We start from the raw sequence: 251731 nt of genomic DNA, 5'->3' as shown, positions 1-251731 counted from the left end.
GGAAGTCTTACCTCTTTTCTATTCTTTGGAAAAGTCTGTATAATATAGGTATTAATTTTTCCTCAAATATTTGGAAGAATTCACCACTGAAGCCGTCTCAGCCTGCAGTTTCTGGCATAAGCAGATTTTTAATTAAAGATTTAATTGCTGTATTACATATAGGCTGGGCTTCCCAGGTGGCTCCGTGATAAAGAATCCACCTTCCAATGCAGGAGATGCGGGTTTGGTCCCTGGGTCAGGAAGATGCCCTGGAGTAAGAAATGGCTATCCACTCCAGTATTCTTGCCTGGGAAATCCCATGGACAGAGGAGCCTGGAGGGCTAGAGGCCATGAGGTTGCAAAGAGTCGGACATGACTGAGCATTCATGCACGCATGCACATATAGGCCTACTCAGATTTTATCTTCTGTCAGGTTTGGAAAGTTTTTTTTTCCCAAGTGAAATAGTCCATTTCATTAAAATTATTAAATTTATTGTCATGGAGTTGTTAATATATCTTCTTTAAAAAATGATCTGTAACCTTCTTTCATTACCGATACTAATTGGTATCTCCTTTCATTACTGATATTATTTGGTATTTTATCTTTTTTTAAAAAATTCATTTTACTAGAAATTTATCAGTTTTGTTCATCTTCTCAAGGGAGAAGCTTTTGACTTTGTTCATTTTCCCCACTGTAGATGTTTTTATATTTCACCACTCATTTCTGCTCATATCTTTACTACTTTTTTTTCCCTACGTTCTTTGAATTCATAATGCTGTTGTTTCTGGCTTCTTCAGGTGGAACTTCAGATCACTAATTCTCAAATGTTCTTCTTTTTTAAGTATTTAAAGCTATAATTTTCCATCTAAGCACATTTTAACTGTTTCACAAGCTTTTATGTCCTATTTTCCTTATCATTCAGTTCAAATATTTTCTAATTTTCTCTTTATTTATTTCTTTTATTTTCTAATTTTCATTCTTTGACTCGTAAGTTATTTAGAAGTGTTCTGCTCAATTTCCAAACAACTGAGACTTTCTAATTATCTTTTCCTCACTGATTTCTAGTGTAATCCCAGTGTAGAATTGTCTGTTCTCCTTTTGATTTGGTCAACAGTTGATTTATACATTTTGAAGCTGTGGTTTAGGCTCAAATTTAATGCTTTATCTTTTTTTGTGTCATACATTACTGAGAAATGTTCCTCTTCATGCTTAGCTGTACTTGTTAACCAGGGCAGAGTTATATCAGTGAAAAAAAAATGTGTTAGAATGTGTCAAGAAATTCTTCTAATTTAAAAGTAGTTAGAAGAAGACCCTGGAGCTAAAGTGCCATTCTCATCACATATTCTAAGGACTGGACACACAACCTGACTCAAGAAGCAGAAAATATGAATAGACCTCCATCAAGAGATTGAATTACTAATCCAAAATCTTCCCACAAAGAAAATTCCAAATCCAGTAGCTTCACTATGTCTGGGTGCTCAGTCATGTCTGACTGTTTGCGACCCCCATGGACTGTAGCCCACCAGGCTCCTCTGTCCATGGACTTTTCCAGGCAAGAAGACTGGAGTGGGTTGCCATTTCCTTCTCCAGGGGATCTTCCCCACCCAGGGAGGGAACCCTTGGCTCCTGCACCGGCAGGCGGATTCTTTACCGCTAGCGCCACCTGGGGAGTCAAGCTTCACTAGTGAATTCTACTGAACATTCAAAGAAGAACTAACACCAATCCTTTACACATTCTTAGAAAAAACAGAAGAGGATGGAATACCTCACATTCTATGAGGCCAGTATTACACCTTGATACAAAAAGCAAACACGTCACAAGAAAACTACAGACCAATATACTTTATAAACAGAAATATAAAAACTCTCCACAAAATACTAGCAAATGGAATGCAGCAATGTAGAAAAAGTATTATACACCATGACCGTGTGAAAAGTATCCCTGGAGTGCAAGACTGGTCCAAAATACTTAAATCAATGTAATTCACCGTGTTAAAAGAAAAAATATGCTCATTTTAGTAGATGTGGATAAAAAATTTGACAAAATCTAATGCCTTTTCTTTGGCATTGCCCTTCTTTGGGATTGGAATGAAAACTGAACTTTTCCAGTCCTGTGGCCACTGCTGAGATTTCCAAATTTGCTGGCATATTGAGTGCAGCACTTTCACAGCATCATCTTTCAGGATTTGAAATAGCTCGACTGGAATCCCATCACCTCCCCGAGCTTTGTTCATAGTGATGCTTCCTAAGGCCCACCTGACTTCACATCCCAGGATGTCTGGCTCTAGGTGAGTGATCACACCATCATGGTTATTCGGGTAATAAAGATCTTTTTTGTATAGTTCTTCTGTGTATTCTAGCCACCTCTTCTTAATATCTTCTGCTTCTGTTAGGTCCATACCATTTCTGTCCTTTATTAAGCCCATCTTTGCATGAAATGTTCCCTTAGTATCTCCAATTTTCTTGAAGAGATCTCTAGTCTTTCCCATTCTATTGTTTTCCTCTATTTCTTTGCATTGATCACTGAGGAAGGCTTTCTTATCTCTCCTTGCTATTCTTTGGAACTCTGCATTCAAATGGGTATAGCTTGCCTTTTCTCCTTTGCTTTTCACTTCTTTTCTTTTCACAGCTATTTGTAAGGCCTCCTCAGACAGCCATTTTATTTTTTTGCATTTCTTTTTCTAGGCGATGGTCTTGATCCCTGTCTCCTGTACAATGTCACGAACCTCCATCCATAGTTCATCAGGCACTCTGTCTATAAGATCTAGTCCCTTAAATCTATTTCTCATTTCCACTGTATAATCGTAAGGGATTGATTTAGGTCATACTTGAATGGTCTAATGGTTTTCCCTACTTTCTTCTATTTAAGTATGAATTTGGCAATAAGGAATTCATGATCTGAGCCATAGTCAGCTCCTAGTCCTGTTTTTGCTGACTGTATAGAGCTTCTCCATCTTTGGCTGTAAAGAATATAATCAATCTGATTTTGGTGTTGACCATCTGGTGATGTCCGTGTGTAGAGTCTTCCCTTGTGTTGTTGGAAGAGGGTGCTTGCTATTACCAGTGCGTTCTCTTGGCAAAACTTTATTAGCCTTTTTGCCCTGCTTCATTCTGTACTCCAAGGCCAAATCTGCCTGTTACTCCAGGTGTTTCTTGACTTCCTACTTTTGCATTCCAGTCCCCTATAATGAAAAGGACATCTTTTTTGAGTGTTAGTTCTAGAAGGTCTTTTAGGTCTTCATAGAACCGTTCAACTTTAGCCTCTTCAGCTTTGCTGGTAGGGGCATAGACTTGGATTACCATGACACTGAATGGTTTGCCCTGGAAACGAACAGAGATCATTCTGTTGTTTTTGAGATTGCATCCAAGTACTGCATTTCGGACTCTTGTTGGCTATGATGGCTACTCCATTTTTTCTAAGGGATTCCTGCCCACAGTAGTAGATATAATGGTCATCTGAATTAAATTCACCCATTCAAGTTCATTTTAGTTCACTGATTCCTAAAATGTCGACATTCACTCTTGCCATCTCCTGCTTGATGACTTCCAATTTACCTTGATTCATGGACCTAACATTCCAGGTTCCTATGCAATATTGCTCTTTACAGCATTGGACCTTGCTTCTATCCCCAGTCACATCCACAACTGGGTGTTGTTTTTGCTTTGACTCCCTCCCTTCATTCTTTCTGGATTTATTTCCCCACTGATCTCCAGTAGCATACTGGGCACCTACCAACCTGGGGAGTTCATCTTTCAGTGTCCTATCTTTATGCCTTTTCATACTATTCATGGGGTTCTCAAGGCAAGAATACTGAAGTGGTTTGCCATTTCCTTCTCCAGTGGACCACATTCTGTCAGACCTCCCCACCATGACCCATCCGTCTTGGGTGGCCCCACACGGCATGGCTTAGTTTCACTTAGTTAGACAAGACTGTGGCCCATGTGATCAGATTAGCTGATCTGATTGTGATTGTGGTTTCAGTCTGTCTTCCCACTGATGCCCTCTCTCAGCACCTACCATCTTACTTAGGTTTCTCTTACCTTGGACGTGGGGTATCTCCTCTGAGCCGCCACTCCTGCACCATGCAGCCACCACTTCAGCAATACGTGAACCGTGAACTTCCAGATCTTCAAGCTGGTTTTAGAAAAGGCAGAAGAATCAGAGATCAAATTGCCAACATCCGCTGGATCATCGAAAAAGCAAGAGAGTTCCAGAAAAACATCTATTTCCGCTTTATTGGCTACACCAAAGCTTTTGACTGTGTGGATTACAATAAACTGTGGAAAATTCTGAAAGAGATGGTAATTCCAGACCACCTGACCTGCTTTTTGAGAAACCTGTATGCAGGTCCGGAAGCAACAGTTAGAACTGGACATGGAACAACAGACTGGTTCCAAATCGGGAAAGGAGTACGTCAAGGCTGTATATTGCCACCCTGATTATTTAACTTATATGCAGAGTACCCCATGAGAAATGCTGGGCTGGAGGAAGCACAAGCCGGAATAATCAAGATTACTGGGAGAAATATCAATAACCTCAGATATGCAGATGACACCACCCTTATGGCAGAAAGTGAAGAAGACTAAAGAGCCTCTTGATGAAAGTGAAAGAGGAGAGTGAAAAAGTTGGCTTAAAGCTCAACATTAAGAAAACTAAGATCATGGCATCTGGTCTCATCACTTCATGGCAAATAGATGGGGAAACAGTGGAAACAGTGGCAGACTTTATTTTTTGGGCTCCAAAGTCACTGCAGATGGTGACTGCAGCCATGAAATTAAAAGATGCTTACTCCTTGGAAGGAAAGTTATGACCAACCTAGACAGCACATTAAAAAGCAGAGACATTACTTTGTCAACAAAGGTCCATCTAGTCAAGGCTATGGTTTTTCCAGTGGTCATGTACGGATGTGTGAGTTGGACTATAAAGAAAGCTGAGCGCCGAAGAATTGATGCTTTTGAACTGTGGTGTTGGAGAAGACTCTTGAGAGTCCCTCGGACAGCAAGGAGATCCAACCAGTCCATCCTAAAGGAGATCAGTCCTGGGTGTTCATTGGAAGGACTGATGTTGAAGCTGAAGCTCCAATATTTTGGCCACCGGATGCGAAGAACTGACTCATTTGAAAAGACCCTGATGCTGGGAGAGATTGAGGGCAGGAGGAGAAGGGGACGACAGAGGATGAGATGGTTGGATGGCATCACCGACTCAATGGACATGAGTCTGAGTAAACTTCGAGAGCTGGTGATGATGGACAGGGAGGCCTGGCGTGCTGCGATTCATGAGGTCGCAAAGAGTCGGACAGCAACTGAGTGACTGAGCTGAACTGAACTGAACGCCTTTTCATAATAAAAACACTCGAAAGAACTAGGAAGAGCAAGGGACTTCCTCAACCTGATACGGTCTTCTACCCAAACCCCACAGGTAACATCAGACTTAATGGTGAAAGACTGGCAGGTCTTCCTCTAAGATCCAGAACAAGGAAAGGATAGTCACTGGTAACACATCTAGTCAACAGTACGCTGGGGTTTCGCACCAGGGCAATTAGGCGAGAAAAAGAAATTAAGCTATTCCGACTGGAAAGGAAGAAGTAAAACTATCTTTATCTGCAAATGGTATGATCCTGTGTAAAACTCTTAGAAGAAAGTACAGTCACAAATTTTCATGACACTGGATTAGGCAATGGATTCTTAAGTGAAACACCAAAAGGGTAAGAAATGAAAGAAGAATATGGATAAATTTGTGCTTTAAATATCATCAAGAAAGTAAAAAGACAGCATTTAGAATTTATATAGGATATATATATATATATATCTCCAGAATATATAAAGAACAACAAAAGTACCAAAAAAGTTGAAATATATAAAGAACAATTATAAACTCAACAATTTATATTCACAAAAGGCCAACAGGCATGTAAAAAGATGTTCAACATCATTAGTCACTAGGGAAATGCAAATCAAAACCATGATGAGGGACTTTCCTGGGGTCCAGTGGCTAAGATTCTGCACTCCCAATGCAGGGGCCCCAGTTCAATCCCTGGTCAGGAAACTAGATCCCACATGCCACAATTAAGAGTTCACATGCCTCAAATCTAAGATCCCTTGTGTGGAAACTAGACAAAGCACAGGTAAAATTTACATGTAAAATGCCCCCATTTCAAGCGTACAATTCCATGGTTTTTACCTGATCTAAGTTTAGGACATTTTTTACCAATTCCCTCAAAAAAAGCTACAAGAATATACTGTACAACACAGGAATATAGCCAATGTTTTATAACAACTATAAGTGGATTATAGCTTTTAAAAAGTAGTTTCGTAAGTTAAAAAAAAATAAATACACAGAACATACCACAAGCCTGAGCTGTGCTCAGACGCGTCCAGGTCTTTGCGACCCCACAGACTCTGGCCCGCCAGGCTCCGCTGTCTATGGGGTTCTCCAGGCAAGAACACTGGAGTAGGTCGCCATTTCCTCCTCCAAGACAAGCCTGAATCAGTCAATCCGAACAGATAACATCATGACATATTATAGTAAATCTATTGATCTTTAAAAGAAAAAAATATCCTTTGGGCATACTGGCAGACAAGCACACATGACTTATATGAGAAAGAAAATAAGTTACTCTCTCATCAGACCTTTGACGGCAGTGTTATACCAGGAGAAAATGGAATAAGATATTAAAGAAAATGTGAGCCAAGGATTTTATATCCAGCAAAACCGACCTTCAAGTATAAAGAACAGGGATGAATTATCCAAGTACTCACAGTATTCTTCCTATGAGCTCTTCCTATGGAATCTTTTCTAGAATGAACTTTAGACAATCTTATAATGACTAGAGAGTGATGGAAAGACGAACAGTGCGCATGAAGAGAAGTTTCTGCATAAGACTAAGCCTCAGCGAGGGTCAGAAGGGAGACATGATTGTTTACAACAGCAGATGCTCCGACAGTGACGATATAGGACCAACCATGTAAGGACATGAGAGAAAGATGGGGAGAATATTGCAAAAATAAAAATAAAACCCCTAATCGTGAAGAGAGGTGGTAGTATTTACTCCTGTTACTCTTGAGATTGTGTCAAGTGGGATTTTCAGTGTGGAGGAAAAGAGAGACAAATGCAATACAGAAGAGTAAAAACACTAGTCCTGAGCTTGGAAATAGCATTTAATCTTTGTTTTGCATGTGAGTTTTTTGCCCTGTGATGTTTTACCCTGTTTTGCTTACTGAAAAGATCAAGAAATGATTAAGGGGAAAAAAAGAATGCTAATGTATTAAAAAACGTTTATTAAGGCATAGTTCCCCCGTTTCTTATCACGGGGCTAAAAATACCTCTTGGTGTTGGTGTCATGAGGATGAGAATATTCTCAGTGCACAACAGCGGTGTCTATATTAATAATGAACAACCTCAGAGCCTGGTCACCTGAGCTAGGTGTCTAGCTATAACCTCTCTGCCTTTGCTGTAACAGGAGAAGGTTGGCTGGAATGATTTCTAAGGCCTTTTCTATTTCTGTGAGTCTGATGATCACTCCGTATTATTACACTGAATGTGTGCTTTTCTGCATTTCAGCATGCTGTTAAGTTATCTGAATGCGATGAGGAAGCGCTTTTACCTGCCATGACACCTTCTCTGGGGGTCTTCCCTCTTCTCTGAAACCAGAGTCATCAGCAGGGGGCTGTCTAAGTGAGGTGTCTCACAGCCAAACTCTGGGATCCTCTGCAGGCATCTGATATGCTGAGCTGGACTCATACAACTGATACTGTGAACAAGTTTCCAAGATGAGAGAAAAACATGAATTTCAAAACAGTATACAGTAAACATAATTAACAAGAACCTGCTGTATAGTGCAGGGAATTCTACTCAATACTCTGTAATGGCCTATATGGGGAAAGAATCTAAAAAAAAAAAAAACAAGAGTGGGCATATGTATTAATATATGTATAACCGACTTATTTTGCTGTGATTAAACTGAAACTAAGGCAATATTATAAATCAACTATACTCTAATAAAAATTAAAAAAAAAAACAGTATACAGTTATAACATTGGGGTTTGAAAAAAAGCACATGGAAATATTCATTTGTTTTACCTTTTAGTTTTCTCCTGGGAATATACTATGGTGGGTGCAAAATTGTTATCAGAAACACTGGACATTACCTTGTTTTCCATCTTCTTGTGCCGTTGCTTAAACCTTTTAAAACTGAAGAGTAACAAGCTGCCCAGAGTAAAACGTATAGTTAGATGAATTTTTACAAACTGGATGCTGTCAGGCAACAGTACTTTAAGCAACACCTTCCCTGGGGGCTCATATAGTAAAGAACCCACCTGCCACGGGGGAGACCTGGGTTCGACCCCTGGGTCGGGAAGCTCCCCTGCAGGAGGGCGTGGCAACCCACTCCAGTGTTCTTGCCTGGAGAAACCCAAGGACAGAGGAAACTGGTGGGCTACAGTCCATGGGGGGGGTCGCCAAGAGTCCGATACGACTGAGTGACTAACACACAGTCAACACCTAGACGGTGAATCAGCTCAACCCCAGACCCCAGACGCCGCTTCATGCCCTCTCCCAGGCAGTATTCACCACCTCGGGTAACCACTACCCCTATTCCTGTGCTGTCAGTTTTTTAATGAGCGAGATTCATTCTACAATATAAAATATCATAAGAAAAATAACCTCAAAGTAAGTGAAAGTCACTCAGTCGTGTCCAACTCTTTGCAACCCCATGGACTGTACAGTCCATGAAATTCTCCAGGCCACAGTACTGGAGTGGGTAGCCATTCCTTTTTCCAGGGATCTTTCCAACCCAGGAATTGAACCGGCGTCTCCTGCCTTGCAGGTGGATTCTTTACCAGCTGAGCCACCAGAGAAGCCCAAGAATACTGGAGTGGGTAGCCTATCCCTTCTCCAGGGGGTCTTCCCAACCCAGGAACCGAATCGGGGTCTCCTGCATTACAGGCGGATTCTTTACCAGCTGAGCTACAAGGGAAGCCCTAATAGTTAAGACACTTGTATAGTTGCTAAGTCATGTCAGATTCTTTTGCGATCCCTTAGAGTGTAGCCCACCAGGATCCTCTATGGGCTTTCCCAGCCAAAAATACCGGAGTGGGTTGCCATTTCTTTCTCCAAGGGATCTTCCTGACCCAGGGACTGAGTCCTCATCACCTGCATTGCAGGCAGATTCTTTACTGCTGAGCCACTGAGGAATCCTTGAAAGTAAGGATCCCAAATGATATAACAATCTATTCTAGAAAACCAAAAGTAAAAGTGGGTCTCTAACTCTAAGAAGCTCACAGGCACTGACAGCTCTAGTAGAAACAAATATTGTTGTTCAGTCGCTCAGTCGTATCCGACTCTTTGCGGACCCCAAGAACTTCAGCATACCAGGCTTCCCTGCCCTTCACTATCTCCTGTAATTTGCTCAAACTCATGTCCATTGAGAAACAAACACAGCACTGCCAATGCAAGGGAATGCCGGGGGAAGCTAAGGAAGCTTTCACAGAAGAGTAGGGCTTTGGAGGATAAAGAGGAGCCGGATGTCGACTGTGGGGAAACGTACAATGGCTAGAGAGACACGTTGGGAGCACAAATGAAACGAGCTCTTTAAGACCCTGGGGAGGCCTGGTTACAGGTTAACTCTAGCTGGCTTGGCCTGAAGCCGCCCTGCAGAATGACATCACAGCTCTCAGGTTACTCGGAGGCAGGACACTTACTGGCCGAGTTAATGAGGAGAAGGAAGTTCGCGGAGCTCCCCGCTGCTTGCTCGGGACCGGGAAGCCATGCAGTGCCCAGAGGCCGGGAAGCCTATCATCAAGTTCAACCACTGTCAGAAGTACGTCTACAGCTTCGGGGTGCCGAGGCGCTGCCCGCTCTGCGGGCGGGACGTGGGCTCCAGGAGGCTGGAGGAAGCGCCCGTCAGCATCTCTGAGCCGTTTACCAACGGCCATCGGGAAAAGTGCTCCTTCCTCCTCAGGCCGACTCGAGGGACGTTTCTCAGGTACGGGGTTCGACGTGTTGCCCCGGACCCTGCCGGGCTTCCCCTCGCTGCTTCGGTCGCTGCAACTTTCTTTTTCTAACATGTACTCTACAGTGTGAGATCCGGGGGGTCATCTCTTCAGTGCTTTGGAGTTAAATGCTAAGATGTAGGCCTCTGTGTTTCATGAGTAGAAGCGTGCATACGTTCCCGGGGGCTTCCCTGGTGGCTCAGTAGTAAAGAATCCAACTGTCGATGCAGGAGGCGAACAAAACATGGGTTAGATCCCTGGGTGGGGAAGATCCCCCGGAGGAGGAAATGGCAACACACTCCAGTATTCTTGCCTGGGAAATCCCATGGACAGAGGAATCCGGCCTGCTACAGTCCAGGGGGTTGCAGAGTTAGACATGACTGACATACTCAACAACAACAACATACTTCTCTGGGGTAAGTGCAAGAATATACAAAGGTCAAAGCTGCTTATACAATTTTGAGAAAGAGTAATCCATAGAAGGGAGATTTTTTTTTTTTTTAACACATAGATTTCATGCCAAGAGACTCATTGAGAAAATGACCCAGCAGCTAATCTCATCAAAACAATACCTTTACTTCCAGTGAGTTTGCAACATTTGTGACAAGCGGGTACCCAGCAGAGAGCCTGAAGAATGGCCACTTAGAGACCATTTTCCAGGGAGGGCATGAGACTGAGACAAGCTGGTCTGCTTCAACTGGAGACGCTACCTGACTTTCAGAAACATGTCAGAAGTCAGAAGAGAGGACGGTGGCTTCTCCGAGTCCTGAGTTGACAGGTGGAACTGTCAGTGGCGCTGCACAAGCCAGGGTCCCAGGGGACCCGGTGCGGAGTGAGCTCTGGGAAGTGCGTCCTGCGTACCGTCACCGTCACCGTCCAACGCCCGGACGTTCCTGCCTCCCGAGTCACGCCCCGCCCGAATCCCTTATGCTGTTTGGGGCTAGAAAATGGGACCTGAGTGCTTCTTTGCTCACCAGCGCCCTTAATCAACCCCCTTCCTGTTTCTATGGGGGTGAAATGACTGACATGTGTAGGAGGTCAACATTAGAGGCAAAACAGACTGCACCCCGACCCTTCCTCGGGGAGGCTGTGGGATGCAGAGGGGAGCATGCAGGCTTTGACGCCAAGAAGCCCCTGGTGTCTGCTCTGCTTCAGATGAGCTCTGGGACCCTCATCTGTTAAATGAGGACCCATCGACCCTGCAGAGCTGTGTGGGTCAGCGATAAGGCCTGTCAAGCTGGCCCAGGTGTAGCAGACACGGTGATGAACCAAATTGCTCCTTCCCATCCCATTCTTTCCATACTCAGCTCAGAAGGTGACTGGTAGAACCTTCCTTTCCGCCTTAACCAGACTCGTGAAGCTCAAACAGTGAACAGCTGCAGCCCTGCTCCCCAGAAATGACACAGCTCGGGACAGGCTTTCAGGCTGGCCCCCGGAAAGCACTCATTCCTTCTATGATGTGTTAGTGACAGGGACAGGCCTGGCCTCCCTTGGCAGCGGCAGAAAGGAGGTGGTGGTGGTGAATCCAGTTGTCTGCTGAGGCATCTTCCTATCCCCTCAGGCACTCAGGCCAGGAACTGCAGAACCCAAGTAGTAGCCCCCTGCCCACCAGACCCTTGAATACCAAGTTCCAGATTATTTCCTTCCCTCTCATCCTGTTTCTAAACCCTCAGAACTGGCTCCCACAACCCACCTGAGACAACTTCATCTACTTCAGAAAAGAGAACCAGCAGGGACTGGAGGAATCGCCGAGGCTCTGATCTAACCAGATGAGGCTCCCCCAGGGCGGCCACATATGGTTGTGCAGGTTGTGGACTGCACAAAGGCACCTGGCCACCTGTGCACTAAAACTCAGCCGGAGTTCCACCCCTCCTGGCAGAACTGTATCTACAAGAAGGGTCACCTTTTCTTAATTTGTACAAAAGTGTCATATGGCGTAGGGGTGGCTGGCCCTGCCCCTGTCACATGGTTCTCTAACACTTTCCAGTCTATTAAAAACTTGTTAAACTAAAAATGTCCTATCTGAAAGCAAGTGAACTCTGTGAGGCAGGGACCTCATCTTATTTTCCGCTGTGTCCCTGGCCCTTCGCTACTAATGACGGGCCTGAAGTTGACATCTGTTACATGACTGAAGCGGCTGAAGGAAAGGGAGGCGGGTGGGAGTGGGAGTGGACGCCTGGGACTCAGGGGGGAAACGGAGGCTGCACACACACGGAGCGTGCGTCCAGGGCCTGTGCCGTGATCAGCCGCTCAAGACTGTCCTTCCCAGCATCTCAACCTCTGAACTCGCAGGATCGCAGAAACCTCACAGTGGCTGCAACAGGACAACTCTGGGTGTTGGTGGGGGGAGCTGCTCTGAGGAAGATGGAGCAGCCATCTGCGTCCCTGCGTGCGTGCTAAGTTGCTTCAGTCATGTCTGACTCTAGGTAATCCCATGGACTGTAGCCTACCAGGCTCCCCTTCACGGGATTTCCCAGGCAACAGTACTGGAGCGGGTTGCCATTTCCTTCTCCAGGGGATCTTCCCGACCCAGGGATCGAACCTGTGTCTCTTACGTCTAACCTACACTGGCAGGTGAGTTCTGTACCACTAGCGCCACCTCTGTGTCCTTGGGCCATTTTAAAGCCCAGGACTTCTTGCTTTAATGAGGAACCAGACATTCCAGACCTGTGGTCTGATGAGAGAGCTGTCATTTAAAAGTGACCTGGTTCATGTGACACCTCTGCACGGCAGCGCTCAGTAAGCATTTTACCCTAACAACCAGCTTGCTAGGAAGCTTATGCTATTTCCATGTTAAAGGTGGGAAAATCTCAAGGTGAGTGAGTGATGATCTGGGATCATATATGGAGCTTAAATCACCTGGAGTTGTACATCTGATGTCAGGGTGGGGTGAAGAATCATTTCAGGAAATAACGGTTGTCCAGGAGAAGCGAGTGTGGCCACAGGCTTCAAGGAATGGGCTGTGTTCGTTTCAGAGAGACGCCCACTGACCCTCTTCCCCATGTGGTGAGGAACTGGCTCCCCCCAACACAGAAGGAGGAAGGAACAAGGGACAAGGAGCTTCCTCCACAGCTGCCCGCCAGGTGGGCCCCTCTGCTGCAGAGCCGGGCGTCAGGCTGGCTTCTTGCTCCAGCAGGGCTGGCCTTCCAGCACACTCACCTTCAGGACTGGGGGCCATGAAAATCCAGAGGGGGCCCGGGGCAGTGACTCTCCTGGTGTTTCCACTAAGCTGGCTGCTGGTGCCGAGTTCTGGTACCAGCCAAGCGGGGAGGCCCATCGCACTCCGCCCACTTTAAATATCAACTCCGGCTGCCAAACGTGTGCACGTGAGACGACCGGAACGCACTTGTTTCTTTCAGGGAGTACGATGGAAGGTCTGATCTTCACGTGGGAATAACCAGCACGGGTGGTAAGTGCGTTTTCATAGCTTAAAGTTCCCACGATACCCGGTTAGAAGAGAGCAGCGTCTCTAGAGCAAAAGTATTGCGACAGTGTCACGAACAGCTCTCAGTATCTGAACGCTCTCAAAGGAGTGTCTCCAAACATTCAAACCATCACCAACCTGTGAGCGTTCTGCTAGCTTTTTAAGGCAAGGAGAAGCAGACATCTGGAGATCGAGCTGTCCAAGCCCCCCTCTTGTGTTAGGAGGAGACCCTCTGCTCCCAAAGCCATACTCAGCCCACTCCACTGCGTGCTCCCACTTCAGGGGCCAGGCAGGGACCCCAGGGGTAAACTGGTGGGGAGCGGGACAGCACCTGAACACGTGGCGGGGCCTGCAAAGGTCTGCTTTAAAGACATCAGAGGAAGCTGACTCTGTGAGCAGACACGGAGGACTGGGGTTTGAACACAGTGACTGGTGTGAGCGCGCCAAGGTGCACCGGTCTTTGTCAGGAGAAGTCTGCTGCTCACTTAAGGAAACCAGACAGACCCCTTTGTAAATAGAGGGCTTCAGCAAGAATCTTTGGAGATGACCGTCCCAGGCCCTCTTACTGTCTCGTTTTTCTGGGGCGACCGCGGGCGCTGAGAACAGGGGAGGCAGACGGTCCCCGGAGGAGGGGCGTGCCAGCGACCTGGGTTTCTGTTGTGTGCAGTCACCCTTGACGGTACTGGGGGTGCGTTTCCCCTGATGCCTCTGCGTGACTGTGGTTTTGGCCGCAGGAGTCGTGTATAACTACACGGTGCACGGTGTCCAGCGAGACGAGGTGGGCTGGGAGCAGAGTGTGAGCGTCCCCCTCCTGCAGCCGGGCCTGTTTGGACTGCTGGACCAGTGGGACAAGTACCTGGAGGACTTCTCCGCCACGGGGGCCTGGCTGCCTCACAGGTAGGACTGGGCCCTCAGTCACTGCCAGGTGTGATCCCAGCTCCCTGAGGACGCTGAGCTGCCCTGACTTTCATGTTGAGCCTGTACCCAGGCAGATGTGTCTGTAACAGAATGAAGCAGGGGTTGAATGACTGGGGTTTTCTGCAGAGATGAGCCAGCACACGTTTACACATTAGAACCACAGCACCCTACGAGCTTTGAAAAGGACCAAAACTTAGTACTCGAGTTACTTTATTTATTTGACTAGGTAGTTTTAGATACTTGTTTTTAATAGGCTTCCCCAGTGGCTCAATGGTAAAGAACCCACCTGCTAATGCAGGAGACGCAGGAGATGCGGGTTCAATCCCTGGTTTGGGAAGATCCCCTGGAGGAGGAAATGGCAACCCATTCCAGTATTCTTGCCTGGAAAATTCCATGAACAGAGGAGCTTGGCGGGCTACAGTCCATGGGGGTTGCAAAGAATCAGACATGACTGAGCAACTGAACACACACAAGACGTTTAATACATACTGCAAAACCCGTAGTCTTATGTTCCCTTAAAAAAAAATTTCAATGATGTTCAAAACATAAACATATCTAAAGCTCCCCGCCTTTTAAGTCTCAGCTGTTTTGAAATTAACTTCTTGATTCCACGCCCCCTCGTCACTGTAGAAGAGGTATACAGTAATGCTTGTATACTTAAATTGTTCTGACGCTTTTCCTTGAAGTAAGTTTAGACACTGTTGTTTAGTTGCTAAGTCGTGTCCAACTCTTTGCAACCCCACAGACTATAGCCCACCGGGCTCTTCTATCCATGGGATTTCCTAGGCAAGAATACTGGAGTGGGTTTTGCCACTTCCTTCTCCAGGGGATCTGCATGACCCAGGGATCGAACCAGCGTTTCCTGCATTGGCAGGCGAATTCTTTATCGCTGAGCCTCCTGGGAAGCCCTTAAATGCGGTGGGATATCATAAGACATGGAATTCCACTTCGAGAACATAGGGCTTCAGGGAAATTAAGTTCCCTCAGTCGGCACTTAGTTGTAACCCAAGTCACCACTCTGGACAGTTCGGTGAGTCCTTTCTGCACTGCAAGCAGAAATGGCCCCAGACGCCAAGCGTCCCTCAGAACCACACTTCTGGATGCTCTGCCATCAAGGGGGCCGGCTCACGTGGGGGCCCAGCTCGCAGGGGGATTAAGATGATGGCAGGCCTCGGGCAACTCAGGGCTAACCCTTGTCTTCCTGACACCCTCGCCCTTGTAAGGTATGAAGAGGACCACCACAACTGCTACAGCTACGCCCTTGCCTTCATTAACTGCGTCCTGGCCACAGAGGGCGAGGAGCCGCTGGACCGAGATGAGTTCACGGAGAAGTTCGTGGTCCCAAGGACGAGGAAGGCTTCAAAGTACATCATGCTCTACCATGCGATTGAAGAGCAAGGCTTCTACGTCACTGACCCCCCTAGTCCCCAGACGGGCCCAGGCCCAGGAAGCGGCTCGTGCTGAGCGCGCGCGGTGCTTGAGAGTGGACGGGACAGGACGGGGCGTCTGGGGGTCCTGCCTGCAACAGACGCTAGGTTTCTACATGCCTTAAGCCGTGGTTAATAAAAAAGTTACAGCTTTCCTCTCTGCCTGTTTCAGCCTACTGCAGTGAAAGAATTTACGAAATGAATAAAAACGGCCCTGGGTTTTCAAAGTTATAGGCGCTATTACTAAGATGCCTTCCCTAGTAGTTTGGGGTCCATGTTAAAGCACGAAGTGGCAGCATGTATCTTTTATCCACAGAGCAGTGAAAACTCTTCATATAAAGTAACTGGAGCTGAACAAAGTCACCTTTCAGTGTGAATCCAGCAAGTGGGGATTTACAGGATGGTGCCTCAGATCTTCACAGTTTTATTTAGCAATGAGTGCCTTCACCTCGCTGTTTGTTTTTATAGAAAAAGCACACGGTAACAGTCCATAAGGTTGCAGAGTCGGACGCGACTGAGGTGACTTCACACACACAACCTTTTAACAATCAATAGTAGGGAAAAAAAAAAAGAAAAAAGGTCTCAGAATCTGAGCTGGGAATCGGCAGTCTCCTGAACCAGACTTCGTGTGTCTATGCACACAAACAGGCTTGGGAATTTCTGTCAGTCTGTTTTCCTCTCATCTCCTGGCCTGATGTGAGGAGCTAGGGTGGTGGGGTTACCACAGCAACACCGCTCTGCCCACTGAAAGTGTGGAATTCAGAAAGGATGCAATGGAAGTCTGTCTTCTTTCTCTAACACCTTCAGAAGGAGGAAGGGGACAACTGGGATGGGTAACCATAATGATTCTTAACAAGCACATTAGGATTTTTATACCCAAATGATCAGACTTTAGCCAGTAAGCAAAACATCTGAGTTCGTCTTTGGAGAATGTTTCCAGAACTCTTTGTTTCTGACCAAACCTGATATACCATCCACCTAATCTTATTGCCCAGTGTGGGCACCAAATGATGTCTAATTTCCAAAACCCAAACCCATCTTCAAAGTACCAATAATTACTTAGTAATAAACATATTTGGGGTTTCCCTGATAGCTCAGTTGGAAAAGAATCTGCCTGCAGTGCGGGAGACCTGGGTTTGATCCCTGGGTTGGGACGATCCCCTGGAGAAGGGAAAGGCTACCAACTCCAGTATTCTGGCCTGGAGAATTCCATAGATTGTATAGTCCATGGGGTTGCAAAGAGTCGGAAACGACTGAGCGACTTTCACTTTCAAACATATTAAAGTGCTGCACTGAATATGCCAGCAAATTTGGAAAAGTCAGCAGATGCCAGAGGACTGGAAAAGGCCAGTTTTCATTCCAATACTAAAGAAGGGCAATGCCAAAGAGTGTCCCAATTACTGTACAATGTCACATGCTAGCAAAATAATGCTCAAAATCCTTCAAGTTAGGCTTCAGCACTATGTGAACTGAGAACTTCCAGATGTACAAGCTGGATTTAGAAAAGGCAGAGGAACCAGGAGTCAAATTATCAACATTCACATCATGGAGAAAGCAAGGAAATTAAAAAAAAAATCTACTTTTGCTTTATTGACTATGTTAAAGTCTTTGACTGTGTGGATCACAACAAACTGTGGGAAATGCTTAAACAGATGGGGATACTTTACCTGCCTCCTGAGAAACCTGTAGGCAGGTCAAGAAGCAATGGTTAGAACCAGACATGGAACAATGGTTTGGTTCAAAATTGGGAAAGGAGTACATCAAGGCAGTCTCTTGTCATCCTGGTTATTTAACTTATAGGCAGAGTACATCATGTGAAATACTGGGCTGGATGAATCACAAGCTGGAATCAAGATTGTCAGGAGAAATATCAACAACCTCAGATATGCAGATGATACCGCTCTAATGGCAGAAAGTGAAGAAGAACTTAAGAAGCCTCTTGATGAAGGTAAAAGAGGAGAGTGAAAAGGCTGACTTGAAACTCAATATTTAAAAAACTAGGATCATGGCATCTGGTCCCATCACTTCATGGCAAACAGAAGGGGAAAAAGTGGGAGCAGTAGCAGAGTTTATTTTCTTGGGCTCTAAAACTACCATGGACAGTGATTATGGCCATGAAATTCAAAGATGCTTGCTCTCTGGAAGGAAAGCTATAACAAACCTAGACAGCATATTAAAAAGTAGAGACATTGCTTTGCCAACAAAGGTCCATCTTTGGACCATAGTCAAAGCTATGGTTTTTCCAGTGGTCATATATGGATGTGAGAGTTGGATGATAAAGAAAGCTGAGTGCCGAAGAATCGATGCTTTTGAACTGTGGTGTTGGAGAACACTCTTGAGAGTCCCTTGGACTGCAAAGAGATCCAACCAGTCCATCCTAATGGAAATCAACCTGAATATTCATTGGAAGGATTGATGCTGAAGCTCCAATGCTTTGGCCACTTGATGCAAAGTCCTGACTCACTGGAAAAGACCCTGATGCTGGGAAAGGCTGAAGGCAAAAGGAGAGGGCAGCAGAAGATGAGATGATGAGACAGCATCTCCGACCCAAAGGACACAAATTTGGGCAAACTCTAGGAGACAGTGGAGGACAGAGGAGCCTGGTGTGCTGCAGTCCAAGGGGTCACAAAGAGCTGGACAAGACTTAGCGAATGAACAACAAAGATATTTAGATCCTTAAAGCTTGTTTCTAGAGAGGTACTGGTCAGTGCTCCAGCCCTGTCAACTTCAGTGGGAAAACGTGCAGGCAGACCGACTTTTGTATCTGTAAAGCTTTCAGGACTGTTGTTTAAGAAACACAAAACCTGCTACCTAGAGAATGAGACCACCTTAAACAACTGTGCCTGCTATTCTGTGTATTCAAGGGATCATAAAGACCCCCAGCAGGTGAAGATGAGAGGAACACTGAGTTTGGAGGATATGCCCACCTTCCCTCTTTCTCTTCACGCTGTCTCAGGATTCCACTTCCAGGCCCAGTTCTTTACTTGGTTATTAATATTTGTAATCATAACTGCTGCATTTGATGAGGGTTCATGTACGGCTCCATACCAGAGCACACACCTTCTACTCTTCCCTTTCAATCCCTAAGACCATCCTATGAGACTGGTACTTACAGCATGCCAATTGTACAGATGAGAAAGGAAACTGACTTCCCCAAAGGCAGTCAGTGGCAAAACCGGGGTTGAGACCAGGTTTGATAGCAAAGCCCGTGTGGTCGCCTCCAGTCTCCAGCTACCAGAAAGTGACTGGCGGTACGCAGGGTGACCCAGGAAACTGGGTCAGTGATTTGCCATCGTGAGGGAAGATAAAGGAGAAGATGAGGATTCTGCTTTCATCGGTATTCAAATATGAACAGAAGAAACATACTGTGGAACGATTGAATAAGAACTGGTAAATATTAGAAACCCTAATTTCATGCTACTTTCTCTAGTGCCATGTGACCTTGATTTTCAAACAAAGCTTTCAAGATCCCCACTCCCTATTTTCAGGGCTGCTCCGCACCCCGGAGGTGACTTTGGCAGCAATCAACCTCATCTTTTTTTCTTTCACTCGAAAGTGAAAGTCGCTCAGTCGTGTCTGACTCTTTGCGACCCCACGGATTATACAGTCCATGGAATTCTCCAGGCCAGAATACGGGAGTGGGTAGCCAGTTCCCTTCTCCAGGGGATCTTCCCAACCCAGGGACTGAACCCAGGTCTCCCACAGTGGAGGCGGATTCTTTACCAGCTGAGGCACACAGGCTACAAACTCCCTGCTCACAGAATCACAGTGTACAGGTTTTACCCCAGTGAAAGAAGTGAAGCATCAGAACAACATCAACAGACGGCAGCGTGGCTCAGTTCTGAAGAACTGCGGACGGAGAATCTGTCGTCTCCGTGATCCTACTGGCCAAAGGCTAACTGCAGGAGAGTCAGTGTTGGCGCCGACTCCGCCCCCAGATGAGTGCCGCGGTCCCCCAGGGTCCCCCAAATGCACGTCTCGGCGGCACAGCAGTTAGTGCGGCCCTGGGCACTCGTCTGTCCCCCTCAGCGCTCCTGTTCCCAGCAACGCCAGACCGTGCCCGAGAGTCGCCGATTCTCGGGACTAAACGCACCCACGTGAAGGTATTTTTCCAAAGCCTCTACAACGTGCTGGATTACTCTTACAACCAGGAAAATCCAATAAATATGATAAATGAAGGTGGGGATGGAGAGGACAAACATTTCTTTTTAGCCCAAGTATTTTTCCCACAGGAGAAAACGAAAACCCACATTCAAGTAAAGAGCAATTTTTTTTTTAAAAAGAGAAAATGAAAACGCTTTAACAGAAAAGGTAAAAATAAATGAAGATTGAAAAAAAAAAGTTTATCGATGAGTAACAATGAACTTTCAGATCTGTATACTAGGCTCAGAAACGCTGGGAAACCTAACCAGGTTGAGCCTGGTCAACCTGCCTAAAATGGTGTCCTACTCACACTGGTTTAATGTTATATATTAAACCAATATGAGTGGGACTGAGCGTTACATATAGTTTTTTCTGTTGTTGTCGTATTTTTGAATCTCTTTATGATGGAAGTCTAGGACAGGGAAGGCAAAGATGCCACCATTTCCCCTCACAGTCTGGAGCTGAGATGAGAAAAGGTCAGTTTCTAGAACTGTAGCTAAGAGGATCAACCTATGGTAACCATCATCAACAAGTATTAATAACAGCCATCACGGATGGGGTGGACTGTGTCTCTAAGGATGCGGGGACTCCCCCACCCCCCAAATGAACCCTCACACCTGCAAAGTGCTGAAGGGTGTTATGGGCCAGGCTCTGAGCTAAAGAAGCTCAGATGCGGTGGATCAACCCACCGCATACTCCAGCAACCTGCTGGGGTCAGTAACATCATTACTATTCTTGGCCATGGTGTACGGCTTTTGCAGGATCTTAGTTCCCCGACCAGGGACTGAACCTGGGCCCACGGTAGTGAAGCACCAAGTCCTAACCACCAACTGCCAGGGAATTCCCAGTAACACTGTATCATTATTTTTACTTTCTTTTATTGAGCTGAGATTCACATCATGTTAATGATATTTAACTTTATTTTCTGTAAAATACAAAGATATAAAAACTCTGAACAACTTAATGGCATTTAGTACATTCACAATGTCATACAACCAGCAGCTCTATCTGATTCTAGAACATTTCATTGCCCCAAAAGGAGAGTCCATAGCCACTAACCAGTTTCTCCTCCATCCTTCCCTCGCTGTAGACTCTGGCGACCACAGCAATCTAAGTTATGTGTCGATTTATCTACTTGCGTATATGACTGCAATCACGCAGTATGTGACGTTTTGTGCCGGCTTCTGTCACCTGGCATGTCTTTGAGGTCCATCTGTGTCAGTATTCATTCCTTTTTTGTGGGTGAACAGTCTGTTCCACTGCGTGTATATGCTGGTAACATTAATCCCACTTAACAGATGAGGAAACCGAAGTTAGGGTCTCACGGTCAGTAGGCGGTTGAGGTGGATGCAAACCAGTCAGCGTGATGCTGCTGAGCTGGTGCTGACACAGAGGGAGAGTTAGAAAAGCGATGGGGAGTGAGGATCTGGTGACAGACTCTGGTTTTTAGGCAAGCCTGGAGGGCCTGTGAGATTTAAGAACCATGTAAGTCTGATGCTTTGAAGGCGGGGTGGGCAGCAAATCCCAGAAACTGCCAAAGATGGCTGTATCACAGAGCAATTTTTCTATCTTGATGAAACTGAAATTTTTTTTTTTTTAAACAAATGTCACAGTATATGTAGGCTCAGTTGCTCAGTCATGTCTAACTCTTTGTGACTCCATAGACTATAGCCTGCCAGACTCCTCTATGGGATTCTCCAGGCAAGAATACTGGAGTGGGTTGCCGTTTCCTACTCTAAACAAATGGCATCTTGTACATTTCCTTCAGAAGGTAAGAAAGGGGTATTAGGTCTAATGCTTCCACAGGTAAGCTGATCCCGCTTTCAGCTGGAGACTTCGAGGGTGACTTAAACCAAAACCTTGGCTGCTCTATCTACTCCGTAGCTGCATCTAACCTTGGCTGGTGTATCCTCCTCTGACGCTCAGAGTGCACGGCCTGCTATCTGGTGTTCAAGCCATACACGATGGGGCAGAATCTTTCCCTCAAGGCCTGCAGGCACCCTTCCGGAGCTTTCAGTTACAAGTCATAACTGCGGTCTTCACACTTTCCTACACCTTCTCTGTAGCCTTTATTCCAAGGAGTCACCACAATCTTTGAGGCTATTAGCTGATGACACAGTATCTGGAGAGCTGAGAGGGTGATGGTCCTCTGGTGAAGGATTCATGGCAAGAGTGTCTACCACCAAGGCATTTGATGCCCTGATTAGGCCTCACAAAGGATGAATCAAATAGGAAAGAGGCGGCTCTGGAAATTTTTTGGCTGACTTGTCAAGGTTTCAAGAAAGTGATGATTCAAAGCCAAGTCTTGGTCTAAGGGAGCCTGGAGTAAGCCAGGTGGATGATAAAAATGCTGAGCAACTCGTCCTATCACTAATGAAGAGCAGAATATACTGGGGACACTGTCAAACTGACGGGCGTTACTGGCCTGGGGGGTGCGGTGGTGGTGGACGACAGAGCTCCGTCATCTGGACGCCAAATCTGTGAGACGCACGCTTCACCGTCAGGCTGCGAGAGCAGGATCAGGAGGAGAGGAGCAGCGTGTGGAACACACAGCCTCAAGCAGAACTTCGGTCGTCAGGAGCTCCGACACCAAGGCGAGCGGAATGCAAACAGGCCTGCTTTGGTTTTCCCATCTCACGGCTTCCAAAGATGGTTCTTAACTGTCTGCTTCCGGGGCGGTCAGTGCCAAGGAGAGGCCTGCCCGCCAGGGGCGTGGATCTGGGCGCTGAATCTCACACACTGCTCACCGGCCCTGCCCACTCATCCCGACTCACTCCTGGCCCTCAGGTAACACTCTTCATTGTCATCTACACAATTCTGCTTTCCTTTGTTTTTTTTTAAACAAAGTAATTTTTACTTACTTCGTCTAGTGTTTTATGAAATATTGATTGCACTCACCAGACACCTCGATTCATTTTTCTCACCACATATTTTTATTTCATGACAAGTTCGGTGAAGCGACATACAACTCTTAAAGTCTAGCCCTGAATCATACTGTCGTGTACTCTACGCAACATGCCCGCCGATGAGGTCACTGAGAGATCACGAGGTAACTTGTTTTAAAATGCTTCTTATGACACAGCAATCCTTGGGAGACAGTACACGGGATTTTCCGTGTTGGGGTAACTGGCTGAAGTTCCTGGAGAGCTGAGACCTGTGGACAGAGCGCCCTCCTCCAGGACAGCCTGGATGTGGGTAACAAGAGGCAGCGCAAAGCGGTGAGCCTCCTGCTGGGAACCCACCGTTTCAGGTAAAATCAGAGAGTAACAGAAGTCCCCTGCTGCTGGGAGAGTCTGCCTCCCAGAGCCGCTGAGGCGCCAGGGCGAGAGGCTGGGGGTCGGTGAGCGAGCACTCCAAGGACAGAACCTGCGGTCCCCACACAGGGCTGATTTCCTCCATGAATTTAACTTTTAAAACACTAACACTTTCTGGTGCCGGGAGTGCCATGCCCTTTACAACTTTTACATTAAGGGACGATTACCTCAAAAAGACTCTTTACCTCGCCCTGAATTTGGCTTATGCAGGAGGCTCAGTGGTATCTGCCGGTGAGGTCAGAAACCCGAGGCTGAATTGTCAAAGTTCGTCCTGGTCGCTCCTCTCCCGTGAAGAGACCCAACGGCTGAGAATCACTTCCTGGAACCAATCCAAACACAAACGCGGCTGAACTTTGGAAGCAGAAATACACGAACACTCTAGACGTGCGGCATCACAGGGATGTTTCCCAGCCGCCTGTCTGTACAAGGACAGTACCTGCTCCTGCTCCTTGCAACTGAACATGGGGAGAAACGTGGATGCGGCAAACCCAGCGTGGAGACAGCATCTACGGGCATCACCCCAGGGTTCTAAGAGCTCCCCTGGCCCCAGCTGTGGCTGTCTAGCAGCGCGTTTCAGGAACAGCAAGCGCTGGCGTGAACCCGACGTGTAACACAGAACCGGGTCTGTGACGGCGCCAGTGTGTCTGGGTCAGCACAGAGAAGGGACTCCAGGCTTGAGTGGTATTTACTGAAAAGCTAACCCAGTGGACACAATGAGGACAAACAGGGGGATGAGGCCCTGGAGACGGACTCTGCAGGCCTACAGCAGGGTGGGGGGCGGGAACAGGGAGGAAGGACAGAAGTATTAACCAAGACTGGGCGCCTGGAGGATGGACTGGAGGTCCCGGCCGAGAAACACCCTCCAGGAAGATGCGGGAGCCTCAGCCCGGCCCAGGCCCCAGAGCCAGACCGGAAGTTCGGGGGGCAGCGGGCTGACAGCGACCCTTGTCTCGGGGACTGGACACCGGGAGAGGCCGGGCTGGCCCCAGGCTGGCAGTACAGGCGGTTCCAGCTGAGCGCAGCCGACAGAAACCAATGGCATCGAGGCCGTGGGGCTGCGGGATTGAGGGGGAGCGAGGCAGTGGTCTGCGGGGAAGGGTCTGGGAGGGCGGAGGGGAGACGCTGATCCTGTCTGGGGGCCACACCTTCCAGAGGACAGACACAACACGATGGGCAGAGCCTTCCAGATGATGTGAACTGGGCTCCGAGCTCACTTACTTGAACTTTAATTTGTTTCATACATTCGGGTGAGTCCATGTCCTTGTCGGTCATGGTGGAGGGTTTAATCAAATAGCACAGCATAAGTTCCTAAGGAGACATGGAGAAACAAAGTCCGTATCACACAAAACAGAAATACAAACCTGAGTGCGTGTGCAAGAAACATGGGCCCCCTCCACCCCCTCGCAACTCACAAGCATGTCCGTTTCCCCTGGGGAATGTAACTGGGCATTCTAGACCGAAGACCTGCCATCTGGTCGTCGCAGACACAGCACATACACTGAAATGTAGGCAAAGCGTTTAAAGTGCTCAATGCTGGAGTCAGCACAGACCCCCTAATTCTATGGGACAAAGCCACTTTCACAGGCTGAAGCCTCAGCAGCTTAGCCTGCACCTAGGCAGCGGCCGTGGGCTCCTGCTGGCCCTTCCCCCAGGGCCACCCGCGCCTCCAGCAGCGGGACAGAGAACTCGGAACTACTAACAGAGGACACTCTGCACGTTCATTGCTTGTAGTCCTGGTACAGGGTGAACTGTCCCTCCAATCCTGCCGGGAGTGGGATGGAGGCGAATACAAGCCGGGAAACACGTGGCCCTGGGTTTGAATCTGGGTTCCACACAAGAGCTGCGTGAGCTCGGGTTTATCATCCGACCTCCCTAACACTGATTCCTCGCCCTTTGGATAACAACAGGTTAGTGAGAGAAGACATAAGGTGTTCAGCTACTTAGTTCAGTAACTCAGTCGTGTCCAACGCTTTGTGACCCCATGGACTGTAGCACGCCAGGCCTCCCTGTCCATCACCCACTCTCGGAGTCCACCCAAACTCATGTCCATCGAGTCGGTGATGCCATCCAACCATCTCATCCTCTGTCATCTCCTTTTCCTCCTGCCCCCAATCCTTCCCAGCATCAGGGTCTTTTCAAATGAGTCAGCTCTTCCAATCAGGTGGCCAAAGTATTGGAGCTACAGCTTCAACATCAGTCCTTCCAATGAATACTCAGGACTGAACTCCTTTAGAATGGACTGTGGATCTCCTTGCAGTCCAAGGGACTCTCAAGAGTCTTCTCCAACATCACAGTTCAAAAGCATCAATCCCTCTGTGCTCAGCTTTCTTTACAATCCAACTCTCACATCCATACATGACTACTGGAAAAACAATAGCTTTGACTAGACGGACCTTTGTTGGCAACGTAATGTCTTTGCTTTTTAATATGCTGTCTAGGTTGGTCACAACTTTCCTTCCAAGGAGTAAGCATCTTCTAATTTCATGGCTGCAATCACCATCTGTGGTGATTTTGGAGCCCAAAAAATAAAGTCTGACACTGTTTCCACTGTTTCCCCATCTATTTTCCATGAAGCAATGGGACCGGATGCCATCAGCTTAGTTTTCTGAATGTTGAGCTTTAAGGCAACTTACTCACTCTCCTCTTTCACCTTCATCAAGAGGCTCTTTAGTTCTTCTTCACTTTCTGCCATAAGGGTGGTGTCATCTGCATGTCTGAGGTTATTGATATTTCTCCCGGCAATCTTGATTCCAGCTTGTGCTTCCTCCAGCTCAGCGTTTCTCATGATGTACTCTGCATATAAGTTAAATAAGCAGAGTGACAACATACAGCCTTGACATACTCCTTCTCCTATTTGGAACCAGTCTGTTGTTCCATGTCCAGTTCTAACTGTTGCTTCCTGACCTGCATAGAGATTTCTCAAGAGTCAGGTCAGGTGGTCTGGTATTCCCATCTCTTGAAGAATTTTCCATGGTTTATTGTGACCCACACAATCAAAGCCTTTGGCATAGTCAATAAAGCAGAAATAGATGTTTTTCTGGAACTCTCTTGCTTTTTTGATGATTCAGCAGATGTCGGCAATTTGATCTCTGGTTCCTCTGCCTTTTCTAAAACCAGCTTGAAGATCTGGAAGTTCACAGTTCACATACTGTTGAAGCCTCACTTGGAGAATTTTGAGCATTACTTTACTAGCGTGTGAGATGAGTGCAATTGTGCGGTAGTTTGAGCATTCTTTGGCATTGCCTTTCTTAGGGATTGGAATGAAAACTGACCTTTTCCAGTCCTGTGGCCACTGCTGAGATTTCTAAATTTGCTGGCATATTGAGTGCAGCACTTTCACAGCATCATCTTTCAGGATTTGAAATAGCTCGACTGGAATTCCATCACCTCCCCGAGCTTTGTTCATAGTAATACTTGTTAAGGCCCACTTGACTTCACATCCCAGGATGTCTGGCTCTAGGTGAGTGATCACACCATCGTGGTTATCTGGGTAATAAAGATCTTTTTTGTATAGTTCTTCTGTGTATTCTAGCCACCTCTTCTTAATATCTTCTGCTTCTGTTAGGTCCATACCATTTCTGTCCTTTATTAAGCCCATCTTTGCATGAAATGTTCCCTTAGTATCTCCAATTTTCTTGAAGAGATCTCTAGTCTTTCCCATTCTATTGTTTTCCTCTATTTCTTTGCATTGATCACTGAGGAAGGCTTTCTTATCTCTCCTGGCTATTCTTTGGAACTCTGCATTCAAATGGGTATAGCTTGCCTTTTCTCCTTTGCTTTTCACTTCTCTTCTTTTCACAGCTATTTGTAAGGCCTTCTCAGACAGTCATTTTATTTTTTTGCATTTCTTTTTCTAGGCGATGGTCTTGATCCCTGTCTCCTGTACAATGTCATGAACCTCCATCCATAGTTCATCAGGCACTCTGTCTATAAGATCTAGTCCCTAAATCTATTTCTCATTTCCACTGTATAATCGTAAGGGATTGATTTAGGTCATACCTGAATGGTCTAATGGTTTTCCCTACTTTCTTCAATTTAAGTCTGAATTTGGCAATAAGGAGTTCATGATCTGAGCCACAGTCAGCTTCTGGTCTTGTTTTAGCTGACTGTGTAGAGATTCTCCATCTTTGGCTGTAAAGAATATAATCAGTCTGATTTTGGTGTTGACCATCTGGTGATGTCCATGTGTAGAGTCTTCTCTTGTGACGTTGGAAAAGGGTGTTTGCTATGACCAGTGTGTTCTCTTGGCAAAACTCTATTAGCCTTTGCCCTGCTTCATTCTGTACTCCAAGGCCAAATTTGTCTGTTACTCCAGGTGTTTCTTGACTTCCTACTTTTGCATTCCAGTCCCCTATAATGAAAAGGACGTCTTTTTTGAGTGTTAGTTCTAGAAGGTCTTGTAGGTCTTCATAGAACCGTTCAACTTCAGCTTCTTCAGCGTTACTGGTTGGGGCATAGACTTGGATTACCGTGATATTGAATGGTTTGCCCTGGAAACGAACAGAGATCATTCTGTCGTTTTTGAGATTGCATCCAAGTACTGCATTTCGGACTCTTCTGTTGACTATGATGGCTACTCCATTTTTTCTAAGGGATTCCTGCCCACAGTAGTAGATATAATGGTCATCTGAGTTAAATTCACCCATTCCAGTCCATTTTAGTTCACTGATTCCTAGAATGTCGACATTCACTCTTGCCATCTCCTGCTTGACCACTTCCAATTTGCCTTGATTCATGGACCTAACATTCCAGGTTCCTATGCAATATTGCTCTTTACAGCATTGGACCTTGCTTCTATCACCAGTCACATCCACAGCTGGGTGTTGTTTTTGCTTTGACTCCCTCCCTTCATTCTTTCTGGATTTATTTCCCCACTGATCTCCAGTAGCATACTGGGCACCTACCAACCTGGGGAGTTCATCTTTCAGTGTTCTATCTTTATGCCTTTTCATACTATTCATGGGGTTCTCAAGGCAAGAATAGTGAAGTGGTTTGCCCTTCCCTTCTCCAGTGGACCACATTCTGTCAGACCTGTCCACCATGACCCGTCCGTCTTGGGTGGCCCTACACGGCATGGCTCATAGTTTCATTGCGTTAGATGATGCTGTGGTCCATGTGATTAGATTGGTTGGTTTCCTGTGGCTGTGGTTTTCAGTCTTGTCTGCTGTCTGATGGAGAAGGTTGAGAGGCTTACGGAAGCTTCCTGATGGGAGAGACTGACTGAGGGGGAAACTGGGTCTTGTTCTGATGGGCAGGGCCATCAGAAGTGTTCAGTCATAAACATTAATTCCCTTTCTTTCTCTGAGAGACCTGCTACCTGTGAAAACAAACGTGTCAGTGTTTTCTGAGTCATCTGTGAATGTGCGTGGGAGGATTCTGAGCACGTGCTGGTGGGTCCTGCCCCCGGGAAGGAAGGCAAGGCTCACTGATGCCCACGCCCACGGGGAACCTCGGGGCTCGGTCCCTGGAGCTGTGCACCCACGGTGGGGCAGAGGGAGGGTGTGGGAGGAGGGCCACCTTCCAGAGCTCCGCGGGCCCAGATGCTCCGCAGTGCCCACGGATGCCTTTCGTGCTTCCGAAACATTTAATATGAAGATCCACCCATTTAAGCGACATGTGAGCCCCAAAGCTGATGCTGTGTTACCTTGGAGACACTGACTGAAACTCTGCTCAAGGCAGCCAGGGACCTCCAGCTGAGAGGTCTGCGAGGAGCACCCTGGAAACGGTCGTCCACCAGCTCCACGATGACGGAGTAACTAGAAAACACGGGAGGGGCGTTCCAGAAATGAAACGCATGATGTCAACCCACTTAAAAAGAATGCTATCCTACCAAGAACGACAATGCAGAAGACAGAAACATACATCATCTGATCCTGAATTCCCCTAAACTACACCTGGGAAAAACATTTTAATGAAAAACTCATACTTCACATTACAAACAGTCAGCCCGATTTCAGCAATTACAGGAAAGGAACGGGAATCTCTCTCCCAATATGAAAGCTGTGAATTCACTCACCTGTTTAGATACTAACACTCACTGATACAAAGATGAACAATTCCTCTATATCAGTAACTACACAGATTAACTCAATGTTTACTGCTGAAATGTACATTATCATGACATATTTGTTTTATAGCATAGGGACATTAATGTACAAGGCACAGATATACTGTATCGATTCCTATTAGGCCAGGAGGAATCTGACTCCTATTAGGCCAGGAGGAATCATGTGCCTTTGAAAATTAAACTGGAGCTCAGAAAGTTCCTGCTGTCCCTTTAAGCCATTACCTTATTTAAAAATCATTCCATTAAATCAGGAGCTTGGGATGAACACACACCCACTGCTCTGTATAAGGCAGATAATGAACAAGGACCTACTGTATAGCAAAGGGAATTCTACTCAATATTCTGTGATAACCTAGATGAAAAAAGAATCTAAAAAGTAAAAAACATATGTGTATGCACATCAATCGCTTTGATGCACACCTGAAACCAACACGACATTGTAAATCAACTACACTCCAACCGAAAAAAAAAAAAAAAGAATCACTCCAAACCTGGCATGGTAAAACGGAGGGCCTTTTCGATACAGCACTGCAAAGGAAAAAGAAAATGTATAACCACTCGAAATCAAACTCTTGTTTTATTACTTAATGAAGTGCTTTCTGTCCTCAAAGGGATACAAACAGCTGGTGCTCTGCATGTGGGTGATCTGCAGTACACCCTCTGGTCTAGTTTTAAAACCCAAACTGTTTCTTCCCCTGGAACAGAATGCAATTAGCAAAGCAAATCTGTTATCGAGACCCAAACTCCCTCGTCCCATCCGCACCCCACAAATGAGACCCAAATTCAAGCAAGACAGGGCGTAGCCATCTGCCCACCAAACCCATCTGCTCCTTCTCCAGGCACGTGAGAGACCCGTCTCAGCCTCCTGAGCACCCGGCCGGGCGTGACTGGGCGTCATGGGCCCTTCGGGCTGGCCCTGAAGCCCTCGCAGACACCAAGCCTGTGCCTGTCCCTTTCTGAAGCTGCGTGAAGCCCGTGGGACCACATGAAGAAGCCAGGCTCCTGCAGCCCCTTTGGGAGTTGGTCCAACCACCATCCGGACACCAGCTTTGGATTTCATAGAAACAGAATTAACTTCAAGAGTTTGCTAAGCCCCTGAAATTTGTGGTTTGTATGCAACCAGGGCTGCAGGTGTTACCTTAACTAACACAGTTATGGGCTTCCCTGGAGGCTAAGCTAGTAAACACTCCGCCTGCAATGCTGGAGACCTGGGTTCTATCCCTGGGTTCGATTCCCAGGTTAAGAAGATCCCCTGGAGAAGGGAAAGGCTACCCACTCCAGTATTCTGGCCTAGAGAATTCCAGGGACTGTATAGTCCATGGGGTCGCAAAGAGCTGGACACAACTGAGTGACTTTCACAACACAGTTATATATGTGAGCTCTTGGGAAAACCAAGGCAGGAAAGCTTTGTTTCCTTGAGGAACTGGTAGAACTTTTCCTTCTGGGCCACACTGACCCTGTAGTTAATCACGTTTCCCTTTGGCTCTGGCACCAAGAGGTCAGAACCGGTGAAAGACCCCACCGATGATACAGCAACCCTTCACCTCTACTTCCCATGGTTGGGCTTCCTCTTAAGAATAGAATTCCTATTTAAATTGTATTTAAATTATTTGGAAAGTCAGCTCAAATTCACTGGGTAAGGGCCCAAACTGAAGTAAACATCTAAACACCCATCTCTCAACTTCTGGGCTGTGCTGCAGCGGAAGGAGACCCCCAACTAGGACGAGGCTGAATTCGGGGCTCTTCTTCGCTCCAATCTCTGCCACTCCCAGCTGTGGGGCTCTAAACACGTCATTAACGTCTCTGAGCCTCGGTCCCCTGAGCCATAAAATGAAGACATGAAGGGAAATTAAGATCTCCTCCAGTTCTCAAATGCCGTTATCTCTGATCAGTCACACACCCTTCACGGATGAGACTCAACTGGAACATGACACCGCTCGAAAGAAACTCTGACCCCTGCGTCAGGCCCCTCGGATGCCTGACTACGATGGAGGGGCGTCTCAAGGGTTAGAAGCATGAACAGAGAATCAGTCAGACCCCCGTTCGAGGCTCAGCAGTGCCGAGACCACACGATGACACCCGTGTTCCAATCTCCTTATGGGGAGTGGGGAAAATAATGTAGGTGTAGGTGCTCGAAGTTACCTGTGATAACAGTCATTACCATGGTAACAGTGCATCCAGAGCTAAAAAGGGAGCGTTTTACAGAAATGCCTCCAAGTAGAGAGATGAAAACTTCAGAAGTCTAAGGGATACTGGGTATTTAAAAATAAAGTTTGAAGGAACCGAGAGAAGGGAGGACGTGACGTGTGGAATGAGTGGCGGAGTGCAATAATCGGTGGAAATGGTGACGAGTGCAACAATTAATTCGGGGAACCACGGTAACTACCGGGGTACCAGATACTCAGTCTCACTCTACAAACACGTGTGAACTACAAAAGGGAAAATGCAGACGTCTGACAACAACCAACTTAGCAAACGAACAGCTCCACCAGCAGCAGGACAAGCTGACATCACCCACTCCTGGACGCGGCCCCTAAGGACACACATCACCCGCGCCGGCTGAAAACTGGTGAGCCTGAGCGTAACCGCGAGGAAGTGAGCAGACCTACCCAGACGGCGGGACATCCTACAGGACTTCACAAGAGTTGACGTCACAGAAAACCAACAGGTGGGGGGGGCTCTTAGATGAAGAGAGACTGAAGAGACTGCCGTGCTGGTTGAATGGCGGCCCCCAAAGATACGTCTGCATCCCAATCCCGTGAACGTGATCGTGTGGGGAAGGAGGAACTTTGCAGAGACTGAAGTGACACAGCCTCGGCCAAGGAAGGCCTGGCGCCACCGGAACCTGGACGAGGGGAGGGGCGGAGGGAGCGTGGCCCTGCCCACAGCACGGTTTGAGGCTCAGGGTCTTCGGACCTTCTGCGGCTTTATGGGCCCGAGTTTGTGGTCATTTCTCATGGCCTCCCTAAGAAACTATAAGACAGATAAATGCTCCCTGTGATAAATGAACCTTGAGTGGAGCCTGTCAAAAAAAAAAAAAAAGATCCAAAACAGCTACAAAAGACAAAGTAGGGACAAGTGGGAAACTGAAAAGATGGACTGAATGGTTAGATGATGTTGATGAATAACTCCAATTTCTCTTAGGTATTACATGGTGTTATAATTACCTAGGAGAATCTTCTCAGGAGCTGTGTCCAAAACCATAGCTTTGATGGCACTTATGAATTAACAGGGATTAGATGTACAAATGTGGACGATGTTAACAAAAAGATACAGTCAGTAGGAAAAACACGCCAAGAGGGTGGCTTAGGAAAGGACTGGAGATGAGATGGGATGAAGGTGCTCCCCCCTGCTGGGTGAGGGCACGGGCGCCCTGATGCCTCTCCCCGGGGCCGGGCCAGCCGCCAGCTCTCCACAACAGGTGATGGGACTCTGGGCTCTGGACATCCTGTCTCTGCTGGCTTCTGATGGCTCCCATTTTTCCGTCTGATTTGAAACTTCTAGTTTGCAGGGAGCTGTGAAATCACGCGACCAAACACTCAATGTGAATCCAAAACTGAAATGGGTGGGAAGGAGGCTCAGGAGTAACTAGAACTCTGGGTTAAGGCCACCAGCAACTGCATGCCTCGGACAAAAATATAAATCCTGGACTTGGTTTTTGGCTTTCTGGCTGGCAACATTACTTAGCTATGGTGGGAACTACATGGAGCTGAGACCTAAAGAGCCCTAAACTCTGTACTTACCAACTGTGGTTAAAACTCAACATTAAAAAAACTAAGATCAAGGCATCTGGTCCCATAACTTCATGGCAAAGAGAAACGGAAAAAGTGGAAACACTAATAGATTTTATTTTCCTGGGTTTCAAAAATCACTGTAGACAGTGACTACAGCCATGAAATTAAAAGATGCTTGCTCCTTGGAAGAAAAGCTAGACAGCATACTAAAAAGCAGAGACATCACTTTGCTGACAAAGGTCCATCTAGTCAAAGCTATGGTTTTTGCAGTAGGCATGTACGGATGTAAGAGTCAGACCTTAAAGAAGGCCGAGTATCAAAGAATTGATGCTTTTGAACTATGGTTCTGGAGAAGACTCTGGTCCTTTGGACTGCAAGGAGATCAAACCAGTCAATCCTAAAAGAAGTCAATCCTGAATATTCATTGAAAAGACTGATGCTGAAGCTCCAACACTTTGGCCACCTGATGTGAAGAGCCAACTCATTAGAAAAGACCCTGATGCTGGGAAAGACTGAAGGCAGGAGGAGAAGGGGGCAACAGAGGACGAGACAGTTGGATAGCATCACTGACTCAATGGGCATGAATGTGAGCAAACTCTGGGAGACAGTGAAGGACAGGGAAGCCTGGAGCGCTGCAGTCCACGGGGTTGCAAAGAGTTGGGCACGGCTGAGTGACTGAATGACAACAACCAGCTGTGGGACCCTTGGTAACTGCCCTGACCCTCTGAAACCTCAGGTTCCTCGGCTGTAGAAGGAGGTGAGCGCCACAAGCCTCATGGAGCATGAAGATGAAATAAGATGGGAGAAGAAAAGCAACAGGCAAGCTGACGTTGGCCACAGGAGCCGGCAGCCAAGGGGCCTTTGGTGGGGGGGCGGGGATGGGGATGTGTGTAAGGAAGGGCTCCCAAGTGGTTCCTGGCCTGGCTGTCAGCGGTGGGCGTTCACAGTCAAGTGGCCGGGCAGCTGCGCCTGACCTGAGATCGCATCGCGTTCCACGGGCTGCTGCTGGAGTGAGACTGGACTGACGGGACTTAGTCCAGGGAAGAGTCTCCCTGATAAGACGTGAGTTTCACGGCAGCCCTCTGTCGTGAGTCACCGCCTCTGTGAGCAGGAACAACTGTGAAGGGAGCGTGTCCTGGGTGTGACCTGTGCTTGCAGCTCTGGCATCCGTATGGTCACACTGCCGGCCTTCCAAATGAAAACGGCAGTGTTAGACACGGGCAGGCCCTGCGGCTGCGCCTGGGGCGGGGGCCAAGGTCGGGGGGCTGCGCCCCTCACCGCAGGCCACACAGCTCCTGAACGCTGGCCTCAAGACGCCCTTCACGGCACTGCTGGGCCAGGGCCCTAGGCTCACGGTAACCACACGAGCGCCTCCAAATGCATAAAACGCCCCTTCCCCCACAGCAGGGCAAAGGCCTTGGGGGGCTGGGAAACAGCAGTGGATGGATTTCCTTCCTTTTTAAAAAGTCTGTCCGTCTGTCCACGCTTTCATCCATCTTTATAAGGCAGTTTATTTTTAAACGAGGCAAGTTCTCTCTACTCACCCTCCACAAAGACGACTTGAGTACTGAAAACACATGCAGTAAGGTATGCCTATACCGCACTGGACAGAGGTCCCGCCCCACTGCAACTTTCTGTTTTTACTTTTTATAAAGAAGATGTTGCTTTATAAACATGTTGTTATCCATGTTACATGATGAGTGACCGGAAGCTCAGAGAGGTGCAGTAACCTTCCTGAGGTCACACAGGCAAGCCCCAAAAGGCTCTCTCCGTCACCCCCGCCACCTCTGAGAGCGTCACTGTGGCCTTGTCGACTGGAAAATCCCGCTTAAGTTCCACCCATTCATGGAGCGCACTGGCTGAGGCCTGTCGAGCGTGCGGCCTGAGCGGCTGCTCTTCCCCAGGGAGGAGGTGGGCAGGCGGGGGCCAGTGCCGGCCAGGCCTCAGGCTCACCTCATTTAAGTGCTGTGACCTGTGGGTGACTCTGTTACCTGGAGACTCAGCAAGCTAAGCTCGAGGTCATCCTGATCATTCACATGGTGACCCAGAGTTAGGACACCTGTACCTGAAACCCAGGCCCTGAAGAAACAACAGGACCTTAGAGGAGTGGGCCCTCCTTAAGCTTTATACATATTGCTGACCCACTCTGAGAATTTAACGAAAGCAGAAGGGGGTGGCAGAGGTTGGGATGGTTAGACAGCATCACTGACTCAAGGGACATGAATCTGAGCAGATTCCAGGACAGTAAAGGACAGGGGAACCTGGCATGCTGCAGTCCGTGGGATAGCAGAATCGGACAAGACTTAGAGACCGAACGACAACAACCCATTCTTGATGCAGAAAAATGCACCCATTTACAAACATGCAATTTTGAATAAAATTCTGGGCGGGGGGGAGCTGGTGCCCCTGGAGGATCATCTTATGATTCTAGGTTAAGCACACCTGATTTTAGAGCACTTAAGGATTTAAAAGACTGAACTGGCTTTCTTTGTGCATTAACAAGGAAAGGCTCAAAAATACATGGGAGAGTGTGTGACAGAGCCCATAAGACCTCGGGGGCCATGACGTCATAGGAGTCCTCTCAACCACCTTGACGCTTTTGTTTGAACCTCACATGCAATTCTCAAGAGCTCCCAGGAAGCACCCTCACTGTGCAGATGCGGGAAGGTTTCAGGGGCTTATCAGGGGAGCAGCAGTGGTGCTGGACTGCAGCGGCCCCCAGACGTTTTGGCACCGCGGGATGGTTTCATGCAAGACAATTTTTCCAAGGACCGGTGGGTCTGGGAATGACTCATGTGCGTTACATCTTTCTGTTATCATTACATTGGCTCCACCTCAGATCATCAGGTGTTAGATCCTGGAGGTTGGGGACCCCTGTGGTAGGGGATCCCAAGGACCTTTGCCCACTTGCCCAGGCCTAGTGATGCAACCACTCCCCGGCAAGGGTGTACCTCAAGGCTCTCCTGGGCTCCAGAATCATCCATCTTTATAGTATCTTCCCCCACCCCTCGCCCCCAGTTGACTGACTATGTCCAAAACACAGCTCTAAGAATCTAGGCATGACCCTGAATTCCTCTCCTCCCCTAGACTCTACATCCATTCCATCTGCAAGGCTGCTCAGGTCAGCCTCCCTGACTCCTCTCTCTGCTTCCACTTTTTGCTCCCCTCATCCTACCCCAACCCCACCATCTATTGGTAAAGCAGACAAAGGTCCTATTGAATCAAGTGGTTAAATATAAGTCACTCCTTTGCTTGAGATCCCCTCAGACTTCCAATAGGCAGACTAACATCCCAAGTCTGTGCCAGGGGGAGATGTGATCTCCCCCAGCCTGACTCTCCCTGGGGAGGGACCTTGGAGCTCTGGACGCCCTGAGGCCTGCCGGGCTCGTTCCTGCCTCGGGGCCTCTGCTCCTCTGCAAAGGGTTACTCTGGGCCCCAGGGGTTCCTCCCCACACTCTCAGGGGACCTGTTCCCTCACTGGGGTCGCACTTGAGTTGTTGCAGTTTGGGGCACATCTTTTCAGAGTCTTCTCCTGACCATCTACCTTCCTTTTACTCTCTGTCCCTTTATTCCACTTTGTTTTTCTCAGTACCCTGAAATTACAGTGCATATTTGTACGTCTGCTTGTTTGTCCCCCTCTCAGCATGTAAGGAGCTCCACCCAGACAGATTCACCTGTCATGTTCACCTTTGTGCTCCTGGCACCTAAGAAGATCTGGCTCACACGAGACCCTCAGCAATATTCCGGTGAACGGGGTGCTCACTGGGTCCCAACTCCTTCCTTTAAATAAAGAGCAGGGAGGCGGTGCCGTGTGCAAGTTCCTAAGAGCCTGGGTTCCAGCATTCAGAGTGTAGCACTCTGACACTAGCCCTGGAAACTTTTAAGAGCAGGTGACCCTTTTTTTCACAACTGCAGTCTCCTTATCAGGAAAATGAGGATTGAGAGCATCAATCTCGCAGAAGTGCTGTTAGGATTAAATGAGGTCATGAACGTCGGACGCCTGGCACTCAGTGAGGGCTCAACAATGATTGCTGTCACTATCATCACAGGTACACCATGATCATTAATGCTAACTGCACATAATTTGCCAAATGAAGCTCTCCCCGAAGACAAGGGACTGCCCTTCATCACAAGATCACAGTGTGGGGTGGTGGGGGGGGGCTGTGGACTCTCTTTTAAGATCTCAGAGCAGACAAGAGAAAAAAACATACCCTCCACCCTCATCCAAACGTTCTTATCTAAGCCAGGAGGAGGACAGCATCTCAGGAAAAAATGGCAACAGCACACACAACCGACTTGATGTTCACCCCAGGATCTGACCCGGACCCTAAGCCTGGCCCGCGCGCCTGTGAGGCCAAGAAATCACTTACGCAAATCTGTTCCGTACTTAAGTCCGGGCTTGGGCACCCAGCCCTTGCTGCGGAAGTGATGGTATGCCATGTAGGTCGTCCTGAACGTGGGCTGCACGGTGGTGAAAGCGTTCCAGAGCTTCATGATCGTTAAAGGCTCCTATGGTTGGTGGGGGAAGACCAGCCATTACTATGTGTGTACCCACCCGGCACCTGGCCAGTTAATCAACAACATCTCTACCAAATGTGAGCTGAACACAGGACCCACGACGAAGGGTTTTAGCCGGAAGATACAGGCCTGAGTGTGGCGGCCTCCAGCCACTCACCTGTGACGTGCTGCCATCGTAGAACACACACTGAGTTTCAAAGACTTCGTACGCAAAAGAGAATGCAAACTTACTATGCAAAAGAGAAGCAGTTTTAAATATGTTGGGTTAAGACTACCTCAGTAGTTTTAAATATGTTCGGTTAAATAAACTATGTCAATCAATTTCAGCTGACTAAAAATAACAAAAACCTTTTCAATGTGGCTATTAGAAAATTAAAAATTATGCATGCGGCCCTAGTGTGAGGCTCCCATCATATTTCCACTGGACAGCACAGCCACAGAGGATCTGGGCGAGGCCCCCCGAGACAGCCACCCTGGAGACAGGGAGCAGCCATGTGAGGGCAAGGAGGGCAGTGGACAGAGCCGTGAGGGAGAACAGCCCAGGCAGAGCAACGGGGGTCAGCTGGGGGGCCCCAAAGCCGAGGGCGCATGTTCCAGCACGTACAGACCCTGATGGGTAGCTACGGTATGGTGGGCCCTGTTCAGAAATGCAAAAAGTTAATTCTGTAAAAGCCTTAAAAGAAAAGATACTCCATTTAGTCTCTGAAACTAAGTAATTAATCCCATAGCACAAATTAATAATCCAACTGCTTGTTTCTAAGGTTGGACTTGAAGACACCACGGCTCAGATAACATTCTCACATGTCAATTCAAAAACACCACACAAAGTACCAGGGAAGTTTGGAAAGTTCCTGCTTCATTTCAGCCTTGAGTAAAAGAAGCCGTTCTTTAGTTGGTTTACGGTTCAGTCACTAAATAAGACTTGCTCCGTTTGTCTCGACCTAAGATCTTAACACCATGAATATGAGCTAGAGTTGGGGCTTGCTTTCTTCTTAAACAAACAAAAAACCCAAAACAGTTGTTCCTTCAGTGGAAACTCTGTATATGCGTGGTCTTCAAATCCATCCCCCCACAAAACAAGCAAGAGTCTGGTAGAGAAGGCTGGACTCCGATTTGGACAGCCTGCCGTGTTTCAGGGCAGCAGGCACGTCCTGACGAGTGTCAGCGAGGGCCCAGGGGAGGATGCAGGGCGGGCCGAGAAGGGCCGCCACCTGAGAAAATGAGTCACCCGCCGGCCACACACCCGTTCCCAAACCACAGGAGCACTTGTGAAAAAGATTTATGAAGTTAGAATCTGCTGAGTGATAAGACATGTGCTCCCAAGGAAAGAATAAAATACACGTTCTCCTGGCTTCCCAGGTGGCTCAGATGGTAAAGGGTCTGCCTACAGTGCGGGAGACCCGGGTTCAATCCCTGGGTCGGGAAGATCCCCTGGAGAAGGCAATCGCAACCCACTCCAGTACTCTTGCCTGTGAAATCTCATGGATGGAGGAGCCTGGTAGGCTACAGTCCATGGGTCGCAAAGAGTTGGACAAGACTGAGCAACTTCACTTCACTCACTTCTCCCGTCTGATGTTCTTACCTTTTTCACCTTGATTTTAGCTTGAGTTTTTTTGAAGAGGTATTGTATTCACAAGGTCCAAAATTCAGAAAGTACAGACGTGTCCGGTGAACTCTCGACTCCCACCGCCCCCAGCTCCTTTACCGGAAAGAGGATTAACAATCTTCCAAGGGCAGCAGGCTACAGCACAAAACTGTGGGCTTCGGAGCCGCCCTGGCATCAGTTCAAATGCTGACTCCAACCAGACCAGCTGCGTGACCCTGCGCAAGTGGCTTGTTTACCGAGCCTCAGTTACCTCATCTGTAAAACTCTTCCCGCGTGGAGGCAAGGCCCAGAAGTGCCGCATGTAAGGTACCGGACTCACAACCTTCACTGAATCGGGAGCTAAACGCAGGTGGCTTTCACTTCTGCTGTTAACTTTCAGTACTACTCTTATAGATTTCCTGATCATCCGATAAAGACTCTGCTCCTCTCCTAGGATCTGGGAATGAAATTCAGTCTCAAAGGGTCAAAGTCGGCTTTTTGCCTGAACAGTCTCAATTCAGGATCCAAAGACTAAACTTAGAGAAAAAAAATTCAATTCCAATTTCATCCAGTGGAAGTAGATACACTTGGAGTAAAGCAATATGAAAAGTATTTCAATGTGCTTTTGACATCAGGGAATTTTAAGTGGATTGTGTGAATAAAACACCTTACCTTTTCATAGTGAATACTCAGACATCCCAGAGCGTAGACCAGGAAGAAGGCCTAAAAACAGGAAAGGAGAAAATGCCCATCAGAAACTGTTCCTTGTTCTCGACAAACTATTTCACAGATTGATTTCCTTTTGCCTTAAATATGAATGAATGTCTTTTGCACCATCCAATTGGTCACGTACTTTTAAACATAAATGGTTCATTCAAATTTCAAGGGGTAAAACAGGAATGTCACAGAATAGTTTAGAAATCAGTGGAAAACAAACAAACAAACAAAAACACTTTTATGAAATTTTCCATATGTTTTCTCTTTTAAAAAACCACACAGTTAAACTGAAAAATGACATAAAGAGCAATAACAGTAGAAACTTTTGCTCACTGGATTTTCCTCTGTAAAATAACCGGAAAAAATAAATTGTAGAAGAAAAACGAAGAAATTTGTGGAAAATGAGCAACGCAGACTTGGGTTGACTCATAATCAAATGAGTTTCTTGGTCACTTGCTGGAAAGTGATTTCCTAACAAGTAAACCGCATCTTTCCATTAATTTCATCATATGGCACCATGCCTCCCTCACAGGGGGATACAAGGGGAAATGGAAAGTCAGGCTCAGTTGGGTAAGATCACTCTGACGTGGAAATAAAAATAACCTTCTGACAAAAACAGAAGGATGCCTAGCACTGACACAAGGAAGCAGGCCCTGTATTTGCTCTGTCTGTAGAAGGGGGCTAGGATCTGAGTTTACACCTGAAAGGCTCGGGTGAGGCTGGTCTGCAGTGGACGGTGACTAAACGGTGGCTCTACATGCTACTTTCTTTCTAGACTTGAGGATGGAAGACGAGGCTCTTGATCAAACGACAGGTTCCCTGTCGAGGGCCCTCTGGTGCAGGTGACAGCAGAAAGGCAGCCCCCGCCCACTGCCCCTCAGGCTGCTGTCCTTGGTGCTGACAGATGATCTAACAACAGGTACCCAGGAGGGCCCCCCAAGCCCTCGGGCTGCTGTCCTTGGTGCTGACGGCTGCTGTCCTCCCTGCCCAGTGTTTGGAACGTGAGACCACAGCTGTGAAAGGTGCAGGGCTTTCAAGGAGAGACAAGGTTCTGCTAAGGAAACACCTTCCCAACCTTCAGAAATCGCCCCAACCCACCCCACTGCCACCCTCTCCTGGCCACCTGATGACATTTCTCTTTACAGCAGTGGTCCTCAAGGTGTGGCCAGTCGGGGGATCCCAGGGTCCCCAAGACCCTTGAAGGGGAGCCACAAGGTCAAAACCATTTCCTGAGATTAAGGCTCATTCTCCTCAGAGGCTCTGACACATGTGATACCACAAGAGGCTGAATGCAGCAGCAGATGTGAGAATCCAGGGCGCTTCTCTTCAACCAGACCTTACAGTCTTTGCAAAAACAAAAAAAACCATGCTGTTCTCACTCGGTTTGTTTTGCTTTGAAAGAATATAGTTATTTTTCAAAAAATATTATTTCAGTGGGTTTATTATCATGTAAAATAAGTTAACAAACACATAATTAAATTCTCATTTAAATATATAATTTGATAAACATCAACAGATATATAATCCACGTAAGACGCTCCTCGGGGTCCCTCGACTATTTTTAAGAGAAAAGTGGTTTGATAACTACTTTAGTTCCACCCAGATCTAAATTGAGAGCTGCTCTGAAGACCAGTGGGTCTATGGCCATACCACCCTGAATGTGCCCGATCTCGTCTGAAGACCAGTGGTCTCCTCCTGCCTGTACTTCTGCAAAGGCCCCCGCATCCTGGCCCCACAGCCTCTTCTCCAGGGCAGCCCAAGCCACGTTCTCAACATGGGAAGACCCCCGGCTCCCAGGAGCCGGGCTGCCCACCTGCCTTCACTGCCTCCAGCCCTGTGACTCTTCCCAGCAGGCGCTTCACTTCTCTTCTAACGCACGGAGCTGGCTCCTGCCTTGGCCTTTGTAACTGCTGCTCAAAGGTCAAGGAGTCAAAGGTCACTCCTCAGAGAGGTATTTCCTGACCACCCTGTTTAAATAATCCCCATTCTGATTGACTTTTAATAGATGGGGAGGATCTTGTCCAGTGGGGTTGGCATTCTTTAGAACTAAGTCATCAGTGTTGAAGGGGCTTGCATACCTTGATCAAGTCACAAGCCACACTGAGCAGGGTCCCCCAGGACAGAAGGGTCATAGTGGAGAGTTCTGACAAAACGCAGTCCACTGCAGAAGGGAATGGCAAACCACTCTAGTATTCTTGCGGCGAGAACCCCATGAACATGAATAGTATGAAAAAGCAAAAAGATACAACACTGAAAGATGAGCCCCCCAGGTCAGAAGGCATGCAATATGCTACTGGGGAAGAGCAGAGGGCAATTACTAACAGCTCCAGAAGGAACGAAGAGGCTGAGCCAAAGTGAAAATGTTGCTTAGCTGTGGATGTGTTTGGTGGTCAAAGTCAAGTCCCATGCTGTAAAGAACAATTTTCATGGGAACCTGGAATGTTAGGCCTGTGAATCAAGGTAAATTAGACCTGGTCAAGCAGGAGATGGTAAGAGTGAACATCAACATCTTAGGAATCAGTGAACTAAAATGGACGGGAAAGGGCAAATTTAATTCAGATGACTATACTATGTACTACTGTGGGCAAGAATCCCCTAGAAGAAATGGAGGAGCTCTTACTCAACCAAAGAGTCTGAAATGCAGTACTTGGGTGTAATCTCAAAAACGACAGAATGATCTTGGTTCACTTCCAAGGCAAGTCATTCATCACTACAGTATATATCCAAGTCTATGCCCCAACCACTAATGCTGAAGAAGCTGCAGTTGAGTGGTTCTATGAAGACCTACAAGACTCTCTAGAACTTACACCAAAAAAAGATGTCCTTTTCTTCGTGGGGAATTGCAATGCAAAAGCAGGAAGTCAAGAGATACCTGGAATAATAGGCAAGTTTGGCCTTGGATAGGAAGCAGAGCAAAGGTTAAAAGAGCTTTGCCAAGAGAATGCACTGGTCATAGCAAACACCCTCTTCCAACAGCACAAGAGATGACTCTACACACGGACATCACCAGATGGTCAGTAGCGAAATCAAACTGATTATATTCTTCACAGCCAAAGATGGAGAAGCTCTATACAGTCAGTGAAAACAAGACTGGAAGCTGACTGTGGCTCAGATCATCAGCTCCTTATCCCAAAGTTCAGGCTTAAATTGAAGAAAGTAGGGAAAACCATTAGGCCATTTAGGTATGACCTAAATCAAATTCCTTATGATTATATAGTGGAGGCAATGAATAGATTCAAGGGATTAGATCTTATAGACAGAGTGCCTGAAGAACTATGGACAGAGGTTCACAACACTGTACAGGAGGCAGTGACCAAAACCATCCCAAAGAAAAAGAAATGCAAGAAGGTGAAGCAGCTGTCTGAGGAGGCTGTACAAACAGCTGAGGAAAGAGGAGAAGCAGAAAGCAAAGAGAAAGGGAGAGATATTCCCACGTGAATGTGGAGTTCCAAAGAAGAGCAAGGAGAGATAAAAGGCCCTCTTTAATGAACAATGCAAAGTAGAGGAAAGCAATAGAATTGGAAAGCCTAGAGACCTCTTCAAGAAAATTGGAGATACCAAGGGAACATTTCATGCAAAGATAGGCAGGATAAAGGAGAGAAATGATAAGGATTTAACAGAGGCTGAAAAGATTAAGAAGTGATGGCAAGAATACACAGAAGACTATATAAAAAAGGTCTTAATAACCTGGATAACCACAATGGTGAGGTCACTCACCTAGAGCCAGATATCCTGGAGTGTGAAGTCAAGTGGGCTTTAGGAAGCATAACTATAAACAAAGCTAGTGGAGGTGATGGAATTCCAGCTGAGCTATTTCAAATCCTAAAAGATGATGCTGTGAAAGTGCTGCACTCCATATGCCAGCAAATTTGGAAAACTCAGCAGTGGCCACAGGACTGGAAAAAAGTCAGTTTTCATTCCAATCTCAAAGGAGGGCACTGTCAAAGGATGTTCAAACTACCGGATAATCGTGCTCCTTTCACGTGCTAAAAAGGTTTTGCTCAAAATCCTTCAAGCCAGGCTTCAGCAGTATGTGAACCCAGAACTTCCAGATGTACAAGCTGGGTTTAGAAAAGGCAGAAGAACCAGGGATCAAATTGCCAACATCCACCGAATCACAGAGAAGGGAAGGGAATTCTAAGAAAACATCTGCTTCATGGACTGTGTGAAAGCCTTTGACTGTGTGGATCACAACAAGCTGTGGAAAATTGTTAAAGAGATGGTAATACCAGACCACCTTATCTGCCGCCCAAGAAACCTGTAGGCAGGTCAAGAAGCAACATGGTTAGAAACAAACATGGAACAATGGACTGATTCCAAATTGGGAAAGAAGTATGGCAAGGCTGTCTATTGTCACCCTGCTTATTTAACATATGCAGAGTACATCATGGGAAATGCCAGACTGTGTGAGTCACAAGCTGGAATCAAGATAACTGGGAGAAATATCAATAACCTCAGATATGCAGATGATACCACTCAAATGGCAGAAAGTGAAGAGGAACTAAAGAGCCTCTTGATGAGAGTGAAAGGGGAGAATGAAAAAGCTGGCTTAAAACAACATTCAAGAAACTAATCAGACCATGCTATCTGGTCCCATCACTTCATGCAAACAGAGGAGGAAAAGTGGAAAGAGTGACAGAGTTCATTATCTTGAGCTCCAAAATCACCATGAGTGGCGACTGCAGCCATGAAATCAAAGACGCTTGCTCTTTGGAAGGAAAGCTAAGACAAATCCAGACAGCATATTAAAGAGCAAAGACATCACTTTGCCAACAAAGGTCTGTATAGTCAAAGCAATGGTCTTTCCAGTAGTCATGCTGGACCATAAAGGTTGAGCGCCAAAGAATTGATGCTTTCCAATTGTGGTGCTAGAGAAGACCCTTGAGCGTCCCTTGGACTGCAAGGAGATCAAACCAATCAATCCTAAAGGAAATCAACCCTGAATAGTGTTTGAAAGGACTGATGCTGAAGCTCCAACACTTTGGCCACCAGTGAAGAGCCGACTTATTGGAAAAGACCTTGATGCTGGAAAATATTGAAGGCAGGAGGAGAAGGGGGCAACAGAGGATGAAATAGTTAAGATAGCGTAACAGACTCAATGGATATAAATTTGAGCAAACTCCAGTTGATAGTAAAGGACAGGGAAGCCTGGCAGGTTGCAGTCCACGGGTCGCAAAGAATTGGACACAACTAGGCGGGTAAAGAACAACAAGTCCAGGGAGGTCTGTGGGGAATGTTGACTTTGTTCCTTGAAATGTCACAGTAAGTCTTTACTTTGGGAGTACTAATGATGATGGATAATAGATTTCCCTGGTAGCTCAGTCAGTAAAGAATCCAACTGCACTGCAGGAGACCCGGGTTCAATCCCTGGGTCAGGAAGATCTCCTGGAGAAGGAAATAGCAACCCACTCCAGTATTCTTGCCTGGAGAATTCCAGGGAGAGAGGAGCCTGACGGGTTACAGTCCACCGGGTTGCAAGAGTCGGACACGACTTAGCGACTAAACCAACCAACATGATGGATGGATGAGCCTAATGATGGTTTTAACGCCGTATCACTAGGTCTGGTCAGGGCCTAAAGCATTAAGATGAAAAACAGCTCTCCAGGACAGATGTCTACACCAGCTCAGTGATACCATTCTCACACCCTAAGAGCCGCTTTGAATCGCCACAGCAGGGCTGCCCATGTTCCTCGTGGACATTTATGAAAACATGGAAAATGGCATGGGTGGTGCTGATCAACAGGGATGATGCATCCAAGGAAATTGGCCAAAACGGAGCTGGGAAGCGGGGCTGGGTTTAACAGGCAGCAGCCTGGAGACTTCTGCCAACATGTCTCTGGAATTTCTGAGGGACCAAGCAGCTTGCAGGAATGAGAACCCCAACATGTCTCTGGAATTTCTCAGGGACTGAGCAGCTTGCAGGGATGAGCAGCCTGGAGACTTCTGCCAACATGTCTCTGGAATTGCTCAGGGACCACGCAGCTTGCAGGACTGAGAACCCCCTCGTCTCCTGTCACTCAGCATTTCCTCAGCAGGTGTTTGGGAAGTGGGAGCAAGACAGTCAGTGAGAAACATCAGCAGGTCAGCGGTATGGAGCAGAGGTGGAGCCCCCGGTTCCTGACACGCGTCTTGTCCCTTCAGGCCCCGCCAGTTTCTGGGCCGAGCCCAGACCCCATGCACGTCCCCTGATAAATCATCACCGAGCACCTCACAGACATCAGGCACCGGGACGAGGGCAGGGCACAGCTGCAGCCCACTGCCCACGCTGCGCCCGTCACGCCAGACCACAGTCCCGTCTGTCTGAGGACCTGAGCACGTTCTGCTTACCTCTGGACTGTTAATACTCAGCCCAGGGCCAGGACACAGAAAGCACCCGGTGAATAATTTTGCTCGACATTAATTGCAAAGGAAAGAATTCCAACCAGCCACTAATGAGCTTGCACAAGTGACCATAACGATGGCGATGACAGCAACAGCGGGCACCACACTCCCCGAGCACCTACGACTCAACATACGCTTCGCTGAGGCCATCACACGCGCTATTGATCTCAGACCACCTCACGGACGAGGTGTCACACGACCCTCATCTCACAGTGCAGACCCCCGAGGCTCAGAGAGGTCAGGCAACTAGAGACTGGTGTCCCCAGCACGGCCCGACAGAGTCGCCACGCGTGCCTGCTGAGCGTCTGAAACGCGGCGGGCACAACTGAGGACAGGGGTTTTAATTTTGCTCCATTTTAGTGAGTTTATCTAGTCACACGCAGCTGGTGACCACTGGATTCGACAGCGGGCTCGGCTGTCTCTTGTGTAGAAGGAGTAGATGAAGTGAATAAATCCCGACGTCCTTTCCTGCCTGCAAGCTCCTCTGTGCCCCCTGGCCTCACTGTGGAGGGAGGCACGGGCCAGCGGGAGACGCATCGCGTCTCTGTGAGCACATCTGGGGAATGACCGGCGTGGATGAGCTCAAAGAGCGCAGCTTGAGACCCACAGAGACGCCCAGACCTGAGCCAGACGCCGCAGGGGCCGTCCAGACGGGCAGGGGCGCACCCGGAGAAGGGCACAGCCACAGACAGGAGACGGAGGAGGGGCGCTGCCTTCAAATCTGGGTACAGTACAGACAGAAGCAAAAAAGGAGGCGCTCAAGGCTGTGTGAACACAGGATGGAGGAACCCCAGACAGAAAACAGGAGGCAGGTTTAAAAACCCACCTGCACCCACTTTTGAGGCTTCCGTAAAGGGGACACGTTAGTAAATCTGCAGAAGGAAACACCTAGAATCTATTCACACAATCAGCTGTCATGACATGACCCGAAGCACGCATCACAGTTCACAAAAAGCTGCTGAAGCTCCAGGGATATGCTAAAAACCAATGCACAGGGGCCTCCCTGGTGGCCCAGTGGTAAAGCATCTGCCTGTCAATGCAGGAGACATGGGTTCAATCCCCGGTCCAGGAAGATCCCACATGCCTCAGAGCAACTAAGCCTGTGTGCCCCAGCTACTGAGCCCACGCTCTGGAGCCTGAATGCTCTAGAGACCGCTCTCCACGACAAAAGCAGCTGCTGCAAAGGGAAGCCTGTGCACCACAACTAGAGAGGAGTCCCTGCTCACCTCAGCTAGAGAAAAGCCCGTGCAGCAGCGAAGACCCAGCAGAGCCACATAAACAATCATACAGGTGTGTGTGTGTGTATGTACATACATATACATGGGCTTCCCCGGTGGCTCAGACAGTGAAGAATCCACAGGTCGTCTGCAATGCGGAACACCTGGGTTTGATCCCTGGGTTGAGAAGATCCCCTGGAGGAGGGCATGGCAACCCACTCCAGTACTCTTGCCTGAAGAATCCCATGGACAGAGGTGCCGGGCGAGCTACAGTTCATGTGGTTGCAAAGAGTCGGACATGACCGCCTAATCACAGCGCACACACATATAAAACCACTGCTCACTTTAAACGAGAGAACAGTACGTACGCGCTGTGTCTCAATAAACTTAGAATTTTCCCATGCTTAGTTGTTCAGTCCTGTCCGACTCTTTGCGGCCCCAGGCTCCTCTGTCCACGGGGATTCTCCAGGCCAGAACACTGGAATGGCTTGCCATGCCCTCTTCCAGGGGATCTTCCCAACCCAGGGATTGAACCCAGTTCTCCCACACTGCAGGCCGATTCTTTACCATCTGGGGCACCATTTTTCTACAGAAGTTGGTTAAAAAAAAAAAGAAAAAAGAGTAAAACAGTATTTGGACAATCTGAAAACCTGATGATGTAAAAAGGAGTCAGACGACCTGCTGAAACCTCGGTGGGATGATACTGGGCAGGGCCCACAAATGGACCTCCTAGAGTGGATGAAGTGAAGGCCGAGGAGTGAAATGCAGACAGGCCGGCTGTGGGGGTCTTGGTACTGAAGTGCAGGCGGAACTGCACTGAAGTGGACTTGTCTACACCATGTTGCCCAGGCCCGAGGCCCACAGCTGAGAAACGGCAAGCTGGAAACTTTACCTCTTCTAGGCTGAGCTGCAGATACTCGAAGATCCTAAATGGATTTCTTCTACATACCAGTCTCTTCTGCGGCAATACCTGAAGAGGAAAATAAGATACATATAGGACAAATGTCAGTCCTACATGTTATACGGAAGGGGCTGCATTTTAAAATGAACACACTTCTTCTAAGTTTCCCAGATCCACATTTGCTGGACTCTGTTGAAAATGAAATTTTCTATTATTTATGTAGAAAAAGAAGTTTTTGTTTTCCTTTTATAGCTGACCCTTGAACAACAAGGGTGCTGGGGCGCCGACCTTCCGGGCAGCCGAAAATCTGCATGTAACTCAATGTTGGCCCTCACTTCCTGCCTATCTGTGGACTCAGCCAACCTCGGGTCGTGGAGCGCAGCACTTACTACTGAAAGAAACACTCTTCTAAGTGGACTCATGTTCCCGCCCATGTTCCAAGGTCGGTACTGACATTTTGACTTATTTCTTTTTATCCTCCATGGAGGATCATTTCGTGGGTCAATTTCATGTGTTTTTTTTTTCACCCGACTGCACACCTCACAAGCATATGCCTAGGTTCTTAATGAGACTCCATTCTAAAGGAAAGATAACATTTCTTCATAGGGGTGTTTCATGTACTATCTGAGACTGCTTCTCACTTCCAGCTTCCACAGATAATTCTGGGGGCAACTGCAGGGTACTCCCTTAATGAAGCAGCTTCAGCTCCGCACACCTGAGCCCGTGCCCACGGCTACCCTCAAGACCTGCTGATCACCTCATTCTCCTCCCCGGCAGAGGAGAGAATGTTACCTGACTTGCGTTATTTCATATGCGTGAAGCCAGGTTACCCACAGACTCTGAGGTTTTAGTTGAAACAGCCCTCCTGATTGCTGAGCCCGCAGGGCCGCTGGGGCCTGCAGAGGCTCTCCCAGGCCTGGGTGCTGAACACCCGCTCACTGCCAGGTCCCAGTGAGGGCCGTCCCCACTGGCCAGCATCTCTGGGCCAGGAACAGCCGGCTCTGCAGGAAGTGATCTCTTTTCTTCTACTTACGTCCCCCGCTGGGGCCTCTTCGCTCTCGCTCCCGGCACACACGGCTTCCTCCACCAGCACGTGCTCAGGCCCCCTCTCTCCGGCCGGGGCCAGACTGGCTCGCCGGTTGCTGTCCCCAGGCTGACCGCCAGATGGCGGCAGGAGAGCGTCCCGTCTGCCGCAGTGGCTGCGGGGCAGAGGCGCGGGGACCTCGGCCACGTGTTCACCCGAGCCGCCGTCTGGGGCTCCGGGCTCAGGCCCGGGGCCCTCCTGCAGGCCGTCTGATCGCTGGCTGGAATCTTCCATATCACACGACTTGCCCTCGACCCCATTCACGGCAGAGAGTTTCTGTCTGTCTGCTCTGCCTTCCGATCTGGAAACCAGATCGGAGTTGGGCTCATCGCCCAATGGGACCTCTTCCGTCCTTTTCAAACGAGGATGCTCAAGGGGCTTCGTGTAACCCTCGAGGATGCTGCGCACTGTGCTTTCGTCCCGGCCTTGTCTTCGCAGGAGCTCTGCGGCCCACTCCACGCTGCGCTGATACCTGCAAAGGGGGAACTCTGTTAACAACCACACTTCAATGTCGGTATTAAAGATACAGCAGACAGTTTGGAAAAAAAAAAAAAGGAAAAAAGGAAGGAAGAAAAAAAAAAAAAGACAGCAGAACGTGTGAAAACGATGGGAAGGCAGTACGCCAAAAAGTCTATAGTTCTTCTTGATGGACTATAGGTAAATGATTTCTTTACACTTCTCTGCATTTTCTAACTGCTCTGTGATAACTATTGTTCTGTTATTTGTTTTTATTACAGAGTTTCACTTAATTTGCTTAGTTTGAACCAAAAAATGACCCCAGCTTAACAAAGTGTGAAAATTTATGTGATTTAAACCTGGTGGACCAAGGACTTCCCTGGTGGTCCAGTGGCCAGGACTCCAGGTTCCCAGTAGAGGGGACCTAGGTTCAATCCCTGCTCAGAGAACCAGATCCCACGTGCTGCAAAGATCCTGAATGCACCAACGAAGATCGGAGACCCAGTGTGCCACACCCGAGACCCAGCACAGCCAAATAAATAAATAGAAATTAAAAAAAAAAAAAAAAAACTGGTGGACAAAATGATCTAGGTAAATATAAAGAGAAAAATGGTCATTCTCTGCCAGGGTTCGTTTTGTATTATTTTCCGTTTTGGATACCATGAAGTTTTCAAACATGTATCCCGGTCACAGAAAAAGGTCTTTGTTTAGTGTTGGAAAGCTAAATGAGAATTTTAATGAACGTTTTTCACAGAACCTACTAATGTCTGTACTGCACATGGAAAAGAAGTTACAGTTATATACACCCCAGCGTCTTTAAAGAAAAAATGACCCCTCCTCCACAATTTTCAAAATGTATTTTAATGAGATAACACACTCTACATTTCTTAAACTTGAAGGCAAACCCTGAACACGTCCCAAGTTACAGACGGCCACAGGTTCCGTCTAGTGAAGCAAGGCTGCTGGGGTGCGTCACGTGGTCCAAGATGCACACGTGTGGAATCACATGAGCATGGGTGAACGAGGGCGAGACTCAAGCTCTGTTCACCTCCACCTACAGCGATCGGTCTGGAAAGCGTTTGGAGAAGCCACATGGCTCGTGGGGAGACAGCTGTCACTTTTCTCTTCACCTCGGGCATCCTGCCTGGGTGCAGATGACGGGACGCGCCGTGGTTTGTAAACTGCTAGTGACACATGGTGAAGCAAGGGAGCGAGCTGGCTTCTGCTGTTTTTGTAAAGAGAGCTGTGGCCGCCTCACCCTGACTCATCAGAAGCATCTCCAAGCTGTCCACGCCCTGTTTATCCTGCACAGGGATGAGCGGGCCGTCCTGTGTATACTGGGAACGGAACCACAGATGTGAAGACTACAACCCAGCGAGGCCGCTCTACATCCATGAGACGGCTGCAGAGGTGATCACACGCGCAGGACCAGAGTCCTGGCGTCTCATGTTCAGCCCTGCCTTGGTCCGTCACTGCTGGGTGGCAAAGCCAATGACGTAACTGCTCCGTGCCTCACATTCCCCCCTAAAATAGAGGCAACAGCACCGTGACCTCGTAAGGGTCACATCACTTGCTGCTGTTTAATCGGGGTAAAATGTCGCTGCCCAGAGAACAGCAGAGTGTCTCTTCTCCTGCATGAAAGGCACAGCCACTCTCGTGGGCAGTCAGAAGCCTTTTCACACGAGCGATCTAAATGCATCTGTGCTCTTCACACCACCTGTAACGCCGCCTAAAGCCTTCGTGGGTCTATGAATCTCCTGTGTTTGAACAAAAATGTGTATTTGTGTCATGTGTATTTTCCTGGGGAAGGGATCCACGACTTTTCAACAGATGCCCTGAGTAAAACATGCGAAAGAACCACTGAATTAAAAGGTTCAACGGTTCCCCCTTTGGGCAGATGGTGGAACTGAGAAAGACAAAGACCGAGACAGCAAAAGAGACAGCGCGCGCGCGTGCACAGACCCCTGCTCTGCCATCGGAGCAGAGGGGCCGAGGCAGACGCGGGCCAGGCCCTCACTGTGAGCGCGCTAACCCTAACCCTAACCAGCTGCGTGCCCGCCCCTCCCACGCTCAGGGACACCAGGGCCTGCCCCAGGCCGCTGTGAGTGCGGACTAAAGGGGACCAGACACGTGAAGGGCTCGGCGCACAGGCAGCGTTGGACGAGTATTTGTTAGCTTGGGACTGTAGGGTCTCGGGGGCAGACCTGAAAAGTAAACTCATCTTGACTCCAGACACAGTACGTTTCACAACACAAACGATGCTTTAACAGATGGAGACGCAGGCCTCGGCGGGCCGCTCCCTGGGAGCGGGACTGGGCTCCTCCCTGTGACTCTGAGCGAAACCACTCAGTGTTCAACCCCTTTCTCTGCTGTCCTGCCACTGCCCGCATCACACCCGAGTCCCTGCCTCTAACGACCTCGCGCTGGCTGGAGGACAGCGGCTGCTGAAGCGCGTGCAGGAAAGCCTCCGAGGCAGACCGGTGATCGACCCATGGCAGAGGGACACAGGAGAGAGGGTGTCTTCCCGCTGGTGGGCGATGCCTTTAGAAAGTCCTGCTGTGATCAGCTCCAAACACTGCTGGAGAAGCAGCAGGAAGAGAAGAAGAGCTGGGAAGCCTAAGGGCAGAGTGGCAGCTCCGATCAGCAGCCAGACTGAGGCTGGTGATCCCTCAGACCCATCCCGGGGCCCCCCAACCCCTGAGGGGGCCACCTGAACACACCTCAGCTTCGCAGGCACCCCTGCCCTCGGACACACGTCTTCCATCCACAGAGAACACCCTGCCCCACCTCTTACTGATTAAGGCTGACTTATTATTGGAAATTCTCAGCAGAACGGATTTCAGTCAGTCTGCTTAGGTCTAAGTGCTGACCCTCAGCAGGTTAACTAACCTCTTCCTGTCCTGTGTCCTCACCTTCCAAGACAGACAACAACAGGACTGACCTCCGGGGGGCAGTGAGCGAACGAAAGCAGCTAACCAACAAAGCTGCCACAAGCGCAGTGCTTGTCCCATGGGAGACGCCCCAGAAACGCCGGCACGCACAAGTTCACGGTCACCTCCCACCCCCAGGCTCCGGAGCTGCTCCGCCTGGTTCAAGTTCAAGTCCTCTTGGGCAGCTCTCGGGAGGCTCCCCACGCAGGGGATGCAAACAACTACACCCACCTCAAAGGTTTCCCGAGAAGATGAACTGGGATGATGCGGGTAGGCGGCCTGGATCAGGACTGGCGCTGCTCTGACAACGGTAACGATGCTGACAGCGAGGGCGACAGCCCGTCACTACACCCATCACGGAAGAGTCAACTGCCTCCTCTACCCCTCCTCTCCCAGGAGAATCTACAGTGGCCAGACCACACGGCCCCGAGGAGAGGACCCAGGGCTCTCCTCTGCTCACACCTCCCACGCCTGCCCAGCACCTGACCCACGTCATTCTGCCCACGGCCAACGTCCGCCAAGACTTACTTCTTTGATGTGATTACTGGTAGGTCTAGCTTCATATCTGCAACAACAAGGAAGTTTCTGTTAGTTTACGGACTGACAGCCTAGAAAAGACTGAGAATCCCGAGATCTGCAAAAATCTCACACCCGGGAGGTTGATTAATCCTGTCCAAGCAGCCGCAGTGAACACGTGCTGTATAAACCACCGCTCTCTGCTGCCCACAGCCCCTGCAGGCACCGCTGACCTGTCAGGGCTCAGACGTGACCTCGGAACCCTTCCCAACACTCCAGCTAAGCGGCCGCGGCACGGAGGGGGAAACTATCACCTCTGGATGCTCAGGCCCTCGACTTATTTATTTTCACTTCCCAGGCCAGGGACCGAACCCGTGTCCCCCGCCTTGCAAGGCAGAGTCTTAACCACTGGACCACCAGGGAAGCCCCAGGCCCTCGATTTCTCAATGAGAGCGCTGAGGCCCTAAAGGTGCACACTTCATTGTGCTGGGCATCTGGCCGGAAGAGTCTTCCCGCCTGAAGTGTTGACGAGGTCATCTCGCGGCATAGGTTTTCGTCCTCGACCTCCCTGACCCTGCCCGTGGAGAAGACATCTCTGTTTCCTGACTCCTGCCTGGTGCTCTAGACGCGCGGAGTCGTTGATGTTCGGCTTTAAAATCCTAGGGAAGCGAGTTCACGGACTCCTGTCTCCTTAGGAATGAGAGTTTTCCTGGTGTCATGACCTTCCTCTTCTGGGAGTTTTACAACAAGCAACAATTTAGCAGGTGTTACTGACACCCTTCCACCTACCAAGCACAGGAAATACAGAGGCAATAAAGCAAATCCCCTCTCCTTGAGATACTCACACTCTAGCTGGGGAGACAGACCATCTGAACACTGATTCTAACCCCAGCTGATATATGGCAAGGAAAGCATGTATCAAGGGACTGGCTTACTTGAACTGGAAGGGTTAGGAAAAAACACAAAGGAGAAGGAATAATTGAGTTGGGCTCTGCAGAATGAGTAGGAGTTCGCCAGGCAGGCCAGGGGAAAATGCAGAGGGATCCCTGCAGAGGCTGGGAGACGGCAAATGCACAGCAGCTTCACACAGCCCGCAGCCCACGGTGGGTGTGGTGGCAACAGGTACAACGGGGCAGAAAGGAACAAAAGCTGGAAGGTACGGCTGAAGCCAAAAGGCTGAAGAATATCCTAAAATGGACACTTGAGGAGATCTACTTCCTGAGGGCAGCCTACGCCCTTAACCTCTGCTTCCTTGGCCTAAATGCATTTCCTTCACATTCTGTTCACTATTGAAAACTTAAGTTATACTACATAGATCAGGAAAAGCGTCTCAACAGTTAAGACCATCACACTATTTGAAACTTTTTATTTTGCTAAGTGTTAGTAACGCTGAGGCTGGGTGGTGAGGACACAGATTCATGATGCTTATTTGCTTTGCTTTTTTTTTTTCTCCCTCTTTAAAAATTAAAACTCTACGAAAAAATTTAAAGTGTATAAAAGTAGAGAGAATAATATAATACATTTCTATGTTCCCATCACTCAGCTTTTAACTCATGGCCAGTTCGGGCTTCCCAGGTGGCTCAGTGGTAAAGAATCCGCCTGCCAATGCAGGAGAAGTGGATTTAATCTCTGGGTGGGAAAGGTCCCCTGGAGGAGGAAATGGAAGCCCACTTCAGTATTCTTGCCTGGAGCATTCCACAGATAGAGGAGGCTGGTGGGTTACAGACCATGGGGTCGCAGAGCTGGACACAACTGAGTGAGTGAACAAGTCATGCTCCCTACGTCTCCTGCCCCGGCCCCGGATGATTCGAAACACATACCTTACATCATTCCGGCTTTGGTGCACGTGTGCTCAGCCGCTAAGTTCTATCCGACTCTCTGTGGCCCCCTGGACTGTAGCCCGCCTGGGCTCCTCTGTCCATGGAATTCTCCAGGCAAGAATACTGGAGCAGGTTGCCAGGCCCTCCTCCAGGGGGTCTTCCCGAGCGTTCACAATGACCGGAGAGCATGCCCGAGCTGGCCCGTGCAGGATGACCACACGGTGCCCGCCACCCCTGATCGCAGTTGAGACCATCCTGGACCAGCGGACAGCCATCCAGTCTAGCTGGATGCATCACTGGATCCATCACTGTGGCCAGCAGGTCCAAGACTAACCAGACATGAGCCCATCCAGCCAAGAACAGCAGACCTACCCAGAAAACCCCCTGGACCAGGGATCGAACCCGTGTCTCCTGGATTTGCAGGCGGATTCTTCACCACTGAGCAACCAGGGGAGACCCTATTGTGTTTTAAAGTCACTCAAAACAGCTTGCCCTGTGGCTACACCATCAACGTGATACACAGGTTCTTCATTTTCTCGATTTTTTTGTGCTTTTTTTTTTTTTTAAATAAAATTAACTTTTTAAAATTTAACTTTTGTTTGTAGTCATGTAATACGTTTACAAGTTTCCAAAGTCAAATCTAATCTCACTTTTCTCTCCATCCTATTCTATCCCTCCCTCACAGGCATTTTAAAAAATTATAGTTTATCCTTCTTTACATTTCAAAACGTATCTGACATCTCCTCCCCTTGGATGACCCAAGGCACACTGTCCTTTACCTCGCTTCCTCTGCTTAGAAATAACAGCTTAGCAAGCCCCTACTCCTATCTCAGTGCCATAGCACATCCTTGTAAGAACGGGCTATGCTTTATTCAGCGGGTACCCGCATGGCTATTTGGGTTATTTCTAGTCTTTTAACATTAGGAACAGTGTTGCAATGAACAGCCCTGGGCTCTTTCTTTTCATAGTTTTGCCAGCTTATCTTTAAGATAAATTCCCAGGAGTGCAATTGCTGAGTTAAAAGCAAACGCATCTACTGGACAACTGGGTATCTTCAGGCAAAAACAATGAAGCTGGACCCATATCTTACATCAAAGAAAAATTAAATCAAAACAGATGAAAGACCCAAACTTGAGAGCTGAAACTATCAACCTCTTAGAAGAAACCCTGGGGAAAATCTGCATGAGCTTGGATTTGGTAATGGTTCCCTAAACATGACCGCAAAAGCACACGCAAGAAAATAAAAAGGATAAATTAGACTTCATTAAAATGATAAACTTTTATTACCATGTCACGCCCATTAAAATGGCTATTATTAAAAAAAAAACAAAATAATGAGTGGTGGTGAGGATGTGGAAAAACTGGAAAACCTTATGCACTGTTGATGGGAATGTAAAATGACGCAGGTGTGATGGAAAACAGTTTGTGATTCCTCAAACAATTAAAATAGAATAATCGTTTGATCCAGCGAGTCCACTCCTAAGTATATACATAAGAAAAACGAAAACATATGTCCATATGGAAACCCGTATGTGAATGCTCAGACCAGCACTACTCATGACAGGAGAAACAACCCAAATATCCGTCTATGAATAAACAGATAAAAAACACAAAGTATAAACATACCATGGAACAGCACTCAGAATGAGGTTCTGATACACGCTATGACACGGATAAACCTTGAAAAAATTATCCCACGTGGAGGACACAAGAGTTTTTTCCCCTTACAAGAAATATTTAGAATGGGCGAAATCAAGGGCACAGAAAGCATGTGAAGGTTACCAGGGGTTCGGGGCGGGGGGAGCGGAGGAGGGGGAGGGGGAGTAAGTGTACATGTGACTTTTGAGACATCCAATTCCATGCCACCTGCAGCCCCGCAGGATCCCGTGAGGGTGCTTCTCAGGGCTCGCCAATGGGGCATGCTGCGAAACTTTAGGATCTCTGTCATTCTGACTGCTGAAATGGTACCTCAGTGCAGTTTTAATTTCTGTTTTTTTCTTGCAATATAATGCTTTTAAAAAATCTTTTCTAATTATGTTTTAACCTGCTGGTATTGGTTACATACTTACCATGACACTCGCCTTAGAAAAATACACCAAGATGAAAGATTTATAAAATAAAGAGGAACAGCTATTGAGAACTACACACATTAGTACATTTTACAAACACATCAATGTCATGGTTACTGTTGCAAATTCCAAACCTAAAAATAAAATATAAAATTCGCCTCGCATACGGGTGAGCAGACACTTAATGACTAGAACCTTCCATATGCCCATGCTAGGCAATGCTTAACGACAGAAAAGTCTGAGTAACATTTCTGTTAATTTCAGCAATTAGATGAAAAATATTTTCACCAATTGTTAAGAACCCTCTCACCATGATTAGAATTTAGTTGATTACTTTTAGTGGTAAGATTGCCATTGGCATGTTACTTCTCCTTTGGGATTTTATTGTATAATCTGATGTGAGAGCTAAAAATGAAGAAAAATATAATTTGTGAAAAGAACGCAACGTCGTACAAGTCTTACCTTTCCATTTAGCAACCAGCTTAGGATCTGAGATTGTGAAGTTTGGTCGGCTTCTGGACAGGATGCCTTTTCCAAAATAACCCTTCGGGGAAGAGAAGAAAGAGAGTTAGCTCGTGTTGAGTTATTCATTTTTTAGCTGAAGGAGACCTATTTGAGTTAAGAAGAGAGTCATTGCACTGTTCACAGCTTGATATCTTCCCTTTGATTACATAATGATTACTAGGAAGATGGATCATAGCATTTTTTCCCTCCGATTGTGTGAAGGGAGCCGGGGAGTTTCCTGCGCACCTCATCTGTCTCAGGAGTAATGCTTTCAGTCCACAGCTGAAGGTGAAGCGCAGACGGAGGCAGGGTGTCCTCCGCACACGTGGGCCAGGAGCCGTGTCCACCAGACACAGAACCTTCTCGGGTTCCCGTGCGCCCAGACTGGTACTACTCCTCGCCTTCCTGCTGCCTCCAAAAACTCGGGCTCCCTCTCTGCCATTTCTTAAAACCAGAAAATATTTAAACCCACAGACAACTCAAAGAGTAATAAAATGAACACCTTATACCCTCCGCCCAGATTGAACGGTCAGAATAAATCACCGGTGTAGCGCTTCACAAAGCCTCTGCTAAATGTTGTGTGTTGCGACGGTCGGGGGAGACTGCCCTTGGCCTGGACCTCTGACCCACCAGGATCAATGCCATCCACGTATCCCTCTCTGGGAGGCTGGCTGCGACATGGATTTTATATAAAATGACTCGAGTGAGTCACACTCACAGAGGCAGGAAGGGGATCAGGAGCACCTGGGCTGGGAGTGGGGCAGGGATTAAGGACTCGGGGCACCGGGGAAGCTCCTGCGCCCGTGGGGAGGATCCACAACAGGACCGCAGTGTGGCTGCACAGGTCTCTGAGTCTGTACTTGGAAGGGCGGATTTTACGGCTTCTTACCTCTATAACGCGGTCTTAAAAGTGCCTCCAGCGTTGAACTGGCTACGGGGCAGAAGATAAGGAAGCTTCCCGTCTCAGCCCACACCTATCAGTGATGGCAAAAGCCAAAACTGGAACTTATCAGAGGAGAGGTCCTCCACCAGGAGGACAGGCAGGTAAGGAGCCGGAGGACAAGAGGAGGCCTCATCTGGGTTTCCCTGCAGCACAACGGTCTGCAGCTCCACGGTCACCCCCGGGGATGGAAGCGGGTGAGGGCCACACTTTACTTCTTACCCAGGACGTTTCTGTAAACTGCTTGAAATTTTTTTTTTTTTTTTTTTAAAACAACGAACACATGTTGCTTTTACAATCAAGAAGCAACACAGGTCAATGCACTGACCCAACTTCACTGTTACAACGTGGGTCCGTGGGTGGGGTTTATGGTCCTCGGGGCACCTGATTCGGCTCCCACGCTGGACCGGACCTCGAGGAGCGTGTGTGGGTCACTGGCGGTCTGCTTCCGGGGGTGGGCGGGGGGAGCACGGCTGGCTCGGGGTGGTCGGGCCCAGCCACCCGCACCTACCTTCCCGTAGAGCTGCTCCATGTCTTCCAGGCCCCTCACGATCACATGGCTGTTTATCATCTCAGCCTGGAAGATTCGGAAGTCCTTCTCGGGACCATGGTCCTGACCGCAAGGGACGGGCAGGGGGGACCCATAGCTCTCGTGCACTCTTCTCTTCCTCTTTGGGGGGCGGAACACCGCCTCCGCCATCTTCCGAAGTGGCTGTTCCTTCAGGACCGTAAGAGACAGAGAGAAGCAAGTCAATCGGTTACCACGCCGACCACACAGGCAAGTGCCTGTATACCCAGGCTCAGAAAAACCTCGTGGCCTGTGGGAAAAACAAAATATTCAAGAGAGACAAAACCAAGACAGTTCTGGTTGGAGCAGTACAAACCCCACTCCCCGAGGGGACCCCGATGAATTCCCACACCAATGCCCCAGGAGTCGTGGCACGATTTCTGATCGCAGCTTGTGCCTCTGAGCCCACAGACAGGTCCATGGGCACCACGCTACTCAAAGGCCTCCTGCCGGCGGGCACAAGAGGGCTTCTGCCCTCGAGGATTCCTCCCGCCTGCTCACTCGGCCAGCAGACACTTACCAAGCACCCACCAGAGGCTCCTAATCACCAGGGGTGCTGGGGACAGACAGAGAAAACCAAAAGGACCCTGTCCTCAAAGAAGTACAGGTAGTGAGCACTTCGTATTCCAAAACAGGATCATCTCCCAGTTTTCTAGTAAATTATTAATAATGACAATGACTTTAAATGATCATCATTGAAGGTACCAAGCGTGAGTGCCTAAGAGCAGGAAACATCAGGCCAGGCTGTGGGGACTGGAATCGGCTCCCCCCTGCCCAGCCATGTGATGGGAGAAAGTTACTTTGTCTCTCCAAGCTTTGGTTTTCTCCTCCGCAAAATAAGGATAAAAACAGGCTCCATCTTATAGTGAAGACCCAGAAGGTGCCTAGAACAGCCTCCAGCGTGTGGCACCGTGCGCTGTGCGTGTCCACTATGGTTATTATTACGGGCTGAGCGCTACCAACACCGCGGATGGATGAGAAAGCAGGGCCAGGTGAGAGAAACGCTGCCAGAGGCCCGGAGGGGAAGGGCTCTGCTCCTTCCTCCAGGTCCTGCTGGGAGCACGGGCGGCAGCCGTCCCTCTCGTTTGAAGGCTCACTGCTTCTCCAGGTTAGGGGCTGAGGGTTATGGAGAATCCTGGAATTACTTGACACCCAGCACTACTAGAGTCCCTTGAACAGCAAGGAGCTCAAACCAGTCCATCCTAGAGGAAATCGACCCTGAATATTCACGGGAAGGACTGATGCTGAAGCGCCAATACTTTGGCCACCTGATGAGAAGAGCCGACTCACTGGAACAGACCCTGAGGCTGGGAGAGACTGAAGGCGACAGAAGGGGGCGACAGAGGCGGAGACGTTTAGACATGACTCAATGGACGTGAGTCTGAGCAAACTCTCAGAGGCGGTGAAGGGCGAGGGAGGCGGGCGTGCCGCGGGTCATGCAGCTGCAAAGAGTCGGCCACGACTGAGCGGCTTAAGACTGACTCGGCACTCTGAGGGAGGAAGGGAAGGTGAAGCCGGCATCTCTCCCTTCCTCAACCCGAGGAGACAAAACAAGGCCAACACACACACAGGCTGCAGTTCAGTAATGGCTGGAGGAAGGAAGTCAAACCTGGTGCGCTGCTGTGATAAAGACAGAGGGCCACAGCAGAGGTATCAGCTCAGGAAACTCAACCATGAGCAAGGGGGGAAATGCGGGGAGTGCAGGAGACAGGGCCCGGTGCTCCACACGCTGGAATGAGACGGGACCGATCCTGCTCCGCCCCCAGGCCCGGCTCTGGGCCGGACGGAGGCTGCCAGCACGTGCGGTGCCTGAAGACCCAGGGGCGCTGTACCACCCACGTGTTCAGCCTCCCGAGCCAAATGCTCGCCGGGGAAGAAGCACCGCTGACTGCTTGGCTGTGCCCTGCACTCGGTACCAGCACCTGCGGGACACGGGCTGCCCAAAGCCTGAAACAATGAAACAGCCAGTGAAGGCGGTGAAAGCTGGGGCAGGAAGCTGAGGGGCTCCCGGGGTTTAGGCCCATTAAAAAGAAACCCAGGGACTTCCCTGGTGGTCCAGAGGCTTAAGACCCTGCGCTCCCAGTGCTGGGGGCCCGGGTTCGATCCCTGATCAAGGAGCTAGATCCCACACGCCACAGCTAAGAGAGTTCACAGGGCACAATTACGAACCCACTGCCAGCGCGAAGACAGGGCACAGCCAGATGTTTAAAAATAAATATTAAAGAAGAGCGCGTGTGTTGCTACAGACTCATCGGCAACGTGTGTGCTCAGACTTTTGATTTTTGCTAATGAGACAGCAGAGTAGTAGTATCCGGTGTAGTTGTAATTTACCCTTTTTAAAATATTTCAATTTTTTTTTTGTATGGTTTTTGATTTCTCATGTGGTTGAGGTCATGCTGTGGATACGAGGGCAAACAGACATGCCGCTCCTTTAACGAGCCCACGGGCCAGATGGGGAGACAGACACACAAACAAATCCTTCCTGGCAGGACAATGAGCACCACGTACAGCCAGGACAAGAGGGCGAGCCCCCCGCCCAGCAGACCCACTCCTCCCAGAGATGCACTGACTCTTCCACAGGCTAGGAGCCTGTATGCTGCTACTAAAAAAAAAAGATCCCAAGTGTCGCAACTAAGACCCACCACAGCCAAATAAACAAATATTAGGGAAAAGAAAGAAATCAAAAGCGTTGTCCAATGTGTAAGGATTCCTATAGCCACCCTCCAGAAGATGTGAAGGAATTAAATGACGACAAAGAAAAACAGAAACCACGGAAGTTAGAGACATTGATAACCAGTTACAATAGTAACTATAAAAAGAATCAGCAAGTTGGAAGATTGCTTCTTAAGATTTTGCCATAAAGTATTCCAAACAGCAAAATGCTAAGATAATTTCTAAATGAGTCCCTCAATAAACATAAATACTGAGCGTGACTGCATACATTTCATATACCAATATATGTGTGTATATATGCACACATCTTGCCATATAGTGTTCAGAACAAAACTATGTATACCACATGTTAATGGGCAATTAAGAGATTCCCTCTCAAGGGCATTTTAAGTAGACTTTCACTTGCCAATTTGTCACTCAACCCAAGCAACTGCAGTGGATCCTGAACCACATGGGGTTTACCTGCATGGGTACACGTACACCCAGACTTTTTTCAATAGTAAATGCTACAGTGATACACCATCCATGGTTGGTTGAGTCCACAGATGCATAACCTTAGATATAAAGGAATCAGGGATATGCAGGCGGACCGAAAATTACACTCGGAGTTTTGACGATAACAGAGGGTCAGCACCCTGACCTTCTATGTTATTCAAGCACCAAGTGCATTTAGCATGCAATTGAAGAAACGGCAACTTATTCTAAAACTTAAAATAATGTGTTGACTTTTTTGAGGCAGGATGCTGGTTTCTAGTTAGGATTTTCAGGAATAATTCGTGGACTTTTATAAGCAGTTCACTTTTATAACTTAACTGCTGGTTAGTATTTGATTTGTATATATTACATTAAAAGATTTTTAAAAACAGAAAATGTTCAATGACTAACTTCAAGCACTTCCAATTAAATTCTCTCAAACCAGTGAGAGAGAAAAGTTCTGTTTTAATTTGCCTAGTTCGTTTAGGATTCTCCCTTTCAGACTGCTGTTATACTCTTTAAGAAAGCCTAGAATGAGCTCTGACACTTGATGGCAAGAACTCTGTACTTCAACCCAAGTTGGCATCATAGAAGGTTCCTCTCACAAGACTCCGTGCTTTTCATGAGACCTCAAAATTCGGAGGTCTGGTGTCACCTCTGTGCATGTGACCACATGGATATCAAAGAGGATGTGTCTCTTAGTAGGTCTTCCATATGTGCAGAGGTACCATTATGACCGTGTGATTTTAACAACTCAAGTATGGTCCCTGAACTCAATTTCATCTTCAAATTGATCAGGAGTAGAAAACTGTGTGGAAGCCACTCACTCACACGTTAAACAACTAAGACCCAGTGCAGCCAGATAAGTAAATAAATAAATAATACAAAGATTTTTTAAAAACATGCTGCATCCATATAGGCTTCCCTGGTTGGTAAAGAATCTGCCTGCCAGTGCAGGAGACTAGGGTTTGATCCCTCGGTTGGGAAGATCCCCTGGAGAAGGAAATGGCAACCCTCTTTAGTATTTTTGCCTGGGAAATCCCATGCACAGAGGAGCTTGGCAGGCTACAGTCCATGGGGTCGCCAAAGCGTCAGACAGGACTTAGTGACTAAAGAACAACATATCCATGTATTGGAATATTACCAGCAATTAACAGGAATGAAGGTTAAGAGAGAATTCTCTGACTTTGCAGCAGGCTTTACGACCCTGTGCTTTCACTGCTAAGGTTCAATCCCTGGTTGAGGAACTAAGTTCCTACAAGCCATAACGCGTGGCCAAAAAAAAAAAAAAAGAGTTTAAAAGACTAAGAAAATTGACCTGGGGTCATATATAACAGTGGCTCTCAAGCTTGGCTGCTCTTAGAATCACCTGGGGAAGTTTTGAAACTCCCAAGGCCCAGGCCGAACCTACAATTACATCAGAAGGTCAGAGATGGGATCCAGGTGATTTCAATATGTGGTCCACCTTTCCAACCACCAGAGATAGGATGGCCTATTCAAACTCAATGCCAACAGCCATCCCACTGTGGAGAGGAGGAAAGGGACTGGGGGCAGGCGGGGGTGCTACGCACCTGTAAGGAGCTGTTCCTTCTGCTTTTCCAAACCCGGCTATACTGACTCCAGGCACCCGTAGTGTTAACTACACAATACATTTAGTTTTCTATCAGAAGAAGGGCTTGTTCCTAATTCTTCCCTCGAGCACACAAGCTAACACCTTTTAGGTGTTCAGTAAATGTTTATTCCAAACAGAACAAAGGAAGACAAAAAGGGAGGGGGGAGGTACCATTATTTAATTTTCCAACCCCCTGGGCCCACCTGGCCAAACCAGCTGGTTAAAGCCTCCCACTCAGCAGAACTCACATTCTCCCAATTGAAAAACAAAACAAAAACAAAAAAACACGCTTGGGGCTCCAAGTGCGTACCTTGTAGGCTAGGGGAGGCAGGGATGAAAAGGAAAAGACAAACAATCCTGCCTCTGGGGAGCTTTCAGGTTAGAACCCGAGACTAAGACACACAAACAAAAGTTAAACCTTTGAAGACTGATGGGTGATTGTGTGAGCGAGCCTGGTACTGGGCCTACCGTCTGATGTGAGAGCCAGGAGAAAAGCTGCAGCTGCAACTAATGAGCAAAAAAAAAAAAAAAAAAAAGTCAAGGGCTCAACAGACTCTCCCAACTCCGTGTCATAACCTGTCCTTTTGCCGGTCTCCTAGAGCGGCGCCCAGCAACCCTACTAGCGACTAAAGAAGGCTCCTCTGGGGCACAGTCTGTTATCAGATGCATCTCGCCTTAGTCTGCCCGCGGCACTCTGCCGCGTGGCGTCAGTGTTTCCAGAAAAAGCCTAGAAAAGAGAGGCTTTGCAGGTACACGGAGGAGGGGGAAGGGGGCTAATATTCCGGCAGAACTAGGAAGCCGGGCCCTGCGTCCCGCCCCAGTTCCGCGTGGCTGTGCGCCCGGAGGAACGTCCCAGGACCGCTTCTACTTTCGCCCCGGAGAGCTTTCGGAAAAGGCGACGTCTCTTCCCGCGGACGAACCCCAGAGGGCCGCGGCCACCAGGCTCGGCGACTCGAGTCGCCACCCGCACCGGGAGAGCCAGGGTACCTTACCTTCCTCCGCCCCAAGCGCGCGCGCGGCGTTACCCCGGCAACGCCGGCCGGGGGGAAGGGGGGCGGACACCGCTGCCGTCAAGCACCGCGGCCGCAAAGCCGGGCGACTGCGCAGCCGCGGAGTCCGCGGGCGGCCCCGCCGGGTCTTTGCGCAGCGCGCTTGCGCGGGGCCTGCAGGCTGGTCTCAGTGGGGTGTGCCCCCGGTGTGAGTCGCAGGCGGCGCATCCTCTTTCCTGCGCTTCCCGCGATTGTACCGATAGCCCCTCTGCACAGGTGCTGTTCTCGTTTAATCCCCACAGCAGTCGCACAAGATCCGTTTCACAGATGAGCTCTAAGTTACTTAGCCAGTGTCACGTAGCTGGGAGGTATTGGATTGACAGTGGTAGCACTAGACACGAAGCCAGGTCTTAAGGAGTTGTGGTCCTCGCCCCTGGGGAGAGGGGATGCTTGAAGCCACTGCACTTGACATGAGCCAAGCCCTGAGGAAGCGGGTCGGCTGAGCTCAGCCCGCAGACCGCAGCCTTCTCAACGCTTCTGTGTAAGTGAAGCATGCAGGGGACCCGTAAGGAATTGCCCCCTTGCAGATGGCACCGACCAGAAGCCACGGTGGGCACTGGCCGTCCCATTTAGAATCCAGGACAACAGGCCTGGAGTCAGACCTGCGTTAGCATCCCCACCTCCCCCCTCATCTTCTTTAGTGAGTGATCTTTAGTGAGTGACAAGAGCCTCTTGATGAAAGTGAAAGAGGAGAGTGAAAAAGTTGGCTTAAAACTCAACATTCAGAAAACTAAGATCATGGCATCTAGTCCCATCACTTCATGGCAAATAGATGGGGAAACAGTGGAAACAGTGACAGACTTTATTTTAGAGGGGCTCCAAAATCACTGCAGATGGTGACTGCAGCCATGAAATTAAAAGACGCTTACTCCTTGGAAGAAAAGTTATGACTAACCTAGACAGCATATTAAAAAGCAGAGACATTACTTTGCCAACAAAGGTCTGTCTAGTCAAGGCTATGGTTTTTCCAGTAGTCATGTATGGATGTGAGAGTTGGACTATAAAAAAAGCTGAGCGCCAAAGAATTGATGCTTTTGAACTGTGGTGTTCGAGAAGTCTCGAGAGTCTCTTGGACTGCAAGGAGATCCAACCAGTCCATCCTAAAGGAGATCAGTCCTGAGTGTTCATTGGAAGGACTGATGCTGAAGCTGAAGCTCAATACTTTGGCTACATGATGGGAAAAGCTGACTCATTTGAAAAGACCCTGACGCTGGGAAAGATTGAAGGCAGGAGGAGAAGGGGATGACAGAGGATGAGATGGTTGGATGGTATCACAGACTTGATGGACATGAGTCTGAGTAAACTCCAAGAGCTGGTGAAGGACAGGGAGGCCTGGCATGCTGCAGTCCATGGGGTCGCAAAGAGTCGGACATGACTGAGCAACTGAACTGAATCTTTCTGAACCACAGTTTCCTCTATTGAAAAATGGGTCATCAGGATCATGAGGGATGAGCGAAACAAAGGTGCCTTGGGAATTATAAAAGCTTCTCCTACCTGGTTATTTTAAAGGAGGCCTGGTAGGGAGTGCAATATATACCTTCCTGAAATAAATCCCAGGGTCCCCAGCACACATACCATACATGCTGGGCAGTGGGGAAGGCAGGTGGCAAGAAAGGGTGGCATGTAATGCCAGAGAGATTAATGAGGCTGAGTGTGACGGGCTCTGAAATCTGGACCTTCCCCAACCTTCTCTTGTCTCCAGGCCTTCATGAACACTGTGGCCTCCACCTGGAACATCCTTCTCCCAGGTCTGCAGCAGTGACTCCTGGTCGCTCTGTAGGTCTCAGCTCAGACCTCTCTTCTTCAGGACACTTCCTCTTGCTTCCCCAGGCTGCCTTGGGTGACATTCCTCTGTGTTCTGGGATAGTCTAGTGCCCCCTGAAAAAAAGTAGTGAAAGTATGAGTCACTCACTCGTGTCTAACTCTTTGTGACTCCATGCGTGGATTGTGGCCCACCAGGCTCCTCCATTCATGGACTTCTCCAGGCAAGAATATTGGAGTGGGTTGCCATTTCCTTTTCCAGGGGACCTTCCTGACAAAAGGATTGAACCCGGGTCTCCCAGGCGGATTCTTTACCGACTGAGCCACCAGGGAAGACCTGGTGACCCCTGTGATGTCCCTAATTGCTGGTCCTCCTTAAGTGGACTGTGAACTCCTGGCAGAAAGATCCCCAGACATGGCACTTGGTGGGTACCCTGCCTGCAGGAGCCTTGACCGCTCAGCTGAGGAGTTCAGACTTTAGAGAAATAGAAATCAGAGTAGGTTCCTGGTTAGAGTGTTGCAAAAAAGGGAGAACTTCAGCAAGATTTGCAGAATGGTGGTGTCGGGATGGACTGGGGTGGGAAGCGACAGCTGGAGGGGGGCTGTAATATTGCACCAGAACAAGGCAATGGAGGAAATACTGGAGTTGGAAGGAGAGGGTTTTTAAAATGAAAGAGAACGCAGAGGTTGTCCAGTTCAACTTCCTTATTTACCTGGTAAGGAAAAAGGTTCCGAGTCGCCAGAGGTGACAGAGCAAGTCTGAGGGGGAGCTGAGACGAGAGCCAGGTCTGGGCAGCCTCAGTGGGTGCTCTGCGCTCAAGGGCTTGGGATGTGCCCACGATGGGCTCTCAGGGGCCATGATCTGCAGTCCTGTTCCCCACAGAGGGTCCCAAGTCAAAGCTAATGAATGAGATATTCTTCCATCAAGATTTCCTCCTTGGTGGTGTGTCTGTTTGTCCCTTCTCCCCCACCCCCACACACCACACAGGATCTCAGTTCCCTGAGCAGGGACTGAACCCGGGCCATGGCAGTGAAAGACCAGAATCCTAACCACTAGGCCACCAGGGAACTCCCAACAGTGTGTGTTTTAGACCTTTAGTTATGGTCCTTTTCAAACATACACAAAAGGAGAGAGAATAGCTTAATACCTCATCACTTCCAGCATCTTCAACCTTTGGTATCTTGATTCGTTTATACTGTCCATAAACATGCTTCTCTCCCACTGCTAGGGTGTTTTAAAGCATCATATAATCTCACACTTTATATTTTGATATGTGACTCTAACAGGTAAGAATTTAAATTTTATTGCATCCATATCTATATAGTTGCTTCTTGTTATTCACAGTAGTTCTGTAAAGTCACATGAACACAGAATAAGAGAATACTGAATCACTGCTTCTATGGGAAATATAGGTAGGTTCCCGCCAGCCTCCTCTCACAACAGTTTCATCAATCAATTGATGCACAACCTTGTTTTATGTGTGCTTCTGCTTAAAAACACTTTCCTTAATGTCTCCAGTAGATTCATCAGCATTGAACTCATGGCCCACATGTGTATAACTCACAAGTGAACCAAGCGCATCTAACATGTGTATCTTCTCATAAGACACAGCATGGCCTTCTTGGCTTAGGAACACTGAACGCACCTCAGCACTCTGCTTGGGGGTCCATTTGAAAATCACCAACACAAAGCACAAAAATATGAAAAGCGTGGCACCGAAGAGATGGCAAAAAGCGCACCTGTTTATGACATCTTCCCGACAGAGGGATCGAACTCATGTCTCTTATGACTCCTGCACTGGCAGGCGGGTTCTGTACCACTGGGCCACCTGGGACATGAAAATACAGAACTGACCCACAGGGAGTGTTGGGGGGTAGGTCAGGGAAGACTCAGATGGGCTGAAGAATCCGGGAGGCTTCCAGGAAGAGGTGGCCTTTGAGCTGATCCTGGAGAAGGGTGAGCGCGGAGGAGGAGGGAGACAGCAGACAGTCGGGGGCACAGGGCGGGCCCACGTGCTAGGAGGTGTGGGCCTGGACTCTCTGGAGCAGGAAAGGAGCTGGGCCTGGCGGGCAGGAGGTCGAAGCCGCCGATAAGGTCTGATAGGCAGGGCGGGACCCGATCTCGCAGGCGCTTGAATTCCAGGCTGGGCGTTTGGACTTTACCCCGCAGACAATGGGGAGCCACCGGCGTTTCTGAGTCGGGCAGGGCGGCCCCAGCTGCCGCCCCATTGTTTTTCTCAGACGGGTTGAAAGCCCTGCCGTATTTCAGCGCAGGCCACTAGATGGCAGTATTTTAGCAAATTTCAACTACCCAGCCTCCAGTTTTCAGCGAGGAAAACCAACACTGCAGCGACCCAGCAAAAGGTTCTACGCGTTTATCCGCAGCATCAGCAACAGAAAACGCCCCCGGGCTGGAAAGGAAAATCGATCGAGGGACTGCAGTCCAGCGGAAAGTTCCCCCGGCCGGCGGGACGGAACCTCAGATCATTTCTCTGCCGTGAAGGAGAAAGGGTTCAGGATGTGCAGGAATGGGCGTTTCATTTTAACAAGAGCCCTGCAGACATTCTCCAGCAATTTTAGCCTCATGGCAGCCCTTGGCAAGAGGTGCTGCCATCCCATTTTACAGCTGAGGCCACTGAGACGCTGAAGGACACATTTGCTCAGTTATTTACGGAGCTGACACCAGGCTAGGCAGGGAGATAGAGCTGACAGCGGGTTTAAGGGGTGCTGGCCGGGAGAGCCCCCAGGCTGCGCTTTGCTGGGCCCAGGGCCCCCAGGGCAAAGTGCCCGTGTTACCTTTATATCCTACTTTGGCTGCTAGAAAAACCTGCAGCGTAGATGGTAGGCGCTGCTGGACTCCAACCACTTGCCTGATTCCAGCTGCTTTTGAGAGACCGTCTCATATGATTCTCTGACAGCCAGCCACTCAGTGAATTAGGGGTTATCACACAATGGTTTTACAGGTAAGAAAACAGAGAGGTGAAATGACTTGCCCAAGGTCACACTGAAATGACTTGCCCAAGGAGGAAGTTGATCCCACAAGAGCTTACTCCTCCCTGTGATTAATGAAACAGATTTCGACGTCTGGGTAAATTTCCTAGAAAAAACTGGGCAGAGATGGGACACATATGAAGATTTTTTTTCTTTCCCAAATCGAAGCATGATGGTTTGTAATTAAAAAAGGAAACAATTCTAAATGTCCATCCCTAGAAGAATGGACAGAACATGGTACAGAGGATTTATAAAGTGGAAAAGTAGTCTCAGCCATAACGCTTCTGTGCTCATTAGCATGGACAGATTTCACAAACATGTTTGCTGACAAAGGCAAGGTGCAGAATGATACAAATCCTATGATCCCTTTCCATTAAGTTAAAACACAGCCCAAACAGTATCAAGGCTCAGTGTATGCATAGGTATGCCAAACTATTTTAAAACAACAGGAAGGTTATGCACCAAATTCATTAGTTATCTGTGGGCCTTGGGTAGTACATAAGGGTTTTTAGCTTTACATTTTATTTCTTAAAGAAAAATAAAACTACAGAAGCAAAGATAGGGGTAGAAATATAGGTGATTTATGCTTCAGGTAACTGGATAAATACAAAGACAGGAAATGACAAAACCTAAATTATTTTCCTGTTTAGGATCAGCGGTTTGAAGATGGTGGTTGCCCGTACTCTGGGAGGGCGGGAGAGGACCCTGGGGCAAGGAGGTCAGAGGAAGGGGTGGACAAATTCGGCCAGAAATGCACAGGCCTGGCTCTGGTGTTATGGGGGTCCAGGTCACCAGCAATCACAGAGTAACAGCTCATCCTGGCAATGCCCAAGTGGTCCCAGCATCCTGTGACTGCCATGCCTGCCAGGGAGCAGCGGGCAGCCAGCGAGGCTGTGGGGACTCCAGGAGGTGGGCAGAGGGGACCAGGAGAGGGTGCAGGGGCCCCTGGAAGATGCGGCTCCTGTGTGGCTGGACGTGGCTACACCCTCTGGCTTCGCTCCCTCCATCCCTTTCCTTTGGTCATTTTCTCTGGACTCATGATCACAGGGACCACTTAATGTGTGGCCTGGAGGCGTCCTACCCCCTCCCGACAGCAGGTGCTGCAGACAGAAATGCCTGTCTCCTGGGGCTGCGGTGCCCAGCATGGCAGGTCTTTAGTACTCTGCAAACCATCGATCACTACACAGAGACAAAGTCTTCTCACTTTTCCTCGTTCTTTACATTTGTCCTATTACACAAAATAAAAAAAGATCCATGTCAGTTCAGTTCAGTTGCTCAGTCGTGTCCGACTCTTTGCGACCCCATGGACTGCAGCACGCCAGGCTTCCCTGTCCATCATCAACTCCTGGAGCCTACTCAAACTCATCTTCATCCAGTGGGTGATGCCATCCAACCAGCTCATCCTCTGTCGTCCCCTTCTCTTCCCACCTTCAATCTTTCCCAGCATCAGGGTCTTTTACAATGTGTCACTTTTTCACATCAGGTGGCCAAAGCATTGGGGCTTCAGCTTCAGCTTCAGCATCAGTCCTTCCAATGAATATTCAGGACTGATTTCCTTTAGGAGGGACTGGTTGGATCTCAGTCTCATTTTCCTTGTATTGGCTCAGTTTCCCACTCACTTATTCCTCCCAACAGCTCCGTTAGTGAATACTTTTATTCTCCCCATTTTGAGATAAGGAGACTGAGTCGGAGAAGTTATATAACTGTCCCAAGGTAATCCAGCTAAGAAGTGGCAGAGGTAGGAATCAGACCCAGCTCTGCCTGACTTTGGGCTTCCCCGGTGGCGCTAGTGGTAAAGAACCCACCTGCCAGTGCAGGAGACGTAAGACGCTGGTTTCATCCCTGGGTCAGCAAGATCCCCTGGAGGAGGGCATGGCAACCCACCCCAGTATTCTTGCCTGGAGAACCCCATGGACAGAGGAGTGGGGGGGGGGGCTGTGGTCCGTAGGGTCACAGAGAGTTGGACACGACTGAAGTGACTTAGCATGTACACACGCTGCCTAACTGCAGGGCTGCTGTGCTGTATTGATAAGATATGCTTGATGGTCTCATATCCGAAAAAGGAGAATCTGGGGTTTTGTTCTGCTTTTTTTCTCTTCCTCATAGAAATTTCTTTGTTCCAAGTTGCTCTTGTGTGTGACCACCCCCCCCAACCTGGCCCCCTCTCTGGGCTCAGGGTTCTCATTTCCTGGGTGGTTGAAGGATTCGTTGGTCTGCTCATAGGAGAGGCAGGAGGAGAAGCCCAAGGTGGCCCAAACCTGGCTTTCCTCTCTCCTGGGCACGTCCGCCTCAGATGTCAAAAGGCCTGGATTCCAGGCAAACCAGAAATAATGCCCCAGTCATCAGATTTGAAACCAAAATTCAGCAAAGACATGTATTTGCTGCCAGAAAGCAAATAGCTTTTTCTTTTCTTTCTCATTTTTTTTCACCCAAACAAAACATCCTCTTATGAAATATGTCCAATTTGCAATATTTACTTTCCCTTTATTTAATAACAGGAAAGGGTTTGCTGGACTTTTGTTGATTTTTGCATTTCTTATTAAAATTCTTAAGGGGGTTTTGGGGGAACTTAATCAGCAGAAAAAGGAGAAGAAAAAAAAATTGCATCTGCATTCCACAGGCCTTATTAATGGAGGAAACTTGCTGTTTGTTTAAGGGCATTTTCTGATGGGAGAAGGCAAACGGTCACGTGTTCCGGAGCCTCTGACTCCTATTTGTGACCATGCTTCTTCCTCAGCTGCCTCCACAGCTCTGAACGCCTTGTCCTAAGCTCTGTGCCCGAGAAGATGGGGCTGCTCCGCAGCTTTCAGCCTGAGAAGATGCCCCCCTTGCCAGGCCGGGAGGGAAGCTAACGTTCACTGAAGAGCCAAGTGTAGTTCTCTGCACCCGCAGTCTCACTTCACCTCAAGGCAGCCCGCCTGGCAACCCTGGCTAGGCAGACAAGAAGACGGAGGCTTAGGAGGCTGAGGCCCCATGTGCAGCCTCCCTTTCCTGGCGGCTTACATTCCTTGGGATGAAACGGGAGGGAGTCCCAGTAGTCATGGAGTCCTGCCTCCAGCCGAGTCCTCACGGCACCTCCCTGGGCTAGCTAGACAATGTCTCATCTTGAAGCACCAGAGAGGTAACGCGCGGGCCTTGCTAAAGGGCCCGCGGCGTGAGGGTTGTGGAGCTGGGGTTTGAGCCGTACTCTGCCTGACTCTCACATCCACCTTTATTTGGCTTCACCACACCTGCTCTCTGGGGCCAAGAGCAGCATCGTGTTTCTTGTAACGAAACACCTCACTCTCCTGAGGTTCAAATTCTGCCCCCCCAAGAGGTCTTGGTCCTGCCTCTTCCTTGGTTCTAGAATCAGACTGCAAGTAACTGTAAGGCCTTTGTTTTGATATGTTCATTCTACCAGACACATTTATGCAACATGATTTTTATTATATATATTATATAATCATGGTAACACATTTATTTCTAGAATAGTGCCTTATGTGGGGTCTTTTTTTTCAATAATTTTATTTTTTTTGGCTGTGAGGGGCCTTCATTGCTGCGTGGGCCCCTTTTCCAGTCGCGGTGAGTGGGGGCCGCCCTCTAGTTGCAGTAGGCAGGCTTCTCTTGTGAAGCTTAGGCTCCAGGGCGAGGGTGGGCTTCAGTAGTTGCGGCACGTGACCTCGTTAGCTGCAGTTCCCGGGCTCTAGAGCACACCCTCGATAGCGGTGGCCCATGGGCCTAGTGGCTCCACGGCGTGTGGGATCTCCCCAGAACAGGGATCGAACCCTCGTCTCCTGCACTGACAGGCAGACTCTTTAGCACTGAGGCACCAGGGAAGCCCACCAGGTTGTCTTAATAAAAGGCCTTGCAGACAGCTGGGTCTCCACGCTCTCCTTCTCCAGAGAAGCGAACTGAGGAGGAATTTGCCCCAGGTCCTGGAGGCCAGAGCCAGGTCCCAGGCTCCCTGTCCTCTCAGCCTGGTGCTTCCCCAGGAGCGTGTGTGCAAGCAACAGCCACCTTCTCGTTCTTTCAGCCCCTGCTCCGTGTGGCCCTGAGGGGGAGGTTAGGACATTCAGATAAACCACACATCATATATGACGTCAAAGTTCTCAGGGTTCCAGCTGGAGCAGGTGCTTCGAAAAGTTACTCTTGTAAGCGTGGCGAATGCTACAACGAAGGGTTTCGGGGCGGGGCACCGGGCACGGAAGAGTGGATGCTTGAGCTGGGACTTGAAGAATGAGGGTGGACTGGCCAAGTTGGGAAGGCACCGCAGGCTGAAGGCCCCACCTGAGCAAAAGCCCGGAGGTCTGAACAAAGAAAGGAATATTCAGGAGCGATCCAGCGCTCTGCTGGGGAAGAGAAACAGGCCTGGGAGGGAGAGTGGGGACCAGGCTGTGAAAGGCCTGGAGCGCTATCCAGAGGGATGCAGGAAAGGTTGAAGGAGGGGAATGACTCGGTCAGATTTGGGTTTGGAAGATCCCCCTAGATGCCAGAGGGCAGAAGAGGATCCAGAGGCTCTGAGAGGCCCCGGGAAGGAGGCAGCTCCATGTTCCAGGCCAGAGATCCCCAGGCCTCCCCACCTAAGTGCTCCTCCTCCTCCGACCCTTGAATGAAATCCTCCTGTCCTCGCTGCTCCAGGCGCCCCCCACCCCCGAACCACTTGCCTGCCTGGAGCTCCCTCACTGGTTCCTGGGGTTCTGACTTCTCAGGCGGCTGTTCTGCACTGACCTGGAGGAGAGTCTGAGGAAAGCCCTCCAGGAGAGTCTGAGGAAAGCCTTGAAAAAATTGCACAAGGATGGAACTGTTCTAAACACAGAACCTGTGAGTGGGAGTCTCACCGAGACCCTGAAGCTGCTTTTACTTATAGGAGGGGGTGACTCCAAGACAACACCCTAAAAATGATCAGCTCCACTCTGTGAATCCCCGAGGCATGCAGAGGCAGCCCAAGGAGGCAGAGCAATTAGGAGTGAAGACCGACCGCCTTGAGAGTTCAAGCATGAACCCAGGAGGGCTCCCAGGCCAGCGGGAGCGGGAGATGAATGTGGTAATGATTCTAAACAGAGACCGTGTCCATCTGAAGAAGGGCTGGGCAGCGGGAGAAGCACAGGACAGAAAAAGGAGGATGCTGTCCTGGCCAAGGATCATTCGGGGGCATCCCGGCGGTAGGTCCAGCTTGCTCCGACGCCCTGAAACCCTGGAATCGCATAACCAGCCCCTCCCTTCGCTCATTCTGTGCTCACCACGCCTCGTTCTGATTAGAATTTGGCCTCCCCGTGCAGGGAGCCCACAGGGAGCTGGGGTGTTGGCTGGGGGACACGTGTATCCGGTCCCTTTGGCAGTTGTGTTTCTCGTTGCAAATTAGTAAATTGGGAACAGACAATTCACAGAAGAAGCAATACGAATGACTAAGAAGCACATGAAAAAAAAAAGTTCATCCTCACCAGCATTCAAAGAAATGCAAATTCAAACCAAAACTGAGATTATTTTCTAGCTATTAAAGTAGAAAGGATTTCTTTAAGTAATACATACTGCTGGGAAAGGGGCAGTATAAGAGGCACCCGACGTGCTACTGATGGGCGTTTCATGCTACCTGCTGGGCTGGGCGAGTCGTGCCTTTACACTCCTGCAGCAGAGAACCGTGCAATCCTGGTGTGGAAGGCGTGGCTGGGGGGCCCTCTGCGTGAATCTGTTCACCAAATGCTTAGGGAGCATCTGGTATGTGCTGGGCTTCCCTGGGGGCTCAGACGGCAAAGAATTCGCCTGCAATGCGGGAGACCAGGATTCGATCCCTGGGTTGGGAAGATCCCCTGGAGGAGGAAGTGGCAACCCACTCCAGTATTCTTGCCTGGAGAATCCCACGGACAGAGGAGCCTGGCGGGCTGCAGTCCATGGGGTCACAGAGAGTCGGACACGACTGAGCGACTAACACTGGTCTGCACCAGCCTGGCGAGACACCAGCGAGGGAGTGGCCGCACAGAGATCTCACCCCCAGTGCCAGAGGGCCCAGACCAAGAGGGAGGCTGGAGGCCAGCTCCTGGTGGGCTGGAGGGGAAGGAGACGGAGGGGAAACGGAGCAGCTAACCTCCAGCTCCCCCGGCCCCACAATTTCAGTTCTCCCCTGGCTCCAGGTCTGCCTCAGGCTCCTCTAGGTGGATCCCTGGGCATTTCCTAGAGTCGAAGTCTGCCCCCTTGTCCACTCCCCAAAACTGATGTAACTGCGTCGGGCTGGGCCCAGGCAGGATCCCAGGGGCTGTGCCGCTGGGGCTGTGAACCAATGAGAAAATGGAAAATGAGAAAGTCATACATGTCACAGAGAAGCCCTCCGGCGCTGGGGCCTCCGGACCTGGGTCTCGGGTGGGTCACGCACTGCCTGGGTCATCTGGGGCAGGACGTGTCCCCTCCTTGGGCTGTGGTTCTCCTCTGTCGGACAGAGAGCAGGCATTTGGGCTGGGATCACAGGAGAGCGCCCGCCAGGCTGGGTGATCTTCGGTCACAGTCACGGTGCCGGGCCAGCCAGATACCATGACTTGCTGCCCTCTGGCAGGGACCAGGGACACGGGGCTCCCAAGGCACCTGAAAACCGCACCAGAGAAAGACGTGACGCTGAAACAGCTCTGACCAGCCACGCAAGCTTTTCTGTGAATTTGGAGAACATCCGCATGGTTTTATTCGTGCTGTGTTGTTGTTCAGTCGCTCAGCCGTGTCCGACTCTTTGCGACCCCACGGACTGTAGCTCGCCAGGCTCCTCTGTCCGTGGGATTCTCCAGGAAGAATACTGGAGTGGGTAGCCATTCCCTTCTCCAGGGGATCTTCCCAACTTAGGGATCAAACCTGGGTCTCCTGCAGGCAGAATGCAGGCAGATTCTTTACCGTCTGAGCCACCAGGGAAGCCCATGGTTTCATTTGAGGGGCCAGAATTCTTGTTCCAGCAGACTGTGCAGTTTGGGAGATAACCACATGACTCCAGCCCCAGAGTCCTGATTCGGAAAGGGATGGAGCTGGTTTTCCATGCCGGGATCTATGGGCCCCACTTCCGTGAAGACAGCCAAGAGCACCGGCCCGCAGATCCAGCTCTCAGAGTCTACCTCTTACGAGCTGTGTGACCTGGGGTGAGCAACTCCACCTCTCTGAGCCTCAGGGTTTCCTCTCTACTATGGAGATAACACGGGTCCCTGCCCCAACTGGCTTTGAGGGAGGATGAATGGGGTTGAGGGCTTCCCAGGGGGCGCTAGGGGAAAAGAACCTGCCTGCCAATGCAGGAGACCTAAGAGAGACACGCGTTCAACACCTGGGTTGGGAAGATCCCCTGGAGAAGGGAACAGCAACCCACTCCAGTATTCTTGCCCGGGAAATCCCATGGACAGAGGAGCCTGGCGGGCTACAGTCCATGGGGTCTCAAAGAGCTGGACACGGCTCTGAAGCGACCGAGCACACACGCACACGAATGGGGTTGATGCTGGTGCCGCTCTGAGCCTGGGATCAGGGCCGTGTGAGGGCCTGTGTGGATGGTGGCCACACGGGTCTCTGCCCCCGTAGGAGACCAGCCCTTCCCAGAGCGGCGTGGTTCTCTCGTGGTGTTCTCCTCATGCGGAGGCGGCCTGAGGTCTCACTGCTGATGCAACCTGTCTTACCAGGGGCCTGATGGACACGTCTCCCTCGAGTCCATGGTTCACCATCCCATTTGGCTGCCGTTCAGGGAACTGAACTGACCCTTCTTCCTTCCCAGAGAAGACGAGGAAGGTCTACAGAGGAGTGAGGCCAGCAGTGATGCTGGAGGCCACGTGCTGCCTGCTTGGCTGGCTGGGTGGGGAAGGTGTCTCCAAGGGGGCGGGTCTCACCTGGGCAGAGGCTGGGGCCTTCCACTGACTGCCCTCCTGGGGGCTGAACTTGGACGGAGGGGGTGAGGGAGCGCGAGGTGACCACGGACACCCCAGGGGACAGCAGTCAGCAGCGGTGAGCCTTGGCCGGAGGCCCAGGGCCAGGGCAGCGGGGGGAAGGGGCGGGGCCGGGCAAGTGAACCTCAGGCCGTTACGGGCAGGGTGACTCATCTGTGCCAACCGGCTGGTGAGACATAGAGAAACCCGGGGACAGGAAGATCGGTGGGATAACGCATTTGAAAAGTTCTTTGTAAAGGGTGAGTCGCTCTAAGAGCGAGGGCTCTGGGCTTCAGACAGAGTGGGATTCCCAGCCCGCTTCTGGAACCCTCCTGTGACCTTGGGCTTAACCTCATGGGGCCCCTGTTTGCTCCTCTGAAAGGAGGCGCCAGCGGGTAGGCCTGCCTCAGTGGGTGGATGACGGGCTGGGTACGCAGGACCACCCCCGGCAGCCGTGGGGCCCTCGGCCAGGAGGGATGTCGGCCTTCGCCGAGTCTCTCTACGCACCTTGTCCCCATCCTTTGGCCTCGACCAGATCCCCCTGCGTGTGCAGGCCCTCCCCTCTGCTCCTTACTCTCACGACCTTTTATCTCAGCCTTTCCCACAGCCCTTATCAGCCTAGGCCTGGCGTGCACTGATGTTTAGTGAGTGTGCCTTATCGCCCCCAGGGGGCCTGGGTCTTACTCATGTCTGTACCCACCGGGCCCAGCACACAGCCTCCAGCCTCTCCAGAGAGGCTTCGCTGGATGCTTGAGGACTGGTCAGGAGGCAGAAATGGCAGCTGAGTGCTAGCTGCTTGTGTCCTGATTCCCGAAAAGAGTACGCCCTTTGCAGTGATGAAAAGGGGAGGAAGGAATTTGTAAACATGTCTTCAAAAATTCTACAGCCTTCTTTTGATGGGTACCTTGAATTCATCTTCACAGCGAATATGGTTTCCTGTGTCTTTGGTTTTTAGGCTGTGATATAAACAAAATGAATGAGAACTTCCCGCAGGATCCACGGGATGAAAGGTCCCCCTGGAATGTCTGTTAAAGAGCTGAGCCGTGAAAGCTGGCCTGCATGGAGAAAGCGCTATCGCCCGCCATCAGCAGAGGCCAAACCAGATAAAAAGAAAAAGCACCCCACTCTCGAAGTCTGGAGAATTCTGGGGCCTGCACCCGCGTGACCTTGTGTGATGTGACCCCCTCCTAAGCTGGCAGGGGGCGGTGGCCCTTGAGGTCCTCAGAGCTGCCTTTGTGAGGACAGCAATGAGCAGAGCCTCGGGCAGGTAGTGGGTGCTTAGAGATGCCCACCACGCTCCCCTTCACTGCTCGGCAAGGATACACCAACTTATCTTTTGCACTTATTCCATGAGGTTCAAAGTGACTGTACCTAGTACAATGGCCTGAATCTACCTCTACGGGCGAGTCCAGCCCAACCCCTCTTAGATGGATAAACCTCGATTTTGAGTCTCTACTAAATAGGAAGTGGATGGGAGACACTGCTGGGGCGGGGGGCATGGGGATCAGCCAAGAACTGAGCCGGGCAGGATCTCGGGGAGCTAAACGCTTGGCTGCTGGGGTTTTCTTCAATAAGAAGGTTCCAGAACTACTCTGAACAGAGTTGTACCATTACTGCGCACTCACTCAGTCGAGCCCGACTCTTTGCAACCCCATGGACTGTAGCCCGCCAGGCTCCTCTGTCCGCGGGATGTCCCAAGCAAGAATACTGGAGTGGGGTTGCCATTTGATGCCTCCAAAAACAACCAACTAGGAAATAAAATCACTCATCCGCTAAATATTCATTGAGCCGAGAAGACTCTCTTCCTTCTTTCCTTCCCTCCTCTCCTGCCTCCTGCCCTCCCTCCCTTCCTCCCTCCCTCTCTGCCTGCCCTCCTCTCTTCCCTCCCATCTTCTCTATCAGCACGGTAATTTTCTGCCTAGCAATTCTCTAGACCTAACTCTCCAGGTCAGAAACGCCCGTGGTGTTTCTGTCCTTTCGTCTCGCCTGTCACAGGATAAGAACCGCGCTGCTCGGAGCTCCTGATGTGCGCCAGTGTAACCGGCCTGAGGGTCACGGGGCGAACAGCCCAGCTGGGTCTGGCTGGCCCTCGGGCAAGCCCTGTGGCCTCCCCGCCCTCTGCTTTCTCCTGGTTGCAGGTGCGTGAGGAGCAGGTGACGCCCTGACCCTTCCGGCTCAGCCACTGCGACCCCAGCGAGGCCACCTGTTGGGTCTGAGAGCCCAGCCGACTGGGGTCCCCTCCCCACTCTACAAGTGTGGCTGATGGCTTTGGGCCAGGTGCACAGCAGCCAGTGGGCACCCAGGAGTCCTCGTGGGATGCCCTCTCTGTAGAGTCATGGTGGGAGTGAAGTGACAAGCTTACGGATTAAAGTTTATGCCAGTGCTGGCACAGTGAGGCTTGCTGTCTGCCGAAGAGGGTGCACTGGCATGTCAGAGCCGTCTCACACTGACTGTGGGCCCGGCCGGAGGTCTGCTCTCTGCTGATTCTTAAACTTGGCGGCCATAACTTGCTAGCCTGAGGGCATCATATGATCAGACACCCGTGGAAGGACGGGGTGCAGCAGGCTTCAGAGGCGCTCAGGCTGGGTCAAGGCTGTGTCCCTGAAACCCTAAGCACCCCACCCAGGGGTCCCGCAGGCTGGGTGCAAGGGGTGGACATGTCAAGCTGCACAGGTTGAGTTAAAGTCAATCCTGAGTGCCTGGAGAGGGGGGACTGGAGGGCACATGCCCAGCCTACAGGCGCAGAGATCAAATACGGGCTGTAAACACTGCCAGCCCCTCCAGATTCCGCGGTCCGGCTGGCTCCGCAGCCCGGGGCTCCGCACTGGGGGCCCGCGTGCGTGGGGCTGGAGTCACGGTCCTCCCCGCGGTGTGTGCCCGCGCTGCTGAGACGGCCTTCACATCCCCCGCCAGCCACCCTTTCAAAGTGCGTGACTGGGTGACTTCTCTGGCTCTCCCGTGGTTAAGACTCTGCCTGCCAATGCAGAAGGCGTGGGTTCAACCCCTGGTGAGGAACTATAGTCCCATGTGCCACGGGGGCGGGTGGGGGTGGGGGTGTATGGCCAAAATTATCTTTGCTATACAATAGGTCTTGGTTGGTTTTCCATTTTAAATATGGCAATGTGTTCATGACCTTCCCGAAGTCTCTAACTATCCCGTCCCCCTGGCAACCATTAACTGTTTTTTAAAAAAGTCAAAGACTAAAATTGTTTGTTGAATGCATTCCCAGAGTACTGCAACCAACGATGACCACAATAAATTGTAGAACATTTTCAGCACCCTCCAAAGAAACTTCTTACCCCACTAGTTGAATCATTCCCCATTCTCTCCTCCCTCCTGGTAACCAAGAATGGACTTCCTGTCTTTATTGATTCGCCCATTTTGGACTTTTCATATGAATGGAACCCCACAAAATATGTGGTCTTTTGTCACTCCCTTCTTTGACTTGGCACAATGTGTTCAAGGTTCATCCATGGAACCGAACAGCTACCAGGACTCCATCCTTCTTTCTGGCTAAATGATATTCCACTGTGTGGACAGACCACATTTTGTTGATCCGTTCATCTGCTGATGAACCTCTGGGCTGCTTCCACCTCTTGATGAACTGTGAGTAACACTGCTCTGAACATTCATGTACGTGACTTTGCGTACAGATATGTTTTCACGTCACTTTTGAAAGTACCCAGGGGTGGATGGCTGGGTCATATGTGCTGTGCTTAGCCGCTCAATCATGTCCAACTCTCTGTGACCCCACGGACTATAGCCCACCAGGTACCTCTGTCCATGGAGATTATCCGGGCCAAGAACACTGGAGTAGGGTTGCCATGCCCTCCTCCAGGGGATCTTCCCAAACTAGGGATTGAACTCAGGTCTCCCACGTTGCAGGTGGATTCTTCATCATCAGAGAAGCCCAGGGAAGCCCAATAATACTGGAGTCAGTAGCCCATCCCTTCTCCAGGGAATCTTTCTGACCCAGGAATCGAACTGGGGTCTCCAGCATTCCAGGTGGATTCTTTACCAGCTGAGCTACCAGGGAGGTCGGAGTAGCTCTTCCGTCTGAGCTACCAGGGTCCCATGGTAAAGTGTATATTTAACTTTAGTTCAGACAGTGAAGAATCAGCCTGCAATACTGGAGACCTGGGTTTGATCCCTGGGTCGGGAAGATCCCCTGGAGAAGGGAATGGCTACCCACTCCAGTATTCTTGCCTGGAGAAGGGAATGGCTACCCACTCCAGTATTCTTGCCTGGAGAATTCCACGAACAGAGGAGACTGGTGGGCTACAGTCCACGGAGAGGCACAGAGTCGGACACGGCTGAGCGACTGACACATACTGTACTTACACACATAAACCGTCAAAGCGTTTCCTGCCCCTGCGTTCCCATCGGCAGTATACGGATGGTCTATCTACCTGCTCCACATCCCCACCCACACTCGCCATGACTGGTCTGCTTAGCTTCAATCATTCTGACGGAGGAAGAGGGGCGGCCGTTGTGTTACCTTGCATTTCCCCCTCCTCCCTCTGAATCACACGGTCAGCTGCCCGGCCCTGAGTGAGACTCGGGATGAGGCAGAAGCCGAGCAGCCCTCGAGGGGTCTGGACCTGGGGTCGGGGCCTGGGTGACGACCTTAGCTTCAGCTTCAAAGGCCGTCTCCACTGACCCCTTGGGGGGTAAATGGGGGCAAGTAGGTGCTGGGGGTGGGAAATCAGGCAAAGGGAAGGGTGTTTGGGTGGGGGAGCCGGACAGAACGAAGTGGACAGCTGACTCAGCGCTCGGTTTCCAGGTTGGCTGCCTTTGTTTTTTCAGCACGTTGGAATCTCCTGGCCACTAGTCTTTTATTTCCTTTTAATTAGCCTTCCCCACTGACAGCGACGGGTCAAGATTTCTAGGAAGTGCTCTAGACGACGCTGCCTGACAGACATCCATCTCAAGGAGTTCACTCCTTAGGGCTGAGATACATCCTCTATCCCGTCCTCGGAGCTGACTTGGGGGCTGGCAAAACAGCTGGGCTCTGGGGCTCTGACTTCTCATTGACACTTGACCTCCAACACACAAGCAGCAGAATATTTACAAAACATCCCCGTGACCTACAAAACGTCTCCCTGGGAAGAATTAAATAGTTACACATTAAAACCTCTTAAAAATGCAGGTACACATTAGCTGCCTTTAGTACAGACCCGCCTGGCGTCTGTTTGGTAGAAAAACAAGCTTCTAAAGCTTGAAGGCAAATTTGTCTCCCTTAAAGGACCCTTGGCTTGCACATGCGGGCGTCTTCAGACATGTCTTACACAGCAATAATCCACACTGTCACCATTCTGGAGAAGGAAATTTCCTTCTGCAGACCCAATCAGACTGAGGAAATTTTAAAAGTCTGGAGCAAAAAAACTCAGAAATCAATTCCTAACTGACTAAGCTTGTTATTTCCACACACGAGACATCTATAAAGAAGTAAGTGATAAGACAGCATGATAGCTGTTATGACAGAGAGAAGGATGGGGCACCGTGGAAGCACAGAAGAGAAAGCAACTGTTTGCAGGAGGTTCAGGGCTGTCGGACAGAAAAGGGGACATTGAGGCTGGGCTTCAAAGGATGAATAGGAGTTTGCTGAAAGCTAAGAAAAGGAAAAATCTACGAGTTAGAAAAGCACACATAAGGCCCTGAAATGTGAAACCATGTCCAGGGCTCAGTCGAGACTGCAACATCCCAAACACTCCAGGGGCCACTTCCTTGGTATGTGAACCCCTCATGACCCAGTGTCCGGTTGACAATTCTTGCTTCCCCAACAACTACATCACACCCTGGGAGGCAGGCAGGTCAGGGCTGGTTAGACCCTTGCCTTTCCAGAGGAGGAAACCAAGATACAGAGAGGGGGCAGGGGCTTGCCCACACTCCCAGGATTAAGAAAGGGCAGAGGCAGGACCTGGATGAATGTCTTCTGATTCCCAAGTCACTTTTCCAAGCTACTTCTCACAAAGGGTCAGGAAAACAAATGCTGCGCTGTGTGTTAAACACGCCTTTTCTTACTTGAGGTCTCAAGGGGGACCCACTTTGCAGATGAGGAGACTGAGGCTCCAAACAAGTAGATGACATACAGCCAGAGGCCTCGGTCTGCCTGAGGCCTTGCACATGCAGCAAACTGCCTTCCCAAACCTGAGACCACATTGGACCAACACCTCTTTCTACCCTGGCAACGGTTGAGCCTGCTGTGCTGAGTAAAGGCTGATGAAGACACAGGCCTCTGGAGACGGTAATATTTTCTGCATTGACATGGCAAATCACTTGCAAAATCTCATGCTATTGAGAAGGGTTTTTGCAACACAGCTCCTTGTGACAAGGCAAAGAGGCTGTAATGCTTTGGGACTTGAGCTTCTTTCGAAAAATCTTTTTTTTTTTCCTCTCTCTCTTTTTGACAAATAACTCAGATCCCGGGCCAGTGTAGGAGCAGCCAGGGGAAGCTGCTCTTCCCCCTGGCGGCACCCACTTCCTCCCGGGGCCCAGGAGAGAGCGGCCGGCCTGCTATCTCCCCGGCGGCCGTTCTCTGAGCCGGCCCCAGGTACCCGGGGTTTGTTTTATGGATGGGTCTGTCGTGAGTCAATATGATACTGTTTCCTGTGAGAACTTTATTTCCCTGCATTGTTTGCAGAGTCTGCGTGTGTGTGTCTGAGCACGTACTCCTGATGGCCGCAGAAGTCTGCGCGGCTTGCCCCTGGGGGGCGGGATACCTCTGGGGGTGGGGGCCAGGGGCCCAGACACGGTTGTCCCCACCGCCTCTGGTGCCAGGGAGAGGTGGGCTGACTCACAGGCTCGGGTCTTGCCTCCTGTCTGTGCCCGGCTGGCGCCCTTGCTGAAAGCCACTTCAATTGTGCATCTCCAGCTGGGGGTGGGGGGCGGCCTCACCGTGGGCCCAGCCTGGACCGGCTTGCACCTGCCCTGGGCTCTCTGGGACTGTCTGTGATGCTCCTGAGCAGTTTCACTAGGGCTGGAGATGACCCTCCTCGAGCCTTTAACTCCCTGGTCTGCAGATGGGGAAACCCAGAGTCACCGGATCTGTCTGAGCTGAAGCGAGCAGCGGGGAGGCGCATGGGACTGCAGAGAGCTGGTCCTGGGTTCAAAGCCTGCCTCTGGGACTTGGCCCTCTCGGTGGCTCAGACTGCCAGATGGGGTTAATACTCGCCTCGCAGACCGGCGGCAGGCATTAAATCAGAAAACAGATGCACAGCAGGCGCCACAGAAGGCGTCTGGAAGGTGTTCGTCCTTTCCCCCATTTTATCTGAAATACAAGCTGGAACTGGAACTGCAGCAAGTGGGACCCGGCAGACGGCTCAGGTGGAGGCCTGAGGACCACAAAGGCATCCGCGTACCTGGCCCGGGACGGTCCTCCTCGGACCATTTCATCAAACCCCATGGACTCCCTGGGTTTCCAGAACAGAGAGGAAATGGCCTGAGTGCTGAGAGATGGCTATCAAGATCAGTCAGAAGCTGGGCCAAGAGTTTTAAAGAAGAACAACCTATAAGCTACCCTGGTTCTCCTTAACTCCCTAGCCCACCGACCACTCCCTTCTCTGCCGATTGCCCCCCTCCCCACCCCGCGTGCTCACAGATGGGCCCGTATTCATGGTACTGAGCGCCCCTTGCCTTGACGATCTCCCTGTTAATTCTTTCAACGTGCATCTCCATCTTTTGCAGTAGGGAAGCTTTCCAGTGGACATCGGTTGTTTTGATCTGCCCCGCTTTCTTCTAGAAGTATCCCGCTTTCTTCTAGAAGTAGAACCCAGCCTGGGGGACTCTGCACTCCCAATGCAGGAGACCTGGGTTCGATCCCTGGTCAGGGAACTAGATCCCACATGCCCCAATCAAAGATTCTGCATGCGGCCCCAACGAAAAAATGATCCCGCATATAGCAACTAAGACTCAGTGCAGCCAAAAAAAAAAAAAAAAAACCCAGTTTGGGTTTTGAGCCCCTGCTCCCTTCACTAAAGGCAGTCTCAACAGAACTGCCCAAGGAACACTTCTGACCCCATCTAGCCAATCACATGCCCTTCTCCTGGGGTCTGAATCTTGATGGGGAGGAATATGAGGACCGAAAATGGTTACAGCGGTCTCGTCCCGTTCCCGCTGCCTGAAGACGCAAGCTGAGTCAGCTGTGTAGACCCAGGAGTTGCTTTTGACCCTTCCCATGGGACAAGCACTGGGTCTTCCTCACGCTTCCTCAGTAAATTTCCTATGCCCTAATGTTACAATCCTAGGGACTTCCCTGTGGTCTAGCGGCTAAGACCCCGCGCTCCCAATGCAGGGGACCTGGGTTTGACCCCTGGTCAGGGAACTAGATCCCATGTGGCACAACTAAGAGTTTGCAGGGCGCAACGAAAGATCCTGCACGCCACGACTAGGACCCGGTGCAGCCAAATAAATAACTTTTTTTAAAAAAAGAAAAATAGGTTAAAAAAATTAAGTTACATCCTAAGTAATACACGGTGCGTGTATATACACGGATGTCTTACCTCCTCAGCTTGTCCCACGAGCAGGGACTGAGCCATTTATCCATTCACTTTTTAAATTTATTCAACAAACCATTACCAAGTATCTACTCTGTGCATCAGTGTTGGGGTTCTTTCAGACATGAAAACTGCAGTGCCCACCTCCAGCACCCCAAGTCGGGTGAACACTGTGAGAACGTGCCAGGCATCCCTCCCATCACGGGCATCCACTCATCTCCGGATGCCAGGGAGAGCCTGCTGTGGTCCACCTGCTGTGTGGGGCTGGGCTGGATCACATCCGTGTCTTCCCAGAGAATCCAGAGCCCGCTGTACAGAGTGAACTAAAATGACCTCAGGGTCCCCCAAGGTCAGAGTCTGAAGGCCATCCAGAGTCCACAGGGCCCGAGGGTTTTCAAACAATCCAGTGGGGTCCTGGGGGTTGAATGTCACTATTTCATGAAACAATATAATTCTTTACAGCTTGATTGAGGGATAATTTACCTGCCATAAAATTCACCCATTGTAAGTGTCCAAGTCAAGGCTTTTCAGAGAAGACATCACCACAATCCACTTGGAGGACGTTTCCCTCATCCTACCAAGTTTCCTCCTGCCTGAATGCAGACCATACCTGCTTGAAGCATTCTATTTTTTAAAAAAAGCTAAAGGTAACATCTGAGAACCAGTGATCTGTTGGCGCAGTGGTAAAGAATCCGCTAGCCAATGTGGAAGATTCAGGTTCAATCCCTGCGTAGGGAAGATCCCCTGGAGGAGGCTGTGGCAACCCACTGCAGTATTCTTGCCTGGAGAATCCCAAAAACAGTGGAGTCTGGTGGGTTACAGCCCATGGTGTCTAAAGAGTTGGACACGACTGAGCACGCTTACACGCACATGAGTGATCTGTTACAACCCACTGATTCTCCAGGCGGGGAAAGGGAGGCTGAGATAGAAGGCAGGGCCTGCTGGGGACCCAGGCACTGCTGAGATTCAACCCGGAATAGCCCGATCTCAGAGCCCAGGTTCTTGGCCCTCGTGGGGAGCAGCAAGGAGCAGCCGGGAAGAGGGCCGGAATCGCGCAGGCTGAGTTTGCATCCTGGCCCCACCGTTTATTTACCAGATGTGTGAGCGCGGCCAGGACACTTCGCCCCGGGGAAGCCGGTGTGTTCCTCCGCGGGTGAGGCGGGGAGAACGGTACCCACTGAGAGGCTCGGGGTGCACACCTCGTACATACGGCCTCCTCCTTGGCACCGCGGGCAGGGTGCGGGGTGAATGCTCAGGGGAAGTTGGCTAATCACCATCGTTTCACCATATCTCGTCGCCCGATTTGCCCTCAGAAATTTGGAAGTGAGAAAGACACTGATTAAACAAAACCAGGCCGGGGACCAGATGGAAATGCGTGTACAGAGGCCGCTTTCTAAGAACGTGGTGCAACTCGGCACCCTGGGGCATCGTCGCCCCGTTTGCAGATGGAGCAACTGTCGGGGTGGGGGTGGGGTTGCTCAAGCTGCCTGGACCCGGCGGCGGGGCCTGTGGTGGCCGGGAGCAGCTACCCCTACCTCGCCTTCGTCTCCAGGCTCCGCGTTGCCCAACAGACCCGGGACAGACACATTTCGTCAGTGACCAGGGAGCCGGGCTCCTGGCCCCGCCGCCACCCAGATGAACCAGATGTGTGATGCCGGGGGCCCTCAGGAAGGACAGGGCCTTGCCCCCTGCCCTGCCCCAGTCAGCACTGCTCAGCCGTCACCCAGGAAGGAAGGAGGCTTACCAGCAGCCCCCATGCTGTGTGTGTATTATCTTCATCAGCCCAAGAAGGAAGCTGTTAATACCAAGCCCGGTAACAGTGGAGGAAATCTGAAATTTCAGAAAAGGGAGGGGGGTGTCTGTCCAGGTAGCGAGCTCCAAAAAACAAAACAAAAGGAAACACGGTGTCCCGTGAGAGGTGGGTGGGATTAGGTCCAGGTAATGCTGCTCTGGTAAAGCAGAGTCATTGGTTTTTTATTTTTATTTTTTGTAGTATGGACGCACTGTAAAGAGTTCTGCCTTTGAAGCTAAGTGGATGCGATGCTGGGGCAAGTTGCTTAGCCTGAGACTTCACTTTGGGGAAAGCACTGTCTGGGTTGCGAGGTTACCATGGTGATTACACCTTCCCAGGTGGCGCCGTGGTAAAGAACCCTCCTGCCAATGCGGGAGATACAAAAGGACGTGGGTGGGGTCCCTAGGTCACGAAGATCCCCTGGAGAAGGGCATGGCAACCCACCCCAGTATTCTTGCTGGGAGAATCCTGTGGACAGAGGAGCCTAGCGGGCTACAGTCCATGGGGTCGCAAAGAGTCAGACACGACTGAGCGACTGTGCGCACACACACACACACAGATTAGAGTTCCTATTTGTAAAAAGCATCTGGCTCGATGACAGGGTATTTACTGAGTGCAGGGTACAGAGGATTCTCAGCTAAGACACACCTCCAACCCCAGGAAGGTGCAGTCTCTGTGATGGGTGGATAAAATCCTGGGGGAATCTAAGTTCCAATTTGATGAAGATCAGAATAACAGTGCTGGGGGAGAACTACGGAGAGACCCAGGGAGGGTTTGGGTTGCTGAACGGACCAGGAACAGCTAGAGAAGGCTTTGTGGCTCCATGTGGTTGGGGTAGGAGATGAGGCTGGAGAGGCCAGAGGAAGTCAGACTGTGAGGACCTTCTACGGTGGTTAAGACTTGTAATCTTATCCTGTAGGTCACAGGGAGACACTGAAGGTGTGTGAGCAACGGAAAAACGCTACTAGAGGGGACTTGATCTGCTGGCAGCTATGCTGGAGTCGACTGGGAAATGGGTCTCCTCCAGGCCCCTTCCCCGATCTCCATGACTGAATGAAAGCGTAAAAGCCAACTGGGAGCTGAGATGTGCTGGGCACCTGGTGGATTTAGAAATGATGCAATCACGCACAGGGCTTTAACAAGGCAATGCCTCAGTTATCAGACAGCAGATGATACTCTGGGGAGCGGGGAGCACGGCTGAAACCAGCCACTCATGAGAGGTCCAGCCCCCAGCAAAGAAAGAAGCAGGACAGTCGGGGAACAGTGAGGTCCACCTGTTGCTCAGTTACTGACTGAACAACAACACGTTCTACAGTAGCTGCTCTGTTGGGTTCATGGTGACGACACCGAAAGTTAAGTGAAAGTGAAAGTCGCTCAGTTGTGTCCGACTCTTTTCGACCCCATGGACTATACAGTCCATGGAATTCTCCAGGCCAGAATACTGGAGTGGGTAGTCTTTCCCTTCTTCAGGGGAATCTTCCCAACCCATGGATCGAACCCAGGTCTCCCGCATTGCAAGCGGATTCTTTACCAGCTGAGCCACAAGGGAAGACCAAGAATACTGGAGTGGGTAGCCTATCTCTTCTCTAGCGGATCTTCCCGACCCAGGACTTGAACTGGCATTGCAGGCGATTCTTTACCAGCTGAGCTACCAGGGAAGCCCTGATGGCACTGGCAGTGAGAAGGTCATCAGCAGTCTGGATGCTGTGTTGGTGAGGGCAGGGGCCGCTCATTTTACCATTACCATCAGTCAATATGGGGGCTTCCCAGGTATCACTAATGGTGACGAATCTGCCAGTCAATGCAGAAGATGCAAGAGATACAGCTTTGAACCCTGGGTCGGGAAGATCCCCTGGAGAAGGAAATGGCAACCCACTCCAGTATTCTTGCCTGGGAAATCTCATGAACAGAGGAGCCTGGTGGGCTACAGTCCATGGGGCTGCAAAGACTCGGACGTGACTGAGTGACCTGAGCACACATGAATCAATATGCATGAGCACATAAAAAGAAAGGTGACGGAGGGCTTCCCTGGTGGTTCAGTGGCTAAGATTCCATGTTCCTAGTGCTGGGGACGTGGTCTCAACCCTGGTCAGAGAACGAGATCCTGCGTGCTGTTAACTAGGAGCCCACATGCTGCAACCAAGATCCGGTGCAGCCAAATAAATTTTTTTAAACAAGGAAGACAAGTGATAGGAGTGGTTCCTTCCTCTGAGTTCTCCGTCTTGACTGCCTGCCGCAGCCTGAATGAGGCTACAGCTAAAGCACGTGGCTTAGACGGTAAAGAACCTGCCTGCAATGCAGGAGAACCCAGGTTTGGTCCATGGGTTGGGAAGATCCCCTGGAGAAGGGAACGGCAACCCACTCCAGCATTCGTGCCTGGAGAGTCCCACGGACAGAGGAACCTAGCGGGCTACAGTCCATGGGGTTACAGAGTCGGACACGACTGAGCGGCTAACAAATCAGGTCAACTGGGTGAAGCCACAGGAGGGGCTTGGGCACTCAGAAGGCCACTCTGTGGCCACAGGGGTTGGCTACTGTCCACCCAGCGCCCACCTTTACCTCCTCCAGATGCTCCGAGACCTCCCGTCTCTGCACCGCCTGCTCATGGGCCACCCTGCCCAGCGGCTGTCACCACTAACCGGGACGCTGGCTGCCGGCTGGCCGCCGTGGGCTTGCCCATGCTCCAGGGGCTGTCCAAGCTTCTCTGCATCTCCCCCACCTCTCCACGGCAGCCCACAGACACCAGGAGTGCCCTTAAGCTCAGGCTGGTGCTTGGTCAGGCCCCACAGACGCACCAGCACAGAAGGGGCCTCTGTGTTGCACCAAAGGAGATTAGGTCTGCGGACAGATGTTGTCCGTCCAACTTTGTACCTCTTGGTCAAGAGTGGCTCCTGCTTAGTCCCTGGCTGTTTCCTCCTGGGATCCACCTAGGGCCCATGGTGCTTGAAGGCCAGCCAAACCCTGCGTGCACAGCAGCGGCCTGAATCGCCTCGCCCAGGGGCCCTGAGATCTGGGATCCCGCAGCCTTGGAGCTCACGAGAGGGCGAGGCCACCCAGGGCTGGAGTGGCCGGGAAATGGGAGGAGAAGGAGAAGAGCTTGAATAGGAGAGAAAACACGAAGAAGGAAGGGAATGGAAAGAGGTTACAAGCGAGCGGTTACGTGTCTGTTTACTGTGGGTATTAGCTTCAGGCAGGACGACATGTCAGCCTATTAACGCCTGACTTGTTCTTGCTCCGTAAGAGACGCAGGAAGAAAGGGAGACCTCATCTCCATCCCTCCCATGTCAGCTTCTCCCAGAGAATTTACTGGCCTCTTCTCCCCTAAGAGAAGCCTGTGGTCCCAGAGGTGATGCTGCTTCATGGTTCTGGATGAAGGGGGAGGGGGGGACAGAAGTGGGAAGGAAGGGGCTGTAACCATGAAGACTGGGGACCTGGGTGGTGGCCTGGAGGTGGCTGAGCCGCTGATGCGCCTACGGCACGGAGGCCGTGAAGGAGGGGTAGGTGCTGGAGCTGTGACTGTGACTGGGGATCCTTCGTACCCTGTCTTTGCCATGGGGATGGAGCTGCCAGCCTCTGGCAGACCAGTGAGTCCTGCAGACGATCAGAGGCCCTGCTTCAGCTTCCCAGGACCTCCCACCCTGAAAACATCCTCATCTGATTTAGAAAGAAAACAAGGCTGGCTCTTCTGCTCAAGCGCCGTGCCACGGCCGTGCCTGTATCACCTACAGCAGAGAAACGTCATCAGGGAGAAACCCCCGCCCGAGGTCGGCAGTGCTGGCTCTTGGCTCCCGTTGCGTGTCATCCGCAGTGTGCACCTCACCCCTCACCAACAGGGATTATTTTTCTCCCAACATTTTTTTTAAGATGATGAAGCAGTTTCCAAACAGCATTTTGATTAAAAAAAAAAAAAGTCAAGGTACACTCAGTGGTAAAGAATCTGCCGGCCAACTCAGGAGACTTGTAGGAGATGCAGGTTCGATCCCTGGGTTGGGGAGATCCCCTGGAATAGGAAATGGCAACCCGCTCCAATATTCTTGGCTGGAAAATCCCACACACAGAGGAGCCTGGAGAGCTGCACTCCATGGGGTCACAAAGGGTCGGACACGACTTAGCGACTAAACAACACACTGTCACTTAGACTGGGAGTCTGGGAGTTGTTAATGCCTTTCTGTGTCCTGCTGTGATTGATTCTTAACTTCCCAGTCTTCATTGTGAAATGAATATTTGAAATAAATAGAAACTTTCATTCTCTGCTAAGTATGTATTTTTTTCCCTAAAATAAAATGAATTGCCTGGTAAAGAAAAATAAATGAAAGATATTCCCCCAAAGCCCGGAAGCAGGACACGGGGATGGGGATACTCTGAGCCCAGGTCTGGGGCTGAGGTGGACGGTCCCCATGGGAAGCTGTGTGAAGCAAGGAGGCTGGGCCAGGCAGGGAGGGATGGGATTCCAGAGGCTATGTGCCCAGCTGTCTTTGTCTGTACCGGCAGGAGTGTTGCATCAAACTGGAGGAGGGCCCTTATCTGCCCCTGCAAAGTCCACAGCCCCGAGGCCTAAGCAGACCCCCTCCTGAACGTCATGCTTCACGGCCTGAGCCTGGATGCTGCTCATTCACCAGCAGGCATTTCTCAGGTCCCCGGGATGCAGAGATGAATGTGATAGGTTTGCTGGGAAGAGCTGGACCGGTTCCACCTCTTGCATGGTGTGTGGCCTTCAGCAAGTTACTTTACCTCTCTGGGCTCTGATGCGTTTCTCCGTAAGAATGACAAGAATGCCATGGGCCAGCAACGTGGAATGGGATCACGGAAGCCCCCGGCTGGAAACTGGTGCCTAACAGATGATCAGCAGGGGCCAGGCTCCTAGGTCCTCCCAGACTACCTGCAACTTCAGAGCCGGAGGGGAGAGATGGATGGACAAAGGGATATCTGCACAACAGCAGCAATAAAGACAGCAACAATGGCAACCCTGATAGCACTGATTTGCTGTTGAGTCGCTCAGTCGTGTCCGACTCTTTGTGACCCCAGAGACTGCAGCGCGCCAGGCCTCCCTGTCCTTCACATCTCCCAGAGTTTGCTCAAACTCACATCCATTGAGTCGGTGATGCCATCCAACCATCTCATCCTCTGTCGCCCCCTTCTCCTTCTGCCCACAATCTTTCCCAGCATCAGGGTCTTTTCCAAAGAGTCAGTTCTTTGCATCAGGTGGCCAGAGTATTGGAGCTTCAGCTTCAGCATCAGTCCTTCAAATGACAGAATTTATTACCCATTTAGTTTGTGTCAGTCTCTGTGCTAAGAGCATGAAGAGCATTTCATTCTCGTAATTACCCTGAGAAGACAGGGTTGCCATTCCTATTTCCTGAAAAGGATGCTGACAATCAAAGACATGGAGTCACTTGTCCAGGGCAGCACAGCTAGAAAGGCAGAGGTGGACTGGACTCCAGGTCTGTCTTGCTCTTTGCCAAGAAACCGTATTCATCTCCAACCTGATAAATGCCAACACAGAGGTCTGTCCAGGGCCTCTGAGGAATGCAGAGCTGAGAATGTGGTGAAGAGGGCCAGTGGAATCAAGGGAGGCTTCTCAGAGGTGGTGACATTTACAGGGGGCCTCGCGCTATGGGTTGGAGTGCGCCAGACTCCGTGCTCTGCAGATGCGAAAGTTATTTAGATGGTGACTGTCCCGCTAAGCAGTTTCCAGGCTCTTGTGGAGCTCAAGATGCGGGGCATGGAGTTCCCAATCTCTCATCGGCCTTTGAGGACAGCCCGCAGCACAGATTCTTAGCTGGTTCTCGGTCGGAAGAAACTAAGACTCACCCAAGCCAAGAGGCTTGCCCGGAGCCACAAAACTTGCAAGTGGCAGGACTTGAATGCCTGTCAGACACCTAATGCCCCATGTTTAACCCCTGGGCGAAACTGCAAATCTGGAGACTGCTGCGTGAAGGATTCTGTTGTAAGCACAAAGAGAGAGTCTCCCCTCTGACCACCCATCCTCAACTCAGGGAGCCTGTCCTTAGGAACGAGGGGGCAGCATGGGGTGGGAGCCAGAGAGTCACATAGCCCTAAGCTCCAATTCTGACTCAGGCCCTAAAGAATTGTGACTGTGTCATTTCCCTCCTCAGCCTCACTTTCCTCATCTGTAAGCGAGATAAACATGCCTCCCCCAACCCAGGAATGCTGTGAAAATGTGAAATAATGTGTATCCGGTGCCTTGGCCGGTGGCTGCCACCCCACTGGATACCCAGTAACAGCTTGTTGTGTTCGTATCTAAGGAACCCAGCCCTGTTTATCGGCAAACCCTTGACCCAATCCCTTGCACAACTCTGGTGCTGATCATCTGAGCCTTTACACCACAGCTCAGGTCCCCTGAGTCCCCAGTGGCCTTATTCGGAGATGCTGAGCCCTGCGCGTGTGGCAATAACTGTCTCACATGGCGGCTGCCCTTCTTGCAACGGGGACCGTGGAGGCAGCCAAGAGCCCCCGCCGTGTCCCCACCTCGTGCTCCACCCCAGAGTGGCTAGCTCCACTGGGGATTGCTAAACATGGCCACGTGTCCCTGGCACCGTCCGGGGAGCTCGCGCCAGGGCTGGTGGGGCTGGAGATAAACCCGGTCCCCAGAGCCCACTGTTGGTGGGGGCACAGATGTCCGACTCTTCCGTTTGTCTACCTTCTACCCTGCAAGGCCTTCAGGGTCAGAGAGACCACGGTTCAGGTTTAGGCCCCACTGCTACTCAGCTCTGATTCCAGACAGTTCATTTCTCTTCTGTAAAACGGGGTTTTATCATTCCTGCAGTTCAGGGTTTCTGCAAAGACTAAATGGCACAATGCGGGTGAAGGTTCCAGCACAAGGCCTGGCTCAAAGTGGGTGCCTAGTGGGTCTTAGTTTCCCAGGGGCCTTAGATCACCCCCTTTTCTCTCTGGATGTGATCACGTATCAGATGTGAGACCTGACGGTCTCTCAGGGCCTGTCCAGCTCTCAGCCTCTAGGCTTGTCCCAAACTGGAGCAACTATCCTGGGTGGTGTCAGCCTTTGGTCAGGAAACAGGGGACAGGACCAGCTCAATGTCACCCAGCCATCTGGCTAGAGGCCCAAGGCCTCCTGTGCCCAGCTTCCAAAGAACCTGTCCTCCAGGTGCGAACAGGGGTTCAGCCGGTTCTCTGCCTGCCAGGAAGGTGCCTGGACCACCTCTGGGGCCGTGGTGAGCTCCATGAGCCTATTCATTTATGGTTCTCTTGAGCACTAGCTTGTACTAGCCTCTCCTGATTCAGTCTCTAGCTTACATTTCCAAGAATAATACAAGCCCTTGGGGGTAGGGGCTGTGTCAAGCCCCGCCTGATGCTGGGACACAGTTGGCACTTGCCAGACACTAACTGACCAGCTGTACCTGCCAGGCTCTGTGCAGACACTGGGGCGGTAACCAGCCTTCAAGGTGACCCCCCAGTGAGCCAAGGCTCCTGGTGTCCTTATACCCTGTAGTCCTCTCCCACCGAGAAGAGGGCTGGCCTGTGTGACCAGCAGGATCTCGTGGAAATGACGGAATACGACTTCCAAGGCTAGGTGATAAAAGGCATTGTGGGTTCTGCCTTGCTCTTTGGGATCCCACACCCTGGGGGAAGCCAGCTGCCATGTTGTGAGGGCACCCAGGCAGGGAGGTCTACACGGTGAGGAGGGAGGTCTACATGGTGAGGAGCCCAGGCCCCCTGCCGACTGCCATGTGAACGTGCCATCTTGGAAGCAGACCCCACGGTCACAGTCAAGGACCTTCTGAGGATGCAGCCCCAGCCGACACCTGGATGCAACCTCTGAGAAACTCCCAAGTCAAAACCTCCCAGCTGAGCCGCCTCAAAATCTGACCACGGATACTGCGTGAGATGATAAAACAGTTGTCAGTGTTTCAGGCCACCAGATGTTTGAGGGTAACTTGTTACGCAGCAGTAGATAACTGATACACCCAAAATGATATGTCAGCATAATCAGCCACTCATTCCCTCTCCTGAGGGACTCCTGACTCACTCACAGCCCCTGGTACCTAAAACATAAGTGTTCCATTCTCCTTGGATCTTCCCAGTTGTGGTTTACCGAGCGTCTCTTTCAGGAGTGCCTGGGACGGGCACCTGCAGCGGGCCTGGGGCCCTTCACCGGACTTGTCGGGCAGAGGCACAGGCCCCTGGTGCCCACGTCACATCCCAGGCCCACCTGGGACCAGCCGCAGCCGTGGGGGTGGTCTCGTGCAGGCTCAGACTCGCCTTCAGCTGTCAGGGTCCCACGCCCGGTACGTGCAGCACCCCTTTCCCCATTCTGCCCCAGAATCTTCTCCCTGGTTGTGGGAGCCTTCAAGGCTCACATGCGGACATGTTCGGGACAACTCCCAGCGTCGGTGCTCTCAACCGGGGGCGGTGGGGACTGTCCTTCTGGGGAACAGTCCTGGGAGTATTTACCTACTGAGAGGCCAGCAACGTTGCCACCACACGTGTGTATTGACTTCTCCTCCTTTCCCGTTGAGTTCTCCTCACGCTGTCATCATCGCTTCCTGCAACCACCTCCCCCAGATATCGCCTGCACCCTTGGGTGAACCCACGCTAAGACACACTGAATCAGAGTCTGGAAACGTCCCGGGAAACTGCACTTACGCACATTCCCTGGGTGGCTTTCAAGCACTCTTAACATGGAGAGTGCTGCCTGCAGTGGGGTTTCCCTGCGTGAGGACCAAGGGCCCTGCTTGCAAGAGCTGCTGGGCTGTCAACGTGCTGGGTACCTTCCATCCACCGCCCTAGATCCACACCCTGTCTTTCTCCCCGCCGCCGGAGGCTGACCTGCATGGTTTGCATGAATAGACATCCTCGCCGAGTGGTTTCTGGCCAGCCCCAGTCAATGACTCGCACACCTGAGACAGAGGGGGAGAGAGTGGGGCTGGGGCTTACTCGCCTGGCTCCTAGGCTGTCTGGGCCCGGTGAGCGGGCCACCTCCCTGGACCTACACCACTCTCCTCCCAGGCTCTCTTCTCCCCACAGCTGACTCGCCCTCCAGGTTCTGGTGACTGCTGTCTGACCCTGGGTCTCGCCCTGGTTCTCTGCACTGCCTCTTGGGGGTCTCTCTGCTCACCCCTTTGGAAATAACCCCTTTATTAAGCTGGGGTCCAAACTATCCAACCTGAGCGTGCCTGCTGTTTCCTGGTGGGACGCTGACCCGATTCTGTGTGTGCTCCCCGCCTGGTGGTGGATGGAAGATACCACGCTTTCCTCACATGACGGCAGCTATTGCTCCTCCAGAACCCACTTCCTTTTCCTTTAGCAACATCCCCCGGTGTTTGGTTGGAGCTGTTCTCATCTTCCCCAAGCTCTGGAGGGGGCGGGGCAGGAGACACATTGGCTTTCCGCATCCTCACGGATGCAGGGATTGGGCAGGTGGTGCATCATGTGACTGTGGTGGACCAATCAGGTTGAGGTTCTAGAGGTTGGCGGGCGCTTCCTGAAAAGACGGACTGTTTCTGGTCTAGGGGCGGCCTGACCGCACGAGGCTTCTTCGTGGTGTCAGAGCTTCAACTGGGGCTGAGCAGAAGTGTGGGAAATTGGCTCCCTCCTTTCTCTGTCGAATTAAAAACGTGCCCTTGGGCAAATCACTTAACAACTCTATGTTTTGCTTGTGAAGTGTGAAAGTGTTAGTCACTCAGTCCTGTCGGACTCTTTGTGACCCCATGGACTGTAGCCCACCAGGCTCCTCTGTCCATGGGATTCTCCAGGCAAGAATACTGGAGTGGGTTGCCATTCCCTTGTCCAGGGGACCTTCCCCACCCAGGGACAGAACCCATGTACCCTGCATTGCAGGCGGATTCTTCACCTTCTGAGCCATCAGGGAAGCCCACCTATTCTTTAAAGGGGCATAGGAGTACTTTCCTGGAGGTCCAGTGATTAAGACTTGGTGCTTTCACCGCAGAGGGCTGCGGTTTTATCCCTGGTCAGGGAAGTAAGATCCCCATGTCGCATGAAGTGGCCAAAACAAACAAACAAAAAAAACCGGTGGGCATAGGAATTTTACAAGAGCCTCATTAAATTCTTGCAAGACTAACCCAGAGAACCCATGAAAAGAACTGGCAACAGAGGATTTATCAAAGGAGCTCTTTAACCCCTACCTAGAGGTCTCTTCTTTCCTAGGATCCAGATGTAGGTCCGTGGAGCTGAGCCAGGGAGAGAGTTCAGTGACCATCCCCTGCTGGGCTCAGAACCACACCTCCACCAACTGCAGTCTGTCACTCAGTCAGGCTCACAGCCTTCTCTGCTGCTCAGGGAACTGACTCTCTGCGGCTCCAATCCACGGGCTCACCTGACCGGCCCAGGAATGTCTGAATCACCCCTCCCCCACACCCGCATGAATTATCACCCAAATCTGACTTTCCCATATTTCCAGTAGACGGGGATCTCTGAGAAGAGTGGGAGCCAGCCTGTGATGGGGGGTGGGGGAGGCGCTTCCTGGGCTGGCTTGGGCTGGCTGGAGACAGGAGCCTGATGCCGTCCTGCTTGCTTCCTCCTGTTCTCTGCTGTCCTCCAAAGCCTCGTGTCCCTCTGCACACGGCCATCTGGTCACAGCGAGGCGTGGACCAGCAATGAGGCGGGACGGGGAGGAGGATGGGGCCTGAAGCCCACCCCCATGACAGCCTCACTTCCTGAGGCTTCAACACTGCCCTGTTCAGGGTCTCTTTTAAAAAGGCAAATGTTGGAAAAACTAGAGGCCTTTTAGGGCTTTCCTGGTGGCTCAGACAGTAGAGGATCTGCCTGCAACGCTGTAGATCTGGGATTCGATCCCTGGGTCAGAAAGATCCCCTAGAGAAGGGAATGGCAACTCACTTTGGTATTCTTGCCTGGGAAATCCCATGGCCCACAGTCCATGGGGTTGCAAAGGGTTGGACACGACTCAGCGACTAACACACTCACACACACTAGGATCTGAATTCGGTTTCATTTCCCCCTACTCTATCTTATGAGCTGAGTCCCAACCCCAGTGGACTCCTTAGTGTTTCTGGAGCCAGCCCATGCTTGACTCTGCCTTCACCCATACCTTTCCTGACCTGGAACACCCTTTCCTGCTTTCTCCTACTGGACTCTTAAGACCCAGCTTAGTGTCTGCCTCTCCCACCCCCAGGCTGAGTTAGGGGCTCTCCTCCGTGTTCCCACAGCAGCCTGGACCACACTCCATCACTGCCCGCATCACTCTGACTGGTAACCGTTGCCTGCCTAGTCTGCCCTCCTCACTGGACAGTGTGTTTCTTGGAGGCTGGGTCCAGGACTGGATCTCCCCAGTGCCCCCAGCACCTAGAGTCTGGTATTCAGTAGGCGCTCAGGGTGTTCTCACCGACTGTCTGGAAAGATGCGTGAGTGTCCCCACTCTGCCCACTGTTACTGCTACCTGGGTGTCTTAGTCTGGGCTCCCCCACAAACAGACCCTGGCAGGGCTCAGGGTGGACGTGGGTTATCAGGAGGTGAAGAGAACACCTCAGGTGGGGAGGAGGTGGGACATAAATAGAAGCCAGCCCCCCAAATCTGTGTTTTCAAGCTGTTTGCCATGGTGGGAGATGGGATCTTAATCCCACTGGGCAACTCTGGGAGTCAGTATAGATTGTGTTCTACTGGAGGGGTGAGGGAGTTGGGTGTTTGCCCCTGACTTCGATTGCCCAGTCCATCCTAAAGGCAATCAACCTTGAATAGTCACTGGAAGGACTGATGCTGAAGCTGAAGCTCCAATACTTTGGCCACTTGATGAGAAGAGCCGAATCATGGGATAAGACCCTGATGCTGGGAAGGATGGGGGGCAGGAGGAGAAGGGGACGACGGAGGATGAGATGGTTGGATGGCATCACTGACTCAATGGACATGAGTCTGAGCAAGCTCTGGGAGATGGTGAAGGACAGGGAAGCCTGGTGTACTATAGTTCATGGGGCTGCAAAGAGTTAAACACCACTGAGCGACTGAACAACCCACTGCCCTTGGCTTCGGGCTGCTCCCAGGAACGTGAAGTTCCCAGCAAATCTCATCAGATGAAGCTGGTGGCCGGGTGCAGGCAAGAGGTGAGGATGAGGGAGGTGAGGAGGAAGGAGGGACGCGATGGGGCTCCCAGGCTTCTCTGCTGCAACAGCCCTCCAGATGGTACCCCTGGCCCCCTTCCCATCCCGACTATGCACTCCTCTTGGGCAGTGACTGGTCATTCATCTCTGCCGCCAGCACACATGCTCTCTGAGCCCTGAGTGAACGAAATGAGTGGGTGAGTGAATGATGGACGGATGGCAGGAGTGGTCATCAGGTTATCGACTTCTTCCCTCTCCAGTGGGAGAAATTTGGGGTCTGGAGATCCCTGGAGCCGAGAGAGAAGGTAGGGGTGTGTGTGTGTGTGTGTGTCTGTGTGTGTCTGTGTGTGTCTGTGTGTGTCTGTGTGTGTCTGTGTGTGTGTGTGTGTCTGTGTGTGTGTGTGTGTGTGTGTGTGTGTGTCGGGGGGGTGCTGGGCAGAAGGACTGGCCGGCCAGCTGGCAGTGAAGAAAGGCCTGGTTCATGTACTTCTCAGGCTGGGGAGGTTCCGGGGCCTGGCTGCTGTGGGAGTGGCTTCCGCCCCGGCCCGTGGGGTTGCGTGACTCCCGGAATGCCGGGGCCAGGGCGTGGAGGCGAGCAAACGCCATCAGGCGTATCAGTGATCTCCGGGCGCAGATATGGAAGTTTGAGGAGGCCCAGCCGGCTCTGCCCGACTGTAAAGAGACGTGATTGAGGCGGGTCACGGGGAGGTGGCGGTGATTAAGGGGGGCTGAGTCCCGCGGACTTCCTGCCCAGCAGGTAGGGGTGACCCGGGAGTGAGATGGGACATTAGTCACAATGTAAACCTCCTCGGCCTCATAAACCGGGGCAGAGGCGGGGCTCCCACGGCTCCAGGCACCAAAGCTGATTCCCTGGGGTGGAGCCCTAGCTCCTGGGCTTTATCTTCCTCACCTGAGACCCAAGCGTCTGGCTGGAGTCTCGAGAGCCCGGGGCCCAACTCAGGGAGGCACCTGGGGACACGGCTCTAAAAAGAGTAGCAGTAGCTCGGTGGCCCCCGCGATTTCTAGTTTATAGGGTTTGTAAAGCACTTCCTCCTCCCATTATCTCGTTTGATCCTCCAAACAGCTTTGCGCCGTCTTATAATGGAGGGCAATCACCTCCATTTTATTGATGAGAAAACTGAGGCCCCTCAAGGTTTCAGGCCTGGAAAAACTGGGGTGGGAAGAACATCCAGGAAATCAAATCAAGGGCTGAATTTCAACCACAGAAAGTCTAGTTTGGGGCTCCAGCTGAGGTCCAGGGACATAGGCTGGAGGCGGCATCTCCTGGGCTGGGAACCCCAGGCAGAGGAATCTGAGAGCAAAAAGACTGACCCTGGGCCCCACCATCTGTCTGGGCCACTGCTTCCTGATTATAAAACTCTCTCCAGAAGGAGACCTAGGAGCTCAGGGGAGGTTTCTGTTGAGTCGTGGGAAAGAACTGAGCCTGACAAAGGAGCCAGAGATGAGCACCTATTAACTGGTGTGTCTGTGCAGACGCCCTGCGGGACGCCCGTAGGGTCCATGCAAGCTTGCAGCCTCTACCCCTGTTCCTAGAAGGGAGAAGGAAATGCAAAGAATACCGCTCATCCTCAACCTGTTTGGAGAAATGGGCTGGCTTGTGGCTTTGCCCACTAGAAACTCTGAAGAACTGCCTTTGAATGAAATCCTATCTCTCCAACAGCCCACAGCACATAGAAAGTGAAAGTGTGAGTCACTCAGCCGTGCCCAACTCTTTGCGACCCCATGGACTGTAGCCTGTCAGGCTCCTCTATCCATGGGATTCTCCAGGCAAGAGTACTGGAGTGGGCTGCCATTTCCTTCTCCAGGGGATCTTCCCAACCCAGGGATTGAACCCGGGTCTCCCTCAGACTCTTAAGAGACTAAGCCACCAGGAAAGCCCACATAGAAGGGATTCAATAAATATTACCGAACCAACAGATAAAACAGAGAAAGTCAAACCTCCGATTGACCTTGAAGGGAAAACAGGGCTTAGGGAGTCAAACAGACTTGGACTATTGGTTGGCCTCCTTTCCTGCCACTGTCCTGAGACTGCCCTCACTCTCCTCCATCGCACGGCCTCTGGAGGTCTCCCCACCTTCCCATCAGGCCCCATCTCCTCGCCGGCTGACAGAGGGGTTGCTGGAGTGAATATATCATCAGCCAGCTCTCTGCTTGAGGTCTCCACGGCTCTGTGCTGCCGCCAGGGCGGAGTCCGAACTCCTTCATGACAGGCCCCGCTGTCCTTTGATTCCAGCCGTCTCTCCTTCCCCACTTCTGTTCCAGCCACACCAAAACACTCACCCTTCCCAACACGCCACGTCTCTTTGCCCTGGACAACCCTTCCCTGCCTGCCAGTGAAAGAAAAGTGAAGTCACTCAGTCATGTCAGACTCTTTGAGACCCCAAGGACTGTAGCCCGCCAGGCTCCTCAGTCCACGGGATTTTCCAGGCATGGATACTGGAGTGGGTTGCTGTTTCCTTCTCCAGGGGATCTTCCCGACCCAGGGATAAAACCCGGGTCTCCCACATTGTAGGCAGACGCTTTACCATCTGAGCTACCAGGGAAACCTGCCAGGACAACCCTCATAAATCCTCTCAAGTCTATCTCAAAAGGCACCTCCTCCGTGAAGCCTTCCGTACCCTGACCCTGCGCAGAGTTTGACCTCTCTCACGGCACCATGGCAACCGAAACCACAGAGCTCAGATCATCAGGAGCTTTAAGGCAACCTCTTCTGACGTTTTGGCCGGGAGACTGGCTGTCCCAACCAGCCGTGGCGGCAGGGCCCTCCAGCCTAGGGTTTGTTATTGGAAGAGACGACAACCAGGTCCACATGCTGTCAGCGCACATGCTGCCGTGTGTCATCACACACTTCTCCCAGGAGCTTTATGAGGGAGCTGAGAGCTTGCCCAGTTATAAAAGAGGAGCCCAAGACCTGGGAAGGTTACACGACTTGCCCCCAGGTCACAGAGCCAAGAGAGGGCAGGGCTGGGGCTCCGACACCCAGCTGCCTGCCTCCCAGTCCTTCTGCTTCTGGCCGCGTGCCGGATGGGACCCGCACGGCTCGATTCTATGCTCGTCTCCTCCTTGAGGACATGAACCTCCTCAGGCTTTTCTGAGTGTCCCCAGAGCTGGGGACAGAGAACCCAGTGGACGTGTGCCGACGCTGAGCTCAAATCTCTTCCCTCTCTGCCCTCTCGGGTGGACTACTGGTGACCTGCCCCTCTTTTGAGACTCTCTCCTGGGCTTCATTTGGCCAGATTTCCCTTGTGTCAGCCATGCAGGGAGCAAGCTCGTGGGACTCTGAGTATGATTATTAGCTGTGTGACATTGGGCAAAGAACCTCTTTCCCTAAAGGACTTCTCTGTGGTACACAGCCTTATTTTAAGGGCACCTGAAGCCAGAGAAAAAGTGTAGCACCAGTTCTTTGAGGATTGGTAGGAGGAAAAGTAGGACCAGTTCTACCTTTTTTCCTTGAACTTCTGGGGTAGGTAGAAATAAATTAAGTAACTTTTAAGTGATTTTAAACAATTTAGTGAGGTGGAGGAACCCAGAGCCTGTTACACAGAGTGAAGTTAAGTCAGAAAGAGAGAGTGGCTCAGTCGTGTCCGACTCTTTGCGACCCCGTGGACTATACAGTCCATGGAATTCTCCAGGCCAGAATACTGGAGTGGGTGGCCTTTCCTTTCTCCAGGGGATCTTCCCAACCTAGGGATCGAACCCAAGTCGATCACTGCAGGCAGATTCTTTACCAACTGAGCTATCAGGGAAGCCCCATAAATATTGCATATTAACATATATATATATATACACGTGGAATCTAGAAAAATGGTACCGATGAGCTCATTTGCAGGGCAGGAATCGAGGTGCAGACGTAGAGAACGGACTTCGGGACAAAGCAGCGGAAGGAGAGGGTAGGATTGGGAGAGCAGCGCTGAAACATCCATTACCATACGTAAAACAGACAGCTAATGGGGGTTGCTGAATAATACAGAGAGGTCAGCTGGGTGCTCTGTGACAACCAAGAGGTGTGAGATGGGCTGGGGGTGGGAGGGAAGTTCAAGAGGGAGGGGACACATGTATGCTTACAGCTGATTCACCTTGTTAAATGGGAGACAGCAACACAATATTGTAAAGCAATAATCCTCCAGGTAAAAATAAATTATATATATATATATATTTTATGGTGGCTCAGTCTGTAAAGAATCCACCTGCAATGCAGGTTTGATCCCTGGCTTGGGAAGATCCCCTGGAGGAGGGCATGGCAGCCCACTCCATTATTCTTGCCCGGAGAATCCCCATGGACAGAGGAACCTGGCGGGCTGCAGTCCACGGGGTGGCAAAGAGTCACAGTCACGACTGAGCAACTACGCACAGCTCATGGCTTGTATATATGTGGTGGAGCAAACTCTAAAGCTTACGTTAAGTTTAAGGAAAAAATACGCCTGGGCTGCTCGAGGCTGTCCTCCTCAGGTCGCCAGAGGATGTGATGGAAACCGGTGAGAAGCACCCTATGAGATGAGGCTGGTCCCCCTGGCAAGGAGATGCTGAATGTGTCAGCCCTCCCGTCTTCTTGCCCTGGTCCCCTCCGTCTGCTCCTATAGCTGGGCGGAATACAGCGGAAAGAACCAGCACCGAGCTAGACACACCGGAGTTTGAACAGCTAAGTTCCTAGAGTGGACAGCTAAGTGTTCTGTGACTTCAGATCTAAGAGTCTCTGCTTCCTTTTCAAGTATCGTGGGTTTATCAACACCTCCTACCCGTGCTGGATTCCGCCTGCCCTGCGGAGTCACCCCCACCCTTCTCCACCCTGGCTGAGGTGCAGAGGCTGAATTGAGGGATCCTGCGTCCTAGTTACTGGCTCTTTTGTTCTCTGACTTCCGGTAGGATGTGGCCCATGGGAGACTGAGGTGGGAGGATGGGAGGAGAATGGGAGAGGAGGTTATCGGCCCGCAGCTGCTCTCTCCACCTGGGGGACACAGGGACGGGATCCCTCAGTTCCTTGGACCTCCCCTCATACAGGGAGCCCCACTCCTACGGCTGCCTCTCCTGGGCTCTAGTAACGACCCCTGTCCCCCCCACCTCAGGGTGTCTGCTTTGGCTAGCCGTGGGGTGTCTCACCAGCCTTCATTGGTTTCCCTCACCCCCCAACTTTGTAAACAGTCCCAAACTATAATAAACTGTCCCCAACCCTGCCTTTAGGGACTTCTCTATAGCTCAGATGGTAAAGAATCTGCATGCGATGCAGGAGACCGGGGTTCCATCCCCGGGTCAGGAACATCCCCTAGGGAAGGGAAGGGCACCCCACTCCGTATTCTTGCCTGGAGAATCCCATGGGCAGAGGAGGCTGGTGGGCTATATAGGCATGGGGTCCCAAAGAGTTGGACACGACTGAGCGACTCACACACACACACACACACACACACAATGACGCCTTTTGAGTGAAGCCTGTTTCTCTTCTGTGGGGCCCCGGCTCACCAACTACTGCGCTGGGTTTCTGGAAGGGGTGAATGTCTGCGCAGCGGTTTATAAGGAAAGCCTGTATGGGCGTTGGAGAGCAGTAATGAGCATCATTAGGGGACCCGGCGGGGAGGGCAGAGGCAGGCCTGGCGGCGGCTCCGTCACCAACCGCGGCGGTGCCCGGAGCCCTGGGAGGCCTGGCCGGGAAGCCAGGGCTTTTTTCGGGGCCCGGTTCCCGCAGCAGCGGCGGCGATCGCAGCGGGGCTCCCGGGGGCTCCTGGCCGGGGCTCAGCTGGCAGGCGAGGCGGCCAGGGAGCCCCAGCGCACGCGGGGCCGCCAGCCGCTGACTCAGCACAACGCCCCCCTCCCCGAAGCGCCGGGTGGGAACCGGCGCCTCCGCGGCCCCAGCCCTCGGCCCTCTTCGGCGCCCCCTCCGCTGGAGCGGCCCCCGCCCCGAGGAGCGCTGGCTGCTGCCCGGGCCGCAGGGAACGCGGGCTCCGATGGTCGGCCGGCCTGCCGCCGCCTCTCCGGCCGCCCCGCCCTCCGGTCCTGCTGCGGCAGAGGCCGAAATGGGGACAGAGGGAGCCTCTGACTGTGAAGATGGGGAAACTGAGGCTCAAGGAGAGTGCAGACAGAGCCTCTGACTGTGCAAACGGGGAAACTGAGGCTCAGGGAAAGGTCTTCCCAAGGGCCTGGGTTGATCACTGTCAGAACCCTAACAGGCTGCAGGCAGGGTTACCCCTCTAGTTGAGAAGAAACCATCTTGTCACCAGCGGGCCCCAGTGGGGATGAGGATTCACTAAGCTGTGTGAGGCTAAAGGTACTTGTCTTTAGAAGATTCTAATTGCTGAGGAGTTAATACAGTGTAAGTTTCAAGAGCCCACACTTGCATCAGTTCAGTCAGTTCAGTTGCTCAGTCGTGTCCGACTCTTTGCGACCCCATGGACAGCAGCATGCCAGGCCTCCCTGTCCATCAGCAACTCCCGGAGCTTACTCAAACTCATGTCCATTGAGTCGGTGATGCCACCCAACCATCTCATCCTCTGTCGTCCCCTTCTCCTCCCGCCTTCAATCTTTCCCAGCATCAGGATGGTACCTTTCAAAATAAATCTTAACTTTCAAAACTAAAAAAAAAAAAAAAAAAAGCAGGAGGGGATTTCTCCCGTGGTCCAGTGATTAAGACTCCACACTCCCAGTGCCTGGGGCATGGGTTTGATACCTGATCAGAGAACTAAGATTCCCCATGCTGTGGGTGAGGCCAACATTAAAAAAAAAAAAAAAAGGTGAGGGGGGGGGCGGGACTTCCCTGGTGGTCCTGTGGTTAAGAATGTGCTGGCCAATGCAGGCGATAAGGGTTCAATCCCTGGTCTAGGAAGATCCCACGTGCCTTGGAGCAACTAAGCCCGTTTGCCTCAACTACTGAAGCCTGCATGCCCTAGAGCCCATGCTCCACAGCAAGAGAAGCCGCTGCAATGAGAGGCCAGGGCGCCGCAACTGAGAGTAGCCCGCACTCACCACCAGAGAAAGCCTGAGCATAGCAACAAAGACCCATCGCGGCCAAATAAATAAAATTAAAAAAAAAAAGAAGACTCTAATCGCTTAGGAACTCTAGGTGTGACCCCCTTACGTGACCACCTCTAATCCTCACAACAACCTATAGGGATTGGGATCTTCACAAGTTAAGAGTTGACGCTGAGGTCCAGAGACAGGAAGCAACCTACCTGAGGTTGCACAGCTTGTAAATGGCAGAGCCAACATCCAAACGTTAGTCTTTGATGCTGTTAAGCTTGTGCTCTGTCAACCAGGCCCAAAGATAGCTTTGTTGGTCAGTTGCTAGGTCGTGTCCGACTGTTTGTGACCCCATGGACTGCAGCACTCCAGGCTTCCCTGTCCTTCACTAGCTCCCGGAGTTTGCTCAAATTCATGTCTGTTGAGTTGGTGAGGCGATCTAACTATTTCATCTTCTGTTGCCCACTTTTTTTGCCTTCAATCTTTCCCAGTATCAGGATCTTTCCCAATGAGTTGGCTCTTTGCATCCGGTGGCCAAAGTATTGGAGCTTCAGCATCAGTCCTTCCAATAAATATTCAGAGTTGATTTCCTTTAGGATCAATTGATTTGATCTCCTTGCTGTCCAAGGGACTCTTAAGACCTTCTCCAACACTACAATTCAAAAGTATCAATTCTTTAGCACTCAGTCTTCTTTACAGTCCAATTCTCACATCTGTACATGACCACTGGAAAAACCACAGTTTTGACTATAATGGACTCTATCAGCAGAGTGATGTCTCAGCTTTTCAATATGCTAGGTTTGTCACAGCTTTTCTTCCAAGGAGCAAGCGACTTTTAAGATTGTGACTGCAGTCACCGTATGCAGTGATTTTGGAGTCCAAGAAAATGCTGTCCTATAAATGAAGCCTAGATGGGGTGGGCCTCAGAAAGCTGAAGGGCTAGCCTCAGTTTTGTGCCTCCCTATCTTTTCTGTAGCCTTGGGCTAACTCCTTCACCTCGCTTTCTTATCTGTGAATAACGGTGACCAGGCCTGCCCGGCTTCCTTCCTGTGATACTCTGTAAGGTAGTATCTTACAGAGTATGTAAAGCACCTAAGTGCTATTATTCCCATTTTACAGATGGGGCAACTGAGACCCAGTCATTCCTTTATTCATGATGAATGAATTAGATGTAATTTTCTGAGGGGCTTCTAGAGGCCAGCTACTATGTCCCCAGAGAGGAAAGTGACTTGTCCAACGCTATACACCTAAAATGTGGCAGAGCTGAGCCTCAAACTGACAAAGGAGATTCTAGACACTCTTCCTGGCCTCCAGGGTTGTGGACAAGTAGCCAGAGGATCCCCGACTCAGTGGACATGAGTCTGAGCTCCAGGAGCTGGTGATGGACAGGGAAGCCTGGCGTGCTGTAGTCCACGGGGTCGCAGAGTCGGACACGACTGAGCGACTGAGCTGAACTGAACTGAGCCAGAGGATCAGAGTTTTCCAACTCCAGCAGAAAGTTACTCAGATCCTCCTTAAGCCCAGTCCATGGCACTACATAGATCCCAGGAAGGACCCTCTTCCTGGGAACTTTTGGCCTGGAACATATTTACAAAACCCCAGAGGGGATGGAAATATCCTGGCCCACTCCCTACAGACCTAAATTAGCAATTTTCTTATACTTTATAACCCCTCTGGAAATGCAAACTATGTAATATTAGTCTAAAATTAGGAGCATAAGTCACAAGAGAAAAGTCCCACTACTTCTGGAGAAAATGTTTTCCTAAGCCTCATCCTGGCATTTGTTCTAAATCCAAACATAGTGGTTGTGTTTCAAATAATTATTTACTCCTAGTACTTATGGATTGGAGGCAGGATGCTTCTGAGAGAACCCATTTTTATGGTACTGTCAAATGCAGAAATCCAATCTCTTTATCTGGCTTTAGGACATCCAGGTAGGGCCTGGATACTTGAACAGGAAGAGCCTGTCCTGTGGAGCCAGGATGCCTTCTCAAATGAAGGGCACTTTAATAATAACAAGGGCAATAGTGTTACTGGTAGCTGACGCAGACTGACTGGTTAAGATGTGCCAAGAAACCATGTGGAGTGTCTTACAACCACTATTACGTTTAATCCTCACGATGACCCTGTAAGATGGGTATTATGACCCCATTTTACACCTGAGGTAATTAAGGCCTAAAGAGGTTAAGAGACTGGCCAAAAGCCATGTGGCTATAGAGCTAGTAAGCAGTGGAGTTGGGGTTTTAACCCAAGCCAGCCTAACAGTAAAGTCCACACAAGGCAGAGTTCCCTAGTGGCCTAGTGGTTAGGATCTGGTGCGTTTGCTGCAGAGGCCTGGATTCAATCTCTGCTCGAGAACCACCCTGCATGCTGCAAGGCGCAGCCAAAACACAAAACATCCAAAAACAAAAAAAACAAAAAGAGGGTATCGTCTCCCCTAAGAGCTGCGCTTTCCATGTGCCAGACACAGTCCTAAGTGACTTACACTTACACAGTACTGAGCGATCACCTCTCGATCGGCACAACAAGCCCTGGCAGGACTTGGCTGCCTCCCCGTCCTTTGCCCACCACTGCAGATACTCACACTCGCTTCATGTCTGTCCTTCTGAGCTTCTCTGGTTAAACTCTGGAATTCAACTCCTTCGAGTAAATTAATCCTAGCCTCCTAGGGCCCTGGACATGTTTCTTAAATTTCTTTGACCCTCAGGGTTTTCATCTGTCAGCTGAGTTGGTTGGTCCCTTCATCTCTAATTTTCCAGAATTCCTGGACAAACGCAGAGCCCATGTGGATACGGGTGTAGGGTGTGCACGTGGGGTAGAAACGACCCTCATCGAGGCGCAGGAACTTCCCGGTGAGGCGGGTGTGAGGTTGGGCTCCTGGGAACAGTGACGGGGAGGGTGGCAGGGTCCTTCGGCCGGACGGTTGTAACCGGACCCCGGAGAATGTGGTGAGTCAGGACCTCCAGGTATGTGTGACCCCAGGGGCTGAGCTGGGTCTATGAGGTGGAAAATCCCTGGGGCGGGGTGGGGGGGCGGTCTGGAAGGGAGAGAGCTTCCTGCCCCTTCAGGTAGCTGTGCAGGGCTGGACCGCCACTGGAAGCATGTAGACGGGATCTGACTTCTGGAGAGATTTTTTTCCCCAAATGCAAATCTGGTCACGTCCCTCTACTGCCTGACCACATCCCCCGGATCCCTACTGCCGACAGAGGCTGTCCCAGCCTGACACCAACTCGGCCACTCTCATCTCACGCCCGACGCTAGGGCGGGGGTCCCTGACGTCTTGTTTTCTGAACACATTCCGTCCTGTCGCAGTTCCGTGCTCCTCGGAGGGTCCCTGTGGACCCCTTCGCCCACCTCTGGGCAGTTCATCGCTTGGGCTGAGTTGCGATGATGCATCTGACCTCATCACCATACTGTGGTCCCCTCCAGGGCGGGGCCCCGTCACAGGCATCTCCACGTGGACGGCGGGGGGCGGGGGGCACCATGTACAAGCACAGAGTGAAGGGCGGGGATGTATAGAGACGAACAGTGAGGATCATGAGCACGGTGGGAACCAGGGGCTGGGGGCCAAGGACCAGGATGGGCTGGGGGAAGAGGGGGGCCGGCCCACCTAGTGAAGACAGGCATCTCGGGCCCTTCGTCTTGCAAGCCCCGACTGTTCCAGCAAGTCGGTAGGAAGAGGAAGGAGAAAGCAATGGTGTGATCCTCCTGAAAAGGAACTCTGGTTCCTTCTCTCAGGACTCAGAGCTGAAGTTCGCTTTCTTGAGGCGGCTCCACCCCCACCCCAGGTCCCCACGTGGTGGATGTGATACTGCCTGTGGTTCTAGAGGGCTGAGCTCAGAAGCGGTCTCTCCTCAAGACTCAGGGATCGTACATTTCTAGGGGCTCACTTCTGTAACCCGACTCTTTCTGAAGCAATCGGTACCTGGGGGTGGGGTGGGGGGCGCGAGTCCCACCCCCTGTCACCCTGCCCTGCTTTTATCAGCACCACACCGCAGGGCATATCCAGCAAGTTTGGGCCCGCCCACAAGAAGGATTCGCCTGGTAGCCTCGAGGGAGCCACGGAAAATATACTGGAATCCAGGAGCAGCTCAGAAAACCTACGCAGCAGCCTGCTCCCCCAGCCCTGCTGTGCTCAGCGGAGCTGATGCAGCTGAAAACCCCGTTTCTGCACCCCCCTACCCCATGCTTCCCAGCTTGAGTTCTTACTGAAGACCCCCGTCCTCTTGCTCCTCACCCGCGCCTTAAAAAAAAAGAAGCCCTTGGATCACCCCCGTTTCTGATCGTGTCTAGAGAAGCAGGGTGTGTGCAGCCTCGGTTCCTGCCCTGGGTGCCCTACGGCTCCAGCGCTCCACGGCACAGATGGCAGGGGGTGGGGAAGGGGGGAGAGGGGAGGATGGGGCAGGGCCCTCGTGGGAGCCTCGAACGCTTTTTCTTTCTTGTTCTTTTGGCTCTTGACCACAGTTAACTTTTCTTCCTATTTTTGTTAACACAAATCCCTAAGTGTGTTTGTGTCCGGAGAAAGTGCTATGAATAACTGATGATACATTTGTTGATGATGAACTTGTGAATCATCCTGGGGGGAAAAGGAGTCCAGAGAGCAGAGCGGGAGCTCTGGAGCCTGCTTATGACGTGTCGTAAAATATTTAGCGAATGATGGTCCAAACCACAAGGAAAAAGTCAGAGAGATGGGAATTTGAAAGCTGCCAGGATTTAAAAGCTGTTTAATGCTAACCATCAGTGCCAAAGAGCTGAGAGCGGCTCCCTTCCTCCCTGCATTGGCCCCAAGGATGCGGAGAGGGTTTTGGACCAGCAGTGGCAGCGCTGAAAGGCTCTTTGTTTGAGCCCTCCTGTAAACAAGGGATCTCCTCGGAGGTGGAATCCTCACCTTGTCTACTGCCCACACACTCTCTTTTTCTCCACGAGGAACAGTAGGGAAGCCACTGGCTGCTTGGCATCAAAGAAGGAAAAAATAACCCCCCATGATGGATCGAATTTGTCACTTTCCCATGTTCTGATGTCACTCACACAATGAGCTTGGTCCAGGGCCCCTGGATGATGTGGTTGTGTCTTTGGTTCTAAAGGTTTGAGCTCTGAAGCTATCTCTCCTAAAGGGTTAGGGACATCGCATGTTTAGGACTGGGGTCAGGACTCACCTCCCTAACCTGACTCTTTGGAGGTCTGTTTATTTTGGGGTAAAGGATGAAAAGATTTGAACTGAAAGCTTCAAGTGTAAAGTTACGTTCTCCTCATATCAACACCAGGAGGAAACCTAAACTATGGGAGAAGTGGCAGGGGGATAATTCAGGTCAGCAGAAACAATTATCCTGGGGAAGAGAGACCTCAGCAGAGAAGCGTGCTTCAAAGTCATCATGTTGTTCATGGCTAAGCAACGCTAATGAACTTGGTGGCTTCAATCAACTAATCTGTTCCCTGTGCCAAGAAGGTCTCTGCTTTTAGGGAACATGCCATCTGTTTTGCTGGGGAGGCATGTATTTCCTGAACAGATAATTAGCCTTTGAGGTCAAAAAGCAAGAGCTCCCTGGGCAAGGTGGTCCCAAGGAAGTCAGCAGGAAAATGTAGCAAAATTGCTCTACATTCTCGGGAACAGAACACGGCCCTTTCCCCTCATTCGTGTTTTGTTTTGGTTTTGTTTCCTTTTGTTGTTGTTATTCCTATAATTTTGCTTTCCTAGAATGTCTTCTCTTCTACTCTCTACCTATCGCCGAGTCCAACACATCTTTGAGGCCCACTTGAACGAGCTTACAGTCACTCATGACTTTTCCAATCTTCATTACTTTCAACTCTTACAGTACTTGGCATCTGAACCATTCATTTGGCACACACTGTGTTGTTTAACCTGCTTTTAAGAAGGATTCATCTCTTCTCAATTCAGTGGTACGTTCTTTTGGCAGGTACCATGTCTTATAACACTTCTGTGTTACCACAGCTTCTAGCCATTAATACTTGCCACTGGGGTATTTGCATACGCCTTGGTATCCTGTTAGAGGGCTGCTGCTGGTGAGTGAAAATCTTGGTTGGGATTAAGGAAGAAGATTGAATTCCTGGTAGGCCTAAGGATACGCCTCACATGAGTACATCCAGGTTAAGAAACACATGCTCTGAATGGTTTTTGGTCCTGGAGTTCCATTATTAGTTGTAATTTTTCAAGCAGACAGAAGGTTCAGAAAAGTTGTAAATTGAGTAAAAAATGATTTGACTTAGAATGAAAATCGATCAGCAATTCCATCCACATTGTTTCACGTATTTAAGAAAGAAAGGAAAATGAAAAATAAAGATGGAGAAGGACGGAAGGAAGGGAAGGGAAATGAAAGGGAAAAAAAATCCTGGAGGATGGGGTGGGGGACACAACAGACTCAGTCTTCAAATACGACCACTAATTTCACGATGTGGTAATTTTTAATATTAAAAGTAAGTTGTAAATGTATCTTTATAAACAATATGCATAAAATAGATCTATTATTCTAAAACCTTTTCTTTTCTCAGATGCTTTTTCACAGTAATTTTTTTAGGTGTCAGATTTTCCCCCTCAAAATAATAGTGCAATCGGGAGAAGGCAAACGTAGCTGTCAGCGAACGGGACTTCTGCGCTAATACAGGTCCTTGTAGATCTCCTGGAGGAGCGGGTGGAGGCTCATGTCCGTCTCTGTTTTCTTTATCACTTGCAGCAGCTGCACGTGTTCCGTCACAATCTGTCTGAGGTCTGTCATTTTCTGCAGCAGCTTGGCAAAGAGCTGGGAGGACTCGGGGTGGTTCAGCTTGAGCTGCAGCTCCAAGGCTTGCAGCAAGTTGTCTTGTATGTCCTCAATGGGCTTCACATTCAGCAAACCTGGGCGGTCTGGGAGAGCAGAAATGGAAGACAGAACAGGAGGTTGAGTTACAAAATTCTCTGGTCCCACAGCTGGGGCATATTCAGCCAATGACTCACATTTTGTTGGTTTTCCTTTGGTTCTAAAAGAGCGTGTTGGAGAGAAGGTAAGCAGATAGCAGGCAAGAACTGCATACAAGGAGAAATGGAATGAAAGCCAAGACTATCAGAGCTCTTTTCCAGGGCCATTCTCTGCCTGGCCAAGACTGTGTGACCAGCTGACAGAACATGGTGGCAAAGCAATCATCTCCCCAGACTGGGGATTTTCTGCTGGCATCTTTCTACTCATTCAGAAATCTCATTTTCAATTTCTCTTTCTTCCTGATGAGTGTATGTTTTATCACCTCTACTTACTTTCTTATCACAAGTTTAACATACTTTGAAAACAAACTTTTGTCTTCTTTTTGCTTAATATAGCACATGCATTTTCAAAGAGACAGTATTTTCAAATACTGTTACACTTTGGAAGGACAGACCAAATTTTAACATAGGCTTCTTCTGACTAGAGAGGTTGCAGGTAATTTTCACTTTCTTCTTTATATTTTCCTTATTTGAACTTTTAAAGGGAGAGTTTAAATTACTTTTAAGTTCTTAATGTTTTTGCTTCATGTGGATCTTTTTAGATTTATCCTTGAATACTTTCTACTATTCTTTGCTTTCTTGAATTCTATACTTCTTTTTCGTCACATTTTCTAATGTATCCCTGCTGATGTTTAGGAAAAAATGATTGATTTTGTCATACTGAATCTATTCCAATTTCACTCTTGTGGATTCAAATTGTTTTTATCATGGATTTTCAGAAAACTTTGGACAGTTACATCTGCAAATAATCATAGTTTAAATTTATCTCTTCTTTTCCAGTGTTTGTAGTTCTCATTTCTTTTTCTTGCCATATTGCACTGGATAATACCTCTAAAACGGTATGAAATAATAGTCATGTTGGGAGGCATTCTTATTTATTCCTAACATTGAGGGAAATGCTTCTAATGGCTTATCACAAGTATAATGTTTACTCGATTATGGCAGGTAGGTTTTTCTCCTGGCTCCCCCAGAGTTTTAAAGTGTTTTAATCAGGAATTTTGTTGCATTTCATCAAATGTTTTTAAGTTTTGCTACCTACAGTGATGAGCATGTCGTTTTCTGTTAATCTAGTGTAGTGAGTTACATTCATAGATTTTCTTCTACTCTTACATTCATTTGCTAATATTTTATTTTAGGGCTTTGAAATCTGTGAGCTTGGTCCAGAGCCTTCTTTTCTGTGTGCCATCCCTTGCCTATTGGTAATAAATGTTAACTAGCCTTACAGACTGAGTTGAGACATTCTCCTTCCATTTCTATGTAGTGATTATCTATTCCTTGATGGTTTCTTGGAATTCATTTGCAGAACCATCTGAGGCTGGTGGTAAATCTGTGACTATCTTTAACTTCCCTCCTATAGCTTTTACTTTATTCAGGCTTTCTACAACTTATAAAGGAAAATTTTAGTAATTTACATCAGAATAAAGTTGTACATAATGTTCTCTAAGAATCTGAATCTTTTATTTATGTCTCCTTTAATTGAATGCTTTTTGTGTATTCTCTCCTTTAAAATTTTTATTCGCCAAAGGCTTATCTATTTTTCTACTTTTTAAAAAAGCACAACTTTTGGTTTTACTGATCAACCCTGTTTTTGAAAATTGCCTTTTGTTTTCAATTTAGCTAGTTCATTCTTTTAACTTTCTTTAGGTTTATTTTTTCCTTCTTTTTCTCATTTCTTGGGTTGAATGGTTAATTCATTTAGTTTCAGTATTTCTTGTTTTCTGATAGATGAGTGTAAAGCTCTAAAATTTCCTCTGAATGAAACTTTGTTTCACCCCATAGGCTTTGGTAAATCATCCTCTCACAGTTCTTTCCTAAATAGTCTGTTTTACTATTTTGATTTCACTTTTAATCTAAGAGTTATTTAGAGACAGGCTTCCCTGGTGGCTCAGCTGGTGAATAACCTGCCTGCAATGCGGAAGACCTGGGTTCAATCCCTGGGTTGGGAAGATCCCCTGGAAGAGGGAATGGCTACCCACTCCAGGATTCTGGCCTGGAGAATTCCACGGACTGTATAGTCCATGGGGTTGCAAAGAGTTGGACATGACTGAGCGACTTTCACTTCACTTAAGAGACATGTTTTTAGATTTCCAAGTGGAAAGGCTGAGTGTTTGTTTCTTTTTTTTTTTTTTCTAATTTCTGAGTTTGTTGCATTGTGGTGAGAATAAAAGATTCTCTCACTGAGGCTCAGCAGAGGGGTGCAGAGACTATGTATGGCATTTAAGATACTCACTTGATATTTTATATTGATTCAAATTTTAGCTCTTGAAGGCCATTCACTTTTTTCTTTTTAACCCTTCTCCCCTTCCCTGTCATCTAAAGCGCTCTGCGAGAGCTTTTACTCCTCTTTATGTCCCTCATCATCTTGCCTCCATTTATCCTTGTTCCTTTGCTTCAGCCACAGTAAGCTCTTTCTTTACCAAGTCCTTCAAGTATTCTGTGTTCTGTCATAACTCTGCTCAGGCAGTTCTGTTCCTCCTGCTGAGAGCTCTAACCATCCTACTGACTTAAACTCACTCTTCAAAACCTTGTCTGTGTCCTTATGTCCTGAAGCCTTCCTGGAGATCATCCCTTCTTCTCCCCTGTTCTTCCAACCCCCTTTCTCTGGACCGTGTAAGCGCCTACAAACACCTCAACTGCTACTCTACTAGGAGATTACATTTACTGAGGGGCTATCATTTCCCAAAAATTGTACAAAGGGCTTTGTATACAACACATCATTTAATCTCCACATAACTCCGTAAGGTCTATGCTTTAAGGAGGGGAAAATGGAGATTTAATTAGAAAAGGAGAGAAATCCTGTCCAAGAACTGCCACTTGCTAGTAAACAGCAGAGCTGAGTAGTGCTTGATTCCAAGCACTATACTCTTAACTTTTAGTATGTTGTATTATAGGTACAGATTTTTTTGTTTATCTCCCCTACTTGGCCATGAGCGATCAGAGGGCAGAGACTATGTCTTGATCATCTCTGAGGCTCCAGTGGAAACACAGGAAGCACTCAGTTGACTGAGTTAATGAGTGAGAAGGCTGTTCTGGCTAAGAGTCCTGGATTGAAAACTACAATTCTTCTGGTTGGTGAACAAGCCTAAAGGAAGGATCAATACACAATGAAGGAGTCTCTCAGAAATACAGTTTTCCTGTATCTAATAAACTTGAGTAACCTTTATCCATTGAGGCGAGACATAGGAAAGCAATGTGAGAATAGTCTCGGGTGGGATTTTCAGAACTCTAAACATGCTCTTAAGTTTTTTTTTTTTAAATTACAGGCAGAAAGTTACCTGTAGTTTATTTTTTTTCCCCTTAACTTCTCTAACCTATCCCAGTGACTGGAGTAATTTTTTTTCTGTTTAATTTCAGCACTTAATTTTGGAGACATCAGCAAGAATCTCTGATTCTGAGAATGAAACAGATGATTCAGTCCTGGCCTAGAGACTCACGCCCCTGGAGGAGTCATCCTTTCTCACAGTTGCTATGCAATAACGAAACCCCCTGACACTTCAAGGAAGAGCAGATCCTGGATCGGTGCCTTTGGTTCAAAGGCTGCCAATCCTCCCCCCGAACAGATGTGCCAGATTTCGAAGGCCTGGGCAGCACACGCTTGTGCGTCGCAAGTGGCAGCGCTCCGTGTGGAAGAGTCAGTGCGGCTCCTCCGTGGGCTGGGACCCCACACGCTTAGTGCAGGACCCTCTGCTCACAGGCAGCCTGACTCCTTGGTCCCTCTCCCCTTCCTCCAGAGCAGCATCCGTGGGGTCAAAGCTTCTGCAGGGGAGATGATGTTAATCTACTAGGTTTCATTTATCATGACAGTTCAAATAAGCTAAAGCCTCAAATGCAGCTGAGGGGGCTTGCTGGAAACACTTGGCCGCCGCGCAGTGCAGTGGAACTGTTGTCTCTAGGAGGGGAGAAGGATCTGGTTTGGATTTTCAAGCCTCTCCCTGGCAAGTTTTTTTTTTTTTTATGATGTGACAGACAAACTTTGGCTGAAATTTTGTGGCCACTGATTTATGTTTTCTCTAGTGGCGAGTTAGATCATTTACTGAGGTGTCTCACTGTTGCCCTTACTGGGCCTCAGTCAGGGCAAAGACAGAGTGCAGGAGAGTGGGGAAAGTGGGTGTGCTCTGCTTCTGGCAGCTCTCCCTAACCAGCTCTGTGACCCTGGGCGGGCTGATGAAGTTCACTGTGCCTCGCTTTTCTCCTCTGTAAACGAAAAGGAGTGGACTAGAGAGGGGATCTCTAAGACCATAGTTCAAAAGTTCTAAGCTTTCTTCTTGTTTGTAATTCCCTTTATAAGATTCACATAATGAAACTGGGGGAACAAACTCAAAATCCAAGTAGAAAAGCACATTAACAGGCTCACACATTAAACTTAGAGCACTTGGCTCCTTTGCAAAGCTAGAAAAGCTTCCTGTGGTCTTCAGGACTCCCTAGGGTCAAGAGCAAAAGGGCTGTGTCAGGCGTGACCTCGCCCCCTATTCTCCAAGGCCTTCTCTGCTACCCTCGCTGTCTTTCCGCTTCCAGGTTCCTCCCACTCACAGTTGAACCCCTGCTGAGCTAAGCTGGGCAGCACGAAAGTGCCCCAGAAACCTGTCTGCAGACCCAGCTCTTCTGGACCCCTTTCTCTTCCCTCTCCCTTCCCCGCAGCTCAGGGCCTGCTAAAGTGTCCTTCTTAGAAACCTTCTGAGGTCTTCTCCCTTCACCTTGCCAAAGGTTAGAGTTGGGGTCTGGAAGAGGATCAAGGTCAAGGGACCCCCTCTTCGCTCACCCTAGATTGCCTAGAAAGCCCTTTTGGCAAAGTGTGTGCTGACTCAGACTCCAGGACCCAACCTTCAAGGAAGCTGGAGTCAATTACTGGTTCCTTACTCCCCAGGCTGCAAAGAATTGGGAAAGAAAGCTTTCCGGTCCCCATCACACAGCGCTGGAATTGATTACAGAGCACTGTTGATTGCGGGCAAATCTACAAAGCTCCCATCTTATCCAGATCTGGTTCTGTTAAGAGGTTATCTGAAGCAGATTCAAATTCTCTGCCCACCTGAGCCAGGCATCTCCCTACCCCACATTTTCTCAGGAGATGTCTCAGTTAGGGGACCAGATGGCCCTGGCGGTGTCTCCTGAAGAGGGTGCAGAAGAACCAAAGTGCATGGCCCTGTTTCTTTTCTAATTGCTGCTGTTATGACATTCCCAGTTCTTTCGTATTGGCTTTCTGATGGAGACAAATCGGAAAAGGATTGCATCCAGTACATTTAGGAAAAAGAAGTCCTGACAGCTGGGGAGTGGTAAATTGATCCCAAGGCAACGAAAGAACAGCTCGGGTGAGACGGAAGGGAGGTGGGGCTCCCTAGGGAGCTCACACTTGGCATTTCACTTCCTCTTCCTCTCCAGTTTCCTTTTCCCACTGCTCCCTAAGTACACAGGTGTGTTAAAAAAAAAGAGCAGTGGACGCTATATTTAAAATGGATAACCAACAAGTATCTACTGTGTATACAGCGCTCTGCTAAATGTCCAGTGGCAGCCTGGATGGGAGGGGAGCTTTGGGGGAGAACGGATACACGGACACGTATGGCTGAGTCCCTTTGGTGTCCACCTGAAACTATCACAACACTGTTCATAGGCTACACCCCATACAAAATAAAACGTTTTTTTTTTTTTAAACAGCAGTGGATTTGGAAACTGAAGACTTGATCCCGTCTGTCCTCCCCTTGGCTCCATGTGACTGTGGACAAATCATCTTATCTTTCTGGGTTCGCCTTAATCTCTAAGACAACAGTGGTGTTTCTTCCCTTAAGGTCATGGTGAGAAGGAGTCAGGTAAAGGAGCTTTATAACACAGTACTGGTCTCTGTGTTTGTTCAGGCAGAGGCAGTTCCCACAGGGATAGTCTGGAGTGGGGTGGGGTGGCATCTATGCAGCTGGGAAATGGGGTGGTTTCTGAGCTGTCACTGGTAGAGGAGAAATTCAGGAGCATGAGATAAGGGCTCCTGATACAGACACATGTTGGGAGTCTGGGGCAAGCTCTCACTCTTGTCGTTGAATGCGTGTAAGCAAGACTGCTTATGAACAGTTATGAAACAAGGAAACCCCGGTGCCCACATTCACTTCTTCCTTAGAGATGGTCTGGGGGTTTTGTGGTCCTTCCCTGATCTAACCATCAGAAGCATGGGAACCGCTAGGCAAACCTCTGCATTCATCCAGGTCTGTCTCTGGCAAACTCTGGCATGGCGTGTAGCAACTCCCTCCCACCATCCCACCTTTAAGAGAGAGAGAAAAAAAAGAAACCTCAGAGAATTTTCACATGTGTTCTTTTCGTATTTAAATTTGAACTGGGGCTTGATTGAGTGCAGTGATTCTTGACTTTGCCTCCACACTGAAATTATCTGGGGAAATTAAAAACACACAAACACGCATACCTGGCTCCCCTCTTCAGAGACTCTGACTTGGCCTGGGGTGTGACTGTCGCTCCTAAAAACTTCCAGGTGACGGGAAGCCAAGAGCAAACACCACTGATTCCAGAAGCATCTGGAATCTCAACCTCCAAGCTTACTTGCTGGGTAACCCTGGGCAAGTTCCTAAACCTCTCTGTACCTCGGTTTCCTCATTTAGAAGACGGGAGACCTGACAGTAATCAGCGCACGGTGTGGACGAGAGGATAGAATGAGTCCCGTGATGAAAAGTGCCTGGAGCAGCATCTGACGCACGGAAAGTCAGCGATTTTCAGTTGCTCTGTGTAACGGTACAGTCCAACACGCCTCTTTTCTTCTTCCCTTTCTGCTCCTCTCATTTCTCTTCTGCCCCCGGGTCTTCTCTCCTATTCTTTCTCCCTTAACTGCTCCCTTCCTCACCCTGCCTTCTAGATGCTTTTCTTTTTCCACTCCTGGGACTGCCCATTGCTGGGGATGCAGTGGCAGGAATCCTAGCAAGGCCAGCCTATGATGATGAGAAGTGTGAGCAGCAGATGAGGTGGGGAGAAATGTGGTCGGCCACTGCTATCGGGGAAGGGGAACAAGAGGGCAGACACAGGTCATCTGGGGCAAGCGTCAGCCGTGGAGGCACACATTGCTGGTAGACTCTTTCCCTCTGAAGGGGTTCACAGTCTAACACATCCTTGTTAGACAACGGTTCAGGAAACGCTTTCTCTGTGTCCAAGTGACAGCCACCAAGGATGTAGCAGTGACACGTGCGACCTGGCTAGGATGGAGGCTGGGAGGACTACCACCATGAAACCACGCCCAGGTCCTACCGTCTTTCACCTGCTGTTTAAGCAGCAGCTGCACACCAACTCCCCTCATCTCAAAACGCTCGACTGCTGCCTCCAAAAGCCACCTCCCCGACTACAGCCCAGGACACAAAGGCGTCTGGCAACAAGGGGGGCGGGGCTTTCCCCTCTGCTGTGTTCGCAGCTCTTGCATCTCTTGAGGGCACCCGCAGTGAAGGGAGTGTGGCTCCTGTTTTATTTCCAATGGAAATGGGACTGGAGACGTCAATCCTGCCCTTGGGAAGTCCTCTCTTTTTCTAACTCCTTTCACAGGGTGTTCGGGTCCCCTTGTTCTATACATTCAAGGTCACTCAAGTGAAACTCAGCCTTGGGGTTTGCTCCCCTTCTCTGGGTCTGGACCAGGGAAGCTACTGACTCCCTTCAAGCCCAGGGATGCAGGTCAATGTCTGCCCCTTTTGCGTCCCACCCCAGCTCCAACCAGGAAGTGGGGGCAGAGGAACAAGGATGGAGTGGAAAGATGGAGAATGGTTTCTTCTCCATCAAGCCTGACACACTCATGCTCCAAACCCAGTGATTCTTCCTTGCTTCTTCAACTTCTAGAAGTGCTAAGACAAACCAAAGGGAGCCAACAGAATACAAGGTGGCCGAGAATTAGCTCTCTGCACCTCTCCCCTCCCTCCCGACATTGTCCTGGCCAACATCTTTGAGAAGAACCTGTGATCTCAAAACAGGTGTGACCTCCAACTGCTAAGTATGACCTCTCAACACATAATGTCCCCCCAGACTTTACAGCATTCCACAACCCCCCACCCCCGCCGTCTCCCCACACACACATGCTCCTGCTTGGTCCGTACCTCCTTCAGGGGCCAGCAGCGCCCAGAGTTCTCCCCTCACCCATTCTCCCCAGTATCTTTCTCCCTTGGGGTTTTGTTCTCAATCCATAGCTAATCCCCTTAAAGTGATAGGTGATAAAGAGATTAGCTGATATCTCCCTAGGAGTGTTTATATGGTTCTAAGGGATTTTAAGAAGGACTATTAGTGAAATTTCAAGCGATCTGACTGGCAGGATCGCATGGACCTACTTTAAACTATATCACACAGGGGAGAGGGAAAAGGCGCATTCACGTGTGCCAACCATGTCCCAGGCATCATGCCAGAGGCTCCACATAATGCTGTTTACCCAGGGAGCTGATAAGGAATTTGAGGCTCCGGCAGGTAAATGCGTACGGTCACACATTTGGTAAGTGGCAGAGTGAGGGGGTCTGGGGAGTCCACAGCCTCCCCCCGCCCCTCCCGCCTCTCCTGGTCCACAGATGGGGGGGCGGGGGGGGGCAGGGGGGACCCCGGGCAGGCGCTCTCCCCTCGCCACCTGTGCTGGCCTGGAAGAGGATCTGTCTGAGTGTCGTGCCGAGCTTGTGCCAGTCTGGAAGGCTGCCTGGGGTCACCCAGAGTTTAACCACACATTGTGAGAACCCCAAATGATAAAGTGCTCCCCACAGCGGCCCGCCGACTGGCTGACCGAGCCGCTTCCAAGATGTCGGTGCGGGGACAGGAATGACTCAGCAGTTTGGCTTTCAAGCCATGTCTGTCTCTGAGGCTAAGTGCCTCGACGAACGATCCCAGCCTGTGGGGCCTGGGGTTGGGAGGGGATTTATTTCTGAAGCAGTCACAGATGAAGATGCTTCAGTGTTCTACTACAAATGACAAAAGCCTCTGTGTGTGTGTGAGTGTGTGTGTGTGTATGTGTGTGTGTGTGTGAGCATATGTGTGAGTGTGTGTGTGAGCATGTGAGTGTGTGTGTGTATGTGTGTGTGTGTGAGTGAGTGTGTGTGAGCGTGTGTGTGTGGTTTAAGTTCCTCAGATGATTCTAGTGTGTTCTTCTCCCTGCCCACCCCAACCCTGAGGTCTCTGGTTTTTAGAATTTGGGTGCCAGTTGAGAACTTATATAAATATACCTCCCTCTGCCGAAACCAAGCCCTCTATGGGACATTTCTAGATAACCCACACTGAGTCATCATTCAAAGCCATCTCAGCCGCCTGACAGGATCTGCCTGCTGGTCACGGCAGCAGTGGTGAGACCCGAACACCAGGAGAAGGGAGCCGGGTCCCGCCGTGTGGACACAGTACGGGTGCCCAGTCGATATTTTCTAACTAATAAATGAAAGCAATTACTCTCTCACACAACCATGGCCCAGGCGGGGAACATGAATCATGTAATCAACACTCTTCCACTGTCCAGCTCAAAGTTCGGTCACATGAGAAATCAGATGTCTGTGTTTTTTCTCAATATTACAAAGAACAGGTAGAAAAAAACAACTTTTACCCTTAGGTACCAGCCTAAGTCTCGTATGGATAAAGTAGATGAATATTTAACTGTCACAGCAGAATGGAAGAAATCTGCTCTACCGCTCTTCACAGTATTTATAATATCTCAGTTTTAAACTATTTTTGGTTTTGTCTCCTCCCAGTTAACCAGTAAGGATGATGCCAGCAGACAGAGAAGACATGGGGACCATTGGGTTGTGGAGAATCAGGGTCCCCCCCACCCCCCGAGCTGGGGCTTCCTTAAGAACAGCACAGGCTCAGTCAGGCACCTGCCCTCTTGCCCTATATTCCAGAGGAGAGGGGGGCTGCCCATTCTAACTGGCAGAAACACGGTTCTGCAGTTAAAATGAAAGGATTATACACGAGCTGTCAACATCCACAAGGTTCTGGAGGGCAGTTAGGGATGCGGAGGAGAGCGGACACGCACAAGCCCAGAGGCCCTCCCACCCTGGACCTGTGGGTCCACCGTCCTCCAGAGGGGTGCTTGCTACACAAGGAATGGGCAGAGTGAACATCTGGATGGTCAGGAAGACGTTAAGTTACTGGAGGGTATTTTAACACTTTTACATTTCTCTGTCAGAACCTGCTGTCAGATGCTATCTGACCATGCTGGGATGTGTTTACTTGAGTACTTCAAGTTTATGGTCAGTTTTTGCAGGGAGCTCTGTGAATGCGGGGCTGTGCTACCTGAACAAACGGAAGAACCAGCACCAATCTCGGGGTTAACATGGGGGTCCACGCCTCCCCAGAGCAGTTCTCAAACCTGGGGTGTAATTTTGTAACGCAGCTGGGGACAAATGGTGTCTCGAGAAGGGCTCTGGATAGTAGGAAGTGATGTTTGAACTGTACCTGGAAATTCTTGATTGAAATACTTGAAGGTAATAGGGAAATGGTAATTTTGGATAACTGCCAAAGAACTCTAAGACCAAGGTAAGTAACTGGGATGGTTCCACATCTCAACACACACCAAGGCAGTGGCAGTTAAGGGCATCTGTTTGAAGGTCAGGTTGGGTCTGACCTTGGCCTCACTGATTAGGAGCTCAGTGACCTTGGGACAAATTGCTTAATCTAAAGCAATTCTAACCTTCTGTTTTCTCCGTCTGTGAAAATGGGGATAAGTGAGAGATTTTCTAGAATTGTAGGGAAAATTAAAGATTCAGGATGTAGGTAAAGTGCTTACTATCTATTCTGGTTCACAGTGAAGTAGTGAATAAATGGCAGATCTTTTTATTAGTAATGTTAGGTCACTGTTCACTCAATAAGCATTTATTAAGTACTTATTCTGGGCTGGGTTCTGTGCTCTGACTCTAATTCCAACAAACTAAAACATATACATTGCATCTGTGGGATGTCCCTGGCGGTCCAGTGGTTAAGACTCTGCCCTTTCAATGTAGGGGCTCATGGCTTCAATCCCTGGTTGGGGAACTAAGATCCTGCATGCTCTGAGGTGCAGCCATAAACAAATAATTATTTAAAAAGTGTATATCTGTACACATGTAAGCCATGACCAAGGATATAAACAGAGCTCTAGTGTACTGACCTGAGCGGTCTAGGTGTTTTCCATTGTCACAGAATATCGACTCTTCCTTCACCTGCAGATGTATAGTTATGAACAATCCCCCCAGTAGCCTATGTGCTCTGCCCATTCCACAAGAGAAAAGCACACAGTCACTCCAAGAGCAGCTGTCCAAAACTGCTTCACGGAGAAAGAACATGACTGGAATGGCTGGAAACAGGAGGAGCCGCTATATAGGAGGTTTGCAGAACCCAGCCAGACCCAAGAGGGCAAATGAGGAGGCCGGTGACTTGCCATCTGTGGCTCCTGCACCAATATTTACAGCTTCTCTGTCATTAGGATGGTGATGACAATCTGCCTCGAGAAATATATTGTAAAATCCAGTGAAATTTCCTCCCCCATATCGTGGAAGTTTGGGGAGAACTGTGATGGATTCCAAACTGTTTTGAATTAACAGAAAGAGCTTTTTCCTGTTGCCGAGTTCCAGCTGGAACCCTCCTATGCTTTTTCTCCACCAAACAGCAAACGCCCGAGGGGGGCAAAGTGTCCAGTGGAGTGTCCTGGGGCTTGTCAGCTTTACTGAGCTTTCCACTTGGCCTTGGCTGCTGGTAGGTTTGGGGGAGTTTGCTGGTGTGGCTGGCATGATGCTGTGGCGCCAGCCGCAAGCATGCCCTTGTTGGAGGCAGTTTTATTACTCTTGACGCCACCCATCCAGGCAGGGAGACGAGAGGGAGCAAGGGCTTCTTGCTCCTTCTCTTCCCTTATCATGACTCCTGAGGAAGCCTTGCTTCTGGACTCTGGGGCCAGGGCTCCAGAACAGTGATGGGAACACAGGCTGGGGCCACTGACCCAACGAGGGAGTTGACAACATCTGCCAGTCAAGTGGCAGAAGGGATCCGGGGAGGTGACAGTCAGGATAGCTGGGTTTCTCTTCTAGTTTCACTGCTCATGAGTTGTCAGATCTTAGACACAACCCTTTCATCTCTGACTCTCTTTTCTGTCTATGGAATAAGAATAAAGATACAGGAGAACTGTCGGGACCTAGTGGGAGAAAGTAAGGGACAAAATGCTGTCCTTTGGTTCGGGGAATGTGGTTCTTTTTAGTCTCTTTCTTCTTGCTTGAAGCTCGAAGGAGAAGGAGGGAGACAGGAGGAAATTCTGAGAAGAACTAGGTCATCTCTCTCAGCGAACTTGGTCTGAGAGCTGAATACATAGTAGAGATACTGAACACCAGACCAATCTAAGGACCAAATCTAACGGCATCAGCAGTTTCTAGGGTTGAAGCCGAGTGACCGTGATCTTTACTACGGCAACTCCAGTTTCCCCAGCGAATACTTACTTGGGTCAAAATCAGGTACTTTCATCCAAAAACCCCCTTTGGGTCCTCTGGGGAATCCCCCACCCTTAACCTCCCCAATTCCTCACCACCCCACTCTTACATAATGCCCATCTCCCCTTCAGTCTAGGGTCATAACTTTGACTGGAACGAAGCTCTTCTGTGAGTGACACTTAAGGCCAGCTTAGAAGGAGGTCACCAGGTTCCCTGCCCACAACGCTCCTCTCTCAAGTCACTGAAGCTATCTGCAGACTTCAGAACAAACCGTAGAGGAGAAAATAACCCCTCTTGTTAAGAACAGGTAGGATCAGCAATTTGTCAAAGCCTCTGCTTACATGAACATTTTCCCTTGGAAAACCCAGGATGGGAATTGAGAAATTATACATTGTATGAGAAATTACATGGGGTACTCAAACAAACCACTGTCTGGGATGGTGGTTTCACCATCTATAGATGACCAGGAAGCTCATCTCATTGGGATCCAGTCTTTGGATCCAGAATGACCAGAGCAGCTCTTTCTCTGGCCTCTACCCAACCAGCTTCTCTGACTAAAGGAGGGAATCAAGCTCTTGGGTGTTAAGCAAACATGGGGTCCAGTTTATCCATCCTTACCTAGTGCCCAGAGGCTGGCTTCATCGACAAAATCAAACTTTGCTCAGCGAAGAGAAGGATTTCCCTTTTGCGATATGGGAACTTGCCAATGGGTCAATGGTAAGTTTTTCTTTTTTTTAAAGGAAGTCTCAAATGATCCACAGGGTTTTCTTCTCATTTTAACTACAGATATATGATTTTAAGATTCTATGACTGGCAGCTACTTTCAGATTTCTTCTCATTGTTGTGAGGATCCAGTGAACTCTGGAAACTGGCTACTGTGAAGACAGTCTGGGGAGTGCTCAAAGGAACTCGTTTATAGAGCGCCGACATTTAAATGATACCATTTTTAATTTTCATAACTGAAAGCCAAAGTCTGCAGTATCTATTAAATTAAATCAAGTTATTCTCAGAGGTATTTTTGACCAATTCATACACATTTTAAAGGCCTAACTGAATAAATGGTTTTTAAAATAATCTAGTCTGTGTGTCGTGGGTAGTATATGGCATTTTTCTAGATGAAATCATACTGTCATCTCACATGCCCATAAAACAACATTGCTCAGGTTCAAAAAGCCATGAATTACTGTAATTATTTCTTGCCTAAACCTTTCCTGGATAGAAACCAAGCATGTTGGAATGGCTTATTTCAAATGCCTCCCTTAGTATCTGTGGTAGGAATGAATATAAACTGGTACAAACTTTGTGGAAAAACAATTTGGTAATAATGAAACAAAAGATTTAAAAATGCTCATGGCCATCTACTCAGCAATTCTACTTCTGGTAATTTATAGAGTGAGAAAATAATCTGAAATGTTAACAGAAATTTACACATAAGAAGAATCACTGCAGTAGAATTTAGAACACGTTTTCCATAATTTTCTATAACATAAATCAGTCATAATTTGCTCTTATAAAGCAACCTATACATAAGTAGGGAGATAATTTAGCATGCAATGGTCTATTATAAAAAGAAATATGTTATAGTCATTAAAAATGATAGCATATATTAGAGAAATGCAAATCAAAACTACAGTGAGGTACTACCTCACAGTCAGAATGGCCATCGTTAAAAATCTACAAGTAACAAATACTGAAGAGGGTGCAGAGAAAAGGGAACCCTCTTACACTGTTGGTGAGAATGTAAGTTGGTGCAGCCACTATGGAAAACAGTATGGGTTCCTCAAAAAACTAAAAATAAAGTTGCCACATGATTCAGCAGTCCCACTACTGGGCATATATCCAGATATGACTCTAATTCAAAAAGATACACGCACCCCTATGTTCACAGCGGCACTATTCACAATAGCCAAGATACGGAAACAACCGAAACGGCCAATCGACAGATGAACGGATTGAGAGGCTGTGGTTCATGTTTACCATGGAATTATTAGTCACAAAAAAGAGTGAGACAATGCCATTTGCGGCAATGTGGCTACAACTAGAGGTTATCATACTAAGTGAAGTAAATCAGAAGGACGAATACCGAACGATGTCACTTACACGTGAAATCTAAAATATGACACAAGTGGAACTATTTGTGAAATAGGGAGAGACTCACAGAGATAATAGACTTCAGGTCGCCAAGAAAGACAGGAGATGGGGGAGGGATGGAGTGGGAGGCTGCAGCTGGCAGACGTAAACTATTACCTAAAGAACGGACAGACAGCAGGTCCTACTTGATAGCACAGGGAACCATGTTAATATCCTGTGGCAAATCATGATGCAAAAGAATAAAAAAGGAATAAACATATACACACACATGCAGCTGAATCATTTTGCTTTACAGCAGAAATGAACACAACCTTGTAAGTCAACTATACTTCAATTAAAGCAAATTTTAAATGGCCGCATACATATATGCCAGCACAGGCACAGAAACGTTTTGGTAGGAGAAACAGACCTTTGTTAATCCTATTTTATTTTGAGGATACGGAGCTTTACTTTTCACTTACACCCTTCTATACTCTTTGAATTAAAAAATGACCATATATTACTCTTATTTTTAAAATTAAGAAAAGTATTAAGAGTGTTAATGACATGAGAAATGATTACGTGAAAAAAGGAATATAAACCTGGTACGTGCTCAGTTGTTATCATATCTGATTCTTTGTGACCCGATGGACTGTGGCCGTCCAGGCTCCTCTGTCCACGGGATTCTCCAGGCAAGAATCCTGGAGTGGGTTGCCATTTCCTACCCCAGCGGATCTTCCCCACGCGGGGATTGAACCTGCACCTCCTGCACTGCAGGCAGATTCTTTACCATTGAGCTACTGGGGAAGCCCACAAACATGGTATATATGGTATAATTAGGGAAAATCTTAGAAATAGATCACATGTTAATAATTATATTTCTATATTTCAATAAAAATAAAATGGGCCTTAAAATATTAGCTAAACAATACCAACTTGTTTTCTAACCTGGTTGTTCAAAATTGAATCTTTTTCTCCCAGTGGACCTAACATAAACTGGAATCTCATTCTTTGTTGAATTAATCACAGGTTCCAGAGATTCAAGGGTCAACTGAAGAAGTAGGTATCAAAACACACTGGATAGCACAGTTTTGCTATTATTAAACACAACACGACAAAGGGCTTGTGGCGTCAGAGTTACTCTGCACTGTGTTGTTATCTATTTGCACCCTGGTCATGCAAAGTGGGCTACCAGTGTAGACCGTGGAGTCAGCCAGATGACCTCGGTTCATCATCCTGGCTCCACCTTTGCCGTCTGGGAGATTCTGGCCAAGTGACTGAACCTTTTAGTGCTTTGGTTTCCTCATTTGCAAAACAGTACTTACCTCATTGGGGTTGTGAGAATTAAAAGAATGTGTGTGAAGTGGTTAGAACACTTCCTGCACAGAGTAAGTACTCCATAAGTATTTGCTACTTACTATTCTCGTTACTAACACACCGTGCATCTGATTTCAGAAACACTCGGCTCTCGAGTATCTGGACAACAAGAGACGCCCGAGTGGACCTTGCGCTTTGCAGTGTGCTGTCTGGTCACACACAGCTTACATCTACAGGACCACGATCTCCCTACACATCAGTTTTCACCCACAGGGGGTATTCTGGAGAGCACCCACAAAAAACTTCACCCGAAGTCCACCTCAGTAAAGAAGAGTGGTTGTCGAAAGACAATTTTTATAGAGAGAGATGACACTAAAACTTTCTCCTATTCAAGTTGGAAACCCATGAGGTGCCAACGAACGTAGCATTTAGTGTAAAACCTGGCTTTCGGAGTTGGTTAATTAGATCACGCCCTTGCAAGGCCAAAAGTACAATGAATGCCTAAATAACTCAATTTTCTGGGTGTTCCCTGGTTCGGACTGCATTCTTGATCACAGCCAACCACCTCACCAGGGCACGTCAGGGGAGTCGTCAGAGGACTCCATACGGAGAGAGGCGGAGGACAGTGGATGTGTGCTCTTTAATCCCTGAACCTGCGAAAGCGATTCAAAGTAACACCTTGCTGACGGTGGGGCTGGACCATAATCCGACCACACACACACACACAGTGGTGCTTTCTCTATGCAAGTGAGCATCGTCTCACAGTTATACATGTCATTACTTAAATGAAGAATAGACTGGCCTTCTGGAAAGGAACAGAAAAAGACAAGGAAAAAGAAAATAAAGAGAGAAAAAAAAAAAAAAAGAAGAGGGCATTTGTCTTCCATGTTTGGATTTGACCAGAAAAAAATATTTTTCAGAATAAGGGAAAAGCGCCTGAGTTACCCACAGCTGTCAGAGAGAAAATCAATAATTCTTTCTCGGTATGCCTCCCAGGGCATTATCCCATTGGCACTTTCTGTGTGGAAAGTGCCGTAGGTGCAGAGAGAAAAGGCACAAAGCCTCACGCGAAGGCAAGTGGAGATTCATTCGGCCATCCCCCCCCCCCTCCACCCTCCTTCACGGAAAACCGCAGGCGGCAGCTTACCTCCACTGAGAATAATGACAGCTATAAATATTGCTAAGTCGCTGTCATCTAATTCCAGTGCGTTGAACTTCACAGCAAACTCGAACTTGGGCTCCATAAAGTCACCAAAGGGCTTTCGCAGGCTCTTTAGAAACTCCCTTGTCATGAATCCTTGGCCCTCGGATATGAGGACCCCATCCTTATTCATCAAGGAGGCCAGCATCGTGTAAATGATCTCGTGCACGCCGTATTTTAGGAGAGTTACTTGGTCGTTCAAGTCAAGGTTCACAAAGCCGGGGATATTCTTGGCGTACTCTGTGATCTCCTGCACGGCTTCCACGGAGCGAAATTGGCACCCCTGGAAGATGCGGATGGCCACCTCTTTGCTGGGCTCCTGCAGGGGACTGATGTGCTTGAACTTGATTTTATCTTCTCCCATCATTAAGGAGTTCATGTCATAGATAACAAACGGCTGCAAAGAAAAATGGAAGAAAGTGGCTGAGTTGGACATTTCTCATTCACCGTCAACACCATCCCAGCTTCTTCACAGACACTTGCTTTGCTAATGAAAATCTTTCAAGTTCAAGACACTGAACAATGAGAAAATACTCATGTCTTGATTAATTCTCCAAGTTGTCTTCTGGAACCAAACATATTTCACCAACATTGGTGATATGATACCACAACCAGTGACTCGCTAATAGTTCCAATTCCTGTTGCTTGGAGGGTCTTTGTTGTTGATATAAAAAATGATGCAAAAATCTACTGTTTTATTCTGGCTTTCAATGGGATATATTGTTAACCTTTTTTCAATAAAAAAAATTATTTCAGCAACTCAGGGTTGAATAGACCCACTTGGACATAAAGTAATCTTGCAGTTTTAGGTTAAATCCTCTCAGAGCTTAAATAAAACATAATGTATATGTAAACTATGCTTAACTTTAGAAAAATCAGTCTGAAAGCAGACTAAAAACACTGAGTCAAGAAAATGTCTGTTTCTTTCTTTCCTCTTTTTTTTTTTTTTAATGCTCTGGAAGCAATCTGTTTCAGAAAGAGCAGCTGCATAAGGCCTGTGGGCAAACACTACAAAAGTGGCAAAATAAAAAAGGGCTGGAACTTATTTTTCAAAGTATCTGTCCTTAAGGGTCAAGAATCAATAAAACTTGTTTATCAGTTATTCAGGTTTGCAATAGGCTGCTTTCAAAAGCCCGTTGGGTTTGTCCATGAAATAATCTTTCTCTTTCATTTCCTTGTATAGATTTAACCAGAGGTTTGTGGTCCTTGTGAAATTCTCAAGGCTCCTCTGAATAAGTGACCACAATTATATATACACACACACATGTATATACCTACTGATCTCTGTAAGGAACCACCCCTCGATTCTAGTCATGTGTTTTACTCAGAAGCAAGGAATAAGAGTTGAGGGTATCTGGCTTCCAGCTTTGGTTCTGTGGTTAACTCTGTGACTTTAGGAAAGCTATTTATCTTTCCTAGCCCTCGAATTTCTCATCTGAAATGGACTGCATAGATTTCTCTTCTCTTGAGGATATGCTAGTTTCATTTCTTGGAAGTGGTGTCTGTGATGTGTGTGTGTGTGTGTATCTGTGTGAGTGTGCATGTACACATACATGTCCACGAGTATGAAGTCTCTGATGTACTAAAAATAAAGCTTCTTTTGAGAAGCTTTATTGAGAGGTACTGAGAATTCTCTCCTCTTTGGCAAAAGGAAGCAGATACAATGAGAGCCAGCAGTAGCCAGATTCAAGACCCACTGGTTCCGACAGTCTAACTATCAATCTCTACAGCAGTCTAGGATTGTTATCAAATTTTTTGGGGGGAGGGGCATGCCACACGTCTTACAGGATTTTAGTTCCCTGACCAGCGACTGAACCTGGGCCCAAGCCATGAAAGCACTAACCACTGGCCCAGCAGGGAGTTCCCGTCACCAAACTATTAAGTCTACTCTGCACTGAAGGACATAACACCAATTCTAAGGGGTTTTGGATGTTGAGTAGATTCCCAAACTTGCCTCTTATTTCAACAGCATTCACTGGAGTTATTCCAGAAATTGTTACTTTTTTTAAACCCCCAAAATTCACTTCAATTGTATTGTTTAGCAAATACAAAACCGCAAAGTAGGACAGATGAGAGGAACCCAAGAGTAAGCTCGCCAGTGACTCTTAAGTCTTCAAGCAAGCCAGGAACGAATAGTGCACACTGCTTGAAGGCATTCTGCTTTTTACTCTACTTCAGACCGATACTATCAACGGGAGGAAAGACGAAGCAAAAAAAAGGACAGAGGAGATGGACAGTCTCTTCAGTTAACATGTGGTGAATTTTTCCAGAACGCCAGATTCTGATGCTGACAAACACTTGCTTTTACAGAACCTAGGAGAAGGTGGTGTCTGATCTCAAAGAGTTTTGTGGCCCATTATAATTTATGCTACCAAGAGCCTGACTTTCTTTACTGCTATGAGACATCTGAGGGTACCTGAAGAGTGCACCCGCACCTGTACAAACACAAACAATAAGGATATAAAGTCATCACCTCTTTACGTATGGAGAGACAGTACCTCCATCTGCCCAGCTTTTGGATGACCTCAGTCCCTCAGCTTCTTGGCAGAGAATGGATGCATAACATTCTCCCACCTCCATGTAAGCAATTTCTCTGGAACTATGCCCTGATAAATCATCCTGTGACTCTTCCCCCTCGACTTCCCCTGTCCCCTCATATAAAGCCCCAGGTTCCTGTTTTTGAAACTCTGTCATAGTTGCAAAGAAGGCACAAAATCCTGCTAATTTTCTCTCCCAATTTAACAACAATGTGACTTGGTAACCCCTTGGCAATCGACGTTGGTCAGGATTTCCTGGCAGTAAACACTCAAGGACAGAGAAAGGAATCAGCAGCCCCCACCGTCATGCCAAACCATTCCAGTTTTTTTCTTTCTTTAAAAAAAAGATCCCTTCAGCATTTTCAAAACGTTGAGTTGGCAGAGGATTCTGGGTATGGACATGCAAATGAATCCCAGGTGGGTTTCTTTGTTTTTCCTCGTCATAGCTGATGTTGCTGGGTTTTTTTTTTTTTTTTTTTTTTTTGCACTTTTGAAGTCTGCATAGATCCTTTCAGATCCCATGTGGATCTATCAAGCTGCAGGGGTGATCCAGATGTGATCTGCCCGGAGATCTGCCTTTCTCTGCCACCCGTCCACCAACTGTTAGACTGCAAACAGTTAAGCCACACATTTAAAAAAATTAATGAGTTAATTTATTTGGCTGCACTGGGTCTTAGTTGCGGCATGCAGGATCTTGTTCCCTGACCAGGGATTGAACCCAGGCCCCCTGCATTGGGAGTGCACGGTCTTAGCCACTGGGCCACCAGGGAAGTCCCAACCCACACACTTTACACTGGGATTCCTCATACAGAAACAGCAGAAGATGTGCCTGCCTGGCTTACAGATGGCTGAACTCTGAAAACCACGAGGGGAATTCGGCCTGTGGAGTTTATCTTGAATCAATGACTTAATATTATACTTCTGGTAAAACGCTCCACATAAAATGTACTTCAGTTGCACGTTTCTGTCTTTTCTACAAAGCCTTACATGCTCTATTAGCTTGCACGGTATCATCGCATGATCTGCCACTGTCAGAGGAACCATATCCTCTTCAGATTTGGTTTTAATGGTTTTACACTTCTAATTTGGGGCTAACAATGTATTTATCTTCAGACACTATATCAAATGGCTAGATAAGCATCTCTCCTTAACAGGAAAGAATGCTTAACTACAACTAGGATGTTATCAGGGTGAGATCCAGGCTTTGTGGGGCCTGAAATGTACATGACTGTTGAGTACATTTACAACAACTGTTGGGTTCAGTGATACAAATTATAAGAACAAATAGCTCAGGCCCTTCCCTGAGCACTGGAAGGGGCTCTATGCAAGGGAAGAGGCCCTGAGGCTTCATTAGCTTCACGGTGAATCAGCCTCTGGCTGTTATAAATGCTTGCACTTCCACCGACCACAGAAAGGTCAGGACGGAATGAAGAAAACCGCACTTGAACACAATATTTCTCCAGGGGAACAAAGTGATTTCAGTAAGAGGAAGCTAGTTTTCCTTGGAGAGATATATCAAATGTCATCTATGTTGATATATTTTGATTTTCAAAAATGGCTCCACATATCAAAACTGGGATGGGGTTAAGGGTACTGTTTTTATAGAAAATTAAAATTCGTTCTAGAACTATCGCATACCTATGTATAACACAAAGATCACCGGAAAAGCTGACTTATTAATGAAGACAAATTAGAGTAATAAAAGTTTACTTTTTTGAATGGACAGATATAATAATACTGTTTCTTGGCGGTCCAACATCAGCAGTTAAATATAAGAGTTGTTTCAGTGACTATACAAGGATGCTTTAAAGTTACAGCTCCTTTTGAATAATAAAATGGCAACCTAGGGAAGACAAATGAAAAAATAAACTGAGAAAGCAGGGATTATTCTGGTGATGGGTTTCCCAGGTGGCTCAGTGGTAAAGAATCCATCTGCCAATGCAGAAGATGCAGGTTCGATCCCTGGGTCGGGAAGATCCCCTGGAGAAGGAAATGGCAACCCATTTCCGTATCCTCGCCTGGGAAATGCCAAGGACAGAGGAGCCTGGCAGGCTACAGCCTATGCGGTGGCAAAGAGTTGGACATGACTTAGCGACTAAACAACAGCAACAATTCTGATGATATCTCCAAGCTGGGAAACTGAAATTAGTGAAGCAGACAACTCTACACTCTCACGATCACTTGGTAACCGCATCAGAGTTAGCCTGGAAAACTAGCCTGGAAAAACTAGCCTGGAAAAGTGGTGATCTTAGTTTAGATCCTGGTGGTCTTAGGTTTCCTGACAGATTAGAGCAAAGACTCAAGGAAGAAAAGTGAATTCTTAGGGCTTTGTCTTCTTCATCGTCTCCTTCCTTTTTATACTTTTGACCTTCACCCGCTGAGGCACACATGGTTCTTCTCCTCAACTACTAGCTCCAGTGGGTGAATGTTAATCCAGCTTGCATTGGTTGGGGTTCCTCAATTTCTTTCTGGTTTCTCCTCTGTCATCCCTATTTCCTTCCTGTGGAGAACCATCGGCTTAGAGAACTAACAGGAAGGTCTTCAGGAATAATCTGCAGCATCATTCTCTGACTAGGTGTGAATAAACTGAAGCTAAGAGACTTTCTAAAGTCAAACAGCTATTTATAGCAAACCCTAAACCAGATCCCCTCACTCATGACTAATTCTTTTCTCTTTCTGCTACTTTCTACATGACTTCCCCACTTTTGCTTTTTTTTTTTTTTTTACAAAAAATGACAATTCTGGGAGGAACTGGGGCTTCTAAACTCATCTATGCTGGGGTCTTGGCACAGGGCCTTTGAACTCTTACTTCCGAGAGATGCCATTTAAGTGCTAAAGACTGAGGGCAAGAGAGGGGGCGACAGAGGCTGAGATGATTGGATGACATCACCGACTCAACGGACGTGAGTCTAAGCAAACTCTGGGAGACAGTGAAGGACAGGGAAGCCTGGCATGCTGTGGTCCATGGAGTCACAGAGAGCTGGACGCAACTTAGCAACTGAACAACAATGTGGGATCGAAGTTAAGTTTGAAAGTCCCTCCAGTGTATCTCATTTTCCTGCATCGTTTAGAGATTTAACACAAAAACTTAATAGGAAGAATTGTTCACACTTTAATGACCCAGCACATACCCTCGTCTCTTAAAGAAACATCTATGGCTGGCCAAAATGTTACTCAGCTGACAAACAAGCATACTGACCTACTAGGTCTAATTATTAAAGATGAAAAAAACAACAACTAAAAATGCCTTTCTTCTTGACTACATAGAATATTATCTTCTAAATTTACTGTCTAAAAGAAGCCCATTTGTTCAGATCTGTTATATCTTTAGTGATTCCAGATAGTACTGGAAATAAATTTATTTTTAGAATGTGACTCTATAGATTTAACGATTCCAGGAGCCAAATTTCTTCAACAGTGATCAAAACAAAGCAGCACTGCCATTCTGCTCCTTATTTACACTGCAGTTCCCAAGTCTCTTTTGTCTGTCTGTCTGGTGTCTTCCTTCTCAGGGGAGCAAATTCCAGCTCACTCAGGGAAAAGCGGAGACAGACCACATTTTGTTTAGCTGGTAAGCGTAGGATTTAAAAGGATAGATATCTTTCCAATAGTTTGACTTACTATGTTTGACGGCCCTTGTAAATTTTAGGATGCAAACATTTAAATGGGTACAGAACTGTTTTCACAAAAGTTTATATTTCCATACTGGTTTTACTATTCCTTGGTTTCCTATTTCACACACTGTTTAGAAGAACCATTTTTATGATGGCACCAGTTTGCTCCTGCAATTATAAAAACAGTGACTCCACATACATGCGTTATAAGCAGGGCGATTCTTTGGGACCCAAAGTCCAATACAGTATAAATAACAAGCTTTATTCCTTATTTGCAGACAGAGCGCAGTCAGCAGGGCCTCACCATCCCTCAGATATGGAGTGAAAAGCTGGCAGACACACCAAGGGTTTTTCTATTTATTGTTTTATGACAAACCATGGCACTGAAAATGGTTTTTTGAAAACCACTCTCTGTTTATTTTCATCAACAAACATGGGATCATGTGACAACGATACACCCAGTGTGATCATCACAGCAGGGTAACAGTCAAACACTGGGAACTTCCAAAGTCCGTTCAGTTCTCAGGTTGCCTTCAGTAGACACAGCACCCTAGTTCTAGCATATTTGTGATTTTAAGAGTTCTGTAGATTCTCTCAAAGAAGGGCTCTGGGCGGAACAAGCCATTGACAGGGAAACAGACCATGGGGAGAGTCAGTTCCATTTCTATTTGAGGGTGGCTCAAAGGTCCAGTGCTCCTAAAGTTTCTTCTCTGATGTCCCACACCCTGTGATTCCAATTCCCCATCTTCCCCTAGACCCAGAGCCTAAAGTTCCCAAACATTACTCTTTGAGGAAGGACAATGAAAGTGGGACCATCATATTCTAAAGGTATGACGTCTAAGTTTAAAAGACAGGAGGGGAGCCCCTGCGGGCCCACTGGCTAAGAATCCGTCTTGCAAAGCTGGTGACACGGGTTCGATCCCTGGTCAAGGGACTAAGATCCCACATGCCGCGGGGTAACTAAGCCCACATGCCACAGAGTCTGTGCGCTGCAAGGAAAGATCTCTCGTGCTGCAACTAAGACCCGATGCAGCCAAATAAACAAGTATTTCTTTAAAAAGGAGCATTTAACTGATCTGTTCATTTACCTGTTCTGCACAGTGCCAATGGCACCAGGGAATAAGAGACAGAGGAGAGCTGAGTGGGGAAGGGAGAAGCCCTGGTTGCCCTGGAGGCAAATGCTGGAGCTGGGCCTGAAAGACTAGCAGGCGCGTCACCAATGAGACAGAACAGGCGAGGGTTAAACGGAGCAGGAAGATAAATTTAAAGAAAGGCCTCTTCAATAAAGCCATTTCCCTTCACAAAGGTTCTGGGTAACTGGTTATCCACTATGCTGAGCAGCCTTCCCCCGGCTTGGCGGCACCCACCCTAATGACAGCCTTCCAGTGGGGTGTGCAGTGAGACCCAAATGGCTCTCCTGCACCAGCCATGGCCCCTTTTCCAGATCCCCCCATCCTCTCAAGAGTCCGCCCTTCTGCACAACTTTTCCTATCAATGCAAATCTTCACTTTCAAAAGTCCTGGCCAAGAAGAGATAACACAACAGCCCTGAGATAGATGCTATCAAATGAATAACATGACCATGTAAGATAAAGAACAAATCTCTAGTCTCATTGGAAATCACATTCTGATTTTATTTTTTTCCCTTTCCCATATTCCTCTCTGCACTATTTCTTTCCACTAGTGCTTAATTTGATTTTGCAAGATAAGGAGAAAAGAGAGAGCCAAACAATTCTATTTCAGCTTTGTGTAATCAGAGGGTGGATTATTCTAATTTGGCCCAGTCTCTCTTTCCTTCCCAGACCCTAACAAGAGGCAATTCTGCCTCCATCCAGATTTTTAATGATGTCCAGGTTGGTGAGCAAATCTTGGGCTAAAGGCCTTCTGATGAAAGTCCAGAATTTCAAAGGGCATAGGCAGCAGCTTTTAATTCAATTAAGCAAACACATTTTGAGTAACTATTATAGACAAAGCACAGTCTTAGTTACTATAAGAGGAAGCCGATAATTAAGCATTTTATGGCACTTTCCCTTAAAATAGCTTAATACCTATTTACCCCATAAAACTTTGGGGCTTCCCCCACTCTCCCCCCACAAAACCCCCTGGAAGAAGGGAATGGAAACCCACTCCAGAATTCTTGCCTGGAGAATCCTATGGACAGAGGAGCCTGGAGGGCTATAGTCCACGGGGTCACAAAGAGTCAGATACAACTGAGATACTAACATTTAATACCCCATAAAGAGCCTTGGTTCCCGGATGGCTCAGATGGTAAAGAATCCACCTGCAATGCAGGAGACCTGGTTCAATCCCTGGGTTGGGAAGAGCCCCTGGAGAAGGGAATGGCAACCCACTCCAGTATTCCTGCCTGGAGAATTTCATGGACAGAGGAGCCTGGCGGGCTGCAGTCCATGGTGTCGTAAAGAGTCAGACACGACTGAGCAACTAACACACTAAAAGAGCCTACAATTACCTTCATTTAAACTCAAAGATTTAGAGCCAAAGACTCAATTGCCGTGAGCTTTTAAAGTGATTTATAGTGAATTGGGCTCTGGACCGCTCAGTTAACACACGAAACAGTATGCTGGCCACTGTAAGTATAAGTTTAAAATCTTGACTACTGGAGAAAAAAAAAAAAATTTTTTTTTTTAATGCTTTCCTCTTATCTTTCAGGTACTATTAAATTAATAGGACTTCCAGTGTGGATTGCAGGTCTGGATGGGGAGATAAAGAGGTGAGAAACTAGCTCCTGGAAACTGAACGGCCCGAGGCAAACTGTGGAGTAAACAGTGTGCTCTGGGCTCTCCCTGGTCACCAAACCGCTCCCGGCTCAGGGTCTCCTGCCTGGCTCCCTGTCACACATGGGGCTCTCAGAGAACTGGCGCAAGCTGCCTTCCACTGTTAACTCTATTCAGCCAGGCTGCTCTGATTTTCTTGTTTCTCTAACCTTTAAACGAACACGTTTACCTTCCATGGTAAAGTGAGCGAGGCCGGGGCCATCCGTTTTTGTTTTGCTGTGCCCTCATTTCTTCGTTTAAAGAATACATAGACTCTGCTTTTCGTTGTTTGCTCGCTAAGTCGTGTCTGACACTTTTGAGACCCCATGGACTGTAGTCCGCCAGGCTCCTCTGTCCACGGGATTCTCCGGGCAAGAATCCTAGAGTGGTTTGCTGTTTCCTCCTCCAGGGGATCTTCCCGACCCACGGACTGAACCCAGGTCTCCTGCATTGGCGGGTGGGTTCTTAACCACTGAGCCGCCAGGGAAGCCCTAGACTCAGCTTTATCATGACGTACAACCTGTTGCCTGCCCTATGGAAGACAGTAGGTCCTCACTAGAATTCGAGAAGAACAAAACAACACAAGGAAAATTTCTCGACTGTGGAGGTATTGGGGCAGCAGAACAAGGTGGGACATTCCTGCTGATCTACACATTCATAAAAATAAACCATCACTTCGAATGCTTTCCCAAGGTGAGAATTCTTGGGAATTTCACACAGAGTCTCTGTCCACCAGGCCATTGCTGGCCAATGGGCAAGACTGGCTTCTGGGAGGAGAACAAAAGAGGATAATAATAGCAGCTGCAAGGTAGTGTGGGTCTTGAACATAACGAATGTGCAAGATTTTTAAAAACCTGTAAACAGCTGGATATAGGTATAATACTGTTAGGGTACCAGTGATCTCTCTGGCAGTCAGGAAACCCACTGCCCTTCTTGATAGTTGACTTTTTACGCAGCCAACTGCATAAAAGGTTTTCTTTTTCTATTAGCTGATTCTACTCTTATGGTATAGCTAAAAGAAAAAAAAATAATGTTTTGAGACAGTCATCAAAATACAGTAACAGGTGATAAAACTTTCCCCCAAATAAAATTAAGTGGGGAGAGAGTTACATATTTCTGTTCATCTGTTCATGTGTGCATCTGAAAATAAATGACAACATGCAGAGGCTTTCAAGGGTTGGGACAGTGTCTTCAGAATGTCCTGTGGCTCCTTCTGCCCTAGGAACCTGGTACGGACGTTGTTCTCAAAACCAGACCCTGCCTGTGAACAGTGTGGTGCAGAGACGGGAGCCAGGTCACAGCTGAAGGTGACGGCAGGACCAGGGCCGGAGTTCAGGCACAGTTATAGTTCGTTTCAATGTCATTCCCATGTGCTTTCTCAGCTGGTTATCAGGGAAGAATTCCACTTCTTGGAAAACGGACTCAACCACCATTATCACCCACTCTGGGTCTCCTAAACAGGTCATCAATGCGCCTGCTGATGTCTGAGAATCCCCTGTAGTAGCCCAGGCTGCTCGGAGCCTCCGAGACGGTAAAACTCATACACGACACGAGGACGGAGCTCCCAGCTCCCTGGGGGTAATAATCAAGACAGCACTAAAGGCAAGAAAGGGGGTGTGATATTCGAAACATATTTTTATGCCCCACAGAGAACTTCTGAGAGGTACTTGAGTAGTTCTGCACGATACAATCATGGGATCGACCGCCTTTCCCAAACCTAGGTCAGGCCCTTCCCAGAGAAAACCTGGGCTGCTTGAAGGCGTGCAAACGTGGCCAGTGATTTTGATGCCAAGAAAAGATATGGATCCTGAAAGAGCGTGGTGGCATGAGGGGAGCCTGAGTTCATTTGCTCAAGTTAAGATGACCTGCTGCAGCGTCGGACACGGCTTAGCAACTAAACCACCACCAAGGTGACCTGTATCTTTCTAGACTAGTCTCAAAAATTTTATTAGGAGAGCTTGAAGGAGTTTTTCCCTATTCAAAATAATGTTTATTTACCGTATCTGAAAACACTCTCTCCCCTCTATTTTGGACTCAGCCTGCAGTAGGTACCAGCCAACCACAGAACGGTACTGTGTGGGGGTGTGCATGGGTGCTTAGTCGCTCAGGCGTGTCCGACTCTTGGCAACCCCATGGACGGTAGCCCGCCAGGCTACTCTGTTCATGGGATTCCCCAGGCAAGAATACTGGAGTGGATTGCCATCCCCTTCTCCGGGGGATCTTCCCCACCCAGGGATTGAACTGGGTTCTCCTGCATGGCAGGCGGATTCTTTACCACGTCTGTGTGTAACACGGTAAGTCATTTACTCGAAGGGAAAACAACAGCAAAACCCAGCCACCCCAAATGAAGACAGTAGAAGAGAACTAACTGATTTGTCTGTCGTCTTTCCCGTCAAGATCGCCCTCGCCTTCGCTTTGGTCAGCGGGAAGGACTTAATGTACGAGTCATACAAATGCTTTGCCAGGGCCCGGAGGTCCGCAGACTCTGGGTTCAGTTGGTCGATATCGCTGGAGATCTCCGCCAACAGCTTCTCCTTCTCGGCCTGGGGCATGCGCCCAAACCTGATGGCTACAGAAGAAGACAAAGGGCAGGATGCATCAGTGCATTCATTCCTGTATATACATATATATACATTCTTGTGTGTGTACACATACACATCACAACTTCTTTATCCTTTCATCCATCAGAGGATACTTAGGTAGGCTCCATGTCTTAGCTATTATAAATCATGCTGCAATGAACATGGGAGGGGTGGCAAGTGAATTAGGTTGAGTCTTATTAAAAATATTTTTGTCCTTTAACATCTAAGGGGTGAATTTGCAGTCATATCAGGCTTTTGACAATGAGTAAGGCTTCGTCTCATGGTCAGTTTTTCCGCTTTTAACATGTTTATTTTGCAACAGCTGTAACCTGTAAGCGAGACTTGTATGAAAAATAACACTACTGCTTTTCATATGACTGTTGCCAATAAGTCATGTTTTTCCACCTCTCTTTCTTGAGGGAAAAAATATGCGCATTTGGAGGTTTTGCAGGACTTGGCAATCATTTTATTTTCTAGCTCCTCTACAGTAAAACAAGGGGCAGTCTTATCACCACGATTAAGTAATTTTTAAGTTGGGGGTAACGTTTTTCAAACTATTTGGAGAGGATATTTAAACATCTGTCCAGGTTTCTCTCCAAAGTCAAGATGAGCAAGATACTACGGCCTCATCTTCTGACTCTGAAGGCTTACGTGGCATCGTTTAATTCATTCACTGAACATCTTGTTTGATGGAAGATACCGACCGGCTCAACAAACTGGACCAGGGGACACAAGGATGAAAAGGATGTGTATGGCAGATCCAAAATATAAAAGAGAGCCTGCATACGCATGGATTATTCTCTCCCTCTCCGGTACTGCTTTCTACCAGCTCCTTCCTCTCCATCTAAGCAGGGTTTAAGGTTCTGGCCCCAGTACGATCCCCCTTTCCTCCGCCACTGCTTACTGAAAGAGCTATCGTCCCTCACTGTCTTACTCTTTACCTCCCAACCCACTGCAATCGCTTCTTGGCCTTTGGGCTAGGATCAAGTGTAGCAAGGGGGCTTCCCTGGTGGCTCAGTGGTGAAGAATCCGCCTGCCAATGCAGGAGAAGCAAGAGATGCAGGTTCAATCCCTGGGTCGGGAATACCCCCTGGAGGACGAAATGGCAACCCACGCCAGTTTCCTGCCTCGAGAACCCCATGGACGGAGGAGCCTGGCAGGCTACAGCTCACTGGTCGCAAAGAGTAGACGTGACTGAGCGACTGAGCACACAGCACCACCGCAATCTAGCTTTTCCTCATTTAAATTCACCAAAACTTTGCTCTTACAAAGGCCCCTTCAGCTCCTCCAACGGGCACATCTAGGGGCCTGTTCTAAGTGTTCGTTCTGCTTGAGCTCCCCGGCTTCCTCCCAGCCCTTCACACTGCTGACCTTCTCCACCCTCTAATTTCAAAAGTTTCTCATACTGGTCTCTGCCTCTCTGGCTCCCCATGCCTTTCTGTCGGCTATTTTCCAGACCTCTGTGAAAGCCCCTCTTCCTTCATTTACATGCTGTTATTCCTAGCTCAAGCTTTCTCTCTAAAGCAGAAAATGTGCTAACGACTCCTGCCCTCTCTTCCCTGAGATTTGTACCCTTATTTTTCACTTCTTCCTGTGTCCCTTTGCCTGTGGATGCTGGATATTCTATAGGCACCTCAAGTTACTGGCTCAGTCGTGTTTCTTTGTCAACCCATGGACTGTAACTCAACAGGCTCCTCTGTCCACGGGGTTTCCCAGGCAAGAATACTGGAGCGGGGTGCCATTCCCTTCTCCAGGGGATCTTCCCAGCTCAAGGATCAAACCTGGGTCTCCTGCAGGCAGATTCTCAACCGTCTGAGCCATGATTTAATGTAATAGAAAATCAAACTTTTCATTTCCCCTTCAAACAGTCTCCTCTTCCTGTTTTCCTGTTTTCCTGTTTTCCTTTCTGGATTAGCTCACTCTGTCACCCAAACTAAGCACCTCGAGTAATCTCTGACCACCTCTCTCCCCTCAGACGTGTGCATTCGCTGGTCATGGCGGTGATGTTTCTTTCAACGCCGCCTCATCTGGCCATGCCCAATGCCTGCGCTCACAACACTGCACTGGCCTCCTGGTGGACTTCCCTGGCTTTTCCCTCTCTGACTTCTCCTTTTTTACGGTTTTCAGTAGTTTGGTTTTTGGCGGTACAGGTCTGTTTGCTCCCTTGCTTTCTGACAACATGGCGCTTACAGGAGAGGTTAAGAAGCACACAGAAGAGAAAGAAGGGGGAATCAGAAACTGGATGGAAGAGAAGGTGTTTGAGTTGGGCCTTCAACACCAGGTAGGATTTTGACAGGGAAGGAAGGGCAGAGGAAGCAGAGCCCAGAGGTGTTCTATCACTGGGTAATTTGCAGCAACAGCCAAGAATACAGCTTGTCTGAAATGTAAGTGGAAAGAGCAGCAGTGGGAAGAGGGAGGTGGAGGCTGAACTGTGGGCAGTAATGAACCCCTTGAAGGTGTGAGTACCACAGCCTCTGCCTTAGGACTTCTCACTCTGTTCTATCTGCTGAAAGTTATTTGAATTTGGGGAGATTTTCCCCATACCACAAAGAAGACTAAAGAAACAAAAAGTAACATGTTGCAGTTTAAAGTCATTTGCCATTCCGGTTTTTCTTTTTTGCAACATACACTGGTGCTTTTGTTTGCAAGAAAGAAGAGAAGTACCTTAAAATGGGGAGAGCCACAGAAATTTGTGAAACCACTTTTCTAGAATTTAACAAGCTGCTAGGAAGTTATTTTGAAAGTTGTCAGCTTTTTTTTTAATTAAAAGACAAAAGGCATCGTTTATATACTACAACATCCTAATCAGTAAAGCGAGTGAAAGTGTAAGGGCCAGTTGCTCAGTTGTGTCTGACTCCTTGCGAACCCCGTGGACTACGGCCCACCAGGCAGAGCCATCCCCTTCTCCAGGGGATCTTCCCCACCCAGGGACTGACCCGGGCTTCCCGCATGGCAGGCAGATTCTTTACCGTCTAAGCCAAAGATGCTTAACTCTGTAAAGCTAAGGTTTCACTAACTTTTCATATTTGTGAAAAATAAAACTTCTGTCTAAAGTGGATGGAATAGGGAAAACCTAGCTGCTTTCTTTTCTGTGCAGCCCATTTCCATTAAAAAAAACCCTGAAAATGGATTTTCTTAGTCATGTTTGCAATCCTATAAATGCTAAAGTATGATCTTTGATACCATGATATTTAATTTCTTTCCTTTTTCACCTTTGTAAGAATTAACCGAACACTCTCTACAAGGCTGCTCCTCTCTCTAAATAGAGTAAGCTAATGGGCACAAGAAGGCAAAAGATGACCTAATTATCATGCTTATGCTAGCTTTGACTTTTCTGGAAAGAGAAAAGTATACCATCAACACTATAAAAGTTGCACTTTAAATTATTTGCCTATAAACAATAAGCAATAGGAGATATATTTTACATGAATGTGTGCAAGCAACAGAAAACATATTGTACCTCAATATGAAAAGTGACAATTTTTAAAGGACAAAAAGTAAATACAATTGAAAGCAAAACTGGCATCTTTTCCTACGTGGTATTTATAACAATGACCTCAAAGTCAAAGATTTCTTCATAAAGATAAAATAAATTTACTGCAACATGATCACATCACCTAAAATGTAATCCTGCAACTGAAAATGTACCCTTGCTTTACGAAGTCTGAAATGAAAAGGAAATCGGTAGAATTAAACCAGCAAATTATCCTGCAATTAATGACTGAAGTTGTATAGACAGCAGATGTAATCAATTGCTGGGAAAGTTGGACCAAATTTCTATCCTGTCTAATAGAGTTGGTAGAACTATTCAAAATATATTCTTGCCTTTAGAGAAAATGACCCCATATTAACGATACAAATATAATTTTGTAAACCATTTTTAAAGGGTAGAAGACCTATTCAATTAGTGATTCCCAAATATCTTGATTGTTGCTGTTAAAAAAAAAAATCTGCATGATGGAACAAAAATTTAATTTTCACAGATGCTTTGGAGTCCTCATAGATGACGGCTGACTTCAAATATTATATCTTCTTACCAGATCAGTTTTGAGAGAGGAAAAGGTAAAAGAAAGAAAAAATAGGGCATACGATGACATGAGACTTCAGATTTAATTTGATTACTTTGGCATTTTATCAATGTATCTCTAAGCCCATAATAAGTTTTGAAAGAATTGATGAATACTTGACAAATATAATACTACCAAGTTACATCAAAAATTTGTTTTGTGAGCCAGTCAACCAATAAGAGCCAAATGGCGATTAAGAGCTATTTCTTCAAACAGGGCTATCTCCCATGACTGTACTGAGTTAGTTCTACAGTTCATGAAAACATGGGTCTTCAACAGTCCTGCCCTTAAGCTGACACTCCTAACTATAAGCTTCACTTAAGATACAGGTTCAAAAAAGTAGAATGCTTTACTCTCCTATTGAAGCTTTGTGGAACTTTAAAAAATACTTGCTTAATCCATAAATTGTATGCTGTACAAAGTCAAGGATAGGGTTCTGCTCATTTCTGCATAGTAAAGAGAAAAAAAGGACATATGTCTATGTCTGATATACCACTAAAGTTCCATATCCATAAATCAGAATTTTCTTACATTTAAAGTAGAAACTAATGTTTATAAAATAGATACCTAGCAATAATCTGCTGTCTAGCACAAGGAACTTTGCTCAATATTCTGAACGGCCTACATGGGAAAAGAATCTTTAAAAAAAAAGAAAAAGTGGATATATGCATATGTTTAACTGAGTCACCTTGGTGTACCCCTGAAACTAACCCATAGCTGTAAATCAACCATGCTCCTATAAAATAAAAAAATAAAATAGAGACTATTTACACTTATAATTCTATTTTTAATACTATTAAAGCAACACAAAAAATTAATCACAACTCTCATACACGTGTTTCAGAGCACTACAGTAACTTTCATTACCGCCCGGACTTCCCAGTCTTTTCTCCCATCGTGGCAAATGCCCAACTACAAGAGAGAAGGATTCACACTTAGAGCTGAACAACTCTGACCTAATTGAGAAACGCTTTACTGGCATGCAATATTCTGAAATCTGGCAATCTGTGGGAAAACTGTACACGTTTTCAGCCACAGCCCTCGGGGTCTACGGATCTAGCAGCCGTGATGAGAAGCATCGGGTGCGGGGCACAAAGTGCTCACTTACCATTATGAGACATCCCCACAGCAAGGCACTTCTGAAACCGACAGTACTGACATTTATTTCTACTTTTCTTGTGGATCCGACAGTTAAGATCACACCTATCATAAATAAGTTTCAATCTGATTGTCCTCCGGAAGAAACCCTACAAAGGAATATTGGGGGGCGGGGGGAGAAAAGAAGCAAGTGTTAAGTCTTTGTGACAATGGCTTAAACCCACAATGGCCTGAGTATTAGACACTGGAGGCTCTTGACACATTTCGTCAGTGGTGACTTTAGACAAATCACTTAACCTCTCTCGGTTTTCTCTGCTATAAACTAAAGAAACAGAGGATCGCCAGTGTCCCTTTTTTAGCTCTTAGTGACCACAACCCACTGATGTCATTCAGAGAATCTTGGCCCCACATCTGGATTTCAGCAAGCCCTAAGAAGTGCTCTGGATTTAATGTAATGCAAATAAAACACCATGTAATCAGTTCAGTCTCTCTGTAAATCATTCCAGCAGCATGCCCTAACCTTATAATTGTGCTAAGCAGTTTGGCAAACTTAGAGTCATTTCATTCTAAAACATGAGCAAGGCCAATAAAAATCCACATGTGGGTAATTTTTTTGGAATTCTCTATGTTGCATAATTTCCTACAAAATTGGTTTCATTTATTTATGCATTTGAAAGAGTGTTCCATAATCACTGTAGCCTACAAACAGAGATAACAGAAAATAACAGGAGATGTAATATATAAGTTCTCAGAAACTTGACCACTATCTCAAAATAGCAAACATGTCAATTTGAGGCTGAATTCTGCTATGTTTATTTTTGAAAGATCTGAAAAAATTCTAATGAGAAATGTTTTCTAACTCCATCTTGTTGTTGTTGAGAATATTTCTACTCATTTCTATTGCATTCATTTTCATGAAACTCACTTTTTAATTCTTTCAAATTTATCTGGCCCTGTTTGAATACAAAAAGCACTGAATTAGGATTGATTCTACCACTGACACACATTTTTACTTTCTCCAGATTTCTACCTTGAACTCTAGACAAGTATGTTAAGCTGTTTACTTGACAACTTCACTTGGAAATCTAACATTATCTCTAACCCAGCACAACCACCACTGAAGTCCTGGTGATACCCTATGAGCTTACTTTACTGCAACTTTCTCCATATTAGCTGTCACAACTCCAGCCCTGAAGGCACTCTCAACTTCCTTCTCTCATGTGGAAAGCTCATGCTCAAAATATACAATCACCTGTTTCCCTCACAGCCTTCAAGCTGTGTTAACATCTCATCTTAATGAGGCTTATCTACCTTATTCAATACTGTGGGCTGTCCCTGTTCCTACCTCTCATTGGCAATTCTTGCTCTCCTTTATTCTGCTCTTACCCGCCATCTCCCCACTCCATTAGCAGTTATGTTCCTAATGTACCACATAATTTAGTTATTTATTTTCTGCCCCTCTCTTACTTCCCAACTATAATTCTGAGCTCCCTGGGGACAGGGATGGTCTCTTATGTCCCTGGATGTAACCCAAACACTAATAATAGTGCCCCATTAAAAATTTTTGTTGAATAAGCATGTGTCATTTAACTTCCTTTCTGGGCCATCTCTGATATTTTGAGATTCTAAACTATGACTGAGATATTACAAGGTCACTGGCACACTTCTTTCCTTCCAGTTTTTGAAGCCATCTTATTAAATGTAATAATTACAAACACGTAGGAAATACATGTAACTGTGAAACATAATGGGCCCCCCTGCCGGCTCTTATGGTGAAGAATCCACCTGCAATGCGGGAGACCTGGGTTCTGTCCCTGGGTCGGGAAGATCCCCTGGAGAAGGGAATGGCCACCCACTCCAGTATTCTGGCCCGGAGAACCCCATGGACATGAGAGCCTGGTGGGCGACAGTCCACGGGGTCACAAAGAGTCGGACACAACTGAGTGACTTTCACTATAAATCAGAGTAACATAATTATCACACACGAGCCCATTATCCAACTCAAGACTTAAAATCATAACCAGCCACGTGCATGCACTTATGTGTTCTTCCCTTATCCAACTGCCGCTCCTGTGGCTGCTTGACAATATAATCATAACCCTAATTTTGAGCTTATCATTTCCCTGACCTTTAAAAAAACACAGCTTTATCATACAGCCTATAAACTAAATAATACATTGCTTAGGTATGCTTGATTGAGGGCTTTATTAAGTAGTATCATACTACATACAGATTTTGCAAATAGATTTTCCTCTCTATGGCTTACTATCCTTGGAGAATACTGCTTCAGTCTTTTTAACTTTTTAACTTCAGTTGTTTTTTTTTTTTAACTTGTAAACCTTTTCATTTTGCTCTCATTCTTGAAAGAGTCACAGGGTACTCAGTTTTTCCTCTTTAACAATCTGGATTCCATTGTCTCTGTGCTTTCATTGTCTCTGTTGAGATGTCTGTTGTCAACTGACCTTGATTTGCACTTAATTCTCTTTGCTTCTTGTACTCTGCAGTTTGCCGCACCGTGTCTAGCCATGGATTTCTTTATCTTCTTGGACGTTTTCTGCATCATGGTCTCACTAGTTCATTGGTTCCTGTACTCCACTTAGGTGTTAGACTTTCTTTTCAAGCCTTCAATACTTCTGAATTTCTCTTTTATATTTTTATCTTCTTGCCATTAATGTGGATCACAAGGGTAAACAGCAGAACAGCCAAATAAGATGACAAATAAAAAAAAAAAACTTTTGCAAGGGCAAAAGTAAGGAAAAGCAAACATTTCATCACCAAAGTTCTCAAGAGTTCTGTATATTACCCTTCATTAGTAAAAACGACATGTTTTTAATATTCGAAGATCTTATGAATCCTTCAAGAAGTAAAAGAGGCTTCAAATTCTAGCAGATTCCAGGTGGGATATGTTCTTTAAGACATTGTTGGTTTCATTCTTAATAACTTCTTTGCACGTATCTTTCAGTTCGGTAATCCTTTTTTCTGCTGTGTACAGTATGCTATTTAACCCTTGCATAGCATTTTTATTTCAATGATTGTATTTTTCACTTTTAGAAGTTTCACTTATTTTCAAGACTGTTGGTCATTCTTGATAGTCTATTATTGTTCATTCATTGCTATGATTCTGCCCTCTATCTTTAAACAACCCATACATAGCTGTACATTCTGGATCAGGCAGTTTCAATATCTGCATTCTTGTGTAAGGGTGGAGAGTTCTGTTTGCTTGTTTACCTCTGATGAATGTCATCAAGAAAGCTGCCTATTTATGTGCTTGCTGATATTTTATTTTGAAGTCATTTCTTGACCTTAAATTGTGAGAATCCTACAGGGTCTAAATCAGGAATTCTTTCCTCCAAAGAGAATTTGAAGACCCTTCTGTTGGAAGTCAGGAGTGCCACTGACTTATGACTATTTCAGACCCTCTTGGGAATTCTGGCTCAACTCAGAAGCTGGGCATCTATCATGAGGAAACTCTGTCCCTCCAAGTGTGCCTGCAGCTGCAGTTCAAGACCTAGGATTGTTTGCTTGTTTTGCTACCGATGTTTTAGAGAGTTTTCCCTACCTCTTGTGAGATCAGCAACATCTCAAAGGATATGTCCTATGTAGGGTATGCTGGAAAGGAAGGTAAACCTCTTTAATTCTCAGAGGGTTCTAAGACGCTTTGAATATTTAAAAGGCATTTCCCCCCTGACTGATTCACAGAAGGCTAAAGTACAGAACTGTTGCCACTGTTAAATACTGTGGAGAAATCTCGCTTTGATTTTTGCCATTGGATCATATATATTTCAGGATATCTTTGGCTGCTTCTCTGAGTTTCACTTTTAAAGCCCAATACTAGTAGTTGAAAATGCTGCTCGGCTATCCAACAGGTCCCAGAGTACTCACTTTTTTGGCATGGTTGGAAATGAAGACTTTTAATAAAATAACTATGTTTTTTAAGTTTAATGTTTATAATGTGATTTGTTTTTTGTGTTGACCCCAATGAAGTCTTTCAAAGAGTATCACATTTTTTGTAATGATTCCAATGTTAAAGGATCATCATTCTCTATATCATATATGCACTGACCATGCACATAAAATCTTGAACTAAGTATATACAAACCCCAGCACAAACTTGGAACTGCTTTTACTTTAAAAAAATTTTTAAGACTAAGTTCATGATAACCAACTGCTTTCTTGTCATCTGACTTTTTCAAGAAACCTGGAGAGGAAGATACAAGGCTCTCACTTAGTTTTTTGTAAAAAATTATTTCTTTACTTGGTGAATGAAGCAGGCTTCCCCAAAATTTTCTTCATTGCCAGTAAAGAAACACTCGTTTTTATTATGTCAGTGTCCATACAATGAAGTGCAATTTCAACAGCTCACAGTTCTGATCACCATGAAGTCTATGAACTGGTGTGATGGAGATGCATCAGTCACCATAAAACGCTTTGTGTATGTTTTTATTATAAAACCTTCACACTTGCTTGTGAGAACATAAAGCCTGCTTATTTCTTCCTTAAAACATTTTCTCCAACCTCTCCTTCATTGCTTTACTAGTAACAAAACTTCAGGTACAATGAGATCTAAGAGTGCTATTTAAATTTTACAATGAGATTAAATGCCCTGTGTCGGACCTGCAGTCAGCTTTAACATGAAACTATATGGCCCACAGAGGCTGAATCAATGAGCTGCCACTGGTGCATGGGAATATACTAAAAACTCTTCCTGAGGTAGAAATACAAAAATACATAGAAATATAAAAATAGATTATACAGTATTGTATGGTAGTATTTCCTTGTATCTTTACTAAGTCTATGGTTCTAAAATGATCTTTCACTATAGACATAAAAATATTATGAAACCTATTAGGGAAAAAAATAAATGTCCAATCTGTAAGCAATCAATGTCAGCTTTATAAGTTCTAAAGTATATGAATCTTTCATTAGTTACAGGTTATATATTACCTAAGTCTGTAATATTAATGACTGAAGAATCTATCACTGTTTTCTTGTAATCCAAATCCAAACTTTTTATTCCTGTCTGAACTTTGGCAAGGGTCATCAACATAAAACTGTTCCACTGCCATGTAAATATGTTTAAGAAGATCTACCAACAGCTATCTTGAGCAATATAGCTATTTTTTTCCTATTGTAAATTAGTTTGTAGGTTTGTGGTCAACTGTATTTTAATTATGGGTATACCCCACATTCTACTGAAATGACAAATGTTAAATTGCCAAAACACCTTTTTTTAACACAGTCTAACACGTGTGTTAATTTCACTTTCACTGAGTATTGTTGGTGAGCTAAGGCTGTATCTTTTTAAAGTTTATTTATGGCTGTGATGGGTCTTCGCTGTGGCATACTGGCTTCCTCTGGTTGCAGCAGGCTGGGGTTACTCTCTAGTTGCGGTGTGTGGGCTTCTCATGGCAGTGGCTTCTCTGGTCGTGGAGCACAGGCTCTAGGGTATGTGGGCTCAGCAGTTGTGGTACATAGACTTATATGCCCTGGGGCATGTGGGATCTTAGTTCCCAGGCCAGGGATTGAACCCATGTCTCCTGCATTGGCAGGTGGATTCTTAACCCCTGGACCACCAAGGAAGTCCCATTAAGGTGGTCTCTTTGATTACTGATGGGCACTGGGCTAACTGGTCTAATGATGGCGTTCAGAGTGTGGCAGCAGTTCTGTTTAACTCCAAAGTACCAAAGAATGAGTGAGCATGTCTTCAGGCTCATACCTTATAACAACAGTTCTCAAACTTTTTGGTCTCAGGACCCCTTTACTCACCCAAAAACGTTGAGGTTTCTAAACAGTTTTAATTTATATGAGCTATACCTATTGACGTTGATCAGACTAGAAATAAAACCTGAGAAATTATCATGTACAAGAACATTCAGGTCACATTCCATCAGGCATTATAACTACGCTACCATTCCATGTCATGTAGCTTCTAGAACACTCCACTTACATTCCTGAGAGCATGAGAGTGAAAAACAAGTTAATATTATTATGAAAATAGCATCAACCTCATGGTTCTCTTGAAAAGGCCGTAGGGATCCCACCCCCAAACCACACTTTGAGAACTGCTGACATACTTGGAGAAGCCAAATTATATTATTCCTCTAACATTTTTCTTATCTTTAAAATGGGCAGATGCCTATTTTCCCTTCTACAGTGAGCATAACCTTCTCTGTATTTTAGTCTTCTTGTCGTTGTCGTTCAGCCACTAAGTCGTGTCCCGCTCTTTGCAACCCCATGGACTGCGGTGTGCCAGGCTTCCCTGTCCTTCACCATCTCTCAGAGTCTGCTCAAACTCATGCCCACTGAGTCCCTGACGCTATCTAACCACCTCATCCTCTGTTGCTCCTTCTCCTTTTCCCTTCCATCTTTCCCAGCATCAGGATCCTTTCCAACAAGTTGTCTCTTCCCGTCAGGTGGCCAAAGCAGTGGAGCTACAGCTTCAGTATCAGTCCTTCTAATGAATATTCAGGGTTGATTTCCTTTCCTAGGAAGTCTGTAATCTTTTTTTTTTTTGGATGGTTTGCAAGTTACTGGAGGTTACTATACAATACTGTTAATTTTCTTCTACCGCTCTTGCTTGTCTGTCTCTGGTAGGTGAAGGACTCCTCTGGACTCATCAGGTTTTAAGTGTTATTTCTCTGTCTCTGCCTTAGAACATTTCTGTTTGTAACTAGAGGGCATTTGAGTTTTCTCCTCCCTCTTTTCTCTTCTTTTTGCTACTTTTCTTCTTTGTTTGCGTTGGTCTTCTAAGTTTTTATGCTCTCAGAACTTAGCTTTAACACTATAAGCAACTGCTGACAATATCTTTCAATTTTTGGTTGATTGGTTAGTCCTTAAATTGCAATTCAATTTTTAGCTGTTCTCAGAAATGTTAACTCTCCACAAATATCTGATGAATAGAATCACAGTGAAACTATTTGCTTAAAACTTATAGTTTTCTAACTGCTTTACCAGCCCGTTAAAAAAAAATATTGTGGAAACTTAACCAACCATAGTTTATTTATCAACATAAATTACCAAGATGATCAAAACTAGATGATTTCTTCAAGTACTTCTAAGAATTTAGCCACAATTTCCTCAAAATTACATAAATCTAACAGAGTAAAATGACAGGTTCTTACTACTCCTTGAGAACATAATGATTTCCTATAAGGTTACAGATATTTTAGTTTGGTTTCAATCACTGAATGAATGAGTTTTCATGTTTTAAATAAAAGCATCTCTTGCCAGGAGTCATTTTCGAATTTTAGACCCAGAGATGAATCAGAAGCCCTTTGGCGAGCTACTCTAGCCAAACTGTTTTATACATGAGTGACTGAGGGCTGAAATCCTCATGTGATTGGTTACAGACCGTGGACAAGTGGCCAGGTAACCACTAACTTGTCTCTTTCACTTTATTAGGTTGCCTTTAGAAAAATAAACTTTTGGATTGAAGAGGCTTTAGTGATCATCTAAATCAACACCATCATGTTATAGATGTGAAAACTTCAGCAGGATATGGTTAAAAATATAATATATACAAAGGCATCTTGCCCAATATCTGGTGTATAGCAGTAATTCAGTAAATATTAACTCCCTTTTTTGGCTCATGGTCCAGTTAGGAACCCAGATCTTCCAACCTATCTAACTGCTGTCACGTATCTTCATTCTGAACAAAAAGCCCTGCTGATGATTGAACCTGATCTTACAGAAGCAGCGTTATTTTATAAGGCAAACACTTATCAACAATTTATTCTGAGCCCTAGAGTATAGAGTATAAATACTACTCAATTACTATTTTATTCATGGAGCCTATTAGAATTAATTACTTTAAAAGAAACTACATTTTAAAACATGAGTAGATTAACATTTTCTCAATAGTTGGGCAGAATATTACTAACTGAACTTTCCAAAATAGCCTTTTTCACAAAGAAAGGAGGTGAAGAGAAAGGGTATCTCTTTTCCAAAATGGCTGTGTCTCTTTGCCTGACCATAACTCATGGCTCACGCTGATGCTGAATAAGAAAACACACAGTATTGGTTTAGGAGTCAGAAGGTGTACGGATCTGCCACTTACAATGGATGACCATGGGAAAATCTCACTGACACAAGATTTCTACACCTGCAAAGTGGCCATAAATAAGCTCAACCTTATAGGACTGTGGTAAGGCTCAAACGAAGGTTATCTATCTATCTACATATACAGAATATGACATGGTATAGTGGAAAGAAAAAATATTAGGAGATTCAGGAAATCTGGGTTCTGTTCAGGGTCAGCCTGTCACTGTCTTGCCACGTTACCTTGAACAAGCAGTTTCTGTTTTTTGTAATCTGCAAACTGTGAAGCTTGAATTAGATCAGCGCTGCACAGGACCAATTTGGAAAAAAGGAAGTGAGGCACAGTAGCCTTGCTTTTTAACAATTTTCTCAGGTTTTCAAGTGTTATGTCATCTAAAGAATGGGTTTCACCAAAGATATTTAGAAGTTTGACAGCTTTGTCTCAGTTCTTTGCCATCTGTTTGCAACAGGAAATGAAAACCTAGGTACATTTTCAGCAAATTATTTAAAAAATGATTTTTTTTTTTTTACCTTGCATCCTTCACAAGCGTGAACTCCATAGTGGAACCCTGACGCCTTATCCCCACACACCCGGCACTCAATGGCCATGAGGGAGTTGGAAGGCTCTTCATGAGGCTTACTGTACAGCTGAGTCTTTTCAGAATAATAAGGTGGGGACACAGGCTCCACTTTGATTGCACCTGTGTGCAGAAAAACATGAGGCCAGTTATCACAGGAAAAACAATGCGAAACAGGCAACAGGGCATGTCGCTGTCGTACACCTTATTATCATATTTTATTATTTAGGTTAGATGCACTATGGAACATGAAAAAGACACAGGAAAAAAGTGGGCTTTGTAATCACATGCAAGTCACAACGCCTCTGAGCCTCACCTGTGAAAACAAATTGGGAAGGGAATTAAGTTTGTGGTTCTATGACCCTCCAGTACCTCATAATACTAACGTTCCCTCAGGAAATATATATTTGAGATCATGAAGGTTATTTTTCTATGGGCTGTATTTGGCATTCATGACAATATTAAATTATACATTTCAACTTAAATATTGCATTTTAGAAGCGTTTTTAAACCACTCTTGCAAAGGAAACACAAAAGGAACTGAGAAGGAAATGGTATGCCTGGCTTGAGGGTACATGAAAAGTAAGAGACCAGGTTCTCATCAATGTTGAGTCAGAAAAGATGGTTTGTAAAATGATCTTTGATAGAGAGAGACACTTTGGAAAGCAAGCACTATCTTTCCGCTGGTCAGGATCAAGCCTATTAAATTTCCATATTAGGCTTCAACTGAAATCACACATGTAAATATAACCACGTATATAATTTATCTTAAAAAAACTAGAAATACAGGAAGTTCTTACTTATTGTCAAGTAATGGCTGCCAATTACACAGTGGTTGCTCTGGAAAACCAGCATGACAGCAAAGAGATAAAAATCAAGGAAACAGCATCACAGAAATTTATCTTATCTTGAAAAGTGCAGTTTTAGTTTTTCTTGATGTGAACTGCATTAATGGCATGGAGATTTATCAATAGTCTACAATGTCAACATTCAAATTTGTGCTGAAAAATAGGTTTCAGTGTAAGCTGTTCACAGTGCAGAATTAGGAAAATTGCATTATAGTAATAGTGATTCAGTGATAAGTTATAGCAGGTAATAAACTATTACTTGTCTACTTAAAAGTAGAAACAATGAATCAGAATTTGGGGGGACGGACATTTAGCCTGAGATACAGCTAGCGGTGTAATCATGCTGGAGATTGTCCCTGAGAAGGACAGAAGAAAAGAAAGAGAGGAGGGAAGCGGGGAAAAAGGAAAGATGATCCAGGGTGCTCACAGACTACCGGCCTTGTTGGTCAGTTACATGTGTGTGTCAGCTCAGTCACACAGTCATGTACTCTTTTCAACCCCATGGACTGTAGCCCACCAGGCTCCTCTGTCCATGGGATTTCCCAGGCAAGAATTCTGGAGTGGGTTGCATTCCCTCCTCCAGGGAATCTTCCCGACCCAGGGATCAAACCCATGTCTCCTGCACTGCAGGCGGATTCTTTACCACTGAGCCACCTGGGAAGCGAAAGTGTTAGTCACGCGGTCGTGTCCGACACTTTTTCCCAAGAACTTTTGCCTGCCAGGCTCCTCTGTCCATGGAATTTTCCAGACAAGAACAAGGGAGTAAGTAGGCGGCCATTCCCTTCTCCAGGGGAATCAAGGATTGAATCCAGGTCTTCTACATTGCAGGCAGATTCTTTACCATCTGAGCCACCTGGGAAGCCATTGGTCAATTATAAATGCTTAGTATTTCATGGACAAGTGGATGAATAAATGAATGGTAAATGTCTTCACCACAGCCATTAGTCCTGGGAGCATTTACCCTACTGTGGACGAGAGATTCGTCCAATCCTAGTCTCAACAGTCTGAAAAGTGAAATAAACCTCATACTTTGGTACTCTTGGAGCTTCAGGTCATACTTATAATCTGCAACCATCGGGTCAGCTCTTGGGAACGGAATGTCCTCGTAGTGCGGAGCGGAAATGCTGGAGAAGTCAACGGTGGTGAAGGGCTTGATGTCAAAGGCATGGGAGTGGTCATCCATCATAGAAAGATCCACAGAGCTGATCCCAAAGTTGGTGGGCCAAAACGGCATCTCTGTGTCAACCATGGTAATTTCTGAAACAAAGAAAAGACCAGCTGTGACGTTAGTCCTGAGGACTGGGCAGTCTCGTGAAGATACACAGAAAGGGAACAGAAAGAGTCTCCGGTCAAGATGTCACCTAGGTGATCACGAGGAGAGAAACGAACACAACTGCCTTCTTAGTGCCGTCCAGGCTGCTGAACTAACTGAGGGAAGTCACCCCTTGCCTGGACGTCACGATCGAGGAGCCTCTAGCAGTGTCAGCCTGTGCAGCAGGCCCACACCAACGTCCTAGAGACAGCCTGCTCTCCTTACAGCGGGATGACTTTCCTAAGGGTATCTGGGAATGGGCTTCTTGCTTTTTCCCAGCAAGCAGAGAGCTAAAGAATGCAGCTCTCACAGGCTGACTCTTGCAAGAGGTTAAAGATTCTAGCTGTGGTCTTCGTAAGAAAAACAAAGTGCCTCGAAAACACAAATAAGGAGATGAGCGTTGTGAATGCGCTTCAGCGGCTCCAAGAGGGCTCCTCAGGCGCTGTGTGGGTTCGCACGTCTGAATATCTGCACGAAGAAGGATGCAAAAAGCCTGATGCTATCTGTGTTATGGTACAAACCCTGCACTGCTGACCGTCTGGAGCTCACACTGGGTCTCAGTGACATCCAGAAAACAGCGTGCGCTCTTAGTGACGGGGCATCCATCGAACTGCATCTTTTGTTCTGAACGTCACCTAAACCTACCTAACCCAGGACGCATCACTTACTTTGCCCATCTCCTCAGTCTGCTTATTTTATTTTTCTCCAGCCATTTTTCTTAAAATAAATCATTTCCCTATGAAAAGACACCTCTCTTGTCTCACCTGCAATATCCACAAATGTGGGTTATGCTGACCGCAAAGTTCTTCTGAAGACCAGAGTAAAGGTTGACCACGCTAAAGGTAGTGTATATGCTGCTGTATCCATACCGGGAAATAAAAATAGAGATGCAAAACATGTCTGGGTTGCAAGAAAAGTTGTTTGCTCATCATTTTACTGGTTTAATTTTGTTTCACTTTTAACATATGACTTCAGTGACTGCCTGTCAACCCATGTCAGGCTTCTCAACACAGGAATCATATCCCTAAGGGTCATTAGTTTTATTGAAAAGTTTTGGGGAAAATTTTAATGATAAAATAGCTACTTATGTGTAAATAAATAGAATGAAAAATTTATCTGATTTTAAAGATATGATTCTGAACTCCTAAAAAACTTTATACTTAAAGTACATTTCATAGCTAGAAGAACACTAATTTTTTTAAAAGACTGTATTTTTTTAAGCTTTTTAAAATATGGACCATTTTCTAAGTCTCTATTGAATGTGTTACAATACTGCTTCTGTTTCATGGTTTGGTTTTCTGGCCACAAGGCATGTGGGATCTTCACTCCCGGACCAGGGGACTGAACTCTTGCCCCCTGCATCGGAAGGTGAGGTCTTCACCCCTGGACTGCCAGGGACATCCCCAAGAGAATAGACTATTTTACTTTATTTTATTTTATTTTTTTGTGAAGTCGCTCCGTCGTGTCCGACTCTTTGCGACCCCATGGACTGTAGCCTACCAGGATCCTCAGTCCATGGGATTTTCCAGGCAAGAGTGCTGGAGTGGGTTGCCATTTCCTTCTCCAGGGGATCTTCCCAACCCAGGGATCGAACCCGGGTCTCCCACATTGTAGGCAGATGCTTTACCATCTGAGCTACCAGGGAAGCCCAGAATAGACTATTTTAAAAAGCAGCTTTAGGTTTACTTAAATATTGGGCAGAAAGTATAAAGCTCTCCAATACCTCTTCCCCTTTCTCCCTCCCCACCAAACCCTGAAACACACAGTTTCCCCTATTAATAACTGACATTTCCCCTATTATTAACACTTACATTAGTGTGGTATTGCTTGTTACAAAACTGATGAAGCAACAGTGATACATCACTAACTAAAACCCACAGTTTATAGTCGGGTTCACTCTTCTGTGGTGTCCACTCTATGGCTCTGAATGTATGACGTCCCTGATCCACCATCACAGGATCCTACATTTCCTTGCCCTAAACGCCCGTTGTGCTCCACCCCTCCCTCCCCCAAGAACGCTAACTTCATTGTCCTCTTCTCCTAAAGGGCAATCTGCTGCAAAAGCAGCGATCAAGCACTGATTGACGTGCAATAAATTTAAAAGTCTTCACCCGTCATGCAAGCACCCCGACAGTCTGACTTTTTCAGTGTCATTTTCCACTTGGGCTCCCTGACCTCACCCCCACCCTCGGCAGTCATGTGCTTGGGCCCCTCACACCACATGCCCCGGGCAGACACTCTGCACTGTCTAGTCCGCTCGTCTCTGTTCACGCCGTTTCTGAGACTCCTCGGACTCCTCCCATTCCTCACGATCACACGTCACGATGCCCGTCTGTCTTTCCCACAGGAGTGGGGAAAATCCCATACTGGTCCACATGCTCCTTGCTCCATGAAACCTTCCATGAATTCTCCAACTTAAAAAAATATCCTCCCTTCTCCATGTTCCCACAGCTCTGAGTACACCTCTTTCACTTTGGTATAATTATTTAAACAAATATCTCCGCTGTTAGATTTCCAGTTTTTGGAGCAAAGGACAGTGTCTTATTATTCCGTTTTTCCTTCAGACCTTGTTTACTAAATGCTTGCCAACTCAATGATCATATTTTATAGGGAAGGCCAGAACAAGTATTCATTTCTCTGAGGAAAATGGAAAAAATAAAAATACTTTCTCAGCGGTTTAGTTTTGCTAAGACTGAAGCTCCCCAGGAAAGATGTAGCTTTCATTATCATAAATAAAATACAGTTTAAGCTGTACCTCCTCCTCTCAACAATGTATACTCAGTTTTTCTCTTCTGATAATTGCAGCAGAAAGATTAGAGTCCTATAAACTTTTTCCCCCCCTACACAGAAAGAAAGAAAGAATACAGTTTGCTTCTTCATCTCTATGAAAACAAAGCATTCGACATGTACCTTCCTTCCTCTCCTTCCCTCTCCCTGTCCTCTCATCCTGGGACACCTTGACCTAAACAATAGTACTCCACCGGTCACAGTTACTGGGAGGCACAGTGGTTCCCTAGATGTTTTATTTTATTTTGACTCAAGAGATGGGTCCAGGGAGCCTGCTTCTAATTTTGTCTCTAGAAAACATAAGCTACTGTTTCTGCCAAGCTGTAAGGTGAGTAGGTGTTTTTCGTTACCCCGTGCAATTACCCGTGGAAGAACACACGAGCAGACCACTTGCATGAGCAGCAGCCCTTCTCAGGGGTGAGGAGCAGCATCGTCACTTTCCAGCCGGGTGACCAGTGCCCTGCGTTAGGCACAGCCCTTAATTTCACAACTGTAGGTGTGTTTCAAGCAGACGGCAGTCCTGGGGCAGATGTTGTGGGGTAGGACACGAACATGTGCCGTTTATCTCAGACCATCAACCCTGGCTTTAAACTCTGCGACAGTTCATGAGCAGATTTTTTTCACAATGTGCCAAACTACAGTGTATTTCATGCAAAGAGACATATGATGCAAAGTAAAGCAACTTCTCTCACCCGAGAAGGCGTCACTGTTCGGGAGTACAGAAGTGGGTCAGGAAAGATTTTAAATGGTAAGTCGGAGCACTAGAACTATACAGTCTACCTGTCAGGTTTTATGCTGTCTCCTATGAAAAGAAAAGAAAACCTTCTAGAATATCCAGGGAAATGCTGCATCTCCTTAATAATTGTTGTTCAGTTGCTAAGTCATATCCAATCCTTTTTTTTTTTTTTCAGAATGACTGCATTTTTATATAAAATATTTACATGCCTAAGATTCTGGCCAAAAAAAGTTAGATTAGAATCACCTGGGCCAATTTGGCTCTGCATTTTTATTTATTTATTTATTTTTTCACAATTATTTTTATTAGTTGGAGGCTAATTACTTTACAATATTGTGGTGGTTTTTGCCACACACTGACATGAATCAGCCATGGATTTACATGTGTTCCCCATCCTGAACCCCCCTCCCACCTCCCTCCCCATCCCATCCCTCTGGGTCATCCCAGTGCACCAGCCCGGAGCACTTGTCTCATGCATCCAACCTGGACTGGTGATCTGTTTCACACTTGATAATATACATGTTTCAATGCTATTCTCTCAGATCATCCCACCCTCGCATTCTCCCATAGAGTCCAAAAGTCTGTTCTATACATCTGTGTCTCTTTTTCTGTCTTGCCTATAGGGTTATCGTTACCATCTTTCTATATTCCATATATATGCGTTAGTATACTGTATTGGTGTTTTTCTTTCTGGCTTACTTCACTCTGTATAATTGGCTCCAGTTTCATCTACCTCATTAGAACTGATTCAAATGAATTCTTTTTAATGGCTGAGTAATATTCCATTGTGTGTATGTACCACAGCTTTCTTATCCATTTGTCTGCTGATGGGCATCTAGGTTGCTTCCATGTCCTGGCTATTATAAACAGTGCTGCGATGAACATTGGGGTGCACGTGTCTCTTTCAGATCTGGTTTCCTCGGTGTGTATGCCCAGGAGTGGGATTGCTGGGTCATATGGCAGTTCTATTTCCAGTTTTTAAGGAATCTCCACACTGTTCTCCATAGTGGCTGTACTAGTTTGCATTCCCACCAAAAGTGTAAGAAGGTTCCCTTTTCTCCACACCCTCTCCAGCATTTATTGCTTGTAGACTTTTGGATAGCAGCCATTCTGACTGGCGTGTAATGGTACCTCATTGAGGTTTCATATCCAATTATTTGTGACCCCATGGACACGTCAAACACCCTGTCCCTCACTATCTCCTGGAGTTTGCCCAAGTTCATGTCCACTGAATTGGTGATGCTATCCAACTATCTCTCTTGCCTTAATAAATACATTAGCTGAAGCCTGGCGTGCTGCAGTCCATGGGGTCGCAATGAGTCGAACACAACTGAGTGACTGAACTGAGTGTTAATAGAACCCTGAATTTTTGCTGAGTCTGGTGCCAAATATCATCTCACTTAACGCTCACAATGTCCTGTGAAGTAGGTACACTTGTAAATCTCTTTAAAGAAGAGGAAACCGAGGCACAGGTGTGGAAATAACTTGCCCAAGACCACCCGGTTACTAACAAGCAGAGGTGGATTATGAATGAACACAGATGGTCTAAAACTCCACAGCCTGCACCAGTTACTAAGGAGCAGAGCTGGGTTATCAACCCAGATGGTCTGAAACTCCACAGCCCAGCCTGCACTTGTGACTTCCTAACTTAGTACTGGTTAGGAAAAGAAATCTCTTCTTGGATCTTCTAGTTCTATGTCAAATAACAATTAATTTCAACAAACCCTCACTGAACACCTATGAGGTGCCAGGTTCAAAGGGATGCCCTGTAAAGGGTGAGTAATTCTCCAGTAGAGGTTTCACTGAAGCAACTGGTTAAGCTGAGCAACAAGAGTGGGCGCAGGAAAGAGCCTTTACTAGATGGTCTTAAACTTAGGAGCCTTGTTGGAAGTGACCTCAGTGAGACATTTGGTCACTGCTGTTTTTTTTTTTTTCCCAATCTCATTTGTTTCAGTTCAGGGTCAGTTCAGTTCAGTTCAGTTCAGTTGCTCAGTCGTGTCCGACTCTTTGCGACCCCATGAATCGCAGCACGCCAGGCCTCCCTATCCATCACCAACTCCTGGAGTTTACTCAAACTCATGTCCATCGAGTCGGGGATGCCATCCAGCCATCTCATCCTCTGTTCAAGGGTCACGGTACTCTTAAATGTGATTCACCCAGCCACCCTCCTTATTAATCTACTCAAATCACTCTGCAGTGACCTGTGGATTTCCTAATTCCTCTCCCGTTACAACAGCTGATACCCAGAGACAAAAACTATCCTGAAAACGTTAGAGTGGAAAGGGCCTTTTGGAGATCATCTAAGCTCCTCATCTGACAGATGAAGAAAAGCAGGCCAAGTGATTTGCTTGTGAGTCTGGAGCTAGAGGCTGAGCCCATGAGAATCCAGGTTTTCTGTCTTCTTCTCTAGCATCCTCTGTACTACATTAGGAAGTTGTTACTGTATGTAAACACATTGAAAAGGGTACTTTTTAACCTACACCAATATCTACCGATCTGAACATTTTAGTCTTGACTCCTACACAGGAATGACATCAAATTCATGAAGGAGAATGGCTCCTTCTCATGCAAGAAGCCATGTGCTGGATGACAAATTAGAATGAAAAAAAAAAAAACTGGGAGTAGAATTTGTTTCTAAGAAAAATAATAAACTCTGAATTCATCAAAAGGTTTAGGGAACAGTCTGATAAAGTGAGCACTGTACCAGTCTAAGTTTTCACATCATAAATGTATGCATTTTACATGTTCCTTTGTTGAAGAAGCTGCTGTTCTGGACATTAACACCTGCAGATGGAGAGCCAGGAGTGAGTCAGAGGCCCCGGGTTTGAATCCTGCCCTCCTGCTTGTCATTTTGTAACCTCTTTATACCTAACTATCCCTAGTCTGTAAACAATCATACTACCGACCTCACAGAGTTGCCATTGAAGATTCAGTTAAATAATACATGTAAAGCATCCAGCATGGGGCCATTGAGTTCTCTATAAATATAATTATTGGTGGCAGTGGTAATTTTTGTCACCAGATTACTAGAATCATGTAAAAGGTGGGCTAAAAGCTCCTCAACGCTACCACTAGGGGACAGGAAGAGGAAGAAACAGAAGCAAAGTCCTATTGTTCAAACAGGACTACGCCTAAAACAGATGTCCTGTTTTAAAGGCCTCTGCAAAAGGAGAGTCCACAGCCTCTCCTGGTTACTCATTCCAATGCTTAATTGCTCTTCTGCAGCCAGGAAAGTCTACGTCTTATCTGGCATGTCCCCAACTGTGTTACACATATGTTAACGATGTTCCTTTCAGAATAATTAAAAACAAAAAATTCTGGTGGGCAAATAAACTTAGGAAATGCTACATGAAGCCTGTTTAAATGGGTTTGCCGCAGGACTTCTTAGAATTATATGCTAATAATTCATGAGAATATACAGAAGCGGATGGGGGGGGCATGGACTACAATGTTCACAGAGTTTACTGTCTGATGCAATAGGGTTTGTGAAATCATGATCTAACCTATGTTGTTGGACTTTATAATTTTGGAATTTCATTTTCTAAATCGATAGTTATTGTCTTCTGTATATTTGCCCCTTACTACATGTACTTGAAAAGCATTAAGTTACCCCTTAGGCTTTCTTTGACTTTAGAGTGACTAAGGGCAAGGATTTATGTTGGTTGAAACAACAGCAAAACACAAGAGAGAACTTAAACCACGCAGAAAGGAATCACAGTAAAGACGAATGCTTTTACAGAGACTCTCCTAAAAGATTCCAGACAGGGGAAAAAAAAGTCCAATATAAAGGGCCAGGAATCAGAATGACACTGACCTGTTCAAGAGCAGCACTGGAAGCTAGAAAATCAAAAGAGCAGTGTTTTCAAATTTCAAAGAAAAAAAAAATGATTCCCAACTTAGAATTTTATACTCAGCCAAACCGTCACTCAAGTGTAAGAGGAGAATAAAGATATTTTCAGAAATACAAGGCCTCAAAAACAGTCACCTCTTTCCTAGAGTTCCACACCAGAACAAAAAGGAAACAAAACATCCAGGAAGCAAGGGATGGGAACCCAGTGGAGAGGGGGAAGGAAGGCCTAAGACACCAGATCCTGAGCAGAACCTGCTCCTAGACAGAGAGAGGAACAGGGGGACAGAGGAGGGCAGAGGGATCCCTGGAGAAACGCAAGGCCTGAGACATGCAAATGCCCACTCTGAGGGAGAGTCTGAGGATGGGTTAGTGACAGGTATGCAGAAAAAGAACAACATGGGAGCAAAGATAATAATAATAATAATAAACTCCAGAAAAACAAACAGCTATTCAGGGTCAGAGGCAGAACTGCAGCCTACTGTCTGGCTCAACCGTAAGCAACACTTTCAAAGGTGAGCACAGATGTCTGATTTCACCTAAAATTATGAATCGCCACACTATGAAGTTGGGGGGAAGGAGAAGTGTGTGTTTTGGGAAAGTGACCATGGTGGCAAAGGGCTAAATAAATTCTTATCTACCACAGTAGGAAGTCAGTGGGTAATGATGGACACAATTTTAAAATAGCAGTATAAACATGTTATCTTAAGACACAGTAGTAAAAGCCAGGAGAAATGTTTTAAAAAGTTAAAAATCACTGCCTCTGAGGAGTGGGAACTGGGTATGGACTAAAGACTGCAATTCTTCATTAAAAGCTTTGCACAATCTGACTTCCAAAACTGTGTGCAAATATTACTTTGATAAAGGTAAAAATTAAGTATCTTTCAATTGCAACATTTTCCCATGATTTCACCTTAGAAGAAGGAAATATATTCCCTGCCTGTTTCCCAGTCCTCTTAAAAGGAATTATCATATAATGACCTGGAATAGTAGAGAAAAATTTAATGTAGCTTCAAGTAAAATAAAGGAAAATCAGAAACTATTTTTAAAACTTGACCAACAGATGACATTTCACAGATGACTGTGACTAGAGCATTTAAAAGATAGATTCTATCACTTCATCTCTTTTCCTTCACTGGTATCACGGAAGAAAAAGAGTCTGGGCCCCATCAGCAGACGTATAGCTTACTGTTGTCGTTTGTCATTGTTCAGTCACTCAGTCGTGTCTGACTCTTTTGTGACCCCATGGACTGTGGCCCACCAGGTTCCTCTGCCCATGGGAATCCCCAGGCAAAAGTACTGCAGTGGGCTGGCATTTCCTCCTCTAGGGATCTTCCTGATCCAGGGCTTGAACCCACGTCTCCTGCACTGACAGGTGGGTTCTTTACCACTAAGCCATGAGGGAAGATCACAGTTTAACAGTAGCTAATAATTTTTAGGCACTGATTCCATGACAGGCACTGACCCATTACATATGTAATTTATAATTTGTTAATATGTATAACTTATAAATGTACATATAGTTAACATAACTTACTACTTTTAATACAACTTACTAATGTTTAAAAGGATTAAAAATGGATTCCTTACAGTGTCATTTGTTTAAGAAAAGACATTTTCATTGTGTTGTCAACTTAGACAATACTACAAACCAAATTCAATGCTTCTGTGGTTGACATCTTGGTGATACTCCCATTGATAGCCTTGGCTTTCAAGAGGTTGAAAGCATTCTAATATGTATCCTTATATGCACATTTCTTTATATGCCAGGAGGTCTCACAGCAAATTTCCAAATTCAGACCAACAAAGGGCTTTAGAAAATGTTCATTTACACTTTTACAAACTTCATTTTCTCTTGCATGGGCCACATCTTGCTGAGATAGCTGTTTAACCCAGTCCTGAGATATCAGGTGAGAGGAGAGATGAGAGAACCATGCCCTCATCCAGACTGATCATTTCTTCTGCCACCTTAGCTGGAGATTCAAGCCCTCTTTCTCATCATGGTCAAACTAGTTCAAGGTTGGTTCTTCTGATAAAAGCAGAAGAGAAAACATGTCATCTGTTGGTCAAGTATTAGGAAAACATGTTTCTAAAGGGAGACTCACTGAAACCTAGTCAGGATTGAATCTGTTGTACTGTAGTTACTCTGGCCGAGTTGAAAATCTGGGCTTGCCTAGCACACACGGGCAGCCAGCGAAGAATGGTGCTCAGGTCAGAAACAGCGAACTGGAGTGCTCCCCACTGCTCATCTCCCTCTGCGCAGCTTGATTTGGGTTTTGCAGTGACGGGGGAATGAAAATGGGAGACAGGAGGCTGAGTGGGAAGGGAAAGAGAAAAAAAAAATGAAAGGAATGCTCCGGAAGTGTGTAACTACTTAGAAAGGAGGCAGCCACCAAAGATCCCCAAAGGACTGCTTCTCCTGACTCTGCCTCCTTGTCAACCATCACAAAGGACCTCCTGCAACCAGGGAGAGAGAGTGGGTAGGTGTTTTTAAAGGACACTTTACTACCCAAGCATCTCCAAAGGCCTGCGATTACCCTAGAGGGGAAAGCTGGCCTTACTCAGAGTGGTTTAGTTTGGCGAACTGAGTGATATACTACGCTTCTATTTACTCTTTTGTTTTCAATTTGCTGTGCCAAGCACTCTTAATGAGAAGACAATGGTCCTAAGCTAAACAAACTCTGAGGACAAAAGTGTCAAAACAGATGTAGCCAGATCACCAGTGGTTACGCAGTGAAACACAGATTTCCATTAGCTATACTATATACACATACATATGTAGAGATTATATATACATATACACATATATATATATAACAATCTTAAAACATATTGCCACATCATATTAAAATATTCGATGTAAGCATTTTCATTTTAACTCTTCCTCCCGAGCCAATATAGCATTATGAAAAATGTTCTACATGAAAGCATTTGATACAATTCAACACTCATTCATGAGTTTAAAAAACCTCTTCACTAGGAAGTGCAGGAAACTTCATTAATCTGATAAAGAATAGCTGTTTAAAAAAAGACAAAATCCCTAAAGTAGCCATCATACTTGATAGTGAAATACTTAAGCTTTCCTTCTAAGATCAGGAGTGAGATAAGGCTACTAGTTTATCATTATTTCTATTAAACACTGGAGATCCTATCCAATCCAACAATAACAACAACAAAAACACAGAATTAGAAAAGTACAAATAAAACTAACATTACTCACAGATGACATGATTGTATTAAAAAAAACACAACAAAACCATTAAGTTAACAGAATTTGGCAAAGTTGCTGACTATAAGGTTGATATTAAAAAATCAGCTGTATTTCTATAAGCCAACAACAAACAGAAAAAGACATTTTTAAATGATTTTTTACAATAGCATCAAAATCATCAAGTACCTATGGGACAAAAATCTATCAGAACAACAGTAAGATCTCTACATTGAAAACTCAAAAGTATTACTGAAAAAAGATCTAAATATTTGAATGAAGGGGTATATCATGTTCATGCACTGGAAGGCTCAGTATTATACCACCGTCAATTCTCCCCACATTTATCTATAGATTTGGAACAATTCCAATCAAAATCTTAGCATTTTTTTGTGTGTGTGGAAAAATGACAAGCTGACCCTAAAAAATTATATGAAAATTTAAAGGGCTAAGACTAGATGAGGCAATCTTGAGGAGAAGAAAATGCTGGAGAACTTATACTACCAGATACCAGAACCAATGATAGTGCTACAGTCATTAAGAACAGATATTGGTTGGTGCAAAGACAGAAGAACAGACCAATGTGATAGAAGAGCAAGCCTAGAATCAATGCCACATGTAAATGGTCACCTAGTTTATGAAAAATGTCAGTGTAATGTAGTGGGGAAAGACAGTCTTTTCAATAAATAGGGTAGGTCATACATTGGATATCCACATAGAGGAAAAAAAAGGTTCAACCCCTTTCTTATATCACACACAAAAATCAATTTCATATGAACTGTAGGTCTTAATCTACAGGTTCTTAAAGCAGTGTAAACAGGGCAGGTAAAAATTCAAAGGGTGCACATTTCATTCTAGGAGTCAGTATTCGAAGATATGTTCTTGTTTTAGATATGTTTGGCCTACTTTGTTATATAGAGACCCTGTGTTCTTTAATAATGCAGGAAATCTTTCTCTAAAACCTAATGCCTATATCAAGAGTCCTATGTTTGGAAGGTTAATGTGCTTCAATCAGTTGAGTTGTCTTTTGAGACATTCTTTTTTAAGTGAAATATATCAGTAGGTTAAATCCAAGCCACCAATTTTATACTAATAATTTAACCTCTTCTTTATATCAATGACCTATTTTATAACCTTGCTTCTTATACAAGTCATGGTGTATTTCATTATGGTGTTTCTCTTCCCAAAACTTTTCCTTGGTTTACTTTTCTTTGGCAATTTTCCTTTCTCAGTATCTTAATCTCAGTTCATGCTCAATCAGTAATACAAAGCCAAAGCCATCTTAAATCAAGATAACCAATGACCTAAAACTATGTGCAAGGTATTCTTCAGGTCTCACAAGAAATACAATATAATGTAGTTCTTGACCTTGAGACGTTACCCAGGTGAAAGATGTTTGATAAAAGAAGAAAGTAGACAGACAGTAAGTGCTTTAGAAACAGAGAGAAAGAGACTCACACTTTCTGAAATAATCAGGGCTCTCTTCACTGTAGAGATGTGTTCGAATTGTAAGGGCCAGTGGAATGGCTAGGACTGGATTGTTCCTGATAAAAGATAATCCAAGGAAAAGATACTCATCTCCAACATCTAGCATGGCCCTTCTAATACCTGAATTAATTTAAGCAATAATAACAAAATGAATATAATATCAGGATTAGATTTCATACCAAACCAACACTTGCAAACTGGACTGGTTTCTCCTGGGTCAATTGTTTGTACCTTATAATTGACTAGAGGTGTGGCTGTATCAATAGTAAAGAGATTCCTTGTAAACGGTAGAGATTTCTATGGAAACTTGACCATAATTAGGTCAAATTTACACACACATTTGGATCTTATTAGCAACATAGTTTAATCAACTAAGCAAAATTGCCCAGTCTGCATAACAGGTTTTTTAAAACTAAAAGGCAGAGTTTTAGGTAAAGGGTAAGACAACAGTAAGGTAATATCCAATTATCTTACATTAAAAACATTTAATTGCTAATGCAAAGCAAAAGAGTAAGAAGAATGAATATCTAAGTTTCTCTGAAAGAAGGGGGCCATCGTGTTCACGTGCCTGGAACACGTGAAGGATGTCAGAACTTCTGTTACTAGATTCTGCCATTGGCTCTCTGCCAAAACTAGAAATTGAACCTTGGTTTTTCTTCTAGAACTATGACTAATAATGGGTATCTATGGGATTGGGTGCAGGAGGAGAAGGGGACGACAGAGGATGACATGGCTAGATGGCATCACCAACTCGATGGACATGAGTTTGAGTAAACTCCGGGAGTTGGTGATGGACAGGGAGGCCTGGCGTGCTGCGATTCATGGGGTCACAAAGAGTCGGACACGACTGAGCGATTGAACTCAACTGATCAGATAATATCTAGATATTCTGAAAAAATGCTAAGGAGAAGACTAGAGGAGACTTAAGAAGTAAGTCTGATTTAAGTAACTGAAAATAGAAAACTTTTGGTAGTGTGGATAATGTAAACCTGTATTATCCCAGAGTGGTAACTTCTATTTTAAAGATGATAAGACAGAATTAACATCTGGACACTGATGACATAGCACACAGTGCTCTAAGGGCTTCATATAGGGGATGTTAGCTACTAAAGCAAGTAACGCACTTTTCTGCTAGCAAATAGGCCTCCTGAAGTTCAGGTGAACACTGGAAGTATCAAGACATAGATAGACTTGCCAAAGAAGCCAGGCATTTGGCTAATTAAAAAACTTGTCACATTCAAATTAATATTCAAATGATATCCAACTAATGATATTCAAATCAGTGGAGGGCCATGGTGCAAATAACTCTAAGTAATAGGTAATCCATAGTATCTTTGTACTTGGTTTTTAGCATATATATCACATGGTTTGCTTATATTAGCATCCATTTTAGAATGTTACTCAGCGCATACTAAACTTTCATTTTTACACACTAAATAGATTCCAATGCCTGATTTCAGAAAAGTACCATGGAAGATCAGCATGTTCTTAATAAGTCAACAAGAACTTAACAGACACCTATTACATGTTAGATACTGGTGGAATAAAAGGAAATATAAAACTTGGATCTTATCCTCAGTGACTATATAACTTGGCTTAGGGAATCTTTAAAACAGAGAATAATATCAGGCAGTCTCAAATTAAGGGTTAAACACTGTGATACAGACCAAAAATTCTAGAGGGTTTTTATTCTTTCATTGAACAAGTGTCATTGAGCCCTGCTATTCACCGAGCATATTCCAGGTAGTTGGGATGTGTCAGTGGATGAACAAACTAGACAAAGATCCCTGACTTCATGGAGTTAATGTGCTAGTGGGATAAAGCAGACAACACACAATAAATACGGAGAGTAAGTTAATTATATGGGAGGCTAGAGGATGAGGAATGCTTTAGACATGAGAAAATGTAGAGCAGGGGGAGGGGAAGGCCCATGGGGAGGACAGATAATTCAACAGGGGGTCAAAGCAATCCTCACATGAAGGTAAGAGCTGAGCAGAGATTAGGAGGAGCTGAGAGTCAGCCAAGGTGTCAAAGGAAGAGAATTCCAGGAAGATGCAAGAGCTGGAGCGAAAGCACTAAGGCAGGAGCAGTGCGGAACATGGGAGGAATAGCAAAGAGGCGAATGTGGCTGCAGAGAGGGGGTGAAGGGCAGACAGGGGTAGGAGGGCTGTTGACAGTGGTGAGGCAGGGGTATGGGGCTTACGTTTAAGAGAAGGGGGGTTCACTGAACGGTGTTGAGTACAAGGACAGACCTGACTTCCACTTTAACGGGATCCCTCTGGGTTGAGACTAGGCTGTTGGGGCTAAGGCAGACTCAGATAAACCTCTCAGGAGACTGAGATGGTCCTCAGGGGCAGTGGAGGGGAGAGAAGACACACAGTCCTTTATGGGAGAGGGAGAGCGATTAATGGTAACGTATCCAGGGAGTGTTTCATGGAGAAGACGACACCTGAACCTGACCTTGAAGGACAGAGAGGGCTGGCAAAGGTGGAAGAATCAGGAGAGGTATTCTAGGACATGGTAGTCTTGGAGGGAAAAGTGAGTGTGGCTTGTCCTTGGGACAATGACATTGGTCCAGTTAGAGCAAGGCAGGCCAGTCTCTCGGATTGGAGGGAAATAAGATACATAAGGTAGAAACAGATTACAAAGAGCTCTGAAAGCCAGTGTTCCTGCTGGTGTCTCGTACTTATTATATTGTAGATGCTCAGTGTGTATTAGAAGATGGGTAATAAAGACAGGCTTTTAGGACCACTTATCTGGCAGATTGGATTGGCTGGCTGACAGTTTCTCATTTAGAAGGTCAGCTATAAGGCTGTACAGAAATCCTGGAATGAGGTAATGAGGGATAATTCTCCTGTAGGTAATCGATAGTTGCTGTTTTAAATCTACTTTCTAATGTAAACCATTCGCCACTTGTGGGAACCTCAATCTTGTGTTGGCAATCCCTTTCTCAACTAAAAATTACGTGGGCCTAAAAAACTATGTACTCAGGCAGCCACGTGGTCTTGATTCCAATAGCAGTTGCTATCAAATACGTGTGCAATGCCCGTGTCTCTAAATTAGTTACAGGTACAAAACTGTCTACACACACAAAAAAAGTAATCTGGTAGAGGTTTATAGAAACTCAGTCCTATTCAAATGAGTCTGATTCGTTTTTCTACCACATATTTGCACAAATAACTCAACATTAGTAGGTGGACAAAAGGCGTTTTCTGGACAGCTTTCTAAAGCCTAATATAAGGGCGTTCAAAGGAAGCTAAAATAACAGAAACTTTGTGTCTGTTCCACTGATCTAATATAACTAAGAAATTTGCTTTGGTCAGATTTCCTCTGACACAAAGAATATGTACCTTACAAAGAGCTATGATGATTTCAGAATCTCCTCCAGCTTATCTTATTCAAGTTATAAATGAGAATGCTGATAAAGGTAATAATCCACGACAACCTCTATCAGAGGTATAAAAGTTGTTTTTCACTTAACGACCCATGTTTTACACTGCCATTTATATGGATTTATATTGCAGTTTATACAGATAGTTGCTGGCAGGCTTTCCCGGTGGCTCAGTGGTAAAGAATCTCTGCAACGCAGGAGGCACAGGAAACTCAGGTTCGATCCCTGGGTCGGGAAGATCCCCCAGAGGAGGGAATGGCAATCCACTCCAGTATTTTTGCCTGGAAAATACTGTGGACAGAGGAGCCTGCTGGGCTACAGTCCATGAAGTCGCAAAGAGAAGAACACGACTGAGCGATTAACCAGGAGCATGAGCTTTGAAGACAAGTCGTGTTCCTTAGGCTTTGTTGGGGAAAATAAAAAATCTTTAAGTGCTATGTTTTTCTTGTAAGCACTTAATATAAATGACATATATTTGGGGTGTTTCCTATAATTCATAATTTGGGGAGAATGTACAAGAGAAATGACAGTTTTCGGAAGCATAATAAGAAGATTCCCAGAGTCTAGAAATCTGGCAAATCTACTATATCCTGGTGATCAGAAAACAAATTTGAACAGTTAAATCAGAAATAAATGATAAAATAGAGCCATACTATTAAGGAAAGGGCTTCACTGGTGGCTCGCACGGTAAAGAATCTGCCTGCAATGCAGGAGAGCTGGGTTCGATCCCTGGGTCAGGAAGATCCCCTGGAGAAGGGAACGGCTACCCACTCCAGTGTTCCTGCCTGGAGAATTCCACGGACAGAGGAGCCTGGTGGGCTACAATCCGTGGTGTTGCAACGAGTCGGACAGGACTGACTGACTTTCACTCACTCATACTAAGGAAAACATTATTATGGACAACAGTAAAATTCTAGAAAAACTCCCTGAACTGTTATTACTTGTGAGATCATGAAATCTGGAGCTGTCAGTGACCTAAATCTTCATCATATAGAGAACATTATAACCCAAGACACTTTTTCAATGTCTCTGAGAAGAAAACACACAACCATTGCCCTCATTTAGGCACAAAGAATGATTGAACTTGTGGAAATTCAGTCTCTTTATAGACAAATGTTAATGAAATTGGGAGGTAACTGGCCCGTTTTAAAAAAAAAATCAGACATGAGGATGCTTTTTCTAAGTCTGATCGTTTCCTTATCAAAACATTCAAGAGAGGTTATACAGAGGCCTCATCTCACTTAAAACTGCCACTCATTTTGATGCATAAGGAATCCTGCCGTTTTTTTCCTCCATATTCCTTAAAATGCTATCCGTAGTGATTACCACTACAAGCCCAGGACAATGGACGTCACAGAGGGCGTCTGGTGTCACTCCGTCCTCACAACAGCCCTGCATTTTCTGTTAACGCACGTGCGGAGGGCAGAGGGGATGGATGGCACGCTTACATTCACACAGAAAGCACATGGCCAGGACAAGTTCAGGAGTTCCATTTCCTGACACCACATGGGTCCCTCAGAACTTCTGGAAAGGTAAAAGCCTGGGCTCAGTTCATCTAATGCTTCCAAGCACACAGCTGCCTGGAGCCACACGGCCACAGTTTAAGTCTCCCTCAGTAGAAACGGCGGCAATCCATCACTCGCCCCTCTCTCAGGAGAGACTCTCGTTTCAAAGAATCATCTATTGCAGCATTTGTCGTGTCTCTAAGGCACACTTCCATTGCTCAATCAGTTCCAAAGGACAAGCGTGTCATCATCTTTCAGTGCTCTGGTGCAACAACTTAAAATTAGAGAATTCACCCAGGACTAAGTCTGGCACTGAAAGCGGGAGGCATGTTCAGCTTCAGTTTATGGACGCGTCCCTTCAACCTCGCCAGTTTCTCTAGTGGAAACGGATTCACGGCCAGCATGGGGTTACTTGGGGTTCCTTGAAAAGCTCATGATGAAAACAAAAAGGGGAATAAGATACGTGGAATCACGGTGATAATGAAGCCCAGGAAAACACGCAGAACTCCCCTTTGGGCACAGAGGCTACACAGAGAGGAGTTTTTAAGTCCATGAAAGGGACCCGTATGGCTGGAAATCTGGACCGTTCACACTCAGGGAGCCACTCTGCCTTCAATAGCAACACCCAGATCTTTGCAACACCCTTATTTCCCTTTGCCTGTGATGAGGAAGAGAAGCCAGATAAATTCCTGTGCCAAGGCCAGGTACCTAAATCTCTACAGGCTTTCATCTCTGCTGGCCTCGATTAGCTAATGATGACCACGTTCCCAATTTATTTTCAGGTTTGTTTGTTTTGGCAACAGTGACGTATTTAAGTGGCCATCTACAAAATACAATAGAAGTGAACTATCACGGGTCTTTGGCCTTTAGAAACATATTTTTGACAGAAAAAAACATTTATGAATAAAGAGTAATCAGAGATCATTTAACATGAGTGTTAAATAATTGGTACAATATATAATTTCTTAACTGCTAGTAATTCTATTCTGTACCATCTTAATTAAGAAGAAAAGTACTGGGTTATTCTTTTGAAAGGGATCTGAGACACACAAAAATTACACCCAGGGCAAATTCAAGGTATAAAAATAAAGAGGTTAGTGCAGAATGAAAACTAACGCAAAATCCATAACTATCCCTTACCATAAACATATTTGCTTAAGTTAACCTAAAATATTTGTTGCACTGCATTCTGGACATATTCTTTTCAAACAGACAAAACTGTCAAATTGTGACACAAGAATTATTTTAATATAGATTGGACATTCTGCCCTGATGCAGATTAAATTAATAACTGGAGAAACAACAATACTTTTTATGGTTTGTAGGAAAACAGAATAACAGGATTTTATGTAATATAATAAGACTAAACTCCCATTTAAGAGAGCCAGGTGACAGAAACATACATTGAATCCAAATGTCACAATAAAATGAAATGTCACTTCAGGAAATTTTTTTCTTAACTTTTAAAAAGCTCAATGTTTAAAAAATTCTGTGATCAATATGTTCAAACTTCAGATTTTCAGAGAAATTAAAACATCAAAATGTAAAGCCATCCATTTCAACAATTAAGCAACTTAATTTTAACACTTTAGCATTTATGTTGTAAAATGTGAATCAGACTAGCTAACACAATGAATTTTTACGTAGTATCTACAAGAAGGGGGAAAAAAAGAAATAAATATGATATAGCATAAAAGAGAAATAGCTGTGCTAATACGCTCCAGTAGAAGGAGCTATAGAAATAAAAAACTTACATTTTGCAAAGGCCAAGAAAGAAATGCTGAAAATGAAGTATCTAATTGAATCTTTCATATTCGAGTAAAAGTAATAATCATCGACATCAACAGTAAAATGAGATGCTTAGAACAGGCCTTCCCCAAGGTCTCCACGCTATTCTACAAAGCATTAAACACTATGTTTCGCACCCTAGGAAATATAAAGAATAAAACTTGGTCCTATACCCTGGATGCTTACAATTCTTTGAGAGAGATAAAATGCCCACGCAAGTATCTAGATTCCAAAGTAGAGCGTACTTTAGGATGAATAAATGCGGCCATGAGAGATACGTAACACACAAGGCTAAAAGGAGGAAAGATATTCTGAGAAGACCTTAGGTATTTGGGGAAAACATATGTCAACCCAGAACATGTTAGGTAGCCCAAAAAGTTCCTTTGGGTTCTTTGTAAGATTATACAGAAAAACCCGAACAAGTCTTTTGGCCAACCCGATGAAAACAAGTAGAATTTCTTTGGATATAAATATACCTTGAATACTTAAATTCAGGACATAGGAGTCAGGAACAGAAATAAAATCTGGATTTAGTTGTCTGTTCTTTAAAAGAAAAAGCTCTGAGTATGCTTTAAGTGAACGCAACAGCAGCAAGTTAAGCATCAAAACACTGACCTACACACACAGACATCACTTGGAAGACAAGCCACAAGATCAAGTTCACCCTTCCGTGATGCCCGGCGTATACCGACAGCCAAATCTGGAGCTGACTTTACCTTGTGAGGTACTTGCAGACGCTGTGACCGCAAAGGGCTCGCTCTCTGGGTCAGTAAGAGGACCTCCCAGGGTCTCACCCATCACAGCGCGAAACAGGGATTTGCCGTGACTCCCACTGATATTTGGTCTATTTCTTGCAAAACGCCAGTTCCGTTCAAAGAAAAAGATGTGTGGCAGTAAAACTTGGGAATGCACCAATGAGTCAAGGCATCCGTTTCCAAACGTTTGGGGGAGGTGGGGATAAACACACAGAGGACCAGGCCTGGGTGGACTGGTTGGCACCCTCCTGCTGGAGACCAGCTGTGACAAACTGTTTTGTCATAGCACTGTTCACTGCTTTGGCAAGACCTGGTACATTACAGGGAAAACATTGCCACACTGTCTCGCCGGTGACCCTCGTGTCTTGGGAGGGGCGGGGGCAGGACAGTGCTGAGAACTCTGAGCGCAAAGACACAGTTCAATCCTCACTTGATTCTAAAATGGAAAACTTTACATCTCTGGGTTATGAAATACTAGTGAAACTTACTTGGATAGATTTTTTTTTTTTCTGTCTGCCCACCCTTGGTTGAATCTCTAGTCATATCATCTGATATCTGAAGAAAATGTTTGAATTCAAGTATGTGTGTATAAAACTTGCCATCAGCTACTGAAATGTTCTGTCCTGAGGTATTTACTCTATTACTTTGTGAAGTCTGTAAAAAAAAAATGACACAGTGATCCAGATTCTCTAAAACTGAAGCATTAATAGACTGGAGACAGGGCCTGAGACAGCTTACATTTTATATATCAGGGTCTGTTTCTCAAAAACTTAAGTTTATCCATCCATAGCATATACATCAGCTGATGTGTGAACGTTCGTTAACGCTGGAAGGATAGATTCCATATCATCATGAAAAATGTGGAGTTCTCCCTGAGAGGATTAATGCATTACCAGAAAGGGGGAAAAAAAAAAATAAAAGACTGACAGTGATAGGTTGGAGAGGAATTGTGGTCAGTTTTGTAATCAGGAAAAAGCTGGCTTCTTGCTCAAGGCCTTTGACCTTTTTGGCAAAGAGAAACGCTATCTGTGCCAAATTTCAATGTGGGAGCAGGCCTCCTCCTATCACACAAGTGGCCTCATGGAATTGCAGTGACTTGTGGATTTAAAAAGATGCCCCCACATGGGGCAGAATATCAGGTGGTAATAAATCTCTGAATATGCTGATCCCAATAGTCCCCGAGCGGAATACATACATATCTGGTTCATCTATATTGAGTAACTCGTCATCCTACAAGAGACTAGCAAAAGCTCCCTTGACAGTTGTGGGGCAATAGCTTGGTGGGAAGAAGACTTAACTGGGTCTCCGCAGCACAGAATCCAGTGGAGAGTTGGGCAATTCCATCGTGTATAAACTTCTAAAAACCAAAACACCTTTATTAAGGTGATTGAGCTAAAGGAACTTTCTTGACAGTCCAAAGGGCTGAGGGAATTACAGCTGTGTGTAGAACTAGTTCTTTTCTGTTTGCGGCTGCTGCTGTTGTTCAGTCGCTAGGTCGTGTCTGACTCTTTGCGACCCCAGGGACTGCAGCACGCCAGGCTTCCCCATCCTTCACTATCTCCTGGAGCTTGCTCAAACTCATGTCCATGGAGTCGATGAAGCCATCCAATCATCTCATCCTCTGTCACCCCCTTCTCCCCCTGTCCTCAATCTTTTCCAGCATCAGGGTCTTCTCTCAATAAACGAGTTTCTTCTTCTCAATGGGAAATTTTGCACAACGACACAACATTTAAAAGTGTGATTAATCCAAGATTCTTGGTTGAAGTTATGACAGATAAAAATAAGTCAAGAACATTTTCCTTTTTGCTAATAAAACTGAACAAAAATTTAAACCCCATTTGGCCTACAGATAGGGCTTCCCAGGTGGTACGAGGGGTAAAGAACTCACCTGCCAATGTAGGAGATTAAGAGACTGGGTTCGATCCCTGGTTTGGGGAGACCCGCTGGAGGAGGGCACGGCAACCTACTGCAGTCTTCTTGCCTAGAAAATCCCATGGACAAAGGAGCTGGCAGGTTTCAGCCCACAGAGTTGCAAAGAGTCAGACACAACTGAAGCAACTTAGTACCCACGCGCTGCCTACAGATACTCAATGTTCCAAAATGTGCCTGAGTCTGAAAGGCAAATTTTGGCTTTATTCCTGTTGTGTGTGTGTGTGTTAAGTCACTCAGTCGTATCCAACTCTTTGCAACCCCATGGACTGTAGCCCTCTGGGCTCATTTGTTCATGGGATTCTCCAGGCAAGAATACTGAAGTGGGTTGCCATTCCCTTCTCCAGGAGACCTTCCCAACCCAGGTATCAAACCTGGGTCTCCTGCACTGCAGGCAGACTCCTGACCGTCTGAGCCGCCCAGGAAGCTCCTTATTCCTGTTAAGTGGCAGTTCCTCACCCAGTTACCTATCATCACCTCAATCTTGCCTTTGGATTGCACAGTCTCTCCAATTTTTAAAAAATGAACTTAGTACAAGTTTACTAAAGTGTCCTTAAGATTATGATGGATTATAAGAAGGATAAAGTTGGCAGAAGGATATCATTTTCGAGTGAGAGAAGCCCTTTGCGGGTCTAAGGATCTATTAATAAGATGAGGAAATGGGGATCCCAAATGAGAAGTAAATTCTCCAGGTCAAACAGCTAGGGAGGGATGGAGCTGGAACTGGAATCTAATTCTCAGTCCAGTTTACCACCATTGGCCTTCACTGACTTCTACTCTTTGAAGTGACTGAATCATCACTTTTAATAAATCAGGCGCAGCAGGGATAGAGTACCAGGTGAGTTAAGGGGGAAACATGTTAACTCTTTAAAGGAATATCAATAAGTAACTGCTCTTCACTTTTCCCTATCTATGGACATGAAGGGAGTGTGGGGAGTTTCTCAGTACACTTCTTCCTGTCATTCCCACACTTCCTCAGTGACCATGTAGCTCATTCATGCCCTGTAGTTCTATCTGAGGATCATCTTAGTTTTGTTTCTGAGGCCAACAGTATCATCTGGTTCTCTGGTCAACTCTTTTACTCTCTGGGCAATACACACATTCATTCTTTCCAAGGGTCATCAAAGGGACTGATTTCTGGATTCTTCACCCACTGTCACTTCTATCCTCTCTCTTTTTTTTCCTTCTCAAAAACCATTCAACTTGGCCTACCTCCTATGTTGCTCGACCCTGTAAGTCTCTAATAGTTCTGAAGACAGGCTTCAGCCATTCAAACACAGAATTATTTTTAACAGCGAATTACTCCACAGCCCCTGAATCTAACACCATCGACTCTTAGAGCACTGACCACAATCTGCCAACCCTTCTCCCCTAGACTATATTACAAGAAAGCAAAAAACTTGTCCTATTCACTGTCTTTCATTCATTTATTTATTCAATGAATGTTTACTGGCAATATATCACCACTGTATTGGCAGGCGTGGAGCTAGGTGCTGGCTTGATGAACAAGATGGATGTGCTCTCACCTTGGAGAATTTAAAAATAGTCAATAGACAAAAATGACGGGTTTTTTTTTAAATGACGGTTTTAATACAGCAGTACAACAAATGTTGCTTAAACTCTGGACAACATACGAAGCAACATAGAAAGCACCCCAAGTCACTAACAAAATACTTAGAGAACACAGATTGTTTAATCGTATTTGTTATGTTAGTGACTGTATTTTGTCCTATCACACTGTAGCACTGGGTCATGTAAAAGGACAACTTACAAATTAAAAGGGACAAAAGCAAATGGAAACAAGAGTCCCTCTGCTGCTCACCTGAAACCACCGCAGCACTGTTAATTGGCTATGCCCCAATACAGAAGGTTTCTGGTGTTAGAAAAGTAAGTAAGTAAAAATTTAAAAAAAAAAAAAAAAGGACCCAATTTCACTTGTATCTAATTACACAGTTTACAGCTATCCACTCGTGTATCCCTCAGATGTGCATAAGATACTAAATGCCAGGTATTATTCTAAGGGATAAGAGATAACAATATTCATAAGTCAAGGTTCCCATCCTTGACAAGTTCACATTTGATTATATTTATCAAAATTATCCAAATATACCCAAAAGAGTGATCTTTTAGCTTCCTTAACCTTGAAGGTCAATCAGCATGTGATGGTACCAGAAATAATTCATTTGCTTAAGTCATTAGCATCAGTGGACACAGTATATGATCACTGACAAACCTGCTAAGTGTTTTGACATGCATGTAAATTTACTTACTGTCAAGGTCTTGAGATTCCCCAGTGTCTTACTCTTTACAATATCAAAATTTGAAGGATATTATAATAAGATGCATAATGCCAGTGAATGGGGCTGTAATGTATGTCTTGGAGCTCTAGACCACATCTGGGCGTTTTGTACACCAACTGGCTATCAGCGCTTTGCTTCTGAAGAGTACTTTTATAAAGAATTCTATTGCATTCCATCCTGTGGAGCATGTCCTTTGAAAGATTGCTATTGTTTGGTTGTTTAGCCGTGTCTGACTCTTTGCGACCCCGTGTACTGTAGCCCACCTGGCTCCTCTGTCCATGGGCTTCTCCAGGCAAGAACACTGGAGTGGGTTGCCATTCCCTTTGCCAGGGTATCTTCCTGACCCAGGGGTTGAACCCACATCTATGGCGTCTCTTGCATTGGCAGGCAGGTTCTTTACTTTGCCACCTGGGAAATCACTCATGAAAGATAGCCCTTGGTAATTTTCCAGAGTGAGGAGAAATGGGAGAAGGCCACCTTCCTATTGCACTCGCACAAAAGCTAACCCAGCTTCCACCACTGGGGGATGTCGGGCTCTGTGCCACGTAGAGGGGGGAAGACGAGGCGATCGTCTCCCCGTGGATGGTGGAGATGCAGGGGTGTGGATGTGACTGTGGGTGCAGGACGCATCTTCAGCAGGAGGAAGCATGGGGAAAACCAGGAATGGTGCTATCATAAGGAAGATGGAGAGCTTAATCCTATTCTAGTTATGACATCCAAAAGAAATGGAAGTCTGGAATTTGAGAAGGCTACTCTTCAGTAATATTTACGGAATCATCTCTTAACCGAAAGAATCTGAATATTACTCAGCCAAAATACTCCTCAAATTTTAGTACAGTTAGGAGAAGCAACTAGAATAATGGGCTTCCCAGGTGGTTCAGGAGTAAAGAACCCATCTGCCAATGCAGGAGACAAGGAAGATCCCTAGGAGAAGGAAATGGAAACCCACTCCAGTATTCTTGCCTGGGAAATCCCATGGACAGAGGAGCCTGGTGGGCTACAGTCCACGGGATCGCAAAGGGCCGGACACGACTTGGCAACTGAACGCCACCACCAAGTAGAGTAATAACAACTGTTAATGATTCCATAACAAAAAAGTAAGAGAATGTCTAAAAATGTACAATTAGCAAAATCATGGTATTATATCTGTATGCAGTGTTTTTTTTTTTGTATGCAGTTTTTTTAAAAAAGCACTAGGTTGAGAAAGATTTACATCAAATGTTCCCACAGAAGAGAGTATTTTTCCTGTCACGTTACTCTCGGAAACTAAAACCTTTCTCTTTTTCCAATCATAGTAACATTAGTTGATAACATCATAGAAGTTTCACATGTACAACGTTATAGCTCAACTTCTGTAATACACAGCAGCATTTGTGTGTCTGTGTGTTAGTCAGTCAGTCGTGTCCGACTCTTTGTGACCCCATGGGCTGTAGCCTGCCAGGCTCCTCTGGCCATGGGATTCTCCAGGCAAGAATACTGGAGTCCAGGTAGCCATTCCCTTCTCAGGGGATCTTCCCAATCCAGGGATGGAACCTGGGTCTCCTGCATTGGCAGGAGGACTCTTTACTGTTCAGGGTTGGGTGGCTATGAATGTGTATTAAATATTAATAAATATTTAACCTATTTATTAGGTTAAATTTGGATTTCATTCCCTAGATTGAATTTGGATTTTAAAGCTGCTTTGATTGCTTTCTTTTTTCTTTTCTGTAAAACAAGCCACGTTAGTACAAGTTAGCATAGTGCGTATAGAGTTCTTTCTCCTGCTAGCTCTCTGTCTCTACCTGTGCCCAGTTCTGCCTGACTCTTTGTGACCCCATGAACCGTAGCCCTCTAGGCTCCTCTGTCCATGGGTTTCCCAGGCGAGAATCCTGGAGAGGGTTGCCATTTCCTTCTGCTATAGCCCCACTGAAAAAGTTGCTTTGTTGCTACAAGAGCTGTGACCACTTGCATTAGCTCCTAAAAGGTCAGGAGCTCCTTGAGGGAACAGTATCTAATAATTGTGAGCATCCCCCGGTCCTGCGCAGCGTGCCTAGCTGGCATCAACGTGTGTTATTGATGGTGATGAGAGCCACGAGGAGACGCCTGCCTGACACATCTGTCTCCCACGGATCATTCATGGAGGAGAGGGACCTCGGGAAGTGACAACACCTTCAGCTTTCTTCTTCTTCCGACAAGACTGACATCTCCCCATGGTCCCCCAAGGAAGCCACACAGCTGCCAACAACCAGAAATACTTCTGAAGCTCACTTCGCCTGCCCAGAACTGCTGCCTTTTCCTAGTGCAACTAAAGTCAGCTCAGAACCCCACCTTCCAGTGTCAGGGGGTGCATCAATTCAGTTTCTCCATGGTCTCGGGGAACACAGCATGGGAAAAATGATGTTTCAATGGGACACAGGTCTTTTAGCAGAACATACAACCCCGTATCCTAATGGGTAGATTCCATGGCCACCATCCCAGCAAGTCCAGGATTCCCATGGGAAGAGAGAAAGGAAGGCCACCACTGAACATACCTGGGTCCTTTCTTTCTTTTTCTTTTTTTCTTGAAAGAAAGGAGGGCAAGATCCATTCTCTTTAAGCTACAACTATAACTTGGTTCAGAATTTCAAAAAGTATTGGGTTGGCCAAAAAGGTCATTTGGATTTTTACATACATGAAAAATTCAAAAGAATTTTTTTGGCTAACCCAATGACATGGTTTCTATGCTGACATTGTTGTTCAGTCGCTAAGCCAAGTCCGACTCTGTGACCCCATGAACTGCAGCACACCACTGCAGTTCTCCACTATCTCCCGGAGTTTGCTCACATTCAGGTTCATTGAGTTGGTCATGCTATTTAACCATCTCATCCTCTGCCACCCTCTTCTCCTTTTGCCTTCAAACTTTGCCAGCAGCAGGGTCTCTTCCAATTAGTTGGCCCTTCGTGGATCACAGCCTTCTCATGGTGAAGGGGCCTGTGTAACTCAACGAAGCTACAAGCCATGCCATGCAGGGCCACCCAGGACGGACATGTCACATTGAAGAGTTCTGACGAAACGTGGTCCACTGGAGAAGGAAATGGCAACCCACTCCAGTATTCTCACTTGGAGAACCCCATGGACAGTATATGTTTTCTATACAGGATTATTATTTTAGGCTAATAAGCCATTTTGATGAATGAACATGAATCTGAGCAAACTCCAGGAGACAGTGAAGGACAGGGAAGCCTGGTGTGCTGCGGTCCATGGAGTCGCAAAGAGTCTGACACAACTTAGCGACGGAACAACAACAACCACCATTCTGAATGAAAGAAAATTAACTCGACGAAAAGATGTTAGCTTATAGCCAATAGCTCCAGAAGATGTGTATTTGGTATGTTAAAAGGTTTTCTTGACCCTGAAGTGATGTGATCTATGGAGTCATAGATAGAAACTGCAGCCAGAAAGCCTAGGTTTTCAGTTGTTATATGGCTTCAGACTTGTGTTAACCCTTTGGGTTCACATTTCTCATCGCTGGAATTCTGCAAAACCCTTTAAGTCCTTTTGGCTTCTAATGTGGAGATACTTAACAGTACGCCTGCAATTTGTTTATTTAAAGGGTAATGGAAACTCTGTATATTGCATTCGTATTCATGTTCTAGTCCTGAGTTACTACTTCCTTCTCATAACTGGTGGCTAATTAGGTACACCATGAAAGGCACTTTCATCTGGAAACTTCCTTCTTCCCGCACTGCCCCCCCTTCAAAAGTTAACTTGCCTGTTATACCTGAAAAAAACAAAAACAAAACAAAACTCTAACCTGTCTGACCACTTTCGAGGGATCAACTAAACACGTTTCCAGTCATTATACCGTTGAACCAAAGACATACCACCTAAACTATGTTAACTTGTGTTTGCAATGTAATATTTGAAATTCTCCAGCAATTTGGCTTCTAACCATAATAAAATAACTACAGGTGATATCATCAACTGACCCATATTTAAGTTGTGGGAAATCCCAAACTTCTAAAACATGTATCTTCTTCATTGTTCAGATTTTATCAATTAATTTTCCAAGATCAGCTATCTGGAGATTCCTAAGGTAACGTATACCATCACTGGTGAACCATATGAAAACCCCGCAATCCTAATGCAAATTCAGTGCCACAGAACTATAGGCAAGTTTAGTTTACGTAAAATAAGCCATTTACCAGTTTTGTGACTGCCCCAAAGGAAATACGACAACTTTGGAGATCACAGACTCCTATAACTTGATACCACAGAGATTAACACATTCAGACTCTTAACTTTTCATAAGGAAAATGAGTTACAGAGAAATCAAATGATTTGCCCAAGGTATGACTCCGATAATCAGCAGCAGACTTTGAGCTAGAAATCAGGTTTCTTCATTCCCAGTCTGTGCTCTGTCTCATTAAAATGATGCAATAAAACGTTCAAGTAAATTGTTCCAATCAATTATTCTTAATGCCAACAATTATGTTAGAAGTCTATCAGCACAAAAGCTTCAGTACTATGCGAGTCACTTAATCTGTATGACTCACTGTGGGAATGCCACAGTGGGCCACAGAGTTTAGAGTCAGGGCTTTTTAAAAAGGAAGTACTCAATAACAGCTTGGTAATTAAAAATTGGTGATATCTGATCAATCAGTTCAGGAACCCATTCTGCTGACAAATGTCCTTTTGCCTCATGCTCAGATTCTTCATGAGTCATCCTAACAGCCTGGGGTTCTTCTGGTACAAACAGTTGTACTTTCTATGGACACAGTTCCTCTAATGAAAAGAATAAAATTACTATGTGAAAATTTCCACTGTGAGGTATTCATACTTTCAAGTTTTAAAAAGCACCTTAGAGTTGCACTGTGCTTTTATCTATTTTGAAATTCACAATGATGCTATGAAGTCCTTCAAAGCAAAACAAGAAAGTAAAAAGCAGCTCTTGAAAAGAGCTTGCATGTGGAACCTGGCAATGGATTTTGGCTACAAAATTAATCTTTATTTTTCTATCAGCTCTCTAATTGCTACCATAAATAAAATGGGTCTACTATTGCTAAGTGAACCTTTAAAATTCATACTTGTCTTTGAAGATCTAACTACTTAACAATTTCATACTCTACTTATATACACCATGTCTTTGTGAAACATACTTAACATTCAAAAAACATAAATTTAAGAGCAACAGAGGTTTCAGTTGATGACTGTTCTCATTATTTTATTAATCAAGTTGTCACGTGTAAGGTTTAAATTGTTGATGATAAGATTTCAAAATATTATAATTTTGAAAGCCCACTCTGTTCCAGGCACCGATTTACTTAAATCATCTTTAATTCTCATAACCACTCTTTTAGATGAGAAAACAGACTTGGAGAGATAAAGTGACATGACCCAAGTAAAAACGCTTGTAAAGTGACAGAGTTTGAATTCAAACATGGGTCTGTTTGACTCTTTACACCATGTTGAGTAAAGACAAACAGACACAACTTGACAGACAAAACCCACTACCAGATGTTTTTGAAAGATACTAAATTGTTTTCCAGTCTTTTCACTTTTCTTCCTCAATGGAAACATTTTTATTTTCCTTAAAGGACAGAAAACACTGTTGCTTTTCTATATGAAAGTGTTTTTTTTTTTTTTAATTAACATTTTATATTTACAGAACCAATCCATTTTCATTGCTGAAAATTTCAAAATACAGACTGGTAAAAATAAAATTATTATATTTCTATTACTTGGAGATTATTATTGTTGAACTCTTAGTGTTTCTCTAACTGGATCTTTTTCTGGGGATATGTATAATCATAAGTACATACATAAACGTACATACCTGTGCCTATACACATAGTATTTATGTTTTTTAATAAAAATGAGATATGGTACTTATTGGTGGTAAGCCTGCTTTTCATTTATTTATAAGTTGTTTTACTTTATTATTTTTTATTTTTAACTTCATATTTGTATTGGGGGATAGCCAACTAACAATGTTGTGATAGTTTCAGGTGAGCAGTGGAGGGACTCGGCCATACATGTACAAGTATCCATTCTCCTCCAAATTCCCCTTGCATCCAGGTAACCTGCTTTTTAAAGTCCATAATCCCCATCTTTCCATTTTACTAAATTTTCATTTCAAACAATACCCAGTTCATATTCAAATTTTCCCAGTTGACCCCAAATGTTCTTTATAACTGGTTTATTCCTAGCCTGAATCTAACCCAGGATGTAGCTATCCATTTGGTTGTATGTCTCTTACGTCTTCTAAAATCTGGGGTAGTCACCTTCCCCCACTGCTAACTTGCCTTAATTTTAAGGCCACTGACTAATTGAAAAGATTAGCCCAATTTATCACATGGTATGCCTGCCGTCTGGATTTGTCTGGCTGTTTTCTTCTGGGACTGTTTATCTGGCTTCTCTATCCCCACGTTTCCCAGAAATTGGATGTTATATCTAAGGGTGTGTGGATTCAGGTGAAACTTTTTTTTTTTTTTAATGTAATATAGGTCATATTCTATGTTTCCTAGTTCATCACATCAGAGAGATGGTATATGACTGACCATTAGTGATCCTAAGATCAATTACTAATTTAGAATGATGATAACACTGTAGGGTTCCTTTTTCTTCTTGCAACTAGAAAGTAACATGTGTGCTGCTAACTATGGAATTATAAGTATATTCAGCTTCACCAACCATTCACCCAAAAGTCACAACATACTTAATAATCCTTGAGTGAATCAACGCTTTGAGTTTATGAAGTTTGATTCCATCCCTCCTTCTACATTTATTAGCTGGCATTTTTATATAAGGTAGAGCTTTCGTTGAGAATTAAAGCAATGTGGATACCCCTGAAATATAGTTTTCTATTGCAAAGGAAGAGTAAATACTTAATTTTTTCTCTTACTAAAAAAAGTAGATATCTTCAGTATCGAAATCTCTTGGTTAGGCATGCTGTTCTGAATGTTCACTGAATGCTCTTCTGTTCTTGAATGCTTTTCACTTTAGTCTCATATCATAAAATACTGACATACTTAAGTTTCTATTTTTTCAACTGTTTTTTTCACTTTTCTGTTATCTTTGGTTCTAGGACAATGACAACCAAGACATCCATCCTCTGGTTCTTTAGAGCTCTAGTCCTTTTTCCTTTCATTAAACATACAAACCACTTGTCAACTCTAATAATATAACGAAGGCTTCAGTTTCACCTAACAATTTCCACTACTAGCGATTTTCAGTTTTTCGCAAGTGGTTATTCCTAAATAACAGGGAATACATACAATAAAAACTGAACTGGTTCCTCCAAAGTTATGCTGTATGTCAGCATAGCTTTGGGAAGAAAGTTTAAGATTCCTGACAGGTTTGTGGACTTATTAAACCACATTCCAACCACTGAGTTTGTTTTTTGCACTCCAGTGATGCTTTTCTTCAGATACACTAAGCACTAGAAAGTAAGACACTATGTTTTCACATTTACAAACATGAGCTCCATTTTAATAAACTCTTTATTTTAAACATTCAGAAACACCTTACTGAGCACGAAGGGAAGGAGAGGGAAACTAAAATATGAAGAGAGACAAAGAAAAAACAAACAGCAATGCTTTCAATTACAAAATAAGTATGCGCTCCCTCCATAAAAATAAAATCCAGTATTAAGTCAGTCTTCCTACTAATTATGTTTTTATTTATCTATTGCATACACTCAGATGAAGAGCTCAAAATGCCTAAAGTCATTCTGGGCAAGTTGACAAGTATCCTACACAGTGAAATGAGAAGCAGGAAGAAGGCCAGATTGCCTAATTGCTACTTGGGAATCCAAGGAGGTGGACAAGCCAAAATCTTTACAGGGATCCAGAGAGTACAGCTTCTTCCTTAGGCAGCAGGAGAAAACAATGGGCCGGAGTCTCCTTCTGTGTAATTTTATAGGATGATTCCATTGTTTCTTTCATGTAGTGCCTGAAGGGAAAGTGTATTGCTATCTATGGGAGAGCTTCCATTAGAGAGCTATTACGGAGGGTGAGACGTAGCTCCTGGGAGATTAGCGAATGATGCCGCACGGAGTCTCCTACGGAGCTTTCAGGTAAATGCTTTGGGAACTGTGCACCCAAAAGACCTCTGTTCTGAGGTCAGGCAGTTTTAGTGACCAAGCATTAATGAGACAAGCAGTATGGCAAGCTGATTAAAGGAGCTTTGAAAAGAGCGTTTGGGAGAGGGGATAAATAGGGGATTGAGAAAGGGTATGGACATATAGATAATGGAAATGTGAGACTGGCACTTATGCAGAAGTCTTACAGAACACTTAACCTGACTCCTTTCCACTTATGGCTGGGGAAACCAAGGCACTAACGGGTTAAGTGACTTGCCCACATCTGTGCCCTAGATAACACGGAGTTAGTGACAAAGTCAAAGCTAGAATCCATGACATCTTTCTAAAAATGATACAGATAAACTTATTCACAAAACAGAAAATGGACTCACAGACAAACTTATGGTTGGGGGGGGAGGGGAAGGATGGGAGAAAGGGATAGTTAGAGAATTGGGGATCGACATGCACACACTGCTCTATTTAAAATGGATAACCACTACAAGCAAGAAATGCTGGAGAGGGTGTGGAGAAAAGGGAACCCTCTTACACTGTTGGTGGGAATGCAAACTAGTACAGCCGCTATGGAAAACAGTGTGGAGATTTCTTAAAAAACTGGAAATAGAACTGCCATATGACCCAGCAATCCCACTTCTGGGCATACACACTGAGGAAAGCAGATCTGAAAGAGACACGTGCACCCCAATGTTCATCGCAGCACTGTTTATAATAGCCAGGACATGGAAGCAACCTAGATGCCCATCAGCAGATGAATGGATAAGGAAGCTGTGGTACATATACACCATGGAATATTACTCAGCCATTAAAAAGAATTCATTTGAATCAGTTCTAATGAGATGGATGAAACTGGAGCCCATTATACAGAGTGAAGTAAGCCAGAAAGATAAAGAACATTACAGCATACTAACACATATATATGGAATTTAGAAAGATGGTAACGATAACCCTATATGCAAAACAGAAAAAGAGACACAGAAGTACAGAACAGACTTTCGAACTCTGTGGGAGAAGGTGAGGGTGGGATGTTTCGAAAGAACAGCATGTATATTATCTATGGTGAAACAGATCACCAGCCCAGGCGGGATGCATGAGACAAGTGCTCGGGCCTGGTGCACTGGGAAGACCCAGAGGAATCGGGTGGAGAGGGAGGTGGGAGGGGGGATCGGGATGGGGAATACGTGTAAATCTATGGCTGATTCATGTCAATGTATGACAAAACCCACTGAAAAAATAAATAAAAATAAATAAATAAATAAAATGGATAACCCCCCAAAAAAATAAATAAATAAAATAAAATGGATAACCAACACGGCCCTGCTGCATAGCACAGGGAACTCTGCCCAATGTTATGTGGCAGCCTGGATAGGAAGGGGGTTTGGGGGAGAATGGATACATGTTATACGTATGGAGCACAGGGAACTCTGCTCAATGTTATGTGACAGCCTGGATAGGAAGGGGGTTTGGGGGAGAATGGATACATGTTACACGTACAGCTGAGTGGCTGAGTCCCTTCGCTTTCCACCTGAAACTACCACAACACTGTTAACCAGCTCTACTCCAATACAAAATAAAAAGTTTAAAGTTACAAAAACTAAAATAAAATGGATAACCAAAATGGATAACCAATGAGGTCCTACTGTATAGAACAGGGAACTCTGTCCAATGGTATATGACAGCCTGGATAGGAAGGGGGCTTTGGGGGAGAATGAATACATGGACATGTACGGCTAATTTCCTTTGCTATACAGAAATTACCACAACTTTATTAAGTGGCTGTACTCCAATATAAAATAGAAAGTTGAAAAAAAAATAATTCTTAGTTTTTTAGTCCCAGTTTAGATGCCACCTCTCCATGAGGCATTTTTGGACCATTCTGGTCTCCTTAGACTCCTTCCCTCTCCCATAAACAAAGGCAAAAACCCCTCATATAGTAGTTATTGATGTTCTCTCTCATGTTGCTTTATTTTATTTTATCTTGGTCTAATCTGAGAGCAAAGGAGATGCTGAAAGAACAAGTGAATGGAAAGAAAAAGTTAAGAGGCAGAAGAGTGTAACTGAAAAGAAGCTGAAGACCAGGGTTCAACCTTGAGTTCTGCTACTAACTCCATTCACGAACTAGCCACAGTGGCTCTGGTCTGAATTCCCCATTTGTAAAGTGGAGACAGGGAGAGGAGAGTCGATTAGAAGGCATCTAACATTTAACTCTTCCAATCAGTGTACTTTAAGGATTAAGCTCTCATCTGTTATAGACTCCTGTCCCTAATCAGAATCATGGTAACCTATTACTACTATCATCTGCCCACACTCCCACCCACTCACCGCCCTGTTGTTCACTATTTCCTAACACATACCTGAAGTTCTATTCAAAAGGATGTATCTACCCATTCTGAGGTACCTGTGGTATACAGTAGGTGTTCAATACATGTTGAATGGATTCATTAACATGTGAATCAATGTGTATACTCCTATTTTCTATCATCTGCCAGGACTTGTTTCTGGCTTCCTGATCTTATTTCTGCTATAACACTTAATGATATGTTTTTCTTGATGGAAGCAAAGTAAATGCTGTTTGAAGGTCAGTTCATTAGTTCTTACCCTTAATAATAAACTGTACACAGAGTCAATACCACATAGTTTGCTGCCTGTTGCTAAGTCATGTCTGACTCTTTGCGACCCCATGGACTGTGGTATGACAGGCTTCCCCGCCCTTCACCATCTCCCAGAGCTTGCTCAAACTCAAGTCCATCGAGTCAGTGATGCCATCCAACCATCTCGTCCTCTGTCATCCCCTTCTCCTGCCTTCAACCTTTCAGGGTCCTCAAGACCCCGTTTTCCTGACAGCCAGTCCCTCCCACCAGGAAGTCTGCACAAGCCTCTTATCCTGATCCATCAGAGGGCAGACAGAAGAAGCAAGAACTACAATCCCACAGTCTACAGAACGAAAGCCACAATCACAGAAGGCTAACCAAAATGATTGCATGGATCACAGCCTTGTGTAGCTCACTGAAGCTATCAGACACGTTGGGCAGAGGCCCCGAGACAGACGGGTCCTGGTGGAGAGTTCTAACAAAACAGGGTCCATGGAGAAGGGAATGGCAAACCACTCCAGTGTTCTTGCCTCGAGAACCACAGAATTTACCCTGAGCTGTTTCACATGTGTGTTTTACTCCTTCAGGTATAAGTCCTTTGAAAACATGAGAAGGTATGTTTTACTTCATTTATTCTTCTTAATATAGCATTAGAGATTCAAGACTTGATTGACTATTAATTCTAAACAGATAGTACACTATCTTTTCAAAGGCCTTCAGGAAAGTTCCCTACCCCCAAAGGACTCAGCCCCCTTGTTACACTTTCAGAAGAGGTTCTAGGAAAGATGGTTATCACTCTTTGAATACTACCCCTCTACAAACCTAAAGACCATTCTACAAAAACACCACTCCTCTTTCCTTACTTTCTTTTCCCACCTGACGAATTAGTTTCTCATAATTAGTTCTTTAGACCTGATTCTATTTTGGAGGACTTAAAAGTTCTAGTATAAGAAATTTCTCAAGTGGTACACAGAAAGAGTCTTGGACTATGAAAGAACCAGGAGTTCTAATGAAGCATCTACTACTTACCAATGTCTTTGGGCAGATTACTGAGCATTTCTGGGCTCCAGTTTCCCCATATGTAAAAAAGGAACTAATATTTGCCTTGCCTTACAGGGATATTATTATGATTAAACATGTTTCTGTATACATTAAAAAAAAATCTTTACATGTTTTAAAGCTCTGCACAAACATAAGATATTATTTTCCCATTGTTACCAGAACACTAAAAGCATTTTCCATAAAGATATAATTTAAGACTTTCATTGAATAAACAGTTAAAAATATATATGTGTAAGAAAGCTGAAAGGAACCATGCTATAGTGTTATTTCACCATTAGTTATTTCATGGTGACAGGATTATGAGTGCTTAGTTTTTGCTTTATATTTTTCTGCATCTTTTTTTAATAGTAGCTATTACTCCTAGAATTTAAAAAGGCTACTTTAAGTCAAATAATGACACTGTGCAACAACTGAGTATTTAAAAAAATAGCTATCAAATCCTGAGGACTCTTTAAAAGAGAATATCAAAAGCAAGCCTTTTATAACTGATACAATTAAATTTCTAAGTAGATCACTAAGGTAAATGGCAGAGGTATTTAGCTAAGCTTTTCGAAGAAAATGAAAGTTATCAGGAACAACATGTTTCCATTTTTCTAAAGAACTATTATCTTCCTTTTTTTTCTCTGAAGTGTTTCTACTAGATACCAGCATCACTACTCCTCAGGGTATCAAGAGGTGAGACACTCAACTTGGAAAACCTCAGACAGGAAGCCTCATGTCGGTGTTACATAAAAGATACCACAAGCTCCTGACCTGTTTCTGGTCCTCTGCCTCTCCATGCTCCCTGAGAGCAATCAGCGTTAATCTGGGGGACCCTGTGACATTCGGAATGTGTCACAAATCAATTTCTAGCTCAGCTTTCATTTTCTTTAGTGAGAATTCTGATCAGCAGCCTTTTGGTTCTAGCACTGCCTCAACCTGAAGATCACTGTTCCTTTAATTGGTTCTCACCATTCAGTAAGATTCAATCATTCAGTCAGTTCATCATTCAGGCCTCAGTAAGATGACCATACACTTTATTGCCCAAAGTCTGGCACTTTGAAGAGTGCAACAGAGAAACATGCATAAACTGAGACTGTCACAGGCCACTAGAACATGTAATCACTTTAAAATCAAGCAAAGTAAGGAAACTTAAAGAAAGAAGTTCCACGATGTCTTTGGTCCTGACAACTAGAAACCAGGTCAGTGTTGCCATAGTTTTTTTTCATACTGTCTTCCACTTCCAATGGTTGTTAGCTCTTAAATATAAGAATATAAGAATTATATTCACACTGTTATTGGAAATCTATAATTAAACGTGAAAGTAAATTTTCTTTCTCTTTTCTTCTTTTTCATTTTAAAGGTTCACATAGGGCAGCTGTTTTGCAAAGGAGGGTGGGGATTGCAAAGGTTTTGCCCCAGGCTGTCTTGCATTAAGAATTGTTGCGTTTGGCCACTTTTCAAGGAACCAGATGTGAAGTAAGTAATGCCCATTTGGATTACAAATCTCATTTTAATATCTTTCAACATAAATAACAATAGCAACAGTCCATATATTTATTTCAAGGCTTCCAAGAGGAGGACAGACATTACCCACACAGGAACCACACTCTAGAAAAGCTACAGGAAACAATGATCCTATTAAAAACAGTTTTTACATGCTCAAAAAAGTTAATTTCAATGAAGACAACAAAATAAAGTTTGGTTTGATGGCTACAATTAACCAAAGCATCAAAAGTGGCAAAGACTAGACTAACTCAATTCAGTAAATTCTGTACACTTGGAAAGTCTTAATCACAAGACTTAAATATGGAAATTACTGTATTTTGGGGTTATTACTAAGTTTGCCAAGGTTTCATAAACATAACCAAAGGCAACACAGGCTTGGAGGGGACCAGTTCTAACATATTCTTTGGAGAATAAACAAAGTTTTAATATAGATTTTTTAAAAAATCTCAATATCAAGTTTCTAACAACACTTTATTATATCAATCTGAAACTGCAAGTGAATGGATTAAGCTAGCCTGAAAGAAAATTAACAATAATTTCTATTACTCTCAATTTTGAGTATGAGGGGCCCATTAATCTGATGGACTTTGTCTGAGGACAGTGCGTTTACATCCACAGTCATAAACAAGACTAAGATTTGGGAATATTCAAAATAAAGCAAAAAAAAAAATTCAGAAATACACTTATAGCAAACAAAGATGTTAAGCTGTACAGAGTATAAGACAGGACCAGAGAGATGAAACGAGGTCAAGTGAAGAGCCGAAGTAAACGCTGGGGCGTGGAGGGTCCACTGGAGGAATTCAGAGTATGGTGATTTTCATCACAAGGGACGACAAATCTGTAAGGCTTGTGTGTCTCTGAAAGTGCACAAAGCATTTTTCCATATATCACTTATTGAATCATGGCAGGCAGCAATTATTACCATTTTATTGAAAACTGAGGAAGCTACGTGACATGGCCAAGATCAGCTGACCAAGAAGTAAGACCTCAATTTAAAAAATTTAACCCAAATCAATAAACATCTGTTGAACGAACCCCATCAGAAAACCCTGCCATTTATAAGACACTGTGGGAAATACAGAGAAGTGTCAGCCTGCCCTTAAGGAATTCACATCTTGTTGGAGAAACAAGCTGCAAACAGGTGAAAAGTTAAGTAATGATTCATGATGTAAATAAGAGTTCCAGCCAATGACAGAGGAGGTGTCACAAGGCAGCACCTGGGGAATTGCCAAACACATGGAAAAATGACTCAGTTTCACAGGGACTTAGACGAGTGTATCAAGATGGGAAGGGTTCATGGAAGAAATGGTATTCCAGTTATGGCTTACACATGAGCAAGACGCAGATAAGACCAGAGTATGGTCTCCTGAAAAAGAGGGACCAGGTCTCTACAGCCTACAAAGCTATGGGTATATCTATTCCCAGCTGTGTCACAGAACCTCAATTATGTATGAATAAAGACTATTGTTGTCTGACCCACTGATGAACAGGTTAACAACGCATGAATGAACACCTGGAGAGGAAGTAAGCAGCATTCTAGACAAGGGGAAAGAGCAAGAATATGTCTGGAGGATGGTGAACCCAGATGTTATTGTGCTTTATAGGAGTCTTCTTGTTATTGTCACTATTCAGTCCCTAAGTCGTGTCCAACTCTTTGTGACCCCATGAACTGCAGCCTGCCAGGCTCCTCTGTCCATGGGATTTCCCAGGCAAGAATACTGGAGTGGGTTGCTGTTTCCTTCTCCAGGGGATCTTCCTGACCCAGGGATCAAACCTGCATCTTCTGTGCTGGCAGGCAGATTCTTTACCACTGAGCCGCCTGGGAAGCCCTTACAGGAATCGAGGAAAGGGCATATCCAAGGCAACATAGTTAAGAGGATGGGGCAGGAGCTAAAATACAGGTCTCCTGAAATCCTGGTAGGAGTAGAGATGTAAATGAAAAGAACACTCACTTTAAAATGAAGTAAATTTGAAGTAGAATTCTGGCATCACCACCTACCAGGGTGTAACTTTGGGCAAAGGACTTAACCTCTTTTAGTCTCAGTGGCCTCATGTGTAAAACAATTGCTGTTTTACAATTTCTTTGTTTTACGAAGTCTTGTATGTAAGCCTTCTACACACAAGTGAGTCCAGTTCCGAGAGCATGTTCAGAAGTCCAGTTTGTTTTTAAGTCCAACAAAGATGGCCTAGGTACCCAACTAACACAATCAACTATACAGGACTGCACTATAGTAGGCTTATCACACTTTTCACACACACACACACACACACACACACACACACACACAAAGATGACACTTTAAATCTTATAATACAGTGCCTTGAAAAGTACAGTAGTACAGAGCAACAGCTGGCTTCCAGGGGCCGGCATCGAGTGACCAGACAAGAAGAGTGACTGACTGGAGGGGGGGAGGAGTGGGAGACGGTGGAGCCGAGGGGTCGTCAGCAACGGGGACGGAGGGCAATGTCTCTCATGCCTCACGGTGATGGAACACAAGTTCGCGTCTTCGAAAGTCTGCAGTTTGAAGGTTGGTGTGCAGGGGATTTACTGTAATGCGTGCAAAACAGAACCGCTTGGCACAGAGTGAGCATAGATGTTAGCTTCCTTCCTAGACCACACTTGGAAGGGTATTGTACTTCATTTTATAAGATTCACTTTGGTACTATTGCCATTGGAAAGATCCCCTGTGCAGTTGCCTCATGACTTACTTGCTCAAACCTGATACAGCTGTAACTTTTCACATTGCTCTTTATTGCCTGCATATGTATATCTGTAATGTCACTAGAATAATTCTGAAAGAGCTGCCTTATACACCAGGTCAGTGATCAAGGAGTACGCATTTTGATGAAATTAACAACACTGAGAAATGTACTGACGTTCTTGGTTTTACTAGGTTAGGATTATATAAAAATCCACATATAAATAAAAATAAATGCAATATAATGTTCATCAGCTTTCAAAAGCTCTTGATGTACTGAAAGCTGTTCCCACACCTTTAGAAAAAAATGGACAAACACTAAGGGAAAAAAGGCAGTTAAAAAGTGATTTGTTTTTAAAAGTGGCTTCTAAAGCATTTCCTGAGATAATCGTCAACATTTTCTATATCTTCAGTAAAATGTTATCTGCTATTCAAAATGAAACTAAGACATGAAGAGCTCTTGAATCATTAGAATTACCTAAATTCAATTTAAATTTTACTTCACCCCACAATAATTACCAAGACAGAAACTTGGCTTACTGTGTTTTAGAAGGATTTTACGTAACCAGAAATGACGAGGGCTTTCTGGTTGATTCGAGAGAGACTCAATTTACTGAGAACACCATACATCCCAGTTCATCAACATTTCACAAGACTACCTTCTGGAAAAAGAAATGGAAAAATGTTTGACTTGACAAATCAGTGGCGTACAACTATCTCAGCATGTCAGGTAGGTAGATATTTTGTGGAACTAGTCATTCAGCTTTTCCATCACAGAGCAGACCTCTAGGTCCTGGTCCTTCTTCCATGGTTTCTCTTCTTCCTGGCTCCTGAGAAACCAGTGATCCTACTAAGAAAGTTGGTTCTTCCTCAAGGCTCTTCCCTCTTCCATTTCTATATACTCTCCCCTCAGCAATCTCATCACAGAAGACTTCAAAGGTCAAGGATATACTGAGATTATTTGTGCCTCAGACCTCTATATAAGCATCTCCTTGATATGTCCATTGCAATAGGCTCCTCAAAACTCAACAGGTCCAAGACTACATCTATCATCTTTTTCCTAGAACTGGTCTCATTTAGTGAGCCTGACTTAGTAAATGGTTCCTGCCAATCTACCAGCTGATCATACCCGCCCCCCCAAAAAAAGTCATAAGTGACTATTCTTACACTTACATGCAATCAATCACCACCTCCTTTTGATTCTATCTGTTAAATTCATTCGGTCACTTCTCTCAACTTTCTCCACTATCAACCCCGATCCAAATTACTCGCCTATCTTACACATCTTTCTGATCATTCCCACCTGCTTTCCCTAAGTCAGCTCTAATCACCTCTCCAGACAGTTCTGCAACTTTAGCCGGAATGACCTCTTAAAGTTCAAATCAGATTCTGTCACTCCATTATTTAAAATTGACATTGCCTTCTGATTGCCTGACCTCTGAACTGCTCTGAATAATCCCTGTTTATCCTTGAAGCCTCTTCCCAGTCCTCTTCTCCATTTACAGCTTGCTTTTCCCCATGCAGAGCCTTCACACGCTATTTCCTCTGTGGTACTTCTCCTTTCTCCTACAGCTAACTCCTTTCTTAAGCTGACTCCTACACCCCCTCTTCCATTATCAGCATAAAAATCACTTCCCCAATCCCTCAGATCAGGTGAAATCCCCCTGTTATTATCCTAAACAACTCACCACTCTCTTCCTCCCTTGGAGCACTCTTTGTCTTAGTTATTACTTGCTCATTGTCTGCCTTTCCCCACAACATCATAAATCCAATGGATTCACGATCCCTGCAGCATCCACAAACATGGACTAAAGACTCGAGATTCAGTATTGGTTGGTTTTGTTAATTTGCTGTGTTATTCCGGGAAGTCACTTAACTTCTCTAGGCTTTTGTAAAAGGAGAGGAACGGGACTTGATCAGAGTTTCTTAAGCATCACTGATGTGAGTCCCTTTTAAGGGAAGAAAAAATTGGACAGATCTGCGAAGGCTGTGTCTTCAGACTTTATCCCCAGGTTGAGAAAACTAATGTAAGAAACCAAGAAAATATCCTTGAATTGTGAAACCGGGGCTTTATAAAAAACCTTTTAGATTACTGTTGATGACAACACAGTATTTTTAAATTCTGAAAGTCTCGGAGCCCAGGAATATATATGTGGACCCCCAAGACTGTTTGGATCCAAATTTCAGAAAGAGATGGTCTCTTAAGTCTACAGTGAAATCTTTCTAAGAAAGTAGATGTTTATTTTCCTGAGTACTTCTTAGTGAGTCGGTCCTATAGGGACGTGGGCTCATGAAGCTGCCGTTTGGGAGTACAAGGGATTTCAGAGCATCAAAGCACTCTGAAAAATCCTTTCATTTGAAGCGAGATTCTCAGGTACTAGTTTTGGCAACAGGGTGAAAAGCATTCAACCTCAACTGTGTGGCAATGTCGGTGGCAATGAAAGGCAGATATAAAGCACGTCTCTGGGCTCAGCGAAATAATCTTTTTGATTGTATAGAAAAGTGTGTAAGAAAATGAATTAAGAAGTGAGAGAAGAACAATAAAAGGCAAGAAAGCAAACAGCCCAACTATAAGGGGGCATACGACTAGAACAGATATTTCTCCAAGGACATACTGATGTCCAGTAAGCACATGGAAGCCAGTGCCATTCTTGACAAAAAAGACCCTGGGATTTTAACATCTCTTTTATGACATGAGTATTTATTTCAAAGGCCCTTCCCAAATGTACGTCAGCTGTAGTATGCACAATAACCTCCCACTACCTCTGCAGACTTTGGGTCTGAGACCTTTCTCAGCAGAGCCACAAAAAGCATGATACCAGCTGCCATCTCATACGCTCTGCTGTGGTCCTTGTTCTCTTTTGATTTGGGCTCCTCACTCTCTTTTTTTAAAAAAAAAGAACTTGCCAAGTAAGTAGAAAGAGAAACATCCTTAGTTTTTCTCAAGGTACTTGGATTTAAACCTCCTAGTGCTAGAAGAAAGGTGACATCTATTCATAATAAACGTCCTGTTCTTCGGGCTTCCCTTCCCTGACTTCTTACTGAATGCCCAGACGCCAGGTTCTCAAACTGTCTAAATTAGAAGCAAAATGCTTGTTTTCTGGCTGAGACCTCATCTGCCAAGATTCTACTCCGTCTACTGATTTATAACTGCTTCTAACTCTCTAAGTGCTGAAGACTGTACCAGAAGTGGTGACGCTGCCTGTATTCAGGCAAACAGAACAGCTAAAATAAAATCAACAGCAGTCCAAAGAGGAAGAAGCAAATTGGGTTAAAACACCCTGTTTCCTTCTCTTTTACCACTCCACCCTTTTCACTCCTCTTGTCTTTCAAGTGACAAGATAACCTCTTTCAACACAACATGCACAGTACACTGGTCACTTTATAATACGGTGAGGGTGTATATTTTGGAGAAAAAAAAAAAGCAAATACTTAAAATTGAACAAACTTTTAAGGGAGAAATGAAAATCAATCACCTTCTTCCTTCAAGTTCATGTTTTCACAGGATGGCTAATTCTACATGCCACACTGTTTACTAACTTGACTCAAAACCCAGGATAACTAAAGCTTTCACTGATCACTCAGTTTTGGGATCTTGGGTTGTCTTGCCCAATATTTCCATTTCTATCCAAGAATCAAACAGCCATTTGTTAAAGTTGGCATTTTTGTGTGTCCCATGTTAAACAGTCTGAATTTCTATCTCAGGAAAAGGGAAGACCAGGGACAATCTGTAGACTTGAAGCATGGTAGTGAGAGACAAAGGCATATTCAAGGCACCAGATCGCTGAAGTCAGGGTCTGCTAATAGTGAAAAATGTCAGCTCTGGCTCTAATTCCTATCAGAGAGATGAGACGAATCAGTAAGTCCCAAAGTAGCACCAAGTAACATCAGTGCTATCTGGAAAGTAGTATAAAGTATATAAAAGCATGCCTTTGAAAAAAATATTCCTGCAGTCAATCTTCACACTGAAGTACATCAGCCAGAGATGTTTCTGTTGATTTTGTGACAGCTGCAACTTTTCCAACATACAGAGCACTAAAGTTACAAACTGGCTTGCTGGTTGAGTGGTCTGGAAAAAGTAATATTCTATCTCACTGGACTGCTGTAAATTTAAATCCATTTCCTCTATTTCTCAGCTCATTTTGGCAGAACGCTTCTAACTAGAAGTGTAATAAACTATATTGTCATACCTCAGGGTTTTTACAACTCCATCTACCATATTTGGGAATAAGGGTGGGGGGAGCAAGAACTCATAAGGAAGTGAAGGATATTTGGTGACATTTTGTAACCTTTAGCTAGTTGGGGACAACTGAAATCATGTGTTTAAGATGGGAAGCATTACTAATTTGGGATGACTTCTTGTGGCTTTTTTTTTTTTTTCTTACACCACCATCAGTGAATTTGTTCAGAAATAGATTTCTGCTTTTCTCAAAATCAGTTTTCCTCTGTAATACAAAACATGATTCCTTTTTATAAAGGCAACATTCTTGGTACATGGGGTTGCAAAAGGTCAGACACGACTTAGCAACCAAACAGCCAAGAGCCAAACTGACAAAAAGGTGTGAAACTGGAACACTAATTAATTTGTAAGTTCCTACAAAAGATAATTTTGAAAACTCCTAAGGTTTCAATGAACTGTCAGTCAACTCACCAAGGATAGAGTCCTTTTAACAAAAAACCAACACAGCAATCAAATAAAAGAGCAATTAAAATGATATAGACTCAGGCAGCATATTGAAAAGTGGCTGCCTTGGCATAATTAATACCCTTCTGAGTTGTCACTGAGGGGACTGCGAAAGGAGATCAAAGGAGACGAAAAGCATCCTCTCTAGTGGAAATACTGTGTTTTGTAATTCAACTCTCATTCACTTAATATGCAGAATTGTTACTCTGTACCAAGCACTAGGCTTGATGGTGAGGACATATCAGAGGATAGGATAGAGACCCTGCCTTCAAGAATTAGTAACAAGAGTTAGTTACAGTTAGTAACACACTGACATTTTAATAACTGTGAATAAGGGAGAAAAGAGATACAACCAGAAATTTTGACTGGAGGACTTAAAACTCTCAATTTTCCTTTGTATCTCTGATTTTAATTATTCCTACAAGTGTCTTTGATGTATAAAGCTATGTGATTGCCCTCTCTCTGAACAGATCAAGGCTATCCCATTCCATAGTGCTTAGAAAATTAAGTACTGGAAGGGTCCTTAGAGACTCACTTGTCTACCCTACCCTAAACTGTCAGCACACAGGAAAACTGAGGCCGGAAGAGGGAAAATGACTGATTAAGGTCACGTAGCCACCATATCTAGTTTTATGACCTCTTCCCCAAGTAAGTTGTAACTCGGAGGTGTCACTACAACTAGTGTTTTTTAAAAAATCTGTTTTAGAAAACAAACGTACAGTTATCAAAGGAGAAAGGCAGAGGAGGGGAGGGATAACTGAGAAGTCTGGGATTAACAGATACACACGGCTATAAACAGAACAGATAACCAACAAGGACCCTATTGTACAAGCACAGGGAACTGCCCGATATTTTACAATAACCTCTAAAGAAAAGGGCTTCCCTGGTGGCTCAGCTGGGAAAGAATCCGCCTGCGATGCAGGAGACCTGGGTTCGATCCCTGGGTTGGGAAGATCCCCTGGAGAAGGGAAAGGCTACCCACTCCAGTATTCTGGCCTGGAGAATTCCATGGGCTGTGTAAGTCCATGGGGTCGCAAAGAGTCGGACACGACTGGTGACTTTCACTTCACTTAAGGGAAAAGGATCGGAAAAAGAATATATATCTATATCTGAATCATTTTTCTGTGTACCTGAAACCAATGCAACACTGACTGCAAAGTAACTGTATTTCAATTAAAAATAAATGACTACTTCCCTGATGGTCCAGCGGTTAAGACTCCGAGCTTCCAAAGCAGGAGGCAAGGGTTCAGTCCCTGGTATGGGAACTAAGATCCCACATGTTGTGGCGTGGCCAAAAAATTAAATACATAAATAGGAGAAAAAAAGTAATTAAAAAAAAATCTATGTTTATCTGACATCTTTCTATTTTCAAGCACCCCCCCCCCCGCCCCCACTGCCCCGCCTCTGGTCTCCACTGGAAAACCAATCTCTGAACTTGGTGGAAGCAATCCTTTTTCACAGGCTCTGGCCCTTTTTAATGACTTTTCTCAGGCCTCAGCCCTATACTGTCTCCTCCCCCACTGATCTGCACTCCGTCACTACATTCCTTGAGTCAGCTTTTCTGGGAGAGCTGTCCTATTTGCTGCCCCACTCGGCGGGGGTCTAAAATCTCTCCCTTCATCCATATATTACCACCTGTTGCCTTCTAAGTTCTCTGAACAGGCATTCTGCCCGCTCTGCCTGCATATGTGCTCAGTCGCTCATTGGTGTCTGAGTCTTTGTGACCGGCGGACCGTAGCCCGCCAGGCTCCTCCGTCCATGGGACTCTCCAGGCAAGAGTACTGGAGTGGGTTGCCGTGCCCTCCTCCAGGGGATCTTCCCGACCCAGGGATGGAGCCTGAGTCTCCTGAGGCTCCTGCAGATTCTTTACTGCTGAGCCACCAGGGAAGGCCTCCTCCCGCCACACTTCAGCTATAAAATTAAACAATGATCTCCTCCTTGCAGCTGTTAATGGCATTACGCCTTTCCTCATTCTTCTTGACAGTTCGCTGTCATTTTACAATATTTCAGTTGAAAAAAAAAATATGTGAGCTTGGAAGTCAAAAGAATCTCAGTTGAAATTACACTCCTTTTGGCACTGGTAGTATGCCCTTAGGCACATTATTTCACCTGTTTAACTTCACTTTATTCATCTGGGAAATAGGGGTAATTATAATTCCTACGGTTACACAGTTGTTGTGAGGATGAAACAAGATTATATACGTCAAGTTAGTAATATAATGCTAGGTGCGTAAGAGGTACTAAGGCATGTATTCTTTTCCTTTTCTTAAAATTCGCCTTCTTTGGCAGTGATGTGATGATCCTATCTACTCCTGCCATTTGTTCAACTTCCCCTCTTAAGCCTGACCTGTGCACTGTCCTTCACTCTATGTTCTATGCTATGCTAATCTATGCTATGGGAAGCATTCTTCACTCTGTGTTCACGACATCCAAATCAACGTCTCTCATTCCAGCCTCCGAAACAAGGTTCAGTCTCGAATTGTCACCTCTCTAGGGCTTTCCTACTGAGATACTCCACCTTCACTTCAAATTCTACAAGCCTAAAATCAACCTCATCTTTCTTCCCCCAAACATAGTTCCTCTCCCATGTTTTTTCCATCTCTCTAAACATCACCCCAAAGGTCATTCTTGACCCTTTTCTTCCATTCTCTTTTTTATTCAGTCGCCCAATCTTACGTTATCAAACCATCTCCTTCACGTGTCCTTTCCAAATGGAGTGACTGTTGCACCATGTTCCCCTCCTGAATCTTCAAGTTGCCCAATGTCTCCTAGACCAAGGCCAAGTTCCTTGCTCTGGCCTTTGTATCCTGCCAAGCTCAGGCTTTCCCCCTCCTACGTGAACCTCCCACTGCCTCTAGAGTGCAGTCAGTGTGGCCCTGACATCCCGAAATTCCTGCCCACGATGCTCCTCGTGTCTAACACCTCCAGCTCCTTCCTTCTCATGTCTCCGTATCCAGATTTTCAGGGTTCAGCTCACCTGAATACTCCAGCTCTGCAGATGTCTTTGCTTCTACGAACTTTCACTACACGTTTTCCACCAAACACACGTCACCCAGCTCTGTGATTTAATTCTTTCATGTGGTCTGTGTTGGCACTGCCCTTGAAATGAGAGTGTGAGTAGTGAATGGTGTCATTCTCCTTGGTCTAGAACAGGGCTGGATGCAGAAAAGTAGCTCGGAAATGCTTGTCGAAGAAACAACACATATAAACAGGAACAAAAACAACAAAACCTCCGTACAAATAACTGCTGTAGATCTTTACCTGACAAGCAGCCCTGCTTCAAATATTAGAGAAGACTGAAAGGTCATCACAAGTCTGTGAACTGAATATTCCTCATCTCTGAATTATACAGGTCAAAAAGTAGCTGGCTGGTATTACCCTTTGTATCACACTTCCTATCTCTTGTTGGTAGATTTAAAAGTAATATTTAGGCAAGAATGCTTATAGTACTATCCTTAATTAGCAGGAATAAAAGTATATCTGAATCACTTAATTTTAATTACACTATAATTGTAGCACTTGCATAATCCTTGCTAGGAATTGTGTTAAGTATTAGGGACATCCAGAAGACAGTCTCTATCCCCAAGAAGCTCCCTTGGGGAAACTAACTACAAAATCAGCAATCATCTGATACTTGGTACATTCTAGGCATGAACCAAGGCCACGAGAGGAACACTAATAGAGCCGTCTGGTGTGGCCACGCCCTAGCATGGAAGCCACGAGACTGAGGGTGTAGGTTGAGGTTAGCCACGAAGTCTGTAACGCTCCCAGGAAGCGGGGTGAAATGCAGACACATGTTTGAGAAGAAAATCTGTCTCTTTGAAAGATGAAATGGGAATGATGGATTGAGTCGGAGAGAGAACGTGCAATAACTCAGGTGAGGAATAAGGAAAACCTGAACTAAGAAAACATCAATGGAAATTAAAAAGTTGGAAAAACAAATTTATAGTAGCAGCCATCAGTAGTTCACACATACAGATTTTTGCCCCTTGCCATGTCGGGGAGCAGACGTGCACAGAGAATTTATTCTCCTAAGACTCTTACTTGCTGTTGCTGTTACTGTCACCGCAAAGTCTGGTGGATGAAAGGATGAGAACAGCGACCTCCACATACTGAGAACACAAGCTGGGACCATTGTTTGTAACTTTCACTTATCACTTAGGGAGTAAGTCAAGTCACTCCATCGCATTCCAGCCACCACGCATCCCAGTCAGTTCTTCTTAAAAGATGTGAACTTGAAGGAAGTGACTCTAGTTTGTGGGACTGCTCCCCAGCAAGCACTTTTCCTGAGAAATGAGCGGTAGGGTCTAGGTCTATTACATTTCACGCTTTTCATATAGGTGCACAAAACCAAAGTTAATTAATGAATTAACACAATGAAGGAGCCGAATGCCTTTCCTGAAGAGAGATATTACAAAGATATTGAATAGCTGTGGACATTCTTTGAACATATGCTCTATCACATGGATAAGCATTAAATTTCCTCATGTGGAAAAGATGAAAACTAAAGACAGTGACTATAGTAACATCTTAAAGATATATGATTTGCAAAAACTGTATCTATTTGGTCTTACTTGACCCTCATAATAAATATCTTAACAGATAAGGAAACTGAGGCCCAGAGATTTTAACAGATTGCCAACTAATAGAAAAGGAGAGATTACAGTCTAGATGTCCCTGATGCTCAGGTGTCAAATTTCAGGTGCCCCTGGAAGCAGAAATTCTGTCTAGAATTACATATTTAGGGTTCTTCCAAAGTATAACTGGGGGTCAAGGCTGGTAAAAAGTGGAGTATTAAACATCTCTATAGTTATAGGAAAAATCCCTTTCTCTGTATATAATTATTATACTACTTTCTGAGTAGTACGTCTTATATTTTCAGTGAAAGCAGCCAAAAGCATTTTGTGGCTTATGATTCATGCTAGATTTCTCTGGATGCTCAAAATGGATTGCTAAAAAAAAAAAAATAGGCCTTGTCAATTGTACTGATATATCAGTGGTTATTTCTGTACACAAAAGTGTTCTCAATTTTATGACGCTATCTGGAAGAAGTTCAACAACACATTGTTAATACTCTATTGCTACAAAATAATTTTAAAGCTCCATGGGAATTTAGATTTGCACAAGTTATTAGGATGTGACCTTTCCCTTAGATTTCTTATTTTAGGATCAACTTAACATGGTATTTCCCCAGTGGGAACTGTTGTACTTCCTTCGCAGATAAGAAAAATAGCAATCACAAATTATAGTGAGTAAACTTAGGGAGACATATATTTCTGTGATGCAGATGAAACTGAAATCATAAAAGGTGGCCACACGACTTATTCCTTGGGTTTGAGAGGAAAGCCAAATGGCTTGCTAACAAAAGAACACAAGTCATGCCATTCTGGTATTTCCCTGAAATTTATGCCTAATTGTTTCTTGTCCCAGCTACCAAGTCTTATGACTTTTAAAGATTATTAAAGATGCTTACGTCACTAAATTTCCTATGTCCTGTCTACTGAGAGTATAAAAGGTTAAGAACATCAAACTTTTAATAATTTAAATGATTTCAGATCACAAGATCTGGACTGAAGGACAAGGAGTTCAAAAATGTAAAGAAAGAAAAATCAAAACAACAACTAGAATAATACAGATAGATCACAGCTGCTTCACTTTATGGTCCATGGAATAGCAATGGCCTCCAATGGTGAAGCTCTTACATGTTAAGTTGATCCTATGTGGCAGAATTTATGCACGTTATCGGGAGGAGCCAAAGAATCAAGCAAGCTACAGCTAGGACAGCACAGCTCATTACTGGCATTTTTAAAAAGGCAACAGAATCCTAGAAGGAGAGATTAGAAAGACATGTACATTTTTCCTAACTGGTCTAACTAGATGCCAAAAATCAGTAATTTTACACACTGTTAGTTCATGAAAACATTAAAATTAAGAGATTATAGAAAGATTAAAAACTTTTTTTCTCTTACAAGAATGAAAGCACAGTTATAAATGAAAATCAAGTCATCGCCAAAAGTAATGTTTTGTATCCTCTCTTATGAGACCTTTGTACAGTAAGTTTTATTAAAATTACTACTTGAGGCCAAACATTGCCTTATTGAAATTATTACTCAAGAGTCTCAAATAGTCAAACCCCTCACCCTACCATGAATTCTTCAGTTTAATAAACTGTGAACATTACAGAAGTTTTTCTTTCAGGCTTAATCTTTTGGAGTTAATCCTCTATATTTCATAGCAGGGACTCACAGTTTTTAGGTAAAGATAGTACCCATTGTGATCAAATTATATGTTTTTCCAGAAGATGTTACAGAGTTCAGACACAGGTTTTAAAATACTGTTTTTGAATGAAAAGATAACTTAGAAATCATTTACCATAATTTCTTAATTTCACAGACATCAAGGGTCAGGGATAGTGTATTTTCTTTCTCAAATTCTATAATAAACACACAAAAATGTGTGTGTATTTATTAAGAACGGGAAAGCAACTTGTAGAAATTAGTTTCAAAAAGATGTTGATTGTAGATAATCTTTTTCTTTAAATGATCTTAATTGTTATTATGTTGCTTATTTGATAGTGAAATGTACAGTACACTGCATTGTAGTTAAAAAGCTATAATCTCTATTTCACATCATTAACTGTTACACTTAACCCGCAAATGACAGTTTAGAATAAAAAGGAAAGACAATCACCAATAATCTTTTTCTACTCATTGTAATACATTTTAAACATATAATTTTGTATCTTAAAATTTTCTCTTATTTTTTAAAAATTTTCTCTTATCATTAGATCTTTATCCTAAAATTACTATTCCCTTCAAATATTCAAACTACCAATTTAAAATATTTGATTGAAATAAATCCTTAAAAAATCGTTTGTATCTGTCTCTCTGGTAGCGCTACTTAGTTAAACCTGCATTTTTAAAAGCCATCATTCCTTTATAACAACTAGCAACATGCGGACTTAAAGGCCACAGGGACCTACAGCACAAACTTTACATCTCATTTAAATTTGACATAGCCCCAGGAAATAACCTGCAACTTCACTGCAACCAAGTTGGTTTTTCCTAACCCAGAACAAAACCAACACCTCCCGACACAACCCTGGAAATACCCCAAAGCCCATATTATTCTAATATCTAAGCAACCAGTGAAACTCTTCACTCTCCACCCTTGTTCTGCTGTCATATACACACACACACACACACACACACACACACACGTACACATACACACACGCACACACGCACACACACCCAGAGCTGAAAGGTAACAGATTCAAATGAACAGAAATCATTTAAACACATGCTCTGGAAATATGCCTTTGTTCAATTTGCTGCTAATATATTCTCAGAGCAATGGGAAATGCCACAAAAATGAATAATGCAGGAGTAAATACAGTTGCTCAAAACCTTTAACATAGAACTCCTCTTGAAGCAATTAATCTGAAGAAAATGACTCTTTTGAAAAGTGGAGTATGTGCATGAAGATATTCACTGTATGTAACTGAACAAGAATAAACAGTAAGCGTATAACAATTAGAAAATTAGAAGCCACCGAAAAACTGGCTTACTAAATTCTGTGATATCACTAAGATGAACTACCGTCTTGTCGTTATGACATCTGAAAGCCAGGTAAAAAGGGAGAAAGACGTGTAATCTAACAGGGAAAGAAGCAGAAATACTACATAAACCATAACTGTCAGTGATTTAAAAACATACATAGGTCAGCTAGAACTGCAAGGAACTATTCAGAGGTTAGAATAGTAGTTTATTAGTTTAGTATAGTGTGATTACAGGTGGTCTTTTTCTTGTAAAAGATATTTCACAGCTTTTCAGTAACAAAAACATCTTGAAAGAATTTAATGTGAAATGAGACAAACCCAATGGCCCAAATTCAAGAGCCAAAGTCACTTTATCTGTCCTAGCTCCTAATCTTATTTCTACTCGTACCACCTCCCCACCTTGAAGGTTTCAGAACCCTATCTATGTTCCAGTCCTACAGCTCTGAGTTCATACCTAGCAGCATAGCTGAGCAGAAAGTGTATTTACAGAGGGCAGGCCTGAACCCTGCATGTGAGCACATACAGAAAACGATAAAGATCATGGGGTCCTATTAGTAATTTACAGGACTGCGATTTGCTCTTGGCTGGTACACCTCTAATTGAATTCCTCAGCCATAAAATCATTGGGACCAAACGAGTTCAGATATCTTTTATCTAAACCCTTTTTTCTCCCTTACCATCAGTTAACATAATTCTTATGGGGCTTTTCTTCTTTTTATAGATTCATTTGTCTTAGTTATAAATTAACCCAAAAGCAACTCTCCTGACTACCCAGCTCTCCTGTTTCCTGCGTACCGGGTTTCTTCCTGCTCGCACCATTTATGATACAGGGCCATTTAAACTCCTGGTTGGTAAGTGATGTCCAGGAAATCATCTCTAGATTTTTAAAAACGATCCCTCTGAAGGAGAAACAACTCCAGTCAGAGATTGTGCTCATAGCTGGGCACCCTAGAAAGAGGGGGAATGGAACTGCTAAAGACTTTTACTTCTTTTTTCACTTTTTAAAGTGCTGGTAAAACATACACTTAGATAAAAATGTACCATTTTAACCATTTAAAAATGTACAGTTCTATGGCATTAAGTGCATCCACACTGCTATGCATGCATCACTACCATCCAGAACTTTTTCATCTTCCCAGACTGAAACCGAGTTCCCTTTAAACACTAAACTCCCATCTCCCAGTCCTCCCAGCTCCTGGTCACCAGCCTACTTGCCATCTCTATGAATCTGACTATTCTAGATGACACTTCAGTTTCTTCTTGTTTCTCCTGAAGTTTTTGAACTAGTGTAGTTTATCAAATTGGTTGAACACACAAGAGAGTTGATGACAAAAAGACTTCAGGGAAGAACTAATACCTAGTATTTTGTTTTTCATGCCTAAATGCTCATTTTCAGAAGCCAGAGTACATGTCTGCCCCTTACTTGGTCTTTCAAGAGTTTGGTCTTTTGATTTTAAAGTGGCTTTGGGTTTGTTGTTTTTTTTTTTTTTTCAGTTAAACTGATTTTCAAAGCAAACAATGCAGCTATCAACTTGCTTTAAGAATCAAAGTTCCCTCATTATTCCTTGTATTCACAGAACTCCCAGACATTTTACCTGAAAACAGCTTGATCTTCTCTTATCTTCACCATTCAAATATAAGGCTCCTATTTCTAAGGGCTTGTTCAAATGTTGTCTTGCATCAAGAAGAACGGTGGACCAAGAGATCATTAATGAGATGTAAAGATTTAGTTTGAACACTGAAATCACACCCTGACCATCGCCAGCTAAAGTTTTTGCTAAGAGGTGGTTTCCAAGGACGCAGAGCCTTGGGGTGTTTTCCCCCAGTCACAGGTTTTCTAGGGGCTGGGAGTAACTGGTTGGAGAACTAGGTGGAGAACTGTGGAGCCCGGGGAAGCTCTGTGTACGCACAGGATTAAGAGCGAGCTCAAAGTGTAATCCTTGGTGAGAAGACTGTTCTAAAGTTGGCAAACAAACAGAAACTCTCTCTGAAAACCACCGAGAATCTAATGAGAATGGTTACTGAGGGACTCCAATGTAACTCCGGAAGAACGTCTCATCTTGAAATAATTTCAGGTTGACAGAAACGTTGCAAAGATACAGTTCCCGTGTCACGTGTGCTGGGCGTCCTACTGGGAACATTTTACAACCACAGCCCGACGAGGAAAACTAATAAATGAATTGGCACAAGAATGTAAACCGCTTGACGCGGATTTCACCGGTTTTTCCACTCATGCCCTTTCTCAGTTCCAGGGCCCAATCCAGGATCCCACATTGTGTTCTGTAGCTATTTCTCCTTATTTCCTCCAGCTTCTCACTCTTTCTTCTTCTTCTTGTTTTCTTTTAGTGGTTTTACTGAGGTATACTTGACATAGAGTGAAGTGCACATACTTAATGTACCGTACCTCAGTCTTTCCTTGTCTTTCCTGCCCTGGACACTGTTGAAGAATGCTGGTCAGGTATTTCGTGGGATGTCTATTGAGATTTGCCCAACATTTTCCCAGATTCTACTACCGTTATGAATTTTGGGGAAGAATTCTGAGGACCTGATGGAACCTTTTCAATATGTGTTACTACTGTGGATATAAACCTATTGACCTTGGTCACTTGGTTAAAGTGGGGCCTGCCAGCATTCTCCCCCATAAAGTACCTACTTTTCTCTTTGTAATTAATAAATATTTGGAGGGAGATACTTTGAGGTTCCGGGTCCACATTCTGCTCCTCCTGACACTCATCTTCTGAGTTCTGGTCGGTGGGCCTGCCGGGTGCAGTCACCGCTGCTGGGCTTCTCTGAAGGCAGTTTTCCATCTCACTCATCCCTTTCACGTTTACTGATTTAAATTCTTCTGTACGGAAAAGTACTTCTTCCATTTACTTGTTCATTCAGTCCTTCATTTATTTTGTTTTGTGCCTTTCTCGTTCAGTCGTGTCTGACTCTTTGCAACCCCACGGACTGTAGCCCGCCAGGCTTCTCTGTCCACGGGATTCTCCCGGCAAGAATACAGGAGCGGGTTGCCATTTCCTCCTCCAGGGGAATCTTCCTGACCCAGGGATCAAACCTGTGTCTCCTGCATTGGCAGGTGGGTTCTTCACCATCTCAGACACCAGAGAAGCCCTTTCTATCAGTATAGAATCATGTGTGTGTACATATATATACATATATGTATATATGTGTATATACACACACACACACACACATACATACATGATTGTATATAGATGGGGGTTGTAATCCAAAGCTGTAGTTCTTAAAAATTTTATTGTTCAAATTATTCCAGCCTAGGTCACTGGGAGTTGAAATTATTTGAATAACAAAACAAATAACTGTAGCACTGGATTTTAATGCCCCAGATAGAATATATATACCTGGGCATTGGAAAAATTAAGCTACTTTCTCCTCTGTGACCTGGTATCATGGCTGCAAGACTTATAGGGAATCAGGCAAGATATTTTTATTTTTCTCTCAATTTAACAACTACTAACACAGGAATCTAATATAATGTACTTGAAACTTCTTATTTTCTAAGGATCTGAGTTATTTTCTCAACTTCTAGGTCACTGTCCTATCTTTGTTTTGTCTTAGACAAGTAAGTTACTGTGGCCTCCGTTCACTGACTGATAGATTATATAGTAGAAAGTATTCTGATAGTCAAAATAAAAGCTCTCTAAGAAATTTTGCAATAAAATACTATGAAGCATTCACAGCTTTTTTTTTTTTTAAAGATTCTTTTAAATACAAATTTAGTACAATAAATTCAGAATTTACCTACTGTTCAGGGCTGACACTTGTTTAAGGAAACGTCCCTCTTGTATGTCTGTGGCTTAGAGTTGTACGTTGTGGCTTCTTTCAAACCTGAACAACTGAAAAGAAAGAAGATTTTTAATATACACACATATTCAAAATTCTTAGACAATCTCATCTGTCAAGATGGATAAGCACAAATACATGTATTTTCTCTGTTGGATTTCATCCTGAATGTTTGCCTTCCCTGAGCTTAGAATGCTCTGCATTCTCTAGAAGCAAACAACAGACTGACTAATAAATCATGGAGAATCTTCCTGAACAGACAAGTCTGTCACTGATCACGAGTCAAGGTCCTTTGTCTCACCCATTTTTTATGCAGACTTAATAATCGCACGTATGTCGCTATGCAGACTTAAGAAAAAAACTAGATCGTAAAAGGATTACTAACCTCAAAAGATAGGTGATTGATAAAAGTTATATACAGCAAAGATGACATTTACGAAAATATAAGCTTGTTCTAGAGGGCACATCCCTGCTAACCTAAAGTAAGTGTCACAACCATTTAGAGACAAGAGATGTCACACATTTCATGTGGAGCCTTAAAAAATTTTTTCTTTAACTTTTTATTTGCGAGTACAGCCAATTAGTAATGTTGTGACAGTTTCAGGTGGACAGCAGAGGGACTCAGCCTTATACATACATGTATCCATCCTCTCCCAAACTCCTCTCCCAGTGGATCAGATTTATACAAGGAAGACGCAGAGAGCAGATTATTAGTAATCATGCCAAAGGTCTAAGAATGTGTATCCTTGGCTCTCACAAAGGACTCAGGGATCCGAGAATAGCTGTGCGTTCCGTAAAGACAAAATAGCACCCAGTGCCAAAGCCTTATCATCAGGGCCTTCAAAGTCCCAACAGCCAGACCCAACATTCTGCCCAGTCTAACCTCCCCCAAATTCCCATTTCTCTTTTCTTTTTTTAAAATTCTGCACCCTTCCATCTGGAGTTTGCAAAAAAACCTAATCTATTACACCCAATGCATGGCATAAACGTGTTGTTGTCGTTTAGTTGCCCAGTCATGACTCTTTGCGGCCCCATAGACTGCAGCACGCCAGTCCTCCCTGGCCCTCACCATCTCCCTGAGTCTGCCCAAGTTCATGTTCATTGCATCGGTGATGCCTTAGTCATCTCATCCTCGGATGCCCTCTTCTCCTGCCCTCAATCTTCCCCAGGGAGGGAATAGCAAACCACCCCAGTATATTTGCTGTGAGAACCTCATGAACTGTACAAAAGGCATAAACGTAGTGGATCATGAATATAAAATGTTTTCTCATTTTGTTATTTCTGCATTAAAAGAATATAAACTGCAGCCAGTGTATTTTGCTTGATTATTTGTTTCTTTCCCCAGCATTGGTTAGTACTTCTGTTTGGAAATTGAAAACCTCCTAATGTGAACTCAGCACCAATGGTTAGGGAAACTATTTTGTTTTCAGGACAGGGCACAGACAGAACTAACTTGTCCGAGTTTTAGACCAGCGTGCTTTGCTTTCTGACTGTTGATCTGTATTGGAGCAATGTAGTCTGCATGTGAAACACTCTCTCATCTGTTCGTAAAAAATGAAAGGAGTGCCCACATCAAAACTGCTCATAACATATAATACACATGATACGTGAGAAATAACTTCTCTACAATGGACTACCACTTGGACTTTTTTCACCCTTAAGTCAACTAAAACGTGTTCAAATATGTGAAAACACAAGGAAAGAATAATGATAAAGAAAAATTTGAATAAAATCTCTATCTGAAAAAGTAAAGAATGTTGACTCCAGGCTAAGATTAAATCATATTAGGTTTTCTTGACACTCACCTGAAATACATATGAATTCATTAAAAAAAAACTGACAGGAAGAAAGTTAAGCTCTCTGGGAAACTGCTATGTAGTCCTACCTTGTGGCCCTAAGAGTTGGACCAGAGAGAAAACTGGGCCAGTTTCTGTGACTTTCAGAAAGTCTCTCTAACTTTTTCTCAAGCCCCTTCCCTTTGGTAAACTCAGTAATCTGCTCTCTGTATCCATTCAGAACTGCACTGTGCCATAGAAGGTATAGTTTCCAGACATAAAATGTAATAATCTGCCAGAAACAAAATCCATTCTGGGGGCGGTATATACCAAGGGTTATAGTTCTTTCACGTTCCCCATCTGATCAGTTAAACGCAGACTGGGGTAGAGTCATTCATTCATAAATCTCTCTCCTCATCGATGTAAGCCAGAGAACTAGGCTGTGAAGACAGCAGACGAGCCCCTCCCACTTCAACAGAACCCACACTAGACAGGGTCTGTTCACATCTACCCATCCAACTTTCTATTATCTGAGACAGGCTTTCTACCAGAATCTAAGTAGATGATAATACAAGCCAAAAGGCAACTTAATCTGCTCTGTCTGAAATGATAAAAATGGTAAAAGTCGACTTAAGAAACAGGAAAATAATTAAAAATGGAAACAACTGAAAACTTATCAAAGAATTACTTCCCCAAGAAGCTTTGGGCCTTGATAGTTTTACAGATAATTTTTTTCCAAGTGTTCAAGGCAGAAATGTTTTTTGCTACATAAAATTGTTTCTGAGTAGGGAAAAAAAGAGTGACCAAATTAATTTTCAACACCTAACAAGAACAAAAATACCAACTTCACTTATTAATACTGACGCTAATGTACAAATAAAACGCTAATCAACAAATGCCAATAGTACAGTAAAAGAACAAAACACCATAATAAAGTTGGATTTATCTCAGAAAAACAAAGAAGATTTAATATTGGAAAATCTATTAGAATAATGTGTTCCAGCAAGTGGGTCAAATTTTAAAAGAAACCACATGACTACCTCAAAAACTACAAGAAAAATACCCAGTAAAATTCAACATTCATTCTTGCAAATACTTCCTTAGAGATCTAAGAAACTTTAAAAACAAGAATATTAATCTCAAAGTTACAGCGAACATCATCTTATTTGTGAAATATTACAGCAGCATCATCCCAAATATACGTTCTATAGATAACTAGATTCCTCAAGATTTTCCAGTGGAAAAGCTTCCACCATGAAATGAATCTGCACATATTGTTCATATCTGGAGATTAATAAAGTACATTAACATTGGATATGTTCTGTAGGCTCCATGATCAGAAAAAAAAAAAAAAAACCCAACAATATCAACAATAACAATCTGCTTAGCTATTTAGCTCACTAGTTTTCAAATGTATTTGAACATTTTTCTCACTTTCCATTATTTCACTCAACCCACTTCAGTGTAGCTTTTGCCACCCACCTTTCTACTGAAACTCAAGCAAAAGTGACAAGTAGGCTCCTTCTTAATAAATCCATTAGGCTTTTCTTGGTTTTCATTCTATTTGCGCAGTGGTGTGCTGTTAAGTGAAAGTCGCTAAGTCACGTCTGACTCTCTGCAACCCCATGGACTCCAGCCTGCCAGGCTCCTCTGTCCATGGGATTCTACAGGCCAGAATACTGGAGCGGTTGCCGTTCCCTTCTCCAGGGGATCCTCCCAACCCAGGGATTGAACCTGGGTCTCCTGCACTGCAGGTAGATTCTTCACCGTCTGAGCCACCAGGGAAGCCCAATGTTTAATAACTGGGTCTCCTGGCAGGAAAAATGCTCTGGTTTGCAGTGTTTTTCTTTCCTGTGGCGGAAATACTCCCACGGTGACTGATTTCAGGCCACCAACAAGACAGCAGAGATGGGCGGAGCTGAGGCAGGAGCAGCGCATGACACAGGATCCCGGCCTCCCAGATGCAATCCCGACCAACACGTCAGCGGTGCAAAAAAAAATCAGGAAGCGACGCGCTTGGTGTGGTTGACTACCTTCTTTTTTCCAGCATCACCTGTTTCATTGCTGGTGCATGCAATGTAACTTTTAATAATGGCCGTGGGTAACAAACAGTTCACAAAAACCCCCCAAATTTAACAGTTGACTTCTACATGCCCTTCTGAGCTGGCTCGGCATCAGTGCCTCTGCCTCTGCGTCGTTTGTTATTCTGTCCATCCTCTGCTCTTGAAACCTCTCTTCCCTTTGCTGCCCAGGGATCAGTTTCTCTGAATTCTTAGCCTTAGTCTACGCCTACTGTGTTAGTCTTTTTTCTTGGCACTTCTTCCTCCTGAGTTCTTCTATTCCATGTTTTATGCAAATTCCGTCTTGTCCTCACTCTTATCTGTAAACACAACTAACTTGATTACAGCTCCCAGATCTTCATCTCTAGCCACACGTCTTCTCTCAAGACTTCTCAAAGTGTATTCCATTTTTGGCGGGGAACTCCCCTCCTTGACTTTCTTCAGGAACCTCACACTCAGCATCCCCTAAGCTACCCATCTTCATCCTCTTTGGAATTAAGGAAGCACAATCCAACACATGCTGGACCCCTCCTCGCCTCCCGTCAGATGAAAGGTTTTCCATCTCTCCTCCAGACTCGCAGAGGATGTTCAAGGAGGCCCAACTCAATACCACAGCAACCCTTCTCACCTCCCTTTCCTTTGACTTTTTCATGTCCTACGCTTTCCAAAGCATCTCCTTCAGCAAAAGCCCTCCTAACTCAACACGTCCTCCATCCCCAGCCCAGTAAAGTCATGATCTCCCCTTCCTCTCTGTCCCAGCTCTTTAGAACTGTGGCAACTTAAATCTTCTCCAACTTTTCATATCTAGCCCCTTTCTACTCATTCTCTAATACCTGACAAAAATGAAGGAACTGACCTAGCAAAATCAACTTTTCTAAGGGACAGGGGAAAGAAAAGAAAAAGAAAGAAAGTGAAGTCGCTCAGTCGTGTCCTACTCTTTGGGGCCCCATGGACTGCAGCCCACCAGGCTCCTCTGTCTATGGGATTTCTCAGGCAAGAATACTGGAGTGGGTTGCCATTTCCTTCTCCAAGATGCTCTCAAATGAAAAGTATTTTTGGTGCACTGAGGGAAGGCGAAAGTGTATGAATGCTCCCAAATGACTAATTTCTATCCCATTGAGTTAAATACCTGGTCTGCCACTGACCTCCCCGCCCCCAAATTGCTAACTGATTCCATGAGAAGCCAGAGTCAAGATGAGCTGATCATACCCTTCCCTAGATTTTTACAACGTTCCCATTCAAAACTGCCTATTAAATTGATGTCTATAGCCTGAGGTGACAAAATAAGGTGACTTTATTTGGATGAAGAGGAATTTAAGAGAAAGGGAAAAATGGAAATAAAGAATCTCCTAAGAGCGGTTGGTTTTCAGTGACAGCAGAGTTACTGAATATAAAGATTTGGTGATCTACTTTACTTTGCCACAAGCAACAATTAGAAGTACTTTCAAGTTGCTTCCCGCTAACACATAAACCAATCGGCAGTGAAGCAGAACAGCTGAAAAGCTGGGATCTAATCCTTGGGTACATCTGAATGCGGTTACACTTCTGTGGGTGGAATCGCTAGGTGTGGAACGGTGCTGGTAGTATGGGGTGCAGTTATCTCATTCTCTGGCAAGTTGAAAACTGGGAAACTAGACTCCTGTGAGTGTGCACAAGACACGGTGCCTCGGTCTGGGCTGCCTGAGTTCAGATCTCAGGTTTATCACCCGGCAGGTTATTTTTACCTCTCTGGGTTTGTTTCTTCATCTGCAAAACAGAGATAATGGTGTATACCTTTTACAGATTGCTGGACGACTAAAATGAGACACGGTATGTAATGTGCCTAAAATAGAGCCTGATTCAGAATCAGGGCTCGGTAAATATTAACTATTGCTATCAATTGCTGGGTTACTTTTTTGATGCCTGAGATAGTTAAGGAAGAGTCCTTTAGAAGGATGGGTAAATGACAGTTTAGCTGAGGATTTAAACTGTGGAGCAGACTGAAGTGGAGACTGAACTGGAAGGAAGCATTATTTAAACATGAAACTCGATGGTTACATTTATAAACCAATCGTAAACTAAGTTATTCCAATGAATAATAATATTACTCCAGAAAGTTATGATACCTATTCAGGATTAGGAAGGAGAATGAAACTGTAGATCTGAAATGAAAAGCAATAGGAACTTCCTGGTGGTCCACTGGCTAAGACTCTGTGTTCCCAACGCAGAGGGCCTGAGTTTGATCCCTGGTCAGGGAACTACATCCCACATGCTGCAACAAGAGCTTTCACGCCCCAACAAACATCAAAGATCCTGCAAGCCACAACTAAGACCCGCCGCAGTCAAACAAATAAATAAAACTAGACATTAAAAAAAAAACAAGACTTCCAAACTTAAAAAAAAGCAACAATATTTGTTGAGCATCTGACATTTGTTAGCAGTGTTCTAGGCACTGGGGATAAACAATGAACAAAACAGAGAAATATTCCAGCTCTTGTGTAACTGTGTAAATCAAGATGTAATTTAAAAAATTAGATGGTGCTAAAGGATCCCATGATATATCTGATACATGTACCATGTGGAAAAATGAGGAACTAAGGTTGTTAAAGACAATTAGCTATTTCAATAAGCTATGGTGCTTTACTAGGAATTATGACTTAAGATCTGTTGATCCCCTTCTCCAAATCTGAGGATTAGTGATTCACTAATTTTTAAGAAAATCAATTAAAATCCACTTATAAGTGATAATCAATTTTATTTCATATCTGAAAGAGCAACATAAGCATGTTGCTCATGTTACATTCGGGGTAAAAACCCCTGAATGTACATCATGGTGACTATACTTGTTAACACCATATTATATAATCAAAATTTGCTAAGAACATAGAACTTACATTTTCTCTCCAAAAAAGAAAAAAAAAAAAAAGGAAAGAGGGGTATTTGTGAGGTGATGGATGTTAATTAACAAATGGAGGGAAGCCTTTCACAATACATAGGTATTTCAAATCACCAGAACGTACATTTTAAATTTATGTCAATTTATGTCAGTTATACCTCAATAGAGAAAAAAAATACCCATGTCCTTATTTGATTAGTGGATTAAAAATACATTCCTTTTCCATACTGTAGTTAAGAGACTGGACCAAAAACAGAGGTATTAGGAAACGAGAAAAGGAAGAGGGCCATCAGATGAGACAGCAGAAAAAGAAGGAAAAAAAGGGACAGAATATGGAAAACACCAGAATATTAAAAAAAAAAAAGGGGGGGGGGGGATAAGAACACAGTTAGAGTAAGAAAGGTGGGTAAGAAAGAACCCACCTGCCAATGCAGGAGACGCGGGTTTGAGCCCTGAGTCGGGAAGATCCCCTGGAGGAGGAAATGCCAACCCATTCCAGTATTCTTACCTGGAAAATCTCATGGACAGAGGAGCCTGCCGGGCTACTGTCCATGGGGTCACAAAAATGATCGGACACGACTGAGCAACTAAACAACAAGAATCAAAACGAGCAAGAATTGAGGGGCAGGGGGAGGCGGGAGGAGGGTGGTAAGGAGGAAAGAGACGGGAGAGGAGGGGCCCAGAAAGCAGAGTTGGAGGAAATGACTTTTCCCATTTCAGCTCAGCTGCTCTCTGTGGACCCAGACTCAGAAAGAGCCAGCACTGGGATCTTAAACATTGTGTGGGAATTAAGAAGCCTCCACAATTACTGAGCCAAAAAGTGTCACACTGGTAATTACAAAAGGATGTTGTTGCCTTAAGGAACCTGTCTGTTTTTCTCTCTAAGCTCACAGCTTCTTTACTCCCGTGCTTGCATTTATAGTAGTTTCCCATGTGAAGTGCTTTGTCCACCATATCGTTCGATGAACAACACTCAACAAATATTGATTGATTACGGGGCTTCCCAGGTGGCTCAGCAGTTCCCCTGCCAATGCAGGACATGCAGGAGACATGGGTTTGATCCCTGGGTTGGGAAGATTCCCAGCAGTAGGAAATGGCAGTCCACTCCAGTATTCTTGCTTGGAAAATCCCATGGACAGAGACGCCTGGCGGGCTAAAGTCCGTGGGGCCTCAAAGAGTCGGACACGACTGAGCACTGAGCAAGCATGCCTCACTCCTATAGGAGTCTAGCTCTCCAGATTCTCCCAAGTACAATCAATCTATGATCATTTGAACTGCTCAAATGTTGACAATTAGAATTTGAGACTTGTCATAACTAAGTGAAATAAGCTGAATAATACAAGTTATTTGAGCTTTCACCCACACCAAAAGGAATCCCAAAGACATTCCCCACACGGGTAGCCTGCCTGGTCTTGTTCGGCCTCTGCGTTACATCACAGGAGTGGGGACTAATGATTTCAGGGTCAGCAGCCTGCCTGTGATTTACGTAACTTCTGCAGAAATCCACGTTGCTTGTGCAAATGTCACATGGAAGAGGAACTTAATGAATAGTAAAATTGGAAATAAATGACAGCTGAGGAGGCATGTGAGAACAGTACTTTCTTTAAAAAGAACTGCGGGACTCACTGCGCAGGTAGGTTTAAAAATCAAACTTGCAGGCAAATGTAGGGAAATATAGTTACTAGTACTGATGAGAATGGCCGTGGACATTGTCGTTCCAACACAGTCAAATAAGAAAGAGACAGGAATGTACTCTGCAAAAATGCTGCAATCACTAGCTGTATACCTAAAACTTACACAGTACTGTCAGCCATCTACACTTCAAGTTAAAAAAAAGAGAAAGAACTCTGTTCTCCGAAGTTAATGTTACAGAACAGGGAATCACCTTAACATCGGAAGGGACTTTATAAGGTCCCTGATTCCTTTCTCCTATCAAATAAGACCCCTTAACAGACAGCCATTCAGATTCTGCCTAAATATCTCTACTGACAAAAGCATGCACTTGGCACTCACACGACGGCCTTCCCCACCTCTGGACAACTGTGGTTGTGAGGTTGTTTTTGAGCTCGCGTACGCCTCCCTTTAATTTCTAGCGACCCTTTGACAATCTATGACCTAGGAGCTCCATGAGGGAAAGGAGCAACCTGCCTTGCTCACTGTTCGTCGAGAGCCAGCGCGACACGTGGCACGGGGTAAAGTGACATAAAAATGAGCCATAAAACTGATGACACGGCTGAGGACTGCCCTGAGAGGCCCCGTCCCTAAGTCCAGTCCACCTGTCCTTCAGGGCAGTGGAGCTCTAACTCGGGATGAGGGCATTTTTCTTTTTAACCTGCTGTGGATACTTTTACAAAATGCAAAAAAGCATGTGCCTGAATGTCATGACAATACAGACTTTTTTTTCCCCATTACTGATGTTTTTCATTTATTTTTTTAAATTTGACATATAGTTGATTTATAATCTTGTGTTTCAGGGGTACAGCAAAGTGATTTAATTACACATACATATATATTCTTTTTCAGATTCTTTTCCACTATAGGTTACTACAAGATACTGAATATAGTTCCCTGGGCTATACAGTAGGTTCTTGTTGATCACTTATTTTATATGCAGTAGTGTATCCATGGTCAGTCACTCAGTCATGTCCGACCCTTTCCGACCCCATGGACTGTAGCCCACCAGGCTCCTCTGTTTATGGGATTTTTCCAGGCAAGAATCCTGGAGTGAGTTGCCAGTTCCTACTCCAAAATACATGGTATGTATCTACTAGTCTCAAAGTCCTAATTTATCTCCCCCTTCCCTTTTGGTAAGTGTAAGCTTGTTTTCTACTACAAACGGCTGTAAACGCTTATCCTCATATCTGCGCTTACCTTTTACCAAGTCGGAAACAGTGAGCAGAGCAGCATCAGAGCAGGGGCCGTCTCCAGAAGCTGCTTCACGACGGCCCTCTCCTTTTGTCTCTTTCTGTTCTGACAGGCCCTCCTCTGTCCAGATTTTGCGATAGCCTCCTAGCTGCTTGCCCTGCACACTACTGCCAAATAAACCTTCTGATTAAATCATCTCACTCTTTCCCCCAAGACCTGGAATCCCAACCCTTCTTACAAGATAAAGCCCACACTCCTTTGCCTACACCCCGGAACCTTTCTCATCCCATCTGAAATCTACATCTCCAATCCCATTTCTCACTGCTCCCACAGACACACGACCCGCTTCCGCTGGGATGATCTCTGCAGAATGACCCCCGCAGCCTGTGCTTATTCACTAGTCCAGGCTTTGTTTTCTTGCCCTGGAAATTCTTTCCCCCTTCCTCTTACACCATCTCAAGCCCTGAACTTTTTTTTGCTTCTGCGTAAAATTCACATACATAAAATTAACTGTTCTAAAGTGTGCAGTTCAATGATATTTAGGACATCCTTAAAGTCACCTCTATCAAGTTCTGAAACAGCTTAATCTCCTCAAAAGGAAATCCTGCACCATCAAGCAGTCACTCCTCCGGCCCCCTCTGCCTCCAAGCCCTAGCAACAAATAATTCGCTTTCTATCTCCATGAATCTGCCTAGTCTGAGTATTTCATATTAACGAAATTGTATTTTGATTCCTTATCCTTTTCCGGTATACTTAAAAGTCATTTTCCATTTTTTAAAAATTAATTTTTATTGGAGTACAGTGGCTTTATTGTGTCAGTTTCTGCTTTACAGAAAAGTGAATCAGCCACATGTCCACATATAAGCCCTCTTTTGGATTTTTCTTAAGGTTATCCTGTCAATTCCTCAACTTTTCACGTATAATCCCCTGCCCGTCTCCTCGTCAGGCTCTTCCCGCGTTCACTGCCCTCCACTCCACACTGATTTTGCCGTTCTCTGAATTGCTGTAGCACTTGTTCTCTGCTTTCTTCGGTCCTTAACCACACGCTGATTTGAATTTTTGGTTAACTGCTTCAGTGTTGCCCCTTTTCGATTCACGTAGCTTATAAACTCCTAGTTCTAGGAGCTCTGCTGTCTCCCTTTGTGCCTAGAGCCTACCGAACCTGTACATCGTGTCCGGCTGTGCGTGAATGAGGTGCAAGCGGAAGACGCGGAAGTCTGGACCATCAGCGAGAGCGGGCTCCAGGCCCAGGTCAGCGCTTATCCCCCCTCCCACTGTGGCCTCCGGCCTGCCATGCGCTTCTTCTCAGCGTCACAGCTATAGGTATGGGACACCTCTTTGCCCTGCTAGGAGATGAACAGGTGTGGCCGCAGGAGGATGATGGCAGGTTGCCCAGGGGTGGAGAGGGTGCAAGTTCCTTGCACTGATCTCTTGCTAAGAGACTCCTACCTTCATTCTTCAGGCACACAAGAAGCCCTACGGAGAAAAGTGGGCGTGCAGAGATGTCACAAGGCCACATTAAAAAAAAAAAAAAGTTCGCCTGTTTGCTTTGCTTTTATATGTAAATCAGTTCCTTTGCCTGGTATTTTGATTTGAAGTGGCTCATAAACGTGTATCTACCTTGTAAAAGGAGATTAACTGTTAAACAATTATGGTGATAATACTTGTGATTCACATATGAAATAGCTGAGCATATAATTATTTTATACATTATAAACAAATGAATAGGCCGAGACTATGTAGTGTTTTATCTAACAATTGACAGAACGTTTGAAAGGGAACCGGTTTTATTTTCTGCATGAGTAATAAATCTAAGTAACATTCTGGATCACACATCTGTATGAACTTTTCTCCCAGCTGTGGTATTACACTGAATTTGCTACAGTTGCCACTGGAAGTCTCCAAACAAGAAAGTACAACTGGCGCCCTGGCCCTCAGGCCATTTAAAACCTGTTCTTCTGACCAGGACAAGAAAAAGATCCAGCATAGAATGCTAAAGTCTATAATTAACATTTTTTTTTCTCTTTCATATCCCATGGTGCTCGCTTTAGCAGAGCAAAATGGAAATTTCTTCTGGCATTAATTTCATATCACTCTGTGTAACCAAAAATGTTAAAATAGAAATAAACATTTTTAGAGATGTTTAGGGAATTCCCTAAACATCAGTAAAGAATCCGCCTGCAATGCAGGAGACCTGGGTTCGATCCCCGAGTCGGGAAGATCCCTTAGAGAAGGGAATGGCGACCCACTCCAATATGCTTGCTGAGAAAACCACATGGACAGAGGAGCCAGGCGGGCTACAATCCATGGGGTCACAGAGAGCCAGACATGACTGAGCGACTTTCACTTCACACTAAAGATGTGAGGAACAGTAGCACTGAGAAACCCACAATGAAATAGCACAAAGCAGTCCTCAAAATCAAACCAGGTTTGAAAGCATTTATAAAGTAATGACAACATGCTCAGTCCCCTGTGCTGTGGGCTGTGAAACAGGGAAGGGAAGCAGGGCACATACACATGAGAAGAATAAAAAGAGCCTCCACGCTCATTTCTACTCTCTAGGAATTCATAATTCTGCTTGGTACAGAACTTGCACATAAAACTTGTAAGACCTGACTGCAAACAATCAGCAAATACAATGAGTGATATAGAATCTGGAACGTGTTAAACTGCATTTCAGGGTAAATCTCTTCCAATTATGTTTCAGCTAAAAGTAAAGTTAGTTTGCATTTTCTGAGTTTAATAGCTAGTGGCCAGGGTGAATTATTTCACACGCATATAGTGTGACAGAGGAAATCCATTTGACACTTAAAACTTCACGTGTGGGGCAAAAACAAAATGTTTGTGTGTATGCGCTGTGCTTCGTCAGGATCAGAGATGGTTCCAGCTGGTATGTACCCATGGTCAAGTGCACACGGATAGTGTGAATGGCTTAAAGACACATCATACCCATATGCTGTGTTCTGTCACTTAATTATTTTCTTAACTTTCACTGAGTTCGGTTATTTGCCTGCCTGGTGCTAGATTCTGATTCCCTTCTCCAATCTGAAAAGCACCAGGGCCACCAACTGTAAAGCCATGTCAGATTTTGCTTCCGGTATAAGGAAACCTAGCCCTGGAAAGCGAGTGGTCATCTGATAAACGTTCACGGATTTCTGAATAAATTACGGTGAAATTTGTAAAGTTTGAAGGCTTTGGTTACATCTGCATTGAGATGCACTCTAATATTCCATGTCTATATAAGAAAATATTAATTCTACTTAACTTCATATAACTTCCTTCAAAATCTATTTTCCTTACCATTTTTTTCCCCCAAAGTTTCATATTGTTCAGGATTTATCTCTAAGTGGCCAGTAAGACATTTTCTGAGAATTTAAAAACAGAACTGAAATGGTAATCAGACAACTGGATCGTGCGTACAGAAGTTGAAATAGCTGTAATACTTACACTGACCAAGGGACAGTCATTTGAAGTAAGATCTGGGTCTCCTTTTACTCAAATATTATATTCTAAATATTTAAAAATTCTAAATATGCTTTTAAATGGTAAGTTGCTAACTGTATTTCCCAGGGGAAAAAAGTGTTTTTGTTTTTGTTTTAATGGGATAGTCTCAGTGAAATTTGTTTCACATATTTGTTAGGTGTGATTCATTTTTCTGGTAAATAAATTTATGAACTAAATACACTTGGATAGTTAACCACTTAAATATATCCATTTTGAGATTACTGTGAAATAACTACTCCTTCTGCAAAGTGAATCAGCATCCTATTATTTGTATTTTCAAGAAAAGTTAATAGCTTATTAACAAAAGATGCATTCTTACATCCTTTGCTAGTAAACTTTGTTGCTGAGAGAGAAATGAAATAATACAATAATTATATTATTCATTATGTGTGATACATACTACGTATGTATAACCTAAAATAATATAAGAGATTTAGGAAAAATATTCAAGGACACAGGTGTTCCCCTCCTTCACATCTAACTCAAAGACAGCCACCCAGTTCCAGGCTGGCCTGGCAACACTGCCTGGTCACAAGGCAGGGCTTAGACTATTGCCTGCTCTTAGTCATCACCTCTCCCACTAACACCCTTGTTAAATCTAGATAACAATACTCATGAATGTCAGGAGGGGTATCCTTGTCTGTTTTGTTCACTGCTTTAAACTCCTTCTCTAAAACAGCTCTTGGCACAAAGTGGGAGCTCAGTAGATTTTTCTCGGATAAATAAATCTTCACTAAAAAGGAGCTCCTCCTCTGTAGATTTGTTCTTGGGAGTACGAGGATCATCTCCAGGTTTGTGTTACCCGCTGAGGTTTGCCTTGGGCTGTATTAAGGATTAAATCATCAGAAATGGTGGCGGCAGGGGGTGGGGGGGAAGAAGAGAGAAATATCTAATATCCCTGATATAAAGTTTCTAAAAAAATGTTTAAAACTTTGTTTTCATTTAGATAAAGGCTATTCTAAAGGCATCAGGCTGATATAAATTTCTCAAAAGAAGTTCCAAAGAAAGTGACAAGAAAAATGTAACCTGTAATCTGGGTCGAAGGCAAAACTATTTAATTTTCCCTTTGGGATTTTCTAGAGCAATGCAACAGAAAAAAGGAAAAAGTATTCAATTCAAAGGACATAGCTCTGTGTGTGTGTATGTGGATAGTATACACACATACACACATATATTGCTCTGTGTGTGCGTCTTTTACTGTGTTCACTCTGAAGTCTGACAAGATTTTGGGAAACCTCTACTCATTTGCTATTTTAAAGTTCTTGCTATTTTAAAAGTTATTATTACAAATTATAGCAAGGTCTCACAATAACCATTTGTAATAGAAGTTTAACCCTCTTGTGCTTCTGCATCAGCTATTTACAGTTACAAGTTCAGTATTCTATCAGAGTTAGAAGACAAACTATCCCGAGGTTATTTAATTTTAGGGAAAAAAAAAACCCATAATAGATATACATAGTTTTTAGAAAAAGACTTAAAAGGGGATAGCTGGAAAGTAAAATAACTCTGGAAACTACTGTTTAAAAAGAGCTGCTGTTTGGTGGATGCTAAAGATCAAAGAGAGCACAGACCCAAAGAAATCAATGAAATCAAACCGTACGTATGACTGAGGAAACCAAGAGGCTGTACAAAGATGGTGCATTTTTTCCTCCCAGAGACCAGTCCAGCAGAGTACAGAGAAGCCTTACATGTGAGAGAAAATTAAGTGTGAAATAAAACTGGGTATAACAGAAAAGAATTCCTGTACTGTCTCACATTATCTTGAATGGCTTAAAAGCAATAAAATAGCTAGAGGGTTCTCAATGTTTAATTTACTCTGCTTGATCTTTACTCATCAGGGTCACAGACATACTAAAAAATAAAGGCAATAAATGTAGGCTTTTAAGTATAGGAGTAATTTTTATATTAATGGCTAAACTTTGGGAAAGAGAGAAAAACATAAAAGCAAACAAAAAGCCTTCCATATCTATTTTAAAATATAAAATACATTTTTTCGTAACTTTTGTATTATCTCTTCACATGCACGTTTATATAAGGTTTCAATCAATGGTGCACATACATTCTTTATGCTACTTTTTTAAAAATATTTTTCAAGTTTGCTCTAGTTTTCCAATTTGTCACTGACAATTACATAACATTCCACCTACTAATAATTTACTTAAGCATTCCGCTGCTGTTGAATAGTTATTTCCAAATATTGGTTCCTATAGCAATGCTTGTATGAAAGTCTCCGTGTATGTGGCTTGTCCCATGTCCTCCACCCCTTTGGAAAAAATCTCCAAAGCAGGGGTACAGCAGCAGATTGTGCAATATTTTTCCCAATTGCCTTTTCCGCAGGCGGAACTAAGTGATAATGACAATAGCTATACGTAAGAGAACCAGTTTCTTCAATTCCTGAATCACAGAATTTTAGGATTAAAAAAAAAAAAACAAAAAACCTATCACCAACAATCACTAGGACTGGTACATTTTCTACGATTATGAAACTGGAGTTGAAGTTTACAAATCCATATCTTGTAAGACCCACATCTGTTTAATGTGGGTCCTCCAGGGCCAGACCACTGTCAGATACTGTATAAAATCCAGTCTCTGAACTTACAGACTGGGGATTCTTGGCAACCATGCTAAGGTAAGGGGAATCAGTGATTCTCCGACTCAGAAGTGACCCGGCTAGCCTCTACGGACACGAGCTTATCGAAAACAAGACTGAGTCTCTCTAACTAATAAAATGTCAAACCAACAGAGGCAACTTACAGGACGATCTCAAGAGCTTCTATCACTACCAATAGGGTCATACATCAGGAGACTTAACTACAGGCAAGAGGGAGAACGATCCGGACTAACCGCGCCGCGCACTGCGCTCCAGGCTCTCAGACGGGACGCGGGGCTCAGCAGCAGTGAGAGGTTCTCACACACGACCCGAGAATCCCCTGCAGGGCTTGTTGGAAGACAGATTATCAGGCCTTCTCCCTAGAGTTGCTGATTCAGTAGGACTGGGGTGGGGCCTGAGAATTTACATTTCCACCAAGCTCTCAGACACTGCTGCTGCTCCAAGGACCACTCTTTATTTTAGACTATTTCTTGATTCTTTTAAAAACATGTATTAAGTACCTAGTGAGTACTGTGCTATGTGCTGGAGACATAAAGATGAGTAAAACCAGTCAGTCCTGTTGAAGAAATTAATAATCTATGTTTTTGTAGACATTGTACTGCTCTCGTCCCGAAAGTCAACAAACTGGGACCTTGTTGAAAACAAAGTTTAAAAGTATATTGCTTTTAAATAAAACTAGGGTATTTCTAATTACTTCCAAATGCTTTAGGAAAACATGTAGTAATCCTACATTGGCAAAGGCCTGGGTGTTTTCTTCACTCTTCTGAATTTTCTGAACATATGCAAATAATTTGCTACAGTATCTTCTTCATTTATATATATATACACACCATTCATATGTTTGTTCTCTTTCATAACTTCATCCACCACATTAAAGAGAAAGGTTTTATGTAAGTACTTGTCCATACACAATCAAAACCTTGTTTACAAAACCCAGGTAATTATCAAGTGACAGAAAAAAACAACGGTAAGTACGGTAGGACTTAGGGATTCTCTGATTTAGATTTAGACTTCAGCAACACTGTGGAAAAGTGAATGACACAAGTGTGCAATATGCTTACTTTTACCCGTGACGATGGCCTGCAATTAACTGTTAAACACTGCCTATCAGCTGATTCACAGAATTAATGAACTCGCTTTTGAGGTGGCTACTAAGCTTCTATTTCCATCAGATACACACTGATTTCCTGTAAGTATTTTTGGCAAAAAAACATAAAGGGAAAAATAAAGTATGTATAAAATTTTATGATCTGAGGATCTGCCAAAGTCTTAAGCATTATTTATACATCTTTGGCATATTTTTTTATGACGTGATTGAGAGATTCCTCTCATTTCAATCTGTTAGAAAGCTACTTTGTAAGTCTGGAAGAACTCACTCAAGAAGGGACTAGATAATTTGTCTAACGTTACAGAGAGAGGAAGACATAGTGAGAAGTAATATTCATATATCTAATTATACTAGCCAACTACCAACTCCTAGAGCCTTAAATTTGATAAATTTCTTGAAGTGACATTTAGGAATGATGATTTGTTTTTTCTGAAGGAAAAAATGGTTCAAGGAAGAATTACAACACATGTTGATTTTGGTTTTTAGGCCAGGCCGTGCAGCTTGTGGGATTTTAGTTCCCCATCCAGGGATTGAACCCAGCCTCTGGCAATGAGAATGCAGAGTCCTAACCACTGAACCACCAGGGAATTCCCCTGTGTTGATTTTTAAGAGAAAAAAATACACCTGTGTGGGAGAATATAGCCTTTTGTGTCACTACTATCTCAAGTGACTATTTGCAAATTTGGTTTCATAAAGGCTGGTTTATGGAGAATTGGGGACAGGACTGCTTTAGTTTTATTCTGCCTTCTCCTGATCCCCTCTTTACATTTCAAGTGTGTTTATTATTCCTTAAAAGCTTTGCCTGCAGGTAGCAAGCAAACCAGGAAACTAACCTCTCAAATTTTTGCTGATAATGTCTTAAAGAATTAACCCTGCTAGGAATATAGGCATTTTGAAGGCAGACTCCAAACTTTGAAAGGACACAGACGGCGGAGGCGAAATAATGGTCAGCGGGGTGGGGTCAAGGTGAAGGAGTTCTTTCCAGCATCTCGCCACTGCACGTGGCAGTCTCCACCATACAGGAGCAGTTACTCCTTAAACACACAGGATAATAATACCCTCTTTCCATTCACTTGCTGGGACTCTCTCCTGAAGCCACCTAGAGCACCCGAGACAGTGACAGTGCCAAGCAGCAACTTTAGAATTCAAAGCTGTCCTAAAAGTTTCTGACGTCACCAAGGCACAGGGCAAATTCTTAGAAACCAGCCCCTTCCATTCAGGTCTCTGTACGATTACTGTGCAACCCGCTGAGTGTGGGAAGTGAGCGCACGCAGACCTCTTACACTCCCACTCAGGGTATTTCCCTAGTTTTCTCTCTCCCTCCTAGCTGCCTTCTCCTTATCTACGGTAATCTGTGCAGACTTCACACCCCGGGTCTATGCTAATCTGAACTCTTCCCAGAAGGTCAGGAAAGGTGTCTCAAAGGGTCTTAGCCACATGTTACAATTCTAGATGAATTGAAGTGCTTCTTTAAAAAAAAAAAAAAATCAGTTAAAACTAGCAATGAATTTATTTTCTAAAAATAAACCACTGAAGTGAAATAAAAACTGTTTCTTAAGACACTGAATCAAATTGAACTAAACTATTATAGGATTGAGTGTAAATCCTCCCTTACGGTTTTAAATCTCCATTGTAAATGATTCATGGTGCATGAACTGATGACTTCATTTCTTTCCTTTATGTCTGAGAAATCGCAGTACAGAAAGGAAACCCATCCCAAAAAAGATTTTCAAGTTGAGAATGGCCTGGTCACTGGAATAGCTGAAGGTATAGCTATGGCTCTGAGAAAGCCAGAGAAGACCCAGGAAGAGAATGAAAATGAGGGCTGCTCCCCACTCCCCAGCTGCAAAGGGGGAGCCACGGGGAAATGGAACACCCATCTCCAGGCATGGCCTAACCCTTCTTTGTCCTCTGCCTCCTCATACTTTCAGTGAGGTCCCCACTTGGCCTCTGTAGGGGAACTGGGAACAGAGTGGGGTTCAAGCTGGGAGTCAAGGCCCTTGCTTTCTTGCATAGGAGACAGTTCACAACAGAATGGATTTTTTAACAATCCATAAGAAGAATTTAAAATTTATTATCTGGACGATGCACCCTTAATTACATGCTTTTCCAATGAGTCCCTACTAGTAAACTGGTGGGTTCCTAGGAGGCATGTTCACTTTTCAAGCCACTAAAAGCCTATGTTTTTGGATACGGCTTCTTAGAAGGAGCCCCACGTTTTATGACAAGCACGGTCCCTATTTATTCTTTAAGCCGTGACACTAAAATGTCTTTTGATCTGAAGGATCATAGGCCTCAGTATAAAACAAACACACATTAAGCATTCACAGCGTACGCCATAAAAATATGTAAAGACTAGAATTTCATCAAATAAAAGCACAGCTTGCGCCTTCTAAATGCGTGAAGACGCAAAAATGGACACGAAAGGCTACACACTGTCTACACAGGACTCACAGAGATATTATCAACAGGACAAAAATAATTCTTAGGTTGATTTTTGTCCGAAGTCACCAGAGAATAGGAAATACAGTTTTAAACTGAATAATGATGAAATATCTCATTTCAGAAACATCTGATAAATTGATCACCACATGGCAAGCATTATCTTCTGTTCATTGTTAACAAGAATCTCAAAATTAGTACTAGGGTGAACTATTAATATTTGTAAAAGAATTAGCTCAATTAAATTCAGGGACAAGGTCCTATCATTTAAGATACACAGATTTGCTGATAAAGTCTTAAAATCATACAAAAAAAGAGAGCACGGAACAATAATTGCAATATTTTTCCAATTTACACTGATAAGGAAACAGAGAGTTAGAAAGGATAAATGACTTGCCTCACTATAATAATTAAAATGATTAAAAATGTAAACATTCACAGTCTGAGTTGAACATTTGTTATTAAAACATAGTGTGCATTGACTGTTGAAGAAAAATAATAATATATAGACCTGTTTTTTTAAATAAAAAATAATTTAAGTATACACTATTATCGGTGATAGTTGTCTTCACATCTCCAAAAGTTTCCCCCCAAATACAGTCTACTTTATTTGAGCTGATTTCCTTTCAAGAACCTACAGTATTTTAGGTAAATAAAAATTAGAATGAGTTCAAAAGATACGCCATATAACTCCTGCAAATCTACCTCTGTGTTGTGATAAAATACAAAGAGTAAATGACAAAGCCGAGGAGGATTAAAAATAGCCTTCAATTTAAAATTTTCATCTAGAAAGCTATGACACTAACTGAAGTTTGATACACTGGGGCTATCTAGGCTTGCAAGGTGGTTATTTACAGATCTTACTGTATTTTTGTGGAGTCAAATTAGATCAGTTTCAAAGGATTAAGCTTTTTAAATTGCCGCCCTTTTTGTTGCTTTTAGGCCTTAAGAGAGAAAGCAACAGCTCAAGAGGTCAAAAGCAGTACAGAGATCTGCTAGGAAAAATAAAAGCAAGTTAGAAATTCAGTTTAATAATTTTGAAGGTGGTGAGGGACACATGTTTATATCCATAGGCCGGTGACTTTTATCGTTTTCTTGATTAGTGATTTAAAAAAAAAATTCTCTACAGCTGATACTTATTTTTAGTGGAACCCAAAACTTCTTTCAGTATACTTGACACATTTTATGACATTATTATATTTCCAAGTTCAAGTGATAGTGAATTCAGCAGAACATCCACAAATTAGAATGACCAACATTTTCTGTCCTGCTCATTGGGCATGTATAAATCCTATGAAAGAAGCAAAAATAAAATAAAAAAAAAAAGAAGAAGAAGCAAAAGTAACAGACCAGGATATATAAAACATTTGTAAAGTATTATTTTAATACTGTTTTCATGAAACTCTCCCAACAGTAAAACACCATTTCACAGTTTGAAAACTAAATGAAATGTATTATTAATTCTTGTGTGTGTTTCCATGGCTGTGCCATTCATACAACTGTCGAATACATAATTATCTTGATAATTAGGGCTAGTAGCAAACAGCCTTATTTAAACAAATACTTATTTTTTTTAACTGACTAAAAGCAATTAGCAATGATCAATAATATAATGCATTGTCAAGCTTCTTTCCTGTATAAATTTTCTTACACAGGGATAATACAGTTTTAATGTCATAGAGATGTTATAATTAATATTGGGATTTTTTAAAATTCTATGTTACGTCTTTAAAATGTCGTTCTGAAAAATATACAAAGAAATGAAGAGTGAGGAAACAGTCCCCTCAAAGAAAATAACGTATTTATTTAAAATGCCAACTGCAAAAATATGTTCAAGGTATTCTAAGTTTAATAAAGAATATGATGCAGGCGGATATTTTAGTTTTAATTTAAAAATAAATTATATTCTTTTAAATTTAAAAGCATGAAAAAAACAGTGCCTAAAAAGCTTAGCCTGGAAATCTCCAAACCTTTATATTTCACTGATGCCACGTTTTTATAGTAGTTGTCATAAAAGCAAGAAACAAACTTTTAAACATGAAAAAGAATTTTGATTTAAAAATTAAATCACCAGTTTCTACCCCCTTTCCAGTGATTTGCAAGAGATTGAGCGGTGAGTCATTAATTGATCCTAAGATCTTTAAATTTAAGATCTAATTATCAGCAAGTGAAGTATCACATATCATTATAATTTAAATAAAGGATAATGACAAGAAGTACACAGTAAGATTAAAATGGATGATTTTGTAACAATCCTCACTTTTTAGCTAAGGGCATTCATTTAAGCGTTTTGTATATCAGAGAATACTATGGTGCCTATTAACTTCACAGACTGAATCCGATTGAAAATAGGCAACATAAATCTGTTTTCAAATTTGAAAAAGATCTTTTGAAGTATTACCCGGAAAGATGACTGGTAGCATCTCTGTTTTCTACAGACCTTTCATAAGAGTGGAAGGAATTTCTTTAAGAGAGAAGCTACAGTGAACATCTACATTGGTCTCTATTCCAGGAGGGTTTTGTAAAAATCATCTAGACGATCATGAGGTCCTGTTTTCAGTCAGCGATTGATCACTTAACTATGAACAGGAAGACTGCCACCAAACACCTGGGGTATGTCCAAGGTTTGCCCAGCGCCTTCTAAAGAGTGTTAGTCATTCCTCTCTCAATATCTCCAACTACAATTTGCTTCATGAATGATAAAAACAGTTGACATGAAAATAGTGTACTTCAAAACCAAGTTTCTTCAGCAACAGGTTTCAGACAACTCAGTTAATCATCGTGTCTGGTTTTGTTTTCAGACAATGATCTATACAAATCAATTTTACATGTTAACCTCAAAACTAGTTTCTTCATGACACAGTGCTAAGTTCTTTTAAGCTTTCTCTACTCAAATAATTGACACTAGTTCCCCAACCATTACTCTCAGACCCAAGTGAATGAAATTCTCGCGGTAAGACAAGAGCACGACCAAATAACAACAACAGAATAATCATCACCACGAGCCTCACGAGCAGCGTCCTGCAAACTTTGGACACGCATCACCAACACAGTGATTTCAGCAGAGTGTAATTGCAGAGTAAGCCGACTCACCTAAGCAAGGGGACTTAAGGAGAATTTAGAGACGCGGGCTTCTGATCACCGGCGGAGGTAAAGGCCCCTTCTTTACCTAACCACTGACCTTATATAAAAGCCGCAGATAGGTTACTCCCAGTTTCAGCCTCCTTACCTTAGGCTCCTCCCCTAACACCGAGGCAGAAAGTACCACAGATACACACCCACTTTCCGCCCCCTGCACGCAGGGACTAGAGATTTCGGTGAAGCCAGCGCCGTGTCCACCTTCCCCGCTCAGGGCTCGGCAGAGCGGGAGTCGAGCCCGGCACGTGGAGGAGCCACCGCACCGTCCGGCCTCCTTCCTGACGGCAGAGCGGGCGGGAAGGGCCCGCGCTCTCCATCCGCTGCCCCCCCGGGGGCCAGCGAGCCCCGCGTCCCGGGCCACTCCGCTCGGTTCATAGACAGCCCGGTGCGTGAGGGCACCTAGGCTGAGGGGGCGCGCCCCCCGCTCCGCCCGCCCCCAAAGGGCGCCCCAGGCTTAACTGTCACCGCGACCCCACGGCGGTCAATCTGGGCGCCGGAGACTGAGCCGGACCCCCGACGCGCCCGCACGGGATCCCGCGCCGGGGCTCTGGGGTACCCCGGGCAGCGGCTCCCAGACCACTCCTCCTCTGGCGCCCCGCGCCCCGCGCCGCGCCGCCGGGGGCTCGCAGACCCGCGCGCTCTCGAACCCTGAACAGGCGCGCGGGGCGCTCGGCCTCGCGCCTCCCGTCGGACCGCAGCTCTCCCCCGCGCGCCTCGTCCGCGGCCCGTGCCCTCTGCCGCCCGGACGTCTCCTCAGGGCGCGACCCTCGGCCGGGACGGGACCTGTCAGCCCGGGCGCCGCCGGTCCACGACCCCTGTCGCCCCCGGGACCCATAAGCCCGAGACCCCGTCGGCCCCACCCCGAACCCTCCTCAGCCCGGGGCCCCGCGCCCACCCCCGAGCGCAGCGGTGCAGCCCGGCTCTGACCTGCGCCGGTGGCCTGGCGGCCAGCTCCGGTGTCCAGGCGGCCGACCCGAGCGCCCCAGGCGGCGGCGGCTCGGGCGCGGGCTCCCGAGTGCGGTCGGCCCCGCCCGCAGCGGCCGGGTCGGGGGCGGGGGCGCGGGGCGAGGGGAGGGGCGCGGCCGCGGCGCCGCCGCCCGGCGCACAGTAGGGCCCCCCGCGCGCCGCGCCCACCTTCTAGCGGGCGAACCTACTCTGCGCCCGGCCCCGCCTGTTCCTCCCTACCGCCGCTGGGCGGCGGCCCCGAAATGGTCCCGTTTTTCCTGACGAGGGACCGGCCGGAGCCCGGGAGGATGCCCGCGGTCACGTCGGGGAGAGCCGACGAGGTGTGGGGCTCCCGAGCCGCCCCGTCTCCGGGCTAGCGGGTCTCGCTTTCGCACGGTGGTCTGCGGGGTTTTTTTTTTTTCCTTCTCAAGTTCTTTTCAGTAACATCCTCTTAAGTCAAAATTTAAAAAAGAAAGAAAGAAATGAGAACGTACTAAGGATCACCTGTTTTTTGGTTTTTGTATTTTTAATCCCCCTACCCCATGACGCTACACACTTTCAGCTCCCCGCTCCCCGACCCCCACCCCACTCAACCCTTTCGCATTTCGTATTTCCCGCTGGTATTCGTGCTTCACTTAAAGTGACAAAGTTTTAATTGTAAAAATTTAAAGTATTCCTTAAACTCATTGACCGAATTTTTGAAATTCTTTTAGCAGTGTTTCTGACGCCAAGGGAGCCGGACACGTGGTGTGTGTGGGTGGGGGTGCGGGTGGGGCGGGGCCTGGGGCTCTCGGGTCGGGCGAGTGAGGCGCAGTTTGGGGTCCGAGCTCTAGGGCATGGACCGGGTGGACTCTGGGCACCTTCGTTTCCTGCCTCTCCCGTGAACCTGTCCAAAGAGGGGCTGAGATATGGCCAACTAAAAAGCCTCTGGTCTTCTGGACATGAGGCCTTACTTACCTTGTTTCCAGTCCCATTTGCTGAAAAGCACACCCTGTTCTGAGTCTGGCAGTCCTTGGGGAGAGAATAGAGCCCGTGATTTCGAGAAGTGTTATCAATTACTTGCCCACGATGCTCTCCACCCTCTTAGCGTCTTAATTTGGCCGGTTCTTTTTCCTCTAGGGAAGCTGGTCCTTGTTTGCAGTTACAAGTAAAATATTGTGAGGATGTTTATCATCTTGGAGAACGTTCAGAGTTTAATTCAACAGATCCGTGTCCTCTGCCTGGCCCATATAACAGAAAGTTGAAGAATCATAGCTCTAGAGGGGCTTAAAAGAAGACCATCACCGAAAAACCTTACTTCCTTGCCTGCCAGGTAGGTAGACAGCTTGACACCGGCTCAGCGTTCTATACTCAGGCATCGAAGTGCTGCATGCGTCCCTCTTCTTGATCGCTCCAGACTGCCAGTCTGCTTAAAAAAAAAAAGTTGAAATATAATTTGCGGAATCTGACATTTAAATAATCTAATTTAAAAAAATAATCTAATTTAAATGTACAACCCAGTGATTTTTAGCTTATTGACAGTTTTCCACCACTTGTATTGAGAAATAATGGATATATATCACTATATAAGTTTAAAGTGTACAGCATGATGGCTTGATTTATGGTGTGTTGTGAAATGATTACAATAGGTTTAGGTAACATTCATATAGAGACCTTAAAAACAGAAGAAAATATTTCTCCTTGTGATGAGAACTCTTAGGCTTTAAACTCTTAATGACTTTCTTAGTATCATACAGCAATGTCAACTATAGTCATCATTTTGTGTATTACATCTCTAGTACTAAATTATTTTTCTTCCAGTCTTACTGAGATATAATTGACAGACAGCACTGTATAACTTCAAGGTGTATAGCATGATCTGACTTATATGCATCATGAAATGATCATCACAGTATAAGTTTAGTGAATATCCATCATCTCTAGTAGACTTAAATTATTTTATAACTGAAAATTTGTACCTTTTGACTCTCCTTTAACCACCCCCGCCCCCATCTGGTAGCCACAGATTTATAGTTTTAATTCTTACTTTTAGGTCTGCGACATAATTTTGAGTGAAATTTTTTGTATGGTGTGAGGTAGGACCAATCTGCTTCTGGTGGAGAAATACTCATAATTAAACAATATTGACTGGATGGAATTCCATCATAGTAAGCTCATAACTTCCCTGGTGGCTTTGATAAAGAGTCTGCCTGCAATGCAGGAGAACCAGGTTCCATCCATGGTTGGGGAAGATCCCCTAGAGAAGGAAATGGCAACCCATTCCAGAATTCTTGCCTGGAGAATCTCATGGACAGAGCAGCCTAGTGGGCTGCCGTCCATGGTGTCGCAAGAGTTGGACACAACTTAGTGATTAAACCTACCTACCTACCTAAGCTCATAACTGGTGCAACATTTTTTATAGTTGATCTGAATACTTTCTAAATTTCCTTCCATATCTTTTTGTAAAGTGATTTTTCTACTATATATAAAATAGGTTAATAACAAGGACCTACTGTATAGCACAGGGAACTATACTCAATATCTTAAGCCTATAATAGAAAAGAATCTGAAAAAGAAGATATAAATGTATAACCGAATCACTTTGCTATATACTTGGAATTTTCAACACAACATTGTAAATTAACTATACTTCAATGAAAAATGTGATTTTTAAAAAAGTGACCTATACTTCGTGAAGCCTAAAAATGTAAGAAGTTAAGCAATAGAAAGAGAAATAGCTTAAGTGTGTTTTTTAAACTACTGGTCTTGATTTATTAGTGGATTATGAAATCAGTTAGTGTGTCATAACCAAATACTTTTTTATAAGTCAAATAATACAGAACAGAATAGAAACTATCAGCATTCTCTCCTAAAGTGTTGCTTCATTGGATTATGTGTGTGTGTTTGTGTGTAGCAGCAGTTGATGTAAAATTTGTTTTCTTACTGTGTTTGGGGCTACGTTTTCAAAACTTGGACCAACAATGTATAATCTATCGCTGCAGAATTCTTTCATCCCACAGACATTTACTGAGAGCTTATTTTGTGCCAGGTCCTCTGCTAAATTCTGGGGATAGTATGATAAATAACACGTGGTCTCTGCCCTGCAGCAGTGCACACATGCAGTTCTATCCACATGTAATTTCTAGAAATGAAAGATTGTGCCTTGGTTCACTTTACCCAGCTACTAGGGCTTATTCCAAATACTGAGGTTTGGTCCTAGGGCACTTGTTTTATTTATTTATTTATTTATTTTTTGCAGTTAATGCTTAGTTGTTTATCTCACTTGAGATTTGCAGGCCTATTTGCTTTTCTTCTAAGTAGGGGAACTTTGTTCCCAGGTTCATAATTACATACTATGTTTATTGTATTGGGAAGGAAGTACAGGTCTAGTCATGGGAGTTGGCCTTAACTGAATCGATTTCCAGTTTATTCCAACTGTACTTAAACTACCCCTACTGACAGACCTCGATTTTTTTTTGTTTTGTTTTGTTTTTTCTTCTCAGTCCTCAGATATTTTTAAATACTGGTATATTATTTTTGAAATCATGACAAAATGTTATTTTCTAGGCATTTAGCAAAACAGTGTTGGCATCAGTGGTGAATGACATTTCACCATGTTGCAGACTGAGGTTAGGAAAATTAATATGCTACATTTCTAGTCGTCCACTGTGGGAGGAGGGTCACTTCCTTACGGCAGCCGTGTGCCGTCATGTCTCTGATGTTGGCTCCTCCTCTATCTGCAATACCATTTCTCAGTCTCCAGACACCATAAATTCCCAGGAGATTTATAAGATCTTAATTTAAAATTAAAAAAAATTACAACCAGTTCAACATGTTGAACAAGTTAAACACACACACACATACACACACACCTACTTTGTGAATGACTGTTGTGTTTATACACATGATTTTTAAATCTAGTTATGAAATTTTACCTGCAATCTCTCTGTTTTACTTGAATTTTATTAAGGTCCTTTTCTCCTTCTCTTGCTATTCTGTCTTCTCTTATCTTGCCTCTCACCAAATGACTTGCTCCTTTTCTGAGGTCTTAAGTACCAAAGCCAGGCTTGCAATCCATTTCTTCTGGTTTTCGATTGCCTGATCCTTTCACTATACATCTCTGCTTAAATCAGATTCTATTTCTGTTTGGAGTGATTGCCTATAGATAAAAAAAGAATTTTGCCAGAATATCTTAATAAATGCTTGATTATATACAAATTATTAGGTTACAATATAATACAACTATTGGTTCAAAATTTAAAAATGGAAAATATACACAACTTTGTATTTTATTTTCTCTTAATACCCCGATTTACAGCTTTCTTTTAGATAATTTGAAAAGATTGAAACAGACATAATTTTAAGGCCATTTCTTTGATGACTCCTAGTTTTGAAAATGTTTTATCTCCCATAATTTGTAATAATAATATTTAATTCCAAGGAAATTCCATTTGGTGGTTTCAATAGTTTTGAGTTAGATTATATAAATGTTAAAGTTTTAATTGTTTAAAACATCTTTTAATCATTCAAAAAATACTTTTGCTATTCAGAGAATAATAAAAAAGAGGTTTGCCCTGCTTTCTCAGTTTTTCTTCATTCCTCCCCCATCCCCAGGAATTGATATATTTTGCCTTTCAGATTGCCCTGTAAATATCAAGGGGTAAGAAGTAGTCAGCTGTTAGGAAGAAGAGAATGCCAAGCAGGGTTTTCAGTTAAGGAAAATTGTCCTACCTTCTATTTGTCTTTTCATTTCAAGAGTTTCGTTTTCATGAAGTAAGGGTAGGACGGAAAGAGCCCTAACCTTTATCTCTGCTCACTGTGGCCTAGAGCAAGAGACCCACCCTCTCAGGCTTAGTTTCCTCATCTAGAAAATGGAAATATATTCTCTTAATCTCATCAGTGACATAGTTGAGAAAATATTAAGTCAGGCTCCTAGTAGGAACTCAGTGAATGTGGCTTATCAACCAGGTGAAAGCAATTAGACTGTTTTTTTTTTTTTTTTTCTGTTAGTCACTTGCATTAATACACAGTTTGGATGCTAAACTGAGGATTTTTTCATATACACCTTCATCGTTAGTCATCAGCCTACATGGATGCTCTACTATCTTCCTTGCATGTAAAAAAATCACTAGCCGAAATGAGTAGATTTTGAAACAGCTGTGAATCCCAGTTATCTGTATAAGAATGGTTTTCTCAGGACATGCATGGAGCTTACAGGTCCTAGGCTTTGTCACATAAAACAAAAAGCAAAACAAAACAAAACAAAAGCCTTTTTATGATGGAAAACATTAGACAAATATAGAAGTAGGCAGAATAGTGCAGTGAATCCCCCTTGTACCCATAACCTGGTTTCATCCTATGGCTAATCCTGTTCCATCTATCTATACTTGACCTGCCTCCTTCTTCTGTACCATTCTAAAACCCCTCAAAGGAATGTCATCATTTAAAAGCTGGTTCAAACAGTTAGCTCTGGTAGATTTTCAATTTATCAGAAAAATTTCTCTGCTAATATTTTCACAACTCTTCATGTCCATCATGGGCAAGTTGCAAAATGTGCTCACAGCTCACAGGGCTGCCATCTGCTTACTCTGGCGTTTCGGGACCTGAGGATGTAAATGCTGTGTCCAGGCTGAGAAATGGGCAAGGAGCTCGGACTTGGGAAAAGACAGTTACGGTATTTCATTTGCTAACAACAGAACCACCAGAACAAAAAAACATAAACAAAATCCCAACACTTGTGTGTCTGTGATGTATCTGTCTTCCCTTACTAAGATGTAAGCACTTTGACAGCAGAAGCCATGGTTTATTGATTTTTTTACACCCAGGAACTGTTGCCCTACATGGCTTGAAACCAAATAAGTGGGCCATCAGTGTTTGTTGAATGATTGATTGCCGAGTGTTTAACTTGCAAACCTAAGCCTACTATTAAGCAAATAATTCAAATGTCACTTTGTCAAGAGATCCTCCATCACTATGGTTCTTTATTCTAACAGTTTTATTTTTCTTTCTACATGTATTGCTACCTGAAATTATATTTTTAACATTTATTTATTGTCTGTTTTCCCACTCTGGAACATGAACCCCATGAAAGCAGCAATTTCTTTTTGTAGAGACTATTATTTTAGAGCAGCCTCAAGTTCACAGTAAAATTAAGAGAAAGGTACAGAGATTTCCCATACTGCCCCTAAGGCTGTTTTTTTGTTTTGTTTTGTTTTTAATTTGCTATTGTAACCTTGGCTTATGGTATGCCTAACATATGGTAAATGTTTTTATTATTGAAAAAATAGTAATGCCATAAATTCAGTCACCTTTAGAGGCTGTATTTTCATCCTTCATGTCTACAAAGTTGAGGCTATCATTTACATAAATGATGTCCCTCAGGATATCTCCAACTCAACTATTGAATTGAGCCTTACCTAGGTAGCCACAAGCCTTTCTGTCTTTATGAACATAATTTTAATTTGAATATTTGGACCCATGTGCCAACTTTTCTCTTGATCCAAACAACTCCTACTGCTGATACACAACATCAAACTGGGGATGGGGATGTTTGAACCAAAGCCTGAGGAGCGAGGCTTCTGATTATCCTGAGTTCAGCGACTCTGTTTCCACGGAGACAGTCCTGTCACATAATTTCCCTTATCCCTTTTTACAGAAGAGGTTTTCAGGCATGCAGGGGCCTATTTCTGAAATGCCTTAAGGTACAGAGGTGTGAACTAAGCTAGCAGTAGACGTCTTGCTGCCCTGGCCAGCCCCACAACCTTCTCCGGTCCTGGCACTGACACCTGCAGGGAGCGCTTCTCACGCATCTGAGACAGGACACGTGGGCCCACTCTCTGGAGATGCACTGTGGCCTGCAGTACGCTTGTGTTTTGCATTTCTACTGCCTTTTAAATGAGTAACTGGTAGATTGATCATGAATCGCCTTTATATGTTTAGGCATTTTTGTACACTAGTGGGAACAGGTAGGGAGGACGTTGGGAAATATGTATGCTTTACAGTAGGTAATACTTTGTTAAAACTCAACATTCAGAAAACTAAGATCATGGCATCTGGTCCCATCACTCCATGGCAAATAGATGGGGAAACAGTGGAAATGGTGACATACTTTATTTTGGGGGGCTCCAAAATCACTGCAGATGGTGACTGCAGCCAAGAAATTAAAAGACGCTTGCTCCTTGGAAGAAAAGTTGTGACTAACCTAGACAGCATATGAAAAAGCAGAGACATTACTTTGTCAACAAAGGTCCGTCTAGTCAAGGCTATGGTTTTTCCAGTAGTCATGTATGGATGTGAGAGTTGGACTATAAAGAAAGCTGAGCACTGAAGAATTGATGCTTTTGAACTGTGGTGTTGGAGAAGACTCTTGAGAGTCCCTTGGACTGCAAGGAGATCCAATCAGTCCATCCTAAAGGAAATCAGTCCTGAATATTCATTGGAAGGACTGATGCTGAAGCTACAACTCCAATACTTTGGCCTGATGTGAAGAACTGACTCATTTGAAAAGACCCTGATGCTGGGAAAGATTGAAGGCGGGAAGAGAAGGGGACGACAGAGGATGAGATGATTGGATGGCATCACCAACTCAATGGACATGAGTTTGAGTAAACTCCGGGAGTTGGTGATGGACAGGGAGGCCTGGCCTGCTGCAGTCCATGGCATCTCAAAGAGTCGGACATGACTGAGCTACTGAACTGAACTGAATACTTTGTTTACTGACATTGTATCTGGCAGCCACTCTTCCTACCATTGTGATTTGGGTAGACGGATTTTTTTTTCTTCCAAAAGTAGTTTTCTGATTTTAATCTATAATTATCCATTTATTCTCTCAAAATTTCAGTAGGTCAGTTTCTGCATATCTTCACCTAGAATGCAGAATTTAAAAATATTTTTTTATTCCTGTGGTAGTAAGAAGTTGATTCTTCCCTGTACGGGGATTTAAGAAGGTGAATTTAGTTGACCTCTTTAACTGTTCTCCTGCCAAGTGGAATTGCAGTGACCTAGATGAATTGCATCATTTATTAATGACAGAAATAGAATTATTAGCATTTAGGGCAATATTTAGTCTGGTTCTACAGAACATAAGTCTCATTATGATTTTTCAATTACTATCTTTAATACTAGACTGATTAGACATTCCCTCCACCTCCAAGTTTTAAATCTATCATGTAGCATGCTTAAAAGAGGCAATGTTTTATAAAACCAATAAAATATTTACAAACCCACAAAAATCAATAACAATTGTAATATAGGGGCAACAGAAGTCAATACAACAAAATAATGGAAGGATACTTAAATCTAAGAGGAAAAACAAAATAGAAAATAGAAAGAAATCACAGCTCTGGACTTTTATGTAAATTGTGACTTTTTTCTTTTTAATTATTTTTTTAAAAATTACAGAATATAAGCTTCCTGTAAAAAGTCAAGCCACCTGTATACCAATGTTCATAGTAGCATTGTTCATAGTGGTCAAAAAGTGGAAACCATCCAGATGTCCACCAGTTGACAAATGGATAAACAGAATCAAGTCCTACAATGGAATAGTATTCAGCCTTAAAAAGGAACAACGTGCTGATAATAGAAGTATAAGCCTCAAAAGCGTTATGCTAAGTGAAAAGTCAGTCACAAAAGACTTCATATCATATGATTCCATTTATATGAAATGTCCAGAATAGGCAAGTCCATGGTGCCAGAAAGATTAGCTGTTGCCAAGGGATTTAAGGGGGCATGGAGAAAATCAGGACTGATTATTCATGAGCACGGTTTCTTTGGGGAGGGGTGATGAAATGTTCCAGGTAGTGGTGATGGTTGCACAACTCTGTTCCATATACTAAAACCTACTGAATTGTACATTGAAAAGGGTGAATTTTATGGTCTGTGGATTATATCTCAACTAAAAGAATGATGGAGAGGAAAAGATGGTTAATTATATCCTTCCCTTACCAAATAACACCCAGAATGTGTGTTCTTTTCTCCAGCCACCTACCTTGTTTTGCTGTCCTCTTCTTCTCTTATTCCAGGGCTGCAGCAGACTACCATTCAGGTTATAACTCTGACCATAGGGGCTGGCCAAGTGGACAAAGAGGGTCTGATGTCCCAGCCATGCACTCATTCCACCTGAAAGAGAAGACTTTCTTCTAATTCATGTAAAGGTGACTTTGCCTGGGCTTTTGGAATCGGGACGGTTGGTAAATACATGTACTTAGTCTACTTTCTTGGATTAAAAATCAAGCACTTCATAAGTCAGAAAGAGAAAGACAAATACCATATAATATCACTTATATGTGGAATCTAAACTATGACACAGATGAATCTATGAAACAGAAATAGACTCACAGACATAGAGAACAGACTGCTGTTTGCCATGGGGGAGGGGGGGAGGGGTGGATTGGGCGTTTGGGGTCAGAAGATGTAACCTATTACATATAAAATGGGTAAACAAGTTCCTACTATATAGCATGGGAAACTATGGATATATTCAGTACACTATGATGAATCACAGTGGGGAAATAATATTTAAAAAACAATATACATGTATAAATGAATCACTTTTCTGTACAGCAGAAATTAACCCAACATTATAAATCAACTATACTTCAATTTAAAAAATTCGATAAAAAAGTCAAGCACTTCATTTTACTCTAATGCTGTAGTGGGATTATTTGCTAGAAGCAAACACTCTTTGGCCCTCTCTTTACAAGCTGGGTTGAAAATTATCTGATTAAGCTTAAAAAGTACATTTCTATTTTAAATATGTTATACGGTTCCTTTAAACTTGCCTTTTTTGTTTAAAAAGGATTTGGTGTATTGTTCAACTTTACATTATGATCCTCCAATACAGTTTTTATATTTGATACCATCACTACTAAGAGGATTTCCTGATACTGATTTGTTCTAACAATGCAACTTTTCTGAAGGCATTCTTGTAGAGATTTCAAAAGAGCTCAAATAATAGTATTTTCTACACTAAATTTAATCAGTGAGTCAATGCACATTTATTGAGTTATTATTATGTTCAAAATAACAGTCTATTCCAGACAGGAAGAACCCCCAAATCATGATATTTTACATAGAAAGTACTTATATACTTAGCATATAGTAGGTACTCAATAAATATTAGTAGATGAATTGATGAGTAAGAGCAATTTTCTTTATTTGTTATATCTAAACATATTTGTGGTACCTAAACACTGACAAATAATCCTAGAATTTAATAGGTCCTTAATTCTACCATTAGAGAAAGAAGGGAAGCTGATGTAAAAAATGGGATATAATTAATGACTACTTCTAGGATAAATCCCACAACTCTGGCAAACTAACCATTGTTTTAGTGTTAAATATTTGTAGCTGCCAATTGTCTTCAACAGTTTTTTTGTCTACTTTGCCTGTTTGTTTATGAAAGAGTATTTACTGTTAACTTTCATGAATATTTGAAGTGTTTCTACATGAAAATCAAGGATCAGTGGTTCTCAAATCTGGCGGAACATCAAATAGTTAATGTTTTTGTGCTTGTTTGTTTCCAGTCCTGGAAAGGTGGAATCCAGGATTCCTAGACTAATTAGTACCACCTGCTTGAGCTCGTGAATCAAATTTAACAAGCATCTTAGGTGATTATTTTAAGTTTTATTTTTAACTACACAAGTTATACAGGAACAGAATTTTTTTCATAAAGAAATGGAAAGGTTTTGAATAATGCCAAATTCTCATCATCAGTCCCAGTCCTGCATCTTTTCTTCCTTGACACAGGCGTGCTTCTTCCGCACATTAAAAGTTTGAGAACCGCTGCCATAATGAACAGGTCAGAAGAAGTAAACTGAAAAGTCGTGTTAGAACTCAAATACGAGGCCACATTTTTAATGTTTTCTCTATTGTGGAGTCGCAAAAAGTCAGATGCGATTGAGCTCATTTGGACACTCACACACACACACACATACACACAGTTGTGTGAATTACAGAGTCCAAGTCCCAGTGAAGACAGAAGAACTCCCTTTTCAAGTATTTGAGGGCCATCATTTAAGATGATATCTTACCAAAAGAATCTCTTCCTTCTCACGAAAAAAAAAAAAAAAAGTTTTATTTCAGTTACCCTCAGTGAGAAATGTGAGCAATGGAAATAGTAAACATATTCAGTGTATGGGGGAAACAGTTGGTATTCAGTAAACACCAAGTAATTTATTGACTTGGCAAGGATCCCTTGAACTCTAGTATATAGTTAACTCTTACTTATCGAGGAATAAATTTTACTATTTTGGAAGTTGTAAGGTCATTGAGCCTCCTCTCATAATTTTACTAAATTCTAAACTGTGGATCGTGTACCTGAGACAGCAGAGGAATTGACCAAGCTGAAGGGGTGGGGGTGGGGTGGGGAGGCTGGTATAGGTTCACTGTCAAGCCCTTATTAAGTACGTCCTCTTTGCCACATCCTCTTTGCCATGCATAGTGTTAGCTGGAAGAGAAACATCCTGCTTTTAGGGAGCTTATTGTCCTGTAGAGGAGGCAGAAAGTTAAAGAAAAGTAGAATACAATGGGTAAGTACAATGAAAGAGGAGTTACATGATTCTGGAGGGAACACAGAAAGGCTGGGAAGGGAAGTGGTACATGGATGTCATACCTGAGCTTAATCTTGAAGGGTGAGTACAATGCAGCCATATGAATAATAAATATATTTAGGAGGTAGAGTCCAAGACCTTTAAAAAGAAAAACAGAAGAAAAAGATTTGCTCTAACTTGAGCAATTAATAGGCTGAGTTTGAGAGACACTGAGTTTTCAGTGTTGGTTGTAGGACGGGATCCAGGAAAGATGTCCACGGATGATCGGCACCCCATGCCTGTAATTTTGGAAGGGATTCTCAGATGGAAATTTCAATGGAGTGGTCATCGTACGCCAGCAGTTGAAGCCTTTGATGTACCTGGGTTGCCAGGGGGAGCAAGAAAAGAAGGCTGAAGAGAAATCTCTGCAGGTGATGAACTTGTAAGGGATAGAGGGAATCTGAGAAGGAGCCACTGGCGGGGTAGAAAAAAGAAAAATGAAAATGGCCTGGTACAATGAAGGTCAAAGGAAGAGGGAAGACGATACTGCCAGATGGCATAGAGCTGTCAGTTAAGATGAACCTGGTGACTTTGGTGAAGGAGGAGACGGAGGCAGAAACCGTGTTGGTCAGGAACATTTACTGAGCACCTACTATGTTCCAAGTGTTGTAAGGTATCCCGCTGTTTCATTTTTACTGCAGCTCTCTGAGCTATTACGGCATCATCTTCATATTACAGCTGAGTCAGTGAGGCACTGGAAGGCCTTGACCAGAGACAGGCAACTTGCCTGCAACAGATGGACAATAAGTCAGCTGTTCCTGGCTTTGGGTCCAGTCTTTCAGCCACTGCTGGCATCCAATGGTGGGGAAAAACTGGACATAATGAATATGGGCAACTCTTTAGAGACGTTTGTTACTGAAGGAAAGAGGATAGAGGTTACAAAGGAGAAGCTGGGTCTAAACAAAGTGGTTTGTATTTTTGTTTTTAGAATTAGGCAGGTTTGCCCATGATGATAAGCTGAGGACCAGCGCTAGTGAGAAGAATAGTCGTCTCTAGAATGAAGTGTTGATGTATTTCTAATCAGAAGAGATCTGGGGAGAGGCTGTCAGTTGAAATAGCTGAAGCTGTTTGGTGCTGTATCAGTACGCTTTATGAAAGAAATCACCTTCAGTGGGTGTCCATCCAGTTTTTTCTCACTCTGGAATCCATTAAAATGTAATTAATATCATTCACGATAAAGTAGACTGAATTTCTTATTTCACTACAATTCACAACTTTACTCACCATATCAAAGTTGGTTCTACCTATCTATGCTCAAGGTCAATACTAACAGTCAGAGATAGGCCCTATTTACACAGTCCTTTCCTATGGTCACACGATAAAATCTAGCATTTTCTTTCCTTCCATCAGCTGCTATGCTCTGGTGGAATGCTCGGAGTTCTTTTCTTCATAATAGAAAAAAAAAAAAAAAAGGTGCCCATTGCAGAGCTCCTAGGTGATCCTGCTGGTACTAGAACTGACTAGTTTAGTTTCTCCCAAATCTTGTTTTCAAAAAAAATTATGCCGTGTGTGGGTAAACTTCATCTAAACTGAACTTCTAGTAATTACACTGGAAGTGTTAGTTGCTCACCCGTGTTTGACTCTTTGTGATCTCATGGGCTGTAGCCCGCCAGGCTCCTCTCTCTGTGGAATTCTCCAGGCAAGAGTTCTGGAGTGGTTTGCCATTCTCTTCTACAGAGAATCTACCCAAGCTAGGGATCGAACCAGCGTCTCCTGCATTGCAGGTAGATTCTTTCCTGTCTGAGCTAACTGTACTAGATTATACTCGAAAGGGCAGTAAAATTCCACATGCTTAGTTTATAAAGGACTCATAATGAATTCCCTGCTGAGACCCTCCAGAGTTCTTTGTAGATTTCCCTTCAAAAGATCATAGTTTTGCTGCTCTGCAAACATGGTAAGTCACTTCAGTCGTGTCCAACTCTTTGCAACCTCATGGACTGTAGCCCGCCAGGCTCCTCTGTCCTTCTGAATCATAGAGGATGAACTTACAGTTACTAGGGGAGAAGAGTAGAGGGAGAGGGAGACTGGGAGTTTGGGACTGACATGTATACATTGCTGTATTTAAAAAAAGATAACCTTGGAGAAGGGGATGGCAACCCACTCCAGTATTCTTGCCCAGGAAACCCCAGGGACAGAGGAGCCTGGCAGGCTACCATCCATGGGGTCTCAAGGAGTCAGACTCGACTGAGTGACTAACATTAACACTTTCACACTCAGAATGGATTTTCTAGCTCCAACTTACTCTTTGGGGAACTGTGGTTTGTGTAAAAATGAAGACTATTGTTTTAAGAAAAAATAGATAACCAACAAGGAACCTACTGCACAACATAGGGAACTCTGCTCTATGCTGTCATAACCTAAATGAGAAAAGAACAGATACATGTGTACATACCCCTGAATCACTCTGCTATACACTTGAAATTAACACAACATTGTTAATCAACTATACTCCAATATAAAATAAAAATTAAAGAAATCACAATCTAGGTCATTATTTATACCTTTAGACATGCTAGGACTTCTGTGCTGAGGCTCTGTGGCAGGGCCGTGGGGGAAAAGGCAAAGTACTGCGCCTGCATCTCCTCCAGGAGCTTTCAACTTTCTTAGGAGAGATTTGCTGGCTGCAGAAGTGACAAGAATTCGGAGTTGTGAAAGGCCGGTGAAAATGGTGAAATGATGCTGGGTCACCCTAATTTCTTCCATTTAAAAATAATTACACCGGTAGTGCAGGAATTTATTTTTGTTGAAGGGGATACAGAAATATCTAGAGTAAACTGTAAAAGTTCCCCGTTACTTCCTCCCCACTTCCACTTCCCTTCCCAGAATGAGGCGTCCTGTGCATTTTCATAGGTATAGAAG

General features: G+C 45.3%; 4 protein-coding genes and 1 long non-coding RNA gene across 14 annotated transcripts; 2 read left to right on the top strand and 3 right to left on the bottom strand.

Moving 5' to 3' along the window:
- Positions 1–9667: 9667 nt before the first annotated feature.
- Positions 9668–15776, top strand: MKRN2OS (MKRN2 opposite strand). The gene is made up of 4 exons (XM_043443326.1): positions 9668–9963; positions 13330–13379; positions 14129–14291; positions 15536–15776. Exons 1-4 carry the CDS (start codon positions 9746–9748, stop codon positions 15774–15776), a joined length of 672 nt encoding a protein of 223 aa, XP_043299261.1. The 5' UTR covers positions 9668–9745.
- A 7016-nt stretch (positions 15777–22792) lies between these two features.
- TSEN2 (tRNA splicing endonuclease subunit 2) lies at positions 22793–65044 on the bottom strand. Its single transcript, XM_043442737.1, has 12 exons — positions 64955–65044; positions 59147–59353; positions 57654–57735; positions 53315–53351; positions 49350–49872; positions 48308–48385; positions 39773–39823; positions 37368–37506; positions 29755–29791; positions 28841–28952; positions 24415–24504; positions 22793–23515 (listed from the first exon to the last, which is right to left on the bottom strand). Exons 2-12 carry the CDS (start codon positions 59333–59335, stop codon positions 23456–23458), a joined length of 1398 nt encoding a protein of 465 aa, XP_043298672.1. The 5' UTR covers positions 59336–59353; positions 64955–65044; the 3' UTR covers positions 22793–23455.
- A 9679-nt stretch (positions 65045–74723) lies between these two features.
- Positions 74724–77838, bottom strand: LOC122424673 (suppressor of cytokine signaling 7-like). The gene is made up of 3 exons (XM_043442738.1): positions 77581–77838; positions 77374–77484; positions 74724–76315 (listed from the first exon to the last, which is right to left on the bottom strand). The coding sequence occupies exons 1-3, from the start codon at positions 77788–77790 to the stop codon at positions 76196–76198; spliced, it is 441 nt and encodes a 146-aa protein (XP_043298673.1). The 5' UTR covers positions 77791–77838; the 3' UTR covers positions 74724–76195.
- Positions 77839–113320: 35482 nt separating this feature from the next.
- On the bottom strand, positions 113321–237436 carry PPARG (peroxisome proliferator activated receptor gamma). Of its 9 annotated transcripts, none has more exons than XM_043442473.1 (8): positions 237288–237436; positions 213941–214035; positions 158018–158245; positions 156094–156263; positions 147536–147674; positions 142148–142347; positions 130801–131251; positions 113321–113778 (listed from the first exon to the last, which is right to left on the bottom strand). In XM_043442473.1, exons 3-8 carry the CDS (start codon positions 158235–158237, stop codon positions 113531–113533), a joined length of 1428 nt encoding a protein of 475 aa, XP_043298408.1. In that variant the 5' UTR covers positions 158238–158245; positions 213941–214035; positions 237288–237436; the 3' UTR covers positions 113321–113530. The 9 variants fall into 9 exon arrangements, with proteins under 9 accessions (XP_043298408.1, XP_043298412.1, XP_043298407.1 ...); XM_043442477.1 differs by having other exon boundaries at positions 213945–214035; XM_043442472.1 differs by lacking the exon at positions 237288–237436 and adding an exon at positions 236316–236433.
- LOC122424565 lies at positions 236139–250814 on the top strand. Of its 2 annotated transcripts, none has more exons than XR_006264475.1 (3): positions 236139–236372; positions 238425–238617; positions 246305–250814. It is a non-coding gene; the product is annotated as an uncharacterized LOC122424565 (long non-coding RNA). The 2 variants fall into 2 exon arrangements; XR_006264474.1 differs by lacking the exon at positions 236139–236372 and adding an exon at positions 236520–236745.
- Positions 250815–251731: the final 917 nt, after the last annotated feature.

The sequence above is a fragment of the Cervus canadensis genome, chromosome 22 (assembly GCF_019320065.1).
Source record: "Cervus canadensis isolate Bull #8, Minnesota chromosome 22, ASM1932006v1, whole genome shotgun sequence".
Lineage (NCBI taxonomy): Eukaryota > Metazoa > Chordata > Mammalia > Artiodactyla > Cervidae > Cervus > Cervus canadensis.
Note: the sequence above shows the minus strand (reverse complement) of the source record. Positions and strands in the feature narration are given on the sequence as shown.

What these genes read in the sequence shown, in the direction of transcription:
- MKRN2OS (XM_043443326.1), top strand. Translation starts at nt 9,746, where the DNA reads ATGCAGTGCCCAGAGGCCGGGAAGCCTATCATCAAGTTCAACCACTGT. An exon ending in ACTCGAGGGACGTTTCTCAG is followed by an intron (nt 9,964 to 13,329) that starts GTACGGGGTTCG and finishes TGTTTCTTTCAG; the next exon opens with GGAGTACGATGGAAGGTCTG. An exon ending in GGGGCCTGGCTGCCTCACAG is followed by an intron (nt 14,292 to 15,535) that starts GTAGGACTGGGC and finishes CGCCCTTGTAAG; the next exon opens with GTATGAAGAGGACCACCACA.
- TSEN2 (XM_043442737.1), bottom strand. Translation starts at nt 59,335, where the DNA reads ATGGCGGAGGCGGTGTTCCGCCCCCCAAAGAGGAAGAGAAGAGTGCAC. An exon ending in TGCAGCTCAGCCTAGAAGAG is followed by an intron (nt 39,824 to 48,307) that starts GTAAAGTTTCCA and finishes TCCTGTTTTTAG; the next exon opens with GCCTTCTTCCTGGTCTACGC. An exon ending in TGAAACAAATTAAAGTTCAA is followed by an intron (nt 23,516 to 24,414) that starts GTAAGTGAGCTC and finishes GATTGGTTCCAG; the next exon opens with GAAGTGATTCTCAGCCGTTG.
- LOC122424673 (XM_043442738.1), bottom strand. Translation starts at nt 77,790, where the DNA reads ATGAGTCACCCTGCCCGTAACGGCCTGAGGTTCACTTGCCCGGCCCCG. An exon ending in AGGCCCCAGCCTCTGCCCAG is followed by an intron (nt 77,485 to 77,580) that starts GTGAGACCCGCC and finishes ACTCCTCTGTAG; the next exon opens with ACCTTCCTCGTCTTCTCTGG. An exon ending in ACGTGTCCATCAGGCCCCTG is followed by an intron (nt 76,316 to 77,373) that starts GTAAGACAGGTT and finishes TGCGGTTTTCAG; the next exon opens with GTGCCTTGGGAGCCCCGTGT.
- PPARG (XM_043442470.1), bottom strand. Translation starts at nt 177,848, where the DNA reads ATGGGTGAGACCCTGGGAGGTCCTCTTACTGACCCAGAGAGCGAGCCC. An exon ending in GAAAGACGACAGACAAATCA is followed by an intron (nt 131,252 to 142,147) that starts GTTAGTTCTCTT and finishes TTTTCTTTGCAG; the next exon opens with CCGTTTGTTATCTATGACAT. An exon ending in TGTCATTATTCTCAGTGGAG is followed by an intron (nt 113,779 to 130,800) that starts GTAAGCTGCCGC and finishes CTGCTCTCCCAG; the next exon opens with ACCGCCCAGGTTTGCTGAAT.